The sequence below is a fragment of the Stegodyphus dumicola genome, chromosome 1 (assembly GCF_044657685.1).
Source record: "Stegodyphus dumicola isolate Sdum_Otavi_A_Nest chromosome 1, ASM4465768v1".
Classification (NCBI taxonomy): Eukaryota; Metazoa; Arthropoda; class Arachnida; order Araneae; family Eresidae; genus Stegodyphus; species Stegodyphus dumicola.
The window spans coordinates 120,220,825-120,507,068 of record NC_140768.1 but is presented as its reverse complement, the minus strand read 5'-3'; the positions used below and the strand labels follow the sequence as shown (position 1 = coordinate 120,507,068).

Here is a 286,244-nt window from a genome sequence, read left to right as displayed (position 1 = left end):
AACCTCTTCTCTGATGTTTATAATGTGCAAGTAAAGTGAAATTCTTATGTGCAATAACCTAAGTATTTAATATAATTTTTACCTAAGTATTATTGCTAATTTCTGTCATAATAGCTATAATTAAATTACTCTAGGGTTAATGTACCCGTCGCCAAACATCGCCAATGTGTATGTTTTGAATGTGGAACAGAAATTTCTCTTCTAATTTAAAGCGCAGATTTAGTTTTCCTGTACTAATTGTGGAATTTATACTAATGTAACATGAAAATCATTAGCATATTGAAATTTATTAAAAAATAAATAATAATTTGGAAACGTGAGTTAAAATCTGAATGTTTGCTAAAGATATATGTAGCATAATGAGTTGCAATATCGTTGGAATGATGTATAATTTTTTTCCTTAATTTATAATCACTATTGTTGAAAAGTTAGATGAGTTGTTTATGCACGGTGCCCAATACCGTTTCTTGGCTAAAATAACTTCCAGAACTTTGACATTGACATCTGAAATCAATAGAATAAATTGAATAGACTGAAGTCAATAGAATAAATTATTTATAAACTTTGAATTTCATCTTTTAATTAACTGTTCTTTCATTGGTTAGCATAATTTTTGTTAATTTGAATTTTTACTACCATATGCTTAATATATTGTTTTGTCTGCTAATTTGAATTTACATGCACTAAAAATCACGTTTACAAAATATCACGTTTAAGGCCCGTCCACACGAGTACGCTCGAAACGTAGCTGACTAACGCGCTTTTACGTTACCAGCGTAAAAGCGTCCAAACGAGTACGCTTGCGAAGAGTGCGTTTAACCAATAGAATTATTTTGCGCAAAAATCACGTGACGCTGTAATATAACGTCAACAGAGCCGTATCTTATTACTTCGCTGTTCTTCTGTATGTTTGCGGCAAGTTGTCCGAATCAGATGATTTTTTTTTTATAGCTGAAACTTTACTATTATGTACAATTATTAAGCAGAGGCAAAACCGCAAAAAATGGCAAGAATGAGTCCGAAAGATTTATTTAGAGCGACCTGTTCAAAGAGATTTTTTTTTTTTTTTTTTTTTTACTGCCTTGTTTGCGAAAGGAATATCCGGAATTATTAAATTCCTACTATTACCTCACACTCTCCCTACATCTTGTTCAAATTTTCAGTACATAAAATGCTTTTTATTCATCCACTCAAGTTCAAATACAATTTTTTAAACTTGTACTGAATGACACTTGATGTTAATACAGCTTTTTCACATATTAATTTTTTTTAAATTTTTAATTAAAAAAATTCTGTTTGTATTTTTATTTATTTATTTATTTATTTATTTTTAAACTTTTCTTTGTGGACCTAAGTAGGAATTGACTTAATTTTTTTTTTTTGAGGGGGTATATTACTTGTTTTTTAATTCCTTCAGGCATGAGTATCGACCAGTTTGGCAGACTTGCAGATTCTATATCGTATGAAAATTAGGATTTATAAAATTGGTTTGGAATACAGTATATAAAGAGAATTAAATTACTTAATTCCACCATATAATAAAACCAACTTCATATTTTTTTAACTCGCTCTCCCTTGGTCTTTTGTTTTTCTTTTTATTTATTTTTTAATTTAGAATGAGGTTCAAACTTTGGACAGTTTATGAGAAATTTTGTGCATGATAAAATATGCAATAAAGTAAAAATAAAGAGAGAATTTATAGATGATATATGATAAAGAGATGCAGATATATTACTACATAAGGATTCTAACTATTTGCACTGCACATTTTTAAACTAAATTAAAAACAATAATAATAATAATGAATAAAACAAGAAATGAAAACAATAATAATAGGTAAAATAAGAATATAATGATTCACGATTAAATATAAGAAACACGTTTCAAAATGAGAAAAGCTAACTGAATTATATACCGTCTACGGGTGAGGATTGAACTCGCCACCTTTCCATTCCTCCGCCACGAAAGCAGCGCGCTGACCACTCAGCTATCTGTCATAGCAATGTTTACGAAAAATAATGTAACAAGTAGAAGTCGCTGCAAAGGTAATTTAATTAAACTTCAATAAATAATTGCTGTATGACACAAGTTGTAACTTTCCTCCAAAATTTCGTAATAGTATTTTATTGAATACTCTTTCACAGTCAACTGCTTTATTTTAGAAGTTGTTATATTGCTGAAGTTAGTTTTTGGTATATTTAATATTGGGATATATAGATCCCAATATTAAATATACCACATGATATAGCCTAATATATTAAAATAATAATATTAGGCTATATCATGTGTAATAAAAGATAGAGCTTTTTATTACACATGATATAGCCAATATTTATAATAATTAAGGAGAATTTTGCAAGGCAGAAACTTTGATTTCGTAGAAACTGTAATTTATTTAGGTTCTTATTAATTACGGTGTTATAAATAGGTGAAGCATATGGATATACTGGTTGGATCATTGCTTTATAAATATACAGTTTTTCACTTTAATGAGAATTTTAAATGTATACCAATATGTACGGTTTGAGAAATCTGAAGATGGCATGAACAATGCTAATTATTTTATTGCTGTATACAGTTATATTTCTAAGCAAAAACTCATCTCTGAGTGGCTCTGACGCCATATTGAAACGGGTAAGCAAGAAGGTTTTCTGATTATGACACGTGATAAGAACTCGGTCGGCTATTGGCTATACGCGCGCGAAAAAGCTGAACAGGAGCGTACTCAAGTTTTACGTCTTCTGCGTCCTGCGAATTTACGCCGGCGTCAAAAAAGTTACGTCAACTACGTCGGGAGCGTCCTCGTGTGGATAAGGCTCCTGTAAACCAGGCTGAATCACCAACGTTTCTCTCTTGGCGAGGGAGTGAACGCGCTGCCAATTTTGGCGCGTTTATCGCACACGCTGGCTGAATGTCTGCTGTTTTTTTAAAGATTTATTTTATAGACGCGCGGTATTCAGCGCATATAAACTTTTCGGATAATTTATTAATTCTCGAATAGTATATAGACGTTTTCACTTAAATAAAAATTTCGCGTATATTTTGTAAACATATTCAAAATAACTTATTCTTTAGATGTTTCAGTTTCGTTAGCAGACTATAATAAATAAGATATGAATAAAAACTTTCAATAGTGTCAAATGGGGAAATAGTTAAAGCGTAGAGTGTGCAAATAAATTTATCTTAATGACATTTTAACAAAAATTTCCATAAAAACACTGTAAATTCATACTAAAAAAATAACTTAAGAATATGTTGTCATTTAAGTCTGAGGTACATGGAAATAATTGTGCAAGATTCTGAAGAAACACTTTCTTTTAAATGTGTGAAATATTTCATAACATAATATGGAAGAAGAAAGTACAGCATTCTGTGTTTTGGATGCTTTTCATCAAATGTAATATAAATACGAACTAGAAACCGTAATAAAAAGTCCTTCCTCTTCAATCAGATCACCTTTGTGTTGCATTGTATTTGTAATACTTCTAAAAATCCAGTTTTTACCTAAATTAAAAAAACAGTTATTCCATAAAAGATAATAACTTTGAACGTATATAGAATGAATTTTGTAATTTGAGTTATGTTACAAAATAATTCATAGTTTATATATTTTATACTAATAATTTAGATAAAACCTGTCCAATTTAAGAATGTGTGTTAACCACATTCTTAAATTGTAAAAGGACGACTTAACCACATGTAATTCATTTCAAAGCATAAAAGAAAGCTTATTTTTTTATTTTACACAGCAACAGCATTTTCATGCAGTCAAGTTTTTTTAACTGCTAGTTATTATACATAATACTTAATTTTAAACCCATTCTTATTAGAAAGCATAACTAAGAAACTTCTTTTTAAAGCACCACAGTCATTGCAAAGAATGTCGTTAAATTTACAAAAGTATTGAAGATATATTGAACAGCATTATAACAAGAAAGTACTGTACAAAATATGTAAATTTAGCATAACTTCTTTTTTAATATTTGCATAGTTTCCTCCAAATGAACCTTAATGGGAAGTTATCTTGCGAAAATTTAAAAGTATTAAAATGGCCTCTATTTAAGATGTAACTGCATTTATAATTATTTTGTAATTGCGAATAGATTATATTATTGTAATTAGATTATGCACTTACAACATAATTGCATAAAGTAATGAAATTAAGAGTTCACAGATACAATGTAATATAATTACAATGCAATTACCTAAATTGTAATTATAATCACTTATTTCATACCACAATATTATTACAATCACAATGTAATTTAAATTGGGTACTATATTTGCATACCCTCCACTCAAAAGGAGGTACTGATAAGCCTGGAAGTTATTATCAACAAAAAGCCTGTTCAGGACAGTTTGATGACAATTTCCACCGGGCGAAAAGTACATTCTTAAGCCCAGGCAAATCATGACAATAAAAATCATTTAGTCTTATGATTCACTATATTTTAAACCCTAAATTTGAATTCTGCACCAAATTATTTACCTATATTTTAACATACTTTATGAATTATTAGAAGCAATATGGCAAATATCTTCTAAAAATAACTGTAAAATATTTGTATCCATTAATTGATTCAGATACACACTTTTATTGTTTAAGTATATCAAAATAACAGTTTCATGTTCCTGAAATACAAAAATTATGGAAAAAGTTAAAGTAATATTCTTAGAAGCATATGATATTAGTCACCAGATGCAAAATTATAGTTAATTTTTTGCCCTAAATACAATTTTATTACACAGTAGTCAAATGTGTAACTTAATAACATGTTATATAAAAATTAATGATAATAAGTTTATCAGAAATGAATTAATTCTGCAAATAAACTTTCTGCACTTGAAAATTTTCTACACCTGAGGGGAGGGAGAGATCTAGTAAAATTAGATTTATTATAACTTCAGTTGGACCAAACACCTTCTCTCTATATATATGCATCACTAAAGAAATAAATAAAATTATCATGCTTAAAAAACAGATATACCATACCAGTTTTTTTTCCCCTTGTTACACTTTACATTGAGAAATAACAAACCGTACAACACTGAAAAATACTATCCTTGAAATTTTGTTTAAATGAAGAAACAAACCATCTTTTTATTTAAGCATTACACTTCAAAAACAGATACACATACAAATTTATTTTCACTAGCCTTTATACTGATAACATGCCATATAAAAATGAAAAGAATTATCCTTGAAATTTAGATAAAATGAAGTAACACAATGGGAAAATTTATGCACACGGACATCTTTTTTCTATTGCATGTTGTCTGACATGATCCACAAGTGCCTAAAAATGTACCCAAAGAAACGCATTTCAATGTTAACAAAAAATTGTTTACAGATTAAAATTCATTCATTTCATACCAGTATTATAAAGATCATGCATGAAACAAATCTGCTTTCCCATACTTTTAAGTAAAACTTTTATACTGGAAAATAGACTATATTTTTCTATAATTAGAAACAAGAAAATACTAATTTGAATTTTTGCATTCATTTCTAAATCTTTACTCCATTGCCAAATTGTATAATACTGTGATTATAAATAAACTTGCACAATCCTTGCAATTATTGAAGTCAGATTATATATATTTTGTCTCACACTATTCAATTTATTCTATTGACTTCAGATGTCAATGTCAAAATTCTGGAAGTTATTTTAACCAAGAAACAGTAGTGGGCACCGTGCATAAACAACTCATCTAACTTTTTAACAATAGTGATTATAAAATAAAGAAAAAATTATATATCATTCCAACGATATTGCAACTATAGTATAATGTTACATATATCTTTAGCAAACATTCAGATTTTATCTTGACTTTCCAAATTATTATTTATTTTTTAATAAATTTCAATATGCTAATGATTTTCATGTTACATTAGTATAAATTCCACAATTAGCACAGGAAAACAAAATCCGCGCTTTATATTAGAAGAGAAATTTCTTTTCCATATTCAAAACATCTACATTGGCGATGTTTGGCGACGGGTACATTAACCCTAGACTAATTTAATTATAGCTATTATTACAGAAATTAGCAGATACTCAGGTTATTGTACACAAGAATTTCACTTTACTTGCACATTATAAACATCAGAGAAGATATAAACTCTAAATGAAGGCGTAATTAACATTATACTTACTAAGCAAAGTTCAGCGCCTGGACCAGGTTTCCAATTGTCTCTTCGGCAATTATTTACCCATATTTTTCTTCTTTCTTCATTTTTAGGAAATTTTACCAATGTATGACCTTTCCGTGAATGATTTGAACAATTAATAGCTGTACATCCGCCCATTTTACACAAAAAAAACACAAAAAATTGTTGCACCTTAACCACTCAGCCGCCATTAAATCTCCCACTTGGGAGCGCGAATGCCTGATGACAGGGGGGGCCCAAGAGCGATGCGCAGTGCAGGGAGAAAGTTATGCCACATACGCATGACGTCATGTGGGTGACAGCGTTAGTTCTTGGCGTTTGTTTACTTTCGTTGCATCAACAGTTTGATTTGATTTGTGTTGTTAATTTGCTATTATACCTAGGCGGAAGTGGCAAATTGTGCTATAGCGTTGTGTCAGAATTATACACGTTAATACGTTTTTTGGCGGAAAACACTGTTTACAACCAGATAAAATAACTATTTTTTAATGAATTTATGTAGTTTTCATACATAACTGTGATGTAATTTTACATTTATTTTTCATTTTACTGCTTTTTTACATTTAAATTGAAAAAATTTCTCATTTTAAATCATTTTTTATCATAATCTTCATTTTGTGTATGAGACTTACATCGTAGTGAGATATTTAAATTCAGTGTCATGTTTAACAAAACTGAGTACCTGAATGATTAGTTAATAAATTCGCGTATCCAACTTCATTCACATGTTTTGGTTACTTTCTTTACATCCCAAACGTAATTCTATGTATTGAAGCAGCGTCTGGGTTAAGCTTTGCGAACTAAGTAAACTGATACATGCCTCACCGTGAGGAAAGAACAATTTCTCGACCACACTATGATGCAAACATCGAATGAGTGAGTGACATATTTCCTTCAGTGTTATTTAACTGATGCATACAGGTATGTGTGGTGTAATTTAATTGATGTAACTTACACATGCTTGAACCTGAAGGAAAACAAATCTGTGTATAATGCTAGAATACAAATAGCGAAAGAGTAAGTAAAACATTCTGTTCAGTGTTACTTAACTGCTGCATATATTTTAATTTTAATTCCATATAACTTGTTTTTAATTATAAGAGAAAGAAAAATAATTCAATATTGAACACATATTTCGAGTATAACAAAAGTATTTTACGAAACAACCTGATAAAAATACATTAGTAATTAAAAATATATAATTTGTGTACAGACTGAATTGAAATTAAGATGTGGTGGTGTATTTAATTATGGCAAAGCACACTAGGGCTATCTGCGTAATAGGTGTGATGCCTTCGTGGAGGACTTTCTCAGGGAAACTGGCTCGTATACACGTTACACATGAGGAAAACCACGAAAACGCCCATGCAGCCAGCCCGTTCGCGGGATTCGGACCGAACTACCAGTGTTCAGCGACTTTACCGCTCGGCCGCTGGTGGGCCGAAACTAAGATGTAGGGCAAGTTTATTATTATTATTATTGTGCGTATATGTGTAAGAAAATGTATTTTAATTGTTCCATTTTTAATGTATGGAAGGAAGAATAGGATGCCAATATCGAAGATTATTTACTATAGCAAATAATCACGTCAGGATAAATGTTATATAGAAATCTTGGGAGTGTAAGGGATTATAAGAGTACTTTTAGATTATACTGAAAATATATGCACTTCTGCTAAAATCTGAAGTGAATCAGTATGAAGTGACTTTAAAAAGAATGCGATAAGTATACTATTTAAAAGTATAATGACGGATATTAAGAAATTTGTAGAATTTTATGGTATTTAAATATGAATTTGTTAAGTCAAATCTTTTTATATAGATTTTTGGTTGAGATATGTAATTTAAACTGAAAAACACGATCATATATTTCTCATGGAATGTCAAAGTTCATTTGTATTAAAAAAAGTTGCATGAGCAATGAAAATAAATAGAATAATACTTTTTGATTATGTTTTTACCATGGTCTTAGCAGTTATGCCATCATGTGTTCTTTTCAACAAGATTTATTTAGTGCAAACAATACTACAAAAAAATATTGAAAAATACCTTGTTTTACAATATTTATTTCCCTTAATTAACTTAAATATCGTTTTTCATTTTCTAATGCTTTCCTTTACGAGAAGAATTGAATGTTTACAATTATTTTCAGCATTCGTACGAATTCTGTGCATAAAATAAACATTTTCTTTAACAAAATACTTAATCGGAAAGTATATACCCGGTATTTCCGGTGTATCTACCACATATAAAATGATCATTTTGCTTTAGTTTACATTTTTTCCATTACCAAAATCATGTAGCAGACGCGTCGGCCGATGCATCTTGTCTCCCGGGTGACGTCACTACCAGCAACCAATGGCACGCTTTTTCCGTTCCTGGCCTAACCTTAGTATATTAAAGAACCTTGGCCTGATGATTCAGCCTGGTTTATAGGAGCCTTAGTGTGGACGGGCCTTTAGGCTTTGCTCATCGTCGATGAACGGCGAGCTTGGAGAGTAAAAATGCAACGGTGCCAACGGATTCTTTCCCGAAGCGCCAATGGGTTCTCTGCGGATGAAAACCCAAGGTATATAATTTGATTTCAATAATTGAAAGGATTGCACAAGTACCATATATTTATAATCACAGTATTATACAATTTGGCAATGGAGTAAAGATTTAGAAATGAATGCAGAACATTAAGATAAGCACATTAAATTTGTGAAAACTCTGCATGTGTATTTTTCAAAAGTAATTGTGTTTTTAATGCATTTTTAGTGTCTAATGCATGCATAACAATCAAATAAATTAAGAAAGTAATTATTGATAATTTTTTTTACCAGATGTAAAGACCTTACAGAGCATCTTATCAACAAAGAAGCCCATAACGTTTCATATTCATCAGTATCAGCCAATAAGAAACGAAAAGTAAAATAAAATAATTTTAGAAGGTATGTATGTTTTATATTAAATAATTTATGCATATTATGTAATATGTATTACTTTTTCCTAGGCTACGAGTATATAAATTCCTGTGTTTGGTATTATTATATATATTACTTTCTCTTAGGTTATGAGCATTATTTTCTTGTTTGTAATATGTAGAAACATAGCATATTTTCCAGTATAAAATTTCAGTTAAGTTTTACTTAAAAGTATGGAAAAGTAGATTTGTTTCATGCATGATCTTTATAATACTGGTATGAAATGAATGAATTTTAATCAGCAAACAATTTTTTTTTGTTAATATTGAAATGTGTTTCTTTGGGTACATTTTTAAGCACTTGTGGATCATGTTAGACAACATGCAATAGAAAAAAAAAGATGTCCAGCATGCATAAATTTTCCCATTCTGTTATTACATATTGCTTTATTTGAAGTACTGGATGATTGTGTTGTTTGGTAAAAGTATAGTTTAGGCTACCCCTTGGCGAAACTTGGCGATTTTTGGCAGTACATGGATACCGATTTTGTGCAATTCTTTGACTCGTTAGAAGACAAACAATTGCACAAAGTCGGTATTCATGTACACATCGACTTATTTTCACTTGAAAAAAATCCCCGAATTGCACAAAAATGGCATTGCGCACTCCTTTGACTTTATCCATGTACACGTCGACCTATTTTCACTTTAAAAAAAAATCCACGAATTGCACAAAAATGGCATTGCGCACTCTTTTAACTTTATCCATGTACACGTCGACCTATTTTCACTTAAAAAAAATCCCAGAATTGCACAAACTTGCATTGTGCACTTCTTTTACTTTGTCGATGTACACATCGATATATTTTCACTTAAAAAGTCAAAGGAGCACCAAATTCTACAATATAGGCAAACAAAAAATACAGAATCTGAATAAAATACATTTTGAACCAAGCAATAAAATAACATAAAAAAGGAAAAACATGTTATACATTTAAGCACTGCCAAAAGCAAATATTCACTTACCATGATTTTCGAGTTCGCTTCGTACACCCAGAGCCCCGTAAAAATCAAAATATCAATCATACTCAAATGACTTTTTTCAAACCAGGTATTCTTTCTAATCGAATGCTTCACATAGTGACCATCTGAACCTTCTTCCTACAAACCCATTCAAATCCATCTAAACGGTTTTTACGTTCGACTAGACGCACATCCTTCCTACATACAGGACACATATAATGACTACTAAGTAAACCTTCATTTACACACCAGTCAATTAAAGCTCTTTTCTCCTTTCGCTCCAAATCGTACAGAAACTTCAATTAATCTTACTACATTTGGCCATTCTACCGTCTAAAGAATCAAACCAATACACACCACAAAAACGCTTACAAAACATCCTACGATTCAAAATTTCCCAGAATCATGCACCCGATTACGTCACAATAGGGTTTCCATAACATTCAACTAATCAGGCTACGATAAATGAAACAACAACTTGGCAATAATACAAGGGGTACCTTAAAGTCTACTCTACCCTGCTGTTTCAGTGAACCTTCATGAATATGTGTCAGAATGTGTATCCTGTTTTTGAAGCATCGTTTTATTCATTTTAGTAATGCATGAATAAAAAATGGTATATATTACTTCATTTTATCTAAATTTCAAGGATAATGTTTTTCATTTTTATATGGCATGTTATTTTTCAGTCTAAAGGATAGTGAAAATAAATTGGTATGTGTATCTGTTTTTGAAGTGTAATGCTTAAATAAAAAGATGGTGTGTGTTCCCTCATTTTAGCAAAATTTCAAGGCTAATATTTTTCAGCGTTGTACTGTTTGTATTTCTCAATGTAAAGGGTAACAAGGGGAAAAAACTGATATGTTCATCTGTTTTTTAAGCATGATAATTTTATTTATTTCTTTAGTGATGCATATATATATAGAAGGTGTTTGGTCCAACTAAAGTTATAACAAATCTAATTTTACTAGACCTCTCCCTCCCCTCAGGTGTAGAAACGTTTCAAGTAATTTTCAAGTGCAGAAAGTTTATTTGCAGAATTAATTCACTTCTGATAAACTTATTATCATTAATTTTTTATATAACATGTTGTTAAGTTACACATTTTACTACTGTGTAATAAACTTGTACTTATGGCAAAAAATTAACTATAATTTTTCATCTGTAGAGCAATATCATATGCTTCTAAGAATATTACTTTAACTTTTTCCATAATTTTTGTATTTCAGGAACATGAAACAGTTATTTTGATATACTTAAATAATAAAAGTGTGTATCTGAATCAATTAATGCATACAAATATTTGACCGTTATTTTTAGAAGATATTTGCCATATCTCTTCTAATAATTGATAAAGTATGTTAAAATATAGGTAAATAATTTTCGTAGAATTCAAATTTAGGATATGTGACTTACATGGATAAATATATAGAAAATATAATGAATCATGACACTAAATGATTTTTGTTGTCATGATTTGCTTGGGCTTAAGAATGTACTTTCCGCCCGGTGGAAATTGTCATCGAAATGTCCTGAACAGGTTTTTTGTTGATAATAACTTCCAGGCTTATCATTACCCCCTTTTGAGTGGAGGGAATGCAATTGTAGTACCCAATTTAAATTACATTGTAATTGTAATAATATTGTGGTATTAAATAAGTGATTATAATTACAATTTAGGTAATTGATTTTTCATTATATTACCTTCTATCTGTGAACTCTTAATTTCATTATGCAATTATGTTGTAAGTGCGTAATCTAATTGCATTAACATTCACAATTACAAAATAATTATAAATGCAGTTACATCTGATTTAGAGGTCATTTTAATACTTTTAAATAGTCTCAAAATAACTTCCCATTAAGATTCATTGAGGAAACTATGTGCAAATACTAAAAAATAAGTTATGCTAAATTTAAATATTTTGTACAGTACACTCTTGTTACAGTGCTTGTTCAATATGTGTTCAATACTTTTGTAAATTCAACAACATTCTTTGCAATCACTGTGTGAGAGTTTTCTTAGTTATACTCTCTAATAAGAATGTATTTAAAATTAAGTATTGTTACGTTTTTCTTTTCTCTTCTGATACCAGTTGTTACGTTATTTTCTTCTATCACGTCCGTACGGGGTTCGTATGGATTTGGAGTGAATAATGACGACACTATTTGATGAAGTATCGAAACACACTTTATTAACCAGTACTATCAGGACAGCTCCAAAACATGTTTTACAGTCGTCGATGAACTCCTATAAACACGCTGACACGATCAGCGACACAGCCTTCAGGTTATCAGGCTATCACGGCGGAGACAGCTTCCGTCGAAGCACCCGACTCTGCTTTCCGAAGTACAGCTCCCGACTCTGATTGGTCGTTCTCGGAACTCAACGTACTCTCGAGACTCTCCACGCTACAACTCGCGATGCACTCGACGACACACGAGCACAGCTCCCGACTCTTCAGTTCAGTCGTTCCCGGAGCTCAACACGCTCTCTCGACGATTCACTAACCGCGTTAAACTAACAGACTACTTCGGTGCACTCGACGACCCACTAGGCACTCGCTGCTCGGCTGTCAATTCGATCGACTCTGCAGAGATTGACTCGCTAGACGAGACACACTCACACTCGATGACTCACACACTAACTGACTGCGGACCAGCAGGGTTTATATAACTTTCGACTTGTGTTCGAGAACATTCTGTGCTAAACCGGTAAGAATTCGTTCCACAAGGTTCTCCATCCGTCCATGGTATATTGCCAATTTTGTCGCCAAATGGTCGATTTCTCGCCAAATGTGGCAACCCTGCCTTCCCTTGCTACTTTTATGGCTACCCTAAAACTGCATTTCGGGGTAGCCATCTCACCGCGCCTTTACATTTCGTAACACTGCCCCCTCCCAAGGACTGCACGTCCCGGGCAGTACAACCCTTGGTCAGAAGCCAAATTCGATACAAACAAAACGTAATGAAACAAACATAAGGTATAAATAAATAACATAACTAAAGAAACAGATATTTACACTTTGTACAAGTTACATACACTAATTAAACACATCACAATTTTAGAAGAAGCAAATATTTACACTATGTTCAAGTTATATACACAAATTAAACACATAACAATTTTAAATTATACAAATTAAAGTTCTGAATGTATTTCAGTCTCAGTCTATTCACTAATTTATACCTGGGTCAAATACTTTTCCACTGCAGTTTTCAGATACATTTCTGTTTTGCATATAACAGTCTGAAGATTCAGTCCTTTCAGAATTTTCATCCACAGGAAAATCTGAAACAGTTTGTTCACTACTCTGAAGTTTGTTCGCATCACGTGAACAGTTCACCGCGATATTCTTAGCAAATGGTACATGCTAATTTTCCTTCGTTTCCTGTTAACCAGTTCCAAATTCTGCATCAAAGTCATGAACGGAACCCAAGTTTCCACAAACACAAGTATCCAGGTTTAGAATCAAGTCCTTGTCTACAAAATTTGCACTATGAGACGCACACCCAGTTTGCGAAGTGGGTGAATTTTCTTGCAGTACTGGAGTGCAATGCTTAAGCTGCACATAAGTTTCTCCCATCTCTGCATCAAATGTACACTGGTGTGCAAAACTTAAGCAACAGATGTTCTTTTTGCCATAAATTCACGAGATATCATCTGAGAGACATGAAATTCAGAAATAAGAGACAGCATTTTGTATTTAAACGACGACGAAAGCATAATTGCGCAAAAATGAATACAATGCATACAATATGGAATTAAACAAAAACAGGTTTTATTGAACTCATAGTATCGTTACACATGATTGTCTGTATAAGAGGAAGAACAAGCAGATGTTCCTGATCAAGCAGTTAAAAAATTCTCATCTCAACACACTAAAAGCCCCACTCTTATTTTAGGAGATTATAAAAATTCTGTTGTCATTCCCTTCTTTCCATCAATTAGCTATAAAGTTGCACATATTTTGCAGAAATTTAACTTTCGGGTTGTTTACTCTCCCATCAATAAAATTCCAACTTCTATACTCAAGGACCCCATTCCGGATATGAATTCCTGGGGTATTTATAGGATTCCTTGCCAGTGCGGTTTAATTTACATTGGCCAAACTAAGAGAGCCTTAAAATTTCGCGTCAAAGAACATGAGGCATATGTTAGAAAAAAGGAAACACAGAAGTCTTCTGTTGCTCAACATTGTTGGTCCGAAAATCACACTTTCAATTTTTCTGCTGCCAAAATTATTCAAAAAACATCTTCCATTGGAGAACTGGATTTTCTAGAGGCATTTCACATTCATAAAAATCTTTCTGTTCTAGTTAACGATCCTAATTCCAATCCAAATTTGCCTTCGGCTTTTAGAGAAATTATGTTTTAGTTCTGGTTTCGCCAACAGATGGCGCCACTTGCTTATTCTTGTCCAGGCTTTCTTATCTTATCTAAACATCATTTCCTATCTTTTTCATTTGCGGTTTTGCAGCTGAAGATGATGGTTCGGTAAAACCATCGAAACTAGTCCTGTGAAAATTTTGTGAATTAACGCTGATTTTTGTTGTTTGACTTCTGAATCAGATGTTCCTTAGTATAGGATACGCCCTCCCCTTACTGCAATGGTTGCTTCTGACCGTCTCCCCATACTCAGCACCAGATTGTCCAACAGATCTTGAGGTAAGAGTGCCCATTCCTCAATCAGCATCTGTTTTAGTTGTTGGGTGTTCGCCGGAGGATGTAATCGTGCCTCAAGGCGTCTCCCCAAAGCATCCCACACATGTTCTATGGGATTTAAATCAGGGGAGTACGCTGGACAATCCATTCGAGTGATATCTTCACTTTTCAGTAGCCTCTGAACAGCAGGAGTCCGGTGAGGCCGTGCATTGTCATCCATAAAAAGGAAGTCTGGTCCAATTGCACCTCGGAACAGACGCACATAGGGAAGGATCACCTCCTGACAATATCGATCTCCGGTCACAGAACTTCTGTCGAAAACGTGGAGCTCTGTCCGACCGTTCAACATAACGCCTCCCTAGACGAGATCTCCGGGACACCGTAATGATCGCTTTCCGTGATGTTACTGAGATTAAACCGTGTCTTTACCTCTCTCCAAATAAGTTGGCGTTGAGAATCGCTTGGAGCACTAAAACGACTCACATCCGTAAGGAGGACACGACTCCATTGATGAGATGCCTAGGTTTTGCGCTCCTTGCATCACTCTAAACGGTGGCGCCGATGGCCAACTTTCAAAGCAGTGTTCAGGACGGCGAGCGAATAGGTCATCTGTCTGGATACAGTAAACCACGACAATTGTGGGCGGTTGCTGTACACAGTTGCTGAGCTGTGGTGCTTGCTGTCTGGTTTTGGGCTCTTTTCCCTGTAGGACGATATACCGGTGTCTGCTGCAGTTGTTGTCCTGGAGCGGCCACCACCATCCTTTTTAATAGCTGTACCTATGGTTTGGAAGGCTTTCCAAGCCCGCGAAACAACACTTTTGTTGACTTTGAAATCTTCAGCCACACTGGTCACACTACGCCCCTCCTCCAGCTTTCCGATCATTCTTCCACTCGTGAAGTCATCCAGATGATTTTTTCTAGCCATATTTCACGAAAGAATTTACTTGCAGCAAATGTCTTTAATTCCGTCTTCGTCCTTCCTTTTATGGTAGTCTCGAGTGGAGCGCACACGTTTTGCGTACGATCAAGTAGCCTGTGATGTTTTTTTCCGGACATTTGCATATGCATGACCTTTCTACTGAATTACGTGTTCATTGTACCGATAGCAAGAACCCCTTTTCTGCAACTGCATGGTTATCTGATTAAAATTTGCATTGTTGCTTAAATTTTGCACACCAGTGTACATAACTACAGTCTTCAAGTTACTTACCCGTCTTTATCCTCCTTGCGGTTTAAAATAGGGCAAGCGGTATGGAACTAAATATTACGATTCTAGCCTTTCTTATGGTAGCCTTTTGGTATTCTTATGGTAGCCTTTTTGAGAAAATAATTGAAAAACTTGTGAGCGACATTATTTCCAATTAAAATATTAGTAAAGAGGATAACTTCCTCTTGCATGTTAAAAAACTTTAATACAAATATTTTTAATTTTGATTAAATGATCAAAAAATCATAGATTATTATTTTAATAGAAATAAAAGCCTTCTTTCATAAAAAATGTAATTTTATTACAGTTAATGATATTTAAATTTAGATACTGTTCAGTTTTTGTATGTGAATTTGTTTTACTGCGTTTTAAGCAAGGATGGTAATTGTTGCATATTTCAATTAAACCAAAATGAATCTATCAGCAAAATGCTTTAAAGTCTCAGTTGGGAGTGTTTGTTGAAAATGGAATTCTTTGTCAAACAAGTGTGTAGAGTCATCATTAGGTATTTTATGGAAGCAGTGGAGATGAAAAATGAGCAGTGTCCTTCCCGGGATTCGAACCACGGACCTCTCGAACAAGCGCCGAGCGTGCTGACTACTACACTACGAAGGCATTAAAGAAGGCGGGAGAAATACCTTATAAGTGGATGTTACAGATTCTGGTTGAATAGTAAGTTGCCATTGCATCCCATATGAGGTTTGAAAGCACACTTATTATTATAATTAAAAAATTGATATGTGCACCACATGACTTCCTTGCATGGAATATTAAATTATACCCATTTTTTTCTTGCATTTCATTTAAACTTAATTTATTAATTTATACTTAATTTCATTTAAACTTAATTTAATTTATTTAAAATTGGATTCAATAAAATCTACTTAGTCGATAGCGCATAAACCACAATAGAATAAATACACTCTTTAAAATTCACTACATTTGTTTACCATAGCGACACTCTGGCCCTAGGTTCACTTAACAGCGTTACATTTCATTCGTTTTTTAACTCAGAATGCACAAAATTTATATCATCTTAAGAATTATCTAATCGTTGCCACATGTTCTATTCAAATGCTATAATAAATCTAAAACGATGTATAAAAGAAATTAAGCAAGGAACAGGAAAAGAAAAAAAAGTTTTTTTTCACCGACGATTCAGTATTTCTCATTCAATTAATTCAGTTCTCACTTCGTGACGAGGCAAAAATACATTAAAACTCAAGATGTTTGCATTAAAAATTAAAAATGTTTGCATTAAAATATTAAAATAAAAGTAAATCTTAAATACTTATTTCCTCGAATAAATTCCAGGATGGATTAAGCATGATTTAATTCGCGATAACAAAAGAAGGCGTTAACTTTGTTATTGCGAAGCTTACTTTCTGTAGGTTGGCTACAAATCTACTATTCTGCTGTTTCAAATGTAAACAAGCAATTGCCGCTATGGCAAAAATTATTAGGCTTAGCAGCACTTAAACAACTTTTAAATTGATGATAATTCTAAAATTATTGCATACAGATTTACTAAAGACATAAAAACCTTAACCGGAAGATAAGAACAACATAATTCAATCATTTTTAAAGCAAAAAAAATGTACAATTTACAAACATATAAGAATAAAGAAACTGAGATCACTGAGCCGAGTAACAGAGTGGATATATATATACATATATTTATATACTTTTGGTGCGGCCGATTGCAACCAAAATACAAGGTGCACATCTACATGTTATAGCAGTCCTATATACAAAATTTCAACGTTCTGAAGCTACTCGTTTTTGAGTTATGCCAGATACATACGTACGTTATTTCAAATTAGTTTTAGAATTTTTTGGGGGAACACGAGTCCTTTATCCTATCCTTACGTACAGATGTCACGCAAAAACATCGTTAAATTGCATTCGATAGTGGTGAAAATGGATATTTGCGTTGTAAATACTTTTTTCTCGGGAAACAAGATGGTACACATGTTTTAAGGCTTCTTCACTGATTTAATTTGCATTTTAGTCACTCTATATTGGATGTGATGTACGTATAATTATTTATTAAGCATTATCTAGAATCCCTTTTTCTTCATTTTTTAATAATTTTTATTTCTTTAGTTTTTTTTTACAAATTTAATTAATTTAATTTGTTTTTAACCTTTCAGAGTTCACATTTAAGTTTTTAACTTTTCAGAGTTCACATTTAAGTTTTAACCAGTTATTTTATGTTAATTTACTTTCATATCGCTCTCATTTTTATATTTCTATTTTCCTGCCAGAATGTAAGTTCCTAGCTTGCGTGATATTTAAATGAGGCAGAAAGAAGAGAATATTTAAAGTAGGGTTTCAGAAGGTAGAATGAGAGCGTGTTCTGCCTGCTTGAAGGCCACGTTGCTAATTTGATTTTCTTGCGTATAATATTCTGCGGCGTTGAGTTAATCTCGCTATTATGCTTGTTACGAATACTTTAGGTCAGAACCAGCTTGTGCGTTATTCCAGTTGTACAGCCGTTAGGCTAATTTACATTTCTTAGTTTTTCGTTCATCCATTATCTTCGAGTTAAGCCACAACTGTCGGTTTCTGTAAATGCGAGCTAGTGCCGTCTGTTAAACTTTTTATTTGATTCAGATAAAAAGGTCCTCTGTACCCTTTCTCTGTCATTGTGGTACTTACAAGACATAGCGATGCCACTAGACTTTACAGGAGTTTTCGTACAACTGATATACGATAAAATATGAAACTCTATAACTTTTTTTTTTTTTTTTATAGTGCAAGTTAGGTTTCTATTTCCAGCATTTATTTTAAAAATAGTTTTAATTTCACCGTTTGGTATTTGCAAGTGAAAGAGTTCCTAGAAGGCGTAAAAGCGAAAGGGTGTTTTTATTGATATTTTTATTTTATTGAAAAATCCATGTAATTTTAAAAAAGGAAAAGAGTGACTTCTAAATTATCGATATTCGAGATGGACGAAAACGCTTGTTATAGGATTTCTACAATGGGTTTGTAATGAATTAATTTTAAATTACACACTCTGAAGTGCCAATCTAAATTTGCTCAATTGGCAACATCACTTTTTTTATGTGTTTCCTCATAACGTTTTATCTCACCAATCATAATTTAATTAATCGTAAGTTTAAGAAGTTGTCATCTTTAGTTTTCTCACAACAATTTTACATTTCTAAAAGAATTTTGAAGTTTTAATTTAATTTATTTTATTGAATTACTTGGATAAACAATTTCAGCTACCTCTCTGGATTCAAGTTCTGAAATTTAAGTTTTTTTTAATCATTTGATCAGTTCATAAAATAATAAAAATGTGTCAAGAGCTATTATTTACCAAACCTTTGGAAACCGATGCAAAGGAAAAAATCGATATTTAATAGCATGAGCAAGTTTTTTCCAAGATTGTGAATTTCGAAGATTTGCCAATTGATTTTTTGAATACTGTTCGTGATATTTTGTCAGCTGCTACTGATGATGCTCCAGTGATGATGAGACGTCATAAGGGTTTCATAGCGCATTTGAAACAAGCAGTACCAAATGCACTCGCTGTTCATTGTGTTATTCATCATCAGGATTTGGTAACAACAAATATGAACGGAAGCTCGTATTCCTTGTTTCATTAAGTAGACCAGTCAATAAGATTAGAAGCGATTCATAGCATGGCATGATTGTTTGGCCAACTTTTAAGTGAAAATAATGAAGATTACAATCGCTTGCTGTTGCGCACAGAAGTTGACTTTCAAAAGTATTTGTCTGAATCGTTTTCTCAATCAGTTTGACTTGATAATGGACTTCTATGGAAACAGAGATGAAAATTTGCTACAAAATCAGATATCCAAAAATTGCATTGCTCATTTGACATACTTGTTTAAAATATTTAATAAATTTACACTTGAGTAATAAGTTGAATTTAATTAAAACCCCGAAAAAAAGTCATAGCGCTTTTTGTGAGAAAATTTCTTTTTTTCAAACGAAATCTAAAAAGTCGAGATGAATACCGTCACTTTCCTACATTATAAATAGGGTCTGAAAACAGAAAAATTTACTTACTTACTGCCAACATTTGGATGTTCTTCATGCTGAGTTTACGGTGCGGTTCCAAGATATTTTAAAAATTATTATATACAGTTCAATTTTTTTTTTCGCAAGTGTAGGTGTAGCAGAATTACCAGATTTAGAAAAGAAGAAATAGTAACTAACGAAAGATTTATAAAATAATAAAATTCAAAAAGTCAGTACTAGCTCTGGATTGGGGTCAAGAGTACAGAAATTTTTAATTGCTTGACCTTCAGCGTATTTGGCTGAGCATGGGTTCAGTTCAATAGGTAATTTACTGTTTAAGAAAAGGGATAGACTGTGTACTATTGAACTTGGCAGTTTGTGACTGAAGTTAAGGAAATTGGAGCCTACATTAACAAATTATTAAAAATCCACCAGCCTCCATCATCTCATTAATTTTTTTTTTATTTCTTATGGTTTTTGTGTTATTTTTAAAGGTTAATAAATAATTTTTTACTACATTTAATGATCGTTTTAATGCGTTTCTAGTTTATGACATACAGACACATAAAATAGGTATGCTCAATGCGTTATATGCAAAAATGTTTTAATATTTGGCACAAATTAATTATTATGGAAAAGGGGGCGTTGAATTTTTGTTTTCTTGTGAAGAGGGGTAATTCCAGAGAAGGTTGGTAATCCTAAGTGGAGGATTGTCTGCGTAGAAAATTCTCTAATTAATATTTCTGCTGCTCCGTGTGCTAGAAAATGAGGTTAAACAAAAATAAACATATGTATTCTTAAATTAAAATAAAACTTTATTGAAATTATGTGAAAACTATGAAAAAAATTTAAATTCTTTTGCATTCTTTTGCAGAAAGAATTTTGATCAGATAAAAATTCTAATTTTTATTTTCATTACTTACGTAATTAATTGCCCGCGAATTCAGACGTTCATAGGGAAATAAGGCCCTGGTTCTGAAGCTAATTAAAGATGTGATTATCGCTTTAATTAAAACTTAAAATTTAACTTATTATATCATCAAGTAACGTGTGCTGTTAATATCATCAAGTAACAGTCATTTCACTGATCACCAGAATATTTTCTCATTATGAATGAAACAGAATTACAAACATTGAGGAAAGGACTCTTATTTATACGTTTTTATAGACTTAAGTACTAGTGATGTCACGTTTTCGTCTCAGCGACGTAGCATCCAATTTTAGCCACGGAGTAGATTCCGAAATGTCAGAAGTCATAGACGGAAAACGAAAGGGATAGAAATATACTCTCTTGTATAGACATGGGATGCAATGAGGTAATAAAAATTGAAGCTTTCCCATAAATTCGTATTTTATATGCATTTGATATTTTATATGATCTGAGATGGAACTTTTCTTTTCGGTAACCAAGGAGAGAAGAAATGCAGCAAACTGTGAATACATCTTTTATTCGTATCACATTCTTTTGACTCAGTCAGTAAGAATTTCATAATGTGCCTGTTTGAAATATTTAAAATGTTAATGTGTCAATTTCTTTTATCGATATCAAATGATCAATATAATTTATTTTTTGAATATTATTTTCGATTGTGTTTAAAAGGCTAGTTATCTTTTTTTTTTTTTTTTCTTTTTTTTTTTTTCTCTTACAGTTCTCACACAGAAGTTGGGCAAGTGAACTCTACAATCTCACTGCATGAAGATGAAAATTTGAATATACAAACATAAGATTTCGTGAAGTGTGTATTATGTGGAATGGAATGAAAGTGCTTTTATTTAATTTAATCTGTCAAAAGGATTAGGAAATATATTAACAATTTTCAATATGTGTATCATTAACAGTACAACAGATGTCAGAGCGATATTGAATTTCGGTCCGTACTTTCGCAATAACGTAAGGTAGAATGTTTGCAACTCCTTTTGTTATTCTCTCTTCAAGGTGATCAGTTCTTTCACTGTAAACGTCATGTTTGACAAGGTACCAGGGAAAGAAATCGCTTGGGTTAAGATCAGGTCATAGGATAGATTCAGTGTTGCCCTTTCACCGCCTTGGATATTCCTGATTCAGCTCATCTTGCAATCCTCCCATGTTTCAGATTCTTAGTCCATTTCATGATACATACTTCACACAAATCTCATCAAATTCCCTCATTCATTCTCGGAGATCTTGTAATTAGAACGCTTGGAAATTAGACTCATAATCTTTCATAAGTTATCAAACACGGTGTACTATTGTAAGGAATTAAAGACGTTCTTCCTGATTAATTTAAAATTTTGATGTTTATCATATACATCGCAAACAAATATCAAATAACTTATGTAGACTCTTGGATCGCAATTTATTTTATTGAATTTATAGAAATATTTATCAACGAAGATCTTGATGCAAAAACAAAGATAGTGATTTGCACTGCACATGCAGTGAGATTGTAGAGTTCACTTGCCTACAAAAAATCAGTTATACAAAAAATCAGTTATACAAAATATTGACCAGCTGTTTCAGTTAATTATAAAACTGAGAAAGTTCAGTCTACTCAGTTCTTTTCATAAATTCATGCATTTGCATCCCGTATCATCCTAAATAGTAACAAAAAAGAGGATTAAAATATAATATTCTTGAGAGGAACATATAGGAAGAGATTTGGTACGGAATGCATGCTTTTTATATATTCAGCTGTAAATATTAGCCAGTATGTACATGAAAAGCTGTTATCAGAGGCTATCAAGTATGTTGGAATCTTTGAAAAATTAGATATAACATAGACCGCAGTCGAATTCGGGACTTTCCAGTAATGGGACTGCTTCATTGAGAGTCACAGCACAAGAATCACTTGAAGGTTTGCTATTAATTCGTTATTACGTATGCAATAAGCATGTTTATTTGTATACTGAGTACACGTTTCCTCTTCAAACACTCTAAATATTTTTGCCTAACGAGAAGAACTACTGACAATTTAGATTTATCTCAAATATTAAGAACTAGGCTTTACCATACATTTGAGGAAAAAATCAATATTGTTACGAAATGTACAGGCGTGGTAAGATAGCTTCTCCGCAAAGAAGTTTTAGGGTTGCCATAAAATGGCAAGGAAAGGCAGGGTTGACACATTTGGCGAAAAATCGCACATTTGGCGGGAAATTTGGCGATGTGCCATGGACGGATGGAGAACTTTCTGGAATGAATTCTTACCGGTTTAGCCCAGAATGGTCTCGAGCAGAAGCCGAAAGCTATATAAACCCTGCTGGTCCGCACGAGTGAGAGTGTGCTTCGTCGAGAGGGCGAGTGAGAGTGCCTCGTCGAGAGGGCGAATGTGTGTGCCTCGTCTAGCGAGCTGATAGTCAGTCATAGAGCGAGTGTCTCGAAGTCTTAGCGCCGAGTTGGTCGTCGAGTGCATCGAGAAAGTCTTTTAATGCATCGCGAATTAGTGCGTCATCGAGTTTTGTCTTAGACTGTGCTTGAGTCGAGAGATATACTCTTTTGTATCCTCGAGTGCATCGCGTGGAGAGTCTTGAGAGTACGTGGAGTTCCGAGAACGACCAAGCAGAGTTGGGACCTGTACTCGGGTGCTTTGCGGTGAAGCTGTCTCCACTGTTGTTGCCTGACAGTGCGAAGGCTGTGTCGCTGAACGTGTCAGCTTGTTTATAACAGTTCAACGACTGTAAAAGTGATTTTGGAGCTATCTGATTAATACTGGTAAATAAAAGTGTGTTTCGATACTTCATCAAGTGTCATCGTTATTAACTCCAAATCTACGAACCCCGTACGAACGTGAAGGAAGAAAATAACGTTATTATTATTACGGAATATTTTTATGTTTCAAAAAACGCTCATCTCCTTCATTAAATTTCCCAGTATTCTTCAGTTATGATTATATCACTTTCGTAACAAAAATTCATAATCAAGGCCCGGATATGCACTTTCTTTGCATTTTTTTTTCATTTTTTGAGCATTTTGCTATTTAAATCATTATTTAAATTTTAGAGCCTTTTGGAGGCATTCGAACAGCCTTATGGAGACCGCGTCGAGAGGTCTTTACTACGAATCCTGTCGGATATACCCGGATGTTATCATCATCGTCAAAACATTTGAAGTACATCTGGAAAATATTAGGAAGGGGCTTTAGAAATTGAAAGAAATCAATCTAAAGTTAAGTCCTGCCAATGTAACTTGTTCAGACAGGAAGTGACTTACCTCGGACATGTTATCTCAACCGATATCTCACGGATCCAGAAAAAGTGTAGGCAGTCAAAGATTGGAGACATCCCTAAAATGTTCACCAGCTGGGAAGTTTCCTGGGGCTTTGCACCTAATATAGGATATTTGTGAAGGATTTCTCTTCAATCGCAAGACCGCCTTCACGAACTAATAGAGAATAATTGAATATTCTTGTATACCAAAGAATGTGAGGATGCATGTAACAAACTGAAGGATGCTTTAAAATCTAGGACAATCCTGACGTATCCTCAGCTCGACAAACTATTTATTCTCGACATGGATGCGAGCAATAAGAGTGTCGATGCCGTTTTGTCCCAAGAATTAAAACGGTTAAGAACGTGTCGTGGTATACTGGAGTAAGTGTTTATCTAAACCGGAGGGGAATTACTGTGTTAACAGGAAAAAGTTGCTCTCCGTAGTCAAAGCCGTAGAAAATTTCCATCATGAACTCTACGGCACAGAATTCTTGCTCCGTACAGACCATGTGTCGTTGACCTGGCTCTTAAATTTCAAGAATCCCGAAAACCAGTTAGCCAAATTGATACAATGACACCAGGAATGTGACTAACTATCCTTCATGAGAAACGATCCTTACATAGAAACGCCATCGCCCTGTCCAGAAGAACGTGCCCAGAAAGCTGCCGATAATGTTCTTGGATCGAAGCAAAATGAAGATGGTTGATCGGGTCTCATGTGAAATTACAACTTCAACTTCGTCTGGCCCAGACCTATGGAGGGACGAAGACATTAGGAATGACCAGTTGTAAGTCGTCGACATTAAACCCATAATTGACTTAATGGAATCTTCGAATAGGAAACCTAACTGGTTCAGTCTGTAGTTCAAAGACAAAACAATCTTATACTGTCTAGAACTCACTCCATATTCGAAACGACGCCGTATAGCGGAAGTTAGAATCGAATGATGGAAAGGCATTCCGATGGTAGGTGTTACTTCCAAGATCCCGGACGTCTTTAAAGAACTACATAGCAGCCATACAGTAGACCATTTCGGAATAATTAAAAATTGACATACAGTTCGAGAGTGCTTCTACTAGAGTATTGGAAGAGGTGATGTAAAAAAGTGGTGCCAATCATGCGATTCTTGGGGGGGGGGTTGAAAAGGACAGAATAAATGGAAGCCGAGTGAAGCTGCAACGCTACAATCGTAGGAGCGCCTTTTGAAAGCATCGCCTTCGATATCCTGGGAACTCTGCCACGAGCTGCTAATGGCAGTAAATGCATCCTCGTTGTCATTGGTTGCTTCACAAAATGGCCTGAAGCGTATCTTACCCCTAAAAGGCTATCACAGTAGCAGAGATAATGATACAGCACTGGATTTCCAGGTTTAGAGACCTCTTCAATTACAATTACTTCGATTAAGGAAGGAAGTTTTCCCGGAGAAGTCATGGATGTAAATGGTCTGTCCCTTCATAGTAGGTTAACAGTGGCCGCCTATTAGGGGCCTTCACAATAAAATGGCCACCGGCCTTAGGAGTAGCCAATGGTGAAAAAAGGCAAGTTCCTGCTGTTCGATGAAAAAAACAAGAATAGAATTTAAAAAAAATAAATTTTCAATATACTACGTTAAAACTAAAGGTGACTGTGGATTTTGCTATATCGCATTAATGCCACAGAACTTGTCTGGTAAAATCATGCAATATTATTTAATAAATAAACAATGAAATACTGGAGATATAACAACCCTTAAAGTAGAATCTATCCTTTTATAGAAGTATTTGCAAAACAAATATTTATTGTGTGAAAGCAAATGGCACTAAAGAATTTCGTCAGTGATTAATAAATTCGGGAAAAACGTAAGTGTATTTACTGTGTTCCTACGCGCAGACAAAATTTATAACGGGATTTAATGATCAGAGAAATTTAGCCAGAAGCTTAAGAAAGTACGAAACGTTTCGGTGCCATATAAAATCAATGTTGATTTTACAAAAAAAGATTATCAGTTACTAAATGTACTACATACAGGGTTATCCAAATTAAACTTCCCCAACTCAGAGGCCTGTGCAGAGAGTTGTATGGGTCATAATGTGATGAAATTTTTAAAAACAGACACTTCAGATCATGCGCTCGAGATTTATTAAACAAAAAAATTAGTACAAGAAGTTGCCGATAGGTGGCGATGCAGATCAACAAGACATTCTACAGATGTTCTATATGTGTGCCGTGGTTCTCTACAATTCTTTCCATTCACAAAGCAGTGTGTTCCACAGTGGAACGCAGTAAGTCCACATTAATTCCACGAACATGTCGAATAATTGCGTCTTCCAGGATGTGCCAAGGTTGCTGGGTGTTCTCGGTAGACCCGATCCTTTAAGATTGCCCATAACCAAAAGTCGCATGGCGTGAGATCAGGCGAGCAGGAAGGCCAAGCTGTAGGGAAACAGCGGCTGATCACACGTGCATCGGTAAAAGTTGCCCGTAACACCTGTTGAATATCGTTGTTGTAATCTTATGTTGTTGTAACACCAGAAGCCACGAAGAATATGGGGAGGTGCACCATCCTGCATAAATATCGTGTCCTGGAGGCGGCCACGTTGTTGCAGTTCAGGGATCACAAACGTTGTCAACATGTCCTGGTACAGTTTTCCTGTGACAGAGCAGGTTTTGAACCCTGGTGGAGTCACCTCTTCAAAAAATAAGGCCCAATGACGAATGTTGCAGTGAAACCGCACCATACAATAACCTTTGGAGGTTTCAAGGGCACTTGATGGATTGCGCGCGGGTTTTCACTTGCCCAAATGCGGCAGTTGTGCGTATTCACTTGACCATTCAGGTGAAAATGGGCCTCATCCATTCAAAGGATGCTCCACGGCCAAGCAGTATCGACTTCCATTCTGGCAAGGAACTGCAACGCAAATGTTTCCCGAACTACAGGATCCCCATCGGACAGCTGATGACGACTATGGATTTTGTAAGGAAAATAACCGAGGATTCAACGCATCACACGCCAGACGGTCGTATAGGGCATATCAACAGCACGAGAAACAGTTGGCATACTGACAACACCATGTGGTGATTGGCTAGTGGGGTCCACGACTGCCAAAGCAACGTCTTCTTAGCGTGCAGATTCCACAACCTGTCGTCCTCTACCTGGCAAAATTCCCAGGTGTCCCGTTCTTTCAAACTTCTTCATCATGTCTCGTAGAGCGCGTGGTGTCATTGATACTCGGCGTATGATCTTCAGCCGACGGAATGCTGTTATCGCAGCACGGAAGTTCTCGTCATTCTGGCAGAAAAGTTTCACTAACAGAGCTTTGTCTTTCAAAGTAAGTCGCCATTGTGCATCAACGAGCTGGAAACAACTGCCTGTGCAAGGCCTGTCTTCCACTTTTGTAGGGCTCGTCTTTTGGATACGTTGCACAGAAGCTTTATTTCTGCAAATCACGTTGCTGCAATATGCCCATTACTAGTGTTACAGCGCCACCTATCGGCAACGTCTTGTACTAATTTTTTTGTGTACTAAATCTCGAGCGCATGATCTGAAGTGTCTGTTTTTAAAATTTCATCACATTATGACACATACAACACTCTGCACAGGCCTCTGAGTTGGGGAAGTTTAATTTGGATAACCCTATACAATTAGAAGAGCAAACTGGCTCAGAACAGAGGTATTGGCGAGCCGTTTTAATATGAGTCATGGTCGCTGTGAAATTATTAGCCAGTTTAGAAGTAGCATTTCGTAGCCTCAGAGAAAACACAGATTAGGATCAAAAAGGAATTTTGAGCCCAGAAGGGCTATTAGTCTCGAAACGGCATTTTACATCGGTTCACGATAAATGTCCGTTTTATTTTTCAAATTGTTGCCACCAAATATTATGTATTGTTACGAATTTGGTATTTAAAAAGCTAATGTTAGTTCAATTATAAATTAAATGGTTTTGTTTCTCGCGCAGTGCAGCGCGTGACGAATATTAAAAGAAAGCTAAGCCGGAAAATTGAAAATGCAAGAGCGCGTGCATTAAATAAATAAATATCTCTTTTTGATTTCGAGAAAGTACTGGAAAATTCTAGCGCGTGATTTTAAAATCTTATAAAAGGAGGAAAAAAGCTCAGTTTGTAGTAGTTGCTTAGTTTGTTGTTGTTTAGAAAACTGCTCTTGTTGATTGTAGCGAATTCGCGGATTAGCGTTCTTTAGCTGTTTTGAATTACGTTCTATTGGACATTTGAGTAGTTAAAAGATAACTACTGTGAGATATTGTAATACTGCATGATAATTTGAGAAAATTTAAGAATTTTTGTTGTGATAATAATAAATTTTTGTTCATTTTTTCATCGGACTTGTGCATTCATTTCATAACGAACCCGTACGCACGCAACAGAATTATACTTGAAGAAATTAAATAATGAAGAATCTGCATAAATGTATGAATGTTTCTCATATTGTGAAAAAACAATGGTACTTAGAGTCATCAGATTTTGAATAACGTTGTCCTCCACCCGAATATGGGCACCCGGAAGCCCGAATTTGGAGTTTCTTTTATTGTCTTTTTCATATTTTGTAAAACTTTAACGAATTTTTGATAAACAAACTCAACAACAGTTTCAAAGCGAGCAATGGTAACTGTACGGAAAAAAACATTTTTAAGTCCAGCGCGCGAGATTGTCTATCGAAAATTCAAAAGATATTTTGTTTTGAAATATTTTGTGATTTTGCCGTTGAATAGAACTTTATATGGCGTAAGCACCAAGAACGTGCTATTTAATAATAATTTTAAAAAATTACGTCGTAAAAAAACTGAACTGAATATGGTAAACTGGGAAAAGAAAAAAAAAAAAAAAAAAAAAAAAAAAAGAAAAGAGAAGAAAAAAAAATATGTGCAAACAACTTAACTGTGCATCGGGAATTCTAAGCTTATATTGCTATCCTGCTTTTAAAATTTTGTAATTTTACTCTTGAACTGTGTACGGCATAAGTGCGAAGAATATGATGCTTGATGATAAAGCTAAAAAGTAAAAAAAAAAAAAAGGGTTAGTAGGAGTGAGTGTAACAGAAGACTGGGAGACTGCGAGCTCAGCGAAAGAGTAAAAACTTAACAAATCCCTCTAGGCGGCCGTTAAAATCTGAAACCTCTCAGACTTTTTGTTTTGTTTTGTTTTGTTCTTATTACAAATTGTTATTTAAGTTGTATTGAGTATCTAGCAGAATTCTATAGCTTTTTGCAAACATTTAGCAGTTAGCGTTAGTTCAGTTAGAGGATAGGTAAATTATTTATTGCGCAGGATATGCAACTAATTTATAAATCTAACGGGTATAGTCAGAAATATAGAAAAATAGAAGTCAAGAAATGTTTAATTTATAAAATTCAAGCGGCAGTTTATTACTTCATTATTGTTGCGTGCGTACGGGTTCGCTACGAAATGAATGCACAAGTCCGATGAAAAATGAACAAAATTTATTATTATCACAACAAATATGCTTAAATTTTCTCAAATATTCGTGCAGTATTACAATATCTCACAGCAGTTATCTTTTAACTACTCAAACGTTCAAGAGAACTTAATTCAAAACAGCTAGAGAAAGCTAATCCGCGAATTCGCTACAGTCAACAAGAGCAGTTTTCTAAACAACAATAAACTAAGTAACTACCACGAACTGAGAGGTTTTCTCCTTTTATAAGATTTTAAAAATCGCGCGCGAGAATTTTCTAGTACTATCTCGAAATCAAAAAGAGATTTTTATTAAATGTTACATGCACGCGCTCTTGTATTTTCAATTTTGTGGCTTAGCTTTCTTTTAATATTCGTCACGCGCTGCACTGCGCGGGAAATAAAACCATTTAATTTACAATTCAAATAACATTAGCTATTTAAATACCAAATTCGTAACACTGCCCCCTCCCCAAGGACTGCACGTCCCGGGCAGTACAATCTCTGGACAGGAAGCCAAACTTATAACTGAGGCATAAACATTACATTACAATATCAAACAACATGAACAATAAATGCAATAACTAACTTAGACAAATCAAATGCTGTCAAATACTAAATACAAAACAAATACTAAATACAAATCAAATACTAAATGCGAATGAAATACTAAATACAAATCAAATACTAAATACAAATCAAATAAAATACACATTTAAAAACAAAAAGGACTATGGTCCTACACTATTTACAATTATTTACATTACGTACTATGGCCATAGTAATGAGCTAACTTGTCGTAATGAACGACTTTAGGTTTAGAGTTCGAAGACTTACGAATCCGAACTACGACGTCATTCAGCCAGTTTAGGACTGTGTACGGACCATCCCAAGATGACTGTAATTTCCGACAGAGTCCTTTCCGTCGAGTCGGATTCCACAACCAAACCTTGTCTCCTTCGTAAAACTGATGTTCAGTAGCTCTCGTGCAAAGTTCGTATCGGGTCTTCACCTTCGTCTTCGTATCGGGTCTTCATCTTCTCCGTCGCCAAGTTGACTCGCTCTCGTGCAAAGTTGTGCATCACTTCAAACCGGGCCTGGAGATCTTGAATATATTCCTCAGGCGATGAAGGTGCATCCGCAGGGCGACCAAACCGCAACTATAGAAAATTGGGTCTTATACACTTGCCAGGAGGTCTTCCCATCATAAGTCGATAGCTTCAGTGAGGGACGAGCAGGCATGGGTAAACATTTAAAACCATCCGAATTGCTCCCTGCTGTCGCTACGAATTTCCTTAAAGTATCCACTTCTTTGGCAACTGCAGAAACCCTGTCATTAGTTTGTTGTTCGATTTGGTGTTGAACGGCACACACTTTTCCTTCAATTCGTTCCTCCACAGCAGAAACTCTCGCTTGTACTTGGTCTTTAACGGAAGAAACTCTTTCTTCAATTTCTCCAACCTTACTTTCGACCGAGTCTATTCTGCCTTCTATAGCCTCGAATTTGTTTTCTATTACGCAGGTAATTTCTCTTTTGATTTCGTCCTGACCTGCTTTCATCTCGTCTTTAAGGGATTTCATCTCTTCCTTAACAGATTTTTGACCAGCATCCATTTTCTCTTTAACGGCTTCCTGTCCCTCTTTAATCTCTTCTTTAAAGGATGCTTGGCTGGCTTCCATCTTTTCTTGGAACGCAGCAAAAGCACTGATGAGCTGCTTCAATTGTTCTTCCATCGCTCTTGTTATTGGCATTCAAATCCCACTTCTGACGCTAAAAATTGTTGCGTGCGTACGGGTTCGTTACGAAATGAATGCACAAGTCCGATGAAAAATGAACAAAATTTATTATTATCACAACAAATATGCTTAAACTTCCTCAAATATTCGTGTAGTATTGCAATATCTTACAGTAGTTATCTTTTAACTACTCAAACGTTCAAGAGAACTTAATTCAAAACAGCTAGAGAAAGCTAATCCGCGAATTCGCTATAGTCACCAAGAGCAGTTTTCTAAACAACAACAAACTAAGTAATACAACAAACTGAAATCGAAATCGAAATCAAAATCGAGTGAATGGTTAGGCGGCATTTAGTAGCCTCTGCTACTTTAACCGTCTCTGTTGGAGATATGCCCTAAGGCGTCGGGAAGAATTAAAAATTAAGGTGATTTACACCGCACCGACAAAGGTGAAGCAGGTACATGTGCTAATGCACGTGAGTTGGTCAAATAAACTTTGGAGAAGGAGGGTTCAAGCATCTGGCCGCCGTACAAGCTGTCATGTATCTTCACTAGTTGAAGAAAGATGATACGTCGAGGCCAGTCACGTGGGTGGTCACCCACCCAAGTACTGACCCCGATCTCTGCTGCTGTAAACAGGGGAACCTGTGTGTTGAAAAAGTGAAAAGAAATCGTAAACATAGTGAAATTCTCTGAAATGCTTCTGAGCTGGTGATTATTCTTCATTTTCAGCAAATCTCATCAGTGTCATGGCTGCTTTGAATCCGGCAGTAAATACAACGAACTGAGAGGTTTTCCTCCTTTTATAAGATTTTAAAAATCGCGCGCGAGAATTTTCTAGTACTTTCTCGAAATCAAAAACAGATATTTATTAAATGTTACATGCACGCGCTCTTGTATTTTTTCAATTTAGCGGATTAGCTTTCTTTTAATATTCGTCACGCGCTGCACTGCGCGGGAAATAAAACCATTTAATTTACAATTCAAATAACATTAGCTATTTAAATACCAAATTCGTAACATTATTTTAGACTGTTCCGGATGTAGCTCGTCTTCTCACGGAGGGAATGCACATTCCGTTCCCGCAGACGAACAGGGAGGCATTCATCAGATTTATGGTCAAGCAGCGACACCAGACCAACAAAATTACTCATATAATTGATAAGCTAATGGACATGGGTCCAGACTTATGCCATGTGTAAATATAACTGGTCAGTATGTCAGCAAATTTCAATGTAAATCAGTATCATTCAAGCATAAGTAATCTAGGTATGTCTGCGATGTGTGTATATAGTGTGGGCAAGCGTGTCCTAATGTATGTTATTATTATTATTATTATTATTATTTTATTTTTATTTTTATTTTTATCTTTATTGTGCTAAGTGTATATATTAGCTCTGTCTTATTATTCCAAAGCAAATTAAGGTAATGTCATGTAGGTATTTAGAAAGTATATGTATGTAACAGTGCTGGATTGCATGTCAGCAAACATGTATTAACAGAAGCATGTAAATAACTACTAATGTATATCTGCCCTTGTTTAGCCATGTACAATGCTATTCTTGAAGATTCAAAATCACTGGACCCGGGCACTTTGGACGGGTGTCTACCCGGTGGCATTTGGTTCGCGGAACTGCCAACCGGATGGTCCAGGCGTTGGGTTTGGGCGCCTTGTGCAAGCCTCCCATGTGGCCTCTCTGGCTTTACTCTGTATAAGGGCGGACGTGGCCCTATAAGCTAATTAACTTAATAGTAAAGGGGTGGTGGCCACGTCCTCCGTCACTATCACTATCACTATGTAGCTCGTCTAAGTGCAATTGACTTGAAATTTGAGATTTGTTGACAAAAATGCAAATATAAGAGGACGATTTTTGTTTTTATTGATATCTAAATTACGATTCTTACTATTTAGTTCTGGAATTTTTATCGATAGGTATAAAAAACTGTAGGAGGCAAACCTAACGTAATATAGCTGGAAAATACAACGAAGACCAAGCGGAAATAAAATATCATATTAATACAGCAACTTATGTACCATGCTCTAGCCACACATTAAATTTAATAGGAAATTGTGCTGTGGAATTATGTACTTTTGCATTACATTATTTTGCTCATATTGTTCAATATTTATATATTGTATATTTCTTGTCATCTACACAGTGATAAGAGTAAAGTGTATGGTATATATTCAATCTCCATTATATGAAATGAATAATTAGAGATTGGCATCAGGAGCAGACGCCGTTCCAACATTAAAATCAAATTATCAGACTATTTATAAGGATTTTAAGTTTTACTAATGTTTATTTTATTTTAAAGCTTTACTGTCTCATCTTATTTTACACTTCTGGCCAGAATAAACGCGGTTAGTATGCAAATTGTGCTTGCAAACTGTTAAGTATTTAAGCTGTGACATTTAGCCAGAAAGGGTTATAGAGAGAGAGACCTCTCGCCACTTTACTTCACGCGCGCTTTTCAGTCAGTTGCTGTCCGCCTTTAAGGACAGAAATTTAGTCATCTTGATACTGCAGACGTATTGTAGGTTTCCCGCATTTTGTGTACTACATACCTAAAGATTAAAAGGACAGTCTTCGCGTTAATAGTCTTCGTAATGCATTTGAGTTTAGTTCTTACTTAATTTAGTTAGTTTGTAGTTCTTATTTTTTACGTTCAGACCACAAGTACTAGTCTTTATTCCGAAGTGCGGGAACAGCTATAAGCTGGGAAGAATAAAGAGTAATTAAACCCTTCCCAATCTGTATCGTATCTTCTATAATTTCAACAAACATAGATTAAAGTAAACTCACTGTCCTACTCAGGACACCAGCATGTTTGCCAAAGCGATTAGACGAACTAGTAGTCCTGATATATTAAATATATATATGGATATATTATTCAGAAATAGTAGTCCTGATATATTAAAGAAACCCTAATTCAAATTACTAAGTCTGATATTGAAAAACCAATGAATAAATGATAGCAGAATATTTCGATGAATATGAAACAACAGTCTTATTAACAGTTTTATTCGATAGTTTACTACAGCAAATAAATACTACAACCAAATCATTACAAGATGTGCAGGATAATTTATTATCAGTAACAATTCTTCAAAGATCACTTTCGAATTTGATGAAAGTTGTTGCTGATCGAAAGTGAGCAACAACTTTGGTGATATTGAGAACAGTGCCAATTTGTTAACGGAAAACCAAAATTACAGAAAGACGAGACATAAAAGAAGGAATTGAAGAAATTGAAAAAAAAAAAAAAAAAAAAAAAAAAAAATTGATAACTATACCCTTGTAATTTTTATTAATAAAACCTATTGTCAAATAAATCGTATATCTTCTTGTAATATTATTATTTTTTATTAATAATCTAGAGTGTGTGCAGCAGTAAAAGCGTACGCGTAGAGTGCATTGAAGATATTAAGAAAGGCGCCCTCAGAATTGAATTGAGCTTGGGGCCTGTCAAATGGTAAATCCACCAATGGCAGTAATAGAAATGCACAGTAATTGAAAGGGGGAGAATGCAGGTTTCACAAGCAATTTTGTTTTGAACTTTATTTCTAAACTGAAATAAATTCCTCATGTTCTCACATATGGGATCACATCAAAGCAAAAAGAACATTGAAAAGTACCCTTAGCTGGGGAAATTCAGAGCTTTTTTTGAGTTTTGCCAGAACATAACCTCATCTGTACAATATTTCTTATAGTCACTGAAATTTAGTTTTTCTGACAAATTCTGGCTATAGGTAATTTATTAATTTTTAGTCATTATCTACAGAGAAAAAATTATCATGGGCTTATTCAATCAATTAAAGAGTTGCTGAAAAATTACGTAAGTTTGATTCGTTATTTTTTTCGTAAGCCTTTATTTGACTCGCTCATGTTGTTTGTCTCTGTCATCAGAGCTTTGGCATCAATTTTAAACTATTGAGCTTAAAACTTGCTAAATATGCTCTTTCTGGATGACAATACAACATAGAGCAGTAACATCCCATTAAAGTGCTTTAATATACAATTTGTGGTTAGAAAAGAATGAAATTTATATTTATTCACGGCTGAGCGTCTTCTGTTAAAAGTATACTGAGAATACAGAGAGCTATTCAAATGTATGGTATTCTCCCATAAATTCATACTGGCGCTTGATATCTTAAACAGATTACCATTATTAATATACATCCTAAATTCCTGCAAATTTGTGAAGAAACTGGCAAAGTCTTGATAAGTCGTGTCGATACCCGTTAATTAAGTGGTTGGCAACATTCCCCGTAATCCTAAGGCTAAAGATAATGGCAGGGACGAAGAATTGCCTGATAGATCAATGAATGATAATCAGTTTCAAGAAGCAAAAACGACAACGAACGCAGTACAAAATGAGGTGTTTATGTTTGCTGCTCAAAACACCAAGGGACAAATAATGAACTGAAAACATGTATGTGAATTAGTTACTTCATCGTTTATCCCGAAAGCAACTCGTCGATATGAAAATTGTCGTTAGCTGTTAGCAACGACACACGCTCTCAGGGCTTAAATGGGACCTGGATCGTAACACCTCGAGAGACATTCGTCACTTAGTGATTTCAAAACCTCCTACCCATAATATAGCGAAAATAAAAGAGCTGATTGATGGTTTAATTAGTTACGATTTCTCTTTAGCGCGGCTGTATCATTATCGCACATTCATTTACAAAGACGTTAAATAGGAATGGACTTCTAGCCCCCTTTCAGCTGGCATTTCAATGGAACTACTTCTAATTTAAAAGGGTGTTTTTAAGGGATCGTCTTTGTTATTTTTTAAATAAGAGACCAAGGAACACAAGGGAAATTTTTCTCCTAGATAAGGAAAGGAATTAGCGGTTTTCTAACTAGGATCTTATCAGTAGGTAAAAGGAGGAAGAAATATTTTTAAGGCCAATATCAGATGCAAAAAGTTTATCTTTGAACGGAAAAGAAAGAACCAAATATTTGAGTTTCGTAGGACAATAAGTGGTTAAGTAATTCATTATTCTAAAATGTGTGTGTGTGATTATGGCAAAGCCTCGAGGGCTATCTGCCTAACAGGAGGGATGCCTTCGTGGAGGACTTTCTAAGGGAAACTGGCTCGTATACACGTTACACATGGGGAAAACCACGAAAACGCCCATGCAGCCAGCCCGTTCGCGGGATTCGAACCTCGGACCGAACTACCAGTGTTCAGCGACTTTACCGCTCGGCCGCTGGTGGGCTATATATTCTAAAAATGAAAATGAAGAAACAGGAAGAAGTTTTATGTTACTTCTCAAAATCAGGTAAACTGATGCTATGACAAAAAAATTTATAAATATGTCCGCATTAAATAAAGTAGCGTCTAGGCTGGTTGAGAATTCCACATCGCACAGCGTTCTGAAGTTGCTAGTCCAAAAGATTGTTCTCATGCCTCTATTGGCTGGAATTTACTTGAATTTAATGACAAATGAATTGACAGCGGAAACATGTTGATTAATTTGCATAGATAAAATATCAGCAGTCCTATATTAACATGTTTTGCATGAATGATTCAAAAGGAAGCAGCTGAAAAGTTTTGATCACTTTTTTTAAATTATAAATGTAATATTGTTTGCTGAATCGATGCAACTATGACTTGTCAGACGAAATCAAGCGTTATCATCTTGATCATTCAGCACCAGCAACATAATTTTTCACCTATTAACATTCACAGAAAATATTCAGAGAGGGGGGGGGGAGAACAAAGAAAACAACCTTCAATCACATTCTGAATAATTTTCAAAATAGAGAATTCAGATAGCTGAGCACGTTTCTGAATTAAGGAGCAGAGTAAATCTAGAAGAAAATGGCGACTTCTCAATAGAAAAATCTTTAAAAATTCAGCCAACAAGTGATCAAATATTTCAAGTATATTTCTCCCGCCTTTTTAGCATGCCTTCGTGTTGTTAAGGTCAGCACACTCGGCGCGTATTAAAGAGGTCCGAGCTTCGAGTCCCGGCGAGGGCATTGCTCATTTTTCACTATCTTCTGCTTCAAAAAAATCCTAATACCTTTACAGTGGCGCCCGAACTAAAAAAAGGTGGTGGATGATGATTCTTCACCACCAGGATTTGGCGATTGGGTCCCCTAATCCCCAGTCGCCCTTTAAAAGGGGAGTATATAAGGTATTTCTTCTGCATTCTTAGCATGCCTTCGTGGTGTAATCGTCAGCACACTCAGCACGCATTCGAGAGGTTCGAGTCCCGGCGAGGGCATTGCTCATTTTTCACGTCTCCTGCTTCAAAAAGTCTAATGATTATACAAAACATAACCAAAGAGTACTGCAATCAAAAGCAATGTTTGATTTGGTATAGTTTATTATGGCAAGTGCACTACACCATCTGCTTTAGAGGAGGGATGCCTTCGTGGAGGGCATTTAAGGGAATCTGGTTTTGTATACACGGAATAGAAATGAATGAAACGGAAGTTAAAAATCAGCTCTTGAATGCTACAAGAAATACTTATAATAAAAATTTAGGTGTTACATGATATAATAGAGGTGTTACATCATAATATATAAAATTTAGGTGTTACGTCATATAATGTTATTAATATAATACTGATAGTTATTAGAGACTTTTCTCCAAATTAAAATAAGGATGTAACTCAGATACTAGCAAAGAACTTTTTAATTGAGGTACTGTATTTGTAGAAGAAATTAAATGGCCACACTGTCGTCGGGATCAAATGTTTAAATAGGCTTGCCATCACTTCGCATAGACTTTATTGAACTGGTTTATACTGTATTAAACCCAGATCAAAACAATCCGCTAAATACATTTACAGTTCTGTTGAAAGAAAGTATGCTTTCTTTAGTTAGATGTATGTCTTATTCACATTCTTAAATGATCTTGTTATCATTATAATTTTTATACGAAGCAAAATTAGTGGAATTTTAATGGCAGAGATGTAATTAGTACATTTAAAATAATTATATGATGGTTTTTAAGTCTGATGGAGTATATTAACGTATATGTTTCTGTTCCAAAGTTTTGAAGTGTTCTCTTAGTTTCTCACCTCAGTAACTAGTATCCACGTTTCCACCGTGTTCAACGTTGTTTCCTCACTTAAATTAATTCGCTTACGCAGCTGTTGCAAGTCATTATTTTGGCATTTGCGGGAGCTGCAATACTTCTGCTGCTGAAACTTTTTGAGGATTCTGTTGCTATTGAAGGGAACTGTTAAATACATTCTTCAAGTTAAAGTACAAAAATGAATAAAATAATCTAATTTCTGAAACAGGAAACTCTTAATAGCGAATAGCTCACAGATATATATATAAATTCAAATTGTTTGTGAAAAATGTAATCAGATTTTGATTATTATTTATCTGTATAATTTTTACTGCATTAGTCACCTGGAATATTTTTGAAACAAATTGTTCACATATTTATATATATATAAGTAAATATACATTTTAAATGCATCTCACATTGTTATAATACATTTTAAGTAACAAAGTAAAATAACTATGATGAAGCAACCTTAGAGTTGTATATCCTTCTTATTTATTGAATTTGGCTCTTTTAAGTCATTCGATGAATTTTGAGTTTTTTCTGTCGCTTTATAGGTGGTTAAAAAAATTATGCCTAGAAGTGTTTGCTACGTTTTATTCCTCTTTAAAAAAACTCCCATAAAACACCAGAACAAAACTTAAAATATACAAAATTTGTTTAAAATTGCTTTATATTTCAGTTACTTTAAATATGATATGAGAGTATTAAAAACACATCGAAAGTTTTAGAGATTTAAATTTTGATGTAAAGTAATTTACAAAAATAATAAAACAGAAGCAAGCTAATTTAATGCTGGTTTTACAGAAACATTATATGCATATTTTGGAAGACTGACATAACTTTCTCTTCTTTCTAAGAACATTCATGGAATATTTTAAAAATTCAAAGTTTATATAGATTTTCTATGAAATGAACGTCAATCAAATTATTTGATCTAATGTTATGTATTTTAATCTTTTACTGTTTTAAAAAATTTTTATTTTGAAATTAGTTTTGAATTTCTTTTTGGGTACATCATGTATTATGTTACACACATCATTTGTTCCTATATCATCATCATATAGTATATCATATTTGGTTAACATATTCAGTAGCAAAACTATATATAGATCTTAATTAAAATTTTTGCAGCATTAACTGCAAAAGTAAACAAAACAAATATTTCGCTTCCAGAAACAGTGAATGCAAAAAGAAAACATAAAAGAAAGTTGCAGCACTTCCAGACACAGTTACTTTCTTTTTAATCATAAAAACGCACAAATATGTGCAGCTGGCACTCTATGAAGGCCATGCAGATAGAATGTATGTTTTTCTTTTAATAAAGACAACAGAAACTGTTTACGAGCACTACTAATGATATAATGTCAAATTCTAAAATAAATAATTAATTAAAACTGCTGGTTTCTTTCGTTAATAAATATCTTGTTTAAAAACATTTGAATAACTATTATGTAAATATTAGTAAAAAACTAATGCTGTAATCGATGATTTAGAAAACTTGTAAGAAATAAATTGAAAAACAATTAACAATTTTTAGAAGATAATAACAACCCTTAATTTTACCAAATATAATTTTAAACTAAAATGAAAAAAAAAAAAAATTGCTGTTGACAAAATTCAACTCCAGCATTGAAATTTGCCAATTATATAAATTCGTGTTAATTTTTATCTTGAATCTTAGGAAGCTATGATACGATCGTGAAACATTAATTCTGTAGATTCACGATTTTGGCATGGTCAGCAGCACTCCGTAGCTGTTTCACAAAAACTTAGCGGGTTTTGGAAGAATATCAGATTAAGACTTATAAGTAACAATTATTTTACCTGAATATTAAAGAACATGTATCTGTTTCCTCTTATTTCCTTAACTGTTTAAGAAATGCTACTTAAAAAGTGTACGTAAGTGAAAACTGCAAAAATGCAAGTTTGAGATTTTTTTCCTGGTGCTGGCGATATGCTTTATTTTAATTTTAAAAAAAAATCAGTCTATAGATTACTAAAAAATCTTTGATATTATTGTCAAATTCATAGTTTTAAGACAAGTTAAGTTATCTGAAAACGGCAAACCACACAGGTGCTATCTGAGTAAGGCGAGAGAGGTCTTCGTGGAGACTTTCTAACAGAAACTGGCTAGTATCCACATTACGCATGAGAGATAACACCCGTGAAAGTTTGAGAGTGAAATAGTATTCTATACATTGCCTATGATTACAGCACTAATTTTTTCACAAAAATTCGCGGTTTCCAATTTAGATTAATAATTTGATGATGAAATGCAAATTAGAAACGAAGCAATAACAGGAAAAATTAGTGTTCAACTGCATATAAATTATGATTTAAATTTTTAATTGAAATTTACTAATATACCAATCACTTTCCTAGATGCGTGTTAAACACCATTACTTTAGGTCAAGATTACCGTTTAATATGGAGTCATCAGTGGCTGAGAGTAAAGTTGTTAAATACTGATAGTTCGACTCCCGGTTCATTCAAATTCTGGCAAACAGGTTAGCTGCATGAGCACGCGTTATCGTGGCTTCCCCTTATGTAATGTAGATACGAGTCATTTTTCCTTAGGGAATACGTCACGAAGGCATCTCTTCCGCAAGCAGATAGATAGCTTTTAAATTACCTGTCTATTAACTTAACCTAGCCTAACCGCTTAATAAGACCTATTTTATATGCCACGGCACATACACAAATTATATTCAATAGGTAGTAGTAATAGTAAGTAATAAAAAATCTGATGTGTACACCACATGACTTCCTTGTACAGAATATTAAATTATACGCATTTTTTCTTGAATTTTATTTAAACTTACTAGATTGAATTAAACCTACTTCGCCGACAGCGCATAAACCACAATAGAATAAATGCATTCTTTAAAATTTACTTTGTTTACAATAGCGACACTCTGGCGCTAGGTTTACTTAACAGTATTATATTTCATTCATATTATAACTCAGAATGCACAAAATGTATATCATTTAAAGAATTATCTAATCGTTGCCCCATGTTCTATTCAAATACTAAGCTAGAACTATGTATAAAAGAAATTAAGCAAAGAAAACAAAGAAGAAACAGTTTTTCACAGACGATTGAGTATTTCTCATTTAATTAATTCAGTTCTCAGTTTGCGTAAAGGCAAAAATACATAAAAACTCAAAATATCTATATTAAAAATTACGAAGTAAATTTCAAACGCTTATTTTCTCGAAAAAATTCCAGAAAGAATTAAGCATGATTTAATTGGCAATAATAAATGAATGCGTTATCTTTGTTGTTGTGAAGCTAAGTTTCTCTAGATTGGCAACAAATCCACTATTCTGCTGTTTCAAATGTAAACAAGCAATGGCCGCCATCAAAAACATTATGAGGCTTAGCGGCACTTAAACAACTTTAAAATTGTTGATAATTCTAAAAATACTGCACACAGATTTACTAAAGGCATAAAATCCTTAACCGGAAGATAAAAACAACATAATTCAATCATTTTTAAAGCAAAAAATGTACAATTTACAAACATATGAGGGTAAAGAAACTGAGATCACTGAGCCGGGTAATAGAGTGGATATATATATAAATATATTTATATACGTTTGGTGCGGCCGATTGCAACCAAAATACGAGATGCACATCTACATGTTATAGCAGTCCTATATACAAAATTTCAACGTTCTGAGGCTACTCGTTTTTGTGTTATGCGAGATAAGTACGTACGCAGGCACGTACGTACATACGTTCGTACAGACGCCATGAAAAATTCTCTTCAGAATTAATTTTAAAGCAGTTTTATATTTTTTCTGAAGGAAAAGAGTATTTTATTCTGTCCTTACGTACAGATATTACGCAAAAACATCGTTAAATTGCATTCGATAGAGGTCAAAATGGATATTTTCGTTGAAATATGCTGCCTGAAACTTTTCGCGATTACAATACTTCCTTTTTACTTCGTACAAGGAAGTAAAAAGAGTCGTTCTCCTCACAATCTTTTGTTGATGTTAACAGGCCATGGAGGCGACTTGATTCATGTTCGGAAAACGACTTTTTCGCATATTCCAGAAGTCTAGATAGCTTATCGTAATTCATCATTTAAAATTCTGGTTTGGATTTTTGAATAGGATTATTTAGCGGTATATTTTCAGAAATTCGAATATAGAATAAAAAGTATTTAAATATAAAGATAATATTAATATTAGAAATTAAAAATTATTGGGAAAATCCGAAGTGACAGAATTTTTTTTCATCATTTGCGGAAGATTTTAGTCATGAAATCATTGAAAATTCCTTAGAATACACGAAAAATAGTTGCATGAATTTCTTTCACTATGTTGCCCAATTTAATGATGAGCATTAAGATTATCCGCTGAAGTAACTGATTTTTAATAAAAATTTTGTAAAGATATGATACAAATGCTTCAGTTAAATTTACTAATTACTTATGTTTTTAAAAGCTTTATGCTAACGTTTTATGTAGGATTATAGATTGAAAAAAGAACGGATTTAATGTTAGAAAAGTATAAGCTCTAATTCTATAGACTTTATCAATATATTTTGTCATATGTAAGTACTTTTTATACAATTTTTCATATGCTGTAAGGTATTTCTCACGCCTTCTTAGCATGCCTTTGTATTGTAGTCGTCAGCACGCTCGGCGCGTATTCGAGAGGTCCGTGGTTCTAGTCCCGGCGAAGGCATTGCTTATTTTTCACATCTCCAGCTTCGAAAAAATACCTAAACCCCAGTCGCCCTTTAAAAGGGGGACTATATAAGGTATTTCTCCCGCCTTTTTAGCATGCTTTCGTAGTGTAGTGGTCAGCACGCTCGGCGCGTATTCGAGAGGCCCATGACTCGAGTCCCGGCGAAGGAGTTGCTCATTTTTCACATCTCCAGCTTCGAAAAAATACCTAATGTCTCTACATGTAAATACTTAGGGAAAATGAAATAAAAATTTTATTAATCATTGAGCATTTTTTTAAAATTTTCTGGGCGGCAATTCTAGGAAAGTACGCGGGCAGCCAATGGCCTAAGAACGGCCCTGAGTACATATCAGATTCCTTGTACCGAATCCTACCGTAAGTCGCTGTTGGCTTTTCTGTGATGTATCTATTGCATCTAATATAGAAAGTTCCAAAATAATGTTTACTTTTTCTAAACGTTAGTAATAAAGAAATTGCTGAAGATAACTTGACGGGACATTTAGAAGTTGCAACATATATTGACGGGACATTTAGAAGTTGCAACATATATGTTAAACGCTCCTTATAACATGTATAGAGGTTTTCTTATTTTTAGTTTCGAAGGTGGCAGGCATCATTATACAAATCCTAGCAAATTTTAGTGAGGCTACCACATTTTTTCCTGTAAAACAACATTAAATGCATTTTAAAGTATTCTTGGAAAACTGGAAAAAAGAATGTGTGTGAAGCGCAAAGTTGATGGAGAACAGAATTCGATGCTCTGCCGCAGTTACAATGGTCATATTAGGCGGCTAATTTGATAATTGTAACTGTTGTGAAGAAATGAAGAAACGGCAGTCATAAAACAAAAGCGGAATAAGGAACAAGACAGTTACAGAATTTTATAAAATCCCACATTCAAATTATCTCGATCAAGTCACAGATACTGCATGATATGAGACATGCGATTGAGTCTATTTTTGCTTACCTTCCATGGATATCATATACGATTATTTGTTGATCTTCTTTACAGCACTACTGCCAGTGTTGGCCTTTTTGAACATTTTAGAGCTTCAACGTATGTGTGGTATACACACACATAAACATTTCTTGCTTTTATTAATGTGTCTTCTGTTATTAGCTTTTAAGGAACGTAAGCATTATTTTGGAACACTTTGCATTTAATGAATGTTTGGGGAATATTTTATTTCACAGCTACCATATCTATCTTTAATGCAAATTTCCAATAATGAGTTCTAATGTTTTTCTTGTGTTCATACTTCGGTTATTATTTAAGCTACCCTTTCACCAATGTCAGAAACATTTTTCCAGAACAGATTTAAAGACTAGAGTTAACAAATAAATAAGTCACAAATGACTGCAATACTTATTAGTGAATATTAGCATTTTTACATACTAAAAGGGTCTTCACTCTTTGCTGTTTTGATAAGCACTAATTATAATTTAGTAAACTCTGTTACTGTGCATAAATTTAATAACAATCATATTCTTCAGCTTTAAAAGGATAAAGCTTAACTTAGAAATTCTCTCTGAAAAAATGAAAATTGTTTTCTTTCGATAAGTTGGCTTCAAGGACTCTGGATATTTATGCAGCATGAAATAATTATAAGTCACAGTTAGTTTCAAGATCAGTAACTGCTACATTTTAACAACGCTTCTTTGTTTCTTTTACACTGATTAATATTTGCTTCTGGAATAACTACTGTAAGTTTAGAAAAAATTAAAAATGGAAGGGACAAAAAAACACGGTAAAATCGTAATCGATAAAACCAGCCCCAAATAAAATCTCTCGCAATCAAATTCACAAATTGTCTCACATTTCACTGAAAAGGATTTTTTACATCAATTTACTGAAAAATTTTGTTGAATAAATTTAATTAAGTTCTATCAATTTTAAAATGAATATCTCAATAAAATCTCTTTTGCCGATGACACAACTAAGACGACTGCTTTTGAAAGTGACCAATATTTCTAAAACCATAAATAAACATCAGTATTGGATATCACCTTTCTTAGATGATCATCTCAAAAGAAGACCGAAATCGGTCGTCTTGGAGAAAGCTCACTGTATAGTTATTTTCTTCTAGTTGTAATACTGATTGAAAACGTTTAGTGGCAATATTTTGCCATTAGTTTCTAACGTTTTCAAAAATCACAGTTAAAAAACATTCACTGCGGGTAGTTTTCGACTTACGAGAGTGTCGTTCGAGAGGTCCCATCATAAAGCAAATTATATTAGCATTTATACTAGTCGCATTTTTTTTTTTTTTTTTTTTTTTTTTTTTCTGCATAATTTCAGTGCACAGGTCGATACAATTTCTTCATGTTGGAAGTACACCACAGGAAGATCTGTTCAATATTTTTGCTGCTGTTATGCAGGAAAGACTGCAAAATACTGTTTAGCCTAGTTTCGTTCTCTCAGCGTTACGGCCGGAAAATTCCGTGCAGAAGGTTGCCTTCCACATTCATTATACATGAAAATTTCTGCTAGCTTTTAATGTATCTGATTTCAGTTTGGATGTATATTAGAAGAAAAAGAATCAAGGTACAAAATGAAAGAGTCATTTTTTAATTAAAATCAAGAAAATATCACTTATTCATGACATTTTGAGGAAATCAAAATCATAAAAACAACCTTGTATTTAGCGTAAGTATATTGAAACACTCAATCGATTTCGAGGGCAGCTAAAGGTCCCTCCTCATCAGATTAAAAATTCGGTTATAACCACGTGCAGTGCTGATAAGGACCACGTGTTTCTCAGACTCCTTCCCCTTTATTTTTCTTCTTTCTAGGTATTTCTTTTTCCTGATGAGGAGGGACCTTTAGCTGCCCTCGAAATCGATTGAGTGTTTCAATATACTTACGCTAAATACAAGGTTATTTTTACGATTTTGATTGTCACATTAGCGTGTTTCTCTTCTAGTCTATTTTGAGGAACTTTGAAATTTCAGGGCTAAAACCGTAAAGCTCAGAGGGTTAAAATGAGCACCAATGTTGGTTTATCTGGAAATTGTATATAACTTTTCTGGAAAATTAATTTCAGGCTAAATTTAAATCTGATTTTTTTTTAACAAATTCGCTTATAATTTTTTCTCGATTCACAACATTAAAATTTAAAAAAAAGTTAGAGAAATCAGTTTTTACCTATTAATTTGAATATATGAACTAAATGATTGACTGCAAAATATTCATTCTCAAAGAATCATTGTTTGCCCTTGCCACCCCCAGCAAAAAGAGTAAAACCTGAACAAACGCCCAGATATTTTCAGCTTGAGCCAGCGACCTAAATTAACGAGTCGGCGGGAGCCCGAACGAGAAGCACTCTGAGCCACGTGATCCTCGTTTTTGACGCGAGTGTGGCGTCGTAGTCGCCAGTTTCAGTTCACGTAGGAAGGTAGAGTCTTTGTGTTGTGGGAAAAAGATATGCTCTAGTGGGAAGAGCTGCAGTCAAGTGCTGTTGTTGAAACTCGGAATTAAAAATACCATGGGCGGAATACTAACGAAATTTCAACGCAAAAAGGTGCCAGCTATAGGTAAGTCCTTAATATTTTTTTTGTAACGGGAAGAAGGTAGATTTTTTTATTAAAATATTTTTATATGTGCTCCCTCTTTTTTTAGTGGAGTTAAACATACTTTCGGAAATACGACTCAGTTCTGCGTTGGGCGGGGCTTACAGTCCATACGAAGTTTTGATCTCCCCCTCCTCTTCGCAGCATATGACGGGGATGCGGGAAAAGTGAGGTATTTTAGCGAAAAATTGACAAAACGTTAAAAAAAAAAAAAAAAAAAAAAAAAACTCGTTTCTTGGCAAATTGGCAAAATGTTCATGATGGGTTTGTACAGTTATGTTTCTAGTCTTTTCATAACATGGAGAATACCTTTTTAGTAATTACTTTTACGGCCCTTAGATTAATGTTGATGAAATAAATTATAAATAAGCGGTATGTGATAAGATTCTGATGGAGTGTATGATTGATTACATTTATGTGCTTGACGGAATTTTTATTTAATTACTCCAAGGAGTAGTAATAAACAGTTCCATGAAGGTCCTAGTCGGCAAGGAAAAGGTTGGTTGGCCCTTCTCCGTATATTTAATATGAATTCCTAATGATACAAAAAAAAATAGCCTTGTTAGAACATGATTAACTAAAATATCAAAAAAAAAAAAAAAAAAAAAGCCTTGTTAGAATATGATTAACTAAAATATCTTAAAACAAAGATGTAACATTTTAGAGCATTTAATTATCTTTTATTATGGTGCTACTGTTTGTATCCAGTTTTCGTGTTGCGTCACTTATTTAATTTAATTGAAAAATAATTATTCGATACATAGATAATGGCTCATCATGAAATGAGCAGTTATAAATCTTCGTGTTGTCGTGATTATAGGTATAATATTATTATTAATTATGGGTAGATACATATATAATGGTCCATCATGAAGTGCGCAGTTATAAATCTTTGTGTTGTCGTAATTATTTTGCCCTTGTTCAGTTATGTATCATATATATTTCCTTTAAACTGAAGTGCAGAAAAATAAATACCATTTTGTGTATGTAATCGGTTATCATTTTCTCTTATAATAAACATTTTCTAACAGTTTTGAAATCCCTGCTGCTGCATTATTTATTTGCAGTTTAAGTGCTCCAGCTTTATTTGCGTATGTGTTGCTTTTCTGCGTATTCCATGTAAGCAGCTGTTCATCTAATCACGTTACAGTTAAGAATATTTGTAAAAACCTCCATAGGATAAGCACCAACATTTTCGAAAGTGTGCTATTTTTATGTAGGTGCGTAAAAACATTTGTGTTATGAAAACTTATTTATTTTTAAAATTTTGTGCGATATGAATCAAAATTACATTTTTAAGTCTGGTTTTTGTAAAAGTTTTTAACCTTCTTGTAAGTCGAAGTTCTTCTATTACTAAATTAGGAGAACTAAATTAGCAGATTACATAAAATATTTTTTGTACGCTTAAAGATAGTGCCGAATCTATTAAAATATCAGTTCAGAATAGTTCAGTATTACAATATATAATTTAAAATAAAGGAATGTTTTTTATACATATTACTCAGTGGAAGTTGATTTCAGTTACAGTATTAAATGGATCATTAAATAAAATTTTATTTCAAAATTTACTTTTCAGCTCATTAACATAGTTAATTTTTAATAATTTATAGTTTTATTATTATCTAGGAATGAAAAGCAATTTACGTTTCAAAAATCATAATCTCCTTTAATTGTCATTAAATTAGTTTTACATTAAATAGTTATAATGATAGTGAATTTTTTTCAATTTTTGTGGTTGCACTGAGTAACTATGAATTAGTTGGATTCATAATGCTGATGAATACTATGAATAAAGAGTATGAATTAACTAGAATGAATAGAATCATTAACGTATTTCTGCGAAGCAGACATTTAAGAGATTTAGATTACTCATTTCTGCTCATAATTTCAATAACGTAATCTACTGTTATAAATATTTAAGTATTTTATTTCCTTTTAAATTTATTACCTGAAACAAGTGCTGGTAAATCCAGATTTAGGCAAAAATTAAATTGGCGTAGATTTTTTGCATAAAACTATTGTTGTTCAAGGAGCGAAGAAATTTTTTTTAAAAAAATTCATTTCTTTTTGAAATGCCGTTCCATAAAATCTACTCCATTTTAAAGTGCTATATATACGTAGCGTATTCGGAAACTAAGTACCGTTTCATTCTAGCGCCGTCGCCGCGCCGTGGTAGGCGTCCCGCGCATGCGCACTAGTCTTTCTTGTTCACTGACTTTCAATTGTCGCCATTTTGGTTGCTCTATGTTGTGTTTTCAGTTTGCTGTGCACATTCAAAATGTTTAAGACAATTAGTTCTCCCGCTGACTGTGAGATTCGTGCCGTGATTAAATTTTTGAACGCGAGGAATGTTAAACCGGCCGAAATTTATCGTCAAGTGACACAGGTTTACGGTGAATACGCGATAAGTGATGAAATGGTGAGAAAGTGGGTAAGAATGTTTAATGCAGGTCGAACAAATGTCCACGCCGAGGCTCGGAGTGGTCGGCCTTCTGTTGTCACCGATGATTTGGTAAGGAAAGTTGATGAAGCAATTCATGAGAACAGACGCTTCACAATGACAACTCTTTCAGAGGCATTTCCACAAATTTCACGTACTGTTTTGTTCGAAATTGTGTCTGACCGCTCGAATCATCGCAAACTGTGTTTCCGATGGGTTCCAAAAATGCTCACTGATGTTCACAAAACAAAGCGACTTGGTAGTGCCCTGACATTTCTCACGCGGTACAGTGATGAGGGAGAAAACTTTTTAAACTAAATTGTGACAGGTGATGAAACTGGGGTGTGTCATTTCACACCAGAATCGAAACAACAATCGATGGAGTGGAGACACACTCATTCACCGAAAAGTGTGGAGTCGTGGTTATCGAAACTGGCGGGAAGTTTCTTTGACGATGGTATACAAAAACTGGTCACCCGCTATGACAAGTGTTTGATCATTGGCGGAAACTATGTTGAAAAATAGTTTAAGACATGTATTTTCATGTAAAAATAAAATTGGATTCGAAAAAATTGTTTTACTATTTTTTTTTTTCAAAACGGTACTTAGTTTCCGAATACGCCTCGTACATATAGTGGACGTCTCTTCCGTATATTGAGCATAAAAATTATTACATTACAGAATATTTTTAAATTAAAAATCGTTTGCTCTAATGAATATTTTTTCGGCAAGTGGTGGCAGGTTCTTTCATTTTATTAAAACGAACGATGCAGAGCTGTATGGCGTGTTTAATTAATTGCAACAGCCTGCACTTTTCCTAATTGATGCTAATGAGACTTACTTTCATACGTATGACGTAATTACTTGCTTTCAAATATTGAGCCGTTATGTAAATTAAATTATAATTTTTGCTCCCTGATTTTTCAAAGTTAATTACAGTGATTTCATGACCACCAGTTGCCTAAGATGATCGCTTTTGAAAGAACAGCATTTCTGAGAAAGTAAGTACCTAGATATGTGGCCCATCTAAAGCTACCATCATTATAGATCAAAATCGTCAGTAAATTAAAAACGTTTTGTTGTCTTTAAATTGAATGTATTTTTATGATTAAGGGAATTATTTTTTATGAAGTTTAGTTTCATGTTTAATTTAATTTTGTGATTTTCATGAATAAAATTTATTATTAAAAATGCTAATTTCTTGACTTGTCAAAATTATGGACTACAAACTTGAGTTTTAAAATCAGCTATTATTTCGTATGTTTTGAACCTCAGAAACAAGTTTTTTTTTTTTTTTTTTTTTTTTTTTTTTAAAATGCCAGATTGCCATGAAATTAGCCAAATTCAGTATTTGATTAATTTTGGTTTTGTAAAAATGCAGAATATTTTTACCATTTATTGGAAAAAGAGGATTTCGTGGCAGATTCTTTTGACATGCTTAAAGTATTTATGTAACACTATCATTAAACTTGGGTGTCTGTTTAATTTTGTGATTTTCTTCCATACGAGTTTATCATATTCGTTGAAGCCTATTATTCCTGCTTGAAGACCAATTTGAACATGACTTTTATTCTTCTCTTCGTTTCGGTAATTTTTAGTTGCAGCTGTAGACTAAAAATTATTAGATTTCTCGAAATGTTCTGCGAATTTTTGCTAATTGTTGCGTTTTATATTAAAACGACAGATTTTTTACATTAGTTTTCTTTGTACTTTTGAATGTTGTTGAAAACAGGTCTATCAAATTCTCTGTTGCCATTGAACACAAACTTGAGTAAGTAAATGCATTATTTGTATTCTGAATATTTCAAGAAGGAAATCATTCTCCTTGCAATCCAATGTCTGCACAACCTCAAACTAAAATGTGGTAGAGAATATTTCATCGTCACTGGATTTAGTCGACTGGTCTCGAACTTCTTCCAGTCGTCTAAGTGTGAGAGAATATAAGGAATTATCGTATTTAAGCGTGGATGCTCTCATGGAGTAAGTGGTATTAAGTACAGCTAGCAGTTGAACGATCCCGTGGTTTGAAACTAGATGAGAGTATAGCTGATTTTCTTATTTTTCCTGATTTTAAAAAAGAAAAAAACTGGTGTCACTGTAAAAACTGTTTTACTTCATCGTAACTTTCACTGTTTAATTAATCGTAACAGCAGTGCTTGAACGAAATTGGACTGAGGTCAGCGAATGTTGTCCGAAATATTTTATTTCTTTTTACCCCCGATGGTTCGACCTGTGTGCGTTTGATCCCTGGTTAATGGACTGGTTGCATGGTTTGGTTTTCATGTTTTTTTTTCCTTATGTAACGTAAATACGAGAAAGACCTCCATGAATATATTCTTCCTCTTAGGCAGAAAGCTGTTGTGGCTTTGTCGTGTTTAATTACTCTAACCTAATCTATCTATTTATGCGAATTTTTACTACGAATTTTTCATTTGTTTACTATTAATCTAAACGGGATTATGTTCCTCAAATATTTTGCTAGGAGTAGGTATGCTAGATTTGTACTACTGTATTATGATCTGTATCTGAAAAATAATACATTCAACTGAATGCTGCCCTTATATATCATGTATCATGTATTCTGGGTAATTATTGCTCATTGCAACAGTTTTTTTTATTATTAAACATTTTTGCATATGACTATACATACATACTTGGAATAATATAATTATTGGGTTAAGGAGTGTTTTTTTCAGGATTGTGTTTTATCTGCAAACACAGTATAAAATTTTCTGTACTTCGTAAATAAACGCTGTCAGAGATAAAAAATACATTTTACTTTCTTGAATTTGGAAGGCAGTTCTTGTCCCCTTGATTATTATACGCATATTACGAAGGAAAAAAGTAATCGCCTAACGGCTTCAGAAAGAGCCTTGCATCTTTCTACGAGTTAAGGAGCTGTTGCTGTGGCCTTGGCCTCCTCCATTCATGTTTCGCAACAGGTCTTCTTTTTTTTATATCTCTGTCCCTTTAAACTTGGACGTTTTGAATTTACAAACGCGTACTTGCACGTGCCCAAATTGGCGCCAAGATGAAAGAAAGAATGCACCGACAAATGGACACTATTGGATAGTGCCCATTTCCGTGACAGGATTTAGTTTCGTCATTGCAGTAGACCGGTTCTGGTTCGTTGAACGTTAGAATTATTATTTATGTAATATTATGAAAGTGTTGTGTATTCGTTTGTGTGCATTTATTATTTTTTTCAACGGATTTCATAAAATAGTAAGTTTAAAATGTATTCGTTTAGCTGGTGCTTATAATAATTTTTTTCGTGTGTATTTTTCTACACATAACTAATTTTGAGGCTGTCTGGTTTAAATAAAGCACCTGAATTTCATTCTCGTAAATCGTAATCTTTTTCTAAAATAGTAACGCAGCCGTAAAAAACTTTCGAAGCTGTAGGAAATAGTAAAGCATCTGTAGGCGAAATTGTTTTTTTGCACCTCACTCCATGTACCAGTTGGCTGATGTGAGAAAAGTAAATTGGCCATACAACTGCCAAACACCAAGTTTGTAATTTTTTTCCTGTTTTCGTTTGAATTTTTTTGTCGTCTATATTTTTATTCCAGTATTTTCTTTCTATGAAGAAGTAAGTTTTTCTGAATTAAAATCACCAAAAATAATTTTAAAGTAATTATTATACAAAATGCCTCTGTTGTAGGATTAAAAATGTAAATTGTTTGTAATAATTTTGGATATAATCGTATAAGGTATTTCTCCCACTTCCCTAGGGTGGCTTCGTGGTGTAGTGGTTCTGCACATTGAGCCGGTATTTCAGAGGTCCGTGGTTCGATTCCCGGCGAAGGCGGTTGCATATTTTTCATCTTTTCTGCTTCCAATAACCTAATGACTCTACAATCTATGCGAATATCTTTTGAGGCATCCTAATGAAATGAGTGTTAGTTAAAAGAAGATGGTGAATTAACGCATGTGTATAATCATGTAGTTGTTCTAGTAAAAACTATTTACTTAGTAAGAAAATATTTATTGGATTGGGTTAAATTTAGTTTTAGTGCACTTGCGGCCGATTGATTCCGACCGAGGTGCAGTTTTTGGCTAAGGGATTATCTGCGTAGACATTTTCAAGCTTTTGCTCCTGTGTAAAATAAATATTAGCTCAATTTTCCAGTAAATACAAGTAGAGTTTTCCATTTTCAAAAAGTCTTTCACAAATACATCTTTTACTTTAGGTGGGTAGACTCTTCCCATTAAATTGTGCTCCTGAAAGTACAGATACAAATTTTAAGATATCGGGGGATTTAAAAAAAGTAATTATAAGTATCCCATTTAGACATTTAGAGCTTATCCTAAGGCAGTCAAATCTGTTAGCTTAAATAAACTTGAATATTATGAGAGGATGTCATGACAAATTTCAACTCCAAAAAATAAATATAAGAACTACCATATGACAGAAAGCAATGATTAGCTTCGACTTTGTTTCCAGGCTAATCAATATCGTTATGATCGTTCAGTGCCTTCCTTCCCTCTTCTACCCCTAGACACAGTTCGAACTTTAGTTCTTTCTTATGTCCTTGCCCTAGCTCAAGTTTGAAATGACGTCATAGGTTTTAGGTGAATGAGTCATGCGGATTTTGCTCTCATTTGCTGTAAGGGCTTATACGGGTTTCTCCATTAAGTTCACGTTTTTCTTATGAGTGACTAATAAGTTTGTTGTTCATTGAGTTCTGCTATAAATTAATATGTATTTAGTAGCAATAATCTATATAAATCGTTTATTAAATGAGAAATTAAAATTTTGTTTAGTAACTAGATTTAAAAATTCTATGTGAGGAAAAAAAAAAGAAAAGCTGCTAAATTCATTTATGTATTAAAGCGGATTACTGTGTACCTGAAATATTTATATGTTGTACATTAAATCTGTAAAGCGTATATAAGTCCAAAATACATCTCATTCCTTACTAATTAAGTGAAATTTCAGATTAAATAATGCAGTAATCACTCTGATATACAGACATACTTTCTTTATTAACCCAAAGGGACAATTTGCCTACAAGCGCTATTAATTTCGTTTTGGCATTTTGCCTTAATTCACTGTAAACGGCGAATCACTTTTTATATTGTTGCCACCAAATATTAGAGCCGTGTATTATATTTAAAGAAATTAAATAATAAAGAATCTCTATAAATGTATATATGTTTCTGGCATTGTGATAAAAAAATGGTGCCTACGGCCATCAAATTTTTATAACGTACGTCTGCACTCGAGGATGGCCATCTAGAAGCCAAATTTGGAATTTTTTTATTATCTATTTCATATTTTCTAAAGCATTTTGAGTTTTTCATTAAGAAACTCAACGATTTCAAAGCGAGCAATGGCAACACTACGGAAAAAAAAATTATCTCCAGCGCGCGAGCCTGTGTATCGGAAATTCTAAAGATATGCTCTTTTAAATATTTTGTAATGTTGCTGTTGAATTGAAGTTTACGGTTTAAGTGCGAAGAACATGCTATTTAATAAATAAAAGTAACAACACAATACGTTAAAAAGCGCTTCGTTGGGATTTTTGGAAAAATTAAAAAAAAAAAAATTATGAGTTTTATTTGTATTAAAATAAAAGAGACTAGAAAACTAAACGTCGCTTGGAAGCTGACCGAATGCTATAAATGAAAACTTAAGTCATGAGTCATAGCTGTGGGTGAAAGCGACTTCATAGCAGTGAAATTCAGCTAGTTCCCACCGGTTTGCAAACCAGTAGTTCTTCGTTCGGCGAACCGACTGTGAAAATGAATTGTAATGTTTGTGTAGATAATGTACCGTTACTTAATACCGTTACAACATTCATCCCTTACTATCGTTACTTAATAACTGCATTCATCCCTTACTATCGTTGCTTAATAACTACTTTCATCCCTTATGTAAGCATCGAACGGGTCAAAATTTTTTAATCCTAGAATGTTAAGAAAAGGTTGCTATGCAAATTATGCACAAAATTTCCTAAAGTAAGGTGCAACCTTTTGTGAAAACACTCTCATCGAAATGGGTGGGGCGATTCTTTTCTGACATTCATGTGTGTGTGTGTTTATCAACTATAAAATCTCTGCTTTTTGTATCATTGTAATCTTTGATATTAAGACTTAGTTTCATAAATTCTTGTATAATTGGCTGCAAAAGCATTTCAAGCATGAAGAGATTAGAAGCTTGCGGTTCTAGTTAATACTATTAAAATATGTGCGCGTCTGTCTGTTTGTAACATCATTTATCTCCTTTGAAAAGGCGAGGAGTTGAGTTTTCAGCGATAACCCCGGATTCCAAAAATTCGCAGGAAGCCACTTCGATCATTCTCATTTTTGTACGACTTTAATCACCGGAGACATTAATTAAAAACTCTGAAAACGTTATTTTTCGCACCCTGCAAGTTGCTTTTTTTCGATGAACTTGATTGCTGATCGGTGTGTTGCATCGAAGAAGCGCGTAGAGGTGGAATTCATGAATTGCCATCCGTCTTTTTTTCTAAACAGAGGTAATTTTTTTTTATAAAATATTATGTAACTACTGTTGCTTTAATTGCAGTCTTCTCGTCTGGCGGGGCCTGCCCGCTAGTTCTGAATAAAACTTGACGCTGGTATATTTTTATTTAACTAGAGCTGAGTGTAATCAATCAGATAAGATCTCTTTTGTTCTATAAATACGATTTTTGTCATAAATACAGCTAAGCACATCAAACGTGGCCAGAAAGAGGCTATCTGCCTAAGGGGAGGGATGCCTTTGTGGAGGACTTTCTAAGGGGAAACCGGCTCGTATACACATTACACATGGGGAAAACCACGAAAACGCCCATGCAGCCAGCCCGTTCGCGGGATTCGAACCTCAGACCGAACTACCAGTGTTCAGCGACTTCACCGCTCGGCCGCTGGTGGGCTAATTATATATCTTGAACTGTCAGGCTGATCTTGAACTTCTGGTAACCTTATCTTCTGTTAAAATTTATGGTACTCAGTGCCCATCTTCATGATTTCTGGTAACCCTATCTAGAAAACTTATTACTAAAATAATGCTCCTGGATTGCAAATTTAACTTGGTTTAGATATACATATACTAATGCAGCGTAGACAAATTTTATCAAGATTTATTTGTAACGTTTATTTTTACTTGTGTATTTTTATTTCCATGTAAGTCAAGCTCCATCATGAGAGATGAAACGAATCCTGAAATTTCTGGAACTCAAATTCGAATCTTAAAAAAATCTAATCTTTTGCATTTTTGCATGGAAAAATTAATTCTATTGCTCTCCATGTATTCTGGCGAATGAGTAGTGCTTGTAAGTGATCTCTTTAAAAATAGCGTCATTGCAGACAACGGGACTAACAAATTTACATTTTAATGGAACCCCTATTTAAGAATAATGCCGGTATCCATTTAACATATTTGAAGAAATTTTAGAAACTCCGGAAAATTCCGAAACCCGCCTATCAGGGTGTTTCTTGGCATCGAGCAATCCTACTCAGCGTGCTCATTTGTTAAGAGCTTCTTCATGCAAATTTAAACGTCTGTCGCCCGTACGAAGCCTTTATGAGCCTTGTAGCGGTAGACATAACGTTTCGTTGCCGGCGCCACAAATCCTAGCGCCAGCTCTATTCCGCTGTCCATCCTACACTAAATCGATAAACTGTCCTCCATTCCTAATAGTAATAGAGCAAAAGCCCAAATAATAATTTTTTTTTTTTTTTTTCATTTTCCTTCTAACCCTGTCTTTATTCGATTTTGCTGAATAGCTGAAAGGGTAAAAAGCTTGCAATGGTAAGGGATATTATAAATGAGAGATAGCATATAGCATTTTTCAGATTCATCAAATGGTTACGAAATTTGGTTGCATGTTTTTTTCTGCAGACTTAGTCTTGCTGCATACTGCATTCCTGTGGATTTTCAGAACGGTCAGCAGTAAAGACAGTCGAGTTTTACTGCGACTAGGGGAGCACATAACTTGTGCTAATGATTCCAATTTATTTTATTTCATATGGTTTTGAAACAGTAAGATAAAAATCTGACATATTTCTAGATTGCTCTTTTGAGAATGCAGTGTTCTAGTACTTGTGTACATATTTTTGCAGCAGTGTCCCAAACTTGTATTACCTGGATCTTTACTTTTCTTATTAGAGCGAGTAAAATTGAACGCGTATTAATTTATTTATGTATTCGTAGTTATAAGGTATTCCTCCCACCTTTCTAGCGTGCCTTCATGGTGTAGTGGTCAGCACACTGAGCCAGTATTTCAGAGGTCCGTGCTTCGATTCCCGGCGAAGACGGTTGCTAATTTTTCAATCTCTCTTGTTTCCACAAAATACCTAATGTCTCTACAGTGGCGCCCGAACTAAAAGGGTGGTGGATGATGATTCTCCCTACCCGGTATTTGGCGATTGAGTCCCTAAAACCCCAGTCGCCCTTTAAAAGAGGTATATAAGGTTACAGCGAGTTAGTTTGTGTCCCTAAAACCCCAGTCGCTCTGTAAAAGAGGTATATAAGGTTACAGTGGGGTTAGTTAGTTAGTTCTAAGCACTGGCCCCAAGCCCACCTAGCAGGCGAAACCTGCCATATGGCTATGAGGGGACAGGCCAAGCCACAAAGGCATAACCAAAAAAAAAAAAAAAAAAAAAAAAAAACTATAAAGTAAGATATGTACATTCCAAGCACTCCCGGTGAATTAGTATATAAATGCGTCGTTTCCATTTCTGACTTTTTTCTGAAGTTTAAAATCTTAAGTTTTACTTTCAATTAGTTATTATTATTCAAATCTTCTTTATATTATCAAAATTCATCTTAAATTTATAAGTTACCTCAATTATTTCTGTTTTCAGTAAGATTTTCTGCTTTGTTATATCTCGATACCAATATTTTTCTTATTCTCATTCACCGTTTGCATAATATCTCTTGCAAATTTTCTAAACAATTTATAATTACTAAATAAATCCTCAAACTTTGCAAATTTATATTTTCTCTCACACTTCCAGTCAGGCAACAGTCCTCGACGAAATGCTTTGAATCGCCTAATTTATTACAAACTTTACATATATCATTTTCCTGGAGGAGGAACCTTTTTAAGTAAGCAGGGAACCTTCCATGTGCAGTGAGAATTTGATTAACATCTGCATCTCCTAAAATTACTAGGTATATAAGGTATTTCTCCCGCCTTCTTAGCGTGCCTTCGTGGTCAGCATACTGAGACGGTATTTCAGAGGTCCGTGGTTCGATTCCCGGCTAAGGCGGTTGCTAATTATTCAATATCTCTTGCTTCCACAAAATAACTAATGTCTCTACACAGTGTTTCGTCGTTTTAAACATTACAACATGAAGAACAGTAAGCTACACATTTAAAAAAAGTATGATGAGATCACTCTATGATATCCTACTAACTTTGACTGTGAGACAAAATTTAACGCTACTGTCCGAAAACTAGTCAGATGTTCATTTAATTATGACCTGCAGTAATCAGCTAAATAACATCCATCTGTTAATGAAGAAATAATTATGTTACTGCTAACAATAGTGAAATTGATCATGACAGTATTTCAGTCTATTTTGTAGGATACATGCGTATGAAATGTTCTTGTTCTTGCTTGTTCTGCTATCATTAGCCCAAAGGGGCGTAATATTTCACTTTTGTGTAGAATCACTTTTCAAATAAAAGGATGCTGCCACCAAATGTTACCAATGTATATTATTTTTAAAGAAGTAGCATAGAAAATGTAAATAATAAAGGGAATATGAAAGATATGTGGCAACACCTAATACAGTATTTGGGAATTCTAAAGATCTGCTGCTTTCACGATTTTGTAATTTGGCTGTAGAATTTTATGTGGTTTAAATGTGAAGAATGGGATTCTTAATAAATAACCCTAAAATGACAATTAAGAAAGTCGGTCATCTTATTAATAAAACTAAACATTGATATCGTAAACAGAAAAAAGGCTGACAAAAATGTTTTACTATTTCCAGAATTCTAGAGCTAATGCTACTTTTAAAAATTTTGTGATAGTCATTGATTTGTGAATCCGAAACATTATATGATCAGGGATCGATTAGATATTTTCAAATCAAAGCATGAGAACGGATGTGTATATGAGTACGTATAGTTATTATTTTTACCAATAGAGACTGGTATATTTTAAACTTGAAACCCTGCTTGAAATGAGGGCTATATTTTTCGAAAGGGATTGGTTGCCTTGGACTGAAGTCTGAATGTAGCTGAACCAATTACTGGGCGGCACAGTTTGGCAAACCTGTCTGCCAGACTCTTGTTATAGAGATTATATATTTTTCCACCAAAATCTCTGAAAAGTTTTTAATGAAAGACTGCATCCGGTTATTCATACATAGTCAAAATCTAATATGTTGTTGTCCCTCACGTACGAGTTTTAAATACCTAATTTGAGAAGTTTTGGATTGTGTTATGCTACATTTTTTCCATGAAACTCTGTTGCTCAAAGCTTCAAGTAAATTATCACTTGTTGTTTACCTGTTTTAGCCAAAAGCTATTATTTTCTTCCGATTAATGTAAAAGTCTTAAACAATAAAATTGAAAAGTTTTGGATTATATTTTTATATAGTTTTTTTTAAAACGTTTTTACGGCTTTCAAGTAAAGTACCGCTTTGCGGTTGTCAATTAAAAACTGTTATGGGTTTCAGTATAGTACCATTCCGAAAGTGTTGAATAGAACTTTCTCAGTGTTCCAAGTTTGACAGTGGAATAAAGATCTTAAAATTGGCACTTAAAAATATTAATATAAACTCTCCTCCTGATTTTCATCAGTTTATTTCCGAGAGAATAGCCTTTGATTATTTTTGTAAATTCATTGCAGATTATTGTAATCCTCCATAATATTTTTTTTAATTCTAGTTTATATTCTGTATTGTGTTTTCATACTTACTTCTGTAAGCCCCATGTCATACTTTGCGGTACATGTCGAATAGTCTGTGGTTTCAATAAAAAAAATCTTATCAACTCTTTATATGAAATCAGAAAGTAAAATTAGAAAATATAAATATTTGGAAGTTTGATAGAAGAGTTATCATGGGTGAAAAAAGTCGTCACACACAGACTGGCAGCCATCATCTTAAAAAGAGCAAATACGTGTGGAGAGCCTAATTCGGCCTTATTCACTGAAAACTGGTATCGAAATTTAAGACCAAAAGCATTATCTCCCTTACCTAAGTGTACACGTATATAGATTAGGAGGAGGTAAAAATTTATTGAATTAATATAGGTGAATGCCTAGAACAGATAGTATTAAATTCGTTGCCAATACACGTCAATCGAATAGAAGGTATGTATTGTATACAGAACTGCTATTTTTTTATTAACACCTTAAGTAACATCTCAGCTGTAACACGTGCTGCTTTTCTGGAAACAATAAAAAGAAGTGCACTGATGTTAAATCTATTTCTTCTAAACGCGCGAATTATTTTTTTTATCATAGGTGGAGTAACTACAATTACTTTGTTGTCAGTCCACCTAGTGTAAAGGAATTAAACTGAGCTCGAATCCTAGAGGATGAGTTGATTGCATGTATATTTTCATATGTGTAACATATGTGTCACGCAGTTCTCTTCAGAATGTCCTCCACGAAAGCACCACTTCCCTTAGGCAGGCAGTCCTTGTATGTTGCAAAAATAATAGATCATATCTTTCTTCACAAAACGTGAAAGAATATAATCTTGAGAAATATGAGAATTTGATTTTAAAGATCAACATAATTTGAAATGAAGCGGAGATAAAATGTGCATACGTAGTAATCTAAATCTGTAGTCACATATTGCAGTTTAGCTGCGGAAAACAGTGAAAATTTATTATCTCCTCTCTGGTCTTTTATAGTTTTGCACCGTCCACCTAGAAATTTACATAACATTCGATTCCGCAAAATTTCTGGAAGCCATACATAGTTACAGAGGGCCGTTTAGGGATATTTGGCGATTTGTCGCAAGATTTGGCCACAAAACTTAGTCGGCAACGCCGTCGCCAGCTTGATGCAAGATAGCCATTTGCTTCAGTGTTAAATGAATTTGCCTCTGTAATTTTTTCGGCGAATTTGTTTTCCTTTTCTTTGAGGATTTCCATGTTACTTTATGTAAGGGATACTGAAAATTATACAAGGGATACATTATACTGGGAATATGATTTCAATAAAATTATTTTCATATGTACAAAATTCGTAACAATATGCTACAAGGAGAATTCAGGTGAAAAAAAAAAGAATGCCTCTGAAAAAAATTAAAGGCTATGAATTTAATATGGAATGTAATCTCCTCTGATGTGTACACTCCTATCAAATCGTTGTTAACTACAGTTTAGGGAACTGAAGTTCCATTCCTTCCAGTAATTATGTCTTTTAGGTATACATCTCTTAAGAGGAAGAGGTCTCCGTGCAACCATTGGCTAGTATTCGACGTTAATGTATGGTTATACATTGATGTATGTATGGTTATACATTGATGTCCTTCATCCGCGATTTCATGTATCTGCAGTTTATTAGGAACTTCCTAAAATTTTAAAACTAACAGAAAATTATAAGCAATTTATGAAATGAAAAACTGTGGCATTGCAAATGGCTGTAATTGAAGAAGACTAGCTTCATGGAAGACATTTAAGGTAAAGTAGCTTGTAATCTCGTTACACATAGGGAATTCAAGGAAACACGAATTTAACCAGCCCGTTTGGAACTCTTGTCGAACTGTCCGTATTCGAAAGCATTACTGTCCTATTGCGAAGTGAGCATCATCAGCACAAGATCGCACGCATATTTTGACTCCACTCTTTCTGTACTTATGTTGTGATTTGACTTAAACGTATCAGTATTAACGTATCAGTATTAAGCCTTAGAAACTATTCACCCGTGGACACCAAGAGCACTTCAGTATTCTTTTAAACAGTTTCGTTGCCTTTATATAGTACAAAAATATTAGTGAAATGTTCATGAAAATCCTTACTGGGTATTTTGTTTTCGTAACCGTTGGTCGTAGACATATGCTTCCAATTAGAAACGTGTTTTCAATGAAGGGAAGATAGATGTTTTGAATTTTCAAATTTGAAGAAATATGTTTTGCATAAAATATGAAATGTAACTTTTTGCACTTTTCCTGCGGTGCCTATACTTATACACTGCTGTAAGAAATTAAGAGAATTTTCATATTTGATTCACGATCTCCAAAACTACTGGGCAGATTTTAAGAAAATTTGGTGTGAACATATTTTGATATAATAAAAACAAAATAAACATTCAACAGTTATAATAGACCACACATGTTCGCGTGTAACATTCATGGGAGTCTGAAAGTCTGAAACAGCGGTTGCAGAAGACACAAAAAATGGGTTAATAGGGGGTATGTTCCCCTCTTACAGCCTGTCCTTACAGCCATACAAGCCTCGCAGCGTGATGTCATACTGAAAATAAGGTAGTTTATCAGCGCCTGCAATTGGTCCCACTCATTCAACAACGCTGTTTTCAGTTCCTGGATGGTTCTCGGAGGGGGTAGCGAGTTGCAATTCCCCTTCCCAGAGCGTCCCAGACATGCTTTATAGGGTTGAGGTCTGGATACCTGGCTGGCCAATCCATCCGGCGAATATCCTCACTCTCGAGAAATTCGTCGACCAGAAGAGCTCTATGTGGCCTCGCGTTATCGTCCTGTACGGTGAACTCGGGGGCCCACTGCACCCCGGAAAAGGCGAACATAGGGCTCCAAGACTTCATCCCTATACTTCACACCAGTCACAGAGCCTCTGTCAAAGACGTGAAAAGGTGTGCGGCCATCCAACATGATGCCTGCCTAGACCATTACACCGGCACCGCCATAATTGTTGATTTCGCGGACGTTGGAGGGTAGGTAGCGGGTCCCTGGCTGTCCCCATATGTATGGCGAGAATCGGTGTTTAGGCTAAACGGGATTCATTGGTTAACAAAGCGGTCGCCCATTGCTCCGTACTCCAATCACTATGCTGTCTGCACCATGCTAATCGGACTCTGCTGTCCGTAGACGTGAGCGGGACGCAAACGGCCGGTATTCTGGCAAACAACCCTCTCTCATTCAGTCTTTTGGAAACAGTCACCCTTGTTATACTGGTTCCTGTGGCTGCATACAGGTGCCGAGAGAGCTGCGTAGCTGTAGCCTCTCTGTTACGCCTCACTAAAATGAATAAATAGCGATCTTCTCTGGACGTCGTGGCTCTTGAACGACCTTGCCGAGGCTTTCTCTCGATGGATCCAGTATCTTGGAACTGTTTCCATAGGTTACACACGACGCTGGGCGTTAAACTCTCTACATATCTGGACTTGCGACTGGCCTGCCTCTAACCTCCCCATAATTCGCCACCTCGATCCATCATCTAAACGTTGATGGTTACTCATTTTTACTGTTCCTATGTGAATTTAACCGATTGCTGTAAGATAGCACCAAGAAATTCGCCGAGGTGTGCTAGCAAACGCAATTCGTCTGAACCATCCACGCGCTTATAAAGTCTGTTTCCCTGTTGGCTCTGCCTACACACACGTGTACGCTTACGAATTTGCCGTATAAGAGTTGCATTTTTATCTAGAAGTAGTGTTTTTTCCTTTGGTTCAGTTCTTTTCATGCAATTCGATAAAATATGCAAATTCTCTTAATCTATTTCACCAGTGCATTTTGTTCTCGTTTTAAAAACTGAAACATAAGAAGTTTTCTTCTCTTTAAACTTACACGGTATATAATATTTATATAGCTGTTTAATTCCTTAATGCAGGAAAATTAAGCAGAAAAGCAATTTAAGTCTGGCGGCGATTTTGAAAAAAAAAAAAAAAAAAAAAAAAAAAAAAAACTTCTTTACAGATTTTGAAGGCGATCAGATTTTAAGGGTCTCACTTACCACTGTTAGTTAGGTGTAGATTTTGATTAAAACTCTCTCAGTTTCGAGGGTGATAAGGTACAGCTTCCTTCAGGACTTGTAGCTGATAGCTTACGAAATCGATAGATTTTTTATTCAGAATTTACTCCAAACTGAAGTAATTTTTACCTAAATTTAAACCATGATATTGATATTATCGGAATTAATCACTAATTTGAAAAAGAATACTTCGCCCAGAAATTTGATTAAAGAATTTCGTAACGTTTCATTTTTCTTTAATGCAGATGAGGAAATAATAGTTCTAGTTTTTAGACATTTATCGACTTAATTATTCTGTTTATTTGAATATTTGAATATGATACTCTTGTTTCTCCTTTTTGGATGCTTCTAACCGTGTGAAAATGAACATCTGCAATAGGTTTGAAATTAAAGTTACCGTTTTATTAGGTTTTATAACTTCTATTTTTCATGCTGAACTGTTGAATTATTTATGTACTACACTGTAAACTATTTTTTCAGTTTTTTCTTTCCATTTTCGTTTACCATCTTGCCTTCAATGATTTATTTGTTTTTCCAAACAATTTTTAACCATTAGTCATTTTGTAGTCAGTGAGTTTACTGTTAAAATTGTATTTTTTTGGTATCTCTTTCATCACGTTGGTTCTTTAAGTATTAACTGATTTTCGTATACTTTTCGTTATTCAACACGCCTTCCTTTATGATTTAACTAATTAAAAGCTTAATTTTTTGGTGTATGTTTTATTTGTCATCATATTGTCCTTCATAAAAGTAATTGGTTAACTTTTTTTATGGTATATCTTTTTAACCTTTCATCATTCATTAATTAAAGGCTTTATTTATCCATACGCGTCTTATTGTTCTTCACAGTCCAAGTTATTACTCATCCGTAGAAAAGTTTGTTTTCTCTTCGAAAGTTTTTATTAGGTCATTATACACACTGTTGGCATGTTTTTAGGATGGCATCACTTTGTTCATCATGAATTAACTGATTAAAGTTTTGTGAGGCTAGTACATTTTGCTTATTGCAATAATTGCTAGGCTGAATAAATTCTTGCCTTCTCATACACATAAGCTAGATAAATTTATCGTAATTCATACCCATAACTATTTATCAGTTTTAGGGGCGCTGTTAATTAATGTATAAAACGTATTTATTGCAACAGAATATGAAGAAATGTGTTTGCTGGTGGTTAAAACTAAAACAATATGTTTTAATATCGACAATTTTAAATTATTATAATCATATGCAAAATAAATACATTAAATTAGCCTTTTTCATGTAAAGAAATAAACTAATCATTTGCGACTGAAGAACCGAGTTTGAGATTTCATTTTGCAATTACCAGTAGAACCGCGTGTATCTGTCATATGTAATAAATTTTTAGACTTCAGTAATTTATCCGCTCTTTTCTGTAAAATACTTCGTTTTGTAGATAATTTCCAATCTAATGCTTCATTGTGCGGTTTATATTCGCAGTTTAGAAAATGGTCCCATCAGTTTGCGTATGATGAATTCAACGAATATCTTTATCCTGTGTAAGTGTTATTTGGTCCATCCGACCTTGAGCGGTCAGAGCCTCAAAACCGAATCTCAGGATACGAAAGACGAATGAACTGTTCTTAATATGGTAAAACCTGTCATAGTCTCAAACATCACAAAGTTACGACTGTAAATAAGATTTAACCTGAATATTTAACCAACCACACCGTTACGTTATCTTATGGGCGAGAAGTATTTCACTATCCAAAAATCAAGCGCAAATGGAATTAATTGAAATCAAGTAAAGTTGCAGATCTGCTCCTGGTGGATAACGACTAAAGTAAAACTATTTATTTGCGAAATGCGCCAAGTCTTATACTCAAACGCAAACAACTGTTTGGCTACACAATCCTAAAGTGCTTAACCGCGGCACAGCAATTAACTATAGCCGCTAACGAACAGAGCAGAAAATAAACCATAGTTAAATCACATCGGCGACATGATGAAGGCTCCAATTGCAACCCGTTTAAGATATATTGTCTACTTTTAAACTGCGTTGCCTTGTGTCATTATTTTGTATAATTTGCAGGTCTAAGTGAATAGTATAACATAGTCATCTCACCCTAATTAAATAAAGGTATTGAAAATCATTAAGAGCCATGTTCTGTCAGACGACTGCCTGAACAGGAATTAAAAATATTTTTTTTCCATTGGCTGGCAAGTTAGCCGAGGCCATTACTGAGGCCTGAAATAAAGGCCAGATTAATGTGGAAGCACTTAATAGGTGTTGCCTCGTATCAAGAGACGGACAGTTACAGCCATGCCTTCTCCGAGATCCGAGCTCGGGCCCTTCGGTATCTCAGTAGGCTCTTTTAACCGTTATACCGTCTGGGCGGCACTAAGTTAATAAATAATTTAAAAATAATTTTAGTTAATTTTCAAATTATAAAATCATCTTAGAAGGGTTCTCAGGTATTTTAATAGTTTAAGTTTCTCTCTAGTTAAGTATACTTTTAAATTCAAATTTTGTTGTTAAAATGTCTTTTGAAGTGCGTATAAAAAATAACAGGGAAGTTATGTTTTACAATTTCCATTAGTAAAATCTTTACTTATGTAACAGTAATTGGAGTCTAGACTATAGACATAAAAATAAATCGATTTCTATATTATTAGTTCCTTTTTCAGGAAAAAAAACACATATCCTCGTATTTATGACGCACAGTTCTTTCTGAGTAAAGTAGGGCGTCGTCCTGACGTAAATATTCACCAGGGCGTAGGTACCATCATCTCGAATTAGCTGCACTAACAGTGCGGTCCAATCATGTTATGCCGAGTAGTGTTATGGGAAATGGGCTTGTCTTTCTTAACCACCTAATCAGTGAAGGTTTTCGTATATCCAGTGATAATTTGTAAAAGAAAATTCCATAATATTTTATGGGGTTTTTCTCGCAATTTCTTTCCAGAAAAAAGAAATCGTTTTATATGGAGGCGAATGGAAGTCTTTCAGGATAAGATTTATGCATTTTGCTTGATGAAAAATGCAGTAGTGTTGCAGTGAGAAGAAAGAAAGTATAGGTTGTAAAAATTGCTGGACTTCCTGATAACAGTTAATCCGACAAATTAAGAAAAAAAGCCTGTTGGTCTGGAAATCTTTCTCTTGCTTCCTAAAAGAGAATTTTACATTTTTTAAATGAAGTAAAATGTTTTTAGTAAAATCTTTCCATGACATTTGGAAGCGTTCAAATTAATTTTGGAAATTTAATTTCAAATTGTCGTGCATCTCTCATTTGAATGTTTTGCGTTCATTCATATGCGTTTAGAAAAAAGTTGTGCAGCGAATGTAGTTTGCTTTACATGTGAGCATTCACGGCATTCTATTCACTTAAGACTGATAATTTGTTAGCTACACTGAATGTATGCAAAGGTAGTAAGCAGAGTTACTAGAGTTACTAGCTTATTCAGAATGTTAATAACGGGCTTCAAAACATCAAATGGTCTCATTTGCTAATTACTCTGAGCAATTTTTTATATGTAACATATTATGATTTCCAAAATTAAAGAGGCCCACGAACGGTCGACCAGTACAGTCGCTGAGCACTGCTAGCTATTGTTCAGGGTTCGAATCCTGGCGAGCGGGTTTTTTGCATAGGCGTTTTCTTGGTTTTCTCCATGTGTGACGTGAATACGAGCCCATTTCTTTTAAAAAGTCCGTCACGAGGGAAACTCTTCCCTAAGGCAGGTCAAAAAAAGAAATGCTCAAAATTTCTGTACTGTTATAATGGTGCAGTGTTCCAAGATTCCAAGTAGAACATAGCGAATATATCGGATTGGCACATTCTCTTCGCGGATGGATTTTCTTGAAAACGACGATGTTATAGAATATGTGTATTCCAAATATTATCTTTTTATTTGGAGTCCATTCAATCGTTGTCCATTCATTTTATTCAGTCCATTCATGAACTGCATCGTGATCAGCGAACTGACTGTAATGAGTGTTACCCTGTGTCGAAAGTATATAGTAGCTGATCTGTTTTTTTTTAATAATTCAAATTTAGTATACTGTTTGAGTAAATCTGAAAGGAATTATCACAAGTTCCTGTGTATGGTGTTATGGTGTAAGTGATTTGCATGTTCATCTCTGGCATTTCGGAGGTCCGTGTTTCAAATTCCGGAGAGAGTATAGCTGATTTTCCATTTTTCCCTGCTCTGAAAAACGTAATGTCTGTAACACTTTTCCTATGATTAAGCATCCAATAATTATTTTTTTTTCATTGCAAATATAAAACTAAATGCAAACAATCTGCTGTCATAGAGGAAAATTGAGAAATTGAGGATTCGAGCTTTTTCAACAACTGTGCATCGCTTGTTATATGGAGACATGCAGTATCATCTAACAGCATGTGGTGTTTGAATAATTTGTGTTTAATAAAAGTATAAAGCCTACTTTTCTATTTCTGTAATAGCCATTTAGCATTTGATAACCTAAGCGAAAGAGTTTTCATTCACAGAGAAATGTAGCTGCTTAAAATCAATTGTTATTAATCAGAAAGAAACTCTAAATTTATATCACTACCTTCCTATATAAAAGTGAAATGCTGTTTAGTGGTGATAATGATGAAGATGATGACAAGAGTAAATTTTCGAATACATTCTGTTTTGATGTAATGTATAGTGGAAATTATGCAAATCTGACACGGTTTTGTGTATGGGAGGGATAAGTCATTGGGAAAAGCGGAGCGACACAAAAATAAAATTTCAGTATATAAAAGTTCCAAAAATGTATATATTTATTTTATTTATAAGTTAGTCTTGATTTTGCGCATGTTCGTTGTTCAGCTGCTATATAAGATATCTTGAAATTAATGGTGAGTTTCAATATGTCTCTTGCCACATTAGCGCATCAGGCTTGCTGTGTAAATACTTTTTTTATTTCACTTTTAAAAAAACTCGCAGTCGAAGTCTGAAATTAAAAATACCGTATAAACTAGGCAGAAAATATGTTTGGAGAAAATGATGACTGATTTTTAAAATTCCTAACGAAGACAAGCATGCTTTATATGCTGTCATGTATACTTATTTTAGTTTATTGAATTTTAAAACAGGAAGGTTTATTTTACAGAGCAAAACAAATTTCCTTTAAAAAGTGAAAATTGAAATTGAAATTTTTTACCAAAAATAATTATTGTTATTATTTAAATTCGAATAATTATTTTCAATTATTTAAAATTATTTAATAATAATAAAAATATTAATAAATAAATAAATTAAATAATTATTTAAATTTAAATAGTTGTTATTAATTAATTTATATAATATCAATTTTAAATAGTTAAAAATAATTATTTAAATTTAAATAGTTGTTATTAATTAATTTATATAATATCAATTTTAAATAGTTGAAAATAATTTTTTTAATTTAAATAATTATTTCAATTTATTATTATTTAAACTATGATTATAATCATATTTAAATAATTATATCAGTTATTATTTAAATAATCATAATAATAATTATGATTATTTAAATTATAATTATTATTATTATTATAATTATAAATAAACGATTATACTATTGTCGCATCAATAATATAACTACTTATTTAAATAATTATATTATTGATGCGACAAACAAAGCACTATCTAGTATTGCGCTGAGGAACTAACTTATTGCCTTAGATCAATTATTATTTATCTAATGATTATTAACAAATCGAAATTCATGTTATTTATTATTTGATGTTTCGTTGTTTTATCTGTTAATTAAATGAGGGAAACCTCTTAATGATACATAACAAACTTATAACGAGTTATAACGCTTGTATTTTCTGTTAACTTTAACACAAAATAGAAAACAAGTAATGAAAAAAGAGAGAAAATAGTATTTTGACAGTTTTAAATGATGACTGGTGATTATTCCTTTCTTCCATTACCTAGCTATCTATGTATGGTATCGAATAACAAGCATAGTTAAGCTGTTCATGTCTACAAAATACGTATACGCTTAAACGTGATTGAGAGCTGCGGTAAAACAAATAATAAATTATAAAATAAATTATGTTTTAATACAATCATGTTTTAATTATATTGTTACTTTTTTTTTTCTGACACCACATTCGTACGGGGTTCGTAGATTTAGAGTGAATAACGGCGACCTTGATGAAGTATCGAAACACTTTATTTAGCCAATATTAATCAGAACAGCTCCAAAATCACGTTTTACAGTCGTCGAAGAACTACTATAAACACGCTGACACAATCAGCGACACAGCCTTCACACGATCAGGCTATAACGATCAGCTTCACTGCAAAGCATCAGAGTACCGCTTCCGACTATGCTTGGTCGCACTCGGAACTCCACGTGCTCTCGAGACTCTCCACGCTAGAACTCGCGATGCACTCAACGACACATAGAGCACAGCTCCCGACTCTTCGATTCAGTCGTTCCAGGAACCCAACACACTCTCTCGACGATGCACTAACCGCGATACACTAAGAGACTCTTTGATGCACTCGACGACCCACACGGGCGATCGACACCGCATGGACTGTCTAACTCGAGACTAACTATCACGCACTAGACGAGGCACTAACTGACTGCGGACCAGCAGGGTTTATACAGCTTTCGGCTTGTGTTCGAGAACATTCTGGGCTAAACCAGTAAGAAATCGTTCCCGAAGGGTCTCCATCCGTCCATGGATGGTCCATTTGTCGCCAAATGGGGGATTTCTGGCCAAATGTGGCAACACTGCCGTCCCCTGTCATTTTATGGCAACCCTAAACCTGCTTTGCGGGGAAACTATCTTGCCGCGCCAGGACATTTCGTAACAATATTTTTATTTAACCAATTTGTGAAGTAGGAAACTTAAAAAAGACATAAGAAATTAACAAAATTTCAGTGGGAGCGTGTTTCAGTGGGAGAGGGGACGATATCAATCTCAGCGTGATGAGGTCCTTTTATCTAGGAACTGGTTTGCGTTTACAGTAGTCGTAAGAAACACCGTTAAATACTGTACAGCTAGGGCGTTCATCGTTAGCAACTGAACTGGGTTGAAAACCGCCAATTATGCCTTAAATTGATTCCCCTGCGGTTCTTTCAGTCCGTTTAGTCGCTAAATTGGGAAATATATATTTGGTTAATATTTAATCGGTTTACATTAATGCAGTTTTTTGGTGTACTAGTTATTTATTTATATATATATGTTTATTTCCTTTTTTTTATTTTTTTTATTTTTGCTTTTATGAAATTCTGAACATCATTGAGAAGGCTGCATTAGTATTTAGCAAAATTTATCAGTTAAAAATAGTTTTGTAAAATATTTTTGTGACGTTAATAAACTTAATCAAATTCAGATTGCAAAACGTTTTACAGAATATTAGTGCTAATGCAAACGTAATAAGGTAAAATTACATCAATACCTGAAGAGGAGATATTGTAATTGATGTATCCTTTCATCATACAGAATAAGAATCATAATAATTACATTGCCATTCCTATTTTGGTGGAAGATTTATTAAAAATTTAATGTACTGCGGCGTTTCTTCAGATACGTATGATGTGATCGCCAGACTGAATTAACTAGTTTGTTACGAAACATTACTAATAACATTTCATGAGTAATGCAGTTAACCTTGGGTTTATCATTTTACTTGTTATTCATTCGATAGAGTACTTCTAACAGAGAATGCATTATTTACTCAGAGGAAATTTATGAAAATAAGAAAGTATGTAATTAAATTTATAAATGGAAAAATATGTGTAGTATTTAATACAGGGTATTCACACATTTTCTGAATGATTTTAATTCCGCGAAACAATTACTTATAAAACAGTTATTTTAAATGTTCAGTCGGATAATCTCTGTCTATCAAATTGTAAACCGTGAATTCTGTAAAAGAATTTCATTTCTTTTAATTTAACCGTGAGACGTTTTTTACTACGCTTGTGATACTTTTCATGTCTATCAGTTGTTTCCAGTCGATGATTGCAAGTATCCTTTTTAATGATTCGAAAGCAAAGTTCATTATTATATCAGGAAAGTTTTCTGGAACATGTAAAAAGAGTGTACACCTTTCATACTTATTTCCCTTTTGAATTTTTTCCAGAAATTTAGTCGCAGATGTTGATGCTTGTACTTTTTTTTTATTCTGTTGATATATTATTTACATATCTTTCTTTAGGTTCTTAATACCAGATTTTGAAATCTTTATCGTGCGCTGTGAGAATAAATTGATGCTTTATCTATTGTCACGATAAATTTACGTTTTTAATGCAGTAAACAAATTTTCTTAAACTTTCTGACGTCTATTCTATGCTTTTCCACGTATTTTGGAAGCTAAAACGATGAGCATTGGATTTTTTGTGAGTTTTTTTTTAAATTTAAATATTATTATTTTATTCATAGCAGCGGCAGGCATTTTAATAGGGGGTCATATGTGTGGTTTAGGTGGGTCCTTTTTTTAGAGTCATAATTTTAATTTTTGAAAAGTCTTTGGACTACATGCTTTTCTTTTTTCTCGGGGAGGGGAGAGGAGAAAAACATAAGGCTCTCTTTTAGAACCAAACAAGTTTTTATATTTTTAAATGTGTACCTTTATTTGATAAACATCTGGCTATCTTATTTTTTGCGGAAAGCATAAAAAGCAGTGATTAAGTGTGTATGTATATAATCTTGATTCCTAGGTACCCATATCGTTTTGGTATTAAACATTAAGAATATTTTCTCCCGAAAAGTTAAATATATACCCATCTGTTAGTCATTTTTAGGTTATAAAAATTTTGTCTGTGGTAGATGAGAATTTATATCTCATTGTCAAAGCTGTTTCTAATAAAATTTTCATGTTTTGTTAGTTTTAATTATTAATCAAAATCGTTCGAAAATCTGGGAGCAACATCTGCATAAGATTACTGGATTATTTTAATGTTACAGTAAAAATCTAAAATTATTTTAAGTTATATATCAGTGAAAGTATGCCCTTACAACTACATGCTGCTATGAAATATAATTTATTAATTTATTTCTGGCCCATCTTAAAATTTTGTGTGAGACGTTGCGGAAAAAATCAATTGAAATTTTTTAGATATAAAACATAAAATAAATGATCGTAGGCATGATAATGTGATTGTAGGCAAAAATGCCTGTCCCTTTCATATTTCATGTTATTCCTTTGTTTTGTAACCTAATTAATTTTTTTAAATAAAGAATTTTAATTTTTTTAAATATGAACTATTAGTGTGTTATATTCATGAAAAAAATAATTACAGAAGTTCTTTTCTTTAACAAAGCAATAGAAACATAATTTGTGTGCCACTTCATGTCAAGTCCGTTTACCTTGAGATTATTTTACTCAAAATTAGTTTGTAAATCTGTCAAAAAAGGGCAGTACGTATTCAGTTGTAGAGTCATTAGGTAATACTTGGAAGCACGAAAGATGAAAAATATGCAACGCCTTCCCCGGGAATCGAACCACGGACCTCTGGAATATGCGCCCAGCGTGCAGACCCCCACACCACGAAGGCATGCCGAGAAGGCGGGAGAAATACCTTATATACTTTCACTTTTAAAGGGCGACTGGGGTTTTTTAGGGGACCCAATCGCGAAATCCTGGGTGTGGAGAATCATCATCCAATACACCCTTTTAGTTCGGGGTCCACTGTAGAGACATTAGGTATTTTTGAAAAGCAGGAAAGATGGAAAATTAACAACGCCTTCGCCGGGAATCGAACCACGGGCCTCTGGACAGCGTGCAGATCACCACACCACGAAGGTAGTAGTAAAATACCATAGATTAACTCGTCAAGCTAAGTGTGACGACTTTGAATATTTACTGCCTCCCTTTAGGTTGATTTACAAACTAATTGGAGGTAAAATAATCTCAAAGTAATGGACTTGACATGAAGTGGACGAAAAATTATTTTTATTGATTTGCTAAATTTTTTGATTTTCATTAATAAACGTCCCTTTGGGCGCAACATAAGATCTGAAAGCTTTCACACACTTTTTTTTTTATTTCTTCGTTGTGTTAATTGAGATGGATCATTACAATATGATTAAAGCGATTTCATTCGAAGTAAAACTGGAATTGATACGTCCATTTGAAGATGAATAGCAACAAGATGACATCCCAAATTCCTTAAAGTTAGCACTTTAAATTATACGAACGATTTTGCAAAATTCAGAAAACATAAAATTTTCTGCTAACATCATCCAGCATCAGGTATATCAGCAAAAAAAGTTATGAAATGCAAAGTAATGGACTTGACATGAAGTGGAAGAAAAACAATTTTTATTGATTTGCTAAATTTTTAAACTTTCATTTGATTTTTTTATATTTTAAATTGTAGAAATATATTTATTGTTATTTTATGCAGTGCTTCGCTCATGTTAAACTTTAAATATTAATGTATCTTGAATTTTCTTTCTTTTCTTCTGGGACAGCATATATAAACAAAATTTGAAAATGGGCGACGTTGTATTTGGCAAGCAGGTAAGACCGGCCTTCACTGGGATACAAGTATAGAATTAATTTAAATATTTTTGGATGGCCAGGAGCGTTGTCAGTCAGAAAAAGGGCTTTTGATTCAGTGTTGTTTTAATGACAATAACGCTTTACCGGTGAACAAAATTCGTTTGTAAACCAATCTGCAAATCTTCCTAGTAACCAAGCTTTTCGATCGCCAAGTCATGGGAAGCTCTTCAATGGCCGCAATGTTTCAGAAAGATACACAAGCAAAGGTTTGAATTTACCTTTTTCATTGCCTCCTAAAAGCCAGAGGGTTCTGCGTTTTGGTGCCTTAAATCCAGGAGCTTGGTTTCGTCTCGTGTACGAAATGTACGGGATGTCAGCTCCTTCCAAAATAAATCAATTTCATTCATGTTGAACACATTTTGTGGTGAAAAGTTTCTATCAGTAATAATTTTCTTTAAACTTTTATGGAAATTCTTTCACAGCATTATTGTCAGCACGAGCTGCTTCCCAGTAATCCTCAAACTAATAATGTTACATCTTTTTTTGAATCGATCAGACCATCCTCGACTAGTCACAAAAGATTTGCTTGTGTTATCCGTTTCTTCTTGTATAAAATTAAAACTTCCTTTTACTTTTGACGTAACTATGGGTTCGACTTAAGAGAATCTTGCGTTTTGTAGTAGATTCGAATGCTGAACCTTTCCGTCTCTTCAAAAATTGGGTTTACGCGTTTCATAGCTTCCGCTGATATACTTGATGATGGATGATGTTAGCAAAAAATTTAATGTTTTCTGAATCTTGGAAAATTGTTCGTATGATTTAAAGTGCTGAATTTAAGGAATTTGGGATGTCATCTATAAGGTGTTTCTCCCACTTTACTAGAGTGCCTTCGTGGTGTAGTGGTTCTGCACGCTGGGCCGGTATTCTAGAGGTCCGTGGTTCGATTCCCCGCGAAGGCGTTTACTAATTTTTCATCTCTTCGGCTTTTCTGAAATAACTAAATGTTTCTACAGTCGCGTCGGAACTAAAAGGGGGCTGCATGAGGTTTCTCCACACGCAAGATTTGGCGATTGGGTCCTCTAAAAACCCCAGTAGCCCTTTAAAAAGGGGAGTATGTAAGGTATTTCTCCCACTTTCCTAGCGTGCCTTCGTGGTGTAGTGGTTCTTCACGCTTGGCCGGTATTCCAGAGGTCCGTGGTTTGATTCCCTTGATGCTAAATTTTCATCTCTCCTGCTTTTCAAATTAACCTAATGTCTCTACACATCTTGTCGCTATTCATCTTCAAATGGACGTACCAATTCCAGTTTTACTTCGAATGAAATCGCTTTACTCATATTGTAATGATCCATCTCAATGAACACAACGAAGAAATAAAAAAAGTCTGAAAGCTTTCAGATTTTATGTTGCGACCAAAGGGACGGTTTTTTCATTTACATGCAACATACACGTTTCGAGAGCATTTGGGTGAACACCCCTTTCGTCTGAAAACGTTTAAAAGCAGCATGTCTTTAGAATTTTCGATAGACAATCTCACGCTGGAAATAAAAATGTTTTTTCCGTACAGTGTTGTCACTGCTGGCTTTGAAACCGTTGAGTTTTTAAATAAATTTATCCTTTGAAGTTTTACAGGATATGAAATAGATAATAAAACAAATTCGGAATTCAAAATTTGGCCTTCCAGGTGCCCATATTCTGGTGGAGGACTACATTATTCAAAATTTAATGATCTAGGTACCCGTACGTTGTTTTTTAACAGGGCGAGAAACACACATATATTCATGCAGATTCTTCATTGTTTAATTCCGTTAAATATAATGCAGGGGATAGTATTTGGAAGTAACAACCTGAAAAGTGATTCAACGCTTTTAGTGAATCGACTGAAAATGTTGTTCCGCGACTAATAGCCCTTCTGGACCTTTTTTAAGAGTTTAATAATTTTTACATTATATTGAATAAACTTTAAACTAAGTCATAAATTAAAAATAAAAGAGTGAACAAATTCTTATGATGTATCACAGAAAGCTGATGCATGAAATACATTCCATGTATTATAATAAATATTTGAGAGCAATTTTTAAATTGTATTTCCTATTATCATTGAAATTTAAACTCATTGACTCATTGATTGTTGAAATTTAAACTCATAGTCTCATTGATTCTTAAATTGTATTTCATAACTCATTTTCGAGAGTTAAGTCAGGAAGTTCCGCAATCAAAGAATTCTGAAAAATGCGGATAATGTGAAGAGGTCCTAAAGCTCATTAAATTTGAGAACTTTTGATTTAGTACGTACTTTAGCACTGCTTGCAGTAAGTAAATTGAATCATTCTTGGAATTAAAAAAAATCTGGGAAACTTAGAACTTTAAAAAGACGGTATGTAAATCTAACGCTAATCTGTGAAAAATTTTGAAAACAGTCCTCCCTCCCCTTGCAGTGGCGCGACCTTTTTTTTTCTGGGATTGGAGTGTAAACGCTACTTGACCTCACACTACGGAAGAAAAAAAAAAAAAAAAAAAGTTGAGACAAACGGCACTACGTTTTCAAGTTCTGGGAGATTAAAAACAAATTCTCGCTTCTTGAGTTTATATTTTTTATAATCAAGTAGGTGCCAGATGATTAATGCAGATGGCAGAAGGAACGGAAGTTGCGCTGGAAAAAAGTGAATTTAAAAAAAGTTGTCTGTCGAGATTAGACGTAGAGGTGAATTTCCGAATATGGTTAGAGTTCGTTTTTAATTGGAGAGGGTTAATGCGTATTTCTTTCGATATAATGATGATTGTTTGAATCGTGCAACAAAACAGCTGTATGTTATTTTCAAACCAAAGGAAAGGAGCGCATTTTTAAAAGCTGTGGGTTTTTGCAAGAACTGTTGTTCTAATGAATATATAATTCTCAATTTAGAGTCGTATGATAAACCTTGCATATCGAGGATCAGGCTTGTTTTATGTATGCTTCCCAGGTATAGAACAGCATCAAAAATCAACAAAATAATTTTAGGTTTTAGAAAATAAGACTTAAAAACCATTCTTAATGCCTCCTAATTATTAAAAAACTCCGTAAGGTTGCGTGGTTGCTGGGTTTCAACAATTAGTGTTCTGTTGCGACTGAAAAGTAACAAACTGTTCTAAACATAATGAATAAATAATTTTGTTGTGTAATAAATAGATTCTGCACGGTTTGACATCAGTTATACCAAGAATCTTCTTGTTTCAATGCGCAAGTCGTTCTAACTACTACATTTAAGAAACATCGTATTAACTGCGTTAGAAAATTACATGTTCATAGTTTCAGAAGATAAAATTATGGAGAGAAGAGTAAGGATTTATTTAATTTTGTTGGCACTATCAATTAAAATATTAGATAATTTTCTGTATGAAACAGTACGTTATTTAGGATAATTTATGTAGATTTTGTTGAATTCAAGTTTACGGCTTTGTTTCTGAACATATAGGTGTTGTACCGCTTTAGGTGAGTACACTATACGATAGATTTTTGATTTTTTGAGCGATGTGATGTATAGGGAGATGAGTATATTTCGCATTCAGTTTCTCCGTGTAGAGGGGAAGGTGTAGTACACAACTTCAGTGGAGGCGGCATATACCTCTTTTTTTTAGCTAAGATAGTTTTCCTTAGCTAAGTGTCGCTGATATGGCTTTAGCAAACACGTGTGGTATGATCGAGTGCACCGGACGCATAATTCTTCTGAATTTCATATATAAGTCGAAACGTAACTTTTAAAGTACAAGGTCCGCAGTAGATGCTTTTCATGATTGTCAAGGTCAAAACAAATTCAACTTGTATTTGTTTTTCAGTTTGTATTGTGATTGAAAGGTGCAACACCTCAGCTATTCATCTGAGTAGTTGTCGTATTGCTAGCCAACTTCTTAATCCCTTCGATTACACAATATGTCTTATCTTGTACTTTCTTGTGAACTGAGAGAAAGCAGAGCCAAATTTTAAACTTCAAAAAGTTATTTTTGTATCCATATTCCTGCCTCACAAACAAAAATCTTCAAGCGAGTCAATATATCGTAGGCATGCATGCAGTATTTGTTCAACGCCCTGGAAACATGTTCAAGTTGTTTTTGCCCAGCATTCTGTGCGCAAGATAAAATAGTCCATTTGTTAGGACTTCCACTTGATCTTGTTAATTGCCAAGGCTTTCAGAACAGCTACGTCCTTCCTGCACCCAAATGCATTTGTTCACGGTTGCCTTTCTCTGCCAAGTTTTGTTAGGAAATCCCGAGAAGTGTGCAGTTTAAGCATTTAGCCATTTGGGACGAAGCCATTCAAAAGGCTAAGGGTAGGGAACGAAAGGTTTCGTATTTAAGGCCAGCCTTGGGTGCTCCGTAATTAAAGAAGCGTTTAAATGCTCGTATTTCACGCGGAATATAATGTGAGGCTTCGTGGAAGGAGAGCGAAGGTCATGTATAAATAATGACTTAACTGTGATAACAAGCTAGCTGTTGACGGTAAAAAAGATTTTGAACTTTATAAGAATAATATTGTGCATTTTGGAGGGAAGATAGTGGATACTTCTCAATGAATGGTGACTTTTTAAGTGGTTATGAAAGTAGTTCTAACTTTTTAACACATTAAGTAAGCACCGCATCGTTTATCGGTTACCAGTTGTAAAATTTCACTCAAACCGATGATATAAAATGTGAGAAGGCATGTTTAAATTTGGATATTTTAATTTAAATAACTCGGTATTTAAAATAATAAAGTTATCGAAATAGAAGGTTATAGCCGATGGCTGCCTGGTGATAAGTTTGTTTGAAACCAGTGTGGAAGTTGTATTAATGTATAAAACAGTATGAGTATCCCTTTATTAAATAATAGCTTATGTAAAAATTGTGTATTGTAAACAGCCATGAAATAGTCGATGGCATTTATTTTTAAATTGAACATTTAGTATATTATACAACGTAGTATTGAACGTTTAGTTTAATTGACCTTTCTACCTATAGTACCTTGTAAAGCAAAATATGAAGGCATCAAGTTTAGAAATGTAAAGGATTTTACAAATTTTGGTGGCAATATATAAGTATTTACTGCAAAACAGTTTGGCGGAAAACTGCGAAAGTATTAAAATGCAAAATTAGGATAGGTGAAGAAAACATGAAAAGAAATTTCCTAGCGAAGAAACATTTTCAAACGTTTAAAAGAATAAGCAGTTTTAATTTCTCTTGTTTTGAAGAACTGGTGCATAAAAATTGCTAATCTATTTCAACAGAATTTCAGAAAAAGCTAGAACTTTGGTACAATAACTCAAACTAAACCTTGTAGAGGCATTATGTATATTTTTGGAAGCCGGAGAAATGAAAAATTAGCAACGCATTCGCCGGGAATCGAACCACGGACCTCTGGAATACCGGCCCAGCGTGCAGAACCACTGCACCACGAAGGCACGCCAGGAAAGTCGGAGAAATACCTTATACACTCCACTTTTTAAAGGGCGACTGGTGTTTTTAGGAGACCCAATCGCCAAATCCTGGGTGCGGAGAATCCTCATCCAACACCTTTTAGTTCGGGCGCCACTGTAGAGACATTAGGTATATTTTTGGAAGCCGGAGAGATGAAAAATTAGCAACGCCTTCGCTAAGAATCGAATCAGTACCTCTGGAATACCGGCCTTGCATGCAGAACCATTACACCACGAAGGCACGCTAGAAAAGTGGGAGATACCTTATAATCTCTCCGAAATTATATTATTTTTATAAATTTGTAATATTATTACAGACTGGTTGCAACAGTCAGTCATTAACAGGAGGGAAATAATATATGATTCCTTATGATCGAACTATTTTAGGACCACAAGCGGCCGAGCGGTAAAGACGCTGAACTCTAGTCGTTTGACTTAGATTCGAAGCCCGGCTGCATGGGCGATTTCATGGTTTTCCCCAAGTGTAACGTACACAAGCCAGTTCCCCATATAAAGTCCTCTACGAAGGCATCTCTCTCAGCCCTCGAGTGTTTTGTCGTAATCAAGTAAACCAAAACTAAATCAAGCCAGAAATATTTTAACGGAGCCAAATGAATATTTATTAGAAACAATATGAAGATGTAATTTAAAAATAAAAACTTCTGAAGATATATTACGTATTACTTATAGTTTTTACCTGATAATACTTGTATGATTAGTAAATTATAGTCTTTCGACCTTGTTATAAACAAACCAGTTAAATATCAAGTAGTAAAAGAAGCCGCCTTTTAACACTGGTGCTAAGTTCTTTGGAATAAGCCGTTTTGCTGTCTGTTCATCAATCTGACGACTGTATGTCGCCAGGTAGTTCTGTTTGAACACACTTTTGTCTTCCTGTTTACTATTACTCTGCACGTTGCATCAGAAAGATACTGGTTATTTTTTCATATTATAACCGGGGGTTGGTTACTTTTTTGTGGCCAATCCTGTAATCTTTATATTCAAATTCTTATATAGAAATTGCCGATGGCATTTATTTCTAAATTAAATATTTAGTATACAACGTAGCACTGAACGTTTAATTCAATTGACCTTTTTGTCTACAATGCCTTGTAAAGCAAAATATGAAGATTTATTTTAGCTTTTATCGATTAAATTAAAAATGTAAATTAATTGAATTAATAAATATGTTTTTTGTTAAATAAAATTAAGAGGAGCAGCGTGAAGGTAAAGAAATATTTTAACGAAAAATGCGTTAATTGTAGGTTTGAATGCAAAATGAAAGCAAATACAAAAATATTACATAATAGTTAACCCTTTTCGGCACGCTACACCTTAAAGTCGGAGTTTTGATTTAAAAAAAAAAAAAAAAAAAAAAAAAAAAAGGCAGGCAGTCTAAATAGGCCTAGAGGAGTACACAAGTAAAATTTTGTGAAGATAGTACTTATCATTTTAATTCTGTCGGTGTGCCCAAAGTGGCACACTGATTGAATAGAGCTTCGAAAAGAGTGCTGAAACGAGCATTGTTGTCAATGAACTGACCGATGAGATGCGGAGAAACTCTCAGTTGTCCTAGATTATCGGTGAGCCTGGTCTGGGCACATCTACGGTTCACCGTTTGATTTTAGGCAAGATTTCGAGGTAAAAAATTTAAACTAATATAGAATAAGGAGATTAGCATACAGCCAAAAAAATAACACAGAAATTTCTTTTCAAACAATTGCTTTTATACCCTAAAAAACATGTGGAAGATCTCTTTGAAAAATGAAGGTCTTAAAAAACTAAACATGGCTAAAATATATGGACTGGTTTGTGTTGAGCTGCGATCTACGATAAATAAAGAAGGTTCAGAGTAACCTATAAATCCTTTTTCATTCAATTTTTCTGTGCGTACAAAAGGAAAATTTTAGGTGTGTCCATACCGGACACACTGTGCCGTAAAACGCATAAAGTGAAGCCATACGACTAGATCCGTATTCTGTGTGATCATCTACGCAAAAACACATAATTTTAACGTAAAAATGATTGGTAAAAAAAGTTTTGGAAAATTCTTCTTCTAGAGAGACGGAAGAAACTCGTCCGAAAGAAGTAAATAAAAGAATATGTTCCTTTTGATCATTTTTACTTCCTTGTACGAAGTAAAAAGGAAGTATTGTAATCTCGAAAAGTTTCAGGCAGCATATTTCAACGAAAATATCCATTTTGACCGCTATCGAATGCAATTTAACGATGTTTTTGCGTGATATCTGTACGTAAGTAAAATTTTGTGAAGATATGTACATACGTATCTCGCATAACTCAAAAACGAGTAGCCTGAGAACGTTGAAATTTTGTATATAGGACTGGTATAATATGTAGATGTGCACCTCGTATTTTGGTTGCAATCGGCCGCACCAAATGTATATAGATATATTTATATATATATATATCCAGTCTGTTACCCGGCTGAGTGATCTCAGTTTCTTTACCCTTATATGTTTGTAAATTGTACATTTTTTGCTTTAAAAATGATTGAATTATGATGTTTTTATCTTCCTATTAAGGTTTTTATGCCTTTAGTAAATCTGTGTGCAATATTTTTAGAGTTATCAACAATTTTAAAGTTGTTTAAGTGCCGCTAAGCCTTGTTTTAATGGCGGCCATTGATTGTTTACATTTGAAACAGCAGACTAGTAGATTTATTGCCAATCTAGAGAAACTTAGCTTCGCAACAACAAAGATAACGCCTTCATTTATTATTGCCAATTAAATCATGCTTAATCCTTTCTGGAATTTTTTCGAGGAAATAAGTGTTTAAGATTTACTTCGTAATTTGTAATATAGATATTTTGAGTTTTTATGTATTTTTGCCTTTTTTTGAGTTTTTGTATATTCGCGAAGTGAGAACTGAATTAATTGAATGAGAAATACTCAATCGTCTGTGAAAAACTGTTTCTTTTTTGTTTTATTTGCTTAATTTCTTTTATACATCATTCTAGCTTTATTATAGTATTTGAATAGAACATGTGGCAACGATTAGATGATTCTATTCTTTAAATGATATAAATTTTTTGCATTATGAGTTATAATATGAATGAAATATAATACTGTTAAGTGAATCTAGCGCCAGAGTGTCGCTATGGTAAACAAATAAAAGAATGCATTTATTCTATTTTGGTTTATGCGCTGTCGGCGAAGTAGATTTAATTCAATCCAATATGTTTAAATGAAATGCAAGAAAAAATGCGTATAATTTTAATATTCCGTACAAGGAAGTTGTGGTGTACACAAAAGATTTTTTATATAACGTAAACAAGTTAAAACTGTTAGGTTCGTAATTTAGGAAGTAATAAGGTGATGATTTACTTATAAAGTTAATATTGTTTTACGAAAAGGTGTCATTTTCCCCCTTCCTTGCCATAGTAATCAAGTAGTCCGATTTCATTAAATAAATATTCGTACAAGCATTTGGTTTTTCAAAAGTCAGTAAATAAACTGTGGTACTTGTCTTCTATGATACTTCCCCAGCACTGCGGTATTTGTCGTCTTGTCCGAAAAATTCAGTTCATTATTAAGGTACTTACCCGCCGACTGGCCAAGTAACTTAGATGTTTGAAGCAGCTTCAAATGTTAGAGGATTCTGCCGCAATTTGCGCTGACTGATATGTTAATTTCTGAAAATGAATGTCGTAAGAGATATTAAAAATAGAAAAGGCAGGATAAATGTCAGAAACATGGGATTTTTTTCATTGGTCAGCATATCGAACGCATTCTGTAGAAGTTGAAGGTCATTTTTTGAATCATCACTCCAATTAAGATAATCTGCATTTCAATCATAAAAGGAAATGCCGTAAACAACTTCATATGTTGAAATCTCAACGTTAAGAGGTGTCGAAGATCATCATACGAGTTGGTGATTCATAGTAATGTGAAGTGCATCCAAAAATACTTCGAGCTTCTTGTTAGAATGGTCTGAAAATAAAAATCACTATCTATGAGGCAATCAACTACGCCTACATACTGAGACATTTTACTAGTAATGTGAAAATAATTGTTGTGATCGGGTTCAGGGAGCTCACAAATAAAAGGCAGTTTTTCGTCGTGCTCTTCAAATTTGTGATCACTTTTACTTAAGAAAAAAATTACCAATTTAAAAAAAATGAAAATGCAGTACGTGTTTCTCCGAAAATGATGAATGCAACAAAATGATGCGATATTTTTCTGTAGCTAAATAAAATGTTTTCTGTGTGAAATGTGATGCTGCAGTTCCTGGGGCACATAACATTCCAACTGAAGGTTAATTAAGACCGTGTAAAGGAAGACAGTCGGAAAAGGTTTTAGATTTTTACACTTTTATTACAGTAGTGGTTACTCTGGCTTTATTTTGCAGTGCAATAACTATATGCTTTTATTGTTAATATAAAAAGGTGATCCCAGTCAAAACACCTGATACAGTATGAATCTTCCCCTTCAAAAAAAAAAGTTACATACTAATAGTAAAATATTTTTACACGTACTTAAAAGAGCAAATGTTTCCATTTAATAATGAAGAATAATGTCTAGCATATGCCCTCTACGACTTGCATTGTAGCCTCCGTTTGACTCTCTGAATTTCCTTTTTAAGTTCTCACACTGTTCGGAGTATGTTTGCGTAAACCTAAAGCTATGATTTCCAGAAACCTCGAAGAAAATAGCTGCAAGAATTAATCTGGTCAGTTTTGGTCAAAGTCTTATGTCTGGTCAGTTTTGGTCAAAGTTGCGAGCGAATATTCGGCCCGAGAATTTCTTGGAGCAAAGCAATCGTCTCATGGGAGGAGAAGCGCCATCTTGTTGAAACGATATAGTACGTATGTAGTAGCTCAACCGGGATAGTGGTTAGCGATGCTAACTGCCGTACTAAGGGTCCGGGTTTAAATCCGGAAGATAGCATGTATGTTAATAAATGTGTAGTATCCATGCGGTATGGGGGGCACTCTGAATATGCAGCGAACCGAAAGTCCTCTCGATAGGTTGTGGTAGGGGGAGAGGAGTGTTAGACCCTCGCACCCGTACCCGGGATGTTCAAAATTAGGTGTGGAATTCAACAAAGTCGTACTGTCTCACCTGTATGGTGCTCACGGCTCTTGCCAACGACAGGCGTAACCTTGCTTTCCTTGCCACGATGAATTTCGTGGCCTTGTTCTGATGTTACTGTCTGACAAGTGAGAAAAATAACAACAACAACATGATATGCGTGTAGTCTCTGTGCGTACAGCTCCTTGCGCATGTGGCCACAAAATCTACTAGTCATATTACAGTGCCGTTTCCCATTAATTGAAACTATGAAATAATTACGGCCCTATCACTCCACCAACCGAAATTTCATACCACACAGTAACTTTGGATACAGTAGTATTTCTTGTATATTTCTAGCCTTTTTATGTCACCCAAAAATATGTCCTTTGCGAATGATCATTTGGTTTCAGTAGATTTAAGTGAATTTTATTGCCCATGTATGTGCACATCTTCCGTGATAATGCGATTTAGGAAACTTTTCTATGTGCAATCCTATTTTGAACGACATGGAACGAATTTTTTGGATTTTACAACAACACTGTCATGCACAATAACGATGTTGCCAACAGATCCGCTAGATAGAGAACGTTGATACAATGTTTGCTGTGGAGACTTTGTTTCATTAGGTGCGTCCAAAGACTGTTCCTAGTAATTTGTGCATAACACTCGCCATTCTTGTACTGAATTTTCACGATCAAAATACGTTGTTTCTTTGTGTATGTCGACTAAGCTGCAATGGAACTGCGAAATGAACTGATAATGATGAATTGCCAGTGTTGCCAGATCAAATCAAATTCGACATTCTGAAATAGTGATATTTACCTGTTGTAAGTATGTTCAGATATTTTCTATTTTCTAAAACTAGAATATTTTTGGAGGCCCGGTGGTGCAGTGGCTAATGCATCGCGCAGCAGCACCTCAGGTCTGGGGTTCAGTCCCCGGGCTAGGCAAGATTGACTCAACCTTTCATCCCTTGAGTGGGTCGATAAAATGAGTACCAGGTCCGCTTGAGAACTAAACATCGGGGGTCCTGCGACAAGATGACCACTTGTTCAGGGCATATGTTCGTGTACCCCGGGGCCCACGGACGAAAAAACAGTAATATCTGGGCACTGCAGGCCGTGGCTCATTTTTCAGGGTTGCTGCGCCAGTGAATATAGTTTAGAGTATCTTTTACGCAGATTGATTATTGGAATTTTACGTTAATTTTAAATCTTTAGAATTACTGATAAGTTGTGATATCAATCCTCTAAGATCAGTATTAAATAAGTAAAGGATGTAACTGTATTTCTTCTAAATATTGATTGTGGTTATGTGTTTTCAGTTACAAAGCTTCTGAACGTAACATCGAGAAATTTATGAGAACTGCATCAACGCTGTGGATGGGAGGGCTAGTTAAAAAAAACCTTAATTTTGTATGCGGGTTTCATAAAAAAATTTTTATTAACGGAATATTTATTGTGTTTTACTTAATTAAAACAGAAACTTTCAAATCTTTGCATGCTAAATTCATTGAAATATTGCTGTGCTATTGGTATGATCAAGAGAAATTTGACAGCAAATTAAAGGAAGAGTTACAAAACGAAATTTGCTTGCTTGGACGAGCGTGGTTTCGTTTGAATGAAACAGAAGTATCAATAAAATTTGTACCTGGCCACTTGATAATAATTATAATCGTACTTCATTAAATTTTGATTGCATAGGTATAGATTTTTAACTAATCAAAGTACGATAGAAGTGCTTTTACAGAAGCCTTTAACATAGCTTTGAATACATAAAATGCTCTTGGTTTTTGTGAAAATTCCAGTTTGATATGCTTTATAGATTATCCCTTTATGAAAATATCTTTAGCCATATCCAACAGAAGGAGGGCAATCGAGCCTTTAATACAGATCCTAACCAACAAATTCAACAAATTTCATCGGTAATTTTGAATTATAAAGTTCACTCTTCAATCCATATTGTTCATCTAACGAAAGACGCAGGTAAGGCTGCATGCGTTGAAGAATAAGCCTTTTGGAGATAAGAAGGAAATTTCTGCCTAGCTGGTGTCTTTAAAAAACTTGAAAAGAAGGATATCTTAGTTTGAGAGATTTTTATAATTGAATGTACGTGCATATATCTATAGCCGAGAAAACATTTTGTCGCAACCTTTCTGGATCATTCTGTATATCGTTTTGGATATAAGACTTGGAGAAATTGTTTGATACTTTGGAGTACGTGTACTTAAGCATTAAATTATGTGGTTCTTAATGAACATTATGTGTTTCATTCGCTAAGTAATTAATAACGTTGATTCCACGTGATTAGCTTGTCATCACATAGCTTTTTTTTAGGGTAGATGGTCGGTTTGATTATGGCATAGCACACTAGGGCTGTCTGCCTAAGGGGAGGAATGCCTTTTTGGTGGGCTTTCTAAGAGAAGCTGACTCGTATCCACTTTACATATATAGAAAGCCATGAAAACATCCATACAGCAAGCTCGTTCGTCTGGAATCAAATTCACGTTGAACTGCCAGTGTTCAGCGACTTTGCCACTCGGCTGTTATTGGGCCTCTTTTTGGAGAAGAAATTTCTCAGGTGGGCAGCTTGAGTAAGAAGATCTCTGTTTATTTCAAGAAAAACCCAGTTATCCAACTTTCATATATCCCACAATTTGCGAGTAATAATCAGGATTATTTCTCATCTCTAGGTCAGGTGAAATCTTCGATTTATTTAATTTAGTTTATTTGATTTATTTGATTCTAACAAGAGCTAAAAATTCAAAGATATTAATAAAACACTAGAATTTTCCCCAGGGCTCAGATAATTGTGTTAGGTAAAACCGCTTCGAAGTCTAGTATCAGTAGAATAATAGCAGTTACGCCACTTTAACCAGCAATAAATACAGAATCAGAAGGTCAAGCTGTAGAGACATTAGGCTATTTTTATGGAGACTTCAAAAATTAGCAATGCCTTCGCCGGGACTCGAACCATGGACCTCTCGAATACGTGCCGAGTGTGCTGACCATTACACCACGAAGGCATACTAAGAAGGCGGGAGAAATACCTTATAACGCTACAGAGGTACAGTACTTGCCCATTTTCTCTAACTTTCCCTTCTAGAACTCAGCATTTAAACTTCTCTCCTACTGGTAGAAAATGCATTTCTTCACGCGCGCTACCAAATTTCCATGTTCTGGCATTGAAAATTAGGGAAATGAAGGCTTATTGGAAGGAAAGTATAAATTTAAATTTAACTGGTTAGTAAAAATGAATATAAATCCCTATATAGTAAGTCATTCATTAAAGATAATGTAGTGAATAAAAGCTGTTGCGTTAAACGAGTATTAAAGCTACACAAGTTGACTCTTATGACAAAGTTAATGTTTTTCTCTCAATTTTGTGAAAATTGTTGGTCCTTGCCCCCTTATTTATTTGTTATCTGTAACGTTATTTTTCCCGCGATTTAATAGCTCATACTGGGAAGCTCACATAAAGCAGATTTTGGAGCAGAACATTTTACCAGAGAATCTGTAAGTGTAAGCTGAGTGAAAAAGATCATGAAAACATTATCATCTTAGCATTAGTTAAAAGATTAAACCTTTCCTACTGTTAAAATATTGCCAAAAATTCATGCTGACAGCTGAATAAAAAGAGTATTTAGTAATAAATGATTTTTTTTGCTGTTATGGTAACTAAGCTTCAATGTTTGATTTCGATACAACTTTAAAATTACACTCATGTCCATAAATTAAGGATAATTCGGAGTCATGCGGAAATCGAACTCTAAAATAAATATATCACTTGTAAAATCACTGTACACATGTACAAAGAAGTAAAATTGTTCGCAGGCGTTTTATGAGCATTTCAGTGCAATAACCGAATAGTTATGACACAAAGGACGCATCTGTATGATTTTTTACGTGGTAGAATTATCGGCCGTCTGGAATGTGGGCGTGCCCAACTGGAAGTATCAGACGAACTTGGAATTGCCCAGAGTGTCATCTCCAGGCTTTGGCAACGATTCCAAGATGATGGTAATGTAAGTAGACGTTACAGCATAGGTCGCCTCAGAGTTACAACGCCGAATGAGGACCGGTATTTGGCAGTTACTGCCAAAAGAAACAGGCGGAGCACAGCCTCAGACCTGCCTCGTCAGCTCTCTTAAGCCACTGGTACGACAATTTCAAGGCAGACCGTGTACAGATGCTTAGGGCAGATTGGTCTATATGCTCGTAGACCTGTCAGATGCGTTCCACTTACTGCAACTCACTGTCGCCTGCGGTTAGCCTGGAGTAGAGAGCATGCATTGTGGACACCGCAACAGTGGGCTTGAGTGATGTTTTCCGACGAGTCCAGGTTTAGCTTCCAGTCTGATTCTCGCCGGACTTTCATATGGAGAGCTCCAGGTACCCGTTACCACCAAGAAAACATCATTGAACGACACCGTTACGGTGGTGCAGGAGTGCTCGCTTGGGGTGGAAATATTCTGGGTTCCAGAACTGCCCTGCATATTCAAATTGGAACCATGACAAGCCAAATCTATAGGGACATCATTCTGGAACAACGTGTACGTTTGTTTCGGGGCGCGATGGGTGCACAATTTGTGTTTATGGATGACAACGCCCGTCCTCACCGTGCAAACATCGTAAGCGAATGCCTTCATTTGGAGGATATCACCCGTATGGACTGGCCAGCATTCTCACCGGACTTGAATCCAGTAGAGCACGTGTGGGACATGCTTGGCCGACGAGTTGCAGCCCGTCAACCTCCTCCTACGTGTCTACCGGAACTTCGGAGAGCATTGCTTTATTGAGTGGTGTAATATACCCCAAGACCAGATCGATAATTTGATACTCAGCATGCCTAGGCGTTGTACGGACTGTATTGCATCGTATGGGAAACATACAATGTATTAACAATCATACCAACCATGTAATATTGGGTTTTGTAAATAGGTTTTTTTTTTTTTTTTTTTGTAATTTGCTCCAGGAAGAAAAAATCGCTTAATGTTTTTAATAATATCAAACATATAGCATCTTTTCTTTTGTTTAATAAATAAGCTTTACAAATAAGTCAAATTTGTTTTGCTTCTAACTCTTCCTTTGCCTGATTTTGCATTATCCTTAATTTATTGACATGAGTGTAAATGGCACATCTAAATAAAAAAAAGGGGGTAAAAGAGAAAAACTCAAAGCAGTTTTGGAAATTGTGTTAAACATAAACTATTTTAATTGGTACTAAATTGCGTTAAAATAAATGCATATGTAATTGTACATAAGTGCAATGAATAATGAAGAAGTTGTATTTTTCTTCTAATTTTATGTGTTACTTTTTCGGAGGCAATGCATTGAATATAGGTAAAGCGAGATTGTGTTGAAATCTCCATTAGGAACATTACTGCATCCTTTAGAGGTTATACTTAATCTTCGTTATGAGCATTACTGTAACCGTCTTTTAAAAGCGGAGTTAATTTAAAAACAATAATTATTTTTTGCCAAGGAGGAAATGTTCAAAAGTAAGATTAAGTGCTTTCTTTATTTGTGAATTATTTTTAATCAAGCTGAATTATAAATTGCACGCAATGCGTGTAATAAATAAAAGTATTTTATAAAAGGAATGCGTTTTGCTGTTAACTTAATTAGTAATTTAGTTAGAATAACTGGTGAATGAACAATAAGAAATTAATACTGTTTGTGTTAGTTTAACATTATTAGAGATAATTTGAAATTACGTTTTTTACAATCTCAATAAAATAAGTTGTTTGCTTTTACTGAATGTGTGAAGAAAACAGCTAAACAATAATTGGAAAAGTAGATTAGAAATGAAATAAGACACACGTATTAGAGTGAGCATGGAAAATGATCATCAATTGCTGAAAGGAAAATAATGTAAAAATAGTTTTCACGATCACGTTTTTCTAAACTAAATAAAGATGTTATTTGTTTTGTTGTTACGGGCACCTAATGATTGTATCGGCCACCGGTCAGCAGAGTTTTTAAATGAGTTACCAAATGATCTGACGGTATGCTGACGCATATAGTGAAGATTATTTTTTATATTTCAATTGATTTACTCGTAAAATCCCCTCGAAATTATGTAGCATTGAAAAAGGGATGGATCTGTATTTCATTTAAGATAAAATAATACAATATGTTTCATCCTTCATAGATTTCTTTAAATTAATGCATTTAGCGTTGTGCACGAGAAAGAAAATGCTTTAGAAGATTTTTGACCTTATGGCATTAAAGTTCATTTACAGTTAATTAACCATTATATTAAGAAACGCTTAACATTCTAAACAGTCGTAAATCAGTTGAATCATGCGGCTATGATAGCTATTTTATTTAGAGGACTTACTGTCGTTTATCATCCGGTGCGTTGATAATATGTGATGTTGGTTTAGGAGAACGATTTTATCTTCTTTGTATAGTGTATTGTATTGCCTCTTTTCATATAAAGCGATGTCCTGCCAATGATATACTTGACCATGTAAAGATTTTATAATTTAATTAACAGTTATGACATTATTTGAATTCATAAGTTGTCTGAAATTTGTGCTGTCGATCGGGATTAAATTCAGTAATATATGAGAAAAGTAATGCGCAAAATAAGTTTCGGCAAAAGAAAAATGTTTGTCAGAAAAATCTATGTAATAACAAATAGCATAAAAAAAGAAAATGTGTGTTATTGAAAGTAATTTTCTTATTTTTTTCCTTATAGAAAAATGGAAATTAAGTTTTAAAATCCAATTAACTTTTAAGACAAATTATAAAGTATATTTATTTTTTGTGAATAATTTCACGTTTCAAAGCTGAGGAGTAATTAGGATCTTAGGTTCTTAACGTTGTTTGTAAAAATTATATTCATAATAATTTTAACGTAATTATTTTCGTAACTCAACAATGTTCATAAGTGCAAGCCAGCAAGTAATGTAACTTTTAATTTGTAAATGCATAGTTTAAAATACCCACCTGACTTTAAAAATGTATTTTTAATATTTGATGTGACTTGATATTTAAAACTAGATAAATACTGTTGAAGGAATTCGAAAAAAAAAGATGTAACTATTTTCAAGGCAGCCCAAAATGTTGTGTCATGAAGCTTTCCTTTCAAAATCATTCATATTTGAATTATGATTTTAGCTCAAATCTTTCCTCCCGTTAACATTTCAAATAATATAATTTCTAATTATTTCTGCTTTTCATTTTCCTCATCATGTGTCTTTTTGCCTGCTTACTTTCATTATTGAAATCAGCCTTTTCCAGTATCTTTACGTATATGTAGTGTTTTGTTTTTACCAGTTGTATAAGAAGTGAATGCAATATAAAGCCTTCTATCTCATTGTAAATTTAATAGCTCCTATCTCATTGTAGGTGGCTTCTCTAGCCTCCTATCTCATTGTAAATTTAATAGCATTACTTCTTTCAAATTTTAAAATTTTAATTAGCTTAGAATCAGTATGCGAAGCTCTGTTTGAAATCCATAACAATTTTGAAGCATCGTTTAAAATATAACAGAGAAAAGTTTAACCTTTACACTCTCACCCTAAAACACAAATCGTAGTTTTGAAATGATATTGCATAGTTCCAAAAAACACTAAGGAGAAAGAACAAGGGGAATGAAAGGTGATGCCTAAATATTATATTAAAATCGAAGTTACTGAGGAGAATATTTTTATGTATTTGTTGTCCTAGGTGTTTGTAGCATTTGTGCTAAATTTCTAAACGTGGTTAAAAGAAGTGTGTTTGTTAATGATTTACTCAAGACACAATAACACGCCGAATAAATACTAATTCAGAAGTCAAACAACAAAAATCAGCGTTATGCTTACAAAATTTTCACAGGACTAGTTTCGATGGTTTTACCGAACCACCATCCTCAGCTGCAAAACCGCAAATGAACAAGATAGGAAATAATGATTAGATAAGATAAGAAAGCCTGGACAAGAATAAGCAAGTGGCGCCATCTGTTGGTGAAACCAGAACTAAAACATAATTTCTTTAAAGGCCGAAGGCAAATTTGGATTGGAATTAGGATCGTTAACTAGAACAGAAAGATTTTTATGAATGTAAAATGCCTCTAGAAAATCCAGTTCTCCAATGGAAGATGTTTTTTGAATAATTTTGGCAGCAGAAAAATTGAAAGTGTGATTTTCCGACCAACAATGTTGAGCAACAGAAGACTTCTGTGTTTCTTTTTTTCTAACATATGCCTCATGTTCCTTGACGCGAAATTTCAAGGCTCTCTTAGTTTGGCCAATGTAAATTAAACCACACTGGCAAGGAATTCTATAAATATCCCAGGAATTCATATCCGGAATGGGGTCCTTGAGTATGGAGCTCGGTATTTTATTGATGGGAGAATAAACAACCCGAAAGTTAAATTTCTGGAAAATTTCAAGTAGTTCAAAAAATCTTCCCATTGTAAACATCAAACCAATAGTTAATATTTATAATGTTAGTCTTTCAGAAGAACAATAGAAAATTCTAAAATATAATTTTAACTTCTCACAAACCTGTAAACCCTCGATTCCAAAAATTTTGGCTCCTATCGAAAAAGCTTTCAAGTTCAGTAAAGTTTCAGATTCACAGGAAAGAAATGATTAGGCATCTTATAGCTCATAATGTGAAATTCAATAATAAACCTTTGAAACCAAATCTAACTGCGAGAGAAAGAGCTACAATGCGGGAAATTCATTCTAACCCGGATATTATCATTTCTAAGGCCGACAAAGGTGGCCAGATATTCGTCATGGATAAGAAAACTTACATAGATGGTGTCACTAAACTCTTAAACGAAGGACCATATAATCCGATCCCTAAAGATCCTTCACCTTCTAACTTGTAAAAAATAAAAACTGCGATCAAATCTTCGCAAATCATTTCAAGCAACTTAAAACATTCGCTTATCCCATCTGTTGCGAATTGTACCAGATTATATGCTCTTCCCAAAATTCATAAAAGTGGTATTCCTTTCCGCCTTATTGTATCAAATTTAGGTACTGCCTCGTATCCATTAGCTAAATATTTAGTTTCTAGATTTTCAACTCTATTAGACAATAACATTTACACCAAAAAAAAAAAAAAATCAATAGAGTTTGTAAAAAAAGGTTAAAAACATTTCTCCTAGTAATTTACTCATGGTTTCTTTTGATGTAAAATCATTATTCACCAATGTCCCAGTGGAGGGTGCATTAAGATGTCTAAAAACCAGACTTCGCGAATTTCATTTCTCTTGCATCGAAATTGATGAGCTAATTTCTCTCACTCAACTCTGTTTGAAACAAACACATTTTGTTTTCCAAAATAAATATTACAAGCAAACTGAGGGATTAGCCATGGGAAGCCCCCTCAGTCCCATCCTGGCTGATCTACATGCACTATTATGAATCAAAATTGTTTGAAACTTTAAACTTCCCGGTATGGTTCCGTTACGTAGACGATACTTTTACCCTGTTTGAAGGTAATAAAGATGATTTAAATAAAGTTCTTTCAACAATGAATTCTATTGATCCTGCTATTCAATTCACTTTTGAACTTGAGACTTGCAATTCTCTTCCGTTTTTCGACATTCTGGTCACACGTAACACATCCAACTTCAGTACTACTGTTTACCGTAAACCTTCATCGGTTTGCCTTCCACCACACTTTAAATCATGTCATCCGACTAAACAAAAGTTAGCTTCATTTTATTCCTATGTTTTCCGTGCTCTTCAAGTTTGCTCGTCCAAACTAGCCCTTGATGAAGAACTAAATTATTTAAAAGCAATAGCTATTGACAGGGGCTTTTCACCCAACATTATTAATCAAGCAGTTAAAAAATTCTCATCTCAACACACTAAAAAGCACACTCTTGTTTTAGGAGATTATAAAAATTCTGTTGTCATTCCGTTCTTTCCATCAATTAGCTATAAAGTTGCACATATTTTGCAGAAATTAAACTTTCGGGTTGTTTATTCTCCCATCAATAAAATTCCGAGCTCCATACTCAAGGACCCCATTCCGGATATGAATTCCTCGGGTATTTATAGAATTCCTTGCCAGTGTGGTTTAATTTACATTGGCCAAACTAAGAGAGCCTTGAAATTTCGCGTCAAGGAACATGAGGCATATGTTAGAAAAAAAGAAACACAGAAGTCTTCTGTTGCTGAACATTGTTGGTCCGAAAATCACACTTTCAATTTTTCTGCTGCCAAAATTATTGAAAAAACATTTTCCATTGGAGAACTGGATTTTCTAGAGGCATTTCACATTCATAAAAATCTTTCTGTTCTAGTTAACGATCCTAATTCCAATCCAAATTTGCCTTCGGCTTTTAAAGAAATTATGTTTTAGTTCTGGTTTCACCAACAGATGGCGCCACTTGCTTATTCTTGTCCAGGCTTTCTTATCTTATCTAATCATTATTTCCCATCTTGTTCATTTGCGGTTTTGCAGCTGAGGATGGTGGTTTGGTAAAACCATCGAAACTAGTCCTGTGAAAATTTTGTAAATATAACGCTGATTTTTGTTGTTTGACTTCTGAATAAGTGTGTTTGTTGCTATGCAAATTGTATTTCTGGTCTTTGAGCTGAGGAGCAGTGCAAACGCAAATTAGTTAGAGTTCCAACGACGCAAATGTTCTTTTGAGATGCACTTTCAAATCAAGAGGTTTGCCGTCTCCTTGGGACGCCCTTCCTCAGCCGACGTGACGTTTGAAAAGCGAATAAAGAAATTCGGTCAAGATTATGAATGTGAGATTTCTTGAATTTTACTGAAGGTACAAGCTCAAGTCAACCTTATAGTCAGTCCACTAGCCATTAACGACGGATCATACAAACTGTAAGAAAGGAGGGGGGAAGGTAAATAATTTTTAATACTTGTATGTTGTCTCTCAATATCAGTTTAAAAATTCTCTTAAAATATACACACACTGTCCAAAGAATTAGAAACCTTAGATTTTCATTTGAATTCATGCTAGGGATGAAGTATGCAAATTGTTTTTATGCAGTGGGTAATATCTGGTTTGAATGCTGGTTGAATGCTTTTCACGATGATTGAAGTAAAATGGGGAAAACGACAGATCTTTAAAGGGCTTATTGTTGGTGCCCGTTTGGCAGGAACCTCGATTTTGAAGGCAGCAAATCTCACTGCTTTCTCAAAAGCAGTCAGATCAGAGATTAGAGATTCAAAAGTTGGACAGAACCCACAGTCTTTCTCTAGAAGACGTAACTGCGGTTCGAGCACAGTTTTGCAAGAGAGTGATCGGCGTCGTCTCCGACGAATTGTACGGCAGAATAGGGAATCTACTGTTCTTCAAGTGACACAGATCGTCAACCAAGGCTCTTCTCAACAGATTTCAATTCGAACCATGCGCAGAGAATTACACAGGATAGGAATGCATAGTCGGGTGCCTGTGAGGAAACCACTCATTTCTGCCCGACATGTAAGAATTCGTTTGCAGTTGTTATGTCGCGAATTTAAATTATTAATATGTGTTTTAAGTTATCATTATTCTAGTTTATTTTTATTTGTATTCATGTGTATTTTAATCTGGAAAAAAAAGTATTCTTAAGCTCTTAAGGTTTTATTTAACTCGTTATTCTTGAGTAGGAATTGTAACAAAGGCGAGAGACGGTTGCAAGGAAACACATCTGGTTTATGGCCTTTTTACTAACAGTGGAGGCAGTAGGGTGTTGTGTTGTCGCCTTTTACTAATGGTGTGTGAAACGGAAATCGTCTTGCCTTCGCTTTGTTAAAGTTGCAGTTTTGCTTACTGTTCAAGACAGTGGGGTTGAACTAAGCTTAGGTAATTGGATTCTCGTAAAGCTTAGTTCCACTTGTTAGTTGGGGGTCCATTTTTGTTTCTCACGTTGTGTGTACAGATGTTTTTCGGACTGCATTGTCAGATTTTCTGGTGTTTGATTCGTCATGGGTGTGTCATTTTCTCAGTTTAGATAACGTAAAATTCCGGCATTGGTGTGATTTTAATTTTATGATTTTTGAAACCCTATGAACTCACAGAGGCGGAGAAACCGAGATTTCCTGGGTGCTTGCACCAGGCTCTAGAGTTCATTATTCTGATTTTGATTTTCAAGCTAAGGGAAAAAGTGGAGGCTTGACCCTTGCGGGTCTTACTGTCGCGAGAGCCGGCTATTGCGTTGGATTTGGAATCTGATTTGAGTCGTGCGATGTGAAGTTAAGCTAAAAAAAAAAGATCGGGAAGTTTGCCCTGTTGCGGCCTTGCCTTGCAGCGAGCGGCGTGTACCAGCGGGCTGCGGCTATGGATTCCCGGCTTTGATCAGATGAGAAATTACATTAAAAAAAGGCGCTAGAGCTCATCGCAAAAATTACAGCATCGTCGTTTCTCCATTATAATTTTCGGAGAATTGTAAATAGGTATTCTCAGGGTGATGCAGATACCAGTGAGTTTCTTGTTTGTCCTGCCTAGTGCCTTTCCAGTTTGGGTCCTTTCAAGGCGTTTTTCCTGGTTTATTGAAGCGTTCCTAATAAAGACGGTTCCGGATTTAAAAGAAGCATCCCGATACCTGTGTCTTCCTTGGGTCTAGATTTTGTTGAAGCGTTAGTGTTCCTGATTAAGAGTGTTCCTGATTAAAAGAAAGGCTGCCTGATACCAGTATTTTCCTGGGGTTTTTGACTTGATTGAAGTGTTCCTGAATGCAGTGTGTATCATTGACCTGCATCCGGAAAGCAGCACGATTTGGGTTTTGTGGCTTACCGTATGTCTCAGACCAGAAATTATTGCGAATGATTAAACTTTGCAATACGATATTGCCATTACATTAATTTGTAAAACACTCGTTTTTGTGTCTCAAATATTTTCATCTGTATTTTCACATGAACAAAGAATTAAAACTCAAAGAAGAATCGAAATTTATTATGTTGAAATTATATTCTAATTGAATGGAATTTATGGATAGTTGTTTAAAATTTTTTACAAAATTTAACATTATTTTAGGGATGTTCCATGTTGTTATTTCGCAATAGCTCGATATCATATGAAGTTTAAACTACGGCTGTTATAAGTGATAATTGAAATAAAAGATTATTAAATCTTTTTTACAGCGCATCTGACTGCGACAGCCAACTGCGAGTGTGATTCCAGTGCACAGATTACTTTGCCTGTGATTCCAGTGCACGGATTACTTTGCCGTGTCTTTTACACCCCAGTTTACACTGACGGTTCTAATTCGGCTTTTGTTTGCAGAAATGCAATAAATAGATGTCGCCTACACGACTCCTGATCCATCGTCACGGCTGAAGCGATGAGATATAAGTTTTATCTTCACGTCATGAGTATGAAATTAATTTCTGTTGGTTGCCCAGCCATGTGGGTCTTCAAGGAAATGAGCTGGTGGATATGGCAACTAAAACAGCAGAAGACTCATCACATGAAATCATTTCTATTAAATTCCATTAAATTAATAATTTCCATTAAATATATCATTAGACAAATAACACGTACATAATCACAGCAGTTCTGGGATACACAAACTCACAACAACCTAAATAAGGTGCAACCGGGAATAAAAAACTGAAAATCAACCAAAACCCGGAAGACGTTTTCCGGTTTCTGGTTATATTAAGTCGTTACGGTTCTGCTTTGTATCTAGAACTTGTATCGATTTCCTGCTAATTCTACTAGACTTGAAGCGAGTTATTGCATAGTCACACAAAGCACAGAGTCCAAAAAATTTCAAATAACTTTTTTTATTTAAGTCTTATGAACTGAAAGCATTGCTTATGTGACGCTCGAACTTCCGCGACTTGGTGGGTATTTCAATTAACATTACCGAAATTTGAATTCAAGTGTAGGTAACGTAATCTTAAACTAAAACGAAGAATAATCTGTTTAAGCTGGCTCAGTTATTTAACGGCGGCTATTTTAAACGTCGGCTAGTAAGACGCTAAAGCCGGAGTGCAACTTAGGTAAAGCTGGCGAGAGTAAGTAACAGCAAGACGCGGCTGCCAGAGGCTCTTAATATTCAAAACCCTCAGCTTAAATGCACAAAGCAATTCATTTGGGTTCCGGGAAAGAATACGAAAAGAAGTTGTAGTAATAAATAAATAATAATAATTGGTTAATTAACATAAAATGCCTTATCGAGGAATTCTAAGCTTTGCTTATATTTTATGGGTTATCTTCTGCTGAAACTGTTGTAATCATGCTTTTATTTTTCATGGATTTATGATCCTATGATCCTATCCTGTTTTTTTTTTTTTTTTTGTTTTGTTTTGTTTTGTTTTGTTTTGTTAGGGCGTAGCCCGGTCCACCTTGCAAAACAAAGTTTGCCCTGTGACCCTATACGGGCTACGCCAGTACAAAACTCACCACACAACTATACAAATACACGAATCACACAATGCCAATGGCTTCTTTATTGTTGTTAATAATCTTCATAATCTTATGCGCTATTCCTCTTGCCGTAAGTAAACCATTTTTCATAAAATCTATGTTCGCTCCATCAATGCATCTGGTTAACTTACATTCTGTAATAAAGTGGACATTTGTCTCCTACTTTTGTACATACTTTACATAAATCATTATCTTGAACATGGAATCTTTACAGATAAAAGGGAAATATCCCATGACCTGTAATTAACTGATTCATGTCAATGTCATTGTTAATATTCATATTTTCTTTAGAAACAAAAATCTTCATGAACATATAATTTTTAGCATTTTCCCATATATTATTATCTGTATATGATCTCAGATTTTAAATTATTGAAGATTTTATTTTAATATTTTAATGATTCATGCTCTCCATTTTACCCAATAACCATGTGGCTGACCCATTAATTAAGCATTTGGTGCCAGAAATACAACCAGTCAGTTAGTCAATAAATCAGTCATTGTCCAACTATTTTTTTCTCAATCCGAGGCAAAACTATGTGATTATACCTTGTGTGAAATTTTAATAGTGAACTTACCATAAATCGGTAAAGCGGTAACCATAGTGAAATTACCACATAGTCAGTAACCTCTGCACATCAACATTTGTATCCGAATAAAAGTATACACGAAACGTAGTAACTTCTGCGCATCATGATTTATGTATGGGAATAAGAAGCAGACATGATTTGTAAGATGATACAAAATACTCTTCACTTAACGGATTAAAAGACCATGAATTCGATTCAAAAAGTATGCAGTGTATTTGGTTTTACATTGCAAAGAAGAAAGAATGTTACTAAGGTTTCATCCTCCCCATAAACGCTATGGCCGAGGTATCTTCTTAAAACGTATTTTTGTGCATGGATTAACTTCTGCCACTTGCACACTGAAGCGTCTAATGATTCAGTTACGTACAGCTGGAAAACATAAAAAAAAATTGAAGGTCTTAACCAATTCCCGCTGTAACTTAGTGTCTCTTTGTGTATTGCGATTGTTCTTTCACTCTAGTTCTTTACGTTCAAAGACAGGAGCTTACTCAAAATTAAATTAGAGTTTAAGAGTGTATAGCGTATAATTTTAAGTTAAAGAGTATTAATTATGTTAATTTAATATCAGAAACGAATTATTAATTATCGAATAAAAATTATACGTATTTTGACTAATAATGTAATCGTTAGTATATATCAGCCATGGCCAAACTGTAGCTTTCCGCCATTTTTCAACTTATTCCTTTGGCTCTTTAATGCAACTCGTTTTCAGCAAACTAGTTTTACTTTTTAAATAGAATTTGAAACAGAAATTATGCAATGAGACATTTCTTTATTAATCAGTAATTTGATTTCTTATTGCATTATATGTATGATAATTCAACAGATTTCAAAATGGCCGTCATAAGCAAATCCTGAGAGTCATAAACATAAATAGCAACTAATTCCGTTTTTGCTTCTTACTTTTTTACTTACCTGTGCTATATTTAGAGAAGGTAGCGGCCAGCGGGTCAGAGTAAAAGACAAATACGAAGTAAAAAAATAATGCGATTTTTTAATTTTTTCTCTGGTCCTTTTTATTTTAAATTTCAGCCAATTTCTGTTCACGGAGTTTTGTACAGTTCTCTTCCTTTCCAACAGCCGCTATCCTGTGTCTCGGAAGATTTGATATGTCTTTTAAGGTACTGCTTACGTTAATCGTCGGATAGCTTGGATAACTGTGGATGAAAACTTATTTAATAGGGAAAGACGCTGTCCACGCAGGGGTGCTTTCAGTTTGAGGAAGAATTTGATTCTGTTATAGAGTTGATGGAGGTTGAGGTAAAACTTCCCATTCCTAATTGTTAGCAGATCTCTCGCAGCTTTTTCAACTATTCATGTGTTTTAGCGTTCAGAATTAATCCCCATTCTAAACAGATCAGGTCGTCTTTGTGCATTTTTCAGTACAAGCCTTCCATATGTAAAAGTGGTTAGTGACTCTTGACTGCCGCATCTAAGGGCCTGGGTTCGAGTCACGGAGAAGGTATAGATGTAACTGATCTGATCTGATCTGATAGCTGCTAAGAGAGCTCCCGACCAAAGGAATTAACCAAGCAGGATAATGCTCTCAGCGGTTGTCATCCACCACAACCAACGCAGACCTGGCAGACAAAGCATAGATGTAACCCTCCATATGAGGCAACGATGGCCTATTTATTGGGTGCCTGAATAATAAAGAGATCACAGCTTTTGGCCTTGGTAGTGGCCAAGAGCCCGCCATTGGAACAAAAAAAAACATTTTTTTTTTTTTCCGCATAAGTTTCCCAGCTGCTCGCTGTGATATGGTGCAGCCAACATCTTGTCTAAATGGAGCTTCATCTTTCGTAATGATTTCTTGATAATCAAAAGCTGAGGCAGTCGTTTACTTTACTTGCGATTGTGTATGTAAAAATTTTGGAATCGCGGGATAAATCCAATGACGCACTGGAATGGCAGCGATTTAAATTCTAATTCTCACTCAAATCAACGTTTCGATAACAGCAATTATTTCAAACAGAAATCTTTTACCGTCAAATCTTCGTTTCCATAAGATTGCATGAAGTAAAAATGTACTTTTTTGCTCAAAAATTTTTTCTGGAAAACATCCGTCAAATGTACGGTATACTGATGCTGGTGAGATAACTGTAGCTTGTAACATTTCTTTGCATATATGTTGCTTGCCAATCTTCTTCATTACTGTCAATTGACTGGACAGGTGTCATGCTTCCTGATTTGTTGCTTTTAGTCTTCCTAGCCTTCGCTCTTCCTGTGCATATTCACGAAATTGAGTACTTCTTGCCTGTACTTAAGTTAACGACACTAATTCCAATCCATCTTTGCCTTCAGCCTTTAAGGAAATTATGTTTTAGTTCTCGTTTCATCAACAGATGGCGCGAGGAGCTTAACTCCTGTCCAGTCTTTCTTATCTTATCTAATCACTATATCTTATCTCGTGCATTTCCCCTTTTGTAGCTGAGCATGATAGTTCGGTAAAACTATCGAAACTATGTGGAAATTTGAAAATATAACGCTGTGAATTTGTTGTTGTTTGACTTCTAAATTAACGTATAGTGTTTTTGCGGCGTGGTGCACTTTAAATATATGCGGAGCCGGAAGTCTTCCCATGTGGTTTGGTGGTAGGGAAGAAAGGTGAAAAACCCTTGCACAATATCTCGGCGAAGTAAATCTTAAACACTTATTTCCTCGAAACAATTCCAGAAAGGATTAAGCATGATTTAATTGGCAATAATAAATGAAGGCGTTATCTTTGTTGTCGCGAAGCTAAGTATCTCTAGATTGGCAACAAATCCACTAGTCTGCTGTTTCAAATGTAAACAATCAATGGCCGCCATAAAAAGGCTTAGCGACACTTAAACAACTTTAAAATTCTTGATAATTTTAAAAATATTACACACAGATTTACTAAAGGCATAAAAACCTTAATCGGAAGATAAAAACAACACAATTCAATCATTTTTAAAGCAAAAAATGTACAATTTACAAACATATAAGAGTAAAGAAACTGAGATCACTGAGCCGGGTTACAGAGTGGATATATATATAATTATATTTATATACCTTTGGTGCGGCCGATTGCAACCAAAATACGAGTTACACATCTACATGTTATAGCAGTCCTATATACAAAATTTCAACGTTCTGAGGCTACTCATTTTTGAGTTATGCGAGATACGTACATACGTTCGTACAGACGCTACGAAAAATTCTCTTCAGAATTAATTTTAAAGCAATATTATAATTTTTTTTTTGGAGGAAACGAGTTTTTTATTCGGTTGTTACGTACAGATATCACGCAAAAACATCGTTAAATTGCATTCGATAGCGGTCAAAATGGATATTTTCGTTGAAATATGCTTCCTGAAACTTTTCGCGATTACAATACTTCCTTTTTACTTCGTACAAGGAAGTAAAAAGGGTATTCACTATTTTTACCTCCCGCCAACCTATATGTGCATGCATAGATAAGGGAGGTAATGCGTTTGGTTCAAAATTTGGTAGTGAGTTTTCAGTGAATAAGCGCGAAATAAGAGTCCCAACGGCACGTTTTTACTATTTTTACAATGATAATTGTGTGTCTATATGTGTTTGACGATCTCTTCATTCACAATAACTCGTATATGAAACTTCTAAAAATTTATGTTTTCCGTATCTAAGCTTTCTGCATACATATGAAGAACTGATTAGATTTAGGGTAAAGTTGGACAATTGGAAATAATACTTTACTTGAAAGACAGTATTAGTATTTATTAGACAAACGGAAATATACTATATGAAGCCTATAGCAGTTTTTAATGCAAAACTACATTAAAGTACAGTGGTACCTCGCGATACGATCTTAATCCGTTCCTGGACCGGGATCGTATCGTAAAAAAATCGTATAATGAACAATGTAGTCTTATGTAATTTAATTAATTCGTGCAACGCCCCATATATAAACACCAAAATCGTCTATACGTAATAATAATTAGTCACAAAATAGTATATTAAGTACCACATACACACAATAAACATTTATACCACATTTATAAATTAAAATAACCTTATAAATAAATAAAAAATAAGAAGAAAAATTAATTTCACTTACCGTAAAGTACTGTACAGTCAGCGAGGGATAGTTTTTATTACGACACTGATAAATTGCGCACAGCGTTTATAAAACTTAGACACAGTAATGAAAACTTAAAATTAAATTAAATTTCTTTTAAAATTAAATTTCTTATGTAAAATTACAGACACAGTAATGAAAACTTAAAATCAATTTTTTTTTATAATTTTTATCTTTTGTAATTTTTTTTTTTGGCTTTTCTTTTTTTTTAACTAACTGATCTTAAATTTGAGGTGATACATCATCGTCTTCACTTTCCTTTCTAGTTTTCTTACTAGAAACACTCGCTTCTTCACTTTCTGGGGCACTTCTCTTCGAAAAATATCTATCTAAAGAAGCCTGTTTCTGACGACTCCTCAAAATGTTTCGAAAATGACTCATACAAATGTCATTCACATTGTCCATTGCACGAGCTGTACGCATTTTTTCTGTGTGCTTTTTTTCAATAAAACTGTCTAAGTTTTCAAACCAACCGATGGCTTCCCGTATTTCCGTAGATGTCAGTGCCACCTCCACCTCCTCCTCAACACTCGAATGATGTTCCTCTTGAAGATCGCTGATTTGCATCGCCTCCAATGCCTTCAAGTCGTCAGTGTTGAGCTCCTCCTTGTGCTCGTCGAGTAGGTTGTCAATGTCAGCCTCATCGACAACAAGCCCCAAAGACTTTGACAGAGAAATAATCTCATCCAATGGAGCAGGATCATCCACAGCTTCTTCTTCAGTAGGGATTTCGAAACCCTCAAAGTCTCGTTCTGCAACCACAGCTGCCTAGAGTTTCCTCCATGCTGAGTTCAAGGTGCGCCTTGAGACCTCACCCCATGCCTTTTCTATGATTTTTAAGCAATGGACAATGTCGTAGTGACTATTCCAAAACTCACGGGGTGTGAGTTGCGTGCTCTCTGTCACTTCGAAGCATCGTTTGAAAAGGTGCTTCGTGTAAAGCTTCTTAAAATTAGCAATGACTTGCTGGTCCATAGGCTGGAGGATGGAAGTGGTGTTCGGTGGCAGATAGAGCACTTTGATGAAGTCGAAGTCGGGATGTATCTGTTCTTCAAGGCCAGGAGGATGAGCAGGGGCATTGTTGAGCACAAGGAGACATTTTAGAGGAAGACCATTCTCCTCTAAATATTTTTTCCCTGCAGGTCCGAAGCAGCAATTAACCCACTCAACAAATAAAAGCCTCGTGACCCAGGCTTTGGCGTTGGACCTCCAAAAGACGGCGAGCTTATCCTTCGACACATTATGTGAAAGCACGAGGATTTTCTGAGTGGTATACCAGTAGGGGTTTTATTTTTAAATCCCCACTGGCATTCGCACATAGGGCAAGAATAAGCCTATCCTTCATGGGTTTGTGTCCAGGAAGTTTCTTTTCTTCTTCTGTGATGTATGAATGTACGACGGGGCATTTTCTTCCAGAAAAGCCCCGTTTCATCACAGTTGAAGACTTGTTGAGGGATGTAGCCTTCATCGAGGATTAACTTTTTGAAGGCCTCGATAAATTCTTGCGCTGCTTTTTCATCAGCGCTGGCAGCTTCCCCATGCCTGACCACGTTATGTATCCCCGATCTCTTCTTGAATCGTTCAAACCACCCATGAGATGCTTTGAACGTTGGGGCCTCTTGTGTTGATGTCCCTTCGCCTCCTTCGTCTCTCTGGGCTTTTGCGAGGTCTTCAAAGATCGCAGTGGCTTTATGGCATATAGCAGCTTGTGTTATCGTATCACCAGCAATTTCCTTCTCTTTTATCCAAATAAGAAGAAGAGTCTCCATCTCGTCATTAAGGGCAGTTCTATTGTATGAGAAGGTGGTAACGCCCTTTGCAGATTTGCTGGCTTTAATGGCTTCTTTATTCTTTATAATGGTACTAATCGTCGATTGGTTTCGTCCATATGCATTAGCAGTAGCCATGATGCGCTGGCCACTTTCGTATTTTTTTATAATTTCCAACTTCACTTCCATGGTTATCGATGACTTTCTTTTCCCCTTATCACCACCAGCACTAGAAGCACATTTAGGACCCGTGGCGAATAAAGTTTATCGCAAAATAATATTACGATCACACAATCACAAGAATATCGTATGAACTGTACGAACGCCACGCGGTCTCGAGAAGGAGAGAACGATATCACATCGACGCTTTGTGTGGACTCGGTATCCTATGATGCCGTGATGCCGACCAATAGGAGAACAGGATTTATAGAGAAAGGAAGATGACGTCACGTCGACCAATACCAGAACAGCTTGAATAGTGACGTATTGAGGCTTGCTTAGTGACGCGTGAGGTTTGCCCGTAGCGCGCCAACTTCAAAACAATTTCAAGCGACAAGAGATATTGGGATCGCATCGCGAAAAACGTATCGTTTCGCGAGCACGAATATTTGCGATATTCCACTTCGTATCTTGAACACATCGTATCGCGAACCCATCGTATCGCGAGGTACTACTGTATAATCCAAAACTTTTCAGTTTGAGTACCCATATTTAAGGCTTGTATAATATTCGGAACAAATTAGATTTTGTCTAAAATTGAAAAATCGGATATGATGCTTAACTTGAAGCTCTGAATAGACTTCCGTAAAAAATATATTACGAGGTAATCTAAAACTTCTCACATTTGATATATAAAATAAGTTTTTGATTGAGAACAAACATATAACATATGTTAGCATTAAATGTGTTGTGAAATGCAATGAGTTTTGGTTGTGTAGGAATTAAATTTATTGTCCTCAATCCTCATCACTTTTGTATTGAATGTCTTTTCAAATAAAAGGATGCTGTCACCAGATGTATTATTTTTAAAGAAATAGCAGATAAAAAAATCTGAAAGTTTTCAGATTTTACATTACTCCCAAAATGGCGTTTTTTAACGTTTTGTGTGTTACCTTTATTTATTAAATATCATGTTCTTCGCACTTACCATAAAATTCAATTCAACAGCCATATCTCAAAATAATTCTGAAATGAGCAAATCTTGATGAGAACTTCCGATTCACAGTCTGACGCGCTGGAGATAAAATTTTTTTTTTTTTTTTTTTTTTTTTTTCCCGTACAATGTTGCCATTGCTCCCTTTGAAATCCTTGAGTTTATTAATTAAAAATTCGTTAAAGTGTTACAAAATATGAAATCGATAATAAAACAAATTCTAAATTCCAAACTAGGTCTTCCAGATGCCCATATTGGGTGGAGCATTACGTGATTCAAAATTTGATGGCTCTAGGTACCGTTGTTTTATCACAATGCGAGAAGCATACATACATTTATGCAGATTGTTCATTATTTAATTTCTTTAAATATAACACAGGGCGATAATATTTGGTGGCAACAATTTGAAAAGTGAAACAACGCTTGTAGTGAATCAACGCAAAATGCCAAAGCGAAATTAATAGCTCTTCTGGCGGTAATAATTCTGACTTTAGGCGTTAATAATTAATTAAATAATATAGCGAATGTAAGAAGAAATGTACGACAGCACTTAACAGTCTATCTCTAATCATAAAGATACGCTGTTTTTAAAATTGTGCAAGTCATTGATTTGTGAATCCGAAACTATTTAATCGGAGGATATGTTACGATCAATGCGATCAGTATTTTCAAATGAAAACATGATAACGGATTTGTACATGAGCACTTTAGTTACCACTTAAAATTGTCTGTTGTATAGTGAGAATAGAATAATAAAAAAGTGTTTGTAGATAACATTGAGCCATAAAATTTATAAACAAATTTGATTTTATATACCAAAGAACCAAACAGAAGTGATAGTTTGTTTATGGTTCGTTGGGAGGTGAGGTAATGACTGACTGGTCATGTCATATTTATGTGAATATATTATTATATCAAAAAATAAAAAGCTGATTAGTATTTCAGGAAGCAGAAAGATAACATTCAGAAGCCCTAAAATCGGTTATAATCTTAAAAATTATATGTTTCTCATTCTGTATGAATAAAATACGTTTTGATGAAGGCTGTCTTTGATTATTTCATAATCCAACAAGGGTAGAGCCTGTTTCGAAACTTAACTCGTACCCAGTTCTTTGTCCTTCTGGGAATGCCTGGCGTCATTTCCTTAAATATTTTACTAAAACACTCTAACAGCTGGGAATCTGATTTCCCCCCGTGGAAATAGTTGTTATGTTTGAGGGGTCGAAGGTTAGCGATAAGGCTCGAATAAACATCATCCAGAACGCAGATGCTTCTTCCCCTATTGCCTGCAAAAATTAAAGGAAGTGAGAAAGTCGGGAATTCCTCCGTCGAAGATGTCTGTCTAATTTTAGATTTTTCCCTCCCTCGAAACGACTTCTACATTACGAACGTATATTAAGAGCTTCAAGGGCTCTCAGTCAGCCATTTTTTTTCTTCCCCCGAATTCTGGAGCGTGAGACATAAACGTTTATTTAAAGCATCGTTTAACTTTTGAGCTATTTTCTTGTAAAAGTTGAGTCTTTGTTAGAGGTTGTTGCTATGTCTACTAAATCATCTTGCCAAAATGTGTGTTTTATTTAGAAATGGTCGTTTTCTTGATTATGAATGAGCTCAAAAGTTGTTACTCGCTTTCCATCGTTTGAGAAATTCTAAGTGATTGATAATGCTATTGCTTTCTTGAAGGTGAAATATTATTAAATGAATGTAATGTTGTGCTTGTGGCTTGCTGAAAGCCATGCCTTATAAAAAGTAACATGTACAGGTTTCTAGATTTGCTTGTGAGGTAAATTCGAAACATTTAACCGTCATTTATGAGAAAAACTTTTCATTTAGTATTTGGTTGAGTATTGTTTCTCTCCTCCCTCGTTTCATAGTTTATTATTGCAAAGCTACTTATCAGTGTTTAGTAAGATCATCGAAGTATGAATGTTAAGTAAAAAATGCCTAATTAGTTTGATGATTCTCGAAGTCAGAACAATATAATTATAAACTGATAAGGACCTGAGTTAATTATCGGCTGGAACCCAATCATTGCGTCATCTGTGCTAGGAGTAAGGAACAAAACTGTTTGAAAATGCAGTTGACAAATTCCATATTTTGAAAAATTTCGCGAAGGCTTATTATTGTTTCAAAATCAAGAGGTTGATAAATTTATCAAACTTGAAATGATATGAAGCGGGGAGGGATAAATATTATGATTGTGTAATTCTCATCTTTTTGCCTCTGAGTTACTTTGTGATTCCTAATGCCAAGGAAAATTTCAAGCCCAATTAATTATAAGTTTAAATATAACAGTATTCCAAAACAGCTGAAAGCCAAACGAGGTTAAAATTGTTTAATATATTGATATGCAAATGCTGTACGGAATTAAAACAGTGTAACATATTTGAGGTTTTAATCATATTGATTTATATCTCTAACTACAAAAATTGAAAATGTCAAGAATGCAAAGACCCAATGGAAAGTTATATAAAATTGACTAGTTCTTCTTTTGCTATGAGATAACATTATTTTGGAAAGATTTTGATCACAGAATAAGTATTTATTTTCTAGATATTGGTTTACGCTGATTTCAGGCATTGGCTTGGATGTCTGCACCCTTTATTTAATTGATGCCAGTTGATAGTGTACATGCTTCCCAAGAATCTTTTAGTTGAATGAGGTTTCAGTTTAATATATAAAAAGTTATATTGTAAGTTTTAATTGTGAAAAATATTTGAAAAATATTTTTGTTTCTCTTTGCGAACATGTTTTTATACCTTAATTCCGCTTTTTATACACATCTGGATTTGGGTTAGCTATAATCATAAATAAAAACTGTTATTCTTAAAAACGGAAGCAGAGCCCTACATAGCTTTAGCCTATTATGTAGCTTTATAGATAACTTTGTCATAAAGGAAATTTATCGGAAATTCTACGAAAGGTTCCGCGTGCAAAGTATTATAAGGTATTTCTCCCGCCTTCACGGAATGCCTTCGTGGTGTGGTGGTCTGTACACTGGGCGCGTATTCCAGAGGTCCGCGGTTCGATTACGGGCGAAGGCGTTGCTAATTTTTCATCTTGCCTGCTTCCAAAAATACCTAATGTCTCTACACTGGCGCCCGCACTAAAAGGATAGTGGATCATGATTCTTGACATCCTGGATTTGGCGATTGGGCCCTCTAAAAACCCCAGTTGCCCTTTAAAAGGGGAGTATACCAGATATTTCTCCCGATTTCATGGCATGCCTTTGTGGTGTGGTGGTCTGCACGCTGGGCGCGTATTATAGAGGTCCGCGGTTCGATACCCGGCGAAGGCGTTGCTAATTTTTTATCTTGCCTGCTTTCAAATATACCTAGTGTCTCTACAGTATGAGTAAAACACATATTGTAGAGCCATTAGGTCTTTTTTAAATCAAGAAACGTGAAAATGTGCACTACCGTCGCCTAGGCTCTAACCCTGGACCACTCGAGTATGCTACCAATTACGTCATGAAGGCATGCGGAAATGAGGAAGAGAATTCCTATATACTTCTTCTTTTAAGTGCCGGGGAATAAGGGGACCCCAGTCGCCAAATCCTGAGGGTGACGAATTATCCGCCACCTTTAGTTCGGGCGCCACTGTAGAGTCATTAAGTTATTTTGAAGCAGAAGACATGAAAAATGAGCAATGCCCTCGCCGAGACTCAAGCCTAGACCTCTCAAATACGCGCCGAGTATGCTACCATTACACCGCAAAAGAAGGAAAGAAAACCTTGTATACCTTTTAAAGCGGCAATGGTGAAAGAGGCGCATGGGGCAAATATGTTGGAGAACCACTGCTTTTAGCGGGTTTGAAACTAATATTTTATTACCTATAGTTTCGCGCGGAAAGAAAAAAAAATGAAGTTGATTTATTAAGAGAAGTTCAAAAGAAATTATCTTGTTAACTTTTATTGGCGCTTTAGTTCTTAAACATGATTAATAAACATTCTAAATTCACAGAAAAGGTTCAGCAAGCTCACAGAGAAATGAGTTGTCCAGCTTTATCATGCGATAGATAACGGTCTCACATTCTCTATGATCCTAAACTTGAGGATAGTAATAGTAAAGGGGAAACACCTAAGATCGATGAATGATGATGATCAGTTTTAACAAGGCAAAACAACAGAATGCAATACAAAAAGTATTTAAATTTTTTGAAGAATGATGGAAATCTGAACATCATTTTGGATGTTCAGAATGATGGATGAATTGTTTAACTACGTCTATTATGTGGTATTTACTTAATGCACGTAAAATGAAAACAATGAATTTATTTTCAGTTAAGAAATATCAATGGAATGATGTGTATGATTGATCCAAGACTGAATGAATTAAAAATTGTCGTTAATTTTTTGGAGGTATAAATGTAATAATGTTTATTAGTTTTATGCTACTGCCACCTATTGAATGAACTCAATCGGCTTGATTACTTAGTATTAGCCACATTTGTGTCCCCTAAAAGCTCTGACATAGAATATGCGTCAGGGACGAACACGAGCTTCGTTCACATTTTGAATCTTACACATGCTGTGCAAGCTTTAGCCTTCAGAACTTGGAGTTCAATATATTACGGAATTAAAGAACAGAGTGAGTAGAGAAAAACAAGGCGATTTTTAAGACGAAAAAAACGTCTACAGAGTTTATCCAACAAATATTAAGTATTTAACATAATTAAAATGTACGGTGCATTTGAATAGAAAGCTCAAAATCAGTTGGCTTATGCTACAGGAAATACTGATAATATAATTTGGGTAATTTCATACCAACTGATATTAATAAAACAGGAAGTTAACATAGATTATGTTACAACCTGAAGTCGATTCTGAACTATTGGATTTATAATGGAAATGAAATGGCAAAACTTTCCCTGAGATCGGATATATGAAACGAATTCATTATCCATTCTGCAGATTTTGGTGAATCCGGCTTCCACATAATTAATGCTATTGAAAACAGCCTGATACTGAGTACATTTATGGTACAGTTGAATGAAAGCTGCTTTCTTCAATTTCATTATGGATACAAACGGTGACTGAAAGAAACCTATAACAATAATGTATTTCAGATGGAGAAAATGCGAGCACAAGGTCCAAAAGCGTCTAAGATCAAATACGTGATTTATTTTATCTCAGATTATATGCACAAATTTTAATATAAAATTGGGAATAATGTGTTTTACTGGAAGGTTGGAATGTTTCGGAAGGAAAAGAGTAATTATTCATTTTTGAAAAATCATTTTGTGTTTCAAAAATTTGATTGATAACATGTAATTGAGACTAAAACGTAGTTTTTTTTTTTTTTTTTTTTTTTTTTTTTTTTTTTTTTTGTCCAAAGGGGCTTTTACCCTGAGGGACTATTCTTTTCGTTTTGCGATTTTGCGTCGAATCACTCTGAATGTCTGTTTCACTTTTCAAACTGTTGCAACTAATATTATTGCCCTGTATTATATTTGAAGAAATTAACTAATGAAGAATTATAAATTAACTAATGTATAAATGTATGAATGTTTCTCGCATTGTGATAAAATAATGGTACCTAGAACCCTCCAATTTTGAATAACGTAATCCTACTGCGAATATGGGCATCTGGGAGCCGAAGTTTGAAATTTGAATTTGTTTTATTACCAATTTCATATTTTATAAAAATTTAATGAATTTTTGATTAACAAACTCAAGGATTTTAAAGAGAGCAATGGCAACGTTGAACAAAAAAAAAAATATTTTTATTTCCAGCCCGTGAGACTGTGTATCGGAAATTCTAAAGATGTGCTCAATTTAAAGTTATTTTGCGATATTGCTCTTGAACTGATTAAAGTAATTAAAGTGATGAACGTGATATTTAATAAATAAGGTAACACACAAAATATTAAAAAATCACCCCTTTGGACATAATTTAAAATCTGAAAAATTTTTTTAAATGAGCTTTTTGTGTAAAACGTATAAAATAGTTAATTAATCAAATTAAATAAGACTAATTTATCAAATAGTGTAAGAGAATCAAGTAAATTTTTACAAAATTCTTCTAGAATTTTAAATCGCGAATAATAATAGCCTGGAGACCTAAGTAAAGGTATCTAGTACTCGAATTGCATTGTTAAAAGTGTAAGCCATTCTCTTTATAAATTTGGTGCAAATTTCCTGTTTTTTTTCCCGCTATTTTCCCTAAATGTATTTACGGTACATCGATCCAAATTCAGTTCTGTGGGAAGGTTTTTTAAAATGCAAACAATCTAACACTTATTGTTGATCATCCTTGGTAAAACTACTTTGGAAGGATTGAGAGTGCATCAAATAAATTATTAAATACTAATGAATAAGTAGTTATTGTGTATTATCATGAATAGCGTTCCATACTTTTATTATTCTTATTATAAAATTTTAGATAAATTTTATAAAGAGAATTTTTAGTCCATTAAACTATATGATAAATTATTTTTTCTTTTCAGTTCATGAATTTTTTTATCCGTTTTAAATAAAAACTTGTTTATTTTTTTTATTTTTTAAGTTTGAATTTTCAAATTGCAGCGAAGTAATTTTTGCGTATAGTCAAGAGCGCCCAATACTTTTATTATTTTTATAAAATATAGATAAATTTTATAAAGAGTATTTTTTTAATCTCTTGTTTCCAGTAATGTATGATAAATGATTTTTCTCTTTTTAGTTCATTTATTGTTTTATCAGTTTTAAATAAAAACTTGTTTTAAATTTTTAGCCTAAAGGAGGGTTAGATAAGAAGGGCTATTAATTTCGGCATTTTGCGTTGGTTCACTATAAAAGTCTAAATCACTTTTAAAATTGCTGCCACCAACTATTAGAGCCCTGCATTATATTTAAAGAAATTAAGTAATGAATAATCAGCATGAATGTATATATGTTTCTTCTATTGTGATAAAACAACGGTTCCTAGAGCCATCCAATTTTGAATAATGTACGTCTCCACCCGAATATGGGCATTTGGAAGCATGCATATAGTGTCATAAACGTATGTAGAACGAGTAAAAGTAATATTTACATCAAAAGATGAAATTCTTAAATGTTTATGTTTTTTGAATGCAAACTTCTCTTTTGTACAACGTGGCAGATATAACACTGGACGGATGTTAATGTTATTGAAAATGTTATTTTTTGCGATAAAGAGAAAACTCACGATTGTCCTTCAAAATGTGCAGAATACGTTTTAGTAACACCATTGCCAGCGTACATGTTGATTCTGTTCTAATGTTAAATTAGAAACTAGTGTGACCTTGCATGAAACCTTGTATGAAAATCATTTCATTATTTGCCCTTTATTATTTCTCTGCGAGTTTATACAGTTTTCGAAGTATTATACCTCATATCATTAAAAGGTTTTTGAGATCATTTATCTCTCATTTTCACATGGAAAAAATATCGAAAACCGAGTATGTTTCGAAAGTTACATTAATGATCGCAAACTATCTTTTGAAGAGATATTTCCTTATATTTTTAATGATATCTTTGAAACTTCAGCAGCAGGGTTCATATAGAAAAGACGTAATTACTTTAGTTATTGATTCCCAGAGTATCATTAGAAAAGAATATTTTTGTTTTGATTTTCAGCTGCAAGATTCCTTTAGATGAGATGTACAAGAAAGCACTGAGAATAACACACTAAATGGAATTCTCTGTATCAAACCTGAAACGATCTGTAATATGTTTGAAAGCAATTGATTTGAGGTATTCGCTGCTGTCTCAGTACTGATCCTCACTAATGATTAAGGATTGATTACAAGTATTCAAATGACACCATTTTGGATACACTGGTCTTTAGGTCTAATACTTCACGGTAAATTTAGTATGTAAAATATTTATATATTTTAGGTAATACATTTTTTTAAATTCTTTTCTGTACCTTCCCTTTTTTTTAGTTTTCACCAGAATACAAATTATTTTCAGTCTGAATAGTGAGCGAATTCGTAGTTTAGGAAGAATTCTGTGGTAACTTAGCACTTGCAAGAGCATTTAGCCTGTGAAAGATAGCCTTCCACTTAACCCACCCACACGTAGATCGGTAAGTAAAATTAGATATAGTGTAGAATTAGAATTCCCGTTGCAGGACGAGAGCCAGTAGATGAAATATTTTGAGTTCTGCTGCTTTAAATACTTGGCATTCCTGAAATTTTGCAAGTTTTTAGTTAAGTTTAATCTCTCGTATGTGTTATTGAAGTTGATTGCTTGATTGCTAAATTGGAAATTTTCAGCGACCAAGGGACAGTTAAATGAGGTACAGTGACATAGCTTAATAGGTTTAACCTTAATATATATCTACTACTATAATTTAATAAATGAAAATATCCAAGAATATTGTACATCTAAGAATCAAGTGATACTTTTAGCAAAATTCTCGAATTTTTTTTTTTTTTTTTTTTTTTTTTGTTAAGTGTAAAATTTTGTTATGTGTTATTTATCAGTCACCAGGTTTTTTAATTAATAGTTATTAATTGATATTTGTATTCATAATTAGAGAGTCTTACATTATCAATATATCTTCACTGGTTTTGTTTTAGGTGTAATACGCATAGAAAATGCTCCACGAAGACACCTTTTTTTGAAGCAGTTAGCCTCGAGTGCTTTGCCGTAATGAAATAAACTATAACACTTAAAACATCTATTTGAACTTATATTCTTATGTTTTGATGATGAAAGATTACAGATAATTTGTGTTTTAAATATAATATTTGTATAGAAAACTGAAAGGAAAAAACTTTTGTCAAATTTGAACAAATTCATTCATTTCATTCTTTCGTGAGTGTTCCTTCGAAAAAGGTTTGGTTCACTTTTAAGAAATATGTATGTTCGGTTGCAAAGATGGTACATTTTTATCTCATAAAATTGGCAGTTCCGTAATTTTTCCAAGAGCAGAAGATTTTAAAGTTCTTTATTTCACCAATAAAAATTCGTAATGAGCAGTAACATGTTAAATAATCTAGGGCTGAGAGAATGTTGATTTAAATGATAATTGAAAATCAACAGTACTGATAATAGTTAAATGTGAGAGATCGTAATTCTAGATTGCTGCATGCGTTGTATGAATGTTTGTTTATTAAACTCAGTAATCCGTTGTTTAGGGGTAATTGAAAAAAAAACCTTATTACCCTTATTACGGAATAATGACAGTTGATATGTTTTTCTAGTAATGCTTAAATGGTTAAAGATGCGGGTGGTATTTGAATAACTCGGGCATTAATTATTCTAATTGATGTTATGTATAAAGTTGTAAATTATGTGTAAGTGTGTGTGCGCACACATGAGTTATGTGAGGTGATTGAAATTTTAAAAATATTTATTAGATTAACATTTAAACGACTGAAACTGATGACAACAACAAACTGAAACAATAGACACTGATGCGATTTATTACTGAAGCTGACACGTTTTTAAAATTACTTAAATGGCTGAAGGTGACTACCGTTTTTAGAAAACTAACACGTAGAAACATTGAATAAGAAGAAGCATTGCAGATTTATTTTAAGATATTGAAGGTTATTTTATCTAACGTGTTAAAAAAAAACTGAAAAAAATATGTGTTTAAAATGAATTCTTTCCATTTTTTATGGAACAAAATAACTATTGGGTATTGAAAGAAAAAAAAGCTGTCCGAAATGAATTCGCTGACATTAATTCGGATGAGCGGAGATTTTCCGTACCAAAAATTTTTATTTCTTTCGCCAGCCTTGTTGTTCGTCTTTTCCAAACACATAAATAAATAGTGAGCTCAATTCTAAATATATAGATGAATGATAGTATTTAATATTCCGTGTGTTGTATATAATGCCTGCTTGTTGTACGTGTCCATGTTCTAGCTGTATTGCATCACTCTTGGTATACACAGCTGGAGTTAGCTGTGCCGTAAGGAAAACAACAATACAGCAAGCACGTGTTATCTGGGCGATGGCTACTTCCGGAGGAAAAGGGCAAGTGTAAGTCCCCCTTTCGATGATGCTGTTTTCTGTCTGCGAAGAAGTTCGCGTCTCGTAAAGAGGTCGAGAACACTGACGTTGCAATCTAGAGGCGGAGTGAACGTAAATATCAAGCAAATCAGGGTTCGCAGTTGTGGAAAGAAGAAGGCTGTTTTTTTAAATTGTTGTTTTGCTTCACGTCTTGCTGTTCCTTGTCTCTGGCAAGGGAAGACGCATTTGGATCAGAGTTTTTGAGGAGTAAAGGACATGTGACGTGACGTGCTCTCTCGGCAAGTGTTTGTTGTTATTGTTTTAAACTGCAAAAAGATACAAAAGATTGAACCAGTTCTTAAGCCTGTTTGGATGTGTATCGATTATTGGCTAGAAAATGGGTTGTGTTTCTTCCGTGTTTCAGTACGGATCGTACATAGTCGATGAAAGTAAGATTTTTGAAAGCATGTATTATTTAAGTGCTGAAGGATAGTTTGAGCATATGCAGTTTATGTAAGAAAACTTTATTTATCGTGAAATGTGATGCATTTATGTTGCAATTATCTGGTTGTCGTGGGATAAATATTCGCTTAATTCGCACAAGTACGAACAACATGTGCGTGCATATGCGCGACTGCATACACATGTACATATCATAGCTGTCAAGTCTCTTGCTTTTACATCTTACCTCCCTGTAGTAGATCAGCAGATTCCTGGTTTTTTAGTTTTTAGCCTTTACTTAAAAAAGTGTTTTTCAGAAATAAATGAAATGTATTGAATTAGTGAAAATTTGTGTCCATTTTGTTACACCACCCCTAATGATTTTCAGCAGTTTTTCTTACAAAATTTTATTTGATCTGAATTGTCTAATCTACTCTAGATGTTGATAGAACATTTTATTGAAATTCAATCAATATTTAATTCGGTAATATTTGCATTTAATTTTGTTTTACATCATTATACATTACTAAATTTAATTTTTCAGCAGTGTATGTACGTTAAGTAATAATTTATTTTCATCATGTTTAAATTTCGCGTTTTTTTCATCGTGCATCCATTTCATCGTTTTTTAAATTTGGATTTTCATCGCATGTGGATAAATTAAAGTTTTCCTACCCTGTTCCGGATTTTCTCCGTGCAAAAGTGTCGAAAAATTCCCAAATGAAATTAGGCAAAGTACGTAAAATTTAGACTATCTAAATAAATATTAATATACTTTACGGTAGAATCATAATATGAATAGTTAAATAACCTGAATCTTGCATTATAACGAAATTTAGGTAAGCTTAGAATTCATTTGAAATGGTACCGAATCATGGCTCAATGACGTCCTGGAAAATCCCTGGTTTGGGACCGAAAACTTCCCGGTTTTTTATAGTTCAAGGTTGGCAGCTATGGCATATATATTTCTTATAAATTATAACAGTTGTAGAGCGGATAAATTGTTTGAAAAATAAAAGAATAATGTAGCTTGATGGTTGATTTTGAACAAACATCTCAGATAGAAGAACTGAAATGCGCTGGGTTTCATCTGAAACATTTATCTAAGGCTTCTATAATGAGTACATTACACTTTCAAATTCCGAACTCAGTTATGCCGTTTATGCAACGGCATAACTAACTGAGTTTATGTTTTTTGATGAAGTTTGACCATTATCAACTAACCCATACTTCGTGTGGTTAACACTACGTTGAAGAAAGAAAATTATTTTGAAAAAGATTACACTTTAAAAATTGTTATTAAATAAAACATTTTTTTAAATTCTTTTTTACTTTTATGAGAATCTGCGAGTTTTTGACAGGTTTTTTATGAGAGAGTGATCTGAAAACATATCAGGGTATGTTATAAGAGAGACTGTGGAGGGAAAATGTTATGTTTGTTGATAACAGTTTTATCATTTGAAGAAGTTCGTAGTTTAATAGCACGTATTTTTCTAAATGATGGGTTGCATAGTAGGCATCACCATACTGGAAAAGAATGAAAGCTACGTGGCCTTGAATTGTTGAAGATGTTTTGTAATTTAAAAATGGTTTACAACAAAGGTAACCTTATACATGTGAGGCTTCATACGCTGTTCTTCAGAAACGAAAATTAAATATAGTAAACATGCTTTAACCTCAAATTTAAAAGTTAGTAACATGTTACAATAAATTTAATAGTTATTTATATAAGGTATTTGTCCTACTTTCCTAGCATGTCTTCGTGATGTGGTGGTCTGCACGCCGGTCGCGTATTCCAGAGGTCCGTGTTTCGGTTCCCGTCGAAGGCGTTGCTCATTTTTCATCTCTCCTGCTTCCAAAAAATACCGAATGTCTCTGCAATGTTACCGTCATCATGTTATTTTTTTTAATATCAGATAGCAGTTATAAGAGCATATTTTTCGAAAAGATAATTCGAGAGAAAAATACAGTCAATCTTAAAATCCGTAATTTATTCAAATTTAACCTATGATAAAAGCCATGCGCTGATAATTATTAATAGTCAGATCTTTATTTATTAAAAACTCAGAAAATTAAATTCTTAAGCTGCTAGCATGTATTGCTCGACTTCGAAGATTTTTCTGAAGAGTAAAAAATGACCAAAATGTTTACTTTAGAGAGTAAAATATGACAGATATTTTTGTTGCATTTTTTACTTGTAATAGTAGGAATAGGTTTTGTTTAAGAAAAAGCCTAAATTCAGAATATTGATAGACTGTTCGGTTGAAATGCCTACGCATTTAAACTTTAAATTTGTCGACTGTCAGTTTCATTATTGTAAGACTTCGTTTTGCATTGTATGTTTCCATATAATAGGTAATTATCCAATATAATAATATTCCATATAATAATTTAATTATGACAATCATTTGGAAATACTGGAGCGTATCCTTACTTTTTCTCATTTTCTATGCATACAATAAATAACGCGCTAAGTAAATTGGTATAGACTCCCTAAATGGAGTCGCAAAAATTTAATTCAGACTTAATGAAACTTTTTAAAGGAATTACATTAATGGAATTAATTATCTGCCATATTAAGTCCAGAAAAGAATTCGGTTTCCATAAAAATACTTAACTGAATTTTGGGCGAGCTAGAACTTAATTTCCTACAATTTCTGAAATGGCATTAAATGGCCACCACATACTTAATATGAAACGACGTTTATATACTCGTTTATATACTTTATTTATTATATATAGTCCCCCTTTTAAAGGGCAACCGGGGTTTTTAGAAGACCCAATCGCCAAATCCTGGTGGTGAAGAATCATCATACACCACTTTTTTTAGTTCGGATGCCACTGTAGAAACATTAGTTTTTCATTTGGAAACAGATGTGAAAATTAGTCGTGCCCTCGCTAGGACTTGAACCTCGGATTTCTCGAATGCACGCCGAGCTTGGTGACCATTACATGGGAAGGCATGTTAACAAGGCGGGAGAAAATATCTTTTAGCGTCTAATAATTTTCTTCGACGAGTTTACATTTTAAAAAAGTATTTCTAGGAGTCTGTAGTGTTACCAAAACTGATTAGCTTCGTGATTTTTCAGGAATGTTCAAACCGATTTATGAGCATTATCAAGAACATACTTCTTCAACAGAAAAAGTATGTAATATTTTATTATAAACTGTTTTCTAAATTAAACTATGAGCAGTTTTTTGGGGGGGGTGGAGTTTTTTGCAGATTATGTTAAAAGTCATAAAAACCTCCTTTCAGTATATGAATTTTAATTGATTTTTACCATTAAACACAGAAAGCTTATGTAAAAAATCTTATTTATTAATATAATGAAATCGTCCTGTTTGATTCTTTTCCTTAGCTGAATTCTTTTCTCTTATTTGTTAACTGAGTTGCTAAGCCTTTACCAAATTTCAGCAAGTTTGTTTTCCAAAATATTTTATCAGTGACGCTGTAATTTCACGAGTTGCCTTGACCTTATGCAGATTTATATCACGCGCTTTGAATCGACGAAAATGGCCATGGTTTGCTAGTTGAGATAGCATGTGATGCATTCTCGTCACGTATTCTTATCATGTTCTAAAATGTGGCATTTGTCTTTCCATTTTATCCTCGAGAAGCTTAATACTTTTTTTAATGAACGGTAGACCACATGCGATTTTGTTACTGCGTTTCACGCGACAGCAATGGAAGTTTCTGTATATATTATTGTGATGAAATGTTCACTTTTATTGGTAAAAGTTGATTTTGTAGGATTGATTTATTGTATACCGAAGGACTCGAGTTCGAATCCTGGAGAAGGTATGGATGTTTGTAAATATATAGTGTCTGTGCTGCATCGGGGCAGTCCAAATATGCTGCGACCCGAAAGTCCTCTCGAGAGGTTGGTCGTTTGGGAAGAAGGGTGGGAAACTCTTGGACACTTCTGCCCAGGGTCGGAACTGAGCTAAAGTCGGGCTGTCACTTATATAGTGCTCAAAGCTCTTGCCAGCGACAGGCGCACTTGATTTCATACCTCGATGAATGTTGTGGGATTGTCCTGACCAGTGTCAGACAAGTGAGATTGGTAGCAACAAACAATTGTACGATTAATGTATAAGTATTCAGGGAAAATTATTGTATTGGTGTTAATTAGTAGAATGATTTACAATGATTTTTATACATATTATCAGATGTGTAATTATGTGCAACTTTATGGTTAGGACAGTGGACGAAAATTGTTCCAAAACTCAATATTCGGACAGAGCTCAATATTCGGATTCCATGTAATGAGCAATGCCCTCGGTAAGCCTCGAGCCAATGCCAATGAGGAGAATAGGTGCAGTTTTTCATTTTGAAAAGCGGCTTTCGTATTATGGACACCGTTTTCAGAGGTGCGGTAGTTTCTCAAATATGAGCTTTGTGAGAATCATATTACAGTCAGTTTGGAAGCTTTCCCTTTTTAGTTCATTATGAACTAATAATCGCTTAACTCCTATGAGATATAGTCTGTATGGAGATTCTCTGGTGTAAAGAGACTACGCAATAATTTCTTGGTTACCGTTTAAAGTTTTGTATGAACTTGCATACCTTGTCATGCCATGCGTAGCGTACCTATAGAAGGTATTTCTCCCACTTTCCTAGCGTGCCTTCGTGCTGTAATGGTCAGCACACTGAACCGGTATTTCAGAGGTCCGTGGTTCGATTCCCGGCGAAGGCGTTTGCATATGTTTCATCTTTCCTGCTTCCAATTAACCTAATGACTGAAGTAGAAATTCCAATTTGAAGTAGAAATTCCAATTCCTATTCTGAAGTAGAAATTCCAATTTGTGCGCCTTCCTTTGTAAAGTCTACTTTCAGTGTAAGGACCACCATTCGCCATTGTAAAGGTGTTCTTGTAAGCTACCATTGTTATGCACCGTTCTAAAATGAGAGTTCGGCTTATGCTAGCGAGCAAACGAACTCTTAAAATGCTCGTTAGTTTTAATTCAGTGCAGGTTATCTTCACGAGCAGCTATCAGTGAATCGTTTTTACAGAATTAGTGCAGTGTTGCCGGTCCACAAACTTTAGAAACAGCAGCCCTAGTACATAGTCTGTCCAAACAGATTGACACACATTGCGTTTGTATAAAGACAGTTTTCAAGGAGATTTAATTCTGTTTCTTTGTTAGATGTGTCAAATATTCTTTCGTTGGTCCTGATTATAATGAGTTAGAATGTTTCATTTTATGACTACGGTTGTAACCCCATCTTTTAACAGTTACAGTCGCTTAGAATGTTTCATTTTATGACTATGGTTGTAACCCCATCTTTTAACAGTTACAGTCGCTATATATTCTAGCTTTAACCATGGAATTTCTTATTGGGAATACTAAAGCAAAACGGTTAGGTAATATTCCGTTTTGAGGACCGTAAAATAATTGCAGCGAAAATGTATGCGCAAAAGCGCCAAATCTAGCAAACGCGCCCATTTAACAGCTCGCCAAGTCTAGCGTACGCGCTGATTTCAGATTGCGTAAGTTTATATAAGTTTATGTAGTTCTATCTTTTTTAAGACGCCATTGAAATACTAGTTTAATTTTTAAATCCTTTTTTGATATCCTATGGATTTAACAATTTGGGAATTGCCCGTGACGAAAAGTCTGCAATAGAATTTTGAGTAAAGTGCAGAATCACCCACTGCTTGACGCGTTTTTAAGAATTGCACATACTCGATATCCACGTACACATCGACCTATTTTCACTTAAAAAAAATCCCAGAATTGCACAAAAATGGCTTTGCGCACACCCTTGACTTTATCTATGTACACATCGACCTATTTTCACATAAAAAGTGAAAGAAAATTGACAAAAATCCAATTGTTTTTACCCTTGTAAAAAGCGGCAAACAAATAAGTGGGCGATTCTGCACTTTACCGAGAATTTTTTCGTAGAAAAGGCATCATTCATTATACAAAATTATGTTTGAACAACCAACGAGATGAAATTATGCTTCTCGGTAGAGAAAAAGCGATGCAGGCATCCATTCAGTTATGTTTAGCAATTTTTATATAAATCATAAAAATGATCGGAAACAGTTACTTACTCTTATGCTTCCATTCAGTCATGTTTAGCCTTTTTTATACAAAGTATAATAATAAAAAAGTATTATACGAAGTTAACATTTCATCTATATTTAAACATCAATCTTAGTTATTTACTATTATACTTCCTTTCTTGCGTTAGGGTTGCCGCAATTATTTTTGGCAGCCCTGGCATCAACAATAGTTTGGCGATTTTTTACGTCCCTCAAAACCGAATAGTACCGCAAAAGGAAACAGCGTAATTTTCAAAAATTTGTAGAATCAGTAGAATTTGTAGAATTTTGGCAAATATTTTTATCACATCTTTTACAGGGCTTAAAGATACTATTATATGAAATATGTGCCATGTAATAACCACTATGGTAGTTATTCTGTTAACTGTAACAACAGCCATATTCTAAACTACAGCACGAAATATCTTGAATATTTGCGTATCACTTAATAACTTCAGAAAGAAAGTTAATTCTTTACGGCATCGTAGATTTCTCCTTTTATGCCATCTTATTTTTCGGAATCACATAAGTAATATTTATGCATCATTTTCTGCTGAAATGGTCAAATACTTTATGGGCTAATGGAGAAAAGTCTTTGATGAATAAATAACAGCAGCGTTTCCCAGAAAAAGTAACAGAGTTCTAGAAGAAAAGTCATTGCTGCGGTTTGACAGAAGATAAATGTAAGGAAGTGCCGAGAACGGAAATGGATCGTTAAAACATCTTTCAAAGATACCATATTGGCGCATTTCATGTATTTTTTCTCTAAGAAAGCTTGTTCTCTTGCTTGTGCTTCGTGATATATTTATAAGATCTAGATTAGCTCTTTTAACTGAATCAGATAACTTTACACTACTGCGAAACGTAACTGTCTTAAATAAACAAAAAACAATAAAGCAGTGATTATGCAGTTATTAATAACTAAACTTCTGTCGGCTACATACACCTGAAAGATCAATATTCTTTAATTCTCAAGTCAACAGTCGTATACATATTATGAATGTAGAAATTCAGTAAGCGTCAATAAGTATGTAGATGATCGTCTCCACTCTTTGCTAAGGTCGACAAATATGGGGCATATGTCCCATTTTTTGTAGGAATTTGACAAGCTTCTTGTTAAATTTGTCATGCTTAATTTAAAATTAACACAAAGCAAAAAAAGAACATGCTGCTACTTCATGTTTCTCCAAGCATCTGTTGTATTGAGAATCGCGTGCAAGATGGAAAATTGAAATCAGGTAGCCAGAATAACATGTTTGCTTTAGTTTACATGCATTTTGCCACTTCCACTAACTCAAAGTAGAACTAAATCAGCCTGGAAAGCATCGACTGTGGATCCCATGGTCGTCACATTTAAAAAAAACACAAGACCCGAAAATTAATTCAAATTATTTCGCACTGATTTGGGAAAAGTAGTTGGCGGAGACTGTCGATAGAAATAGATATTGACTGCAACGTATAGAATGTTTAAATACGAAATAATTATAAACATAACAATTCAATTTGGCAACAGTTATATCCTTTTATTTTATTTTGTCTAAATTTACAGAATAAAAATAAGTGTCAGTTAACATGTTGGACCAAAAGCGCTGTTTTACATTCTGATTAATGTGTATACTATTAAAAGAAAGTTCAAGGGCTTGATTTATTTAAAATTTCAATAACCATTGCTGCTGTAAAAAATCATTTTTGGCACATTGCCTTCCTGCTTCCTTCTCCATATAATGAAATATATATATAGAAAATCCTTCTGTCCTGCACATTCCCTTATTTGCTCGTAATACCGTGCTATTCTGTGGAGTATTGTATTACTATAATGGCAACGGCTTATCTTGAAAACTTAATATCCACATCAAAAGACCAAGTGATCTGTGGTCGGTGGCCCGAAATCGTTTCGCAGTGACACTTCGCAGACATGCAATTGAGGGAGGAGGGGGAGAGCCGTTAAGCACCCGCTGATTCACTGAGAAGGGAATGCTAGAACGAAATTAGAGACGATGTGCTCTGAGGCAGCTGTCACTAGATGTTCTGTTGCTTCGGCGGAACGCTGACGGAAAGAAAAAAAGGGGGGAGATGCACTGGGACTGCAATTGTGGTTAAGGCGGTTGGTGGTAGGATGACGAGTCTTGCTAGTGTTGACCCCGAATTTTGTGGCATGTTAGTTACACGTACATTAGAACCTTGTTTATCGCAAGTAATTCGGCGGGACTACTTCATTTAATTAATTTTCGCTGGCAAAATTTAGTTACAGTTTGCGCAATTAAAGACTGATATAAATACATACATATAACATCATTAAAAAGGATGCATTGCAGTACAGATATATATGCATATTACGATATATTTATATATGTTTGTGACCATTTTTGTCATACCGTCCCGTCGTTATAACGTTTTTCCCTTCAAAACGAGAAGTATTTGTTATAATGAAATTTGTTATATTGAAAATGTTGAATAATCTTCAAGTTCTGTTTTGGCTTTTGATCGTAGCTTAGCCTGTGGTGTGTTCTGTAACGTTAGGAACTCGACAAGCGCCGAATTGATAAGTAAACACAGATTTTTTTTGTATCGTTTCCCCCCTCTTCCACAGAAATATAATATATGAACTAGTTTCTCTTAAAAATTTCTTCACGAAGCCATTTCTTCCGAGTTCTTCGTGTCTTTGGAAATATCCGTTAACCAAGTATTCAATCTATTATGTGAGATTAATAAAAAAATAATAATAAACTCATCTCCAGATTAGCGCTTATTAATATATTTTGCTTATAATATATTATAAAATTAAATTCAGAATTTCTTTTTGAACATTTGTGTAAATCACAGGAAAGAAGTAATGCATATCCGTAATTACAGATAAAAGAATATTATTTTCGTTTTTATTACGCTTATTACTTTCCTGAATCAATCAATGTTTCATGGAAATTATTGTACCGCATTTTGAAAGTTAATTTACAAAACTACAAATTATAAGAAGAATAAAATAAACTTTCTCCTGGGCCAGTATGAATGCTAGAATTGACTCATTTCCCCATAGAATGATAAAAGTAACGTTGGAATGCAATACACAATGATTTATATGTACTAGAATGTTTGATATCTTTTTGGCAGCGAAGCATTCTCCGGGTGACTATTTTAATGTAACGGTAATTTTAACTGACATAATAAGTCAATAAATATTATGTATATATGAAGTTGTTTTCCGAACAGAGATTATACCGTTCGCTATTCTTGTTTACAGATCTAGGAGAAATCGCTTGTTTTCCGTAAAAATATATTGAAATACCAGTAATTCATCCTATGTTCCGTTTTTAGTCATTGATCGGGCTGGCTTATATGGCATTTGCTGTTTCATAAAAACCAGGAGAAAACTTTGTGCTCTTGACCATGGTAAAATTTTTTGACTAATCTGGTTTAGGTTTAGACTAAGAGAATTAGTAACTGCAACAGCAATAGAGTAACCTCTAGAAAAATATGCATTCTCGTAGTTGAGACAACCAGACACGGGTCGCAAAGGACCTCCACATGATTAATAATTTTTTTAATGATTTTATAGCCTTTGTATTAACACGAGGAGGGTATCCAGACATTCAGATGAAGTAAGCCCCCAACTTAAAATTCGAAGTAAGTCATCTGTAATGAACCCGCCACTGCAGATAGCCTTTAAATGCTTTCCACCTTAAACCTTTTGTACGTATGACGTGCAATGTTTAAATCCAATATCTTCAAGCTTGTAATGGAGGCTTTTTTTAATCTTTTTCTAAGCAAAATAACGAATGTTTAGTTAATGTAAAAAGTGTTTAAAATACAAATTAAAGATGTTTAACATTTTGTTGAATAATTAAAGGGTTTTAGAAGCAATGTTTTTCGAAAATAGCCGAAAAGAATTGATCTCATAAGCTCGCCTATTAAAGCGTTTCACTTTACTGCTAATCATTTCTGTCGTATGTATCCGATAATTCGGCATAACTTTATTACCTTGGGACTCTTATATCGAGCATGACTGTATCCCATACAGATACGTTATTTATTTATCGTATGGGTTTTAATTTTCGTCAAGTATCGAAATGAGCTAACGAGATCTTAAAACGAAGTGTTAGCATTGTCGTCTGCAAAGGGTTAAATTTAAGACCTTTCTTAAAGTAGAATCAAAAAGAGAAAGAAACTTCTTTAGGAAACTAGTAATCTGACTTATTTGCGATTATCAGTTCTTTAGGTCAAATTTGAATTTTATAAAAATCTGAACAAAAAGGGCATTTAATTCTTCTCTAATAATTGATTAAAATTGAAAAACATTTCGATGCTGCGTTTTTATAAATATTCAGTACTTTTAGCTATTTGGTTCCTACTATAAACAACTTTATTTAAGCAAAACATTTGTTCTAACCTTATTAACATAATGATGCTGTAATTTGATGCGACTTCCTAAAGTTATGATTAAGAGCTATGAATAGGTACTTTATCATAGAAAAAATGATAACCTCATTTTCAGCATCCATTTCTAGAAGCCATCATACAGATAAATTGCTGAAACTACTAATTCAGGTATTGATAGTATTGATCAGTCTTTCGAAGACTTTTTGATACTCAGATTGCATGTTATAAATAGACGTAAGTGTCCGTTTAACTGTCTATAATGTGAAACCCACGTATCTGTGCTTTATTTGGCTCAGAAACTGAAAGGCAAGCTGTTATTTTTCAAATTTGCCTGACTTGATCATTACTGCTTAATTATGTAACTGTAAATAATTAGGAAAAGTAATTAAACAAGTTATTTTGTGCTCACATGGTTTAATTACACCTAAATTTAACTTCAAACTCATGTGATTATCTTCTATATGTGATAACTGATGTTTGATTCTCAACTTTCATCACGACTATTACGTTACCGTATTTCTTTAATTCGATTCGATTCTAAGATGTTTCCCTTCTTTTAAATTCACTGGTGGCCCTAAGAATAAAGTAACCTAACACTGGTAGTTCGGCCTGGGTTCGATTACAAGCGAACGAGTTGATTGATTGCATGGGCATTTTTGTGTTTTTCTACATGTGTAACGTTAATCGAGTTAGTTTCTCTTAGAAAGCCGTTCATGAAGGCATTTTCCCCGTAAGCAGCTGAGTTCGATTACAAGAGAACGGGCTTTTGCATGGTTTTCCGCATGCGTAACGTAATCGAGTTAAATCTGTTTAAATTAGTAATTTGGGAAAGTTTGCAATTCTGAATATTATACATTTTAGCCATGTTTAGTGAAATGTATACAGGAGAAAAGGTTTGACTTAGAATCGAATAAATATAAAATCTGTAATTAATGTTAGCTGTACATGAAGTTCGTGTTAAACATTTATATCGGTTCTACAATCAATAAAAGTTGTCCGTAATACGAAGTATTATACATCTTATTAGGAATATTTACTAGTATACCAAAGTAACCAACCAGTACTCATCTGCATCGAATTTAAAAGCAGTAATAATAATAATCATGATAATTGTATGGCAATATAAACTGTAGATGTCTGGTTAAGATTTTCCATCCATTTTATCCCTAATTTAAGCTCTTTATATCAAAATATTATGGTAATAGTGTTTGAAAATAATAATTTCTTGCTAGTTCGTATTTTGTTAGCGTAGTTCTTAGAATATGGCTTTCTCGCAGTTCTTGTTTGATTTTAATTTGCATGTTGTGAATAGGCATAGGTTCATAATTGCAGAAGATCTCGCTTTCGAATTTTTGATTGACTTAGATGTTAAATTGCAATGTTAATCACTTTTTAAGTGTTAGCATGAAATTTATGTGAATCCTTCCAGTATTTGAAGTATGGCGCATCAGTTGCTAATCGTCCTTCAGCAAATACGGCAGTGATTTAATTATATTGATGCATAATGTGGCATTTGTTTAACCTGTGAATCAGAGATAAGATCCAAACAATTTCTGTTCTAGTTATCAGCCTTCTGTCTCAAATCTTAACCACTGATAAATTTTGAGTTGTTGACCATCTGGAATGTTTTGACAGCGTCCGATCTCGATGCACCTCATTTTGAGTGATAAGGTATTTAAGCAAGGATAAAAGTTAAGTAAGTTGTATTATAGTTTATCGCATGTCTTAGAATTTTAACCTCTGACAAATTCTAAAGGGTCAGTCAGCTAATTTGTTTTATGATAATTCATGGTGTACACATTTAAGGGTATGTACTAATCATGTTATAACTGATAAAACAAATCCAAAAACCGATAAACTCTGCCGTCCTGTTAAAGGTTCTAGAAAGATTATCCGTAAGTTACACAATCTTGAAATAGTACGTTATCTGAAATATTAAGAATCTGTATCGTGCAAATAAATTTGAAGATCTATATACAAGATATATGATAGAAGAAGATTATAGATAAATTTAAAGTATTGGAAAACTTCTATGATCATGCGCTTGTATTTAAAATTCTTGTAGGACTTTCAGTGATATACTGCGCTAAGAAAAATTTAAGATTTGAGTTCATGTATATCTAAGAATCGAGAGAAATAATGGTTTCAAGGTTTAGCATTTCACTTAACATCATTTTTAATGCTACACAGTTTTTGATTTGATTTGAAATAAAATTTCTAATTCTTTTAAAATTTCGAATAGCTTGTAAATAAAATTTTAATAGCTTCTAAAACTTCTGATGACTAATAATTTCTTCTAAATTTTCTGAAATTACTTACAGATTATCTTCGTAATAGTCATTAAATGAGTCGTATTTTCGTCCAACGATTTTTAAAATTCTGAAAACTCAAAATGTGTGTTCTTTTACGTGAAGTTTAATTTCAGTCGAGGAAATAAACATTTGTGTGTCCAGGTAAGGCGAGTGAAAAAAATGTTGTATTTATTATAAACTAGTGGGAGTTATTCGATGCCAGTTAAGTTAGATTGTGAGTAATGTATCTAACAACAGAGAGAACGATACCACTGTACTCCTTCTCTAATAATGATGCAAAAAATACGATTCGTTGTCATACGTTTTCCAGTCTGATGCGATATGGAACAAATTTCGATTGAAAAATAAGCTAATTCTGTCTCATTATGTTAGCAACAATGGCACGCAGATTTTAATGCGTTTCGTCTTTCTAATCAAATGGGCGTAAAAGCTCAAGTCCGATCCAGTTTCACCTATATTCAATTTTAGTCGATTAAATGTGGCAAAATATTGATCACAGTTGATCAGAAATTAGTAACGCGAACAAACACACAAATATACATTCTTCTTTATATAGATTTTGTAAAATGTACATATTTTTGATTAACAAACTCTACGATTTGAAAGCGAGCGGTAGCAACACTTTTCGAAACAAAGCCTTTTTACTTCCAACGCACGAGGCTGTTGCCATTCGGAAAAATGAGTGCGAAAATAAGTGTTTTCAGAGTTTTTATTTAATATCTTGGCTGAGTAAAATTTTACGAAGATGGGAATAGTCGAAATGGCTAAACACGAATTTTTTGAATCGGGCATAATGTATTATATGTTTGGCAATGCTATTTTTATTTCATTGTTAAACTTAGAAATTTTTATTAGCAAACTCTACGATTTGAAAGCGAGAGGTGGCAACGACGTTCGAAATAAAGCAGATTTTTATCTCCAGCATTCGAGACTGTTACCACTCGGAAAAATGAGCGTAAAAATTAATGTTTTCAGAGTTTTTAATTAATATCTCTGATTTTAAATTTTTTTGGACAAAAGTTGAATTTGAGCTTTCTCAGAACCCAGAAAAGAATTGTAGAAAGTTTGCTGACGATAGCTGTAGTAGTGACTGAATTAATCGTGAACAAACACACAAACTTTCTTCTTTTGATTACTTACCGTTGTTCATATCTTCAGGTAGTGTATACTGGTTAAATAAAATAAAAATTTCCTAAGCATACGATATAAGAAAACGCAATGGCAGCTTCACTGGAATTAAGTGAATAAGTCAGTCTTAAAACATTTTTCGCTAGGCCATTATGAATTATGAAAATTTTCCCTATTTATGTAAATAATGTATTTGTTTGAAATATATATAACGGTAGGATCTGCAACAAGAATTCCGTTCGATTTATATTTGATTCGCATGGCAAGAAAAAAAATAATAATTAGGGTCAAAGCTTCGCGTGTTAGCGATACTAGAGTGATCAAAATTTGGAGCATAGCGTTATGTACAACCAGTTATTTGGCACTCAGCCAACTTTAGCGCATATCATAAAACTGCGTCTATGAATAATTAAAAAGTCCTTGCTTACAACTAAGGTAATAGATATTTCGTCGAGAAAATGACAGGCGATCATGTGATGCTGAAATTCGACGCATTTTAGCGAAATCTTTCACACCGAAGTTTTAGGCTAGCATTTTAAGGTGGATCTACCATGCATGAAGCAGTAGCACAGGTAACTATCACGTAATCAAATAAATATTTTATTATACATTTTATAAATTGAAATTTCCATTTCATCGTCACCATGCCAAAGCCGTTAATCCAAAGCTACTTCTCAAGGAAAACGCATAAAAATTTGCTACTCGTTCGGTTTTGATAAAAGTAAAGTTATGACTTCTGCGAAATAATTCGCATATATATTAAATATGCCTCTACATAGGATGCATAGAATATATTTTTCATAGAATATATGATTGTGGCCAAAACACGCCTGCCCCCCCCCCCCCGAAAAAAAAAAGTCGAAGAAAATGAAGAAATTCGCAGAAAACAAATTCAGCATTCGAGGAAAATTTTGATTTTCTCAAAATCTCGGAGAATTTCATAAGTTTCGCGAAATTAATCGCTGAAATTCTCGCTACGATGAAATTACTGTACTAGGTGCTCTAGACACAGACAGGTAAGTGTACTTCATTATTTGAGAACTAATAGACGCTATAAACGTAATCGCTAACAATGCTATCTGAAAAGACCCTTGCAGGGAGTGTATTTAATTAATTTATTTCGGACTACTTTAATTGTGGAAGGGTGCATGTGCTCAAGATAAGAGCGGAAGTAACTGGCGAAAGTTACGATCTGTATATTTTATCCGTGCATTAAATATGTTAATCTTCATTCGACCAATCCAAGAGTCTTCGGGAACGAAAAAGAAAAGTGGTTGACTCTGTCCATCTTTTTTTTGCCATAACGGCATTCTTTCATCACCCACGCTGCATGCTAAGCCGGAAGTGTTAAGTGGGGAGGCATTTACTGATTTCTCCTTTCGTTTAAAATGCACTTATAATTTAATTTTAAAGAAATTATAATGTTTAAGGTATATTTAATGCTATATAAGCCATTTAATGTATAAGCTATTTAATATAAGCTTTTTAATTTTAAAGAAACATCCCAGTTTTCTGTGTATTTCATTTTGTAGGAGAGTGCACAGAGGTGTAGCAGCTGCAAAGTGTCTGTCATTCTTTATTTTCGACGTTCATGATTTATTGGTCTCTAAATAGCCAAAAAGTATCGGCTCAATTTCTTTCAATGTTCGCTTCAGTTTCATATATTTAGTAAAAATTATGTTGTTTGTCTTGTGCAAAAATACTGTCTTCTTTCTCTTATCCGGATCGCAGCGTTATAATTTGAATTGAATCGGGATTTGAAAAGTTTTTTTTTTTTTTTTTTTAATTTTTTTTTTAGAAATGTTGAACGATGAGTATGTTAAATAAAAACTAAATAATACTGAATAACGTTGTATAATATATTGCATACTTTGATGTACAGGGTGGCCCAAAATAAACAGAACCCAAAGCAAATGAAGAGCACATAAACTGTAACGCTATCGTAGTTCAGGCAAATTTTCGACCGATGAATCACGTTCACTGCGACTTGCTGCAACTCATCCTTCGCATGTTCCTGTTAGCGTTGCATATATTTTGGTCCAGTGCGTCAAAAGTTCATCAACTCATTTGGTAAGCCTTGTCCTTCATATTTCCCTGCAATAAAAATCATTGCATGGTGACCGTGTAGGCTGTAAATCCTTCGACACAGTCCTGTAAGATGTGAAAACTTGGTTGCACTGCTTCTAAGGAAGCTTGTGCTGTTGCATTGTTCTGCCGTCGAATAAATTCTAAAACATTCGGGTTTCTCTGCCATGTCCCGTTTAGTTTATTTTGGATCGCCTTTTATTTTAAATTAGTAAATATATTTAAACCGCGATCGCGCATTACTGGGTCCAATGGACCCGCGTGATTAAACAAAACTTTTTCAAAAGTGTAGTGTCTGAGGTCAACCTCTTTATGTTTCTGAAGTTTTTTTCGCTGGGGTCCTTGATTCGGAATCTTGATTTTGATTGGATCGTGTCTTTTAGACCCAGCGCGCCTATGCGTATTAGTAATACGGATTCGGGTTTCTTTGCCATGTCCCGTTACATTTATCACATAGTTGATCGTTTCTGCCAGAAAACGGCAAACATATCGCCTGATTGATTTGTCTTGCAAGGAAGAAATGTTTGATGTGTCTTGCAAGGAAGAAATGTTGCAAAAGTTATTAGATGCATCAACTGGCGAAAAATGTATTGGAAGAAAATGATGACGGAAGTAATCATGAATTTTTAGTTCACATGACATGAGTCTCAAAAATTGATATGGATTCTGAAAACGAGAGTGAGAAGAACATAAACTACTTTATTGGAAAACAGATATCGGAAATGATTAAAAAAGGAAAAAAAGATGCAGTGTTTGCCCAGCGGAAAATCACAGAAAAAAACGAAAGCGCACTATGCCAAATGTGAAAAATATTTGTATTTGGAACATGCGACAGCACTTTGTTCAACGTGCTCAACATTTGTTGGAACACACGACAGCACTTTGTTAAATGTGCTGCTAACATCTGTTGTTACATTTTTTTTCTCTGTGGTTATAGTGCTAATAATAAAGAATTGATACAGAGTAAAGGTATACCGTTTTTCTCCTATGCTAATATATAATACAATTTTTCCTTTAAGGAATTTTATTTCATAAAAGCATTTGGAGAAATTGAAAATTTTAATGTGCATATTTGTTAAATTTGATCTTAAAATTTTTTATTGGCATAGATGTAATACTTTTTCTGGAGATTTACAATTTTTTCTTCAAAAAACACGAACAGGGAGGGGTCTTTTGGACCCAGTGCGCGGTCTCGTCTAACTCATACGAGCGCGCGTGCTCCCGGGTTAAAATAACATTAATTCAATGCATTATTAAAAAATAAATGAAATGCGTTTATTTCTTTTAAATCGTTCAGTTTGTTAAGCATTGTCGTTATAATTTAAGAGATAAATAATGACCATATGTCTCGTTAAAAGAGAGCGCTCTATAAGCTGACTATTTGCCAACCTATGCAGAGAATGAGGCTGTTATATGTTAGGCAGTGACTAGGCAGTGTCATATTTGCCAGATCTTGCATTAATGGTAGAGATGGCTTTAAGATCCGTAATAATACATTGAATTAATTTTATTCTTCTCAATGGGGCGTTGACAAGAGGACTCTTCGTAAGATACTCGAACAACAGACAGCATTCATTCATGCAGCAACAGGAGGCGTTCTTATCAGAACATACCTTATTACTATTTACAAAAGAATTTAAATGATAGAAGGATATTAATTACAAATATGGTAAGCAGTGCTCATTTTTGCTTCTATTAACTAATGGCTCTATTGTCTATCTGGTTTATTTCGGCTATCCAGTTCACTTCAGTTCTTAATGGATAAAAACTGCGGAGAGGCGACAATGGTATAGTAGCGTAATGACGTTTTATCACGGCTCAAAATTTTTAAGTCTCCGTTAATGACTTTAAAAGGTCAACCAATTTTAATCTTTAAACATGAACAATTAAGTTATACTTTGCAACTTTAAACTAAATTACATTGTGATAATTTACAGGAAAAAGTTTAAACAATGAAAGGTGTCTCTTGGTTTTTTGAATATTGAAACTGTGAAGACACAAATAAATTATTCTACGAAAAAGAATAACTAGAATAATTATCGCAAAGAAACAATACAGCGGTAATTACTGTATTAATAACTAAATTATTTTAATGAGTATAAATAAATTATGTAGAGTAATAAAATTGTTGCACGTTGTTCGTTCAGAAAAATGGCTTTTCTTCTATATTATCTCGTGCACTCAAACTCCCTGAAGAAATTCTTCATGATATGTAAACACTTTGTTTTAATTTTTTATGATTTTTTTTGGGGGGCAGGGAGTTATTATTTTATTGTATTCCCTTTTAGACTTAATTTTTGCATTAAATTCTTTTTGACCAGAAAAGATCATACGCATTAAATTCTTTTTGATCAGAAAAGATCATACATTTTTCGACTTAATTTTTGCATTAAGTTCTTCTTAATCTTCTTAGAAAAGGTCATACATTTGTTCGTTTTATTTAAATTATTATTATTTCATCTATATCAGTTACGTTAATCGATTTTCTTTCTTTAATCTTATTTACCTAATAATCGCGTAATGATATTAATACGTTAGTAATGTCTCCTAGTGGGTTGTAGGATTATTATTTTTTTTACCGTTTTAACTCTTCATTTGTACTCTTTATTTTATAATGTGTTGAGATTTACATCAACATTGTATTGAAGTCATTCCTGTACTAAAGCAACAATTAATTTTAATTGGTTTATTTTTCATATTTGACAGTGATTAAACCGGCTTCTTTTTGGAAAGCTCTTGTAATGAAGCTTACACGTAGTAGCCATTACAAAAACTTTATAGCGTACCATTTTGTCCAAAGCAAAATCATTAACTAACAAGTTCATTATATCGAAACTTTTGACTGCAGTTTCTTTACAGTGTACATGATCCTCATCGTATTGATATTTTATTTATTTATTTATTTATTTGGTAAAAATATTTTTGTAGCGCATAAGATAGCTTAGTTAGTGTTTTTAATAAAATATTTCTTTTTCAGAAGCGGCGCCGGAGAATAAAGAAGACGGCGAAAATGCTACAGGAGACGTTCCATCTACGCAAGAAGTTCGTTTATTTTGTTATTAAATTTTGTCTGCTTTTTTTTTTTTTTTTTTTTTTTCCTTTCATACCTCAAAATAAGTGGTAGGTTCTAGATCTCAAAACAATTAACATGGTGTTGAAGCAGATATGAGTTTAAAGTAATTAATGAGCTGCTGTTTCCCGAGTCTGTGTTTTTCATGACTCTTCTGGTGTATTAATCATAGGATATTACCGTGTTACTTTGTTTTTACGTCTTCTTTTATGTTTATTTAGAATTAGCGGTTGTTGAGCAGTGAGTCTGTTACATGGTCTGTTAAGTAGCTGCCTAATCTTATATTCTTCAAAACATATGTAAATTTGTTCGATTTTTAGTTTTGAGTGTTATTCTTTCTGAAACGCAATAATTTAAGTTAGATTTTACCTTTGAAATTCACTTTCGGTATCAAAATTTAATTTGTATACAATCATGAAAACCGTTTCATTTGCGTTTTAATTAAAATTGTAATTTTCAATTCTTTATGCCAGAAATTGGAAATAGACTTTTAAGAAATTACAAATCTTCTTCAAGATGCGGTATTTCTAAAGTCTTATTTAGCGTGGTTTTTAAAAATTATACGAAGACATTCATAAAGCTTTTCAAAAATCTGATAGTTGCCTTAATATTGCATCTGCACGGCGTCATCCGGCCTATCTACTGCTCTCCTTTAACGCCTCTTAATTTTTCTTTTTAGATTTTCAGTCATGTCAGTAGTTAAAAATTGAAACTACCCAGTATGTTAAGTTTCAGAAAATAAATTTAGAAATATTGTAAGCATAAAATATCATTAATAAATTAAATGAATTTTTCAGGCAGATAAATTAGTTTCCTTTGTTTAAATAGAAGCCTTTTGTTCGCATTTCTTTTTCTCCATTTGTTAATGGATTATATTATTAATCAATTGTTATTATTAGTGGATTATTATAATTAATATCACTATTATTTATTAATGGACTTCCATTAACAAATAATAGTGAAACTGCTTTTTAATAGCTTATATTTAATTAGTGTTCTTGTCACCATTGAAAAATATTCAGATATTTTAATGCCTTCCACTGGTATTAAATGTTATTGACTTCAAACCTTTAAAATTGGCACCTGTAATAACTTCTAATTCCATTTTTAATTTTCTTTTCACCGCTACCAAAGAAACTCTTATCATAATTTTAAATGTTTTATATGAGAAAAACAGATATATATGGATGAATTATCTAATATCTACGGAATAATTATTATTTCAAGATAAAATACTTATTATTAGCTAGATTATGAAGGAATCGGTAGACCTCTCATTGGTATTCGGATGTGCAGAATTTGACCACCACTTCCTGTAAAAAATCTGCTCTTTCTATTCCCCCACCGGTTGAGAAATAAACACACGTTTAGAGCCGATATGACTTTAGTTCATTATTTTGTTTGTACCGCAGTCATTCGTATACTGTTTAAATAATGGCTGATGGATGTGAACAAGAAATTGGATATGGGCCCACAAAATTTTTGCGACCTACCATCTCGTTTTGCATTGAATTGATTCTATGATCAATAGAAGAAGGTTAGCGAGACCAGAGTTTTCGTTTGGAAGAATTATGTCGCCAGTTCCAATTTGAATGTATGCCAACTAGCGACACAAGGTTCATTCATTAAGAGTTCTTTCAGAAAAATCTTTGTTTGTATTTTAGTCGCCTGTGCTGCTAGATGTCCAAATTTAATACGATGAAGAAGCTTGCGGCGCATGTGATATGGTTTCCGGAAGTCATATGATATTATGCTAGGGCGATATGCAGCGAAACCGATTCACATTATAAAGCGAATTTATTCTGATTCCTGTAAACGGAGTTGTAGCTATTTTACAGCTCACAGAAAGCTCTTTGTTGGAAGCGTGCTAGGAATAGAGATCTGCTCTAGGTTCACCAACTGATTCATTATACTGAGTTAACGATCCCTTGGTTCGCGAAGAAAAGAACAGAGCTCTTGAAGGAAGCGTGCCAGAAAAGTTAGATTCCTCATTTAGGGGAGAAAAGAAAGTTTATCCTCCCATGTTAAAAGTTAGTTTTATTTTTACCATTTCCCAACTTCTTGAAAAAAAAAATTTCCGAAATTTTATTGTTGGTTCTTTATAAAAAAGGAGGTTTTAGGAAATCTCAAAATTGCAGTTGAAAGAATTGAGTTCAGAGAGTTAACGTTTGATTTAATCGAATCTTCCGATCCCACTCCTTGTTCGATTCTTTTCGCTGTTCGCCCCAACCTCGCTAACTGCTCCCAATCCCACTGCTCTTTTGATTCTTTCGAGTTTTTCTCTCCGTCTTGTCTAATCGCTCTTGATTTACCTCTTGTTTCCGAATCGATTTCATCAAGGTTATTGTTAGTGAGAGATTAGTCATAAAAAGGAACCGATTCATTTCTTTGAAGAAATGATTATGATAGGAATCCAGCGCTTATTTTACGAAAAAGAAAGGTAATTTAACAGTCCAGCTACAGCATATTGAAGTAAACCTAAGTGACGGTTTTTATAGCTTGGAAGAAGGGTCATAATTTTCCAATGTTTGTCTAACATAATTTTTAAAATTTTTGTGTCGTGATGAAGGAGGCTATCAGTTTTAGAATAACTTTTAATAAAAAGCATAATGATCTTATATTTAAATAAGTTTAGTAAAATATTGATTACTTTTTATTACGTAGGTTCTGAAACTAGATGTATAAGTAATATAAAATTTAGACTTTAATAGCACCTAAAGTCTGTTTTTTAATTAGGTTATTTCTGTTTTTTAATTGGGTTATTTTCCCTTTTGGTTCTAAAAATGCGTTGGTTCTATGCGTATCATAAATCTCTCTGAACGGTTTCATTTCAAAAACTAAAATCCGTACTCTGTAATATTCAGAAATTTGCAAACGGAAACTCATAATTTTCCAATGTTATGATACTATGTTCGATTACTATGTACCTCTGTTTAGAGATATAATAACTTCAGCTTTTTAATCCAACATTAATAGCTTAAACTTCGCTCTTCTTTCACCTCCCTTGTAGCCTCTGCAGCTTCATTTATCACTAGTGGCAATACTTTGAATACGAGATCTTATGTTTATTAGATGGTCGAAACCTTCATTGCATTTTGATTTTTATCATGATGTAAAACTCTCAGCTATTTAGTCTAATCGTGATTTCAGTCAGTTGGGATATTCAAAAAATCCGGGTAGAATGTTTATTGACCAGATACCTATTAAGCTATAATTAGGGCAACTAGATGTCCGGGATTGAAAAGTATCCGGATTTTTTTAGACTGTTTATAATCTAATTAATCAGTTTTGCTGCTAAATACTTCTTTACCTTTAAAACAAAGAATCTTTTCAACTATGAATAAAATTTGGTCTTCAGAAAGTCGATTACGGATCTCAAATACGAAAAGTATATTTGGCCTTGAAAGTGAATGCTAGATATCTATCTAATAATTTTTGTAAACATGACAAAAAGCAACATACAGTTAGTTTCCAAGAAAAATGTTAGGTAATGAAAAATGTGGAAGAGTGGAACAAGGAGAAGAATACCACAATCCCCATCATCTTCAAAAGTAGAAAATATTTCAAAAAGTATGTAGTCAGTGTTTTGTTGTTAGTACTTTAATATTCGTTCACTGCTTGTACCAACTTTTATCTGTCATGCAGGTTCATATAATGTCCCTGTAGTAGGCTTTCTAATTACTGAAAGTACTTTTGCATAAAGTGTCTTGGATATGGGTATTAGCACAAATCTTTAAGGAAGAATCGGAGAAAAATAATTCCATTAATAAATTTTTATTAAAATTTTTAATTGAGGTTTCATAAGTATATTAAAAAGTACAGTATTGCATGAAGAAAGAAACGATTGTGCACATACATTGTGCAAATACTTTACATACAGGGATACAAAACGCATATTTACTCGGTTCTAAGTGGGTCATATGCGCAAAGTTAGGGGTTCTCCTTCTTAAAACATATAATATGGTAACCGTAACTGTAAGCAATACTACGACCGAATTACCGTAAGTTAATTAATTCAAGTGTAGGTCATTGCAGACGCGTAATGGTATATGTGGCCATAAGTATGGCTATTGCGGGCGAGTAAGTACGAATAAAATGTGTGTTTGAGATATATTTAACTAAAACTACTCAGTGTTCAAAAGTAAGAAATTATTTTTTTTACAAAGTTATCAGACGTTTCTTTCCATTTAGAACCAGTTCCACTACTTTTAAAATGATTTAAATATGAACTCCTAGATTTTGGGAAATTTAGGTGCGGTTTCTAACCTTTCTAAATTCCAATACGCGTTTTTTACTGACATAGCATGTAATTGCGTAAGTTCATAAGCTGTATATATCAGAACATTATAAATCAATGCTGATTCTTACACATTCATCGAAAATAACTGCAGTGTAAATGATTGAAAATACGCGCTCTGCTGTGTTATGTTTTTTACATAATTTAAATGTAGGAAAAAAGACGGAGAAAATAACATTTGGATTTCAGTTTGACTTAGGGAGGAGACAAACCATTAGGAAAACTGGAGTTCTGAATGTGTAGAATTTTATCGTTTATTATATTTGATTAAGTCGTAGTAATAACTTTTTTAGAATACAGATTACTTTGGCAAGTTTTTTCCATGGCTTGATATGATAACAACTGTATGTTAATTAAGACACAATAACACGCCGAACAAAAACTAATTCAGAAGTCAAACAACAAAAATCAGTGTTATATTTTCAAATTTTCACAGGACTAGTTTCGATGGTTTTACCTAACCACCATCGTCAGCTGCAAAAGCGCAAATGAACGAGATAGGATACAATGATCAGATAAGATAAGAAAGTCTGGACAGAACATAAGCTAGTGGCGCCATCTGTCGATGAAACCAGAACTAAAACATAATTTCTTTAAAGGCCAAAGGCAAAGATGGAGTGAAATTAGGATCGTTAACTGGAACAGAAAGATTATTTTTGAATGTGAAATGCTTCTAGAAAATCCAGTTCTCCAATGGAAGATTTTTTTTGAATAATTTTGACAGCAGAAAAATTGAAAGTGTGATTTTCGGACCAACAATGTTGGGCAACAGAAAACTTCTGTGTTGCCTTTTTTCTAACATATGCCTCATGCTCCTTGACGCGAAATATTAAGGCTTCCTTAGTTTGCCAACGTAAATTAAACTACACTGGCAAGGAATCCTATAAATACCTCAGGAATTCATATTCGGAATGGGGTCCTTGAGTATGGAACTCGGAATTTTATTGATGGGAGAATAAACGACCCGAAAGTTAAATTTCTGCAAAATATGTGTAACTCTATAGCTAATTAATGGAAAGAAGGGAATGACAACAGAATTTTTATAAACTCCTAAAACTAAATGTACGACGGTTTACCGTAAACCTTCATCGGTTTGCCTTCCATCACACTTTAAATCATATCATCCGACTAAACAAAAGTTAGCTGCAATGTATTCCTATGTTTTTCGTGCTCTTCAAGTTTGCTCCTCCAAATTATCCCTTGATAAAGAACTAAATTATTTAAAAGCAATAGCTGTTGACAGGCACTTTTCACCCAACATTATTAATTAAGCAGTTAAAAAATTCTCATCTCAACACACTAAAAGGCACCCTTTTGTTTAAGGAAATTTTCTAAAGTTATTGTGCTTTGCGTGACTGATTTGAAATGCTCGCTTAGACACTTTTTGCCCTAACGGTATTTCTAGTCAATTGATGTTATTTCCAACGCACGTTACAGTGACAAACATTCTGTAAGTCACTGAACTGGAACTAAATGGCAAAGCCGTTGCAATTCTTTTATTGCACGCTTGCTGTAACTGCGTAATAGTCGAGGATAATGATTCGTTCTCAGAATGGGTTGGGCCAAAATAAAATGAAAGAAGCACTGCGTGTGTAAAATTATGTTTAAAATGCGAAAATAATGTTTTAGAGAGAGATTATTAAAGTAATTAGTAAAGTTTGTTTTTTAATAGCGGGCTGTGTACTTCTCCGTAGAGACATTAGGTATTTTTGGAAAATGAAAAAAATGCAACGCCTTCGCCGGGAATCGAACCGCGGACCTCTGGAATACCGGCCCAGTATGCAGACTACCACACCACGAATTCTTGGCAAGAAAGTGGGAAAAATACCTTATAAGTTTTTGAAATTTTATTCGTAATGAGTTTATAAAAGAGGTATTAAAGTGATTTTAAAACGGTGTTGATTTAAGAGCGCTTAGGAAACAGAATGTTTTGTCCCAAGAATTAAGTAGAACAAAACATAAACGGACATTCGATTAGGTTGAAAAGCAGACCTGAAAATAAGCTATCAGGTATTATATGTCAGTGTAATCAACGTGTTGTTTTTTAAACAGGCTTTACAGATTAGCTCTCTGTGTTGCAAATATATTATCTATGAAAAAATATAAATATGATTCTATTGTAAATTTATTTGTAAAAATGCATTAGACATAATTTTAATATAAAGTTGTAGTGTAAATTCTATTTTATTGAGGTACAAAGCCCCAGGATCCCAACTCAGGTGGCGTTCTGCCGCCCTTTGCTTTCACTGCGCCTCTGGGCTTGGTCAAGACCCATTGACTCGCGCGCATGTTAGATTCCTTGGTCCGTCTTGAAACACGGACCAAGGAGTCTAACATGTGCGCTAGTCAATATTAATAGTTATTGTCAAAAAATTGCAAAATATATGCGTTACAATAGATTAAGAAGTTTGACTTCTCAGATGTTTTCATAGTTTATATAAATAACGTTTACGAAAGTTTTATGTACGGTTTCATTAGAGTTTGTTTCAGTTTATTTACTATGATTTAGTATTTTATATATTTTAAATTTAATTTTGTTTATTTTTAAATTTATTATATTTTCTGTGCTTATAATTCAATGAGTGGGGAACGGCATGAGGGGATGGATCTTCGATCTATTTGAGAAATAATTTTTTAAACAGGAAATTAATTTACAGTGGCTTTCAGTCTTGCTGTGTTGAGAGGAACGAAACATATTATTCGACACTCATTAGTCGGTACCTTACCCCTTGAAAGGCTGTGTTTGAAATATTAAGCAGGAGTCATTAATATTTAATTTTTTTTAGTTTTTGGGTTTTTTTTAATTTTAGTCTTTTATTCTTTAATTTAAATAATTACTGTTTAAACATTTTCGTTTTCCTAACGAAATTTTGGTAGCCATAAATAGGCCCTACCCCTTTTTCCTCAGATAGGATAATCAATTAAAAAATAATTCATTTTAAACTCAAATTTATATTACAATATACAAGTATATAATATATATTGCATTATTTTAAAGAATAAATGTATAATGAATGAAAGATTTCCAAAATTAAAAATAAATTTTATTATGTTAACAATCAACAAAATCTGTCTGTATTTGGTCTCCTCGAAACTTTCCACATTGAGTAAAAGTCTATCATTTTGTTGCCGAGTTTCGTTATACATGATGAACCTGCTTGCTGAATTCTCCTTTTTATTCAATAGATAGTATTAAATATTCTTATGATTTAGACTTATTAACCAGTACGGTGTTGAAAATAATGTGTTTGCTTCTGAAAAAAGAAAGTCACTCTTTTGTCTGTGGAAACAGTATTTTCGTGTGAAAGTAGGGATAAGAAATGTTAAATATTTTTAGTAATTAATAGACAAATATATAATATTTTCTTTTATATTCAACATTTTTCCAAAGTCAAAAATAAATAAAAATAAAAATAACTTATCTTCTCTGCGAGTGTATCTCAGGACGAAACTTTTTATAAAATTATTTCTGTATCTGTTTAATCACTGGTTAATTTTACGTTTATTCGAATTCTTTGGAAAGAAGACCGTCTTTCTGTATTTTATTATTTCAAATTTCTAAATCCTTTATCATTAATTTTAGTTTTACCATTAATGCATTGTCAGGTGTACCTCATAATTATAAATATTTATTGCGTTTATTGTATATCATACTATTCTTTAATTTAATCATATGGAGAAGATTTGTTGAGCTCCAAGAAAACCTTTTGAATTGAATATTTAAATATTCGGGAGCATATTAAAAGAGTGTGTGGCGAAGTAATGTGCTGTTCCCTGAGCTTGAGATATTTCTTTTTCAGCTCCCATCCAAATCTGCCGAAGAAGAGAGCGCGAAAGAACAAGCAGCTAAAACGGAAGCTTCAAAACCGGATAAGCAGTCAGAGCAAAAAAATGAGGTAAGTATTTATATTAATATTTTTTATTTATATTTATAAGGAATTTTTTCTTTCATTTTCATCAATTCAAATTCTGTACTTATTGGAATTCCAAAGCGACGAATACTGAATTTTAAAAAAAAAACTGGGGAAGTTATTAGTGTGAAATTAAAAGACGTGTACTCTGAGATTATACTGCTGAGTTTCATTACTGTGAAACTACTGAATTATTACTTTTCATCTTACTCAAAAAAAAATTCAAATATAATTTTAAGAAAGTTTATAAAACTGATAACATTTTTGTAACTGGTCGGCATATATTTTCCCCTGAAACCTCTCAAATAATATTTGCAAATGCTTTATTTTACATATATGAAAAATCTAATGGTGATATCTTATTCCCAATTACAGTAACATAGTTTGATAGTTCTATATGAATGACAGTAAATGGATATTTTTTAAATATTATAACTTTCAAAATAAAGCCTATTATAAAAGTAGCTAGTGCTCGTACCCATAAATTTATATTGAAGATGTAATTCACATTTTTTGTCATGAAAATGATATCGCTATATTTTATGATGTATTTTAAGGCAGTTTTCATCATTAAAAAATTGGTCAATATTGACCACCAATTTAGTTTTCAGAATTGGATAATAAAGTATATGATAAGAATTCCATTGTTTTTAATGTAGTAGCATGAAGTCACATAATTAGAGATAACTTATGAAAGCTTTCTGAACTGAAATTTTGATGTTTTACGTAAACGTTTAAATATTATTTGTTACATGGGATTGGAAGTATTCCTGCTTACAATTATTAGAGCTCGGATAACTTGTTATGGCTTCTTCTAAGAACAGAAGGAGTAAAAGCAGTACTGTACTAGTCGTCTTAATCCTTTAGCTTGCTTTCAGTATAATCCATACTGTTGTTCTAGCCCATTATGATTCTTCCTTTAAAAACAAAATCTGATGTGAACACCACATGACTTCCTTGCTCGGAATATTAAATTATACGCATTTTTTCTTGCATTTCATTTAAACGTATTAGATTGAATTAAATCTACTTCGTCGATAGCGCATAAACCACAATAGAATAAATGCACTCTTTTAAAATTCACTATATTTGTTTGCCACAGCGACGCTCTGGCGCTAGCTTCACTTTATAGCGTTACATTTCGTTCATATTATAAATTATGTCTTAAGGCAATCGGCTTATTGCGGCCTTTACCAATATATTATTCTTGACTTTTCTAAGTCTTGAGGGTCAAGGGAGTTGAATCCACTAGAATGGAAAGTACTTGTACACATACTGTGCTAGAATTCAGAAATTTTTAATGGAGGCTCCAATACCGCCATCTGTTGAGAGATAAGTAAACTTAGAAGATACGAAGGTGTTCATGTGGCTGCATCTATTTTTGAAAATGAAAAGCTTCTTAGTATGCTGGTGCTCCGGTGGCATCATCTCTTGTGGGTTGCATAGTGAGGCATTTTTGGAAAAATTTTCATGCTATTCTTTAGATAAGCAGTTATTGGCAAATGATTATATGAAGAAATAGCATAGTTTGTCACAGCAGAAAACGGTTCACAAGAATAAAACTATATACACACTGTAATGCCCATAACCCGAGAAGGAGAAGGAAAAGCCTAGCGAGCGGAATAATTAGTCCGACGGAGCAGGTGGCTCGTTGGACGGAAGTAGAAAGGACGAACAAGAAGACGAGGGGGGCGAAGAGGACTTTGCACCCTGGTTGTCGGACGGGACGGTCGGAGTTTTTTTGGGCGGATGACAATCGCCATTTTCTTTCGTCATGGAGAGATTGTTTTTTCTCATCCGGCGGAGACCATGCCGGACTTACCTATTCATGCTTGTACATATAATGTATAATAATCAAGAATTGTTTACTTATTAAAGTTTATTGTTAAACAAACAAAAAATGGGTGTCATCTATGCGTCGATCGACGGTGACATGTGTGAAGCAACTGAACCCTACGCTACGATATAATACAACGATGCTTATCTGTCTCGGCACGACTACCACAGTCAACTACAATGGTGGCAGCTTTGCGATCAAATGCTTCATCGCAGGGGTGAGTACTGATTTTTTTTAGTTTTCTGTTCGATCGGATGCAGGGTATTTTATTTTTTTGTTTGGGTACGGCTAAAAGGTGCAAGATTGTAAAGCAAACTGTAGGAGAAATTTTATCTGAAGTTAAATTACTTTTCTTTAAGTTTAAAATTATTCTGCGTCAGGATACAAAAGTTTAGGGGTATCATAACACAGGTCAATTGAAATTCTGGTTTTGGAGCTCCGGAAATGGTGGAAGCTCGGTAGAATTAAAGTGTTATATATATATTTTATGTATGTAAACTTTTGTATGTGTTTTTGTCGTATGAATAATTTAGGGAACTGTGTATTTAGTGAAGAGTAATTTTCAGTGATATTTTTCTTACTGCAAATATTATTTACGGTTTTATTACTGTTTCATATCAAATGTTATTCTGAGGTAAAGTACTAAAATTTGTTAAAATGATTGTTGTAACATTTAACTGACAGATGTCATTTTTTGTGTCAACTCATAAAGTATGTAAAAGCTCAGATAATTGATTAGAGTGCATATATGCTTGTATATTTAAATTTTAGTAGGTAAAATAATTTTTTTAGAATAACTGGTTGATTTTTGTATCTCTTTTACAAAAATAAGTGGCTGTATTTATACTTTATGACTTATGTTATAGTAATTATCAGTGAAGTTTTTGATTTTATTGCTGTGCATATTGTTTTAATATTTCATTATGGCATATTTAATGAAAGGAAAGAAGGCCGATCTTGTACTTCTGGCCGATGAATTAGGGGAAGTTGTCTCGGATGATTTAAAAATGATCGAATTAAAAAATATCATTCTGGGAAGTAAAAATTACGAAGAGGATGTAGTTAAAGAGCTGTTAACTTCGATCATTTCCGAGAGAAAAGAGAAAGAAAATATGGAGCTAGCCGAGGGGAGGTTACGCATAGAAAGCGAACGGATAGCATTAGAAAGATTAAGACTCGAAGCGGAAAAACGGAGTCTAAATTCGGAAGGTCCGGTGGATTCGACAATGAGTCCCAGAGTTAAAAGTTTGGATGAAATTGTGAAAACTATAAAATTGCTGACGGTGAGGGTTCCCGCAGGGTCAGAAGGCTGGAATTATTTTTTTAACAGTTTAGAAAAGGCCCTCGCGAGTGAGAAAGTAGCGGATAATTTAAAATCTAAGGTGTTAATGTGTTTGCTAGGAGACAAAGCTGCGCATCTTTTAACTTATTTAGAGGAAGAACAGTACGAGGATTACGAGGCTTTGAAAACCATAGTACTTCGGGAATACGAACCATCACCTAAGGCTTGTTTGGAAAATTTTAAACGGGCTAGAAGGAACCCGGATGAAAATTTTACTCAGTTTGCTACAAGATTAAATTCTATGTGGAGTTATTACTGCAAATTGAGGGGAGCGACGGATCTGGAAACTGTCAATCAGTTAGTAGTTGCGGACAGATTAATGGAAACGCTTGATACGGAAACTGCTACTCATATTGGTATTAAGCAAGGTGAAAATTGGTGGAAACCAAAGGAGTTAGCGAGGGAATGCGATATGTTTTTTTCGGCTACGGGGAAATCTTTCGCTAAGGGTTATAGGAAAGAGAATGTTATTAAAGAGGGAGTATCACCAGAGAGGATTAAAGTAAAGCCAAAAGAAAGCTATAAACTTGGTCCAGAGAAGCAGGCTTCAACAGTGTCAAATAAAGGCAAAATAAACTCTCCTCAGAAAAATTTCGCATGTTACAAATGCGGGTCAAGAGAACATTTTAAGCGCGATTGCCCTCAAAATAAAAATACGAAGGACAAATTTGCGAAAGTGAACAGAGCAAGTGCAATAGATGGCGGAGAGGTTAGCGAAACTCAAGAGAATAGAGTTATTGTTGCCAAAGCGGGACATTTTGGAAAGGAAATTTCTAGACAATCAATCGAAGAGGAGTTGTGCAAATTGGATAGAGTGCAGGTTAGTGTAAACGGTCGGATATGTAACGGATTAATCGATTCTGGCAGTGAGATAACAGTTGTAAAGAAAAGTATAATTCCAAATTTTAGATCTGGAAGCGGATCGGCAATTTATTTGAAGGGGATTTTTGGACCGCCGAGAAGGTGTGAGTTAGTAAAATTACCTTTAGCACTAATTAATGGAAAGGGTACAAATGTGCATCAGGAGATACTTTTCGCGGTGGCAAAATCTTTAGTTGAAGATGTTTTATTACCCCCACAGGTGTTATATATGTTACGGGGCGAAAACACTTGTAAAGATCGACAGTTCAACGGAGACGGAAGTAGCAGTGGTTGGTTCTACGAATCGAAGGATTCCTAGAACGTGGGAGAGGCAGAAACACCTCAGGGTAAGTTAGAAACGGACATTCAAAGCCACGTAGCTGCTATCCCAGATGTCGGAGCGCCCTTAGTGGAGAAAACAACTAATTTATCTCAGACAGCGGAGTTTCGTCAGCAACAAAAAGAATGCACTGACTTATCTAAGATGTGGGAAAGAGCGAAAACGGATAAAGGAAATTATTTTGTGAGGGACGGTTTTCTTTTTCATCGGGACAAGATTTTGGGACAGAGTGCAGAGCAATTAGTTGTTCCTAAATGCAGAAGGAATGAAATTCTAGAGCTCGCGCATGCATCAGTGTTTGGAGGACACATGGGAATTAAAAAAACATTAGAGAGGATTCGTTATTCCTTTTATTGGGAAAACGTGAAAAGAGATGTCCAGGAATTTTGCGAATCATGTGAAAGTTGTCAATTAACAAAGCCAGTGAAAGTGAAGGACAGAGCGCCAATTACTCCAGTAGCAAGACCAGGGTTACCTTTTCAGGTTGTCAATGTAGATTTAATCGGACCTATAGATCCTCCTAGTTCGAAGGGGCATAAATATATTTTGTGCTTGGTGGACCAGCATACTAGATGGGCCGAGGCAGTGCCATTAACCAGTCTGACGGCAAAAACTACCTGCGACGCGTTGCTGCAGATTTTCTCCAGGACCGGAATTCCTAATGTGATTGCATCAGATAATGGTACCAATTTTAACGCAGACTTAACACGGGAATTTGAGAAAAGATTAGGATCCAGTCCGAGATTTTCGACACCCATGTACCCTCAGTCAAATGGTTTAGTCGGAAGGTTTAATCAGACTTTGAAACGTATGTTGCATCATATTATTAGAGAGGAAGGTCGAGCTTGGCATGTCCAAATACCTTACGCATTATGGGCATACAGGGAAATACCTAACAGTACTACAGGGGTATCACCTTTCCAACTATTGTATGGTAGACCCCCACAACGACCGTTATCTATTTTAAAATCTACATGGTTAGGGGAGCATGACGAATTAAAATTCGATCTGAAGCCAATTCATAAATATTTGCAAGATTTGAAGGAGCGGTTGAAACGTGCTGCTGAGCAAGCTGATCTTACGAGTGAAATCCAACAAGGTAGGATGGCGCAGTATTATAATTTGCGCTCTTCGAGTAAAACTTTTGAAATAGGAGATAGGGTTGTAGTCCTCATACCTGATTCAAGCAACAGGTTATATGCTCGTTGGCAGGGTCCTGCAGTGATAAAGGAAAGAAAAAACCCACACTCTTTTTTAGTAGAATTGGCTGACGGGAGCATTAAGCATGTACATCAAAATAAAATAAGGAAATTCATTGTGCAGTCAAATGCAATCAATGTAATGTTTGACGGGGAAGAGTTCGGGGAGGTAGACAATATTCCCTCTACTTTAGACCAGGATAGTAGTTTTGAAAGCAGGTTAAATAATCTAAGTACCACTAATCTTAACAACAAGCAGATTAATGATCTAAAACTACTGTTGAGAAAGTACAAGAACTTATTTTTGAGACATGTTCAACCTGCTAGAGTAGGACAACATAAGATTGATATTATGCCTGGAGCAGACGGAAAAAAACCTCATTGTTATGGCATTCCAATGGCATATCGCAAAGAGGTGGACAAACAAGTCAAGGAACTTCTAGAGCTGGGTCTCATTGAACCGTCGGAAGCGGACATAGCCCACCCGGTTGTGTGTGTGGTCAAGAAAGACGCGACAATCAGGATGTGCGTTGATTTCAGGGCATTGAATTCGATCACTAAAGTGCCGGCATTTCCTATGAAGGATATGCATGAATTAATATATGTGGCTGGGCATTCAAAATGGCTATCAAGTTTAGATATGCGCAGAGGATACTGGCAAATCGGAATGGAGGAATCAAGTAAACCACTGACAGCGTTTTCAACTCACAACGGGACGTTTCAGTGGAACGTCATGCCGTTTGGTTTGGCAGGAGCGTCAGGTACCTTTCAAAGAGAAATGAATAAGGTTCTTTTCCAGTACAGCGATTTCGCCCAAGCATATATAGACGATATTATAATTTTTTCAAACACGTTTGAAGAACACCTGAAGCATCTAGAAACGATCCTTAAGATACTGGAACAGTTAAAATTTTCTGTCAGGCTCAGTAAGTGTGATTTTGCAGCTAAGGAAATAGATTACCTAGGACATAAGATAGGAAACGGCAAACACGGCCCAGATCCTAGTAAGATTGCAGCAATTAAAGTGCTAGAAAGGCCCACGAATAAAAAGAGAGTCCGTTCGGTATTGGGTCTCATGGGATTTTATCGCTCATATATCCCGAACTATGCCGAGATAGCTGGACCTTTGACGGATTTGACGAAAAAGAATGCGCCGAATAATGTACGGTGGGGTCAAGTTGAAGACGCGGCTTTCCAGAAGTTGAAAGATATGCTGTGTCAGGTGACGTCTCTGACCACGCCTGACTTTAATTTTCCATTTCAGGTGCATTCTGATGCATCAGATGTGGCCGTCGGTTGTTGTCTAACTCAGAGAGATGCACAAGGGCATTTTAAACCAATAGCTTTTGCATCCCAAAAATTTTCTGGGGCTCAAAAGAATTGGGCAGCCATAGAAAAGGAGGCCTGGGCAGTGTTATTCGGGCTCAAGAAATTTGATAAGTGGATTTTCGGGGGGACGGTGGAAATTATTACGGACCATAATCCTTTGAAATATCTCACTGAAATTACACCTAGGAGTCCAAAATTAACGCGTTGGGCTCTCTCTTTGCAAAGATGGAATTTAAAAATCACTTATCGTCCAGGAGTACAACATCGAGCCGCAGATGCATTGTCACGATTGGTGTGAATAATAGTAATATTTTTTTTTAAAGAAAGGAACCACAGATATTCAGAAGTTCGTAATTCTTGCCTTAAAATACTTTTCGAGATAATTTGTTTAAATGATGTTGGTAAACAAAAAATGTTTGTCTAATGTAGAATGTATTTATGCAGTTAGGTTTAGTGTAATATTTGTATTTGTTAAACGAAAAAACATGGTAAGAAGACTTTTGTATCCTGATCAGATTTTGGTTTCTAAGTACCCCCTGCACTTGGTCGGGTAGGAGGCTGAAAAATTTCAGTATCCATGTCAGCCATCAGGAACTTTGACATTTTGTATGAAATCAAGTGTGTCAACTAATAAACCTCTGAATTCTGATTCTGACGAATTCGGAATTGCTTAGGATGAACGCTGGGTTTTGTATCTAATGAACTCTACATTATTTCTAATGAACTCTACATTATTTCTAATGAACGCTGAACGGTTCGGTTGAACCTGTTGTGAAAATTAGCCTTTAAGAGGCAAATCTTCATCTTGGTGGGGGCGTGTAATGCCCATAACCCGAGAAGGAGAAGGAAAAGCCTAGCGAGCGGAATAATTAGTCCGACGGAGCAGGTGGCTCGTTGGACGGAAGTAGAAAGGACGAACAAGAAGACAAGGGGGGCGAAGAGGACTTTGCACCCTGGTTGTCGGACGGGACGGTCGGAGTTTTTTTGGGCGGATGACAATCGCCATTTTCTTTCGTCATGGAGAGATTGTTTTTTCTCATCCGGCGGAGACCATGCCGGATCTTGGTGGGGGCGTGTAATGCCCATAACCCGAGAAGGAGAAGGAAAAGTCTAGCGAGCGGAATAATTAGTCCGACGGAGCAGGTGGCTCGTTGGACGGAAGTAGAAAGGACGAACAAGAAGACGAGGGGGGCGAAGAGGACTTTGCACCCTGGTTGTCGGACGGGACGGTCGGAGTTTTTTTGGGCGGATGACAATCGCCATTTTCTTTCGTCATGGAGAGATTGTTTTTTCTCATCCGGCGGAGACCATGCCGGACTTACCTATTCATGCTTGTACATATAATGTATAATAATCAAGAATTGTTTACTTATTAAAGTTTATTGTTAAACAAACAAAAAATGGGTGTCATCTATGCGTCGATCGACGGTGACATGTGTGAAGCAACTGAACCCTACGCTACGATATAATACAACGATGCTTATCTGTCTCGGCACGACTACCACAGTCAACTACACACACCAAAGTCTATACCTGCTTTGGCAGGGGAAAAGTCCATAGCGCTTTGTAAAGTAATGCAGTAAGATGAAAAGTAATAACAATAATAAAATAAAACTTGGCTAAATAAGTAAAGAACGAAAATACAGAGTGTTTATAAAGTCCCGGACCCATTGTGATGTTTAATAACTCATAAAATAATAAAGATAGATTAAAATTAATAACATAAATGGTTAGATAGACTCAAAAAGTTTCATGACCCTTGTCAATGAACTTCCACGTGTGTCCCCTTCGTCGCACGGAGAATATCAAGTCGATATTCAATTTCACGCCAGGTACCGGCAAGCATGTCGCCATCCACAGAGGCTATTGCGCTTGTAATTCTGGCTTTCAGGTCATCAATGTCCGACACTCTCTTCCTGTAAACGTTGTCTTTTACAAATCCCCAAAGGAAAAAAGTCCAGCGGCGTTATATCAGGTGATCTGGGTGGCCAAGGAATTGGACCTCCTCGCCCAATCCATCTTCCTGTAAAATGGGCATTCAAAGAACTACGAACGATGGTTCCCCAATAAAGTGGTGCACCATCTTGTTGCAAAAAGAACATGTGGCTGAAGCTCTTTTAGTTGTAAAAATACGAAGTTTTCCAACATGTCTAAGTGTACGACTGATGAGACCGTCTTTTCTGTAAAAACGAAAGACCCAGTGACTCGGTCGTGCAGTAGTCCACACCACACATTAACCTTTGGGGAATCCCTTTGTGCCTCACGGTATTCATGGGGGTTTTCAGATCCCCATATGCGCACATTATGGCGATTAACAATGCCTGAAAGATGAAAGGATGCTTCGTCAGAAAACACTTATGAGCTTCAGAAATTCAGCATCATCTTCTATCCTCCTTAGCATATCTGTTGCAAAGGCCATCCTCCTAGGCCTATCGTCCGGTTCCAAAACTGCATGCAGTCTTAATGTTTTCTTAATAGCTTTGTACACCGTCGAAATTGGCATATCCAATTCTCTTGCCGTTGATCTCACAGATCTTCTAGGATTGTGTGAAAATGTCTCTCTGGCACGCTCAATTTAAAAATCACTTGATCAGGGACGTTTATTTCTGGAAACTTCTTTTTCCATCGCAAGATGCTGTTTTTGGATGGAGGATCTTTTTGGTAAATTCTTCTGCAATTTCTCTGTATTTGCATTATGGATTTCGTTTCTATGAACCACCATAAAATCTGTGCTTTCTCTTCTGGTGTATGCATTCTCCTTAATATCCGGTCGAATAAAACATCACATACAAAAGTACTAGAGCAAACACATCAAAAGTAAACATAACATTGCAATAGTTGCCAAAAACAAAAGAGAGAAAAATGAATTTAATAAGCAGACGATATTTAGAAAAGTATAGATATTGAGACTGGAAAATGAAATTATCTGAAATTAACCACACGCGCAGTCGATATTTACAAAAGTAAAGATATTCAAACCTGAAAAGGAAATATATATAAGTTATTCCATCAATAAATGCCATAAGTTTGTTTATATCTTCATTATATTATAAGTTATTAAACATCAAAATGGGGACTTTAAAAACACCCTGTATATCTACAATCAGCACCGACTATTGTAGTACGGGGTCTTTTGTGGCGTTGTTCTACTGTGTCATATTATAAATCAGAATGCATATAAATTTATATCATTTGAAGAATTATCTAATCATTGCCACATGTTCTATTCAAATACTATAATAAATCTAAAACGATGTATAAAAGAAATTAAGCGAACGAAATAAAAAAGAAACAGTTTTTTAACAAACGATTCAGTATTTCTCATTCAGTTAATTCAGTTTTTACTTCCCGACAAGGCAAAAATACATAAAAACTCAAAATATCTATATTAAAAATTACGAAGTAAATCTTAAACAATTATTTCCTCGAATAAATTCCAGAATGGATTAAACATGATTTTAATTCCCAATAAAAAAGAAGGCTTTATCTTTGTTGTTGCGAGTTTCTCTAAATTGGCAACAAATCCGCTATTTCGCTAAGTTAGAAATGTAAACAAACATGTGCGCCTTCGCAAAATTCATTAGGCTTAGCTGCTTAATGCAACTTAGCCTAATGAATACAACTTAAACAATTTTCAATTGATGATAACTCCACAAATATTGTATGCAGATTTACTAAAGGCATAAACCTTAACCGGAAGATAAGAACAACATAATTCAATCATTTTTAAAGCAAAAATGCACAACTTACAAACATACAAGAGTAAGGAAACTGAGATCACTGAGCCGGTTTACAGAGTGGATGTATATACGTTTGATGCGGCCGATTGGAACCAAAATACGAGATGCACATCAGCATGTTATAGCAGTTCCTATATACAAAATTTCAACGTTCTGAGACTACTCGTTTTTGAGTTATGCCAGATAGATACCTACGTATGTACGTACAGACTCCACGAAAAATTCTCTTCAGAATTCATTTTAAATCAGTTTTATAATTTTTTTGGGGGAAAGAGTCTTTTATTCTGTCCTTACGTACAGATGTGACGCAAAAACATCGTTAAATTGCATTCGATACCGGTCAGAATGGATATTTTACAATACATCCGTTTTACTTCATACAAGGAAGTAAAAAGAGGAGAAATGTTCTGTATTCTGACTTCAGTAATTTAAGCTTTGTTTACTTAGCATTATTTACGGGATTGTTTGGCTAGCAATAGAATGTGTTGCTGGAAAAAATTGCAGTGTTCTCAAGTCCAAAGGGGATTTGTCTCTGAGGGACTGCGTCGAATGACTCTGAACGTCCGTTTCACTTTTCAAACTGTTGCCACCAAATATTAATGCGTTTATTATATTTGAAGAAATTAAATAATGAAGTTTGGTTGGGTTTATTTAAATTATGGTAAAGCACACTAGGGCTATCTCCCTAAGAGGAGGGATGCCTTCGTGGAGGACTTTCTAAGGGAAGCTGGTTCGTATATACGTTACACATGGGGAAAACCACCAAAACGCCCGTTCGCGGGATTCGAACTTCGGACCGAACTACCAGTGTTCAGCGACTTTACCGCTCGGCCGCTGGTGGGCTATATAATAAAGAATCCGCATAAATGGTATGTATGTTATTCGCACTGTGATATAACAATACCTAGAGCCATCAGATTTTGAATGACATAATCCTACTGCGGATATGGGCATCTGGAAGCCCAAATTTGAAATTTGGAATTTCTTTTATTATCGATTTCATATATTGTAAAACTCTAACGAATTTCTGATTAACAAGCTCACGAATTTTTTATTAACAAACTCAAAGATTTCAAAGCGAGAAATGGCAGCTTTGTACAGAAAAAAAAAAAAAAAAAAAAAAAAAAAAACCATTTTTGTCTCCAGCGCGAAAGACTGTGTATCGGAAATTTTAAAGATATGCTCAATTTAAAATTATTTTGCGATATTGCACTTGAACTGCATTTTATAGTTTAAGTGCGAAGAACGTGATATTTAATAAATAAAGGTAACACACAAAAATGATAAAAAAATGCCCCTTTGGACGTAATTTAAAATCTGAAACCTTTCATATTTTCTTGTTTTGTTAAATTTATGTTAGGGTTTCGATTTATTAGACTATATGAAAATCACTTCGAAAAGATGTTTATTACCTCTCCGGAAGCGGTTTCATATCCTATCTGCTATATTGAGTTGTAAATTGTGTTCATAAATGCTGATATCTCTTCGATGCCAAAGAAGAATGTTTTTAACCTTTTATTTTAGGCATTCAGCTTAAACTTTTATGTAGCTGAATGTTAAAAAAGAAGTAATTTTGTAGAATTTTCACCAAAAAACACAACTTTAGGAACATTAGACAGAATATAAAGCATACATTTTCTCCACAAGTCGCTTCCAGTTTTTGTCACACTTCTGTGTTCACACTATTCAGAATGACTACATGCCATACCTATATATGACAGCGGAGCATTGTTTAACTTAGTTCTTATGTAAGAGAAGCTTCAACTGCCCGGAGTGGCCGAACGAGTAAGACCACAGAACTGTAGCAGTCAAACCTGGATTCAAATCCTTGCAGATGGGCGGTTTGGTTGTTTCCTGATGTGAACCATAAAAACGAGTACCTTTGTCATATAGAACGTTCTTAACAAAATGCCTTTGTTTTTAGGCAAATAGTCTTGTGCTTTTCCAGAATTAAGTAAACAATTAAAGAAGTTAGTTTTAAGAATATACGAAGCGTTCCTACCCATCTTACCGAATTTGAGATTATTTTATTTGCACTCTATTTTAAATCGTAGATACTTTAAATACCCAAGACGTCAGAACAATTGATTTTCGTCTGCTGTTGTCGAAGGTTTTATTAAGTTAGACCAAATTTCCAAGACTTGGCTTTGAAACTCTGAACTGAAACTACTGTAATCGAAATAAAACTTTTATTTAATTATTTGTGGTAAAGCATGCGCGGACTATTTCTCGTGTTACAAACAAAAAGCAGTTAATGGAGCAAAGTTTGTAAAATCGAAATGCCTCAGCCTCATAGAATGTCGAACAAAATTTTTAAAATTTGTAAGAACTGAAAATATTTGTAAGAATTGCACTATATTATCTGTAAATAGGCAGTGAATATTTAGAGATAATTATTCGATTAGATCAGAAGCATGTATCAATGACCCTTTTGTAGGTTAACCATTTTGCTGAAGATATTGATTTTAACTGAAGGTCATTTTAGGTTAGAAGTCCATGACCTCGTTCTGTTTTTAAAATTAGCAGTATTGTTCGTTCATCCATGATATTAAATTTGCAATTTTGCATGCAATCACATATTTCTCATGTCTTCTCAATTAAGATAATGAACTTGAAGACTTGAAATTCGTGGTAATAGTATAAATCTTTCACGAAAACACGTGGTAGTAGTATAACTATTTCACGCAAACACAACTTCAGGAACATTAGACAGAATCTAATGCATGAAGTTCCTCCATAAGTCGCTTCCAGTTTTTGTTACACTTCAGTATTCACACTATTCAGAATGAACATACCATGCCACATTCAAAATGAGTACATACATTAATGGAACAGATTAGGTAAATAATCAGATAGATAAATTGTAATGGAACAGTTTGGACATTTTAAACCATAAGAATATGAATATAAATTTCATCTATAGTAAATCGAGATTACCAAATACTACATCCAGATAACGGCGGTGCAGCTTGGGAAGTTCATATAGTCACATAGTACATCATATAGTTCAATACAAAATAAAATTCAGCCGTGATTTTGTACAAGTTTATTTTTAAGAATTTATTTTATAATATTTTTTCGTAATTTTTTTTCTGAAGTGATGTAAGAAAAAAAATTCAATCAAGGTATTTTCAGTCTCTCTCTCTCTCTCACACACACACACACACACCAAAAAGAAATTGAACGTATTTTGAAATGTTTTAAGGAGTAATTTTAACTCTTAGTTTTTCTTATTCGCGTGCAGCACTGATAGCATAAACTGAAATATTTCTCAAAAGCAGTTCTGTATATCTGAGATGATCTGTTCGGAGTTTTAATACTTATCTGATTAAAAAAAATTATAGTCGAAACACGTTATAAAAAAATTCCCACGTGCAAGACATACAAAATGATCTAAAGTTTGATAGTTATAATGAAATAATTGAACATGCGGTATCTGTAAACGTGACTTGACTCTCAATGTAATATTTCAGTATTCATTCTATAAACACGCTTGTAGTTATCTAATCTTTTTTTAATCTTTCAGCAACTTCTCACATCTTCTTTTTACGGTGTATTCTGTTCCGTTTATCAGAAGTAATATCACGCTGCTAATGTGTTCGATGACCTTTAAGATGGGGTCACTATGGATCTTGCACAAAATGGCAAATTCTCTTTTTTTTAAACTGTAGTGTAAATGTGGGATAAGGCCACTGCTGTTATAATCTAGGTTTGTTATGTCTCATTTTTTTCCCTTTTGGGGATTCTGCAAAAGAAATCGGGATGCAGCCTTTTCAGGTTTCGTGGAATTACAACTACCTTATTAACATTACAAAAAAGAATTGATGTATTCTTGATGATGCTCTCTACATATGATGTGTGGGATCCTGGTGCGAGTGTCTAGACACGGACGGGGTAAATGGAGCTTTTGCATGCTCCTGTCAAATAATTTCTGCAGTAATTCATACGTATTTATTTATGTTATTGTCCCAAGAGATGCTTGTTCTATTTCATATATGATGTTGAAGTAATAAGGCTAAACTAAAATATTTATTTGCCCCCTTATAACTAAATAGAAAATTCACTTCTGCATTACATTTATCAAGAATGATTCATAAGCTAGCCATACGAGCGCATGCAAGAGGTGATATTATACATAATGATTTATTTTAAAAAACAAGTATATATTCAGAAATACTGCAGCACGATAATTATGGATAATTCGCTTTATGGATACAACGTTCTTCAAGTAACCCAAGATCAGTCTTGTTTCGATATTTAAAAAAACTGCGATATTAAAACTTCAGTTTGTAGTTTAACTTCTCACGGTGTTTTACCGTTGAAGTTTTAAAAAAATAGAAGTCCCTTTCCCCAAAACGTAAAAATATAACACTAAAAAATATTCAGCAGCTTTATGATGATAAATAAATTTTATTTTTAAATTTGAAATAATTTTAATTAAGCAATTTACGTTTGATGTAATAGTTCAAGAATATTCTTCCCAACGTTAAAGCTATAGATTAAACATATAAATTAAAAATTAACATTAAAACATTAATATTCCAAATCCCAGGTGGTAAGAAACATTTTTTTAGGATATTATTTAATCGTAAATTGATGCCACTTGGAGATGTGAGCTTTTATTTATAAAATAATTTAATTATTGAAGATTTAGCTGTGCATTTATATCACCAAATCGCTTGCGCAGGGAGCCTGCATCAGATTTTCCCCTCAAGTGATAATTACTCAAGTGATAATGTATTTGCCTAAACAAAACCATATGAGCCGACTCTGAAGAGGTTTGCTTTGAGGTGTTTCAGATGAAAAGGAGGGCTTATTTTTTATCCGTCATTCTTAAGAATAACGTTATTTTTGAGTATGTTTAGTTTGTAGGGATTATATTTATTTTAACTAACAATTTAAAGATTCAGTTCAAACTTTCGTAGCCTTGATTCCCCTAATTGTCAGTGCCAGAATATTTAAATGTTGTAGCGCGCGTGAAGGAATGCAAATTTCTACTTTGTTAGTATTTAAAAGCTGACTTTCGGTAAGAAAAAGAGAGAGTTAAGATCTAGCCGCAACCTCTGCCGTAGGTACATTTGCTTATTGCTGGTTCAAGTGGTTTAGTTGTATTTATTTACTTCCAGTAGCTTCGAAGGGGGTTTAAGTTACGGGATCTCGCTGACCCCTGTAGTCTAGTTCTATCGTTTTTTAATATCTTCAAATTTTTAGTTCAGTGACTTGATTTTCCGTTACCGCCCAAGCAGAGGCGAAGTTTGTAGCCTCGAGTTGAAAGATTTAATAAAGGGTTTTTTAACCCTTCTCTTGTGTAGTTTCCTGCTACTCCAGTTTCTTCCCAGTTTTTTAACATTTTTATTCCATACTTTTATTGTTAGCTTTATGTGGAAAGGAGGAAAACAAGCTTTAAGAGTTCAGTCCTTCGAGTGAGCGGTTTGAAGGATTCGATCCATCCGATCCCACTTCGTTCAGTTCTCTCCACTCTTTAATCCAGCTTCGCACATCACTCTTGATTCGCTCCGCGTTTCTAGTTTTAATATAGCAAAATTATTATTAAGCTGTTATTCGTAAACAAGAACCTAATAAGTTAAATAAGCGAGCGGTTTTGATCTGTTCCCATAAAAGAGCAAGTTTGCCTACGTCTAATTCGAACCACGGATGTTCTGATGCTGGCTGAATATGTTACCAGCTAATTGCTCCATGACAGCACAGACGGGAAAGGTAATCTTTCTATGTATTCTCCCCCATTTGCTGGGGAAGGAAGAAGATCTATTTGAGATAACCCGGTCATGACGAATTATCTTTTCACTACAATTTGGACAAGCACAGTTATGGTTTTGTAAAATTCAGGGTTAAAGCAATGTTTAGGAATTTCTATTTCCGAAATGTTAATTAATTTAGATGGATTTTTATATAATTTAGATCGGTTCCAGTTCTTTTTTTGGTTTGATCAGAAATGTGAATTCCATTTGCAATTTCCCTCTAAATCTGATAAGTCACCTTTTATATTTTATTTAATATTTAGGACAGAACCATTAATTCCTGAAATAGGAGCAGAAATCTTTTGCAATTTTAATCCCAGTAAATTAGCACATTCAGCCTCTATAAAATTACAGTGAGAAGCTGAGTCAAAGACTGCAACCCCAGGATGTTCATGTTGAAATAAATCTTGAATATGAACGATAACAGTACAAACCAAAACTGTTAACTGTTTATATTCCCATCTCATAAAGTGTCTGAAGGTAGGTCCAAATATCACTTGTTTGATTTGAAACTTTAAACATTATACCTTATTGCATAGAGAACTAAGCAAAGATTCCACTCCCTTTTTGACTGAATCGGAAACAGAAAAGGTGCTGAAAGACGCCAAGGTATTGACTCCTGCTCCATCGTTAATAATGACTGTTGAGCAGGGTCTGTGTTTCTTATCGACGTCAGATTTCTCGCGATAATTCATATCCTTGAATGTTTAACATTTGTATAATTAAACTGTAAAAATGCGACAAATTCTGAAAAGTTATTTGGCGTGAAAGTTATTTCAAATTAGTAAATTGCTAATTAACCACCTTGAATTAGCTTCTACAGTCCATTGATACTGTAAAGAGCTTCAAAACAAAGATTTCATAGATAAATTTCATCAACATATTATAACAGGCAATTTAGCAATAGTTCAAAACCAACATTTAAGAATTTTAATGGAAAAAGGTACTAAATTTAGACCAGTACTAAAAATTAACAAACATCACAGTTTTAAAAGTTTCGTAAAAGATATAGACGAATTTATAGTTAAAACTAGTTTCAAATTAAATATTCCAAATTCTACCTTTATGGCATGGAAACATGCAGTATTAGAAGAATTCAAGCAAAAAATTCGAAGAATTGAATTTAATAGCAATTTACAGTGGAATATTCTCATACCTCTTTTACAGGATTTAAAACAAAAGTTCATAATTACCAAAATTGACAAAGCCAATAATAACTTTAGCATAATATGAAAATTTTTTATGTCTCATTAATTAATACTGAACTCAATAATGCCATTACTTACAAACTCACCAATCTACAAGAAAATGTTATTGCAAAAAAGCTAAAAGCATTTCATAAGAAACTGCAAATTTCACAACCATCTAACTACAATAGATTAGCAAATCTATATGCTCTCCCAAAATTTCATAAATCACCACTCAAACTTAGATTTATTGCTAATGGTAGAATATTATAGATTACATATTTGCAATTATACTTAAAAAAATCTGTAATTTAATCCAACATCTTGTTAACAAACAACACAATTATAGTTGGATTATTTATAATAATGCTCCAGTTCTCAGCAGTTTTAAAAGTTTAACAATCAAGAACATTAACTGCTATGACTTTGAAAACCTTTATACTTCTCTACCATTAGAAGAAATTTTTACTAGTTTAATGCAACTCCCACAACGTTTTCCTGACATACATGACATCCTTTGTATTGAAAGATGGAATACTTATCTGAATTGTGCATTATTTAATAACTACATTAAATTCAATAATAAGATCTTTCAGCAAGTTTGAGGAATTCCTATGGGAGCAAACAGTTCTACACAAATTTGTAACCTATTTCTTTTTACTTTTGAATATAAATTCCAACTAAGTTTAAATAAAAATGAATTAAAGCTATTTGCTCATACTTTTAGATACATAGATGATATTATAACTTTCAATAATAATTCTACTTTTGAGCAATTCAAAATTTAACCAAATAGTTTAACACTTAATAAAACGAATACGAATCAAGATACTATTGAATTCCTAGACCTGCAAATTATTAAACACAGCAAAATTAAATTATTTGATAAAAGAAGGAATTTCCATTTTCCTACTATTAAACTAATTAATTGGAACTCTAATATCTCTAGAAAAGTAATAGAAAACACGTTTCATAGCCAAATTATCAGAATAAAAAATATATGTACTGATATAGACGATTTAAAGGAAGAAATAATAAAGCTAATTAATGTACAAGTTGATAACCAAGTACCACCAAAATTTATTAATTTATATATTAAAAAGGCAGGCCTTGACTTTATAATTTTTTGGCTCTTTTGGATATGATAACATTACCTTAACCTTAGCTGGAGGGTAATGAAGGATATAAAAGAGTAGAGAAATTATTGTAAATTTTTATTGTAAATATTTTGTAAATATGTATATTTAATCAATACTGGATTTTTTCCTTTTACTAATAAAGGGTCAACTCTTTTCAAAAGTCTCAATTATAGCCCGAATTGAGTGAAGATTTTAATCTTCTAATTTTCCATACTTTAGCCAGTATTTAATTAAGTTTTGATATACCAATTGAAATCAAATTCATTAAACTTTTAATATTTTCTTTCATTAAATTTAAGTTTTAATTAACTTCCTAAAGTAATTTTTGAGAAATTTCTGGAATTTTTTAGAGGTTTTTTAAGGACTTCTTTTCAAAAAATTTTGGGAAATTTTACTTTAAAACTTTAATATTAAAACATTTCAGTTTTCTTAATTACTTTAATTTTTTGCAATTTTCACACAAAAATTTTTTTCACTTAACGGTTTCCCCCCCCCTTTTTTTTTTTTTTTTTTTTTTTACAATTTTTACACACCTTTTTCAACAGAACACACATTTCACATTACAAACAGTTTACATTTTATTCACAATACCCCTTCACTTTATTTTCCTTCAAGCAAACTTACATCTCTTGATTGGCTCAGTTCTTAACTCCCTAAAAAATTGATAATTACTACCTTTAGGATTTTTAATTTTTAATTTAATTTAATTTAATTTTTAATATTAATGTTTAGAAAAAAAAATTTTTTTTACTATAACAAAGATAGCAGCTTGACACTCAACTTTACCTACATAAGCGCCATCTATATAATTTGAAGAACACACTTCTTTTTTACAACACTTCTGTAGACCCCAACACTCATATAGTAGGTAAGTTAGAATTAAAACTTACTATTTACTTGCTTTAAGTATTTTTTAAAATTTTAAAATAGTATTTTAGTATTTTCTCAATATGAAATATTTTTAAATATATATTTGTTATTTAAAAATTGTGAATTAGTTCTTTTTGTTTATTATTGGTTTATATGGATTATGTCTAGTTCTTTTTTAGTTTCTTTTTATTGATATGCATATTCGTGTAGGGGAGGTTTCTGTAGACAAGAGTTTCTAAAATACATTGGTTCCTAGATTATTTTTTTATTATTTTTTTATAAAAAATTAATTTTTAAAAAATTTTATTAAAAAAAAGTTTAATTCTTTACTTTACTTGCTTGTTTCTCAAAAGACTTCATTAGTATTTTCCTTTTTGAACTTTAATTCTTAAATGTTAATTCTTAAATGTTAATTTCTAAGGGAACCACTTTATTGGAATTACTTTTGGTTTTGGCTTTTACCTTTGCCTGCATGAATGACGAAACACGAATTGAATGATTGGAGAGTTAAGTTTGGAGGCAACTTCCCCTTGATAAGTCTGTCTCCTGCCTACTCAACGGTCATTCACATATGCATTTTTTTAAAAAATGTTTAATTTTAATTTATTAAATTAGTAAATTTATTTTTATGGATTGATTTTGCACTTGATTTGCTTATGCTTCTGAATTTAAATGATATTGTAGATTAGTTCGAGTATGTTAATTTTTTTATATGTTTGCACATTTTTTTAAAAATTATTTTGGCTTTTTCTTTTTTTTTTAGGATTTAAATTTGCTTTTTTACTTTTATACGTATTTGTTAAAAATTAAATTTAAATTTGTTTAAATTTAAATTTCATTCCTTGCAGCAATGGCGCAAAGAATATTTAATTAAATTTGTATTTAAATTTAATTTTTTAAATTAACTTCATTTTATTCTTATGAAACAATATATATATATACATTTACTTTTCAGATATACAGAAAATTTATACCGTTCTCATGTTAGTCTAAATGTATATTCATCTAAATAGTCTATACAATGTTTTGCAATTCTGCTTGGGCCATGTTCATTAATAAATTATTATATTGTATCTTAAAAGAGCCTGTTTCGGCGACCGTACAAATGTGGTAGATTTTTTTAAAGTAATTTTGCTTGTTTGAAAGTATTTATATGCATAGTTTAAGTTCATAGTTTTTAACTTTTATCCTGTATTTTCCGAACTCCATCCGTCACATAGTTTTTAACTTTTATCCTGTATTTTCCGAACTCCATCCGTCACATATTGTTCCGTAGTTTAAAAGTGATAATGCTAAAAAGCAATCCGTACTTTTAAATGTAAGTAAAAGATAAAAAAAAAAAGAAATTGTAAAGTTTTATTTGGTGCAAAAATGATCCGTCCGTGTTATTTTATAAAAAACTGTTAATTAAAAAAACTGTCTGCAGTGGTGTCGTTTTTATTAGTTACGATGAGTTGGAACAAAGCGGAAATTGTTTCTGTTTCTATCTGCAGTTTTCCTTTATGTAACTTCTTGCAACTCAACTACTTTATTGTATCATGAATGCTCGAAACCCTAGTTATTGTACATTACACGGATAACAGGGTTTTTTAGTCTTTTGCTTTAGAAAGTGCTTTATAAGAGCATTTACTGTATTATGCCGTGTAGTATTCATAGTGTCATTGCTTTAGATGTGATAAAATTTTTAACCCATACCCCCAAAAATAATTCCCTTCAGAAATTTTTAATATTACATTTTTAGGTAGTCATCATGCAAAGAAAACTCTGTGATCTCTGCCATATTGAGCAAAAAGGTGGAGATCAGCCGGAATTGCTACGGTGAGCCGGAATTTTTATCATGATTAGTCGGTGTTGCTCTTATCATTTTTAGGATACCGAGCTTTGTAAGAGAACAAGGGTTGCTGGTTTCTATTTATTGTTACTGACCTTATCTACACCACTTTCCTCAATGATAGTCTGATGTATTAGTGAGACTCTGTTCTTGTGAGGCTTGCAGGCAGTACCCATACATTAAGACGGTTTTGTAAGGATGCTTAGTTTAAGTTCATCATAACGACATGCGCATTCCCTATGCCAAGTCCAAAGGAAGTACTCTGGTAGTGTTATGTCTGTCGATCATGACCGGTCGTTGGGTATCACTTACCCTCGGAACAAATGGGAATATTTCTCATCTAAGGTCTCGTTCTCGAAGGATCGCCAGTAGGAGTGTTCCGCTACTAATAGAAGTATCTTGTTGCATTTACGTGTTTTACATAAAAGCACTGTAGTTCAAAGAAGAAAAAACTGTAGTTGTAATATTCAGCGTTAACTGTTGCATCAACAGCAGCTCGATCGTCTTCAGAAGACTAATGGGCAAATCAAATGGTGAGTTCATCGTAGTTTCATTGTATGGGTAAAATATTGCGTGAGGGATTTCTTTACTTCTAGACCGACAGTTTATACTTGTCTGACGAAGTGCTACACAAAATAGTTCTTTGTATCTCCCTCTTGTTCGTAAAGTAGTCACTAAAAGTCCTGTCTACCCGTCGTATCTGTTGATAGCAGTTACTGCATTAACCTTATGTAGCTTCAGGTTTAGAGCTTGTTCAAAATGCTGTGAACACTGCTACGATGAACTTTGACGTCTTGAGCAAATTAAAGGATAGTCTTCTAGAGAATTCGGCGTTCCACGTCGAATGCTATCTTCAAAACGAAATTTGGAAATCACTCAAAGGATGGTATCTGTTGGCACTACCATTTTCACTGAAATTACTAACAGTATGCAGGATCAAAATCTGGAATACTTTCTGAATCACCTTTGTGCTGTAATGAGGTCTTGTCTGGGAAACTATCCTTGCACTACGTACATCAGTTCAAACTGGCATCACGAAGGAGCAAAATATCAACTCCAAGTGATACGAATAAAGTAAAGTGTACAATAAAGTTTCAAATACAATAAATAAAATAAGGAAAACTCTCATTAAAACGTGCCGTGTAAATTATCGGACACGGAGACATGCATATTTTTGGTGTGTGCGTTCATGTCTATACACCCATTAATATATATATATAGTTTTTCATTTTATGTATTTTTATGTTTCTTGTTTTATTAGTTTATTTTACGTTTGTGCTATTTTTTGTACTTTGTTGCTTTATGTTTTATTGTTTTAGGGCGTCCGGAGAATTTTTTCTTTCGTTTTGAAATTAAATTTGAAGAATAGAGCAGAAAATTCTAAAGCCATAATCATAAAAATAAATCGGGTGTCTTGCAAAAATTAGAGAAAACCCAGAGTTGTAAAATTACAAATCAAAATATGAAATTACTTATTATTAAAAGGCTAATACTCTGCCTATCAGCGTTAACTGTTGCATCAACAGCAGCTCGATCGTCCTCAGAAGACTAATGGGCAAATCAAATGGTGAGTTCATCGTAGTTTCATTGTATGGGTAGAATATTGCGTGAGGGATTTCTTTACTTCTAGACCGACAGTTTATACTTGTCTGACGAAGTGCTACACAAAATAGTTCTTTGTATCTCCCTCTTGTTCGTAAAGTAGTCACTAAAAGTCTTGTCTACCCGTCGTATCTGTTGATAGCAGTTACTGCATTAACCTTATGTAGCTTCAGGTTTAGAGCTTGTTCAAAATGCTGTGAACACTGCTACGATGAACTTTGACGTCTTGAGCAAATTAAAGGATAGTCTTCTAGAGAATTCGGCGTTCCACGTCGAATGCTATCTTCAAAACGAAATTTGGAAATCACTCAAAGGATGGTATCTGTTGGCACTACCATTTTCACTGAAATTACTAACAGTATGCAGGATCAAAATCTGGAATACTTTCTGAATCACCTTTGTGCTGTAATGAGGTCTTGTCTGGGAAACTATCCTTGCACTACGTACATCAGTTCAAACTGGCATCACGAAGGAGCAAAATATCAACTCCAAGTGATACGAATAAAGTAAAGTGTACAATAAAGTTTCAAATACAATAAATAAAATAAGGAAAACTCTCATTAAAACGTGCCGTGTAAATTATCGGACACAGAGACATGCATATTTTTGGTGTGTGCGTTCATGTCTATACACCCATTAATATATATATATAGTTTTTCATTTTATGTATTTTTATGTTTCTTGTTTTATTAGTTTATTTTACGTTTGTGCTATTTTTTGTACTTTGTTGCTTTATGTTTTATTGTTTTAGGGCGTCCAGAGAATTTTTTCTTTCGTTTTGAAATTAAATTTGAAGAATAGAGCAGAAAATTCTAAAGCCATAATCATAAAAATAAATCGGGTGTCTTGCAAAAATTAGAGAAAACCCAGAGTTGTAAAATTACAAATCAAAATATGAAATTACTTATTATTAAAAGGCTAATACTCTACCTATCAAAAGTTAAAGAACAAAGAGATTTTCCGCGACATTACTAAAATAAATTAATTAGTTGAATAAAATAAAAAGTAAGCTCATGAAATTTATCTCAAGGGTGATAAAAGTTAAAAAATATCCGTTTAATTAAAGATAGTAAGTAAGGTGAATTTTTAATTAAAAATAAAATAAGGATTAAAGAGAGCAATGAAGGTAATCCTTATGTAAATTAAAGGATGTCTTTTTTTTTTTTTAAACTGTGTGTAAATTTTCAAAATAATGAAGCCATGTGCATAAACGTTTTGGTTTCGAAGATGTTCTGACAGACATTGAAACTCTGTAGAGGTGTTTTGGTGGGAGGGAAGGACGAAGCATGGAAAATAAACTATGTCGTTTCTATTGTCGAACAATGAAGCTAGCCGTGCTACCAGGTTACACGATGAGAGCACGCAAGGCAGAAGGCAATAATTCCTTATATTCTACGCCAACTGAAAATAACAAGACCCATTCGGCCGCTGTAGTTGAGCACCACTATGCACATTGTTTTTGGAGCCAGGTAGCATTAAAAATCCTCTAATAGCTACATGGACCAAGTTACTCCACAAGAGAACGCACAGTGGAAAGCTTTAACTACTTATAACATTATGTCTGATTGCATCTCAAAGATATAGAAAAGGATCTATCATAGGCTAGACTGGAAAAACAGTAAATGTAGCTTAAGCTGTAGGACGATCCTTTGTAAATCTACTGAACTGCTGAACTAGTACAGCAGTTCCCAGGTCGCCCAAATCCTTACGACGACCATTTTGCTAGCTCAGAGGGTTGAAAACGATGAAACACAACTGCATCATCACAACTTGTTGCATTATTTTATAGCAGTAGGAGACGGTAGGTGATTAATTGTGAAAAGAAGGCTTCACTTGAAAGGACTCTTTATACCAGAAGACATTTTGTGTATGTTCCATTATCAGGTTCAATGTTTCTTCTTACCTTCTTCGGAAACATACAATGACCTGACTAGAACAGAGAGCTTACTAAAGCTATGTTCACTAATTGTAGTAAGTAGACAGGATACAGACGAAGGGTATACAAAACCCTTTATTTTTTTCTTTATATACAATGACTTCCGTACTTCGGAATACAATGACCCTCCACTCGGGGTCTAACTTAAAAGATATCAAAATAAAACTAAACTCTAATTTAACTTTAGAATAAGATTGGCCTTATAATAACAGGAAGCGTATGTAGCACAGAGACTGTGAACACTACAATACGTTTAATTTATCAAGAGGATTAAAACCTCTGGCCTGGAAGGCAAAGTAGCAACTGCGTAACTTCTAAGGTAAGCGGCCTGCTTCGAACTCACGGCTTCCTCTCTTCTGCTTGGCAAAAAGGCCACACTTAAATACTTGGCGTTCGCCAGACAACTTTGCATAAACTCCTTCACGCTTATAATTCTGGCCGGAAGTAGAAAATAAGAAGTGATAGTAAAGATTTAAAATAAAATAAACGTTAGTAAAACTTAAGATCCTTACACCATATACTTGTTTACACGAAGCAACTGTACTGTGTTTGGCAAAACGTTCGTATGATGAAAACCAACGTTATCAGACGAAACAAGGTAATCTCTTTATTGTGAACTCAGTCGTGTCGTGATCTGGAAAAGGGAAACAAACTTTATACAATAGTGCAGTATTTCCGATTGAAAACCCGTACTGGCTTCCATGAGTTTGCTTTGGATTTCTGAATAGAACAGATCTTTCAGAACGACGTTTTTGACCAACATGACACTATTTATTGTCAGATAAGTGGTAAATTTGTTTAAAGAATGGTAATGCCTGCTTAGGCTAATTATAGTCAAATAGAAAGGAGGAGGTCACAGAATGCACGAATTGGATTCACGTGTAAAATCATCAGGCTGCAATAAATTGAACATTAGTAGACCAACTAGAAAGACAAATAGCTGCTCAGTCACTCTTTCTGTGATCACTGAATGAATTGTTAATGGGAATTAAAGGATGCAGGGGTTTGAATCGCAACTGAAAGGCATGATGAATTGATTGACAGAATAGAGAGGATGTGTCAATTTTGCTTTCAATCCAGGGCTGGCTATGTTAAATTTATTTTTTTTTTCCGATTTACGAACTTTTTTGCTTTTTTTTAATTATTCGTGCTATTTTTCTAACACAGTACTTTAGAACTTTTCCAGCAGTGCAAAGCTTACAATAAATGAAAAACGTAGTAAGCGATTGTATACCAACTGTTTCACATTTTGTGTTTATATCTTAATACGAGGGCTATCCAGAAAGTAGATTACGTTTTGGAATAAAAAAATAAACAAAGTATAGGAAACAAATTTTATTATATACAGATGAAAGCCACACTCAAATACTACTTTTCTACATAGTCACCATACAAATTAAGGCATTTATCGTAGCGATGTACGAGCTTGGAAATTCCTTCGTCGAAAAATTCGGCCGCCTGCGCCTTCAACCACTTCGTTACCTCTTCTTGCCTTCCATCTTGCACAAAACTTGTGGTAACCAAGCTTTTCGCTGATGACTTCGTGCAACAAACTTCGCGAAATTTGTGGAAAACTCAAAGAAAGTTCCGTTATTGTGAAATTTCGATTTTCACGGACTTTAGCATCGACTTTTTCGAGAAGTTCGGCGGTCACTATGCTGGGTCTCCCACTTCGATCTTCGTCGTGAACATTGGTTCGGCCATTTTGAAATCTTATGACCCACTGACGCACTCCACCTTCAGTGATAATGTTGTCCCCATACACTTCACGAAGCTGCCGATAGATTTCTATCGGTTTACAGTTTTTTGCAGTCAGAAACCTTATTACTGAGCGCACCTCGCAGGATTTTCAATTAACGCAGACATTTCAAACCGTCACAGTATCTGAACGGAGCACAGCACGAACCTCTCACTAGCACGGCTAGATGCAGACTGAGCTGCGCAACGCTCTGACCCCAAGATGGCCGCGCTAGCCCCGCCCCTAGCGGACACAGACGGAAACGTAATCTACTTCCTGGCCCTCGTAGTTATCGTCTGAAGTGGTTGGGGCGTAATTAATCTTATCTGAGTAGTTGTCTTAAGTGTTTATAGCGTATCTAAGTTTATACTGTGTTTTTTAACATTTATAGGGCAGTGGTTTTGAGTGAAGAATGTCTATATAATAGTGCTTTATTTTTTATTAAATACTAATGTTATTGGTAGAACTAACAATGTAGCAGTTAAAATTACCCAATTACTATTTTTTACATACCTTTACCTGCCGTCATGTCAGAATTCTGGACGTCCTAAATTCTGTTTTTTTTTTCCCCTTCATTTTGAACATAATCACACTTTTGTTAGACTGCTGAACCTGTTGTAAAAGAATATGAAAGTGTTCGAGAGGTAAAACTTGAAAAAGAAAAAACTGTCAAGGAGTCTGGTGAAACCACTGAAGTAAGTTCTGCCAATTTATTTAAATTTTTGTTTTATTTCTCCTTTATCCATCTTTGTGTTTTTCCTTTACGTGTTCTTTTTTTAATATTCCCAATTGATATTACTTAACGTAAACTCTTCTTTTTCTTTCTGAAATCAACAAGTTTATAACAAAACAAGCCATAATTTTATTTTAGTTATTTTTAAAAATTCTTTTTGCGGAAGACGAGAAAATATAAATATTGAATTTTCGACTAGTAATATACAATGGTAATGCAGTTAATTAAAACTTGTTTTGCTGAAGTCTTTTCAAAAATGCCCATCATTAAAAGTTCAATCTAAGACCAATAAAATCAAAAACAATACTACTACTAATAATAATTATAATGCAAAATAATGGCTTAGTTTGAGAGATTATTCTTTTCGGGATGCTTTTAATATCTAAGAAAGTTTCCGTGTTTTTAAACGTATCAGCAAATTAACATTTTTAATTTTATGGAGGCGCTTTGCAGTTTTAGTGAATTATCTGAGATTTCGCGAATATCACTTTTTCGCAAATGTAAATGCGTTAAATTTAAAAGTTTTTGTTTATTAATTTTTGTTTTAAGATTATTTTTCATATTCAACGATAGCTTTCCATTACCTTCCATGAAAATTTGCATGATATTGCTTTTGGAATAGGAGTAAAGGTACTTCTATTTATTATCTCTTAGTATCGACAGGTCTTTGATGCGGAGCAGTACCAGTACTCAACTTATAAAAAGCGCTACTTTGAATAAAGAAAACATTTACGTGTAAAATATAGTGTGTCGAGGCTCTCTGTATTAGAATGGAAATCTCGATCACATACGTTGTTAAATTGCATTACGTTGCTATGATTTTATGATAAAAATAGTTTCAGTGAAAATTTAATGCTTATTTAGTTTCATACTAGATATTTTTGTATCTTCTTCGTATATCGTAGACTTATTTTACTTTGATTGGAGGGTAAGGAATTTTAATGTAAATTCTAGGCTGCGAAACTGCTGGCTCAAAGCCAAGGCAGCGAAAATAACGCGGTGTTTAATTTTTTACTCTTCGATCGTTTGTAATTTTAAGAACGAAATATATTTAAAGAAGTTTAGAGAAGAATTAGACTGAAGTAAGTGCTTTCTGTTTATTGTTTTCTGCGCAAAAATATTATTTTTTTTTTTCAATTTATTGTTTTTATGCAATCTAGTTAGGCAATAATGGCGCTGCGTATCTAACAAGAGTTCTACAATGAATCTAAATGCCACATCTAAAATTCCGTATGTGTGGTTTAGTGGTATTTCTATCTAAATCAACATTCAATCTATTTTAAAAAGGGAATTTATTAAAATACCAAAATAATTTAATGTAATCTAGAATCTATTTAACATCTCATCCGCAGGATTAAGGCTGCATCAAACAAATCGAAAGCATGTTCATGTTCACACTGTTGAGTTCACACTGTTGCCTGAGTTCACACTGTTGCCGCTCAGCGTTCTCTAAATCATTGCCCTTCTACTGGGTTTCGTGTTGCCATTCAGAGACAGAGAAAAGTATCTATTCAAATCAAAACAGTTATACCAGAAAAGATGCTGGAGCTGTTTTCGGTATCGGTATGGTATCATTTATGGTAGAATGCAGTCACACCAGCTCTAATTAGACTACAGCTTTTTATAATGTGTATACTAAACTAAACTGAGTGGCGCAGCCTGCGGTACCCTGATATCTGCTTTCCTGACCATGGGCTCCGGAGTGCGTGAGCATATGCCCTGAACAAGCGGTCAACTTGTCTCAGGACCTCTGGTGTTCAATCTCCAAGCAAACTTGGTATTCATTTTATCGACGCACTCAAGGGATAAAAGGCTGAGGCAACCTTGCCCAGCCCGGGGATCGAACCCGGACCTGCTGCCCGACGCGCCAGCCACTGCGCCACCGGGCTTTTTTTGTAATGTGTATAACGTCGTATTCTTAGCGAGTATAAACTAACTAGACGTGAACAGATTGTGTGACTATATATGAACTCAATATTATTCACAGAAGGCACCGACTTGTACTTAAAAAGCCAACACTTTTGGCTTAACTCTGCAATGTTTATCCTAAGTTTTTAACATTTATTTTTAAGCTCCTTTCCTATCCATCCTAATTTCAGCTTACATTTTCGTACCAGAATGTGTTTTTAGAATTGCGTTTTAATGCAAATGAATAGGAGTAGTATTTAAGTCGAAGTTCCACTGACTTCGAGAGAGGAAATCAGAGTTTCTGACTAGCGCGAATTTGCCTTTTGGCCACGTCCGCATTACGGGCCCTTGATAGCTTCGCTAGCTAATTCGATATTTAGTGGCCAACTAGTTAGACTTGTGTTAGCTTCGGCTACATCTCTTTAGTTAAGCATTTTTTCTTATTTCTTTCACTTTTAAGTTCAAGCCCAAGTAGAGGCTTTGCTGTGCGCCCTGAGAAAGGGGCCGACTGTATATCTTTATTTTGAGCAATAAAGACTAACCCTTCTTGAACTTTACGTTTCTGTTACTGATTATTATAAGTTACTGATTATAAGTGATTATTCGATTAGTTGTTTGTTCACTAGGTTCCTTCACATTTATTTGTTAGGAGGAACCCCGCAACTCAAAAGGTAACAAGTAACTTAGAATAGAATTAAGTTAGCCTAACGGCTTTCCACAAGTTACTTAACGCGTAGGCAGGCTCGGACTCTTAAAATTCGGCGTAAACAAGCTTAATGGGTAGAAGCGCTCAACGCCTCAGAAATCTAATCACTAGTAACTAAACTGCTCTTCAGGCAGGCAGAACGCGTTTTAAAATCGTTTTTCAAGACCTTCTCTTAAATACTTACTTCTTTCTACCTTATTTGAATATACGCGCGCTAACTCGTTTACATTCTGGCAAGAAAGCATGGTTTGAAAGCAAGAATAATAGCGTTGTTTCAAAATAAAATTAACTATTAAGTAACTTAATAAATCCCCACATGTGTTTTCTGCAAAGCTAAATTTTAGAACTTGCCTAGTATAAGATCATGCTTTTAAAACCGCCTTTTAATAAAACTCATATATACGCTAAACATAGATCAGCAAGAGGGCTAAACCAGCTTACTTTTATGAATGAGCGTATTTGTTATTTTTTCGTATAAAAATATTTTTTGTATTTATTAATTGTATTTATTTTTCGTATAAAAATAATAAATATCCTTCTTCTCCAAAAAATGAGTTCAAATACACAGTATTGTTTCTTAATTTCATTGCCTAAAATACGGCCAGAGAGATGAAATCGAGAATGTGTACCATATATTGCAATATTAACTACAACAAAAGTTCAGAATGCGAAGAACTTGTTTTTTCTTGTTTGTACTGTAGAGACATTGGGTTAATTGGAAAAGCCGGAGAGATGAAAAATGAGCTGCGCCTTCGCCGGGAATCGAACCACGGACCTCTGGAATTCCGGCCCAGCGTGCTGAACCACTACACCATGAAGGCGGGAAAAATACCTTATGTACTCCCCCTTTTAAAGGGCAACTGGGGTTTTTAGGGGACCCGCTTGCCAAATCCTGGGTGAGGAGAATCATCATCCAACACCCTTTTAGTTCCGGCGCCACTGTGGAGACATTAGGTTAATTGGAAAAGCCGGAGAGATGAAAAATTAGCAATGCCTTCGCCGGGAATCGAACCACGGACCTCTGGAATACCGGCCCAGCGTGCAGAACCACTACACCACGAAAGCACGCTAGGAAGGCGGGAGAAACCTTATAAGTCCTGAACGAAAATCATCCTAGCATAGGAATATTAGTAGAATCGAGTCAGTGTTTCCATTACCAGTGAAATCATTCTTTTTGCTACTAATCACGTTGCAATAAGCTCAGTTGTGTTTTGTAGAATATAACCTGAAGTAAAGAATATTATTTTGCATGTGATTCACATGTACCAGTTTATTTTCATCTTTTTTTTCCCCCATTTCCATTTTGTGTTGTGTGTTTAAGCTCTGATGTCACATTGTGTTTCGTTATTTACGACTGAAATTAGAAAGTTTCCTTAAAGTAAAGCCAGCGAATAATTGTATTAAGTGTGGTGTTACACGTTAGCCATTAAGTTGGCAAAGAATAATTGCAAATCACTTTGGTATAAGCTGTATGGTCTTTGTGATAAAAATCCAAACCCCTTCCTTTTTTTATTCCTGACTGTAGCTTCAGAGTAGTGGATCTTGAGATTTGCTTGCGTGATTGCTGTAGTTACAGGTATTTCAGACTTGGCATGTCTTCGAAACTGAAAAGAGGTTTCCACGAAATGCTGGAGGGAAGAAAATTTTCCTTTCAGAATGCGTGCGTGGAAGAAAAAAATAAAATACTGAAAATTCTTCCTTCGAAATCTCATCGACTAGAACAATGCAGACCTATATATAGGCAACCTGTGCTCAGTTTTAAAAAAATCGACATTTTAAACGAGTTTATTTGTTTCTAAAATAGTAATACAAACTTTCCCTTCTGAGGATTTCTTTAGAATAATATGTTTCATGAAACTGTTGTTTGTCTTTTTAAATGCAGCTTATGATTTCCGACTTTTCAACAGCCTGTGAATTAATTTTTTAAATGAGTAGAATAAATTTTGAAAAATATATAGACCTTCAGGTATTTTCATAGGTTTTTGTTTAATTTTCTATCTATTTATGTGATTTCCTATGTTTTCTGCAAAGGCAATGGAATGTTTTTGCAAATTATTTTTCAAGTTTCTAACGAGTTATGCCTGAAACTTATGCCTTTAGAAATGTATTTACGAAAATATAAACACGCTGGAGAGTTCGTTAATTCTGTAGAAGTATCTAACTATGGTTCGACCGCCTCATCCGCGACCATGAGCGCAAACACGCATGCGCCATTCGGACCGAATTATTCTCAGAATAAGGTTGAAGGATGGAGACTTTCTTTCCCTCCAGCATAGCTCTTTCCGGAGAAGAGAAGACCTTTCACGCCGCAGCAAGTAATACCGCCCCTTTTGGACGAGTCTATGTCTTTTGGCAGAATGCCAACCAGGATCGCGCTTGAACTATGCTTATGTCTGAAACTTAGCCTTTCCGTGCCTTCCGGTCATCGTACACGTCGCCGTCTATTCAATAATTGAAAGATTTAAATAAAGTAGTAAATAGAAGGGAGTTAGGAAACCATTACTGTTCAGGTATTTAAGATTTATAACGAATAGTTTGTTCGTACACTTCCTTTTTAGTCAGTATTAGTAAACAGCCCTGCTGCGACTGCATAAAAATATTTCCATATTTAATAACTGCTTTAACTAAAATCTCTGAATGTGTTTATTTATCCTAAACTCTTGAATGTATTTTTGCAAGGCTAGTAAAAGCTAGTTTAACACAAGTTTTAGTTTCAGGTTCTGCTTCATTGCATTCATTCCATTTTGTATTTATTTTTAAAATTACGGCGGTCCTTTGAGAAGCTGACATATAATCCTTGTGTTATAAAAATAAATAACACAAGTTTATAACTTTATAACACAAGGTTGTGTTTGGTTCTTATTCAGTTCGTCACACAAGGCTACAACAGCCTTTAGGATTGTTTGAAGTAATAGTTGAATTTAAAACGTGAAGTACATTTAAGCAAATAGTGCTCTTGCAAGTTCTATGAATTTTAATATTTTCGTTTAGTAATTTGGAACACTTGTGCATGGTTCAATTATATAATCATATGAGAGATTTTAAGAAAATTACTGACATATGTACTATTTCTTTTGCATTTTGATAGGAAATATATTTACCAAAATAAAATAAAAAGATTTGTCAAATGTGTTTTTGGATTTCGTAGTTGCATTATAAATTTTTGTTAAATGTCTTGCACGATTAAATTTTGAACTAAAAATATTAATACACTATATTAATTCTTTACTTTCTGTGGCAATTATTTTTACATGTTAATTATTAATATTCTAAAAAAGGGAATATAAAAAGTTAATTGTTTACTAATACATAATAAGTTAATTTAAATTTGTAAAAGTTTATAGTAATTATATATTTTTGTTAGTAATATAAAGACATTTTTCAAAATTCAGTCATGTTTTTTTTAACTGAATTAAGCTGATAGCCTGAAGAACTTTCATAATGTTGTGTTGAGAAACTCTGTTTGGGTGAAGTCCTTCGAATTCACCAGCTCAGTGTTATGTCTGTTACATCAGAAGATCACGTGAGAAAAAATCATAGATTATTTAATTTTTTCCCAATTTAAATAATTGCGGATAAGAGGTACTTGGTCCAGTCTGTTTACTAATCCGTGCTTGGACTAGCCCATGAATTTAGCTGGTGTACTAGATTAAGAAGAAGAAAAGTTATGAAATTAAACATTGATGTTGACTGTAGAAAAACACGAAGCTTTCGAATTAATCAGCTGAATACGAAACGAGCTTTTTCCCCAAAATTCTTGAAATCATCTTAAAAATCTTCAGATAAAGTTCCTAATGATGAAGTAAAGCTGAAATTACGTTTCTTTCACAGAAGAATAGAATCGTGCTTCAATCTCATTTACCAGTGTAGCCATTTACATCGTATTGTTTTGTTATTTAATTAAAGCCTTGCATATCGTCTGTTACTTCTGTTTATGTGAGACTAGAAAAACACGCTTGTTATCTCTTTCATTAATATTAACAACATTCGATATCATATATCTCACTTGGAACTCTAGAAGGGCGTGTTTCTTTTATGGAAATGTACACTTAAATTGGTCATTGTGTTTACACCATCTATATATTAATAATCATTTCATTCCATTACAGTACTTAATTGTTTGGATATCATCGGAGTTGACGCAAAGTATCAAAAGAAGCAAATACATGGCTGCCTAAGAAAGTCAATTTCATTTCGAGCACTTAGGATTTCAGTGTCTTTCTTCCATACTATGTTCCGTTTTGTAATATTTTAAAGAATATAAAATGACCATACTTAATATTCCCAAAAACGAAGTTGGACGGTGTTTGATAAAGTAAAATATTTAATAAAATTACTGTGTATAGTTGGATTATAGCTTTGCTAATAATGTAAATTGAATTGCAATGATGCGGTTTGCAGTTTTCCTGCAACGTGTAAGACGCCTTAGTTCATATATGAGCTAAAATGTGTTTTGGGGTTGTAATTGTTATAGTCGTTTGATTAATAGACTTCCATGAAATTCTCCTTTTGTCTCCTATGCTATGTCCTAAATACTGATCTAAGTGCCTTATTAGTGAATGTGTTTTAATTCTTTTGTTTAAAAGCTTATTTTTCCTTTTTCGAAAGGATATTTTTATTGAATCATTCAGAAAAATAAATATTTCTCCCAGTTTTATTTGCTAGAAGTTGATGTCAGTTTGTGCTACAGTTTTTGTGCATTAGAAATTGTGCCTGCTGAATTAACATTATTTGATTCATTGCGAACATTGCAGAGTAATTCTATGAAGAACACGCTATTTGAAGCCACTTTGACATCTTTAACCTGCTTGTTTATATTATTTGTGTATTGTGGTCATCTTGAATTGCCTATATTCTGTTGGTGTGAGAAAACTGTCCCGAAATATCTTCTATTGTTTTTAATCCATCTGTTGGAACTCTGAGATCATTGGAAGAATTTTAAAGTTTCATAGAGTATTCCATAATGCAAGAATCTCTTCAGCTGAAAAAAGAATTTCAATTTCAATAAAGTCAGTTTGATCTGACTTGAATTGAATGCAGGCCCTATAGTAGCTGAGTTTGACGCTTATAATGATCATTTATGCCGCTCGCTTCTCTTTAGTTACTCTCATGCTTCTGGTAATATTATTATTATTTACGTGTTTTGCCTTAAGGCAGTACACAGAAGGGAAGGAACGCCTTAGTGGAGGACTTTCTAAGGGAAACTAACTCGTATTAGCACGTTACACATGGGGAAAACCACGAATGCCCATGCAGCTAGCCCATTCGCGGGATTCGAACCTCGGACTGAACTACCAGTGTTCCGTGCTTATCGCGTGGCCGCTGGTGGGCCTTCTGGTGATACGCAGTTTTCGATATCTTATGAGATAATTCTGTTACTTCGAAAAGAATTTGTTCATCGCCTGTTGAAGTACCTTAACTGAGGCTGTGTGATGTTCTCATAGTTTCTCATATGCGATATGAATATGGGTCAGTTTCTGTCAGAAAGTCTTATAAGAAAATATCATAATAATAGCTCCAAATTGCATTACAGTAGTAAATATTCTAATTTCATGTTTCCTATTTTCTTTTTCTGTTTTCTATGAGTAAGTTTGCTTCTGATAGAAATGAAAGCAACTCTGCATTTACTTCCATGTTATTATCTATAGTTTCCATTTTACACGAACAGATGTTATGTGGCTGTGTTCATGTAGTACTACGTGTGTTACAGACTGTTCAGTTTTATTTTCATTCATGGGTTCTAATTGTATATCCTTGTATGTCTGTTTATATAGTGTTCGGAAAGATGTTTATATAGTGTTCGGAAAGAATCTGTTTTCGAACTGGCAGTGACACAGATGAGTAACCTTCTGACAGATATATGCCGAGAGATGTAAATTCTTTGCATTTCAATTTTATTTACACTTTTTTTTTAGTTTGCGTTTTTATTTCTTTTATTATTTACACTATATATGCGTTAGTTCACCTGCTGTTTCAGTTAATTTATTTATTCGAAATGCTTTTTGCGTATGTAAACAGTTTTTATATTTCATAATTGCTTAAACCAGGTTGAATATAATAAAGGACTTAAATTTTTCTTACTTTTCAATCTGTCAGTATATAATATTTAAGAAAATAAGTCGCTGCTCACCAGGGTAAAACAATTAATCTAGTTGCAACTCATTGGATTTCAGCCTGTTACGAAGCAAAGTTCACGGAAAACGCATCTTTAACTGTCTGCTAAGTACTAGTGAATATGAGCTGCCATTTCTGTTCAGCGAAACGACTTTAAATAATGCATTATTTTGTGTGTACATTTTGAGGAAGCGCGCAACATAGGAAAGAAGATAAAAATAGATTGGTAGCAACACAAAATGGCTTATCAAGTAAATGATAATAACATTTTACCTTTTTTTTTTTTTTCATTTCAATGATTGGAGGCTGTGCTTATATACTTACTGGAATGATTTATAAAAATCTAAAATAATGCATATACCACGGAAATGAAATAACTTAAAATGTTTTGGTATATTTTAAACTGATTTATATAAAATATGATTACTAACAAGAAATAATCAAGAAATAAATATCAAACAGTTAAATGAACCCTTATGTCTATGATTCTGCAGGATCAAACCACGGAGAAACGAAACCATTCCTTCTTCCTTGTGTCACACAAATCGTCTGATGAAAATGTTGTTTTGCAGATGTTATGATATTTATAGCATTATGTAGTCACAACGAAAGCGTTGATCATCATATAGCCAGATAATGCCATAAATGGTTCCTAGAATATATATTTCTCCTTTTGACTTAGATCATAGAAAAAGCACTGAAATTGGCAAAACTGTATATTCAAGAGTGCATTTTGCAGAGTTTACAAGGCTAAGAAATAACACAGTTGTGGTGGTACCGTACGGGATCATTATTTGTGTATATAACTTGCAAACCTTCAACTTTTTTTAACGTTTGTTTATTTAACTTACGAATGCGTTACACCTACAGTATCCGCAAAGTTGTAGACATACTGCAGCTGTTTTATTCTATAGTTGCTAGGATGTTCATCATATGCCTTTAAAACGAACTTCTTATCACCGCGTGTATGGAAATCGTAGCAATTTCTTACAAATGAACAAACTTGGAAACTTACTGGAAGGTTATTCGTTTATTGTGATTCTACAAATGCTTATTTTTTAAATGCTGCTATACGATACTTTAACGAAATACTTTAAGGATTTTGTTCATATTTTTTTTTTGCCTTAGTAGAGGATCTAAATCTCTTGGTCCTTTTTAGATGGTAAATGGGCTCATTTGGAATTCGCAGGGCGTTTCAGAAGGTTGGCTAAAACCTATAGTTGAACCTAGACATATATTTCTAATAACAGAGTTTCTTAAAATAAGGCAGAAAATTTTATCAAAACAATTTCTACACTGGACAAGTATATAAAAAGTCTTGATTTTTTATAAGATTCCTGTAGTACAAATATTCCAAGAAATGAAGTGTTTTGTATACTATGCTGAATTGAAAATAAGAGGTTCCATGTGCTTCATCGGGGTATGCTATATTGCATAAATATCTTCTTGTTAGGCGCTTCTACAGATAATAGCAAATGATAGTTCAATGTACTTAATATCAATTGCCAAAAAGAGTTTATTAGTTGTGAATTTTAAATTTGCTTTTAAAATCTAAAATTACATCAGTTATAGGTGTGGAAAAATGATAGTAAATGTGTTCGTTAATCTCGTTGAATTTTTCTACCAAGCAGTTTTTTTTTTTTTTTTTTTTCTTCCGGTATAGTAATTGAGTACCATTACCCGTATACTTATTGGATTTATTCACCTTGTTTCAGAATGATGTTAGTATAATATTTGAAACCAATTAAGGATCTACTGTATCTATTTCTTTTTTCATTCAGAGATCAGATTGGATTTTTTTTTCAGATACTTATTCATTCGCCCAGTCATTTGATGTGCAAGTAAGTGCTATGCAGATACAATTAGTTTGAGTGTTTCTCATTAGCTTTAAAAATTACTTCAAAGTGAATGAATTAAATTAAATAACAGTTTGGACAATAATAATCTGCAAAATATAACCATCGTTTTACGTGTATTTCAAGCAGAAAGGCTGAGTGTATTTCAAGAGCGAAACGAATCGTGTTCCTTCTTCGGGTGGACGTTACTTTGCAAATAAATAAATATTTATAGAATAATCTGCTCCTGTAGAATGTGATAGAATCGAAAAGTGTTTTACTGGTAAACTAGAGTGAGAACTTTGTTTTCTACAGTTTTTGAAGGACATTCATATTTACTTCTGCAAATTTCCATTTTATAGGATGCTTTAGTTTTTTCTAGAAATTAGATAAATAGAAAATTAATTTGCGCTGTTCACGAAAATTAATCCCGTCCAGAAGAATGGTTCTTTGTCTAAGAGTTTGGAAAATTTTCTTGCACTGAAGGATCCATTTAATAATTATCTTTTTCATTCAATAGTTTTTTTTATTGATTCATCTGCTTAATTATTTAATGGCGTAATTAGACGGGGGCGAAGAAGGTGATGCACCCAGGGCGGCATATTTTTTAAGGCGGAATGTTTCGTTTGAAACATATTAGAGATTATTCATATAGATCTAGAAAGAAGGGCGAGGAATTCTCAGAGGTCATCTTGCTAAGATGGATTTTCAACCAGTGGGGAAATTCCCCCGGAGGAGAATTTCGTAATTTTAGGGGGCTAGCAACTGGAGTAACGAAATAAGCTTTTAGAATGTCAGCTGTGATTTTGGTAATGAAAACACAAGCAAATTAGCACTGTAGAATGTTGGAATTAAAGTTTATTTCAAAGGTAAACATGCAATTTTTTTATATCCCTTTATGACATTTTGATATTTTATGGATTTTTTATAATGTGCATGAGGGCGGCAAACGAATCGTTTAGAGTGGCATGTGCTGTGGCTATGCCACTGCTTAATATTTATATTAATGATAAAGTAAGGGATTCATGCAATTTCAGCCTATAGACATATCGCCGGAACTACTACACATTCGTGTAATTTTGCCGGCTCCTTGATAAATAAGCCCTAAGACACATGATATTAAATAAATAGTTCCTGCTCACTGAGGAGAGAACGGAGCATAGGAGGAAGGGAGTGGCCAAGAGCAAATCATTTTCAATACTACTTCGATCGTATCATTTAGAGCGCCATCTGTTGGTGAAAGGTTACATTCCCTATCCCCCCTAAAAAAAGGGGGAGAGGAGAAAGAAATCTCTTTTTGCAATTCGTACCCGTATTAATAGGATTTCATTTTGGCAATTTGTTTGATTTTTTATAACTACTTTACATCTTTGTGGACTTGTGCAGTATTTTTTATTTTTACCAAATTTGCTGAAAACAATATTTAAAATTTTCTTCATTTAATTCTTCTTTAAACTTCGGATAATTGTGTAATTTTCATACCCTTAATTCATGTGTATGTAATTTTAAATGGTGTAATTTAATATGAAAAAATTCATCAGTTATTTCCGTTAATTGACTGACTTTTATTTCCATTACAGAAAACAGTTTTTACCGAGATTCAAGAAAGTGTCAAAGTAGAAGAAACAAAAGGTCCTATTTCTGACCCATTTTCTTCCAAAAAAGAAAAGAGCGTAAGTGAAAAATATTTACTATCTACGTTTATATATTGAAATTATTCAATGTTATAACATAAATTTATTATTCACTATTATTCATTTTTATTGTTCAATAATATAACATAAATTTATACACCTTTTTATTCCATTTCAGAAATCATCATTTTTTCCATCTTTCAGTAAGGTAAGGTAATCTCTTAATTCTTTGTATGTTAAGTATACCAGTATAAATATATTATTTGACTTTCACTCAGTGGAATCCATCCATAATTTTTCATATTTTGTATTAAGCTAAAAATTTAAAGGTTTGCAGTTATTTTAACGGGAGTTTATATATGTACTTCTAATTACAAAATATGAATAAATGTTAAAATTTAAAAAATATATTAAAAATGTACCTTTCTTCATTATATGGAATTCGTTCCGTTATTAATATGAATCGGATGCTTTCGCATACTGAAATTGCAGAAATTAGTTCTATTGATAATAAAAGAATTCTTTTCACTCTGTACTAAATGCTAAATCATCTCAATTGTGAATTATTAATTCATTAAAGTAACAATGTTAGTTTCATAAAATCCTAAAAATATGTTTTTTATAAAAACCATATCTTTAATCATACCTTAATGTCTTGTAAATTAAAGAATTTTGGTTGAAATCACTCAGTATTTTCCTTCAGCTTGAAACTGTGTCTCTGTACTGCAGATATCATTCATTGTTTAGAATCCTATAATAAGTAAAATCTTTTTAATTTTTGTTTTCAAAATATAGTAATGTCAATTTTTTTCAAATATTAAATTGTAAATTAGAAAGCAGAAATATAAAAATGAATTCTTTGAACTTTTGTAAAGATGTATGTATATTTTATTCTGTGACTGCGTTTCCTTTTCCTTTTATTTTATTCATTAGTTACAGTTTCCTTAACTTCACAAATACTGGTAAGATAATTGTACTCCTCTTTACTTTTCTCATAAATTTTTAACATCTTTCTAAGCAGATACGTACTACATATTAAGTTTTTGAATGTATAAGATGAAATTTTCTCTTACATTTTTCAAAAACTCACTGTCTGTGTAAATCTGAAATAACTGTATTCTAAACGTACTATATGTTAGGAATTCTTAATTCATGTCACTGTGTAATTATCATTGTATTTACAGAATTTGATTTCGTTAGATTTTATTTTAAATCAAAACGATGGTTAATTTATTTTTTTTATATTGTCATTAATTTGGTAGTTACCTTTCAATTTCTGTTTCTAGAAGTAGGAAAGAGAAAGCATTACTGTCGTTTAATTATTTAATTTGCTTGATGAAGTTGTTTAAATTTGAAGACATACATATAGACACAGTAAACATATTACATTTGGTATATACATGATTTTGACATTTGTATGTACCGCATGTCGTCAACATTTTGTTAATAAAAGCACGATATAATTTTTAAATCCACTGAAAGTTCATAGTTTAATTTTAAAAAAATTAAATTACTAATGTGATTTTCTAATCACAAGTGTGTAATAATAAATAAGCAAAATTATTATGTTTTTGTTCAAAATAAAAATACTTGTAAATAATTACAAAAAATATAAATCCGTACTTAAAATTATGTTTTGAGGAGTTAATAGTGAGGGATGCGGCGTTGCCGACGCCTGGTGCATGCACTAAAAGTGTAATGAAATTTATAGGGTAGAAACAGTCGTGCCGTATTCAATAAAACCGAATTTATAAAAAAATTATTTTAATAACTATTTGAACACCCATTTGTTTCATTTGTTGCTGTCATCAACACCTAGCTTAAAGCTTTTTATCACAAGCAGGTTTCAGCTGTTTAATTTAGACCTAAGTTGTCATGTGATTAACTCTTCCTTTAAATAGGATTCCAGTGTATTTATGTCCGAGACTTCCAGCACAAGGCCCACATCAACAGTGAGTCAAACGTCATCCGAATTTTATCATCCTGTTATAAAAGAAGAAAAAAGCTCAGAATCTGTAGTTGAACCGTCTGGTTTGTTTGCTGCTGGGGTGCAATCAACAGAGCCCCAGACTTCTACAGAGGCAAGTCTTGCATGAAATGCCTGTAGTGGGCTTGCAGTAGGACAAATGTAGTTCTTAACCAAAAAGAACTGTTTACATTTTATATTAACCTAATTACTAACCTAGAACAGATTGAACTAACTGATTTTTTATACCCTCGCGTTTTCCGATGTCTTTTTATAGTCATAGTTTTTGTAGTATTTTCGGATAAAGAAATATAACCTTAAATTCTGATGCAAAATACTTGGAATGAATTGATGATAAAGCTTATAGTAGCATAGATTAGTGAATGATAGATATCATTGATTTCATTTTGAAACTGACTTAGACACGTTTGAGAGCCGAAATTGGAAGGTAAATTTGGTTCGTTGCTATTAAAAGACTTCCTAGGTCTGACAGTGATTTTTCTCGTGCTGTTAGTTATTATACGTTTTTTTCCCCTGTGTCATTTAACATTTCCATTGTTTCTCATCTAAATAGAGTAATTTTATGCTTAGAATTTAATTCGTGAAAAGTCATTTCTCGAACACTTTTAATTTCAAGAACTCGGTTGTAAAAGTGATAGTATCAGAAACAGTTTCCGGAGTAGAGTAAAATTCGGATATTGTGTCTGATATGTTGTTCTATAAATCTAATTCGATACACGTCGTATATATAGTTATGTCTGTATATCTTTATATGTGCGGACAACAAAAGTTTATGCGAATCGTCAGATTTTATGAATAAAAACCTTTTTCCTAGATATATGAAACCAAGATAAATTCAAAAATTCGGTTATGTGTAGGCATCCAGTATTTTATCTGTACAATCTGAAATCTTTGATATACTTCATTCAGGCAGTTTAAAAATAGTATGTCATATCTAAGCTATGCAACGTAGCTCTTGATTTAGAAAATGAAGTAATGAGCAATACATTACAAATAAGCAGAGGAGAAACCCTTGGGCAGAAGGCAGTAAAGGATAATGTTCTTCAAAAGAATTTATATACAATTCATCATAAACGAATGTGCAGCATAAGTATTTGTTGTACTGTAAACCCTTGCCGAACGCGGGAATTATGCCACTAACATTTTGCGTACGGCAAAATCACATTTCGCAAAGTTTTAACTTTCTATGGGAAAAACGAGTAACGTATAATTTAGATTAAGATATTATGTATAATTTATGTTAATCTAAGTATTATTGTAATTAAAAACGAAAGGCGAAATAAATGTTAATTGAAAGGATTTCTATCACTGCTTAAAAAGTAGGTACATGATATAATTATTGTTTTAAATCGCTGGTTATTTTTCAGAGGACACTGTGTGACGCATCTTATTAAATGTTTTATTGTAAGCATTGCAAAGTTTTTCAATATGTCTCATGAAGTGTGCTTTGCATTCTTCATTCGAGTCAATCTCCATTACAGAATTAGACAGTTACTGTGCCTTTTTAACAATTCGTTTTAACTTTTTTACATTAAAGTTTCTTTATCTTCTTCACTGTCGCTGCTTTCTCCGTCAGGGCCTGATGTGTATAACATCATCCACTTCATCATTTCTCATTTCATGATCGCCATTCTCGACTAGTTCTTTAATATCTCCTTCTTTCATATCTGAAAATTCTTCGCCGCCTATTGCTTTTGTAATTTGTACGAATGGCTTGGCTTCATTTTCAGTCGATGAAAATCATATAAAATTGTTGATTACTTCTAAGTCAGTGCTAATGCCAACAAGCAATTGTTATTGATGAATTCACACGTGTTCTCAAGTGAGTTAATCATTTCTGTGCAGTGTCTTATGTTAAATTGCTTCAAGAATGCTAGTATTATCTGTTGCTTTACATCTTCTGGTGCTTTATTTGCAGAGATGTAAACATGCCTGACATAATATGGTCTGAATGCTTTTGATTTCTTAATCCATGGGTTAGATTAAAAGGAAGTGATAGGGTCTGAATGCTTTTGATTTCTTAATCCATGTGTCAGATTAAAAGGAAGTGGCGTTCGGTGGAAGGAGCAACATTTGGATGCAATGTTGTGATGGCTTCAGTACCATGTCCTACATTTGGATGCAATGATGTAATGCTTCAGTACCATGTCCTAGAGCAGGGCTGTCCAACTGACGGCCCGCGGGTCGTATACGGCCCGCCAAATTATTTTTACGGCCCGTGAGTACATTTTACTATGAATAAATTTATGTTACTAAATTATTATTATTAATATTAAAATTATTTTACTATGCGAAAATTTAAATCTAATTTGAATTCAAAGTAGGTACTATTTAGTTTGCGTAACTTCGCTTAACCTGGCTGAATACAGCAGCAATCCGTTTAACGTCTGATGATGGTTGGCTCAACGTTGGCGCCACATATTATATTTGTGGTTGGATATTGTTTATCTATGGTTGGCGCACGTGATGGCTACACTACCCTGCGCTATTTGGTTGATTCATGCAATCGTGCGAGTGCAGTCTTGTCTAGAATTTGTTGAGGGTGACTGTGTCATAATATTATTATTAACTTAATTTCATATTTATTTATTAATTAAAATAATTATTGAATATGAGTGCTACTAAGAAAAATAGCCCTCGAAAATCGAGAATTTCGAGATCGCTAGGAGATAGATTATTTATTTATTCTGAACAAGAATGGAGATAGATTATTTATTTATTCTCAACAAGAATGGTAAACCACAGTGTTTGGAATGTTTATAAATCATAGCTGTGTGTAAAGAATATAATTTGAAGCACCATTATCTTTCCATCATGAAAAAAAGTATCATTCGTACATGCGAGACATGAAAATATCCACTAGTGAAAAAAATGAAAAAGTAACTGGATCATCAAACGATTTATTTTAATCAAGAACCAAAATTTCAAGAAGCATCTGTAGCTGCATCGTTTGAAGTTTGTTTAGAAATAGTAAAGGCAAAGAAGTCATTTTTGGATGGAGAATTCATTAAAAAATGTGCCATAAAAATGGCTCAAGCATTTAATGAAAACGAAATGGTAAGAAAATTTCAAACAGTATCACTTTGTCACCAGACTAGCCGACGTGTAAACAAGATTAGCATGCATGTCACTAATAAATTAGAAAACCAAACCAATAGTTGCTGCTATTTTTCGTTAGCATTGGATGAAAGCACAGACATTTCCGATACAAGTCAAATGCTTATCTTTATAAGAACTGTAAATGAAAACTATAATTATTCAGAAGAACTTTTAAAATTACAATCATTACACGAAACAACAAAAGGTAAAGATATTTACAAACAATTAAAATGTTCAGTAGAGCAGTATGGCGGATTTGATAAATGCACTGCTATTGTAACCGACGGTGCTAGAGCTATGACGGGCGAAAATATTGGGCTCGCGGGACTTTTGCAAAAAGGAGGAATAACACGTCGTATGTTACACTGTATTATCCATTAGGAGGCATTATATGGTTTATCCCTATAACTAAAAGACGTAATGGACAAGGTTTGCAAAGTTACTAATTTGATTCGCGGGGGGAATCGTTCTCTTACACACCGAAAATTTAAAACATTTTTGGATGAATTGGAAACTGAATATGCAGATCTGCTTTTACTTAGTAACATTCGTTGGTTAAGTGCTGGAAAGTGCTTGAGGGGAGATTCTTTACACTTCGAAAAGAAGTTCATCTTTTTCTCACAGAAATTGCCGTCGATGAAAATTTAACAGCAGATTTAGTTGATAAAAACTTTATTTATTCACTTGCTTTCCTAACGAACATTACAAATTATTTAAATATTTTGAATAAATACTTGCAAGGACAAGATCAAAATGTGTGTTGCCTTTATAAATATGTTACTGGATTTAGAAACAAATTAAAATTGTTAAGGTTTAATTTGGAGCAAAATAATTTATTTCATTTTGAATCTTGCAAAGAGATCTATGAAGAAGTGTAGTAGAAGCGAATTTAAAAATATTTCTACCAAAATTTGATATGCTAATTACAGATTTCAATGAAAGATTTTCTCAATTTGATGATCTTAAACTATTGATTTATTTTGTGATCTAATTAATATTGATATCAACTCCGTTGATCTTAATATCAAATGTAATTATGCGACCTGCAGGGTGACCTATTTTTTACATCTCGTGGAGTAACTGGAATAGAAATATTCAAATTTTTAGATAAAGAGAAATATCGAAAATTTAGAGATTTTGGACTTCAAATTGTACCAATGTTCGGAAGTACATATATCTGCGAGCGTGCATACTCCGATATGAAATATATAAAGTCAAAATATAGAAACATTTTGAAAGATTCCACTCTTAAATATATAATTAGACTTGCCACAACAAATATTGATGTGGTCATAAAAGATATTGTTGCTAAACAATTACGGCCACAATGTTCTCATTAATATATTACGAATATTTCAAAGTTTTCTTTTTAGTATAAATAAAATATTTTTTAATTAACAAACCTGACTTTTCATTTATACACCTTGTTGGCCGCTGAAATGTTTGGTGAAGAAAATATGGCCCGCGGGCTATGATAAGTTGGACAGCGCTGTCCTAGAGCATTATCGTGACTTAGAAAAGCAAAACCTAAGCTTCAACGTTATCCTAAGTATTTTGACATTTTTAAGGAATGAATTTTCAAACCCGTCATTTAAGAAGACTATCGCAGCGCTTCCAAAGCGCTGCACCGTACCGCAAATAATTGAAATTCTCTCATTTAACAAGTTAAATACAGACTATTGAGAAAACACGTGTATGCAAAATCGCATTTCGCAAGGGTTTATTGCACCATTTGACCACCGCTGACGCACCTGGATTAAAATACATCGCCCAAATTGTTCACTATGGTTTCTAGGTAGGAAACCACGATAATAACTCAGTAGATCTCTCATCCGCACGAGATGCACTCTTCTAGCTTATTTCATAAATAAATAGGTCTGAATGGCTCATGGTTATTACTTGCCTAGTTGAAATGTATTTCTTACTTTCTCAAAAAAATGTCATTTTGCACCTTTTTTTCATTTTTAACAAGATTATTCAGCCTTTTAAATATATATGTGTAAGGTATGAAAGCAAATCTCTGATTTTAATTGGCAGTAGTCCCTTTATATTCTTCATTTTAATTTGGACATTCCCCTTTCTTTCCTAATTTGAACATTTTCCTAAAGTGCATCATTTCAAAATTAATCCGTCTCATGAGATCTTACGTGTGATCGAAATGCTGACAATGTAAAACAACTAAAGCAGTATTCTGCATGCGCCCCAAAAGCAGTTTAACGTGGGCCGCAAATACCTTTCCCCGTAAATTAATTAACGTTATTACGGCCTTAATTATTATAATAAGAATTTAAAGAATGATTTAAGATTTCAATGCCAGGCTTTACATTATTTTTATTACCATTAAAAATAAAGATAGTAACACACCAGAAATCTAAAAAAATGAAGCTAATTAATTTTAAAATAATTAAAGATAAATATCCTCAGTTATGAATTTTTTTAAATAAGAATAATCCCTTTGTTTTGTGAATGCAGTATGTGAAGCTATCTCCACAGCTGAAAATTAGTTGCTTAAAAAAAGAACCAGACGACATACGAGCATCTGCAGTTCTTGCATGAATACTGCTTATAGTAATTTTTCTCCAAGGTTACAAAATTTATCGAAATCGCAACGTCATGTGAAGTGCTGTAATTGGATGTAATAAATAGTTTATAATTATTTACATACAAACATATGTATATATATATATATATATATATATATTTGGAATTTTTTTGCGTCATTATTATTATTGTTTGTGTATATTTTAATAAATAAAAATTTTAAACTAAAAGATTTGTTTTGAATCTAAATAAAATATTTGTTTAGATAAAAAAGAAATTGTTTCATTTTAAGAAACAAAATTGGCCCACATTGAACCACTGACCAGTTGAAGACTAACTAAAGGATTTATTTGCGTGTGTGTGAGTATGGCAAAGCCTCGAGGGCTATCTGCCTAAGAGAAGGGATGCCTTCGTGGAGGACTTTCTAAGGGAAACTGGCTCGTATACACGTTACACATGGGGAAAACCACGAAAACGCCCATGCAGCCAGCCCGTTCGCGGGATTCGAACCTCGGACCGAACTACCAGTGTTCAGCGACTTTACCGCTCGGCCGCTGGTGGGCCCAAAGGATTTATTTGAACTTAAAATTAAATTTACAGAAAATAAATTTAAAATGATTGAACTAAGAAAACTTGCAACTGGACAAACACATTAATTCAAGGTACTTTCTAGCCAGTGTCTAAAGCTTAGCAACCTGGCTCTTCTATTCTACGACTGCTAACATTTTATTTTCATACAAACACATCAAGCTGGTAGTAACAACGTGAAAGACTACCAGATAATTTTGAGCATGGTGAGCTGAGGTTGCCAGAACTTTCTCCTAGACTAGATTCTCGCTCCTTTTTAAAAACCACATCGTTTTATATTATATTCTGACAGAGTATATGAAACAGTAAAAGAGAAGCACAGATAGAACGTCAGAAATACCGTGTGACTTAAAGTAAACATTACTACATTAGTAATTTCCAAGGAAAAAAGCATATTCCTTTAATAAAATAGCGTTGTTTTTTTAAAGTTGTAAAAATCAAGTAATACAAAAATCAAATTTATACTGTTAAATACAGAATTAAGTATTCTGAAAATGTTGACTACTTAAAAACTCCTATCTCAGAACTGATTCGGTTGATACAGCGTATTAGTTTATAAAGCAATCAGCACATTCCTATTTTTCCTTTCACCTTTAAATAGAAAGGTACACTACTGTATCGAATTTTAATGAAACACGGTATGTTCTGAATAGTGATTTATGGAAACTATTTTTAATTTTCGAAGCACAAATAATCCGAAATAATGACTGCTTTGCACGAAAACGCATCTTTATTATATATTTTACTACCCCCATGAGGAAAAAAAAGAAGAAATGATAATTCCTTCTTCCTTGTATATTGTTGAAATTTCGTTTGGAACACTGCCACAAACTGGGTGAAGGTTTATAGTTATTCTTAACCCTGGGCAAGCAATCAATAACAAGGGAAATAGCTTTTATTTAGTTGACTACCCTGATCTTTCCTGTCATAGGTCCATCTCTTCGTCACGAAGTTATTGAATTGAACACTAAAACCTTAAGAACCGGTTTGCAGGTGTGAAACGCATCTGCATGCTACTGAGTGATTAATTTTCAGCCTAATTTTTCCCACATCTGCATTGCTTGAAATTTTTTTTTTTTTTTGGCATGCTTGTCTGCTTTTGTTGCAGTTTCTTTTTATATTGCTCTTTTCCTCTTATTTTGTATATGTTAATTTTTCTAAAGTTTATTCTTATACCTCCGCGAGAATCGTAAAGCTGACTAGTCTCCTCAGGCTACTATTAATAAATTGATGTGTATTAATTTGTATATTTTAGTTAAGCTTTCAGTGTTTTAGTAATAAACATGTATTCAAAAGCATTTTCAAAAGGTTTCCTGTTAAAACAAATATTATAGAAAATACAAGTACTTTTAGTTTATAAAACATGCATTCAAAACACATGTATTCAAACAGTTATTGTATAAAATAAAATACATGTATTCAGACATGTATTGTATAAAATAAACATATATTAAAAAGCATTTTCCAAGTTTTCCTGTTAAAACAAATATTATAGAAAATACAAGTACTTTTAGTACCTCACTTTGCAGTCCCAAAATTTTCACTTACAGTCGCTCAAACAATTGAGGATACACCTTACTTTCACTTGATAAATTCAACTTTCAATAGAAATAACACATTAGCTAGAAGAGAAAACGTGTTTTTATTTTCACACGTAAACAAAAGGGTTAATTTACAGTAAAAATAGCGAAAATCAACAAAAAATATCTAAAATTAAAAATTTCACTAGTATTTGAAATAAACATATAAACATAGGCAGATCTTTACCTAAAATATTAAGGATACACCAATGAAATTTTTGTGATGTATTACATATAAAGACAGTGTCAATATTTGGTTGCATGTCCTTTGGCTTTTATAATGTCCTCCAAACGTCTTGGTACTGATTCGACCAATTTTTTGGTGGTATCTGGAGATAATTTATCCCATTCTTCTTAGGCTTTGTTCCTAATTTATCCCATTCTTCTTGTAAACTTGCTTTAAATAGGCTTTGTTCCTAATTTGGTGTTTTGGGACCGCTGTTTCTAGTGTGGTTCACAAATTTTCTATGACATTGATGTCAGGGGACTGTGGTGGTGTTTTCAATTGCTGTTTACAATGAAAAAGACACCACATTTTGACATTATGTGCCGTGTGTTTGGGGTCGTTGTCGTGCTGGAATATAAAATTTCCATCTAAACCCAATTTTTTTTAGCTTTCTTTAATATTGTGTTGGAGTATATCTATATAAAGCTTATGATCCATTATTCCATCTATAAAAACTAAATTTCTTACCCCATTTGAAGCCATACAACCCCAAACCATGACGGAGCCAGCACCATGTTTAACTGTAGGACGTAAATTTTTTGGATCCAAACCGGTGTTCTGCTTTCTCCAAACGGTGCGACGACCATCACCATCAAAAAATGTTGAATTTACTTTCATCACTAAATATAACTTTCTTCCAAAAGTTATCTGTCTTCAATTGATGAGTTTTTACAAACTCCAAACGCTTTTTCTGATTTTGTAAGCTTATAAATGGTTTCTTTCTAGCTACTCGACTGCTGTATCCAGCATGTCTAATCACATTTCTCACAGTTTCAGCACTTACACTTTTGCACATTATTCGAGAAGTTTCTGCAGCTAGTTTGACTGCACTCAATCTTGATATCTTTCAAAATTTTCCTTTTGGCTACATAACTCAGAATACTTTTCCTTCCTCTTCCACTTTTATTTTCAATTAATCCATCGGTTTTAAATCTTCCAATGATTTTCTGTACACGCGAGTGGCTTCTACCGACAATTTCAGCTATTTCACGATAAGATTTTCCTTTCTTAAATAACCTTAATAAATTTTCTTACATCAATACTGGTCTCTCTCCGAGGAGCCATTTTCAATTTAAACTTGCGACTTTAAATTCACATAACCAACTTCAAAAGACAAAAATAACAGTCGAAAAAGATTAAGATAAAATTGCCCAAACTTAGATTATGATAGTAGCAAGCAGAAAAAAAATCTAGTGGTAGTTAAACAAAAATTTCATTGGTGTATCCTCAATTTTTTTTAGGTAAAAATCTGCTTATGTTTATTTGAAATGCCTCTGAGAATTTTTATTTTAGAATTTTGTCGTTGATTTTTCTTTTATTTTTACTGTTAATTAAACCTTTTGTTATGTCTGAGAATAAAAGTACGTTTGCACTTCTAGTTAATGTGTTATTTCGATTGAAAGTTGGATTTATCACGTAAAAGTAAGGTGTATCCTCAATTGTTTGAGCGACTGTATGAATTTCATAAGTTTTATAATCGAAACTTAAGTTTGTCAATCCTTAAAAGTGCCAACAAAGCAATACGTATAAAAAAGTATAAGACAGATCAATATTGATCAGTATAAATAATGCACTTTTATTTAATGTGCATAGTTTGAAAACTGGGTTGATCTTTGGATTATGGTAACTTGGCGATCTCTTGGCGAACATTTGGCGACCAACTCTGCTACAGCAACCCTCTATTTTTTTTTCCGCCGCCATTTTGTCTTCACGAAGTAAAGACATGTTTCTTTTCTTTTTATTTACTGAACACTTTTTCCAACAATCTACTAGCCAAATTACACTTATACTAGAAAGTTTATCTAACAAAACTGCTTAATCATGACAAATATTCACTGCAAAATTGGGAAAAAGTGCACAATCGCAAACTCCTTGCGCGTTTTTCACAATAACACATACACATAAACCATGTACACGTCGACTTATTTTTACTTAAACATCCCAGAATTGCACAAAAATGGCATTGCGCACGCTCTTCACTATATCCATGTACACTGCTTTTTTCTCACAAATTAGAAAAATTTCACGAAAATGCATGAAAATTTTCTGAATCTTTAAACCCGATATAAAGAACATATATGAAATTACCTTATCGCGAAAAAGTATATACCCTTTCCAAATATGAACATTTCCACGTATAAAATAAATAAAATATCTAAAAACGTTTACCTCTAAATTATCTATTATATTATAAACGTCACCAACGAATTCATACCGCAAACATTACAAATACTTAGTGTCAAATATTTAAATTATTTCCATGCACGTTTACTTCAACTAAAACGTATACCAAATTCCTACAAACATAAAATTCACAAAATAACTATCATTTAATTAAAATATCACTAAACCATGTACACGTCGAATTATTTTTACTTAAAACAACATCCCAGAATTGCACAAAAATGGCATTGCGCACACTCTTCACTATATCCATGTACATTGCTTTTTTCTCATAAATTAGAAAAATTTCACGAAAATGCATGAAAATACTCAACGTATACTACTCAAACATATTCCAAAATACTACAAACATATAACTCACAAAATCACGATTATTAAATTAAAATATAATTAAATTAAAAAACACTACTTCAAATATAAATAAGCACATACATTAAATTAATAAAAATTAGATTACAATCCTAGTTACTTTAAACTAAATCATTGCTAATAACAATTTTCAAATAATACCATTTTAATTTATTTACTCCTTACATTTAGAACAATGCATAAAAATAATATCCTCAAATGATTAAAAATACGAACTTACCTAATCTTCTTCAGAATCTTCATTACGTCGCTGCAGTACTACTGCTAATTTCCAAGTCCTAAATCCAGTAGTCAACTGGAAGTCTATTTACCAAGTAATAAGAAATTAATAAAATTTCACCTATACTCAAACTACTTTCAGCAAACCACGTACCCTTCCTTTCACTCCTTTTCACAAAATGTCCATTTTCACCCTATTTCTTGCACCGCCATTTAAACTTGTAATATCCTTCCTTTCACACAATCTCAACTTATTATTATTATTAGATAAACACATTAAAAATTTACAATTCACTTTACATAGCGCCATGCAATCCGAAAATTAATCAACACTATTTCACACAACACACAATGAAGCTTTTCCAAATTAACCCCCTTTTCCGATTAAAGAACTGTAATTCGTCCATTAATGTCACGTTTCACACAACACAGAATATAGCTAAATACGGAATTTCCAGATTTCCCCCCTTTTCCGATTAAACAACTGTAATTCGTCCATTAATGTCACATGCAATATCTCATGATCTCTCATTTCCCTCACACAAAATAATGCGTAATCGGAACTGAGTGCTTCTCACATTATAACCAAAGTCCTAGGTAGTAACCTTTATCGCCTCCAAAATGTCGCCAAACTACCAGTTACCATATTCCAAAGATCAGCCGAAAACTGTTGTAGGCATTTTATCATGTGCATCCTGTTAATTTAGATTGGAAAATTATCGTATAGCTTTAATGTTGCATAGCATTCATGTAATTGCTTTACATAGTATTGTTTCTATATATTATAAGTATCACTGACAGGACCGGATTTAGATTTGACGAGATTCTAAGCTATTTGAGATATGGGGCCCTCTTCTCTTTTTTTTTTTTTTTTTTCCCTTAATACGGGATATAGTACAATTTGTGAAGGGGGCTCCAAAAAAGTGCGGGCTCTAAGCTGTAGTTTATACGCAAATCCGGCACTGATCACTGATTAGTAATTATTGTAACATACTTCTTCAGTGCAACCAGAAATTGGTGTAGTAATTAAACATTTTACAAACAGACTGCGGCTGTATTCTAGTCAATTTCGCCAGAATTTTGTTTTTCATTTATCTTCCCTTGGTATTTGAAATGAATAATTTGCGTATCTTGTTTTCCATGAAGAAATTATGTGGACTGCCTATGCCTCTGAAATCTTCTTAACACTTACACGAAAGAGTGAGAAGTGCGACAGCAAACCAACCAAATATTCATTTCAGATCTAAATGATTCCAACTAACAAGGTCTCGCAGTTTTTTTACGTTATTACACTGTTGAATGTTTAGTACTTAGTAAATAGTTTATCACATTTAAAAATATCCTTTAAAATTATTTCAGCGGAATTTAGGTTTTAGCATTTGTCTGAAAGTGTTATGTTTATAATAAACTCAGCTGCTTTTATTATGCTTGAATTTGATATTTGTACTAAGATATTGTTTAGGAATCATACTCGTTTATCAGATTCTTCATTTATAAAAAATGCTACTTAAATTGTTGCAAAGATTTTATTAATTTCGTAAATGAATGTATGTTTTTATGATTAATAAAAATAGCTTACTTTTTTTTTGTCATAGAAGAAGAGTTCACTTACCTCCAGTTTCACTTCGTCATTCGCAAAAACTTCGAAGGATTTGCAATCGAAAGTCGATGAAACTGTATCGGGTGTTACTTCAGAAATTGAAAAGGCTCAGAAAGAAGCTGAGAAAAATGTTTCTAATTTGAAGTCTGAGGTAGAAGGAAAGGTACAAGAAGCTGATGCAGAACTGCATAAAGCAAAGTCAGATGCTGAGAAAGCTGCCAAAGATACTGCCACTGAAATTCAAAATAAAGCAGAACAAGCAGTGAACGATGCACGATCTAAAGCTCAAGACTTAGCAAATAAAACGAGCGCTGAGCTGCAATCCAAGGCAGATGAAATTAAAGCAGGAGTGGGCGAAGCGCAGTTAAAAGCTCAGAAGTCTGTAACATCTGAGCAGTCGCTATTACAGAACAAGGTACAGGAAGCCGAATCGAAAGCAAAAGAAGCGCAGTCTCAAGCACAGAAAGTGGTGTCTGATACTAGTACTTTATTAGAATCCAAAGCCCGAGAAGCTGAAAGTAAAATACAAGATATACAAAAAAAAGCTGAGGACAATGTTGCATCAGCTCGCACCCAAATTCAGTCTAAAGTTCATGAAGCCGAGTCTGCTACTGAAGATCTTAAATCAAAAGCTGAACAAGGTATTTCAGATATTAGCGCACGTGTCCAATCAGAAGCTGAGAATGCTCAGTCCAAAGCTGAAAAGACTGTATCGAAAGTATCCAACCAGCTTGATCAGAAAGCCCGTGAAGCTGAAGCAGCAGTTCAGAGTGCACAATCTAAAGCTGAGACAGCAGTTCAAAACGCCCAATCCAAAGCTGAAGCAGCGGTATCAAGCGCAACAGCCCAGTTGGAAAGCAAAGCTCGTGAAGCTGAAAGTGCAGTTCAGAACGTCCAAGCAAAAGCACAGGAAAATGTGTCTAAAGTGACAAGTCAACTTGAAACGAAAGCAAAAGAAGCTGAGTCGGCAATTAAGAACGTACAATCTGAAGCTCAGAAGAGCGCTACAAATGTTACTACACAGCTTCAAACAAAAGCACGCGATTTGGAGAGCAAAGCACAAGATGTCCAGTCTAGAGCAGAAAGCGCCGTTTCTACTGCGAGTATTCAGCTACAAATGAAAGCTGAATCTAAAGCTCGTGAATTGCAATCTAAAACTGAACAAGCTGCATTCCAAGTGCAAATGAAAGCTGAAGATAAGATCTCAGGTATTCAAAGTGCAGCGGTAGGCTTTGCTTCTTCGGCAGAATCTCAATTAAAATCCAGTGTTCAGGAAGCTGAGGCAAAAATCAAAGATGTAAAAGGCAAGACTGAAGCTTGTATAACTAGCGCAAATTTGACGCTGCAAGCAAAAACTCAAGAAGCCGAGGAAAGCCTAAACAAATTAAAAAGCGATGCCAGCGAAGTGTTTTCTCAGGTTCAGAATGCAGCTAAGGAAAAGGAAAACGAAGTGCAAGTCAAGTCCACAGAAGCTTTCGAAAATGTAATGCCTAAATTAGCCTTGGGTGCCTTAGCAAGTGGTGCACAGACTAATGTATTAACTGGGGTACAAGAAAAGTCTCAGGAAGTTCTTTCAGCTTTGCAAGATGTACCAAAACAAGCTCAGAATACTATTGAGCAAGTAAAGACGAAAGCACAAGATATTGTCTCTGATCTAAAGCAAATTCCCACTGTTGCTAAAGAGGCTGTTTCTCAAGTACAGACTTCAGTACTTCAGACAGGAAAAGACTCTGCTGGGTCCATTGTGGAGGGTATCCAATCAAAGGCTCAGGAATCAATTTTACAGGTGAGTGTTAATGCATATATAAGAGTATGAATTACTAAATTCTTTTTGATGTTAATTAATTGATATTCTAAAGAGAAAACTATTAATAATTATTTTGATATAATCTTTTGGCATTTACACATTCTTGCTGTATCTGAAACTTTAGAGTTTTCGTTCGTGTACTTTGATAGATATGATGTTATTTAACAACCTATTCATGAAATTACTTTCTAATGTTGCTGACTACTTATGTCTATTTGGTTGTTGTTAAATTATTGCCATTAAAAAATGCAACACTATCAAAAACTATTAAGACCATATTTATTATGTAAAAAATTTAAAGAATAAATTAATAAAAGTTACGCCTCGTTAAAAAAAAAAAAAAAAAAAAAAAAAAAAACCCTATTTCAGTAACTACAATTGCTGCTATATGCCCTGGCGTAGAGAGAGGGAGAACCATTGGATGAATGTTTACAATATTTCAGTCTAAGCAATTTCGACACGTTGTAACAGTTTACGAACTATAGCCATTGGTGGTTTGTGAGTGCCAGTCATTTTGCGATTACTGTGCAGACATGTTCACTAGGCGACAGTTTTATTTTCGATAACTACTAATAGCCCACGGGTGGAAGAAGAGGTGTAACTAGGTGTCCATTCGAATATTGTTGGATCTTCATATTGCATGTACTCGGACTGTGTAATTGTTGGTAATTGCTGTTGGCAGGCCTTGAAAATAAGGAATATTAGACTGATCTTTAGAATATGGTAACTGGTAGTTTGGCGACATTTTGGAGGCGATAAAGGTTACTACCTGGGACTTTGGTAATAATGTGAGCAGTACTCAGTTCCGATTACGCATTATTTTGTGTGAGGGAAATGAGAGATCATGGGATATGTCATGTAATATTAATGGACGAATTACGGTTCTTTAATCGGAAAAGGGGGGAAATCGGGAAAAAATCTGGAAATTTTGTATTTGGCTTTATTCTGTGAAACAGTGTTCCTTAATTTTTGGATCCCATGGCCCTAACTAAAGTGAATTCGAAATGGGTATTTAGTGGGATTGAAAGGGGAAGTAATAAGTGTTTCTTTAAGGTTGTGCGAGATAGAAGTAAAGATGTTTTATTAAGTTATTTATTTTACCTGGTACCTTGCTGTGAACTATAAGTATGATTTTAAAGATCCTGAAACAGAAATAAGAAAAGTTTATCGGACACGTAATCAAGATTCTCAAGAAGATTAGGTAAGTTAGTATTTTTAATTATTTGAGGATATTATTTTTATGCATTGTTCTAAATGTAAGGTGGAAGTAAAGTAATTTGGTATTATTGGGAAAATTGTTATTAGCAATGATTTAGTTTAAAGTAATTAGGATTGTAAGCTAATTTTTATTAATTTAATGTATGTGCTTATTTATATTTTAAGTAGTGTTTTTGAATTTAATTATATTTTAATTAAATGATAGTTATTTTGTGAATTTTATGTTTGTAGGAATTTGGTATACGTTTTAGTTGAAGTAAACGTGCATGGAAATAATTTAAATATTTGACACTAAGTATTTGTAATGCTTGCGGTATGAATTCGTTGGTGACGTTTATAATATAATAGATGATTTAGAGGTAAAAGTTTTTGGATATTTTATTTATTTTATATGTGGAAATGTTCATATTTGGAAAGGGTATATACTTTTTCGCGATCAGGTAATTTCATATATGTTCTTTTTACCGGGTTTAAAGATTGAGAAAATTGTCATGTATTTTCTTGAAATTTTTCTAATTTATGAGAAAAAAGCAGTGTACATGGATATAGTGAAGAGTGTGCGCAATGCCATTTTTGTGCAATTCTGGGATGTTTTTTTAAGTAAAAATAAGTCGGCGTGTACATGGTTTATGTGTATGTGTTATTTTGAAAAACGCGTAAGGAGTATGGTATTGTGCACTTTTTCCCAATTTTGCAGTGAATATTTGTCATGATTAAGCAGTTTTGTTAGATAAAATTTCTAGCATAAGTGTAATTCGGCTAGTAGATTGTTGGAAGAAGTGTTCAGTAGATAAAAAGAAAAGAAACATGTCTTTACTTCGTGAAGACAAAATGGCGGCGGGAAAAAAAATAGAGGGTTGCTGTAGGAGAGTTGGTCGCCAAAAAATCGCCAAGTTACCATAATGTAAAGATCAACCGAATATTAAACCCTTGTACCTGACACATGTAATGATAGATTTCAGTATTATACCGGGAATGCACAGTAAGCGCAAATCTATACGGAATCCACCGTCACATCGTTATATAATTGCTCTGGTGCGACGATGCGTATAATTAATGCTGGATTAACTCAATTTCTTACCTCGATACAGGCTGGTGCAGAGACGACCATCATGTTGCTGCAGATAGGATAGAAATTCCCTTAAACAATGATATCATGCTCATTCCTTACTCTATCGGTGACAGTCAAAGCTCGACTGCAGCCCCACACGCCACAAATGTGCAGTGCAATGTATCTGAAGCAATGGGCACTTTGTAGAAATTTTCCCACGCAGTAGATAACTCTAACCGTATGTGTAGAGACTAATTGTTGAGCAGCAAGTACATTCTAAATTCTTGAGAATCGCTTATGATTTGGCTGTACAATCAAGGGGTAACTGTGCGCACAAGATGTCTGCGCTCTCGATCGGTACTGTGACAAGCAAGTATTTTTGGTCTCTTCATGATGTAGCGATTCTATATTTGTTTCGTTCTGGTCTGTATGAATACCAACTTCTGTGAAGAATAATATGCACTTCTCTTATGTTACATTACATCCCCCGGCAAAATCTTAACACTGCTGGTTCGTTTGTGTTCTTAAGCGAGACATTCCTTGTGCACGAGAACAATTTGCAAGGTGTATGTACTAGCGTAAGTTGCTTGTATTACGTCTACGCATTTACATGTCTGCTTTTATTTCTGTCATTTCCATGCACAGCAAATTTTGGATTATACCAACGCTCCTATTTGGATTTGTAGTTTTAAAGGCTTGCGGTATATTTTTAATTATCTTTCAAGAATATATTAAACTTCTTCATTTTAACGTTTGGAATTTAAAGTGAAGGGAAGAAGTTCATGTTATGACTGTAGTAATTCTATAATAAATATTGTGATTTGTAACTTTATGTGAATTTTTTATGATAGGTATAGCTTTTTTTTTAATTCTAAATATCTCAGGTGTATTTTATCCTGATTTGTAAGTTTATAAAGAGTACATTGCAACCGTTTCTGAATTAAGCATTGATCGTAAATATTATGTATCAAGTAATAGGAATTCCTCAAAATAATTAAGAGTTGACATGTATGACAATTCCATTATGTTATTAAGAATTTTCAAAGACGTTAACGCTTAATTTACTTACATGGCCATTTGAATATATTGTAGTATATTGCTGTTTTTCTGTCTTGTATAACCTTATTTGAAAGACGGAACTTCGCTTGCTGTAATTTTCTGTGTTACGTATCTTTTCTTTAGTTATCAGAAATTGATAAGTTCTAATAATATTGCATGCTTTGATTTTCTACTGCTATGTGTTGTTTGTTTGTTTTTAGAACTGTTTAAACTTAAATGATGTTTTATTCAGTGCAGAGTTCTTGCACTTTTTCACAGCATGATGTCTGTTTTGAATTTGCTGTGGATTTGCTTTGCTGTTTTTTTAAACATCTCTTTTCTTAAATGTAAATAAAAATGTTTTCTACTTTAAGAATTGATTTGCCTTGTAAAGTACATCAATATCCACTTTAAAGGATCTTAATTGAATAATTAAATTTTAAAAATTTTCCATTTGCATTATGTTGGAAGTAGGCCAAAATATTTTATTTATGTTCTCATTTTCGTTTTGGTGACTTAAGTTTTAATAGTCGTTTAAGTGCACAGATTAATTCTAAGATACTAAGATACTTAGGTGGTTTGCTGGGTTTCTACTGCTTAAAGGCAGTACTTCCCAGTAACATCAGAGATTTCTCGAAGGACATGATTTTGAGGGAACCTCAGGTAGATCCAAAAATAAGAGAATCATCAGGTAGCAGCTAAAAGAGAAAAGTCGACGAGGAATTCGTGCACGTGTCGCCATGTAGTGGCTGTGGCAGTGGTGAGGGAGAGCTGAGTTTTAGTCGGGATCACGAGCTGGCGAATCAGGTGTGAGCTTAGTTTTTGGGAGCAGCAACATGGCGGCAGTCGGCTAGAGAGATGTTTGTGGCGATGAAAATTTTGAAATTCAATATCTTCTTAGATACTGCTTGTAAAAATTCCGGAATTGAAGGAAAAATAGTAAAAAGTTCTATTGCACATGATAAAACTTGCGTAGAGAGAATGGGGTTGAAGAGGAAGGTATGCAGTAATACTATTATTTCTTATTCTTCAACTGGTGGGAAAAGATACACTTGATTATATTTTTTTCTGAGAAACTGCTCATGTAAACCGTTATTTTATTTGTAAATATTTAAAACTCATTGAAAAAAATGCGTATTTTTATTTTCCTTGTCAGACATAAGTGATAAAAATTCAGACGTTTCATGCTCAAAAATAGTTTTTCCCGAAAGTGCTTCTTACATTTTTAAATTTACAACAACAATGTTTTCCTGAATTGACGCCGTTTTGGATGGCATGTTGCCATAATAATTTAAGACTGCTTTGCGGAACAAACTTTCTTGCACTGACATTTGCACTCGAAATGCAAGTTCGAGCATAATTTGAAAATATTTCTAATGTACCAATATACCATTGTCTTAAAAATACATGCAGTGGTATATTTTTCAAATGCATGGCTTTTCTTTCTCTTCTTTAACAACGTGGCGGTTGGTGCAATCACTTTGACGGTTCTGGATTGCTGCAGCAGGGTTGATGGTTCTGGATTGCTGCAGCAGGGTGCTGTTTAGTTATTTGGTTGATTGGAAATTCCGAGAGCTGTTTCATTGCAGTTCTGGATACGTCTGAGCCCGTATGTGTTGCAACAAATGTTATTCACCCTATATATTGGTTTTCAGCTAATGAAATGCGGAGGTGATAAACACTTGTTTTTTGCTGGGCAGTCAGAATTGTAGTGGAGAAGATCTTCAACCCCTCCACATACGACGCACTGCGCTGGAAGCCGGTATGAAATAAGTTACTCGTGTGGACCATGTCTCGTCAGGAATAGTATTAGCCCAGAAGTACAGCTGCTTAAGTATCTCTGATTTCGGGAAGGCAATTAACTATATGCTCTCCTGACGCTGTCGTTTTTGTTCCAGGAACTTTGCTACTGTCATTAAAAGGCTCCTAGTGGTCGCTTTCATGTGCAACTTTGCATGGCATGTACAGTATCCGTGTACATTCGTCCATGGCAGCCAACTTGGAAATTTTGTCTGTGTTTCATGCCATGTACTCCAATGTGGGCACGGACCATTGGAATTTTATGTCTGATATTTTCTGGCAAGGAGAGTAGCATTTTCTGGATCTCGTGGAGTACATCCTTCCTACAGATGCACATGCAAGCATTCTAGCTAAGTTTCTCTTTCACATCATCACAACTTGAATCATCTTTTCATCGATCTCCTTTTGATAGGCCTGTTCCAGAAGTTTTGTTTGAACAAAGTGAATTATCTGTTGAACTATTTAAATTAGAGGCAGCTAACTGTAGGCTTCAAATTTCATGTGGCTTAGGAGATCTTAACTGCAACCCGAGGCTAAGCTAACAAAATTTATTAGCATTGACGTGGGATTTCCGAATGTGTATATATTTAGATTATCATTTTTCTGCATGTAAGGTTAATTATAAATTTAATTTCAAATAAATATCTGTATAGTCTTGAAATAATCGTGTTTATAATTCAGCGACGTACTTCTGTGTATTATATAACCAGACTGAAAATTTTTAAAACTCCCGTGCTTTACTTTCCCAGTGTTAGATATGATTGGTTCCTTTTAATGAATTTTGTGAAGTGTACCGATACTGGCGTTTTTAAACCGGGAATTGGTTAACCATGACCTGAAAAGCACCTAGTACCTTTAGTTGCAGTGGATTAAAAAGATTTCTCTGAAAAATTACTACAGAAATGTAGTTGAATTTTTTAATTTAATGCACTATTTTGATTTTACTAATTTGCTGATATTTCAGTTGATCTTATTTTTTACCCAGTTATTAGGTGTAATGCAGCCGGTTTCTAGAAGACAAACGTAACAATTTGAACAAGCTGGGCTTTGACGAACTTTAAGCAACATCAAACAGCTGATGAACCCCCTTTTCTTTGTAATATGCTTAGGATACATAATGCGGTGCATCGATTTCTTTATACATAGTTCGAATCCGTTTCAGAAAATACCGAACATAACTTCCAGATATGAATAATAATCAATAATACCGGAAAATTCTGCAACCACATATTTAAAATCGAGTTTGATTTATGGATGCATCGCGTGCCACGAAATCCTTTAGCTAATGAATGTTCAAAATAATGTTCGCGAATAAAAGATGGAAAAGGAGCAATTAACCATTATTTGTGTGCTTAGGAAGCTTAGACAAGCTCATATAATAAAAGAGAGTTTGGTTTTTCTCGACCTTGGCATACATATCGATATTGCTAAGTATTCTTTTAGAATGACCTTATTTTTTATTATTCATTAATAAGAATCCAATTTCACGCAGGTGGTTGATGATGGTGCTGCAAATGTCAATGAAGCAGTGGTTAAAATTCAAGCGGGTGTCCGTGGTTATTTAACGAGGAAATCTTTGAAAGAGAAAAAAGAAAAAACGGAGCCTGCGGCAGGAGACGGTTTGTATTTTACACTTCTTTCTTTATTTATTTATTTTTGTGTGTGTGTGTTATTTTCACGTTATCGCTGTTTTTTAATATTTCATTGGCAGATGGCGAGTTGTCAAAGATTTTCCTTTTTATAAAATTTGTTAAGACATTATTTCCAGGCTGAGCTATTTTCTCATTTGAAGGACATTTGTCGTGAAATAGGTTTTCGTTGTTTAGTTGCCAAATATTTCCAACATGTTTTCTTTCACGTAAATGAGACATTAATAATGCTGTTTTATAATTCTTTTACAGTAATTGAATATCTGAAATCGGAACTGTATCGATTTAGGCTACATGCTACAGCTTTTTAACCGTATGCTTCCAAGCGCAATTTTTCTACAATTAAATTTTTGTCTCGTGTCTGAAGTGACGAATTTCATCTCCTTTAAGTCTTTTTTGAACTCAAAAAGAATTCTGTTATTATGTATTAACAAATTACTTTTATAATAATTTTAAAAATAATTAAAATCGTAATAATTGATATATTGCATCACCGTTTCATACGTAAATTACTTAGCTAGCCAGATGTCGTATGTGAAAGTATGGTCCAAATGACATTGCTCAGCATGGCAAGCACTGTAAGGAACAATTTGCTATAGCTTTGTCTTACTAATTGATACATGAAACAGCCTAAAACAAAAGGATCAATCGACAATCATTGCAGCTGAAATAGAAAATTCGTAACTGGTTCTTGATCTGATGAGCTTCTCAGACAGTAATTGTAGATATTTTAATGACGGACAACCTTACACTCTTGACGATGCACAACACATCTTAGCTATATGCTAAAACATTAACCAAAATTAAAAACAGTTACAACGTATCAACACCATCTTTAGGCTAGAATTCGCAACAACCTCCGGGGTCGAAAATCCAGGAGACGGGAAAGTTCATTAACTGTTGATTTGAGAGTTTTAGTGGACTGCACAAGGTCTCCTAATAAGAGTTCCTTCGAAAGTCTCACGGTGCATGCATGGATACGGTCATCAGTCTAGGATGGAGTTCTATCACAGTGTCTATTCACCTTAAAAATAGGCGCTCTGTCATCCCTTATAAAACCACAGGTTTCTCTCAAAGTTCTGCTAGGCCGCTTGACTTGTCGTGATAGATAAGATGACCTAAGATATGAATATAAAATGATTTCAGTCTTTTCCAAATTTGTTAAGAATCTAATTATACTTTGTATCTGCTCATTTTCAAAGGTGGGATTCAAAGGAAGGAACCCCTTTACTTGCTTAAGGTAAATATAGTAATCGTCATCCGATCAAGAAATGTCCAGGTGGTTAGCGGATTGCTGAAAACATTAGTGAGAAGCCTGGATTTAAGTTGCCTCTGTTTTTATCAATATAACTTCCAGTTCTTGAATTAAAAATAATGAAAGAGAGTTTTATTGAAAATGATATTCTTCCTAACATTTTGCTCAACGAAACTTTAACCGACCTTACTAAACATTCCCGAAAACCACACCACCAGGCGGCCCTTTCGCCGATAAATTTCCATTTGATCGATAACTTCCAAAATAAATTTTGCACTTGCCCCCCCCTTTTATTATTTTCCACAGCAGATTTAGTTTCTCGGTTTTTCTTGTGGAATGTCCTCTTGCGTTGTCATTGTAGATTACGCTGCAAATGCCTCTCCTTTCCAACAGTTTTGGAAAAGCTTGTAGAAATGTCCAAGTAGTCAAATCCAAGAGTCAGTTCCAAAAGCGAATTCGCGGAGTGTTTTTTCATTTCCCCCGGAATAACAATTCCACCAATTTAAACAAACAGTTTCACTTTTCGAGAATTGCCTTTGATCCAGTGAAGAATAGTCATAAAATCGGATCAGAAATAAATTTAGTATCAATCGGAAGTTTCAAGTTGTTTCGAATGTAGTTCCAATACAGTAACGTTATTTCACCCATCGGCTCAACCCTCGATTTTGAGGCTACTAAATTATATTTTCTAGCTAAATTTCTATAAGATTAATAAATTGAAGGTCCGTAGTCTTTTTTTACTTACATCTACAAAACAGTGAAGTTGCCAATTCATTAATTTGTCATTTTTCTTTAGTTCAAATAAATGCTGTGATCATGTCACTTTGTTCAAATAGTGCAGTTCTTCTCATCAAACTTAATATGCTTTTGCCAAATCCGGTGGTAAACATTCATCCCCAGTTCAACCTTCTTTTTCCAGATTTCTTGAAGTATCATTTTCGGTCTAACTGTGAACGGAAATGGGTTCAAACAGCTTTCCAACAGGACTTTAGAGTTCATGGAGTGGGAATTGGAGTCGGGCAGATTTTGGGGTAAAAGGAGTCTGAGCTGGAGTCGCTAAAAACATGTCTACTCCGACTCCAGTTTTTGTTGGACAGTTTGAATTTGAAATGAAATTTAAATGAATTGAAAAAAATTAATGACAAGCTGAGTTACTATTTTTACTTATGGATATTAATAAATAGTTATCTTCTATTTTATTGACATATTAATAAATAAATATAAGGGAGGAGGATGGATGTGATATGTGCCATTTGTGATTAAACTGATTCATTTAATTACAAATCTCACTGGTAAATTTAGGTAAGCAACGAGAACTCCCAAAATTGATGTCATTGTTAGGAAGCGAGCAGGAAAAGCAGCAATTATTGATCAAGCAACACGATAAGGAAGTACGTATTTGATGATAAAGAGGTTTTAGAATTAAGAACTTTTTAGAAGATGTAGATAACCCTAAAAGAGAAACTAGTTTGCTAGACATTGAGATCTTGCTGGGTTCAATATATGCAAGTTCCGAAACACCGAATTTTCTTGGATGACGAACAAATTAAAAAGGCAAAGAAAGCTATCTATGAACTTTCATTAAGAATGAAATTATTCTCAGAACAATTGGAGAATTCGAATCAGGACATTCAAACTGCAGACATTGCAATTGAGTCTCTACCGTCCTCTTCCAGTGATGAATTAGAATTTGAGAAATATTTTTGGATAATATTAGAAAGGCTTAGGCAAAGCGAGTGAAAATAAAGAACCAAGAGCCTTTAGATATAAAAAATGATAAAATACAAAAAAGATTTCTACACAGCCTTTGAAGAAATAGAGAAATATAATTGCGCTTGCAAAACACTCTTTTAGAACTTACAAAAATCTATCCTGAAAAGCTAAAAAAGTGGCCTTAACAGTAACAGCTCTTCCTCCTACTCAAGTTAGTGTGGTAAGAATCTTCTCAGCTCTGAAGTTTAAGTTTATCAAATCAGATGTATGGCCCTTCAACAAAGATCTTGCCGAAGCTATACCGTTTCTTAGAAATAACTAATGCCAGTTTTTACATTTCATAATAAATGCTAATTAATATAAATCATTGGTATACTATCAGTTTTTCCCTGTTGCATCTATTAGTTCTTTTATATTAAAAAAATAAGCTATAACCCATGTGTATATGTTTACATAAATGAGAGAGTCGGAGTGATTAAAATTCCAGGAGTCGAAGTCGGTGATATTCCCCTACCGACTCAATAGCCCTGCTTTCCAACAGGTCTTATCACACCTCTCTTCGGTGATTTGAATTCATATACATTTGTTGTATTCCTCAGTCTTTCGTTGTCTATGCGTATACCGTCTGTTTTAGAATTACAGCAATAGCTAAGTATCTTATAAGAGCGAAGTATCAGGAACCGTTTTCTGATTGAGTAGATCTTGAAGTAGCTGTTATATTTGTTCGTCATTTCTTCATGTTGACTCCGGCTTCTCCTAAAACGAACTTTGTCTACCGATGAACATCAAAGGCAGATTCTTCGTCTTGCAAACTCTAGATAAGGTTATCTACGTATGTAATTTGTTCCTTGGGATTTGGAACGCGACTAGGTAATTCTTTTCGGGCTTGTTTACGTAGCGTTTCAGTGTTGTATTTAGCAAGAATTGACTTAATCCAAAACTAACCCGCGTCTTTCGTATTACTTCTGGTTCTGTATTTCGTGTCATTCTTAATCCAAAGAAATCTGTCAGCAGCTCTGTCTTTCGGTGCTAATGCTGTCTGCAAAAACGCACTTTCAATATCAGTTGTCAAGACGACCCTGTTCAATCAAAATTGCAGAAGTAAAGCTATAGAATCTAACGTAAAGTTTCAGCCAGGTTTCAGGCAGTCTTTAAAAGGAAACAGAGTTTATTGCACTGGAAGGTGCATCAAAAACAATTCTCATTTTCGTAGTTAATTTATCTTCACGAATTATACTACTTCATGAGGCATATAATAAACTTCAGTTTCATTTTCAGACATACTGAAATCTTCGTAGTTAATTTATCTTCACGAATTATACTACTTCATGAGGCATATAATACACTTCAGTTTCATTTTCAGACATACTGAAATCAACTTTCTCGACTATTCCTTCTTCAAGTTGTGTCGAAATAATTTCTTTATACTGATTAAGAAAGGAAGGATTTCTCTTAAATTTTTTAACTAATCTTCGAAAAGTCTCTCAACATTGGCATAATTATCGGATAAAGATTCAGTATTTTCTTTCCTCGGAAGATCGATTTCGTTGCGATTATCAACCATTTTTATAGAATTTATGTAATTTTTATTGATATTTATAAAACTAATACTCTTAAAACGTCATCATCTTTTAAAGTAGCATGGCGTGTGTTTCTCAAACTTTCTCAATACTTTTCTTTTAAATCTCCGTTTCTTCTGTATTTTCGTTTCGAACAATAGTCACCATTATTTTAACTTCTGTAGGGTTCGATCTGATTGAGGTGTCAGATCCGTTGAACACATATCCAAGTTTCGATTTGCACTAAAGGTCCTGCCATTTGTTTTATTTTCCACTAACTTTAAGTCCAAAAATAATCTGACCGGTTAATATATAAAATTTTAGAATCGGGTTCATCTTTTTACAATAATAACTAATTTTTGTCTCAGAATCTTTAACTATTGCTTCGTAAATACACGGAGTTTCGCTGTTCTAAAGTTATTACATCTAAGGTTAACCTTCACATTGATTACTCACTTTTTTTTTTTTGCTCTTGAACCGAAAACAAAAATTCGTAATTATTCCTGACTTATCACTAACTTTAATTTACGAGATAACTGTTATCAATAAAAGTTCTTTCGCTATTAGGATCGAATAACATTTAATTTTGCTTCCTATTCTCATTGCGTCAACAAAACCTCAGATGTCTATCTATAATTTGATGTATGATTTACATCTCCGTCATTTATTTTGTGTATGTCATTCCCTGATCTGCCTGTTGTCACTCTTCCCCCCTAGCAAACATAATGGCTATGTTTTTATCACATTTCTTGCACCTTATGCGATCGCTTAAACTATTGAAGCAGTACCCAAGGCTGCCGCCCAGACGTTATTGTGGTTAGGTTAGCCTGCTGCCGTACCGAAGGGCCCGGGTTCGAATCCCGAAGAAGGCATAGATGTTTGTAAATATATAGTGCTTTTGTGGCATGGGTGACACGCTAAATATATGGCGAGCCGAAAGTCCTCTCATGTGGAAGACCCTCTGACCAAACTCGGTTCTGAGGTTCTTCCACCCCTTCTGTTCTTCTACCAAACCACACGAGAGGACTTTCGGTTCACGATATATTTAGAGTGCCTCATGCCGCAAAGACACTAAACAATTCCAGGATTAACTTCTCTGGGATTCAAACTCGGGCCCTTCGGTGCCGCAATAGGCTCCCCTAACCACTGTACCATCTGGGCGGCATTAGCAATTAACATCTGTTAGGGAACATAAAAGTGCTACAGATGAATCGGAATACTGCGGTTGATAGGAGTGATTACTAGCAGAAATATGGACCAGTTCCTTGTAATCGACTTCTCTCGTATTAGAAACGATTAACACAACAAAATTGTAGAAATTAATCCAAACCTATTCACAAAAAGAAGAAAAACAAGGCCGTTTTCTCCCTTTATAGTGGAGTTTTAGAAGGTTTTCGTAGGGAAATAATAAGGATTAAGCTTCTTTTCCATTTCCTTAATATCGAGTCAAAGGTCAAAATAAAAATAGAAACAAGCCAAAATGCACAATACGGCAAGAAATCGCCAAAAATGTTAGTCTCAAAGCGGGCGATCGCTATTATCGCCAAGCCTAACCCCTATAATCCTCTCTTGAGGCCTTTCACGTCACTTTCGTTATACAAGAGATACTACAATCTACATATATATAGAAACTTCGTAATAATATGAATCGCATTGCTCAAAAGCTAGGATTGTAGTGACAGCGGATTACTTTTATTCGTTTGCACTACTATCCTAGCTCTCATTTCGGAAAACCTCCGATGGCTGTCATCACCGTAGATGTCGGGTTTGTCCCGAAGGATATGTATCCATTTACCATACACATGAAAAAGCGCATTGAAAAGGATAATATCCATAGCACCGCTCAAAAGCTAGGATTGTAGTGAAAGCGGATAGTTAGCGTGCGAAATCTGACTTCTCTCAGTGCTTTTGATGTTTGTTTTCAGCTGAAATAGTTAAGCGAAACTGAGGAAAGCTCTTACCAGTCGATCCATCCCCTCTACCTTCTGTTTACGGGGATCGATGCAATACGGTAATCCAACGATTCTGGTGTCAGTACCTCACTTGAAGTACAATCCAGTAACACGTATTTGTTGGATGGTCAGGAATCACGATAACATCACAATAAGCCGCACCAGCAGAGTCGACAACCTTGATTGCTACCACCTGTATCTGCAAATTCAAATATTTCCAACCAAATTCTTAAGACTAGCTGCGAAGTGAGCGCTGAATTCCAAAAGGCTATTTTGCATTTCATGTATTATTGAAAGCGTCAATATTAGTATGAGGAAAATCAAAGCAACCTGGGAAATTTCACAAGCTTTCTTGAAGTTACCTCTATTCTATAAGTGAAATACTAATTTCGTAACAGGCTTGTATTCATGCTTTAGTCATTCGGAAGTTATTACAGTTAACAACGTGATTTCTTTCAAATGAAAATAGCAATTTTGAAAGTTTATGCAGGATTTATAAGAAGCGTTATCTCGTGGAACATATCAAACATCGAAAATAGCAAAAATAGTATTGTTTAACCATGGGCAGAAAGTAGCATCTAGACAGAGGATGTCTTAGCGAAATGTATAATTTATTTATTTGTAGCTTTCTGTTGCCCATAAAACAGAGGCGATGTCTTTCATTGAACTCAAGCATTAAATTTAAAGCCTAATGTAATTCTACTGTCTTATCCGCATGTGAAAAAAGTTTAGATGGATCCCTATGATGATCGATGCCCCAGGCAGCTACCTGTATCGCATGCCTGGAACCAACATTGATTTAGATATTCATCAGAGAGAAACCAACAGGGTGCAAGTGGAGACTTACTAACAGAGCAGGAGAATATTGCCTTTTAAGCTAAGTTATTATCCGTCGTAGGTTTTTTATGAATACAGTATGAAATTGTATATTCCTTTTATAAAGGTCGTCTTTGGAAATTTAATGAGGTTAAAATTGTAAAAGATGAGATAGCTCTTGGTAGAAGATACAAATGTAAATGTAATCGTTTCAAATGAAGTAATGTAAATTCTGTAAATTGATTGGCCTTTGCAAAAGTGTGTTAAAATCTGTATAGGCATCATCGTTTAATTGATTGCAATATAATTGCAATATAATTGATCATTATTCTGTCTCATTTCAACTTGGCGACAATGGAGCTTGGAAGGGATAGTCTGCCGTCACGGCCGGTCAAGGCGTCCTAAGACCACAAATAAGCACGAGGATCGCGCTGTCATAAAAGCGTCTACTTCCGCACCAACATCACTAGCATCGATTCGACGCAACTTACCACCTTCCAGGCATCCGGTGGTATCAAGGAAAACCATTCGGAGACGACAGGACGACGCTGGTACATGCTACCAATATCCTTTAAGACATCTACCACTGACCCCACATCATAGGCAGTGTCGAATAGATTTTTCCTGAATTCGGGCAAGCTGGAGTGTGACCAACTGGAGGCATGTGATCTTCTGTGATGAATCGTGTTCAGTCTCAGAGCTGATGAACAACGCACACGCGTGTGGAGGCAGCCAGGCTAGCGATCCGATCGGGCATTTGTTATCGATTGGCATACGGCGATTACACAAGCTGTGACAGTGTGAGAAAACATTGATGAGATGCACGATTACCTCTAGTCATCCTCTCTCTCAGCATTTAACGAAAAAGTAATTTTTTAATTAAAGTCAAGAAAATACCACTTATTCATGACATTTTGAGGAACTTTGAATACCACTTATTCATGACATTTTGAGGAACTTTGAAATTTCAGGGCTAAACCCGTAAAGCTCGGAGGGAGGCACTAAAGTTAAATTTACTTTAAGATGTTATCAAGCCGGTTTTGCAGTAATAACTAAATAACGGAGATTGTAAAGAAAGCGGTGTATAATAATATTATTACAGTTATGAAAAAGCGATGAGATTAAATGCAATGAAAGAAAGCTGCATGGGGCTACTTTCTCTCATTAAGATTCGTAACTAATGTAGGAGGATTATACGTTCGCCCAAGCTGTCATGTTGTTTCTAAAGCAATGGCACCTTTTGAAGTTCCTGGAAACTCCGCGATCCTTCCAGGAAATTAAAATCAATAAAAATATGAATAATTTAAAGGACAAGAAATAAAAATAAGAAAATTAGTGATTAAATTCTGATGGGGAATTTGCCTAATTGAATTCTGTTATGAACAATGAAAATTTCGAATAATAAGTAATGAGCAATATATTTGAATTGAATTTAATATTATGATTATTAAACTTGAGAAACTGGGTTTGTGAAATCTCTAATAATGCATATGATTTGATTTATCAAACTTGGAAGAGTTTTATGTTCACTTTTTTGTAATACCATATGTATTGGTATTAGTTAAGAAAACACCGAGATAAAAAAAAAATTTCAAAGTTTTTAAAATATAATTCTATTGTATGCACATCACACTGTTATTTAGGTATCGCTTTACTCCACACTCCCTTACTGTCTATCTCTCCTTTTTTCCCCCATAAAAATATTCTTAAACACCAGAAACTTGTAAAACATTGAAGAGGTTGTTGAGTCATTAGGGATTTTAGATGCTGGTGACGTGAAAAATATGTAATGCCCCGCCGAGACTCGAACCCAGAACCTCTCGAATATGCGTCAAGTATGTTTCACCACGAAAGCATGCGAAAAGGAGGAAGAAAATACCTTACATACTCTCCTTTTTAAAGGGTGACTGGGGGATTAAGTGGCGAATTATCGTCCACCACCCTTTAGTTCGGCAACCATCTGTAGAATCTTAAGGATTTTTCATGCCGGAGACGTGAAAAATGTCCAGTGCCCTCGCCGGGACGTGGACCATGGACCTCTCGAATATGCCTCCGCACGAAGGCATGCGGAAAGTAGAGAGAAAGTACCTTATATGGTTTAAGGGGCTCCCCCGCGGAAACTGATTTCAGAAAGTGCTATGTGAGTCGAACCGTTGATTTAATATTCATTTATTAATGCCGACTTTGTATTTTGACATAGTTTTTAGATTAATATGCAGATTAAATTCTAAAAATATTTTCATAAAATTTGTCATTTGTAATTTCACGTTTAACGTAAGTTAGAAGGAAAATATATATGCAAATGTTCCTATGCATGCTATTTAGTCGTAATTTTGTTGTACAGTGGGCTTACTTTTTCTTGAGCGGAGGGGGTGGGGAAATGACAGATGAGTTTTATAGCCGTGTTTTGAAAATGGCGAAAGACCTTGGGTGATGCAGGAGCTATGTGCCTGTGGTCTTCCAAACAGGCATTCACCCTTGGCAAAAATCGAATTAATGATGTTTCTAAATTACAAGAGATCATGAAACGCAATCGAATTTCAGTTTTTGTTCCAAACATTGATATAAAAGCTTTCTGCTTATTGAACGAAAGTGAGTATGGTTGTATGATTGCATTAATGAAAAACTCTGAAACGTATAGCACAAAGAAGCAAATGAAGAAACTATAACAACTGCGTAGAAAATATTGCTTAACGTTTCGTTGAGAATTCGTAAGATCTTTCTTAATCTAGTAAAGTGCGTTTTTTTTTTTTTTTTTTTTTTTTTTTTTTCCCCCACGGAATATCGTCAGCTATGTAGTTTCTTTTTCTCTTCCATCCAAAAAAACTTTAAAAAAAAAAAAGCATAAAAAATTAATTTTCGTTTTGCAGAGTTTTTAGTGAACTCATTATGAGGATAGTCTGCCTTTCAATGGCATATTAAATCTTTCTCGAGTTGATGCAAATCAAATTATTGTCATGTAAAACTGAAGCAGCCACTTTGAATATAGATTTACCTTAAGTATTTACTTTTTCAAAATTCTCACTTTTCTGCTGGCGGAATTCTTGAAAACTCCAATGTAAACGCTACTTATGATTCTTCTTATATTTATGATTAGGTTATTCATTACCATTTGTACAGGAAAGGTAAACATTGTGAAGAATCCTTTTTGAGCATCTTTACTTTAAATAGATTAATATATTTAATAGAAAAAAGGGGATCTTATAATACTTCAGATTCATACAAAATGTAATGAGGAATTTCAGTTATAAATTCCTTAGCTTATTGGGAAGCAAGTGAAACTGTACATAACATCTGTAGATTCTTTCGATGGTTTCAGTGATTGAATCGTCTTGTCTGATTACGAGTTTTCGTTCACCTTAGTTGTTCTAGCTTTCAATTCAGTAAGCCTGTGATAGTTTAATATATGACTCTTATACTATAATGTTATCGTTTATACACTAGTGGACATTGAAAATGCAACACCAAGAAGGAGTGGTCAGAAATTTATGCAAATTTTAGAGTAGACGCGCGTCACTGAGTTATGCGAATGATGTGAAATGCGCAGTTCTCCGACGCACGTGAACTAAGATGTAAGGGAAGGAACGTGCAGAATGGGCAATATTCGTGTCGTTATTTCTCTGGGAGAGAATGCCAGGCCGCCGTCAACGAAAGCACTTTCAGCAGATGGACGATTTTACGAGGGGTATGGTGATCGGACTGAGAAGGGCGGATTGGTCCTTACGTCAAATCGCAGCTGATACCCACATGGATGCGAGCACGGTGCATCGGCTATGGCAAACATGGTAGGAACAAGGAAATGTAGGAAGAAGGAGGGGTTCAGGTGCAGCCAGAGTGACGTCAGCACGCGTGAATCGACGCATCCGCCGACAAGCTGTGGCGGTTCCGCAAGTCACTTGTACCGCCATTCTGCAGCATGTGCAAGATACCCTGGATATTCCCGTGTCGACCCGAACCATTTCCCGTCGATTGGTTAAACGTGGCCTGCACTCACGGCGTCCGTTAAGAAGACTGCCCTTGATCCCACAGCATAGACGCCAACGTTTAGAATGGTGCCGGACTGGAGCGATGTGGATGACAGAATGGCGAAACGTCATGTTCTCAGATGAGTCACGCTTCTGTTTATCCAGTGACAGTCGCCGCATACGTGTGTGGCGTCGACGTGGAGACAGATCTAATCCGGCAGTAACTGTGAAACGCCACACCGCGCGACAACGTGGCATAATGGTTTGGGGCGCTATTGCATACCATTCCAGGTCACCTATAGTTCGCATTTAGGGCACTATGACGGCCCAGCAATACTTGGATAATGTACTGCGACTGGTGGCAATCCCCTACCTTCAGGGGCCCCTACCTTCAATTTTTCAGCAGAATAACGCGCGACCACACATTGCTCGCATCTGCCAACATGCTCTGCAAGGTATACAGATGCTTCCCTGGCCACCGTACTCTCCTGACCTGTCACCAATCGAACATGTGCGAAATGTGATAGGACGCCGTTTGCAGAGTCCCTGCCTCGTTCAGAAGACGAACTGTGGCAAATGGTTGAAAGGGAATCTGTAACATCTGTTTAACCAGACGATTGTGCTCTCCCTTCTTCTGCGATTTCAAAACAAGAAAATTGTTTTCATTTATTGCAGTTTACTCTTGCAAAAATAGTACAGTTGGAAAAAACAAAATATCTTCATTTGCGTAAAACAAGATAACAGAAGACTTTTTTCAGCGAACTTATGCGATGAAGTTATTGCAAAATAATTTCATTCCTTAATTTTGTTGATGAAAATGTGTTTTGAACCCAGGTTATTATTTAAACTCAGAATTTACGTAGAATTTTTTTTTACCTAATAAAACAATGAAGTTAAATTTTACGTACATAAGCCTTCGATAACTAAACATACACTTATTTTGCTTTTATTTGATTATTTTCTGTACGAAGAAATTCATTTTTAATTTTGTGAACCTGCTTTCATTTAACTGAAGTAAAACATTTTTATTTGAGGTAAAATAATTAACCTTAAGGTACACTGGGCAAAAAAAGAAGGGGGGAACAGTTCTATATCTCTCGTTCTACTGAGACAATTCACGCAATTCAAATTGCGTTTTTCATGTCTAGAAAGCTCCACTTAGGATTTATATTATTTATATATAGTATGATTCTAACACAGATATTTGGACACAAAATCGGACTTTTTCTGAAATGACATGCTAATTTTCTACGACTCAAATTATGCCTAAATATTAAATTTTGTAAAATTTGGTGCGAAATTAACGGAGAAATTCAAAAATTTATGTTGGCGTATTTTTTCAGTTTTCGCTAAGAATAATTTACTTGGCGAACTTAATTTATAGCAACCTATTTTCCTTTTCTTTTTTTCACTGTAGACGACCGGGAAAAAAGTCGTCGTTCGTACTTTCAAATAATTTTAATTAAGTGTGTAACCACATTTGGCTTTATTATCGTTCAAAAAAAAGATGTCAAATTTCAAAACGCTCCGATATGTAAATTCATGTATATCTTAGAAAATTTTGAAAAAATCTTAGAAAATTAAAATTAGTAATTTTTGGCTTTTGGAAAAAGAATAGCGATCCAGATATTTAAGTTATTTTTTCTTTTATGTAAGTGAAACTTTAATGCTATGTGATAAATGCTGCTAAAATATTTTCAGGTATGTAAATTATTGTTGCAGGTAATATGTATCTAGATAGTATAGGTAATCTGTACTGACAGTATGTATAAATAACGGTATAACATTTTTGGAAGGCATTAATGATGTATCAATCATTATTGTTTTTCATAAATGTTTTATTGAATGTTTAAACGTCTAGTAATTTCAAAATTTTTAAATCCTTTTCTTTCTTTTCCCTTCCCAAACCTGCCCTATTGATAATCATTTTCAATCACCAGGAACATCCAAGAATTAAAGTAAGTATATTAAGGAACGGTAAGCGTTCTTAAGATTTTCAATTATAGTAAGATTTATTATAATAACTTAAACACTATATACGAACATTGACACTATTAAAAATTACTGTAATAAGCATTGAAAATTTTGCCTCTTTTTACTTCTGTAGTATCTTTTTAATATTTTATTTTGGAATGAAGATATATGTAATTTCTTTTGCATGTTTTACTGAATTTTTAGCGCCTCTATGAACAAGAAATGTTCTTCCTCTTTGACTCATTCTCTTTTTTAAAATATTATAATAGATATTTTAGGCTTTTCAGTTACGGAATGTTTATTAAAATTATGATTTTTTATTTCACATTTTCAGAAAGTCTCTTGTAGAAATCGTCTCGTATTTCCAACTACTTTATGGATCATAGTTCTGCTGTTTTCGTAATATCATAATGCTGCATTTAGAAGTTATCCTGTTACTCAAACACACATCATAGTTTAATTTCTTTGGTGCTTTCCCATGCAGTTTTTAAAATTATATACTTTTAGATTTAAAACTTTTATTTCATATTTTGTTAACATTAAAATTAATTAAACATTAATTGATTGTTATTTGTTATGTTTTGGTGCACATAAATATTAATAAAATTAAGAAGAGCATAGTTTTCTATTTGTGCTAGAATAACGTAGGTTTTAAAGGTGTGATTACCAAATCATAGATGTGTTTTATAATTATTTATAACATATTTATTTTCTCACTCTGTATCGAATATAGAATTGTAATTCTTACTTTTATAACTTTTAATAAAGGTTATAAAATACAATCAATCATCTATGCAGTTCGTAAAATTCATTCATACAAATTTTCTGTAACAATAGACGCCGCTTAATGTAATCACAGTTTATGTTATCATTCGGATGTTGTTATCAGGTTGCGGAAGTCCGGTCCGTTTGTATATAAAAACATGGAAAATACACAGTTTATTGTAAAGTGATCAACAATTGATCAAATTATTGTAGAATATGTTTTTTAAAGTCCCCAAATGAAATATAAATTCGCCAACTAAGGTCAAAACAAATTATAAAAATTGCCATATGACAATGAAATGTCACCAGTTGGTCGATAAATAGCTTGGTTTCGATTTCAGATAACCATTTAAAAATGATGCCGAAAAAGTAACGGTACTTTTCCGTTTCGCCGGCGCAAATCTCGCCAAGCAACAACACACAGTATGCACTTTATTAGCAACAACACACAGTATGCACATAAAAAATTTTAACAAATGTTAGTTCTAAGATTTTTCTATTTTGAAGACATAAGCATTTTAATATCATATAAAATTTTGTAAAAAGACAATAAATTTGTAAAAAGACATTCATTTAAGAATTTACTATGCTTTCGTGGTACAACATCCTGATTCGCCGGTTCATCTCACGTAAACTACGCTACAAAAATCTTAATTCTCTCTAATTATCTACATTAATTTCAAGTTAAATCTTAATATGGAATATAAGTTTAAATTAAAGAATTATTCAATTTATATGAATAGCTTACTCAGAAATTATGTAAAATCTCAGTGCTTTACTTCGCTAGTGCATTCTCATAACTACGCTACAAAAATCTTAATTCTCTCTAATTATCTACATTAATTTCAAGTTAAATCTTAATATGGAATATAAGTTTAAATTAAAGAATTATTCAATTTATATGAATAGCTTACTCAGAAATTATGTAAAATCTCAGTGCTTTACTTCGCTAGTGCATTCTCATTAGAATTAATGAATTTAATGAATTTAACCTTTGACTTAGCCTTTTCTATATTTTCGCCTTTGGGTGAGCAATGTGATTGCATCCTAATTGACTTGATTACCGCGAATGGCCTTAGGGAATAAAATTGAACTATTTGGTAAAAATTCCATGTAATTGTATGCCAGTATTGAAGAAACAATCAATCTGATAAGAAAGGGCTGCGACTTGTTTTGAAAATTAGGCGTAAAAGGTTATCAGCGAGGATATTCCGTTTGGCATCGGTTGTACCATTTTTGTCGACTTTATCGCCTGCGCCGGCAAAATGGAAAAGTACCAAAGTAACCTTTGACATAGATTTTGACTAACTCTATCGATTTTGAGGGCCATCAGACACAAATCTCGCTTCTTCAGTAGCGCAAAACATTCCTGAAAAACGTCTCGACCAAACTATGGTTGCTATTTTACTTAATTTAAAATTTAATATTGGTACGTTTTCTTCGAATGAGAGATGCCTTCCGAATATTAAAATTATGGGTACAGCATCACTGAAATAATTTCAAGAAATGTTATGAAAAGTTCATAAATAAACTTGTTCATTAAAGCTATGATGAACAGTTCATACACAAACTATCGCATTTTCATGTGTAAGTGCTATGAAAATACCTATTTATTTGTTTGTTGATATTTTTATATTATGTTAGTTAAATTCCGTTGCTATTTTAAAGCATATTTTTTTTTTCATCATTTAATGTTATCATTCTGTTTACGTTATCAAAATAGCCGTGGAAAAACGTGATCACAATTAGGCGGCGCGTTTTTTAATATGATTTTCTTAATAAAACCGTTCAATATAATTTTAAAAAATGTAATTCTGCAATGTGAGAATTGAGTTTAAAGATTTTTAAGTGATCGTAGAACAAATTTAATCTTGTTTTACATCCCGAGCTTAATAATGCGGTTTGATATATTATCCTAAAATTGATTACGTGAGATTGGTTCAATGTGTAACTCGAGTGAACGTAATCGTCTATTCTAGAGATAAAGGTATGCATGTTTAACTCAAGAATTAAGAATGATTGGTGAGGACAAAGAACTGGGTCCTCTTTAGATTATATATATTAATATATTTGCCTTATTTTAGAGCTGCGTATGCGATGGCTTTGTTACCAGTAAATTTTTGAATGCCTACAATTCATGTCGTTAACTTGATTTTCATTATGAAATCATTACATGCCTGAAATTTGTTAGTGCGTGAAATATAAGAATAAATGAGTGCTTATTGTGTGAGCAGTCTGTTGAAATAGCAGTCAGTATTCACAAACACATCATACTAAAATCGAAATGTAGGCTTTAAAAATAAACTAACACAATAAAACTGTTTCTCACAAAATCAAAAGTTGCTTGCGCTTTTTATATCTTAATACTTACTTTTTCAAAATCATTAATCATTCGAAATAATTTGACGAGTCGGAATTTCGTATATTCGGGTAAAAACGGGTCATTTTATAGCATTAATTTCAGAAGACATTTCTCAGCATATTTCAAAAGTGTATTTAATATGATTTAAGCCAGTGATGTCAAACTGCCTATGGTTGGACGACGTGAAATCAGTTCATGCACCCATACCCCCCTCTTCTTTTTTTCCCCCAAATGAAAAATTTTACTAACAAGATGAAAAACATTGTATACAATTTTTGCATTTTGCTTGCTAAGTATTTAACGTACAATGGAAATAAGAATAATAATATCGCACAGAAAAAATTGAAATTTATATTTATTTTCTATCTTAAAGTGTGGTACCTGTAAGACATTTTCGTCTGTTACCCTTTGGAATTCAAATATACTGGCAGTAAATATTACATTAGACTGACAGTTTTTTCAATTTATTTTGATGTGTTTAATTCATCATTAAATATTTAAACTAAAAATAAACAAATTATGAAAAGTTTCAGAATATTTTAGAGAAAATTTATCAAGTGGGAAAAAACTTGACAATAAATAACAACAATCTAGTCTGTCTTATTTATTAAATTTTTTTCGAAGCATACATAAAAGTGCATATAGTTATATTCATAATTATGAACTTCTTTATTTTTTACTGTAGCTTGAGACTGGGTAACGTTTCGATTTCGATAAAGTTTGTAGCCTTGAAGAGAAATTATTAAGAAATTATCTTCCTTCATGGTTATGGATGCTCATCAATGAAGCATGTTCTTTTCTTAGTAATTTTCAACTGTGAAAAATAAAATGATGCTGGCATATACTTTCAAACAGAGCGATTATTCCTAGTGCAGGAGTCCATAACTGAGCTTATTTATTTTTTAACAAGTACGCACAGAAGTTGAAATCTGTACCTTCAAAATCTCATGTTATATTATAAATTAATTAGATCCATTTATATATATATATATTCTGCTGCGTTACTTATGTTCGTTTTAATGTAAATGAAAATAATGTACGCTTGAGTTTCAAATAAAAAAATCCTCAAATTTTTGCAACACCGTAATTGAAATTACGGTCTTCCCTTGCCACATAAAGTTACTGCGGAGACCATATGCGGCCCGCGGGCCGGCAGTTTGACACCCCTGATTTAGGTAAACATATTTTGTATACTTCCTCTAAAACAGAAATTCCTAACCCTTTTCTTGCATCGACCCTTTTTAAAAAAACATTTTTTTCATCGACCCTCCTTACATTTTTCTCTATAATATACAGCATAGAGCATAATCATAGCGCAAATAATTGTGTATAAATAACTTAAAGTTAAATAGACTAAATATAAACGAAGTTTTTGAAAAAGGAGTCTGTTAGACTTATGTTTAATTATTTTTGTATTATTATTTTTTTTAATTTCGCAAATATAAACAAGTTATCAAACACAAAATCAGATCCTAATTGGCTAGAAGCTCTATTTTACTTTAAGTATTGGTGCAGTTTCTTTGAATATTTTACATAAAATTGCTCAATTCTTAAATCACCTAGTTCAGAAATATTCAACGTATTTCTTATTTTCCGTAGTAAGTTATTAACTTAATTAAAGTCTGTTTTCCCTATGTATGAAGAGGGAAAAGTCGATAATATTGGCCCAGTAGCAAATTTAATTTTGAGATATTTCTCTGTGATGGATTTTAAATTCCGAAATTTAGCGTACTGTTGTGTTTTGAGTGAGACTTGATTTATCTTTATGATAAAATTTTAGATCAGTAATCAATTAATTATCAGTTTTATTCATACATTTGTGTAATCAATGGGATCTTGATTATGCCGATTAAATGCGGTGCATATTCGGCTGTGGACCTCTTGATCATCAGAGACTCCCTTTAAAATTCCATCGACCTCCAGGGGGGGTTTCGTACCGAGCCGGTTGGGAACCGCTGCTCTAGAAGTAGCCGAAGTGAATTTAAATAATGTATGTATCTGTAATTATGGGATCTCATTAGCATCAGTATTTTCATATTCATTTTGTGCAAATATCTATCAGATAACAGAATCGTAAATCCTTAAAGGTGATATTAGTTTAGTAATTATAAATTATTTTATTTTAAATTTCTTTTTCACAAGCAAAGTCTCAACACTGACTAGCAACGATAAGTGCATGGTAGAGAAAAACTGTATGTTAATTCAAAGTTTCAAAGCGTTTTTGTTATTATTTGTTGCTCTTTCTGATAGTGGTGAAAGATTCTCTTGGAGATTATGAAGTAACTGTATAGCTTTTTTACGATCTACTTTTGCATATTTCGTTTGATAGTAACTTTGTTGCGTAAATTTAGAAATTCGTGGGCAGGTAAGCAAGTAAGAATTTGTCAGAATCTTTTTCCTTCGTGAGGAAGAATGTTATCTAAATATGCGGTAGTATACAGAAAGTTAGAGGAGCCCACTAGCGGCCGAGCAGTAAAGTCGCTGAACACTGGTAGTTCGGTCCGCGGTTCGAATCCCGCGAACGGGCTGGCTGCATGGGCGTTTTCGTGGTTTTTCCCATGTGTAACGTGTATACGAGCCAGTTCCCTTAGAAAGTCCTCCACGAAAGCATCCCTACCCTTAGGCAGATAGCCCTCGAGGCTTTTTGCCATAATCACACACACACAGTAAGTAACAGTTCGTGAAAACGCTATAACTTATATTAAGTATGATGTACATCATACTTAATATAAGTTATAGCGTTTTCATGAACATATATATACAAATGCCTGAAATTTCTCTTGCCTTCTACATACATTTATTTTTCTTTTATGCTGCGAGACTTGCCATAGTTACATGAGATCATTCCCTTTCAGATGGACCAAAAAGCGGCGATTTGCTCGTGGACATTGAAAATCGAGTGGAAGAAAGCATTATGGACGAGAACCTCCTGACATCCGATAAAGACCTTATGGAATTCCTTCAGGAGGGGAATATTGATAATCCCCAGCTTAATGAACAGGAGCTTTCTTGGTTGGAAGAGGATGCGTGCGATGGCCAGGAGCAGGCCGCTACTAAAATCCAAGCTGCATATCGTGGTTATAAGGTGCGGAAAGATATAAGCAAGTAGTCGTCGCTTCGTAGCTTCCTCCGTTCACCATCCACGATCTGTGATCAAACGCCTTTTTTTTTTTTTTTTTTTTTTTTTTTTTTTTTTCCGGTTTATTTCCTTGCACCGAGGTACATAGAAATGATCGGCGCTGTTTTGTAATAAAATGCTTTTCAAATGAAAATAAGTATGTAAATAAAATGCTAATTAATTTCAAATGGAGTATAGTTATTTTCTTATGGTCCTTTTATGTACAAGAAAATCTTCGCCTAGAAATATTCTAGAAACCTTTATGAAGATACTAAGAGATGAATCAATATACAATAAAACTTAGATTGTCAGGAAATGCGGCATGATCGATACGGCGTAGGATTGACAAACTCTTAACCACCACACGATCGACTCAGAAACTGTTTTCGATCTTCTGTCAGCATCTATTCTATGCAGATCTTCTACAAAATAAAAATTCGTCAAACTGTTTGCTTCTTGATTATGCGCCGTTTCTAATTGCAACCCTTGCGCGCCATGTGCCAGTGTGCATTATATGATGATGTCGATTCTGCGCAGTGTCTGTCCTCTGTATGTGTTGATCCTTCATCGTATAGATGGTATATGTCAGTGCTCCGCAACCTTTTCTCACCTGCCACGCACAAAAAATCTTTCTGGAATTTCGTGGCACACCAAAAGCTAATGTATATATGTATTGATTTATACACAAAATTTACAATAAATTTTTGTTTTTAATTTGAAAAATATACAATTATAAAACCATAACATATTTATTTATATGCAATCATAATAATTATCAATGTGATACCTGCGCTTAAAAAAAGTTATATATTTTTGAGTTCTGAGTTATCAAGGAAGTGCCGAAAAAATTCAAATGCTGACACAGTTACAATCACACACACAACAGTGAAATATATAAAAACATTTAAAATAGACATTATTAAGGGGAAAAATTGTCATTGTGTATTAAATACATGATAAAAAATTGCAAAATGTCAAATACATGTATTTGATTGCGGCACACCTATATCCTACTTATGGCACACCGGTTACGGAGCACTGGTATATGTAGACCATTTGCAGTGTCAGTCTGTTGATCTTAGCTGTGACCACTCTGTGCAGGGATCAAATTGTTTTCAGTTTTCTTACTCATTTTTGCATCATACCATCGTCTTTTTACTGTGTCGATTGTCTGACTAATCACTTGCATTAATATAAACCCATTATTCAATCTATCACCTAACTGAAAGTTTTCAGGATATCTGACCGGTGGATGCTGTGTGAAAAGTTTGTGAATGAGTTACGAATGCAGTGGGCTAAATTCTCGACCATCTTCCAAACGCTTTTCCCTCAAGAAAGGTATTCTTCAATTTTTCGCTGTGATTCCTCGTAACCGTTGTTTCTACATTCACCTACCTCATCATGTCTCCTTCCAGACTCGGGACAAGGGTGAGGCACTTGCTTGAGGAGACCAATTAGAAGGGGCGCCAAATTACTCACGGAAATTTAAAAGTTTATTTTATAAAAGGTATTATGGTTGTTAACTTCCAACTTTCGAACGCATCGAAAAGTATCAAAAGAATTCTGTATTATATACAATCGTGCTGAACAAATAGAAGAATTAGTATTAATTTATTCTAAAAAATGCTGAGGTTTTGCAATATTATACACATGCTGTTTACGGAACTTAAAATTTATTTTTGGAAGTAACTTATTGGAAGTTAAATTTTTTTATTATAGCATACAAAACTGCAAAGCTTTATCTTGCCGACGTTAGTAATTCACTGTTCTTATCCTTGAATATGAACGAGCTGTTATTTCATCTGGACTAGCTATCGAAAGCATTAGAGTATGGACAATGATGCAAAGGCCCGTAGTTTATTCCAGAATACCTCACGCATAAATGCCCATTGAAATACTAATGGAAGACTAAATTAGAATGTTTGAAAATAAAATATACGTTACTATCAACCATTTGCTTCATTTTATGTATAAAATGTTTCGTTGAACTAGACGTTTTGGTTTGAAATTTTGTCTTGTTCATCCATATTTAATTTGAACCTGAACTGTACATTTGTTTAAGTTATTTCTGGAGCAGTAACGTATATTGCTGATTAAACAGATCATCACGTTAGCCTGTCTCATTCTTTGGAAAAACTGCAATGTAAGCATAAAAGATAGTATATAATTTCTCTCTGTCGTTATGTTAGTATATAATTTCTCTCGGTCGTATTCTTTTAGTGGGTTTCTTTTCTGTTTATTGAGAAATAATAGATTTAAATTTCTGAATTTTTCACGGAGCGTTTAAGCAATCATTCAAGCTAATTCTAATAATATAATTGACATTATAGCTATAAAATAACTTGTTTTTAAAAATTTTATTCTAATATAACATATAAAAATATATTTAAAAAAGTACGTTTCTGAATTAAGAAATTTTAAAATGTACACCGTCGGAAAGACTGAAATAAGAGGAAAGAGCAACAAACGAAAACGATAAAGCTGTTGATTTATATATTTAAAAGAGATTAAACATCAGAATCAGTTAGACCTAGTTGAAAACTTGTTTATCGCAGCAAATAGTTGTCGGAAATGCTAATAATAATCGCGAAAGTGAACATACTGAAGCACCTGGAGCTAACTAATGAGGTAGGGTAAAAAAGAAAGGGGAAAACATGAAGCACCATTTTAAATCGCTCATTTTAAAAGAATACTTATATTTGTAGGGCTGTGATGGCTGTGATGCGATTGTAATGCATAAAAATAGTATTTGATAGCTGTGCTGTTGGTCCTAATTAAATTAGATGGTATATATATTATATAGCTTAATTGCGAGAAATATTATCTCAGATTTTAAGAAAAGCAATAAAAATTCAAGAATATTAGAGTCTGGTTCATTGATTAATTGACTTCAGTAAAACACCTGAAGTTATCCTCTAATCATCTTTAGAGGAATGGTTTTGTATAGAAAATATAAATCTCGTATTCAAGTTACTCATGGAAGAAGTCTGAAACTAAAGTCAATCAACCACCGCAAGTAGCCGAGTTGCTCCTCGGAAGGAATTATTTGTTGATCCCTACTAAGAAAGATGAAATGAAGGCGGCGTAAAATTAATTACGAACAGAATTCCAAACAGCGCAGCGCTGGAAAAAATATTAAAATAATTTTAGGAAAACCAAAATTCTTTCATCATGAAAATCATGCTCGGTATGATTCAGTGTTGTGATCTACGTAGTGTAAATTAAAAGCTGTTATGAATTTTGAGCGTTAATAAATTAATTGTGGCAGAAATTTATTGCAACCTTTTTGTAGCGAAAATACAGGTGCTATTAAAGCATGGGGTGTATTACACTTCTGAAATGATACTGATGATTACATAACTAGTTTTCCCATAATATTTTCAGCATGCATATTCTATTTATGTAATGCAAAAAATATTCTAAATTATCATTAGGTAAGGTGTATGAATTGTGTTATTAATAAAATAACATTTCTTCCTATTTTCCCAATGATGAGAATTAATAAGCGCAACAAATAATAAGCAATAAATAGTTTATGTAATATAATTGTTAAAGTAACTGTTAACCTTTAAAATAATTCAGTGTTTTCTGATTATCCACAACCGCAAAGTAAAGTCGTGAAAAAGCATTTCATGAGGCAACACAATAGTCGCCGAAATAACTGAAGTGCGTAATAAGAAACTATATCTGAATTTCATGAATATCTGTCTTATCTATAAATATATCTAATCTTTTATGAATATTTTTGCCCTAAAGTGACAACCCTGGTGCGCACGTCTGTTTAAATTGTGTTAAATGCATACTTTACTGCACGCGAGGGCAGAAAAGGTTTTTAGAACATCGACTATTTGATGCCGTGGGAACTAAGGTGATAGCCAACCCAGGGGAAACATTATGAATGCTTAGAATGACTTTCAATGTGCAAAGATTAACATTTGAAAGTGGTGTTTGCGATGAAAAACTTACAGGCAACTGTAACATTGGGTCAGAATTTTTTTTTTTATCTGCAGGTCCGAAAATTAACTTTCAGGAGAACGTCATACAGCAGAATATGAAGCTGGTTCAAAGGAGGTAAAGGCGCTAGGTAAATCTCGCAGTCACCTGAAAAAAACTACATCTGGAAGGTAAAGAAAAAGTTAGAGCAGTTGATAATTTTTTCAGATTTATTTAATGAAACCCCAGGGTTGACATATACAGGGAAACAGGAAGTAACTTTCCTTGTAAAGCAAAACATTACCGATTCGACAAAGTTAGAGGAAATTATAGAAAAGCATATTGTGGATATGCTGAAAAACAAAATTATAATCCCCATAAATAGTTCTGCTAATAATCCTACGCTAACACTGTAGTAATATGTCGGAGTAAAAATAATTTAGCACTCATCGGTTTTAAAGCATGGCAATTTCCTACTGGTTACCGGAAACTAAAGCCGGTTCAGTCTTGACCAATAACTGAGGAAATAATTCGGAAAATTAAATATACAAAATACGTTACTACGCTAGAGTTCATATCTGGATGTTTTCAGCCATGTGTGAAAGCGGAAGGTGCGGACATTGCTGAGCGTCCGCTACACTTCAAAGAGCTATGGATATAATTTTAAGGCCTATACTTCGTAAATCCATATTCATATATTACTCGTAGATAACATAATTGTATTACAATACAAGAAACACAATTCATGAAAACATTCAGGATTTGAACGAAGATTTTCTCTTATAAACGAAGCAGATTTAAATGCAAATACGGCAAAATTTTATTTCGTGTCCGAACTTCTGTACGTGACTTATCTCAGCGGAGAATAAAACTAAGGATTTAAAAATAGCAGCTATCAAAAATTATCCGCAACCTAACATGGGAAAAAACTTGGCATCATTTTGGGACTAGTGCTCTTATTCTGGAATTCTCGTTAAAGATTTCGCTGATATAGATCCCTTACTAAATTTTAAAAGGAAAATGCTAGGTTCACATCATCGCCAGAACCAAAAGCGCATATAATACACGAAAAGACAAAGCGGCATTAATCTAAGGCCCCTCTTTTGAAATTTCCTGAAGCAGACGATAAATTAGAAATCGCCGCAGATACATTTGATTTCGCGATAGGAGCCGTGCTAATGCAAGACAAACAACCCGTAGTATATTTTAGCAAAATTCAGATCAAAGAAAGCATACTGCTACCGAGAGAGAAACGTTACCAATTCTGGTAGCCGTTCAAAAATTTCGAGGTTATTTTGACAAGGAAGCCGTTACCGCATATACGGACCGTGTAGCCATTGTACGTCTGTATTCAGGGAAGAATTTTTAAGCCATACTCATAAGATAGGCTCTTATATTACAAAAATATAATTTGGTAATTAAACATATTCCTGAGAAAGAAAATGTAGCGGATGCCCTGTCCAGAATTAAATGAGATGATGAGCGGAAAGAACTGAAACGTGAAATGTAAATTTCTAAAACTTTAGATTCACGAGAAACAATCATTTCAACAGGAGCCAGACTTTAAAAATACCTACACTTATTTGAAAGATACCGATCACTTTGTACATCATGACATGACAGGAATTAAGAAAAGGGCTTCAAATTATGTAATCATTTATAACCTTATGTTCTATGAGAAAGAAACAAATCATAACAATGAATTGCGACCGATGATCCTAGAGAGTTTAAATATTTTCCGAGACTTGCATGATTCACCTTAATCAGGTCATCTCGGAATAAGAAAATAGTATGGAGAGTAAAGGAAGCTATTTATTTTCCACAGTTGCAGTGATTTTTAAAGGAATGTATCAAATCCTGGCCGGGTACATAAATAACATAAAAGTTACATTCCGTAATGAAATAATAGGAATTGACCTATTAGTTTTCTACTCAAGTTGTGAAAAAAATAACAAACAGATATTTGCTAGTGATCGCTGATCTTTTCTCATGCGGGTAGAAATAATTCTTCTGAAAAGAGCTTCCGCTAAAATTGTTACAGATTCATTTTTAAACTAAATTTATTATTAAGTATGGACCTCCGATAAAAAGCAGTCTCAGATAATGGTAAGCTCAAATTTTTGAGAAAATGTGTGCGGGTCATCACATAAAGTACTTTAAAATGGTCACTTATCGAGCACAGTCGAATATCACAGATTTGGTCAATAGAGTTATAGTTAAAATCACCCCCTGCTATGTAAGAAACTACCATTAATGTTCGGATAGCTGTGTTAATGAATTACTCTGCACGATACCACGGGTATAAGACACCAGCTGAATTATTCCTTGGCATAAAATTGATGTAATCCCCTTGATAAATTTTTTTGTTGAAAAGAGATCGGAAGAATTCAAGTTGGTAAACATTTAGAAATTAGTGAATAAGACAGTGATTAATTCGAATGTGGTCTATTAAAAATTTTATTATGATAAGAAAAGGCGTGATGTTGGTTTTAAGGGCAAGATTTTGAAATTAAAACATTATCTTTTTTTTGCACCTAGTTCAACGGAAAGCCAACAGAACCAACGAGTAAAAAAAACCATGGATGGGCGGGAGGACAGACGTTGCTGAGAAAAAGCCGAGGAAACGTCCAGCTTCGTCTGAATATCATGAGGGACTGAGGAAGTCCACAATGATAAAGAACTGAAATCAGAAAAGAAAGATATGATTAGAAGATTTACCAAGCCCACAGATGGATAAGGATCCATAGAACCGTCATATTACAGTTTATGTAGCTGGCCACGAGAGGGCGCAGCTTTTTTACATTTAGCTTGTCATATTTTTCTTACCGCATTGCGGATTTTTGAGATAGATGTAGTAGCAACCCGAGAAATATGATGAACTTCCTAATGTAAGCAGACAATAGTTTTACATAGCTGTAAATAAAGCTTCTGTGTGATAAAAATGAAAAGGAATTCCAAGCGTTCCTGTGGATATCCATCAAGGAAGGTAAGCAAAATTTCACTTATCGATGTTGTTAAATGTAAATAGTAAGAATAAGAAAAAAGATCATAAGTTGCAACATGGTGCCGAAATTACGAGATAACAGTGATCTTTAGATATATTGTGATTTATGTATTTATTATTGTTCGATTAGTAATTGAATATTGATTATTAAGATGTATAAGTTAAAAGCACTAAAAAGGAAGCGAGGAATGTTAAGAGCATCAGTAACAAGACTGGTAGCTAAAATAAAAAAGGAAATATAATCGGATAATATTAAATTTGATTTATTAGAAGATGATTTATCCATCTTAAATGAAAATGAAAACGATATACTAATATTGAACACTGAAATCGAATCTATCCTAACAGATGAAAAAGAGTACGAAACTGAAATACAGGATAGCTTGGAATATAAAAATAAAATGACCTTGCGTAAATCGAAGATCAGTAGAATATTTAGAAATAGAAAATGTGTTAAATTAAATGAGATGCTATCTAATTCTGCTACTATAGATACGGTAGAGAACACAAATGCAAATGGCGCTAAATTTCCGAAACTAACCATAAATAAATTTAAAGGCGAAATATGTGAATTTTAAAGATTTTTGGCCCAATACGAATCTGCTATACATAATAACTCTGCTTTAAAAGATGTAGACAAATTTAATTACCTCACATCTTTATTAACGGACACAGCTTTAATGTCAATAAAGGGATTACCGTTAGTAGCCGAAAATTATGCTAAGGCAATAAATATTCTGAAAGAAAGGTTTGGTAGAAAGGACATTTTAATAAACGCACATATGAATCGTCTGCTGAATTTAAAGCCAGTAAAAAAATGGATGATATTAAAGCATTACGTAACTTATATGATAGCTTAGAAATTGAAATTAGCCTTGATTCCCTTAACGTTACTTCGAATTCTTACAGCTGTTTGTTATGCCCACTGTTAATGAGGATACTTCCTAGCGAATTAGTTTTAGAGTTTAATCGATCTTTAACCCCTGACGCAGAAACCACAGTGACTAACATTTTGGAATTTCTGAAGAAGGAAGTTGAAAGCAGAGAGCGTACGTTTTTATTAACATCGGCCAACTATTCCGAGTTTAACATCAGAACCGAACAACATAACCATCAATCGCGAGACCTTATTAAAAGTGAGAAATATCATGCTGCCTTCAAAAACAAACATTTTGTTCCAGCAGTTGCGTCGTTGAATACGAATACATCAACAGCCGATTGTATATTTTGTGGAAAGGTAGAAAATGTATCTTTGAAACATTCTACTTCAAATTGCGCAATTCCAATTGAGGAAAAAAGAACTGTTATCGGTACGCCAGGAAAGGAAATACTTATTATTGTAAAGAAAATTCGATAAGACTTGCTGATGCTACAGATATAGGTGTCCATAACTCTCAAATATCAGTATTAATTGGTAATGATTATTACTGGAAAATAGTCACGGGGAAGGTTAGAAGATTATCAAAGGGTCTTGTTGCCTTGTAAGGATCTTAAGTTTTACTAACGTTTATTTTATTTTAAATCTTTACTATCACTTCTTATTTTCTACTTCCGGCCAGAATTATAAGCGTTAATGTATTTATGCAAAGTTTGTCTGGCGAACGCCAAGTATTTAAGTTGTGGCTTTTTGCCAAGCGAGAAAGAGGAAGCAGTGAGTCGAAGCAGGCCGCTTACCTTAGAAGTTTTACTCAGTTGCTGGTTGCCTTCCAGGCCAGAGGTTTAATCCTCTTGATAATTTTAAACGTATTGTAGTGTTCACAGTTCTCTGTACTACATACGGCTTCCTGTTAATATAAGGCCAATCTTCCACGTTTTTTATTTTAAAGTTAAATTAGAGTTTAGTTTTATTTTTATATTTTTACGTTTAGACCACAAGTAGTGGGTCTGTGTATTCCGAAGTACGGAAGTTATTGTAAATAGAGAAAAATAAAGGGTTTTGTATACCCTTCTTGTGTATCCTGTCTACTTCCCCACAGTGATTGAACATAGCTTTAGTAAGCTCTCTGTTCCGAGTCAGGTCCTTGCATGTTTCCGAAGAAAGTAAGACGGAACATTGAACCTGATAGCCTCTGAAACCTTATTTGGTTACACTATAAGTGGAACTGAAGCATTAAGTAATGTTTCTACGCTTCATTCCAGAATTACGGTAATGAATGTTGTTGAGAATATTTCACATGCACATGATTTGGAAATTAGTGCAGCTCTAAAACGGCTATGGGATTTAGATGCAATTAGAATACATGACTATACAACAAATGAAAATGACACTGAAGTTATGCGTAGATTTGAAGAAACTATTGAATATAAAACCACGTTATGAAGTTTCATTACCTTGGAAGGACAATATGAACAAAATAGGTAGTAATTATAACATCGCCTTAAACAGATGGAGCAGTTTACTTAGAAGGTTTAAGAAAAATCCTGAAATTTATGACATATATTCAAGGGTAATTGAAGATTATCTAAATAAAGGAATAGCTGAAAAGGTTCCTAAGAATTCTGAAGAAAACATTTATTATTTGCCACACCATTGTGTAATCAGAGAAGATCACGATTCTACGAAATTAAGGGTCGTATTTGATGCTTCCTCGCATACTCATGACAGTCTATCTTTAAATGATTGCTTACATTCAGGACCGAATTTAAACCCTGATTTGCTAATTAAATTTCGTCAACACAAAATAGCATTTGCTGCAGATGTCGAAGCTGCTTTTCTACAAATTCTGTTGAAGCCTGAGGCCAGAAATGCAGTAAGATTTCTTTGGAATTGAAAGAAAAAGGAGCAACCGACGATTTTAAGAATGACTCGTGTAATAACGTCTAAAGTAAAAAAGCTGCGCCCACGAGAGGGCGCAGCTTTTTTACTTTTAGCTTGCTATATTTTTCTTATCGCATTGCGGATTTTTGAGATAGATGTAGTAGCAACCCGAGAAATATGATGAACTTCCTAATGTAAACAGACAATTGTTTTACATAGCTGTAAATAAAGCTTCTGTGTGATAAAAATGAAAAGGAATTCCAAGCGTTCCTGTGGATATTCATCAAGAAAGGTAAGCAAAACTTCACTTATCGATGTTGTTAAATGTAAATAATAAGAATAAGAAAAAAGATCATAAGTTGCAACACGTTACCTGTGAAGGGAGTTCGTTAGAGAGAAACGAATATCTAAATTCGACAAAAATAAAAGATACGCGAATTTTTTTTTTTTTTTCTTTCAAGTATTTAGATTATGTTATGGATGTATACGAAGCTCTGATATACTTTAATTTTTATCTCAAACAAGGTTATATAATTCAGTGAGAAAACTTTGTATTCATCTGCCTTTAAAGATTATGTATTTATGAGTTAAACAGTATTATGTTACTTCAGTCCAAAAGACTGGAGCTAGTAGAAAATGTTGGCTCGAATGCAAAGCAAATAGAAGCAACTATTCTACACATCTGAGTAAAGTTTAAATAAAATACAGTTATCTTTTGAATTGTAGTATGTTGAACGAAGTTTAATATTTTGAATGCATGAATATGTTAAGAATTAATGTATAGTAAAATTTAAATGTATTTCAAAATAGGGTGTCATTGATGTCTAGTGTGCGTAAATTTTAAATAAAATACAGTTATCTTTTGAATTGTAGTATGTTGAACGAAGTCTAATATTTTGAATGCATGAATATGTTAAGAATTAATGTATAGTAAAATTTAAATGTATTTCGAAATAGGGTGTCATTGATGTCTAGTGTGCCCAATCCTTATAACCAAGTAAGAGATCCGTTAATAGGCAATTGATGAAAATACTACACTTGTACACACTTTTTCACCCAACACGATGCTGGAGAGTGGGGTTAAAAAATAGTTTAGAAAGAAAGCATAAATTTAGAAAGGTTATTCTTGTACCTGAATGTTGTATAGTTAAAATATTCTTGTGGCTCAACTATTTTTTCCTTCAAGATTCCTGGAAGAAGATGTGAGACAAAAGATTGTAATAGATCTAAAACTGTGAAGATGTTTAGATTGAGTTTTGTAGAAAGTGAAATTAAATTCAGGATTTTAATTAAGTCGTTGTCAAAGCCTGGCTTATGCTTTTAGACAGTAGAATCTTAAAATCTTAGCCAAGGTCATTAAGACCTTCTTTTGAGAATAAGTTTTGGTGGGGAAAAAATGTAAGGTATTTATGTTACTAACCAGTTATTATGATTTAAGCCTGTATTATAATTTCTTTTCGTATTCCTTCCCAGAATGCAAATTAAAATGCGTGTATTTAAGCTGAGGGTTTTAAATGCTTAGATTAGAGTTTGTGGTAGCCGCGTTTTGCTGTTACTTACTCTTGGCAGCTCTGCATAAAATTATATTTCGGCTTTAACGTGTTGCTATCCGACGCTCTTAAAATATGCCCTGGTAAATATCTGAGCCAGCTTAATTAATAAAGTTTTATACGTATTCCTCGACTAAGTTCCTAGCATTTGAATTTAATTTAAATATCCGCAAAATAGCGGAAGTCCGTTGTAGCACAAGCCCTTTCTGTTTAAATTAAGACTAAGTAAAGGTTATTTTAACCTTCTTCAATACCTGTGATTTTTGTTTCAGACTCAGCGATAATTCGCTAGCAGTCTAATAGGGTCTGCACGACTTAAACACTAGCTTCCAATTACAATAGAACCCCACAATTCTATGAACAGGGAAAGGTAAAAAAGAACTTGTCTTGGAATTAAATGACCAAAATAAATTAGATGGCATTAGGTATGTAAATCGTACAACGATTAAGTGGTACTTTTCCGTTTCGCCGGCGCAAATCTCGCCAAGCAGACTTTATTGGCGACAACATACAGTATACACATAAAAAATTTTAACAAATATTATTTCTTAAGAATTTTTTATTTTGAAGGCATAAGCATCTTAATATCGTTTAAAATATTGTAAAAAGCCAATAAATAAAGACAATAAATTTGTAAAAAGACATTAATTTGAGAATTTACTATAGTTTTATTATTCAACATCCTAATTCGCCGGTTCATATCACGTGACCCCAAGTGATCTCATCTCACGTAAACTACACTACAAAAATCTAATTCTCTCAGTAATTATCTACATTAATTTCAGGTTAAATCTTAATTTGGAATACAAGTTTAAATGAAAGAATTATTTCAATTCGTACTAATAGCTTACTCAGAAATATGTAAAACCGCAGTGCTTTACGTTGCTAGTGCATTCTTATTAGAATTGATGAATTTAACCCTTGCCTTTTCTATATTTTCGTCTTCAGGTGAGCAGTGTGATTGCATCCTAATTGACTTAGGATACTGCGAATGGCCTTAAGGCATAAAATTGAACTATCTGGTAAAAATGATATGTAGTTGTATGTCAGTATTTGAAAGATAGCAGCGAGGATATTCCGTTTGTTTGGCATCATTTGTACCATTATTGACGACTTTATTGCCTGCGCCGGCAAAACGGAAAAGTACTGATTAAGTTTCAGTCGAGAGAGTTGCAACATATATTTACAGACAGTTATTGTTGTGTTGACTGAGGAAGACAGGAAATAAAAATTGAATGTTTATTCGATGCTGTCAGCGGAAGAACTTTTATTGATAAGCAGGTTACTAAAGTTGGAACTGATAGGTCAGGAATGTTTACTTATTTTTGTTTTTTAGCTTCAGAACACACCCAGGACCGCGCCAAACCTAACCAAGCGTCAAACCGTTGTGCTAATGTCTAGGGAGTGCCTTTATACTGTGACGATATTAAAGAGAAAAGAAAAGCTCAAATCGTCGCTTTTCTGAATTAAAAAGCTAACCTAAGTGTAACATAATAAATAACTACACTTAACTTTTTTATGTATAATAACAATAACAATAAGCAATCACCCAAAAAAATCACCAAACCGATAATTGTTACTTAAATTACTATGATTGCAACAGTAGACACAAAATAAGGAATAAGCAATTTGTCGAATCACGTATTTTCGTCCATATATAGTACAAGATCAGCTCAACTTATGTCAAAAACAGCAAAAAGAATTAACTAAAATGAAAGTGATATAAAAAGTATAGAGCTTTTGCATGATCTGCAGTTTTTGGAAAATACGTATCGTCGCCGAGTGAATCTCTATATCGTTGTCAACAACATAGAGGTGTGCAGAAAGAATTTTGGACATCAACCCTAGAGCATTTTTTGTGCCCTGTTGTAATCACGATTCAAATTTTGTCGTAAACGACGCTGCGAACAACAATTTATTCGGTGCAAACTTATTAGGTATGTAAATTAATTTGCTTTTAATTTTAAGAAAATAAATAGTGTTAAGCAGTATATTTGTTACCCAATGCGTTTAGTATATTATTTCGCTTCCCTTGCAGTGTTATTTTTTTATAATATATAATTCTTAAATAAATATGTTTGAGGGTTGTCTTAAGAAGCACAAAAAGTTTGCACATTTAGAAAAATTAAAAGAGAAAAATGCAATTTTGGGGTTTTTTTTTATTGTTATGTTAATAATACTACACTTTAAGTGTTAACCATAAGCAGGTTCTCTTTAATATCGTCACTGCATAAAGGCCATGGACCTTATAAGAGATAGACTGGTGGGGCGAAAGAGTAGGGACGATCTGGTTTACTTTAACATTGAAACCTATGGCGTTTGTATCACATAAATGTTTTTAATTATTTATTGTGATACGTTGTATAGTGATGAGATGAATGTCACAGTTCATGAAAGTCACACTTATGAAACTTATGAAAGTCAGTTTTTTTTTTTTTTTTTCAAATAGGATTTAATATATCTCATTAAAGCAATTTTTACTGCATTTCGCGCATTTTTTCCCACGCGTAATTCTTGTACAAACGTCTTTACTTTGCTAAAACGGTAAAAACTCTAAGCACAAAATTTATTAACTTAATTTTGCGTAAAAATAAAGTAAAATTAAATAAGATTTATAGTACGTGATGCTTTGAAATAAATAAGGTAAAATTAAACAAGATGTGATAATTTTTTTAAAAAATTTAATGAACATTTTCAGGCAGTGATTTTCAAAAACTATAATAATATTACAAAACGATCATTTATTTAATTATATCATCATTAAATTATTAACATTAAAGTGGATTATTTATTTTAGTAATTTATAAAATTCGGAGCTTAAAATTTTCTGAGTGGGAAAGGAGTGGTTTCTGAGTGGGTTTCTGAAGGGAAAAAAAAAGATAAAATCTAGAAGCACTCAGATTTTATATTACGCCCAAAAGGAACCTTTTTTTTAACGTTTTGTATGTTACCTATATTTATTGAATATCATGTTCTTCGCCCGTAAACCACGTACGTTTGAAAACAAATAGATAAACAGATATCTTTAGAATTTTCGCACTGCAGATAAAAAAAATGTTATTTTCCGTACAGTTTTACGATTGCTCGTTTTGAACTCGTTGAGTTTGTTAATCAAAAATTCCTTAAAGTTTTACAAAATATGAAATAGATTAAAACAAATTCCAAATTCGGCCGTCCCATGTTCGGATGGAAGATTACATTATTCAAAATTTGATGGCTCTAGATACCGTCGTTTTTGTCACAGTGCAAGAACATGTATTCATGCAGATTCTTCATTATTTAATTTCTTTAAATATAATACAAGGTAATAATATTTGGTAACAATTTGCAAGGAGACACGGACATTTATAGTGAAACAGCGCAAAATGCCGCTTCAAGCTAATAAATTAAATTAACAGTAAAAAAAAAAAAAAATCGGCTAATCTTTAACATTATGGTAACTTGGCGATTTTTTGGCGAAAATTTGGCGACCAACCCTGCTACAGCAACCAGCTAGTTTTGTTTTCGACGCCATTTTGTTTTCACGAAGTAAAGGCATGATTTTTTTTTTTAACTCAACATTTTTTCTAACAATCTGCTAGCCGAATAACGTTTATACTAGAACTTTTATGGAACAAAAATGCTTAATCATGACGAAGATTATGTGCGAAATTGGGAGAAAGTGCAGAATCGCAAACTGCTTGCCGTGTTCTTAAGAATTGCACATACACGGTATCCATAGACACGTCGACCTATTTTCATTTAAAAAAACATCCTAGAATTGCACAAAAATGGCATTTCGCACACTCTTGACTTTATCTATGTGCATATGGACCTATTTTCACTTAAAAAGTCAAAGAAAATTTACAAAAATCCAATTCTTCTTACTCTTGTTAAAAGCGCCAAACAAATAAGTGGGCGATTCTGCACTTTAGCAGCGAAATTGTTTCTAACTGCTTATTAGCTAAAACCACGATCGGAGTTTTCCGTAAAATGTCACATTACATGTGTCATAATCTCTCATTTCTTACAGACAAAATAATCTGTGATTCGAACTGTGTACTTCTCAGATTATTGCTAAAGTCCTAGGTAGTAACCTTTATCACCTTACCAAAATGTCGCCAAACTACCTGTTACCACATTCTAAAGCTTATCCAAAAAATCTTATGCAGAACTAAAAATAAATTTAAAAAATAATGACTATAAAATACAAGCAAAATCAATTATTACGGTTAAATACAATTTTAATTTTAGAATTAAATGTATAAAAATTAAGATGTCAAAAGTGTTTATCACTATGATGTATTATGAAATATAATTGAAATAAAATGCCTTTATAGAAATTGTGCTATAATACTCATCTATAATTTTAAAAAAGCAGCACAATTTAGAATTTTAAACAAAACTTTCAAAAATTCGTTTTTAAATATTTTAGTATTTTTTACGTATTTACACCAATAAAAATCATAAAAATTGCAAGAAAATATAAGTTAACTGTTTTATAATTATTGGATTATATAATAGTTAACTTAGTTTCCGTTGTATAATTATTATATAAGTTAACTGTTATATAATTATTAATACTGTTAAGTGAATCTAGCGCCAGACTGTCGCTAGGTAAACAAATACTAGAGTGAATTTTAAAGAATGCATTTATTTTATTGTGGTTTATGCGCTGTCGGCAAAGTAGATTTAATTCAATCCAATAAGTTTAAATGAAATGCATGAAAAAAATGCGTACAATTTAATATTCCGTACAAGGAAGTCATGTGGTGTACACATCAGATTTTTTATTTCTTATTCTCCCTCAGTAAACACAACAATAACTGTCTGTAAATATGTGTTGCAACTCTGTGGACTGAAACTTAATCGGTACTTCAAATTACTCAAAACAATTTTTATATGAGCCATTTGCTTATTAAATTAAAAATTATTATTTTTCAAGAAAAAAGATTGACATATTACGGAATAACACTGAATTTATAATATATCTATTTGAAATTTGAAGTGAAGTAAAAATATATAAGGTGCTCTGAAATTACAAATTGGCCATTTTCTCATTTTTAGCTGTACGGAAAACCGAAGAAAACTTATTCGTTATTTCATTACGTCTTAAATACATACTTTAAATTTGATTTATTTATTTTAATAAACAAAAGAATACCATTACCTCCTTGAATTATTTGGTATTGATCTAATAGTTCATATTTTTTCCAAGCAACAGTTTAGGATATACTCAGTTTTTTAGAAGGAAGGTAAAATACTTCAAACAGTGACTTTCCGAGTGTTCTTAACAAGAAGTGTTTCTCGCAGTGGTTCTTATAATACTTATTTTCGACTTTTATTTTTACTTACACTTTTTCTGTTTTTATTTTTTCCCAGATGTCAGAAGGAAACAGAAAAAAACTGGGTATCATAACTTACTGAAGAAAAGAAAATGAGAGGAAGACTTAATAAACTATAACTTTAAATTTCCTTAGTTTTTCCAAAACCCAGAGAATACCCAAGCTGACGCTACCAACACTAGTTGTCCATCAACGTCTCAATTATCACTGAAATTACCAAAACAACCTAATAATCAGAAAGAGTTAGAAATTGTTTTCAGCTGCGAATTACCTTTAACTTCAATGCAGCCGATCGAAATAACAGAAGAAATAATACTGAAATCTACAATATCTGTAGTAGATAGGCATTTGGACGTAATGATACGCATATGGACGTAAATTTAGATGTACATTTTGTCGAATCTTGCCAAACAACGGAAATGTTAAAAGGGATTGGTTGCTAAACTCTGAGGAAAAAAATTCTGTGTTGCAAATTCTGTGTTGTTTTTGTTGCAAAATTTGCATTTTTTCAGTAACTTAAAATTGAGTAGTTCTGATTGATTTTAAAGGCTGGAACCACTTAAGTGAGCACTTAAAACGTCATGAAAAAAGTAAAATGCATTTTCGGAATCTATATCTTTGGTCCGATTTCTTAGAATGATTACAAAAGAATAAAGTTATTGATTCGGAATTTCAAAATTTATTAAAAAACGAAACTAAGCATTGACGCGATGTTATTGAACGAATTATCTATACCATTCAGTTTTTAGCTAAACAAAACTTAGCCTTTCTTGGTTTCAGCAACAAATAATTCGAAAGAAATAACAATTTTTTAAAGTACGTAGCGTATTCGGAAACTAAGTACCGTTTCATTCTAGCGCCGTCGCAGCGCTGTGGTAGGCGTCCCGCGTATGCGCACTAGTCTTTCTTGTTCACTGACTTTCAATTGTCGCCATTTTGGTTGCTCTATGTTGTGTTTTCAGTTTGCTGTGCACATTCAAAATGTTTAAGACAATTAGTTCTCCCGCTGACTGTGAGATTCGTGCCGTGATTAAATTTTTGAACGCGAGGAATGTTAAACCGGCCGAAATTTATCGTCAAGTGACAGAAGTTTACGGTGAATACGCGATAAGTGATGGAATGGTGAGAAAGTGGGTAAGAATGTTTAATGCAGGTCGAACAAATGTCCACGCTGAGGCTCGGAGTGGTCGGCCTTCTGTTGTCACCGATGATTTGGTAAGGAAAGTTGATGAAGCAATTCATGAGAATAGACGCTTCACAATGACAACGTTTTCAGAGGCATTTCCACAAATTTCACGTACTGTTTTGTTCGAAATTGTGTCTGACCGCTTGAATTATCGCAAACTGTGTTCCCGATGGGTTCCAAAAATGCTCACTGATGTTCACAAAACAAAGCGACTTGGTAGTGCCCTGACATTTCTCACGCGGTACAGTGATGAGGGAGAAAACGTTTTAAACCAAATTGTGACAAGTGATGAAACTCGGGTGTGTCATTTCACACCAGAATCGAAACAACAATCGATGGAGTGGAGACACACTCATTCTCCGAAAAAACAAAAGTTCAAAGTGACAATGTCATCACAAAAAATCATGTGCACTGTCTTTTGGGATAGGAAAGGCGTTTTGCTTACTGAATTTCTTCCCAGAGGTGAAACCATTAATGCGGCACGATATTGTGAGACTTAAACAAAACTAAGGCATGCCATTCAAAACAAACGAAGAGGAATGCTTCATAAAGGAATTGTGTTGCTCCATGACAATGCTCGGCCCCATACTGCTGGTGTCACTCAATCGTTAATTCGACAGTTTCATTGGGAGCAGTTCGATCACCCGCCGTACAGCTCGGACTTGGCGCCGTCCGACTATCACTTGTTCCTGCACATGAAGCGCGAGCTTGGTGGCAAGCGCTTTGGATCTGATGATGACACGAAAAATGCTGTGGAGTTGTGGTTATCGAAACTGGCGGGAAGTTTCTTTGACGATGGTATACAAAAACTGGTCACCCGCTATGACAAGTGTTTGATCATTGGCGGAAACTATGTTGAAAAATCATGCAAAAATAAAATTGGATTCGAAAAAATTGTTTTACTACTTTTTTTTCTCAAAACGGTAGTTAGTTTCCGAATACGCCTCGTATATAGAAATGATCGCAAAATTTGCTCCTATCATGTATATACACTGCGGGGGGAAAAAGGGCGACAGTTCTGTAGCTCTCGTTTTACTAGGGCTATTGACAAAATTCAAATTGCGTTTTTTCATGTCTCGAAAGCGCGTCTTAGGATATATATTAGATTTATATATAGCATTGTTCTAAAATAAGTATTTTGACACAAAATCGGACTTTTTCTGAAATAACGTATCAATGTTTTTCCATATTTCGATTCTACGACTCAAATAATGCCTAAATATTAAATTTTGTAAAATTTGCTGCGAAATTTACGGAGAAATTCAAAAATTTATCTTGGCACAAATTTTTTCAGTTTTCGCCAAGAATAATTAATTCACTTGGCAAACTTCTTAATATGTGGCAACCAATTTTCCTTTCCCTTCCATTATGCCGGAGCGGAAAAAAAGGCACTTCGTTCTTACCTTTTTACATTGTGCATGAGCGAAAAAAAGTCACATCGTTTCTACTTCCAATTAATTTTAACAAAGTGTCTAAACCACATTTGATGTTTTATCGCTTTCACCAAATATGCCAAATTTCAAAACGCACCAATATATAAATTCACGTATATCTTAGGAAATTTTTAATAAAACACTCTCAATTTTTGCAGGTATGCTTAGAAGTACATCTATTTTAAGATGATGGCAATATAACCTTTATAGATTATAATTCCAAATCGTTTTCGAAATATTTATAAAAATTATTTTAAGATATGACTTTTAAAAATAAATCATAAAAAATGGGAAAATGTTTTTCGGAATGAACCTAAATTTCGTGTGTATTGTATGTATTGTGAATACGGCAAAGCACACTAGGGCTATCTGCCTAAAGGGAGGGATGCCTTTCGTGGAGGACTTTCTAAGGGAAACTGGCTCGTATACACGTTACACATGGGGAAAACCACGAAAACGCCCATGCAGCCAGCCCGTTCGCGGGATTCGAACCTCGGACCGAACTACCAGTGTTCAGCGACTTTACCGCTCGGCCGCTGGTGGGCCCTAAATTTCGAAATGTGAAAGGAAGAATCAAATAAGTTTAATAAAAAAAGAGAGATTAATAAATATATACCAAACTCAATTAACATTGAGGAGCTAAAATTTTGAGAGCTAAGTTTTTAAAAACTACTTGTGCGATTTTTGGAAAATTTGGTAGTTTGGATAATTTGAGTCGTAGAATCGAAATATGGAAAAAAATTGGTATGTTATTACAGAAAACGTCATTTTGTGTCAAAATACCTATAATAGAAACAATGCTATATCTAAATCTAATACATATCCTAAGTCGAGACATGAAAAAAGCAAATTGAATTTCGTCAATGGGCCCAGTAAAACGAGAGATATAGAACTGTACCCCCCCCCCCCGTTTTTAGTCCAAAGCGATTTGAATCCCGAAGGACTATTAGTTTCGTTTTGGCATTTTGCGTCGGACTCATAAATGTCGGTTCACTTTTCAAACTGTTGCCACAAAATGTTAGAGTCCTGCATTATATTTGAAGAAATTAAATAATGAAAAATCTGCATAAATGTATGTATATTTCTCGTATTGTGATAAAACAACGGTACATAGAGTCATCGAATTTTGAATAACGTAATCCTCCAACGAATATGAGCATGTGGAAGACCAAATTTGAAATTTGAAATTTGTTTTATGATCGATTTCCTATTTTTTAAAACTTTGACGAATATTTGATTAACAAACTCAAGGATTTCAAAGCGAGCAATGGCAACGTTGTACAGAAAAAACATTTTTATCTCCAGCGCCTGAGTCTCTGTATCGGAAATTCTAAAGATATGCTCGTTTTAAAACTATTTTGCGATATTGCTGTTGCACTCGATCTTGTGGTTTAAGTGCGAGGAACATGATATTTAATAAAGAAAGGTAACACACAAAATGTTAAAAAACGCCCCTTTGGACGTAATTTAAAATCTGAAACATTTCAGATTTTTTTTTTTTGTGTGTGTGACTGTTGCGCAGTGTACATCTTAATATTAAAGAAACTCAAAACAATATGCCTCATTACCTTGGATATAAAATTCAAAATGAAGCAATTAGCATATAATGGGATAACATAAGACAAATTATTTTAAGTAAGATCAAACAGGCAAAGTATTTTTCTATTTTACTTGATTGTATCCCTGATGCTACCCATCAAGAGCAGATACCATTTTCGATGAGGTATCTTAATTTAGAAAATGCAGACGTGATTACTGAAGAAAACGTTTTTAGTATTTTGTCTTGCAACAGATACGACAGGTGAAGGACTACCAACATTCTTATTAAAAACTTTAGAGAAAAATGGTTTAGATATTTGTAATTTACGCAGCCAAGGATGTAACAATGGTTCAAAAATGAGGTAAACATTTTTCGAGTAATTGGTATGCTCAAATCGTTGTTTTTCTGAATTAAAAATTTAACCTAATGTAACTTTGCTTACCTTTTGTTATGTAAAATAACAAGAACAACAAGCAATCAGCAAAAGAAAATCACAAAAAGATAAATGTTCCACAAATTACTACGATTGCAACAGTAGAGAAAAAAAAAGAATTAAGTAGTTTATCGAACGTGTCTATGGTGCCGGCGTCTACCCTTAAATACGCATCGACATCGCGTATTTTCACGTCCATAAAGACATAAGAGAACACCAGAGACGAGCTTCTGTCCTGGTTATAACCTTTCGTTTAAATAAGACAATGTGCTAGGAGGAAGGGGCACCCAGACCTGGCAAGTTTAAGGCTGCATTAACGCAGTAAAAACTCCAACCTCTAGAGCAGACTCAAAGGCCACTAACCTATCGATCAAGCCGACGAACCAAGACTAAGCCGAGTCGACAAAAATATTCAGCAACTCACATTCTACGTCCCCGTTCTGGAGGGAAGGTAAAAACATCTGCCATCAACAGGGGCCCCAAAGTCGGTTCCAGGTGCACCCAGAGGCAACCAAGGAAGGATTTAAGTGTGCAGTTTTAAGGCTCCAGGCGCCCCCTGAAAACCTCAAGCAGTTTAAAGGCTCGCTGAACTCGCCGACTCCACAGACGGAAGTGTTTACCTCTGGACAACCATGAATACCTGAGTATATAGCTTCACCACAAACAACGGAACGGACAAGAGAGTACCATATGGTCTCTGCCAAGCCTGAACTAGCGATTGCCAGCTATGACTCTAGTCCTGTGAAGACTGATTTTATATCCCTGTGGTCGAGATTGCCTAGGCACAGATTATAACCAGTAGATCCCAGGTTTTACCTCTGTCGACGCCCCCCGGGAGCGTTCAAATAAGGCAGTGTACCAGAAGGAAGGGGCATCCAGGTCATGCATAAGGCAGCCTTTGCACAGTTGAATCGCCCCAACCCCTGGAAGCCGTCTGAGGAGGCGCCAGGGACTTAAATGTTTAACATAGAACATGGTCATAGTTAGACATCGACTGTCTTCCAGTTTTGGTCAACGAGAGCCCATCCCCAAGGGCGACCTTCGATATCTCACCATGTAACACCACGTCATTTCTTAATCATTATGAGAGAATTATTTTGAAGTATGTTGGAAGAGGAATAACTGATTTTAATGTGAATCAGAAAGGAACTAAAATTTATTAAATGCCACCTCATCAAGCAATAATTCGTGAATATAAATTAGATACAAGAATGGGCTTGTTTTTGATGCCTTGTCTAATGCAGTGAATTTTGTTTTTCTTAATGACTCTTTGAATATAAGTCCCAGCTTAACACCAGATTTATTAAAATTTATTTTTCAGTTTTATTGAATAAGGTTACCTAGAGAGCTGATATTTAAGGTGCATTTTTGCATATATCATTAGCTCCCAAAGACAGAAATGCGAACAGTTTTACCTGGATTAAAAATGATCCGAATTTGGAACCAGAAGTTCTGCGAATAATGCGGGTCAGATTTGAACTAATGTCCAGCCCATTGATAATTGTAACATTGAAGTATCACATAAAAGATATAAAGAAGATCACCCAGTCGCATTCCAAATCCTTCATAATACGTTATATGCTGAAAATCATATCCGTAGCTTACATTTAGTTTACCCATAGTCTGAAGTATGTCGGCATTTTTTCAGGACAAGCAGCTGCATGTGAGATAGTGTTGTGTAGATAATTGTCTGATCGCGTTATAAAAACTAGGTGAATGATTTTCTGATTTAAGAAAATCTTAATTTTATTTGATTCTGAATTATTTATTTTAATGCTTTAATTTTGGGGAAAAACAGATGCTTCTAAGAATATTATTTAGTTTCAAAGAATATTATTTATTTTCCTTTTATTTGCAATGTTTGTCCAAGCTTGATTCATTGTGAAAAGAAGCAGGGAAGAAAGGCGATTTTGCTAAGTCATGATTTGCGCGTTTTGTCCTTTGGAATGTTCTAGAAGAAATTTCTTTGTGCAGTTGACCTTTAGGACAGAAACTACGTGACAGAAGGGTCAGAGGTTGCCACTTAACCTTCGATGTAAGTCATTCTGGTTTTGGCGATCGGGGGTCCGGTTGTTGGCTAAGTGAAGAGGGGCGCGCATGTGTGATCACGCTAATTCTGTCATACTGGGAAAGAAACGCAAATTTTGTCCAGATTAAGGGGGTGATAAATGAAGCCATTGTGGGAGCCCGTGTTTTGTGAAGGAGACGAAGAAAATTCGAGTTTGAATCACTTTTGGGACTGACGTTTTGACTAAGACTGGAACTTCGAACTTGCTCTTGGGTTGAGCAATAGAAAAGGAGATGTAATTTCGTGGTGAGATGTGCTTCCAGCGGGGAGCGGCAATTATGCTCCCCGGCCGCGGGTTTCGCAAAAATGCGAGAGAGAAAGAAAAAAAATTAACAGAGACTTGACTTTTGGCCCGACTTTTCGAAGGTGAGGTGTGGAATTGAAGTTTTCGGTGATGAATAAAGGAGGGTAGTTATTCCTCCAGTTGTGCCTACGACATGGAACGGCAGTTATGCTATCCGGCCGCAGATTTGCTCTATGCCCTTATCGGAAAAACCAAGGACGATGTCTTTCGGTATTGTATTAAAAAAATACCTCGCTTCATAGTCTACGATTTCCTGGTGGAGCTGTGAGTCCAAGCGGGCAGCCGTGCGGGGCAGCAGTTCTCTTGCCTTCCAGAGTGAAAATTCTTCGTCGTTAGAAAACCAGTTGTTTCGCCAATAGTGCCAGGACAGGACGATGTTCTCTGAAACTTCGACTTGTAACCGAGGGGCAGTGCCGTTCGTCGAAAGCTTGGAATTAGGATACGAGTTCTCCACTTCAAGATGTCTACCTAAGATAAGTCCTTTTTCTGTGTTTGATGTATGCCTATGAACTTTAAGTAAAGTTCCAGAAACTTCCTTGGAATTTTAAAACCAACATTGAATCTTTAAATTAATTCTAAAGGACTAAATTTGCCTCCCTTTTCCCCTTCTTAATTTACCGAGACAAACCGGAAAGTCTTAATATGAAATAGGGTGTAAAAATATAATTTGTTTGTGTAATCATCCTTAGAATAGATGTTGAAATTCAGATAATGTGTTTCTTTTAACATCTTAGAAAATTACAGCAGTAGTTCAAGTTAAATTAAATGAGTCGTATAGTAAATTTGCAAATCTTTGATTTAAATGGGGGGAAAAAAGGAAAATGATAAATTGAAGAATTCACTTGTGTCTAAAATAAGAAAATTGAACTCTAACTAAAATAAGAAAGTTGAGTCTTTGATTAGGATAAGATTTAATTTTAATTGTTGAGGAATTTGAATAAATTTGTATTTTAATCTGGAAACCTATTTCTTGTGTTTTCTTAATATCTTTTATGTGTTTGCTTATTGTATTTTGCATTTACTTCTTGTTTATTCGATCCTCTCACGGCACGGTCCCGGATGCTTAATACACAACGCAATTTGCACTTTATTTTCATTTATACGATCACTAGAAAAGTGTGGAAATTAGCTAACACTTAAGAGTTTAGTTCTCAGTTGGTATTTAGTTAGTTACGGTTTCACCTGTCTGTTTCTGCATTAGTTTCCTCCCTAAGAAGAAGTAGAAACACAACAATGGTGCCGTCCAGAACGGCACGGTCCAGAAACAGAACAATAGTAGCAAACAAATGCGCAGCTAATAGAGATAGATTCAGCTAGATAGATTCAGTGAGAAAATTCTGATACTACGCGGTGTAAGATTCTTGGATATTGCTAGAATTCAAAAGAAGATTTCATGAATATTTATAACGTAAAAATGATGAATATGAAGAATGCATTTGAATTTATATCTCCGAAAAGGGGTCTGATGCGAACTGTGAGAAAGATGTTTCATCTAAGGCAGCAGTTCTCAACCTTTTGACTAACGCGTACCATCTAAACTAAAAACCTTTAGTACCACCGCTACAAAGTACTACTACCACCACCACTCTTCTTGAACAAAGCTCAGATTGCATAAATGGAGTGTCGAGTGTTAGAGAAAAAACTTAATCGGGATGTTGGGAGTGTATTTTTTGAATATACTAGTTAAAAATACTTTGCTTCTTTGCGTACCACCTATTTTGCTCTTGCATACCACCAGTGGTACGCTTACTACCGGTTGAGAACCTCTGATCTAAGGAATTATTTCTCCGATTAGACTGAACTAGAATGATTATTTACTATTGGATTTAGGAAAAACATATGAAAATTATGAAGAACTGCTCTACCTAAACAAAGTTACCTTACCCTTCAAATATTCATAATTTTTTCCGTCATCAATACTTATGCAATCTTCTATTAAATTCTAGCAGTATCCAAGAATCGTACACACTAAAAGGAAATAGACGAATTAACGGATTTACAAATTCATTGTTTTGTAGATATAAGTAACACAGCCTGCAGAGATGGGATTTATTTATGTTATAGTGGTTCAAGTAAAAAATTTAGTTTAGATTTAGTAGCCTCTAATTCAAGAGTTGCACTGTTACATCAAATTACATTGCTAAAATTGGAACGTCTCCCAGCTGTTGTAGGAGCTAGATTATTTCAGTACATTTGAAACAACTTGAAACTTCCGAAAGGTACAAAATTTTATTTTCTGGTTCGGTTTTATGATTATTCTTCACTGGACAAATGGCAATTCTCAGAAATTGAAACTGTTTGTAAGGAACAGAGTTGAGGAAATAAAAACTCTTTCTAATTTTGATTGATGGAATCACTTCTGCGGAAAAAAATCCCTAAGAATTGGGTGGAACCATTTTGGCTGCTATGAAGGACAAAGAGCTTTATCGGCATGTAAGTATTTGGATAAGGGAAGATATAGACTATTAATCACAACCGAGTAATGAAGTTTACCATTTGACTAAATGTGATTTTGAAGCAGAAAAATCCATTACTTTTTTTGTAGGAATTGAGTCAGACTTTTTGACATAAGTTCATCAAATTTAATAAAATATTACGAACCGCAATTTGTATTCAGAGATTTATTTACAGACTGAAGGATCCGCACAACAGAAAGAATGGCAACTTAACTACAGCGGTACTTCAGCTGGATGAACAGTACTGGATTGAAAGGACACAGATCTCTTATTTTCCTCGAAAATATTTTGGTTTAAACAAAGAAAAATCAGTGCCAATAAATTTTTATCATTAGATCGTTTAATTAGATTCTGGATGAAAGAGAAAATATCAAGACACCTTAAAGAAGATTTATGAACTCCTTTTCACTAGCACTGCAACCAGAGTGATATATTTGGAATTGACACTTAACCTGAGCATCCGGATATTTCTACAAGCCATGGAAAATTTGAAGGGAGGAGGATTTTCGCCGCAATTAACAGTGATAATGCCAGAATGAATCTGCATAAGGCAACTAAGCATAAACAATAAAGAAGTGGAAAATTAGTTTGAGAAATTCTCTATCAAATAGTAATTTATTGTTTAAAGGGCTACCTAGTGGAGTGTTTTGGAGGAACTTTAGTGAGTTTAGTTAAGACTCTCTGGGAAGAATTCTAGAACAACATCAGTTTCAGTTGAAATGACCTCCAAGGGACTGTAATCCAAAAAGACCACGCGTGGCTTCTTCCTCTGCGTTGCCAAAGCTTTCAATCTAGTCTGACTGCACGCACTCACAAAATCTGAGCTTTTTAGATTACATAACTAACACGATTAAATTCTACCTGATAGGTAGACTCTTTGTCATTCAGACTTCCGGTACGTATTTCAAGCCATTGGGCACGAAAACCTTTGTTAGCACCCATTTTATTTAATATTTATGTGAATGACATTCCCTGAGCACCCTATACCACACTGGACAGAAGGTGATTTTTTACTGTATATTTTCTGTACTCCTGTTCGAATAAAGGAAGATACCAGATTACTCATATCTAGGTGCTTTTTTTTACATTTAACTTGTGCAGAATTGGATCTCCTTTATTCTGGTATTATATGTATTATTCTAAATGTTAACAGCATTTTAATTACAGTCATATTGCAGATATTTGAACACTTTCTTAGTAAAACAAGCGGAGTGGAGTATATGAAGAACCATTGGATTTCACTTTTTTCCTCTCTTCAAAAGAGAATACGTTGAGGTGATTGACGTTCTCCCTCCTTGTAAGTAGAAAGACAATTTCACAAAGTCTATCGGAACATCCTCGCAATATGTCAATAAGGATTTCCATTCAATGCCTTCCACTTACTCGACATTGCTCCCCTTTTTGGACTGACAGGTAATGCCTTTCTCAGAAGAAGTGAATTTCCAGCTCTTTCTCGTCAAGGGGAAGCCTCTGTTCCAGCTCGAAGTGTATATTTCATGCCCGAAAGTGCTTGAATTTCTCCTTGTCACCTTGTAGGGTTTATACTTATTTTAACTAACATTTATTTTAAGTTTAAACTATCTTTCCTGTCAAGCCTTACTTTCCCCTGGAACTGCCAATGCCAGAGTATGTAAATTTTAGTAGAACGCGCAAGGATTCAAATTATCAGCGGCAGTATTCTGAGTTAAATAGAAAGGAAGCGAGTTCGAAGGTGTGCTTCACGAGTGTGAACGTGGCTGGTTAGAAATTGAAGAACCACGCGTTTCGGCCTGTGTGCTTGCCTCGGCAATTTGTTAATCTTTCAAGGTGGTATTCAGAGTTTGCTGAATTATCAGCGGTATTTTAGAACGCGGTGAGGTTAGTTACGTTTAGAGAGCCTCGTAGTTAGTCACTCGTTATTATCTTTTTAGTTTCTTATTTTACCGCCTGATCGGCGTAGTTTGTGAGCGTCAAGAGCACGCAATTGTAATTTCTAAAGTTGAATAAAAAGGGACTTAAAGCCTTCTCAAGACTTTGTCTAATTTCCAGTTTCAGCAGTCACCACTTTGTTGCGTGCAGGTTGGAGGCGCACAACTTTACATTGACGCCCGAACACTTGTCGAACTGAAATGGCCGAAAATCGGATGGAAGCCGCGGGACAACAACAAGAAATGGCAAGCCAATTGGAAGGATTTGGATACCTGGTCCAGACGTTGAGAGCATCAATCAAGCCAAACGTCAATTTCGACGGAAAAAATTCGGTAGCGATATTTCTAGAAAACCTCGACAATCACTTTCAGCTCTACCTTGTGCCTGAAAGACAAAAAGTTGCCATTGCCACATCTGCACTAAGAGGACAGGCCGCGCAATGGTGGAAGAACATAGGAAAATTTCTACTAGGTGAATTTGGAAGCCCGACGTATACATTTGAAAATTTCAAAAAATCGTTATTAAAGGCCTTCCCCATAGTGAAAGATCGAGCAAGGCTAGAAGCCGAACTATATAGTTTCTATCAACAGGATATAGAAGAGTTAACGGACTTTATTCTGCGAAAAATTAAACTGACGGATATGCTGTATGGGAAGAAACCCGACGCGGAGATTATTGAAATAATCTTACCAAGATTGTTACCTGCTGTTCAAGACTACTTCGAAATTAGAAACCCAAGCACATTGCAGGAACTCTTCGAATTGGCGATGAAGTTTCAAAATCGCAGAATAGCGGAAAAAGCTAGAGGGGCATCGTATTCTCAAAGTACCCGAAGGCAATCTTCAAATGAGCAGACCAGAAATGCAAACCGCTCTTATGGGGGAAAGAGCTATCAAGCTAACTCATCGAACCTCGAATGTCAAGGCCCAAAAAGGAAATTCGAAAACAAACTCTTAAAACAATAACAAACTAAGTAACTAACTAACAACAACTGAATTGAGAAGTTTTGCTCCTTTTCATAAGATTTTAAATCGCGCGCGAGAATTTTCTGGAACTTTCTCGAAATCAAAAAGAGATATTTATTTATTAAATGTTAAATTCACGTGCTCTTGTATTTTTAATTTTCCGGCTTAGCTTTCCTTTAACATTCATCACGCGCTGCATTGCACGGGGAATAAAACAATTTAATTTATAATTCAACTAACATTAGCTATTTAAATACCAAATCCGTTACACTGCCCCCTTTCCAAGGACTGCTCGTCCCAGGCAGTACAATCCCCGGACAGCAAGCAAAACTTATTAAGTCATAAATACAATAATAAGCATTACATTACAATAGTAATCAACATGAACAATAAATGCAATAAATAAAACAAATCAAATGCTATTAAATACAAATCAAATACAACAAATCAAATACAAAAAAGGAATAAAATACAAAATACAAATAAAATACTAAATACACATTTAGAAACAAAAAGGACCATGGTCTTACACTATTTACAATTATTTACACTACGTACTATGGCCAAAGTAATGTGCTAACCTAACTTGTCATAAAGAACGACTTTAGGTTTAGAGTTCGAAGACTCACGGATCCGAACCACGACGTCATTCAGCCTGTTTTGGACTGTGTGCGGACCATCCCAACGTGACTGTAATTTAGACCTTACTCCTTTTCGTCGAATCGGGTTCCACAACCACACCTTGTCTCCTTTGTTGAGTCTACGTCCAGTAGCTCTCGTGTTGTATCTGGTCTTCATTTTTCCGTCGCGAAGTTGACTCGCTTTCGTGCGGAACGGTGCATCACTTCAAACCGGGCCTAGACATCTTGGATATATTCCTCAGGCGATGAAGGCGCATCTGTATGGCGACCAAACAGGCGGTCACAAGACAGACGAAGGTCTCGACCGAAGAGCATCTGAGATGGAGAATAGCCGGTAGTCTGGTGTTTCTCTCCGACCCTAGTATGATTTCGGCAGCTTTCTGAATAGGGTCTTTCACATGAGACGTCGGCGTTTCCAGGCGATGATTCCTTTTGAAGATGGATCGTCATGTCCTCAGATGCTGAGAACAGCTTATGGTTTTTGAAGTATAAAGAAGAACTGTATTTCCTTAATAAGTCCAATCCGAGTATGCATGGATCTGTAATATCCGCCACATATGCCGTGTGATGGTATGCGGCACTGCCAAACATGATGTTCACGTTTAACTCCCCATCTATGTCGATCTTATCACCAGATGCAGTCTGAAGGGTAACACAGGATGGCGTCCAAATAAGTTTATCTTTAAACTGTTGAGCTAAAGCTCTCCGAATGATGGTAACATTAGCTCCTGTGTCAATGATCATATTGCAAGGAACTCCATCGAGGTGCCCATTGATGGACAGTCCGTTACTGTTGCCACTCACTGTAGAAATCTTGAGCGCTTTAAAAGAAGGTTTTTCATTCTCTGGCAACCTCTGTTCCTCGATATGGTCATTCATTTGTTTCCTCCGTCGTTGCTAGGAAATGGTCTCAATTTCCGTGCTCCGGGGTGTTCTGCAGTCCCTTCGCACGTGGCCTTCAGCTCCACAGTTCCAGCACTTTCGTTTCTTGTCACTCCTTTTTCGTCCGATGGCATTTAATTGTCTGTTCAACCCGTTTGTCATATTTTCCGTGCTTTGGTGTGTTCTGCAGTTCCTTCGCACGTGGCCTTCAACACCGCAGTTCCAGGACTTTAGAACTGGTTTCGTTTCACTTTTGTTCCGTCTGAAGCCACTGACTTGTCTCGTAAAATCATCTGTTTTATTTTCCGTAGCCCGGGGTGTTCTGCAATTCTGTCGCAGGTGACCTTTAGAACCACATCTCCAACACATTACAGCCACTTTGTTTTCACTGCTACTCCGTATCAAAGCGTCGAGTTGTCTGGATAAATCATCTAAACGAGCCATCAACTGATCCACTGGCTCGTGGACTCGCACAGCTCTGACTGGGTAGCGACCTCTACCAGTTGCTTGCTGAGCTGTCTCTAATTTTACGATGTACAACAGAGCGCTTTTTATGTCTTTAACATCCGTCATTCGCAGTGCTTTCTGTATTTCAGGATCCCGGATGCCGTCGATGAAATATTGCAGGAACAGGATTTCCCTTGTTTCTGTCGAGTACTCCGAAAAGGCGAGATGGGATAGCCTTTCAACGTTTGTGGCGAGCTCCTGGAGTGTTTCGATGGGCTTCTGTAGACGGGATTTTAATTGAAGCCTGCTGTAGTCTTTTAAACATTTCTCGCCGAAGCGCAGCTCCAACTCGCCGGATAAAGCATCTAATCTCTGGTTTTCGGGAAGAGTCTGCAGGATATCCACCAGATGGTAGGCCTTAGCTTCGGAATCCCATTCATTCGTTTGCGCCACTATTAAAAATTGCGTCTTATAGACTTGCCAACAGGTCTTCCCGTCATACGTAGATGAGGAACGGGCAAGCATGAGTTAAGAATTTTTAAAACCATCGGAACTGGTCCTTGCCGTCGCTACGAATTTCTTTAAAGTGTCAACTTCTTTGGCGACGACAGCAGAAATTCTGTCTTCGATTTGCTGTTCAATATGTCCTTGGACGGTAGAAACTCTTTCTTCAATTTGTTGTTGGACAGCCGAAACTCTTCCTTCGACTCGTTGCTCCACAGCCGACACTCTATTTTCTATTTCATCTTTGACAGAAGAAACCTTTTCGTCAATTTGTCCGACTTTATTTTCGACAGTTTCTGTGCTGTCTTCCATAGCCTCAAATTTACTTTTTATTACGCAGGTTATTTCTCTTTTCATTTCCTCCTGACCTGCTTCAATCTTTTTCCTGAATGGCTTTCATCTCCTTTTTAACGGATACTTGGCTCAGTTTCATCTCTTCTTGACTAACATCCATCTGTTCCTTCAGGGCTTTCATCTCCTCTTTAACGGATTCCTGGCCCAATTTCATCTGTTCCTGTCTCGCATTCATTTCTTCCTTAAACGAGGCAAAGGGTGATATCAACTGCCTTAACTGTTCTTGAATCACTCTTGTTATGGCATTCAAACCCCACTCCTGACGCCAAAAATTGTTGCGTGCGTACGGGTTCGTTACGAAATGAATGCACAAGTCCGATGAAAAATGAACAAAATTTATTATTATCACAACAAATATGTTTAAATTTCCTCAAATATTCGTTCAGTATTACAATATCTCACAGTAATTATCTTTTAACTACTCAAAAGTTCAAGAGAACTTAATTCAAAACAGCTAGAGAAAGCTAATCCGCGAATTCTCTACAATTAACAAGAGCAGTTTTCTAAACAAACTCTTAAAACAACAACAGGCTAAGTAACTAACTAACAACAACTGAATTGAGAGGTTTCCTCCTTTTTATAAGATTTTAAATCGCGCCCGAGAATTTTCTGGAATTTTCTCGAAATCAAAAAGAGATATTTATTTATTAAATTTTAAATGCACGTACTCTTGTATTTTTAATTTTCCGGCTTAGCTTTCCTTTAATACTCATCACGTGCTACACTGCACGGGGAATAAAACAATTCAATTTATAATTCAACTAACATTAGCTATTTAAATACCAAATCCGTAACAATATTTTCGCTAATGCGGAAATTATAATAAAAGAATATGACGCAACCCCGGACAGATTTACTGGATCTCGCAAATCGGAATCTTGGGAGTTTTCTACGTACGAAAGGGCGCCCATATCTTAATGTTTAATTAATTTAATCAATTAAACTAAAAATAGTGTGAACATGTACCCTTTGTCGTATGATAGGTTGGTCTTTGAAATTTTCAGTGAGATACCTGCCTTTTTACTGCTTAAATCCAGCACTGAATGCAGCATATTTTCCTTCTAAGGGCACTGGATGCAAAGTAATTTCCTTTTAAGAGGGAATAAAAATTATTTATGATATGATGATCATTTATTGACATTTCTTTCATTCAGTAATTTTAAAATAGCATTATTTTAAATATAATGCTATTTAATAATAATAATGCTATAAAATAATGCTATTTAGTATAATTTTAATTTTAACCCGGGAGCGCTGGATCCAGTAGACCCACGCGATTAAACAAACCTTTCTCAAAGCATGCCTATTTTATGCAAGTTGCTGAGGTCCAGTGTAGTCGTGTCTTACTTAGGTCGACTTCTTTATGTTTCCGAATTTTTCTTCTCAGGGTCTTTGATTCGGAGTCTTGATTTTGATCGGATCGGGTCTTTTAGACCCAACGCGCCTATTCATATTACTATTACATAATTGATTTGTGATAGTATAGAAGACGGCAAATGTGTCGCGTAATTTATCGTATAACGAAGAATTGTTGTAAAAGTTATTAGATGCATAAACTGGTGAAGAATGTACTGAAAATGAGGATGGAAATGATTATGCGTTTTTAGTTCACATGTTACTAATTCATAAACTAATATAGATTCTGGAAACGAGAGTGAGAATGACATAAACTGTTTTATTGGGAAAAAAATTGTCGGAAACGAGAAAAGAAAAAAGAAGAAAAAAAAACAAAAAAAAACTGCCCAACGAAAAAGCACAGAAAAACGAAAACGCGCTTCACCTAATGTCAAAAATGTTTTGCATTTGGAACACACGACAACACTTTGTTCAATGTGCTGCTAACATTTGTTGTTGCATTTTTTTCCCTCTGTATCTATAATGTTAATAAAGCAAATAAGAATCGATACAAAATAAAGGTATACTATATTTTTCATGTACTAATATATAATACGATTTACTATCCTTTTAAGAAATTTCATTTCATAAAAGCATTTGAAGAAATTAAAAAATTTAATGTGCATACTTTTTAAGTTCGATCATAAAATTTATTATTGGCATAGATGTAACAATTTTCTGAAGATTTACAATATTTTCTTCAAAAAACTTTTGGTCCCAGTGCGCGCGCTCGTGTAACTCATATGAGGATTTACACAAGCTCCACCACTTTATACTGGACCTCATTTACTCGTTGTAAGAAATGATAAGAATTTTATTATATATGTAAACGGAAAACATAGTACAGTTTCAATTGATTGCATAAAACCTGCTTATCACCTGCCAGGTGACATTACTCATATCGCGTCTTTACCTCTTCCATTTTCAGTTCCTTCCCCACGAAGCTTTAATCAAATAGCTACTACTAAAAGTTGGCGTAAGGTCCGATTTTCCAAGCATTTAGTCACAGACTGCATTCTTTGAGTACAAACTTGTACTATATTTAACACGCATATCTTCGTACTGAATCTATAAACATTAATATCACTTCATTGATATGATCAATTATACACAGTTGCTAATACTTTTCTTACCCGCTGTATATTTTTATATTAAATGCTGTTCCGTGCGTTCGCTTACGCGTCAAACTATTACGCTACCAGCGTATCAAGGACTCTAAAGAGACTACAATATTCTAAAGTATTTATTTATTTAATAAAACATCACTCAGGTATATAACATACAATTAATTTTCAATAAGCCTAACTAACTACAGAAACATATTTTCCTAATTCTATAAATTTCCCTGCTGCCACTCTCATGAAACCAAACTAACAACAATTATTAGTGGGCAAAAAGTAAAAGTAATAAGGATTGTAAAATTATAAGTATAAAATTAAAGTAAAGTAAATACAAAATACAAACTACATTGTTTTGAAATCCAACATCCTCCCACCTTAAGTTGTTGAGAAACAACTTAACCTATTAGAAATAACCCTATTAGAAATATTAAAGAAAAACTTATTGGAAAAACATAAAAGAACCGAATTAAAGTCCAAACATTTATAAAGTCTATAAGTCTATTCTTTGGATGGTCCTGACTTCTCATCCAATCCTGGTTTTTTATGCAGAATACTTCTGACCAATTTCTGTGTTACTGGTGGTGCTTTTGATATGGAAGAGAAGGTAAATCACTTTTATCATATGAGTCATTTTTCAAACAAGAAACAGAGTCATATTTCTACCACATCCATCACTCAGAAGACGAATAGTAAAGGCTTGTGGACAGTTGGTGAAGGCACTAGGAAGCAAAGGTGTTTGATCAGCAAAAGCAAAATACATTTCAACTACATTTGGATGAGGGCACAATTTCTTTTTCCTGACTTTATATTTTGTCATTTCACCCAAAGAAAACTCGCCAATAATTCGCGAAAAATTTGCATTTAGATAATTAATGATACATCTTTTTATCCAAGCAATCAACCGTATCACTTCATCTTAACTTGAAAAAATAATAATTGTATCAACTTGATCCGTAATGTCTGTATCCAAAATTTTTCTTTTCATCAGTTTTGCGGCTACAAGTGTTTGAGTAACTTGGAGAACAGATAGAAGAGTGCTCATCAGATTTTGTTTTTTTATTTTCCTTAGCTGTAGAATATTCATCAATATTTTGTTCTGTGACAGGCCAGTTAGATGATGATTCTAATAACCAAGTGGATCCCTCACACCATTTGGTTGATAACAGTTGTCTAGCGGAACATCCTCGAGAAGGCAAATCAGCTGGATTCTGGATCCCAGGAAGGTGTGAATGCTCATCTCTGGCATCATCTATTATTCCCAATTCAGTCCCTTTTTTAAAGACATCGTCATACGTATCAAATAATTTTTCTGAATTCAGGGGTTTTGTTGAGACTTCAAGTCTTCTTATCGCTATATCTTTGTTAGTGCGGAGAGGCAAATGATCATCTTTCCGCGGTAAGGCCTATCATCCTTAATTCTCAGTCTCTCTTGAAAATATTTCTTCGTAATAAATTCCTTTTCTTTTCGTGATTTTACTTCGACTGTATCAGATATTCCTAAGCTGTCTAAGGAAAAAAGGTCAGGAATATTGGCATCTTTCGCAAACATTGTTACAACCGACATCGCAGTATCTTCCCTTTCAGCATTCACTGATGTTTTACCGATCAATGTCCAGCCCAGGTAAGTTTTTATGGCTACAATTCCACTAGAAAGTACTCTTTTTCTGTCGGTGAAAAGTCGACCAGCCACATTTGCACCAATTAAAAGATCAATAGGCCCTGATGAATCTTCAGTGTCATAAAATGGTATATTCTTCAGTGTCATAAAATGGTATATCCAAGGTCCATTTAAGGCAGAAGATACAGCATCACAAATTGTATCTTGCTCATAAATAGCAAAAGTACAAGTAAAATTATCGTCTAAACACTTTAGCTTAATTTTGTAGACAATATGCACATTTTCAGGTGCTTGTTTTCTTCTAAACAGGACGTGGCTCAAAATCTGTTGTCTAGAAGGTATCAGGCCTAGAGAAGAAATTAAATGCTTCCTTAAATACGATTTTTGAGATCCTGTGTCATATAATGCTCGAACACAAAGTGTACAATTATTTCCAATTATTTTTACTTTCAGGGTTTGCAAAAGTACTTGTGGTGTGTTGCTAATACTAGAAAGATTGGTACTTTTCCTTTTCGCCGGCGCAAATCTCGCCAAGCAGACTTTGTTGGCGACAACATACAGTATACACATAAAAAATGTTAACAAATGCTAGTTCTATTTTGAAGGCATAAGCATTTTAATATGGTTTATAATTTTGTAAAAAGCCAATAAATAAAGACAATAAATTTGTAAAAAAGTCATTAATTTAAGAATTTACTATACTATCACGGTTCAACATCCTGGTATCACGTGACCCCAAGTGATCGTTCATGTGCCGGTTCGTATCACGTGACCCCAAGTTATCTCATCTCACGTAAACTACTATACAAAAATCTAATTCTCTCAGTAATTATCTACATTAATTTCATGTTAAATCTTAATTTGGAATACAAGTTTAAATGCAAGAATTATTTCAATTCGTACGAATGGCTTACTCAGAAATTATTTAAAACCGTAGTGCTTTACTTCGATAGTGCATTCTCATTAGAATTGCTGATTTTAACCCTTGATTTTGCCTTTTCTATATTTTCGCCTTCGGGTGAACGGTGTGATTGCATCCTAATTGACTTAATTACCGCGAATGGTCTTAGGGCATAAAATTTAATTATCCTTGTAAATATTCTCTGTAATTGTATGCCAGTATTGAAAGAAACAATCAATTTGGTAAGAAACGGCTGCGACTTGTTTTGAAAATGAGCCGTAAAAGGTTACCAGCGAAGGTATTCCGTTTGGCATCAGTTGTACCATTATTGACGACTTTATCGTTTGCGCCGGCAAAACGGAAAAGTACCGAAAGATTTACAGAACTTTCTTCATTGCTAGTTTCTTTTTCATTGCTGTTTAACATAGGCTTCTTAACATTTGTTTTAGTTTTAAGCAATTCTAAACACATAATTACGCTGTGATTTTTATGGCAAATTGCACATTTAATAGAACTCCTGCATTTATTTGCACAATGACCAGCCTTTAAACAGCGAAAGCAGTGCCCTTTATCTTTTAAGAGTTTTTGCCTCTCTGAAAATGGCATTTTTTGAGCCTTAAAAACAATTAAATGAATCATGTTTTCCCAGCAAAACACGCAATTCTTAGCGGGAGAATCAGCACTCAACAAACTTGCTGCCGTTGATGGTCGATTGTGAACAGTTTTAATAGATTTAATCCCACAGGTCACTTCGTTCTTCAAACCAAAACCAGCCATAGCTAAACTTATGCGTTCTTCGGATTCTACTTCTGATTTCAAAAATTTTAATAAACTTTTCAGTCGGCATTTTGGGTCTTGACCATGGTAAACATTTGCACTTCTTTGATAGCCTCTTAAAAAATCCTCAGGCAAGCAAGATTCAACTAAAGGATAAAGTAATGAAGCACTTTTATCTGTAGTGACGCCAAGGGTTTCCAGAGCCCGAATTTGTTGTTCCAAATTATCATATAATGCACATAAGTTATTACAGGAATTACTAGAATTTGCATTTCTCAGGACCAATTTCAACAATTTTCTCACATAAACTTCCACTTGCAAGTCATTTCGACCAAAACGAGCCTTCAAACATTCTATGGCCTTGGGATAATTAGCAGATGTTGGAGGAAAACTTTCTATAACCTCCCTTGCACGCGAACCCTCAACAGTCGCTTGTAATAAATATTGAAATTTATCACTATCAGAAATCGTAGTATCTTTGTCAATTTTTTCAAATTGATTCCAAAAAAAAAAAATAAATAATAATAACCATTCCTTAATTTCCCCATCAAATTTTCGTAATTCAAGCTTTGGAAGTTTAAATGTACGTTTACATACATTCTCATTAACAGATTCACTCAAAATTAAATTTGAAGTACTTACATTTTGTAGATTCTGAAGAATATCTTTCACTTTAGTTTCGATTCTAACGACCTTGTCACGATAATCTTCAATAACATCGAATTCTGCTTCAATTTCGTTTCCGGACAGTGTGCTAAGATAACGTACGTGCGTATCTTCCAAACGTTGAGCTTTCGAAACAAAAACATTAAGCTCCGACTGTAATTCAGAAGACTTTATCTCACTTTTCTTTAAAATTTCTTCTAAAACATTGAAGGATTTTGTAAAAGCAGCTCTGTGAATCTTCTTTTCAAGTTTATTAGCTTCTTTAGCTTCCATTTTTATAATTTAGAATTCCAAAGTAACGTCTCTTATGTCCCGCCGAGGGTACCACTAAAATGTTTGCTTACGCGTCAAACTATTACGCTACCAGCGTATCAAGGACTCTAAAGAGACTGCTATATTCTAAAGTATTCATTTATTTAATAAAACATTACTCAGGTATATAACATACAATTAATCTTCAATAAGCCTAACTAACTACAGAAACATATTTTCCTAATTCTATAAATTGCTCTGCTGCCACTCTCATGAAACCAAACTAACAACAATTATTAGTGGCCAAAAAGTAAAAGTAATAAGTATTGTAAAATTATAAGTATAAAATTAAAGTAAAGTAAATACAAAATACAAACTACATTGTTTTGAAATCCAACACCGTGCTGCTCATTCATAATCAAGAGTCAACCATATCACCTTTAATATTGCACACCTGAAGTTTACATTATTACTACAACATTGTGGTTATATTCTCTAAATTTCAAATCATCAGCAAAATTCTGTGTTTTAGAGTGGGGAGCTAGGAAAATTGCCTGCGTCACTAGCTCATTGTTAGAGGTAAGCCTAAACCTTTCTTTTCATATTACTCTTTCAGTATATTACCAATTAACAACTTATTAATTGTAACAACCCAATGCCTTTATTTCTGTCTTGTAAGCTTTCATCTGACTTGCCATTAATCTCACTAACATTCCTACATTGGAAAGGGAAACTTGAAGCTTGAACTTATACAGAAATTTTAAATAATGGTTAATATCGTTTTATTTGTTTCTGAAATGGCAACGAAAATATTATTCAATTTTGTTGTACTGAAAATTGTTTATGTTTGCTAAGAACTTTATAAAGATTATTTTAGAATTAAAAAATGCGGACTAAAGTTAATTAAAGAAACGGAGTTCTAATTATAAAGATTAATTTGGATTCAGGAGCCAATAATTGGTTACTTGAAATTTTGATTTTAAAGTGAATATGGCTGAAGACGATAAAACTGTCGAAGATACTACACATGAACTGTGCAAGGTAAGTGTTAAAATTCTTCCATTTTGGTTGGATCGTCCAGAAATCTTTTTTTTTTTTCCAAGTTGAGGTTCAGTAGTATCACAGTTAGAACCCAAATATGTTGAGAACATCTGGGATATCACAACAAGTAATTCCGCTACTAAATATTCAGAATCCAAAACAAGGCTTCTGGATTTATCTAAGGAAAGTGAGAGTACTCGAATTAAAAAACTTCTTACAGCAGTCGATTTAGGCAATTTAAAACCAAGTCAATTATTACAAAAATTAAAATCTGTTGCAACATCGGATATGTCCGAAACTAAAAATTGCCGGATTCTATGCCTAATATAATACTTGTTAGTGACGAAGATTTACCCAAGCTGGCGATCATGGCTGAAAAAATTTCAGATATAACGCCTTCTAATGAGATTTGTGGTGTATCAAGAGCTGATAATTGCTCGAATATAGAACTGTTAATGAAAATTCAATCTCTTGAACAGCGAATTGCCGAAATAACTGTTCATCATATATCGAGACCACGATTTAGGAACAACTCTCAGTTCCGCAGATAATCTCGCAGTATTTCTAGGAAAAGATTTAATCCTATAGGAAAATATTGTTTTTATCATTTCCGTTTTGGTAGCAAATGTCATCAGAATAAATGTACTCAGCCGTGCAGATGGTCAACTGATAGGTCATCCAATCAGGGAAACGACAATAATGCGCAGTAGAGGAGGCGGCAAGCTCTACTGTCGATAATGTTCCAGAGTGTCGCCAATTTCGCCTATTTATCAGAGAGAAAAAAATCGAAAGAGCGTTTCTTAGTGAATAGTGGTGCAGACGTTAGCATTTTACTCTCATCAACATAAGACAAACAATCCGCGGATTTCAAGTTGTATGCAGCGAATGGCATCGAAATTGCAGCATATGGTATAAAAGTGTTAACACTTGGAACTTGGGCGTGAATCCATTTTCCATTTGCAGTGGCCAAAATTAATAAAGGTATTTTAGGAGCTGATTACCTTAACACATTTAAATTAATAAGGGTACTATTCGGTTCCGAGGGCCGTAAAAAATCGCCAAACTATTGTTGATGCCAATGCTGCCAAAAATAATTGCGGCAAGAAAGGAAGTATAATAGTAAATAACTATCTAAGATTGATGTTTTAATTTAGATGAAAGGTTAATTTCATATAATACTTTTTTATTATTACAATTTATATGAAAAAAGCTAAACATGACTGAATGAAAGCATAAGAGTAAATAACCATTTCAGATCATTATTATAATTTATATAAAAATTGCTAAACATAACTGAATGGATGCCTGCATCGCTATTTCGCTACCGACTTATCGCTAAAGCATAATTTCATCGCGTTGGTTGTTCAAACGTAATTTTCTATAATGAATAATGCGTTTTCTTTGAAAGTATTCTCGGTAAAGTGCAGAATCGCTCACTGATTTGTTTGCCGCTTTTTAGAGGGGTAAAGACAATGGAATTAATTTTCTTTTACATTTTAAGTGAAAATAGGTAGATGTGTACATAGATAAAGTCAAGGGTGCGCGCCGTGCCATTTTTGTGCAATTCTAGGATTTTTTTTTTAAGTGAAAATAGGTCGATGTGCACATGGATACCGAGTATGTGCAATTCTTAAAAACGCGTCAAGCAGTGGGTGATTCTGCACCTTACCCAAAATTCTATTGCCGACTTTTCGTCATAGGCAATGCCCAAATTGTTAAATCCATAGGATATCAAAAAAGGATTTAAAATCAAAATAGGATTTAAAATCAAAGAAGGAATTAAAAATTAAACTAGTATGTCAATGTCGTCTTAAGAAATGTAGAACTATATAAACATACGTAATCTGAAATCAACGCGTACGTTAGATTTGGCGCGCTGTTAAATGGGCGCATTTGCTAGATTTGGCGCTTTTGCGCATACATTTTCGCTGCAATTTTTTTACGGCCCTCGAAACCGAATGGTACCTTAATAATTTATTTGCATGGCAAAAAAACTGATTGGTGGAGAAACTCAACTGAAAGTAACTGATGAAGTTGCTTCCATAAGTGAAAATGGTGATATCGTTACAGTAAACAGTAGAGGAAATAATGACAGTTCTGAGCCAGGGAGCACAGGGAGCGGGAGTTGAGGGAGCTCCCGAGAAGGAAGGGTTAGTCGTGGAAGGGAGACTTATCTGAAAATGGGGACAGGGAGCCTATCAGGAAGTGGATGCGAGTAGAGTAGTTGCTACGTCACAGAAAAAGGACGTGTGCTTAGATTATTTTCTTTTTTTTTTAATTTGGTGATTTAGGCATTTAGTAGTTATATGATAATTTGTAAACTTGCTTATTTATATTGAGTTCTTAAAAACGTATATCAAGTACGTGTTTTAAGTGACTGAAACAGTTATTATCTTGAAACAGATATTAGCATATAATAAAATGTTTCCTTAACAGTTTTTGGAAAATATTTATTTTCTTACTTGTATTTATCCTATGACTGAATATCTGCAAAATTGCTACATGTCATCACAATTTAATAAGAGATTATATTTTACTGATTTATCGGAGGTGATTTCCCTTCGTTAATAAATTTTTAGCCTTTGTGTTTTTTCTTCTTATTCCAACTGTTTTACTACGTATATGATGATTATCTCCTAGTTACCCTGAATGAGGATTATTTTCGAATTTAATGATTGAGTGATCCTATACACTCAGAATTTTACCTTATTTCTTAAATCTTCTGTTCATAATATCACATATACTTTCCGTAATCTTCATTACATTACTCATTTTTATTCTTAAATTCATTTTACCCAGAGTTTTTTCAAACTTGTAAGGCAATACTTTTAACTTATTCGTTATATTTTATGAGTGTAATTACTAAAACACGCATTTTCGTGTATTATATTATTCAATGTTAGATGTAATTTTTAACTTTTTCGTTCTTTTCAACGTTAGCGATCTTCAACATATTCTGTATTTTAACTTATTTCATACATTTTCTAATCATATAGATGACTTGTATTTAAATGTAACATTTCTAGCTTGTTTTGTACATTTTAACCTTCACACTATTTAATATACTCAAATTTTTAACCAGTTTATATTTTCACACTATATACATGACTTTTACTTGATTTCTCGCATACATTTTAACCTCCATGATTTCCAATATAGTCCTAATTTTAACATAATTCCTGCATTTTCATATAATATACCTGACGTTTATTTAATTTTATGTGTAAATTTTAACTTATTTTCTATTTTTTAACGTTTCTAGTTTCCAACATACTCTGAGTTTTAACTAATTTGCTATATTTTCACACTACGTACATGACTTTTACTTCATTTCTCTTATACATTTTAACCTTCATAATTTCCAATATAGTCCTAATTTTAACATAATTGCTATATTTTCACATGATATACCTGACTTTTATTTAATTTTAGGTGTAAATTTTAACTTCTTTTCTATATTTTAACGTTTTTAGTTTCCAATATACTCTGAATTTTAACTAATTTGCTATATTTTCACACTATGTACATGACTTTCATTTAATTTATAGCTACTTTCATACGTTTTAACCTCCGTAATTTCAAATATACTTTACATTTTAGTTTAATTCCTATATTTTCTGACCATATATATGAATTTTGTTTAATTTTAGATGTAATTTTTAACTTGTTTCGTACATTTTAAACCTTCGTAATTTTTAAAGTACTCTAATTTTGAACTTGCTTATTACATTTTTCTACCGTATACCTAACTTATTTAATTCTAGATGTAAATTTTAACTCCTTTTCTGTTTTTCATTGTTTTTAGTTTCCAACATACTAAGAATTTTAACTAATTTCTTATATTTTCACATGACTTTCATTTAATTTGTAACGACTTTCATATGTTTTAACACTTCTAATTTCAAACAGGCTCTTAATTTTAGCTTAATTCCTCTATTTTCTTGCCATGTATATGAGCTTTATTCAATTTTAGATATTATTTTTAACATGCTTCGTACATTATATACCTTCGTAATTTTTAAAGTACTCTAATTTTGAACTTGTTTATTACATTTTCCTACCATACGCATGAACTTTAGTTAGTTTTAGATGTAATTTTCATACTTTTCTGGCACTGGGTTTCTTTCTAGTTTCCAACATACTCTAAAGTTTAACTCTGTTTTATAATTTTTGATTGTAATTGCTCTTGTGATTTTACTATTTCAGCTAAATTAACACGCTTAAAGCTTAAATTTCTTAAAAATAGAGATCGATTTCAATTAAGCATTTTATTTTACAACCTTTAACTGTTATTCATATCCAATTCCTTGATTAGCCCTTACTTAGTCCATATTTTATAGTACTATTTTAATTTGCCAATTCTACAATTTAGCATTCTGTAGTACTCTTACCATGACTTATCCTACTACTTTACTTCATTATTAACTTCATTCGCATTTTCAAACTTTAACATTTCCTGCATATTCTGGAATTTCCTTTTAATTCTTAATACCCTTTATATCTGAATATATGTTAAGCTCTTCAGTGTTACCAATGTTCAGTTTTGAATCTTGATTCTCATTAAGCTGGTTTGATAGATTCCGAATTTTTAGAATAAAATCTCAACTTTCATCCTTAATTTTAGACCCATATTCATTCTTTCATGTACTCATACAAAATTCTTTCTTATTATTTTGAACGCTCAGTACCTTTTAATTCAGTAATTTGTACTAATTGAATGCATTCTACATCACTTTAAATGTCTCGACTATGTTACATTTTCACTTTATTACCTTTTCCTACACTAAGTATGGATATTTCTGCTTTCATGAATGATTTTCATGTGAAATTGACGTATATTTTGGTTACATATCCAAAAGAAAGACCTAATACATTACCAGTTTTGAATAAGAGATGAAAGACAATCGATTTTACCCGTTGGTTCGAACAAGAATCGTCAAGTTATTACTAGCCTTTCGAACTACGCATTAGTATCGTTAATCGCTTCGTAACAGCTTCATCTGTCCACTGAATTTCCGTTTATCTTTTATCCGTGCTTCTTTAAGGTAGTTATGTAGGACAGATTGATTTTTTGATGCATTTTATAAATATCGCCGATAAAAATTAATAAGGTCTAAGAATGTTCTGAGTCCGTGAATGGCTATTGGAAGTTTGTAATTAACTATAGTTTGGACTTTTTCAAGTAAAGGTTGTGATCCTTGAGGAGAAATGTAATAACCCAAGAATTCTATTTCTTGCGTGCCAAAGATGGATTTGGAAACATTAATGCGGAGTCATTTAATCTTTCAAACACTAGCTTCAAATGGATTCCGTATTGTTCCTCACTAGCAGATGCTATCAATCAGAATGCCATCTAAGTAGGAAAAAATGAAATTTAGGCCAGGAACTGTATTTATAAATCTTTGAAACTTTGCTGGTGCCTTTCACAAACCAAAGCTCATTACATTAAATTCTGATAATCCAAAAGGAGTAATAATAGCAGTTTTATATCTGTCTTCTTCGGCAATGGGCACTCGATAGTAGGCTTTAAATAAATCTATTTTGAAATAAATATTTGTACCTTTTAAAATATGCTGGAAGACCTCAATTCTAGGAATAATATATCTGTCTTAGCTGTCTATAATCTTCACATGGGCAAAGTTAACCATCTTTGTTTAGCACCACATGAAGAGGACTAGCCCATCGAGAACTTGAGGGTCTTATTATGTAATTGTTCAACATGAATTGGAACTCTTTTGTAACTACTGCAAGCTTTCGATGATCCAACTGTCTTCCTTTAGAATGTACAGGTTTACCATATGATGTTGACCATTATGTTTTAAACCTGTAAAGAATCAATTCGGTTTGCATAAGTCTGGGTATTGGTTTAGAAGAGTAGGAAATTTTGTCGAATGGTTTACAGCAGAGGAAATAATGACAGTTCTGAGCCAGGGAGCACAGGGAGCGGGAGTTGAGGGAGCTCCCGAGAAGGAAGGGTTAGTCGTGAAAGGGAGACTTATCTGAAAATGGGGACAGGGAGCCTATCAGGAAGTGGATGCGAGTAGAGTAGTTGCTACGTCACAGAAAAAGGACGTGTGCTTAGATTATTTTCTTTTTTTTTTAATTTGGTGATTTAGGCATTTAGTAGTTATATGATAATTTGTAAACTTGCTTATTTATATTGATTTCTTAAAAACGTATATCAAGTACGTGTTTTAAGTGACTGAAACAGTTATTATCTTGAAACAGATATTAGCATATAATAAAATGTTTCCTTAACAGTTTTTGGAAAATATCTATTTTCTTACTTGTATTTATCCTATGACTGAATATCTGCAAAATTGCTACATGTCATCACAATTTAATAAGAGATTATATTTTACTGATTTATCGGAGGTGATTTCCCTTCGTTAATAAATTTTTAGCCTTTGTGTTTTTTCTTCTTATTCCAACTGTTTTACTACGTATATGATGATTATCTCCTAGTTACCCTGAATGAGGATTATTTTCGAATCTAATGATTGAGTGATCCTATACACTCAGAATTTTACCTTATTTCTTAAATCTTCTGTTCATAATATCACATATACTTTCCGTAATCTTCATTACATTACTCATTTTTATTCTTAAATTCATTTTACCCAGAGTTTTTTCAAACTTGTAAGGCAATACTTTTAACTTATTCGTTATATTTTATGAGTGTAATTACTAAAACACGCATTTTCGTGTATTATATTATTCAATGTTAGATGTAATTTTTAACTTTTTCGTTCTTTTCAACGTTAGCGATCTTCAACATATTCTGTATTTTAACTTATTTCATACATTTTCTAATCATATAGATGACTTGTATTTAAATGTAACATTTCTAGCTTGTTTTGTACATTTTAACCTTCACACTATTTAATATACTCAAATTTTTAACCAGTTTATATTTTCACACTATATACATGACTTTTACTTGATTTCTCGCATACATTTTAACCTCCATGATTTCCAATATAGTCCTAATTTTAACATAATTCCTGCATTTTCATATAATATACCTGACGTTTATTTAATTTTATGTGTAAATTTTAACTTATTTTCTATTTTTTAACGTTTCTAGTTTCCAACATACTCTGAGTTTTAACTAATTTGCTATATTTTCACACTACGTACATGACTTTTACTTCATTTCTCTTATACATTTTAACCTTCATAATTTCCAATATAGTCCTAATTTTAACATAATTGCTATATTTTCACATGATATACCTGACTTTTATTTAATTTTAGGTGTAAATTTTAACTTCTTTTCTATATTTTAACGTTTTTAGTTTCCAATATACTCTGAATTTTAACTAATTTGCTATATTTTCACACTATGTACATGACTTTCATTTAATTTATAGCTACTTTCATACGTTTTAACCTCCGTAATTTCAAATATACTTTACATTTTAGTTTAATTCCTATATTTTCTGACCATATATATGAATTTTGTTTAATTTTAGATGTAATTTTTAACTTGTTTCGTACATTTTAAACCTTCGTAATTTTTAAAGTACTCTAATTTTGAACTTGCTTATTACATTTTTCTACCGTATACCTAACTTATTTAATTCTAGATGTAAATTTTAACTCCTTTTCTGTTTTTCATTGTTTTTAGTTTCCAACATACTAAGAATTTTAACTAATTTCTTATATTTTCACATGACTTTCATTTAATTTGTAACGACTTTCATATGTTTTAACACTTCTAATTTCAAACAGGCTCTTAATTTTAGCTTAATTCCTCTATTTTCTTGCCATGTATATGAGCTTTATTCAATTTTAGATATTATTTTTAACATGCTTCGTACATTATATACCTTCGTAATTTTTAAAGTACTCTAATTTTGAACTTGTTTATTACATTTTCCTACCATACGCATGAACTTTAGTTAGTTTTAGATGTAATTTTCATACTTTTCTGGCACTGGGTTTCTTTCTAGTTTCCAACATACTCTAAAGTTTAACTCTGTTTTATAATTTTTGATTGTAATTGCTCTTGTGATTTTACTATTTCAGCTAAATTAACACGCTTAAAGCTTAAATTTCTTAAAAATAGAGATCGATTTCAATTAAGCATTTTATTTTACAACCTTTAACTGTTATTCATATCCAATTCCTTGATTAGCCCTTACTTAGTCCATATTTTATAGTACTATTTTAATTTGCCAATTCTACAATTTAGCATTCTGTAGTACTCTTACCATGACTTATCCTACTACTTTACTTCATTATTAACTTCATTCGCATTTTCAAACTTTAACATTTCCTGCATATTCTGGAATTTCCTTTTAATTCTTAATACCCTTTATATCTGAATATATGTTAAGCTCTTCAGTGTTACCAATGTTCAGTTTTGAATCTTGATTCTCATTAAGCTGGTTTGATAGATTCCGAATTTTTAGAATAAAATCTCAACTTTCATCCTTAATTTTAGACCCATATTCATTCTTTCATGTACTCATACAAAATTCTTTCTTATTATTTTGAACGCTCAGTACCTTTTAATTCAGTAATTTGTACTAATTGAATGCATTCTACATCACTTTAAATGTCTCGACTATGTTACATTTTCACTTTATTACCTTTTCCTACACTAAGTATGGATATTTCTGCTTTCATGAATGATTTTCATGTGAAATTGACGTATATTTTGGTTACATATCCAAAAGAAAGACCTAATACATTACCAGTTTTGAATAAGAGATGAAAGACAATCGATTTTACCCGTTGGTTCGAACAAGAATCGTCAAGTTATTACTAGCCTTTCGAACTACGCATTAGTATCGTTAATCGCTTCGTAACAGCTTCATCTGTCCACTGAATTTCCGTTTATCTTTTATCCGTGCTTCTTTAAGGTAGTTATGTAGGACAGATTGATTTTTTGATGCATTTTATAAATATCGCCGATAAAAATTAATAAGGTCTAAGAATGTTCTGAGTCCGTGAATGGCTATTGGAAGTTTGTAATTAACTATAGTTTGGACTTTTTCAAGTAAAGGTTGTGATCCTTGAGGAGAAATGTAATAACCCAAGAATTCTATTTCTTGCGTGCCAAAGATGGATTTGGAAACATTAATGCGGAGTCATTTAATCTTTCAAACACTAGCTTCAAATGGATTCCGTATTGTTCCTCACTAGCAGATGCTATCAATCAGAATGCCATCTAAGTAGGAAAAAATGAAATTTAGGCCAGGAACTGTATTTATAAATCTTTGAAACTTTGCTGGTGCCTTTCACAAACCAAAGCTCATTACATTAAATTCTGATAATCCAAAAGGAGTAATAATAGCAGTTTTATATCTGTCTTCTTCGGCAATGGGCACTCGATAGTAGGCTTTAAATAAATCTATTTTGAAATAAATATTTGTACCTTTTAAAATATGCTGGAAGACCTCAATTCTAGGAATAATATATCTGTCTTAGCTGTCTATAATCTTCACATGGGCAAAGTTAACCATCTTTGTTTAGCACCACATGAAGAGGACTAGCCCATCGAGAACTTGAGGGTCTTATTATGTAATTGTTCAACATGAATTGGAACTCTTTTGTAACTACTGCAAGCTTTCGATGATCCAACTGTCTTCCTTTAGAATGTACAGGTTTACCATATGATGTTGACCATTATGTTTTAAACCTGTAAAGAATCAATTCGGTTTGCATAAGTCTGGGTATTGGTTTAGAAGAGTAGGAAATTTTGTCGAATGGTTTACAGCAGAGGAAATAATGACAGTTCTGAGCCAGGGAGCACAGGGAGCGGGAGTTGAGGGAGCTCCCGAGAAGGAAGGGTTAGTCGTGAAAGGGAGACTTATCTGAAAATGGGGACAGGGAGCCTATCAGGAAGTGGATGCGAGTAGAGTAGTTGCTACGTCACAGAAAAAGGACGTGTGCTTAGATTATTTTCTTTTTTTTTTAATTTGGTGATTTAGGCATTTAGTAGTTATATGATAATTTGTAAACTTGCTTATTTATATTGATTTCTTAAAAACGTATATCAAGTACGTGTTTTAAGTGACTGAAACAGTTATTATCTTGAAACAGATATTAGCATATAATAAAATGTTTCCTTAACAGTTTTTGGAAAATATCTATTTTCTTACTTGTATTTATCCTATGACTGAATATCTGCAAAATTGCTACATGTCATCACAATTTAATAAGAGATTATATTTTACTGATTTATCGGAGGTGATTTCCCTTCGTTAATAAATTTTTAGCCTTTGTGTTTTTTCTTCTTATTCCAACTGTTTTACTACGTATATGATGATTATCTCCTAGTTACCCTGAATGAGGATTATTTTCGAATCTAATGATTGAGTGATCCTATACACTCAGAATTTTACCTTATTTCTTAAATCTTCTGTTCATAATATCACATATACTTTCCGTAATCTTCATTACATTACTCATTTTTATTCTTAAATTCATTTTACCCAGAGTTTTTTCAAACTTGTAAGGCAATACTTTTAACTTATTCGTTATATTTTATGAGTGTAATTACTAAAACACGCATTTTCGTGTATTATATTATTCAATGTTAGATGTAATTTTTAACTTTTTCGTTCTTTTCAACGTTAGCGATCTTCAACATATTCTGTATTTTAACTTATTTCATACATTTTCTAATCATATAGATGACTTGTATTTAAATGTAACATTTCTAGCTTGTTTTGTACATTTTAACCTTCACACTATTTAATATACTCAAATTTTTAACCAGTTTATATTTTCACACTATATACATGACTTTTACTTGATTTCTCGCATACATTTTAACCTCCATGATTTCCAATATAGTCCTAATTTTAACATAATTCCTGCATTTTCATATAATATACCTGACGTTTATTTAATTTTATGTGTAAATTTTAACTTATTTTCTATTTTTTAACGTTTCTAGTTTCCAACATACTCTGAGTTTTAACTAATTTGCTATATTTTCACACTACGTACATGACTTTTACTTCATTTCTCTTATACATTTTAACCTTCATAATTTCCAATATAGTCCTAATTTTAACATAATTGCTATATTTTCACATGATATACCTGACTTTTATTTAATTTTAGGTGTAAATTTTAACTTCTTTTCTATATTTTAACGTTTTTAGTTTCCAATATACTCTGAATTTTAACTAATTTGCTATATTTTCACACTATGTACATGACTTTCATTTAATTTATAGCTACTTTCATACGTTTTAACCTCCGTAATTTCAAATATACTTTACATTTTAGTTTAATTCCTATATTTTCTGACCATATATATGAATTTTGTTTAATTTTAGATGTAATTTTTAACTTGTTTCGTACATTTTAAACCTTCGTAATTTTTAAAGTACTCTAATTTTGAACTTGCTTATTACATTTTTCTACCGTATACCTAACTTATTTAATTCTAGATGTAAATTTTAACTCCTTTTCTGTTTTTCATTGTTTTTAGTTTCCAACATACTAAGAATTTTAACTAATTTCTTATATTTTCACATGACTTTCATTTAATTTGTAACGACTTTCATATGTTTTAACACTTCTAATTTCAAACAGGCTCTTAATTTTAGCTTAATTCCTCTATTTTCTTGCCATGTATAAGAGCTTTATTCAATTTTAGATATTATTTTTAACATGCTTCGTACATTATATACCTTCGTAATTTTTAAAGTACTCTAATTTTGAACTTGTTTATTACATTTTCCTACCATACGCATGAACTTTAGTTAGTTTTAGATGTAATTTTCATACTTTTCTGGCACTGGGTTTCTTTCTAGTTTCCAACATACTCTAAAGTTTAACTCTGTTTTATAATTTTTGATTGTAATTGCTCTTGTGATTTTACTATTTCAGCTAAATTAACACGCTTAAAGCTTAAATTTCTTAAAAATAGAGATCGATTTCAATTAAGCATTTTATTTTACAACCTTTAACTGTTATTCATATCCAATTCCTTGATTAGCCCTTACTTAGTCCATATTTTATAGTACTATTTTAATTTGCCAATTCTACAATTTAGCATTCTGTAGTACTCTTACCATGACTTATCCTACTACTTTACTTCATTATTAACTTCATTCGCATTTTCAAACTTTAACATTTCCTGCATATTCTGGCATTTCCTTTTAATTCTTAATACCCTTTATATCTGAATATATGTTAAGCTCTTCAGTGTTACCAATGTTCAGTTTTGAATCTTGATTCTCATTAAGCTGGTTTGATAGATTCCGAATTTTTAGAATAAAATCTCAACTTTCATCCATAATTTTAGACCCATATTCATTCTTTCATGTACTCATACAAAATTCTTTCTTATTATTTTGAACGCTCAGTACCTTTTAATTCAGTAATTTGTACTAATTGAATGCATTCTACATCACTTTAAATGTCTCGACTATGTTACATTTTCACTTTATTACCTTTTCCTACACTAAGTATGGATATTTCTGCTTTCATGAATGATTTTCATGTGAAATTGACGTATATTTTGGTTACATATCCAAAAGAAAGACCTAATACATTTCCAGTTTTGAATAAGAGATGAAAGACAATCGATTTTACCCGTTGGTTCGAACAAGAATCGTCAAGTTATTACTAGCCTTTCGAACTACGCATTAGTATCGTTAATCGCTTCGTAACAGCTTCATCTGTCCACTGAATTTCCGTTTATCTTTTATCCGTGCTTCTTTAAGGTAGTTATGTAGGACAGATTGATTTTTTGATGCATTTTATAAATATCGCCGATAAAAATTAATAAGGTCTAAGAATGTTCTGAGTCCGTGAATGGCTATTGGAAGTTTGTAATTAACTATAGTTTGGACTTTTTCAAGTAAAGGTTGTGATCCTTGAGGAGAAATGTAATAACCCAAGAATTCTATTTCTTGCGTGCCAAAGATGGATTTGGAAACATTAATGCGGAGTCATTTAATCTTTCAAACACTAGCTTCAAATGGATTCCGTATTGTTCCTCACTAGCAGATGCTATCAATCAGAATGCCATCTAAGTAGGAAAAAATGAAATTTAGGCCAGGAACTGTATTTATAAATCTTTGAAACTTTGCTGGTGCCTTTCACAAACCAAAGCTCATTACATTAAATTCTGATAATCCAAAAGGAGTAATAATAGCAGTTTTATATCTGTCTTCTTCGGCAATGGGCACTCGATAGTAGGCTTTAAATAAATCTATTTTGAAATAAATATTTGTACCTTTTAAAATATGCTGGAAGACCTCAATTCTAGGAATAATATATCTGTCTTAGCTGTCTATAATCTTCACATGGGCAAAGTTAACCATCTTTGTTTAGCACCACATGAAGAGGACTAGCCCATCGAGAACTTGAGGGTCTTATTATGTAATTGTTCAACATGAATTGGAACTCTTTTGTAACTACTGCAAGCTTTCGATGATCCAACTGTCTTCCTTTAGAATGTACAGGTTTACCATATGATGTTGACCATTATGTTTTAAACCTGTAAAGAATCAATTCGGTTTGCATAAGTCTGGGTATTGGTTTAGAAGAGTAGGAAATTTTGTCGAATGGTTTACAGCAGAGGAAATAATGACAGTTCTGAGCCAGGGAGCACAGGGAGCGGGAGTTGAGGGAGCTCCCGAGAAGGAAGGGTTAGTCGTGGAAGGGAGACTTATCTGAAAATGGGGACAGGGAGCCTATCAGGAAGTGGATGCGAGTAGAGTAGTTGCTACGTCACAGAAAAAGGACGTGTGCTTAGATTATTTTCTTTTTTTTTTAATTTGGTGATTTAGGCATTTAGTAGTTATATGATAATTTGTAAACTTGCTTATTTATATTGATTTCTTAAAAACGTATATCAAGTACGTGTTTTAAGTGACTGAAACAGTTATTATCTTGAAACAGATATTAGCATATAATAAAATGTTTCCTTAACAGTTTTTGGAAAATATCTATTTTCTTACTTGTATTTATCCTATGACTGAATATCTGCAAAATTGCTACATGTCATCACAATTTAATAAGAGATTATATTTTACTGATTTATCGGAGGTGATTTCCCTTCGTTAATAAATTTTTAGCCTTTGTGTTTTTTCTTCTTATTCCAACTGTTTTACTACGTATATGATGATTATCTCCTAGTTACCCTGAATGAGGATTATTTTCGAATCTAATGATTGAGTGATCCTATACACTCAGAATTTTACCTTATTTCTTAAATCTTCTGTTCATAATATCACATATACTTTCCGTAATCTTCATTACATTACTCATTTTTATTCTTAAATTCATTTTACCCAGAGTTTTTTCAAACTTGTAAGGCAATACTTTTAACTTATTCGTTATATTTTATGAGTGTAATTACTAAAACACGCATTTTCGTGTATTATATTATTCAATGTTAGATGTAATTTTTAACTTTTTCGTTCTTTTCAACGTTAGCGATCTTCAACATATTCTGTATTTTAACTTATTTCATACATTTTCTAATCATATAGATGACTTGTATTTAAATGTAACATTTCTAGCTTGTTTTGTACATTTTAACCTTCACACTATTTAATATACTCAAATTTTTAACCAGTTTATATTTTCACACTATATACATGACTTTTACTTGATTTCTCGCATACATTTTAACCTCCATGATTTCCAATATAGTCCTAATTTTAACATAATTCCTGCATTTTCATATAATATACCTGACGTTTATTTAATTTTATGTGTAAATTTTAACTTATTTTCTATTTTTTAACGTTTCTAGTTTCCAACATACTCTGAGTTTTAACTAATTTGCTATATTTTCACACTACGTACATGACTTTTACTTCATTTCTCTTATACATTTTAACCTTCATAATTTCCAATATAGTCCTAATTTTAACATAATTGCTATATTTTCACATGATATACCTGACTTTTATTTAATTTTAGGTGTAAATTTTAACTTCTTTTCTATATTTTAACGTTTTTAGTTTCCAATATACTCTGAATTTTAACTAATTTGCTATATTTTCACACTATGTACATGACTTTCATTTAATTTATAGCTACTTTCATACGTTTTAACCTCCGTAATTTCAAATATACTTTACATTTTAGTTTAATTCCTATATTTTCTGACCATATATATGAATTTTGTTTAATTTTAGATGTAATTTTTAACTTGTTTCGTACATTTTAAACCTTCGTAATTTTTAAAGTACTCTAATTTTGAACTTGCTTATTACATTTTTCTACCGTATACCTAACTTATTTAATTCTAGATGTAAATTTTAACTCCTTTTCTGTTTTTCATTGTTTTTAGTTTCCAACATACTAAGAATTTTAACTAATTTCTTATATTTTCACATGACTTTCATTTAATTTGTAACGACTTTCATATGTTTTAACACTTCTAATTTCAAACAGGCTCTTAATTTTAGCTTAATTCCTCTATTTTCTTGCCATGTATATGAGCTTTATTCAATTTTAGATATTATTTTTAACATGCTTCGTACATTATATACCTTCGTAATTTTTAAAGTACTCTAATTTTGAACTTGTTTATTACATTTTCCTACCATACGCATGAACTTTAGTTAGTTTTAGATGTAATTTTCATACTTTTCTGGCACTGGGTTTCTTTCTAGTTTCCAACATACTCTAAAGTTTAACTCTGTTTTATAATTTTTGATTGTAATTGCTCTTGTGATTTTACTATTTCAGCTAAATTAACACGCTTAAAGCTTAAATTTCTTAAAAATAGAGATCGATTTCAATTAAGCATTTTATTTTACAACCTTTAACTGTTATTCATATCCAATTCCTTGATTAGCCCTTACTTAGTCCATATTTTATAGTACTATTTTAATTTGCCAATTCTACAATTTAGCATTCTGTAGTACTCTTACCATGACTTATCCTACTACTTTACTTCATTATTAACTTCATTCGCATTTTCAAACTTTAACATTTCCTGCATATTCTGGAATTTCCTTTTAATTCTTAATACCCTTTATATCTGAATATATGTTAAGCTCTTCAGTGTTACCAATGTTCAGTTTTGAATCTTGATTCTCATTAAGCTGGTTTGATAGATTCCGAATTTTTAGAATAAAATCTCAACTTTCATCCTTAATTTTAGACCCATATTCATTCTTTCATGTACTCATACAAAATTCTTTCTTATTATTTTGAACGCTCAGTACCTTTTAATTCAGTAATTTGTACTAATTGAATGCATTCTACATCACTTTAAATGTCTCGACTATGTTACATTTTCACTTTATTACCTTTTCCTACACTAAGTATGGATATTTCTGCTTTCATGAATGATTTTCATGTGAAATTGACGTATATTTTGGTTACATATCCAAAAGAAAGACCTAATACATTACCAGTTTTGAATAAGAGATGAAAGACAATCGATTTTACCCGTTGGTTCGAACAAGAATCGTCAAGTTATTACTAGCCTTTCGAACTACGCATTAGTATCGTTAATCGCTTCGTAACAGCTTCATCTGTCCACTGAATTTCCGTTTATCTTTTATCCGTGCTTCTTTAAGGTAGTTATGTAGGACAGATTGATTTTTTGATGCATTTTATAAATATCGCCGATAAAAATTAATAAGGTCTAAGAATGTTCTGAGTCCGTGAATGGCTATTGGAAGTTTGTAATTAACTATAGTTTGGACTTTTTCAAGTAAAGGTTGTGATCCTTGAGGAGAAATGTAATAACCCAAGAATTCTATTTCTTGCGTGCCAAAGATGGATTTGGAAACATTAATGCGGAGTCATTTAATCTTTCAAACACTAGCTTCAAATGGATTCCGTATTGTTCCTCACTAGCAGATGCTATCAATCAGAATGCCATCTAAGTAGGAAAAAATGAAATTTAGGCCAGGAACTGTATTTATAAATCTTTGAAACTTTGCTGGTGCCTTTCACAAACCAAAGCTCATTACATTAAATTCTGATAATCCAAAAGGAGTAATAATAGCAGTTTTATATCTGTCTTCTTCGGCAATGGGCACTCGATAGTAGGCTTTAAATAAATCTATTTTGAAATAAATATTTGTACCTTTTAAAATATGCTGGAAGACCTCAATTCTAGGAATAATATATCTGTCTTAGCTGTCTATAATCTTCACATGGGCAAAGTTAACCATCTTTGTTTAGCACCACATGAAGAGGACTAGCCCATCGAGAACTTGAGGGTCTTATTATGTAATTGTTCAACATGAATTGGAACTCTTTTGTAACTACTGCAAGCTTTCGATGATCCAACTGTCTTCCTTTAGAATGTACAGGTTTACCATATGATGTTGACCATTATGTTTTAAACCTGTAAAGAATCAATTCGGTTTGCATAAGTCTGGGTATTGGTTTAGAAGAGTAGGAAATTTTGTCGAATGGTTTACAGCAGAGGAAATAATGACAGTTCTGAGCCAGGGAGCACAGGGAGCGGGAGTTGAGGGAGCTCCCGAGAAGGAAGGGTTAGTCGTGGAAGGGAGACTTATCTGAAAATGGGGACAGGGAGCCTATCAGGAAGTGGATGCGAGTAGAGTAGTTGCTACGTCACAGAAAAAGGACGTGTGCTTAGATTATTTTCTTTTTTTTTTAATTTGGTGATTTAGGCATTTAGTAGTTATATGATAATTTGTAAACTTGCTTATTTATATTGAGTTCTTAAAAACGTATATCAAGTACGTGTTTTAAGTGACTGAAACAGTTATTATCTTGAAACAGATATTAGCATATAATAAAATGTTTCCTTAACAGTTTTTGGAAAATATCTATTTTCTTACTTGTATTTATCCTATGACTGAATATCTGCAAAATTGCTACATGTCATCACAATTTAATAAGAGATTATATTTTACTGATTTATCGGAGGTGATTTCCCTTCGTTAATAAATTTTTAGCCTTTGTGTTTTTTCTTCTTATTCCAACTGTTTTACTACGTATATGATGATTATCTCCTAGTTACCCTGAATGAGGATTATTTTCGAATCTAATGATTGAGTGATCCTATACACTCAGAATTTTACCTTATTTCTTAAATCTTCTGTTCATAATATCACATATACTTTCCGTAATCTTCATTACATTACTCATTTTTATTCTTAAATTCATTTTACCCAGAGATTTTTCAAACTTGTAAGGCAATACTTTTAACTTATTCGTTATATTTTATGAGTGTAATTACTAAAACACGCATTTTCGTGTATTATATTATTCAATGTTAGATGTAATTTTTAACTTTTTCGTTCTTTTCAACGTTAGCGATCTTCAACATATTCTGTATTTTAACTTATTTCATACATTTTCTAATCATATAGATGACTTGTATTTAAATGTAATATTTCTAGCTTGTTTTGTACATTTTAACCTTCACACTATTTAATATACTCAAATTTTTAACCAGTTTATATTTTCACACTATATACATGACTTTTACTTGATTTCTCGCATACATTTTAACCTCCATGATTTCCAATATAGTCCTAATTTTAACATAATTCCTGCATTTTCATATAATATACCTGACGTTTATTTAATTTTATGTGTAAATTTTAACTTATTTTCTATTTTTTAACGTTTCTAGTTTCCAACATACTCTGAGTTTTAACTAATTTGCTATATTTTTACACTACGTACATGACTTTTACTTCATTTCTCTTATACATTTTAACCTTCATAATTTCCAATATAGTCCTAATTTTAACATAATTGCTATATTTTCACATGATATACCTGACTTTTATTTAATTTTAGGTGTAAATTTTAACTTCTTTTCTATATTTTAACGTTTTTAGTTTCCAATATACTCTGAATTTTAACTAATTTGCTATATTTTCACACTATGTACATGACTTTCATTTAATTTATAGCTACTTTCATACGTTTTAACCTCCGTAATTTCAAATATACTTTACATTTTAGTTTAATTCCTATATTTTCTGACCATATATATGAATTTTGTTTAATTTTAGATGTAATTTTTAACTTGTTTCGTACATTTTAAACCTTCGTAATTTTTAAAGTACTCTAATTTTGAACTTGCTTATTACATTTTTCTACCGTATACCTAACTTATTTAATTCTAGATGTAAATTTTAACTCCTTTTCTGTTTTTCATTGTTTTTAGTTTCCAACATACTAAGAATTTTAACTAATTTCTTATATTTTCACATGACTTTCATTTAATTTGTAACGACTTTCATATGTTTTAACACTTCTAATTTCAAACAGGCTCTTAATTTTAGCTTAATTCCTCTATTTTCTTGCCATGTATATGAGCTTTATTCAATTTTAGATATTATTTTTAACATGCTTCGTACATTATATACCTTCGTAATTTTTAAAGTACTCTAATTTTGAACTTGTTTATTACATTTTCCTACCATACGCATGAACTTTAGTTAGTTTTAGATGTAATTTTCATACTTTTCTGGCACTGGGTTTCTTTCTAGTTTCCAACATACTCTAAAGTTTAACTCTGTTTTATAATTTTTGATTGTAATTGCTCTTGTGATTTTACTATTTCAGCTAAATTAACACGCTTAAAGCTTAAATTTCTTAAAAATAGAGATCGATTTCAATTAAGCATTTTATTTTACAACCTTTAACTGTTATTCATATCCAATTCCTTGATTAGCCCTTACTTAGTCCATATTTTATAGTACTATTTTAATTTGCCAATTCTACAATTTAGCATTCTGTAGTACTCTTACCATGACTTATCCTACTACTTTACTTCATTATTAACTTCATTCGCATTTTCAAACTTTAACATTTCCTGCATATTCTGGCATTTCCTTTTAATTCTTAATACCCTTTATATCTGAATATATGTTAAGCTCTTCAGTGTTACCAATGTTCAGTTTTGAATCTTGATTCTCATTAAGCTGGTTTGATAGATTCCGAATTTTTAGAATAAAATCTCAACTTTCATCCATAATTTTAGACCCATATTCATTCTTTCATGTACTCATACAAAATTCTTTCTTATTATTTTGAACGCTCAGTACCTTTTAATTCAGTAATTTGTACTAATTGAATGCATTCTACATCACTTTAAATGTCTCGACTATGTTACATTTTCACTTTATTACCTTTTCCTACACTAAGTATGGATATTTCTGCTTTCATGAATGATTTTCATGTGAAATTGACGTATATTTTGGTTACATATCCAAAAGAAAGACCTAATACATTTCCAGTTTTGAATAAGAGATGAAAGACAATCGATTTTACCCGTTGGTTCGAACAAGAATCGTCAAGTTATTACTAGCCTTTCGAACTACGCATTAGTATCGTTAATCGCTTCGTAACAGCTTCATCTGTCCACTGAATTTCCGTTTATCTTTTATCCGTGCTTCTTTAAGGTAGTTATGTAGGACAGATTGATTTTTTG

At 33.7% G+C, this 286,244-nt stretch overlaps 1 protein-coding gene, 1 long non-coding RNA gene and 1 other non-coding gene across 12 annotated transcripts; 1 reads left to right on the top strand and 2 right to left on the bottom strand.

Annotated features, from left to right (window-relative positions):
* Positions 1–3,163: 3,163 nt before the first annotated feature.
* On the bottom strand, positions 3,164–6,388 carry LOC146999229 (uncharacterized). 2 transcript variants are annotated; one of them, XR_015039556.1, is made up of 2 exons: positions 6,158–6,388; positions 3,164–3,504 (listed from the first exon to the last, which is right to left on the bottom strand). It is a non-coding gene; the product is annotated as an uncharacterized LOC146999229 (long non-coding RNA). The 2 variants fall into 2 exon arrangements; XR_015039552.1 differs by lacking the exon at positions 3,164–3,504 and adding an exon at positions 4,604–5,297.
* Positions 6,389–46,422: 40,034 nt separating this feature from the next.
* On the top strand, positions 46,423–226,597 carry LOC118189586 (uncharacterized). 9 transcript variants are annotated; one of them, XM_035360215.2, is made up of 11 exons: positions 116,910–117,112; positions 136,034–136,098; positions 144,224–144,319; positions 171,647–171,739; positions 183,921–184,013; positions 184,153–184,182; positions 185,876–186,055; positions 198,363–200,153; positions 206,774–206,900; positions 220,131–220,148; positions 226,147–226,223. In XM_035360215.2, exons 1-10 carry the CDS (start codon positions 117,061–117,063, stop codon positions 220,145–220,147), a joined length of 2,544 nt encoding a protein of 847 aa, XP_035216106.1. In that variant the 5' UTR covers positions 116,910–117,060; the 3' UTR covers position 220,148; positions 226,147–226,223. The 9 variants fall into 9 exon arrangements, with proteins under 9 accessions (XP_035216101.1, XP_035216106.1, XP_035216102.1 ...); XM_035360210.2 differs by lacking the exons at positions 116,910–117,112; positions 220,131–220,148 and adding an exon at positions 46,423–46,582 and having other exon boundaries at positions 226,147–226,597; XM_035360211.2 differs by lacking the exon at positions 220,131–220,148 and having other exon boundaries at positions 116,916–117,112; positions 198,366–200,153; positions 226,147–226,597.
* On the bottom strand, positions 175,139–175,212 carry TRNAS-GGA (transfer RNA serine (anticodon GGA)). The gene has a single exon. It is a non-coding gene; the product is annotated as a tRNA-Ser (tRNA).
* Positions 226,598–286,244: the final 59,647 nt, after the last annotated feature.

Coding starts and splice junctions, on each gene's coding strand:
- LOC118189586 (XM_035360209.2), top strand. CDS start 117,061: ATGGGTTGTGTTTCTTCCGTGTTTCAGTACGGATCGTACATAGTCGAT. Junction 184,014..184,152: donor CTTCCAAAAAAGAAAAGAGC/GTAAGTGAAAAA, acceptor ATTCCATTTCAG/AAATCATCATTTTTTCCATC. Junction 206,901..226,146: donor GGAGCCTGCGGCAGGAGACG/GTTTGTATTTTA, acceptor ATTCCCTTTCAG/ATGGACCAAAAAGCGGCGAT.